This window comes from Apus apus, chromosome 21 (genome assembly GCF_020740795.1).
Source record: "Apus apus isolate bApuApu2 chromosome 21, bApuApu2.pri.cur, whole genome shotgun sequence".
In the NCBI taxonomy this organism is placed as follows: domain Eukaryota; kingdom Metazoa; phylum Chordata; class Aves; order Apodiformes; family Apodidae; genus Apus; species Apus apus.
The window spans coordinates 4924870-5191303 of NC_067302.1; the positions used below are offsets into that span (position 1 = coordinate 4924870).

The 266434-nt window shown below is 55.9% G+C and overlaps 11 protein-coding genes and 3 non-coding genes across 24 annotated transcripts; 9 read left to right on the top strand and 5 right to left on the bottom strand.

Moving 5' to 3' along the window:
* The first annotated feature begins 10775 nt into the window (after window positions 1-10775).
* HEYL (hes related family bHLH transcription factor with YRPW motif like) lies at window positions 10776-20765 on the top strand. The gene is made up of 5 exons (XM_051638232.1): window positions 10776-11196; window positions 14694-14760; window positions 15225-15308; window positions 15824-15905; window positions 17407-20765. The coding sequence occupies exons 1-5, from the start codon at window positions 11117-11119 to the stop codon at window positions 18072-18074; spliced, it is 981 nt and encodes a 326-aa protein (XP_051494192.1). The 5' UTR covers window positions 10776-11116; the 3' UTR covers window positions 18075-20765.
* A 1901-nt stretch (window positions 20766-22666) lies between these two features.
* Window positions 22667-38667, top strand: PABPC4 (poly(A) binding protein cytoplasmic 4). Of its 5 annotated transcripts, XM_051638156.1 has the most exons (16): window positions 22670-22976; window positions 23054-23664; window positions 29677-29870; window positions 30711-30826; window positions 31292-31431; window positions 31678-31772; window positions 32622-32759; window positions 33345-33440; window positions 33937-34209; window positions 34483-34570; window positions 35161-35280; window positions 36167-36294; window positions 36927-37020; window positions 37137-37267; window positions 37354-37453; window positions 38311-38667. In XM_051638156.1, exons 2-15 carry the CDS (start codon window positions 23472-23474, stop codon window positions 37438-37440), a joined length of 1893 nt encoding a protein of 630 aa, XP_051494116.1. In that variant the 5' UTR covers window positions 22670-22976; window positions 23054-23471; the 3' UTR covers window positions 37441-37453; window positions 38311-38667. The 5 variants fall into 5 exon arrangements, with proteins under 5 accessions (XP_051494118.1, XP_051494119.1, XP_051494117.1 ...); XM_051638154.1 differs by having other exon boundaries at window positions 22670-23664; XM_051638159.1 differs by lacking the exon at window positions 37354-37453 and having other exon boundaries at window positions 22669-23664.
* LOC127393326 (small nucleolar RNA SNORA55) lies at window positions 33083-33201 on the top strand. The gene has a single exon (XR_007891438.1). It is a non-coding gene; the product is annotated as a small nucleolar RNA SNORA55 (small nucleolar RNA).
* On the top strand, window positions 33709-33839 carry LOC127393324 (small nucleolar RNA SNORA55). Its single transcript, XR_007891436.1, has one exon. It is a non-coding gene; the product is annotated as a small nucleolar RNA SNORA55 (small nucleolar RNA).
* On the top strand, window positions 35417-35552 carry LOC127393325 (small nucleolar RNA SNORA55). The gene has a single exon (XR_007891437.1). It is a non-coding gene; the product is annotated as a small nucleolar RNA SNORA55 (small nucleolar RNA).
* A 952-nt stretch (window positions 38668-39619) lies between the features above and the next one.
* PPIE (peptidylprolyl isomerase E) lies at window positions 39620-43408 on the top strand. 2 transcript variants are annotated; one of them, XM_051638173.1, is made up of 10 exons: window positions 39620-39674; window positions 39748-39846; window positions 39975-40018; window positions 40632-40658; window positions 40839-40920; window positions 41370-41470; window positions 41599-41722; window positions 41819-42004; window positions 42830-42972; window positions 43066-43408. In XM_051638173.1, exons 1-10 carry the CDS (start codon window positions 39644-39646, stop codon window positions 43132-43134), a joined length of 906 nt encoding a protein of 301 aa, XP_051494133.1. In that variant the 5' UTR covers window positions 39620-39643; the 3' UTR covers window positions 43135-43408. The 2 variants fall into 2 exon arrangements, with proteins under 2 accessions (XP_051494133.1, XP_051494134.1); XM_051638174.1 differs by having other exon boundaries at window positions 41599-41718; window positions 43066-43164.
* A 1535-nt stretch (window positions 43409-44943) lies between these two features.
* On the bottom strand, window positions 44944-59401 carry LOC127393314 (bone morphogenetic protein 8A-like). Its single transcript, XM_051638290.1, has 9 exons — window positions 59365-59401; window positions 58339-58479; window positions 57002-57124; window positions 50691-50883; window positions 49480-49628; window positions 48574-48768; window positions 47659-47738; window positions 47144-47254; window positions 44944-45712 (listed from the first exon to the last, which is right to left on the bottom strand). The coding sequence occupies exons 1-9, from the start codon at window positions 59399-59401 to the stop codon at window positions 45563-45565; spliced, it is 1179 nt and encodes a 392-aa protein (XP_051494250.1). The 3' UTR covers window positions 44944-45562.
* Window positions 58488-200387, bottom strand: MACF1 (microtubule actin crosslinking factor 1). The gene is given in 100 exon segments (XM_051638175.1): window positions 58488-60170; window positions 61952-62075; window positions 63867-63977; window positions 64556-64767; window positions 65834-65951; window positions 68079-68096; window positions 68899-68973; window positions 69221-69375; window positions 69791-69953; window positions 71209-71372; window positions 72038-72155; window positions 72504-72692; window positions 72830-72973; window positions 73240-73368; window positions 73981-74175; window positions 74399-74558; window positions 74711-74880; window positions 75108-75227; window positions 75360-75566; window positions 75702-75857; window positions 76685-76858; window positions 77157-77285; window positions 77626-77823; window positions 77966-78121; window positions 78231-78404; window positions 78508-78609; window positions 79231-79332; window positions 79439-79561; window positions 80498-80724; window positions 81449-81680; window positions 83504-83707; window positions 84305-84523; window positions 84887-84994; window positions 86075-86194; window positions 87064-87270; window positions 87403-87644; window positions 88551-88635; window positions 89331-89657; window positions 90093-90252; window positions 90998-91164; window positions 92109-92279; window positions 92426-92587; window positions 111344-112815; window positions 113414-113909; window positions 114641-114840; window positions 115604-115733; window positions 116195-116436; window positions 117181-117243; window positions 118712-118829; window positions 119462-119618; window positions 120708-120874; window positions 121972-122289; window positions 123135-123343; window positions 123669-123792; window positions 124265-124441; window positions 124878-125399; window positions 126143-126370; window positions 126957-127190; window positions 127264-127413; window positions 128834-129067; window positions 129755-129904; window positions 129984-130199; window positions 130991-131140; window positions 131623-131749; window positions 131751-136879; window positions 139869-140004; window positions 140141-140229; window positions 140326-140475; window positions 140652-140750; window positions 141316-141423; window positions 141531-141614; window positions 141928-142090; window positions 142679-142872; window positions 143531-143669; window positions 144181-144359; window positions 144643-144812; window positions 145393-145576; window positions 146130-146256; window positions 146641-146795; window positions 147265-147417; window positions 149548-149673; window positions 150288-150383; window positions 150933-151037; window positions 151640-151801; window positions 151927-152004; window positions 152277-152405; window positions 152795-153071; window positions 153212-153366; window positions 154071-154164; window positions 154262-154389; window positions 154620-154715; window positions 154819-154938; window positions 155370-155476; window positions 155566-155678; window positions 155962-156128; window positions 161701-161793; window positions 163405-163482; window positions 166155-166244; window positions 167340-167401; window positions 200168-200387. Coding segments are annotated over 100 exon segments (22413 nt in total). The 3' UTR covers window positions 58488-59913.
* Window positions 200388-207771: 7384 nt separating this feature from the next.
* On the bottom strand, window positions 207772-208919 carry NDUFS5 (NADH:ubiquinone oxidoreductase subunit S5). Its single transcript, XM_051638046.1, has 2 exons — window positions 208592-208919; window positions 207772-208037 (listed from the first exon to the last, which is right to left on the bottom strand). The coding sequence occupies exons 1-2, from the start codon at window positions 208805-208807 to the stop codon at window positions 207933-207935; spliced, it is 321 nt and encodes a 106-aa protein (XP_051494006.1). The 5' UTR covers window positions 208808-208919; the 3' UTR covers window positions 207772-207932.
* Window positions 208920-209930: 1011 nt separating this feature from the next.
* AZIN2 (antizyme inhibitor 2) lies at window positions 209931-217629 on the bottom strand. Of its 4 annotated transcripts, XM_051637694.1 has the most exons (11): window positions 217548-217623; window positions 216250-216561; window positions 213857-214023; window positions 213599-213772; window positions 212727-212899; window positions 212215-212346; window positions 211708-211873; window positions 211449-211611; window positions 211039-211151; window positions 210606-210817; window positions 209931-210262 (listed from the first exon to the last, which is right to left on the bottom strand). In XM_051637694.1, exons 3-11 carry the CDS (start codon window positions 213953-213955, stop codon window positions 210121-210123), a joined length of 1374 nt encoding a protein of 457 aa, XP_051493654.1. In that variant the 5' UTR covers window positions 213956-214023; window positions 216250-216561; window positions 217548-217623; the 3' UTR covers window positions 209931-210120. The 4 variants fall into 4 exon arrangements, with proteins under 4 accessions (XP_051493654.1, XP_051493656.1, XP_051493653.1 ...); XM_051637696.1 differs by lacking the exon at window positions 216250-216561 and having other exon boundaries at window positions 217548-217629; XM_051637693.1 differs by lacking the exons at window positions 216250-216561; window positions 217548-217623 and adding an exon at window positions 216146-216217.
* Window positions 216912-224266, top strand: AK2 (adenylate kinase 2). Of its 3 annotated transcripts, none has more exons than XM_051637698.1 (7): window positions 216913-217057; window positions 217571-217696; window positions 219625-219735; window positions 219822-219916; window positions 220585-220657; window positions 221196-221391; window positions 222778-223409. In XM_051637698.1, exons 1-7 carry the CDS (start codon window positions 216944-216946, stop codon window positions 222825-222827), a joined length of 765 nt encoding a protein of 254 aa, XP_051493658.1. In that variant the 5' UTR covers window positions 216913-216943; the 3' UTR covers window positions 222828-223409. The 3 variants fall into 3 exon arrangements, with proteins under 3 accessions (XP_051493659.1, XP_051493658.1, XP_051493660.1); XM_051637700.1 differs by lacking the exon at window positions 222778-223409 and adding an exon at window positions 223416-224266 and having other exon boundaries at window positions 216916-217057; XM_051637699.1 differs by lacking the exon at window positions 222778-223409 and having other exon boundaries at window positions 216912-217057; window positions 221196-221574.
* Window positions 224267-240055: 15789 nt separating this feature from the next.
* Window positions 240056-253646, top strand: RNF19B (ring finger protein 19B). Its single transcript, XM_051637692.1, has 9 exons — window positions 240056-240679; window positions 245447-245652; window positions 248149-248293; window positions 249182-249344; window positions 249985-250099; window positions 250568-250708; window positions 250961-251168; window positions 252206-252337; window positions 252801-253646. Exons 1-9 carry the CDS (start codon window positions 240105-240107, stop codon window positions 253291-253293), a joined length of 2178 nt encoding a protein of 725 aa, XP_051493652.1. The 5' UTR covers window positions 240056-240104; the 3' UTR covers window positions 253294-253646.
* A 1415-nt stretch (window positions 253647-255061) lies between these two features.
* Window positions 255062-256932, top strand: TMEM54 (transmembrane protein 54). The gene is made up of 5 exons (XM_051638291.1): window positions 255062-255635; window positions 255990-256049; window positions 256172-256360; window positions 256438-256572; window positions 256840-256932. Exons 1-5 carry the CDS (start codon window positions 255210-255212, stop codon window positions 256930-256932), a joined length of 903 nt encoding a protein of 300 aa, XP_051494251.1. The 5' UTR covers window positions 255062-255209.
* Window positions 256933-257590: 658 nt separating this feature from the next.
* Window positions 257591-260673, bottom strand: HPCA (hippocalcin). Its single transcript, XM_051637701.1, has 4 exons — window positions 260635-260673; window positions 258843-259304; window positions 258102-258207; window positions 257591-257774 (listed from the first exon to the last, which is right to left on the bottom strand). The coding sequence occupies exons 2-4, from the start codon at window positions 259218-259220 to the stop codon at window positions 257677-257679; spliced, it is 582 nt and encodes a 193-aa protein (XP_051493661.1). The 5' UTR covers window positions 259221-259304; window positions 260635-260673; the 3' UTR covers window positions 257591-257676.
* Window positions 260674-266434: the final 5761 nt, after the last annotated feature.

The window sequence follows — 266434 nt, forward strand, 5'->3', positions numbered from 1 at the left end:
ACCACGTCCCTGCAGCACATTTTGTTTGACCTCCTTCCTGGAGCGCAGAAGAGAGGCCAACAAATACGAGAAAGAACTTGCAGCCATCCCAGGAGGCTAAAATGTCAGGGCAGGGGACTTGGTGACAGGGTGACAGAAACACCCGGAGTTGGAAGAATAGATAAGAGGACCTGGCGGCAAGAGAACAAGCAAAGGGCACTTGCTATCAGCACCAGTGGGGCTGTGCCAGGATTTGAACAGCCTGACCATCTCGTTCCTTCAACACCACTATTTATAGCAGTGTTTGCTGATGTCTCTGTCACCGGAGCCTAAAATGGTTCCCCCCTGTGCACCCGGGGCTGGGCTCAGCCAGGGAGGCCACCAACGAAGCAGTGACTGGAGGGAGTGTGTGTGGAGCTGCTCCTGGCCCCAGCAACAGAGAAAGCTGGTGTCTCCCTTTGCCAAGAGGCAGCTCCATGCTGGGACAACTCCTTGGAAGATGCACCAGACGGTTCCTGTTTAAGGCCTGGCCCCTCGCCAGGGAGAGTCAATGGGGTAAACAGACCCACCTTCCACCCCACTTATTCTTCCCCCCCCCCCCCCAGCAGAATTGGGGCTTGTCTGGCACTGGTTGGGAACCAGCAGTTTCCACAGCTTGATGCTGGTGTTGAAGGGAGCTGTGGGAATAGCTCTGTGCGTTACCCACGCTGGTGGAAATAACCCTTAGGTGACTGGGCTGGAGCAAAATGCACCAGGGGAAAGATTTTGTAACCGCAGAGCAAATATGTCCTGTTCCCAGCCTGGAAATTCTCCTTTTTAACCAACCAACAAACAACAAACTGCTTCGTTTTCCCAGTTCAGCCCAGCCCAGTGAGCAATGGAGGCAGAGATCTCTCTGTCCTGGTGTTTTCCCATTCCTGCAGTGAAATCTTGGTTACCAGGGCTGCACTTCAAAGCTTTGCTGGCAGTGCTGAGCTGGGTAGGACTGTGCACAGAATCCCACCGAGGAGGGGAAGGGGGTGTCCCCAGCCCTGGGGCTACAGAGGCCAGGCAAGTAGGGCTGTACCTGCCAGGGAGCCACGGGCAGCCCTGTGAGCTGGGCACAGCCTGTGCCAAATTCTCTGATTGAACGACTTGAGATGGGCATTAGTTTTGGTTTGTTTGTTGTTTTGTGTTTGTTTGATTTTAAAGACAAAATCGTGTATTGAGCAGGATGGGACTTGGGCTTGTTTTCTCTTAGGGGCAAATTGCACCGTGATCCCTTCTTTCTGTGGCAAAAAAAAAAAAGGGGGATGGCCCGGACTGGCTGGGAATTCTTAAGCTTTATTTGGTGGGGGTTGGCCAGCAGGACCCAGGAGCAGCCCGGCAGCTGGAAGTGGCCCCTGCTCATGCTGTGGCCGTGTCCTTGTCACCGTGGCTGTCAGCAGGGAGTGGTGGCTTCACCCTCTAGATAAAGCAAACCCATCCTGGGCGAGTTCCCAGCCGCAGGCAGGGAGTTGGTGCCATCCTTCCTGAGACGGGAGCAGCTTCCAGTCACAACGGCCAGAGCAAGTGAGGACAAGAGAGCCCTTATCTGGGGACTTGTGTGAGGAGGCAGGATAAATGAGGGGGAAATCTGCTGGGATGGCCTCGTGAGGGAAGCCTGGCTCCGCTGGCCCCGAGTGGCCTTTGGTTTTGGGCTGTGTCGGCGGTTTGCGCGCGGGTGGAAAGGGTTGGTCGTGCTGGGAATTGACACCGGTCCTGGCGGGAATGCGTCCTCCCCCGGGAACGGCGGGGCTGGGTCTGCTGCCACCGCTGCGGGGATGGGGACAGGGACGGGGTCACTGCGGTGCCGAGCGGGCGCCACGAGAGGGCGTGAAGGGCTGCGTGGTGTGATGGTGGCAGCCTTGGGATCCTTTCGGTTGGAAAAGACCTTGAAAAGATCATCAAGTCCGGAGTCCTTCGTGGGACAACCTCTTCCAAGTGGCATCAGCACCTTCTGCAGCGCTGCCTGTTGCTCCTTCCCCTTCGGGGTGGGCTTGGGGAGCGTGTGAGGGGTCCCCTCTGCCTCAGCACAGCCCTGCTGGCCATCTGAGACCCCACAGGTGGTCCCCCAACCCACCACCTCATGGGGTACGTCCTCCACGGAGAAGGGCAGCTGCTTGAAGCCTACCAAACCGAGAAGGGAGAGGACTTCCTCAGCTCCAGCACGCACCACCATGTCCACGGGTGCCAGTGTGGTGCTGCCATCTCGGGTGCCACAGCAGGCAGGCATCTCAGGCACCTTGTCACCCAGGGTGACCATGCTGGGGGGGGGGTGTTGTGGTGGTGGCCCACACGGCAGGGCTGGGGGGGCTGAGGGCCTTTCCTGCTGGCTGTATAAACAGGCCCCCACTTCCTCGGCAGCCGGGAGGCCTCCTCCAGGTGCGGCTGGGAATCATTAGGAGCTCTCAGCGCCGGGCTGAGTGTGGGAACTGGAAGAGAAAGCTGGAGAGAGGCCTTCTTTCATCTCCCCACTCCCTCCTCCCCCTGTGTCTGCCAAGCCTGGCTTCCTTTTGAATCCTTTAGCTTGTGCCAAGCGAGGGAGAAGAGGGAGGGGGAATAAAGAGAAAAGGGGAAGGAGAAAACAACAACAACAAAAAAACACACCAAACCAAACCAAACACAAAAACCCCAAACAGAAAACAAAACCACAAACCCACAGGAATGTGTCCGGGGATCTGGCTTCATTCAGGCTGCCGAGCCCTGAATACCCCGGGTCCCTCTCGGGGAGCCGGAGGGAAGGAGGCCACGGCCGCCCCCGCCGTGGAGGCAGGGGGAAAACAAACAGGGAAGCGGCATTTTCGCCGTGGCTGTTACCACAGAGACGGACAAAGGGCCGTTCGGGAAGGGGCCGTGGCTGCGGCAGCCCCCGCCGCGGGGCTGGGGAGGCGGGAGAGCCGGGTCAGGGCGCCCCGAGTCCCGCGGGGGGGAAACGAGGGCTCCCGGCGTCTGGGCTGCGTTTCACCCCGGGCCCGGGTGCCCAGACAGACGCCCTGGTGTCGGGGCTGTCTCGGAGCACAAAGGCGACAGGGCTGCTCGCAGGGAGGGCACAAGGCAGGGGGGGCCCAGCAGGCTTTTCTCCGGCGCTTCGGGAGGATGGTTGTTGTGGGTTTTTTTTTTTTGACTCGTCGCCGACTTTATTCCCAGCAAATTAATAATTTCCTCTCGCGGCAGCAAAATGCTGGCCTGTGTGTGCGCGTCGCTGTCTCCCACTGCCCTCCCAGTTGCTTTCCCCACTCCCGTTGCCGAGGGTCCGTGCCTCTCGCAGTGGATTTCCTCCATCCGTGTCCTCAGCTTGGGCTCCTTCCAGCTGGAACTGTGGGATCCAGCCCAGCTGGGGCTGCCTTGGGAGCGCCGGGCCGGGCTGTGAACTGATGATGGGAAGGCGGGAGGTGGCGGGGGGAGCACGTTGGGTGGCGGGAGGGACCGTGCAGCTCCGGGAACCGAGCTCTGGGCTTTGCAGCCTGGCTGGGGGAGCAACAGGAAGGCGAGCAGGGTGCTGGGCACCTGCGGGACAAACACAGGGCATGGGATGGGAGCACTGGGCACCCCAGCTGCTGCAACGCACCTGGCACTTCATGGGGTGGTGTGTGTCACCCAAGAGCACCTGCACGGCTCGTGGCAGCGGCACACACACCTCCCTGTGCCGTGGCTGCGCTCTCTGCCTGCTCCCTGCATGTTCATTCCCATCACCCTGCAATCCCTGCCCACACCATCCTGCCTGGAAACACACAGGGCTGCCTGGGTGCCCGCCAGGGCACAGATACCTCTCTCTTGTGTGGGCACACGGTATCGGGAGATCTGGGAACACAATCCATTCCTCTGGCAGCCTTGTGTTTGGTTCCTTATTTATATCCCCGGGGTGGTGCCACAGGTGGGCAATTGTTCCAGCTGACAGCCTGAAAGGCAAAGAAACAAGATTTAACTTCCTGCTATTCAATTAGAGAAAGTGAGCATTCATCACCAGCTGCTGGCTGCTGGCAGGAACAGACCCACCCGCCCGCGGCAGCCGCAGGAAAACCTCTCCTGGGCAGGGAAGCTGCCTGCGGGCACGGCTGGATCTGGGCACGGCTGGATCTGGGCACGGCTGGATCTGGGCACGGCTGGGCTGCCAGCGCTGCCCCGAGGAGCCTCTAGGTACGGCTGGATGAAGGCTGGATGCTTCCCCTCCTGTCCTGCACCGCAGTCCATGTTGTCTCCTGCGTTTGCTTTCTGGAGGGAGGTTGCCTGCTCAAAGCAGTGGCGTGGAGAGCAGCAGGTGGGTTGTGGGGACGCTCGGCGGGGACCAGCCGTGCGAGGCACGCACAGCTTGCGGTGCTGGAGGGGACAGCAGCGCAGCGGCTTCACCCCGGGTCAGCCCGACCCTGCAGGCTCAGCCCCTGCCCTGAACTCTGCGCGATCTCTGACCCTTGGGGCCTCTCTGGCTGAGGGCTGGTGGCTTTGGAAGCCCTTTGGATGTGCACTTCCCCTCCTCTGTGCTTGAAGCTTGTTTTGACCGAGCCAGCAGACACCAGCTGGTGTGTGGAAGGACAGGAGATGATCCCTGTCCCTACTGAAGGAGGACCTTGTCCCTATCTCCCCACACATGTGAGTTCCTCCACAGTATTTTCTAGGCTGGCAAGACAGAAGAGAGCACATACTCCTGTGAGCACCATGTCTGGTAACAAGCCTGTTTCCACCTTCCCCTGCACTGACCCTGAGCCACCCACAAGGCTCACTGGAGCCTCACGGAAACCCCTGCAGCACCCGAGCTGCAGCGAGGAGCCACGGGGCTTTCAGGGGCTCCCTGGCAGCTCCAAGCACTGGGAGCCCAAGGCCATTCCTGCTCCATTTCCTTCCCTCTTTGCCTCCTGAGGCCGATCCAATTGGAGAAGAGTCTCCCGCTGCCTCCTCTCCCCATCCCTTCCCCATGCCATCTGTCCCCAGCACGGCGACAACTTCCCAGCTCTGTGCTGGTGGCGGTTTTTGGGGTTATTTTGTGTGTGCACCTCTTAGCTGGCTCTCTATTTTTAATCCTTCTGTCTCCGCAGGGACTCGGGGGTATCTTCCAAGCTGGATGTGATCATCAGGGATAGAGTTGGAATCTGTTGTGTGTTGCTGCACCAAGCCACATGCACACGGATGCGTTCACATGCCTACACGCACGCCAGCTGCCGTGCCAGACTGTCACTGTCCCCTGTTTGAGAAGAGAGACACCCTGTCGAGTAGGACCGGGCTGAGCACGGCACCTCGCACGCACATCATGTTATTACCCCAGACTAAGGAAGGTGATGCTGCAGCCAAGACAATCAGCAGCAATTAGCCCTGTTGGGAACTCGGCTTGAAATGCTGCAGAGGCTTTTCCGTGCGTGCCGATCGCTCCTCCTGCGCCCCTTTGGAAGTGGTGGGAGTTGGACATGCCAAACCACTGGTCATGTCTGAGCAAAACTTGGTGCCTTGTGTCATTTCCATGAGGCTGGGAGGGCTCGGGGGGATGTCTGTGAATGTTAAAGGCAGTTGTGTGCCCAAGCAGTGGAGGCACATGCTGTCATTACCTCTGCCATGCCATCTGGCCAGCAGCAATGCAGCTAGAACCAGGGCTGTGCGCAGAAGAGCATTTTACAACAGAAAGCAATTAACCGAATAAAGCCCTTTTTAAAATCCAGTAATTAAAACCAGTCCCTCCCCCTTGTTTTCCTTTTAAGCTGAAAGTTGCTGTTTACTCATTTGCTTTACAAAGTGTGCCTTGTTGTGGCTTCAGAAGAAATGAAAGTTTGAAGTGGTTAGAGAAGAAAGGCTTTGGGGCTGGTGCATTCCAGGCAGGGTGGAGGGGCAGGGGCTCTCCAGCCCGGCTTGTTTGTATTTGTTCTTGTCTACTCACAAGATCGCTAAACACACATTTAACAAGTGGTGAAACTGTCTACCAGCCTGATCTCTCCCAGGGTTCATGAGAAGAGGCCTGGCACATTAGCATTGCTGGGGGAAGGGGAGGGGGGGAACAGGCCTTTTGAAGCGTTGGTGTTGAGGGAGGGTAGGGCTCCTGGTTCAGGCCAAGTAGCAAACAAAGGCATTGTGTTCCCTGGAGCCCTGGGGACTGGCCCCAGGGGAAGGCCAGGGCCTCCCTTCACCACTGATGGGTTTTCCCATCCCAGCTCCTTTCTGTAGCAGAAGGGCATCTCTGTCCTTCCAAGTGCCCAGGGACAGGAGCGGTGCTGGCACCTCCAGGGTCAGCTGGAGCTGAGAGCCAAGGAGCCCACCACAGCACAGAGGGCCCTGCAAGCAGCCTGCCTCGTCCACATCATCCTCTCCAGATCCCAAACATGAGAGAGAAGCAGACCTGTATCCACAGACACTGTTTCTGGGCTTTCTGTATAGCCACAGGGGAGCCCTGACCTTGCTCTGGGCTCCTGGACAAGTCTGGCTGTCAGCAGGGCTGGTGCAACATTAATTGTCTCTCATCACTGCTTCTCAGTCAAGTGAGTGCCCAGTGCATTACCACCCCCATGGGTGGGGAAACTGAGGCACATCAAGGGCAGCTGGGACTAAAACACTGGCGTGGGCTGACTCCAGCTGTTGGGATGCAGGAAGGTGATCCTGTCCCTCACTGTCCTCTCCTGCTGACTGGGGGACACAGTGGCAGAGCCACCTTACATCTTGACATTCACAGCTGCAGGTCCCATCGCCCTGGCCGTGGGCTCCGGGGAGGGACAAGCACCTTCTTACAGTGCAGAAGCTCTTGCAGACAGGGCAGCACCTCCGTGGTGTCCCAGCAGGTGCAGCCTCGTGGAGCCACATCCCATGAGGTCTGCATGGATGCCCAAGCCTGGCCGCGGGGCAGGAGGGTGTGAGGACACAGCCAGCCAGGGCAGCGCTGGGTTTGGTTTCAGTTGGGTTTGGTTTCAATTGAGCCCCAAGCAGATCCAAGATCTTCCCCGTCCCTGCCTGGGGAAGGGTGAGGCCACAGGTTTGTGGGAAAATGTTTTTCCCTCCCCTGGACTGCCCCCAGCAGTCGGCTGGGCCGGCTCTGAATTGCGTGGGCTGGGGAAGTGGCGGGGGGGGGGGGTTAACAATTGTAGTGCCTCTGGCTTGGAGCAGAGCCACGGCAAACAATCCTCTCCTGGCTGCTCTCCAGATCTGACAAAACATGGAGGTGATATCGTATTCGTACCCAAATGCTTTCATCCCAAATCACCTCCCCAAAGCCTTGCATGATTCTCCCGTCTGTGATGAATCCCTCAGCTTAGCCACAGCACAAGACAGCTCATCCACAGCAGCCAGGAATCCTGTCCAGCATCCCTGCGAGGCCTCTGCTTTTGAAATTACAGCTGTGGATCTGGCAGCCAGTGGTGGGACCTGAGGTTAGGAGGTGATGTTGACTGAAGACGTGCGGACAGGGCATTCCAGGCATGCACGGGGTTAAATCAGAGGTGTCAGTTCACAGGGAGGTAACAGATACGTCCTGCTCTTTGCTGCCTCTGGCTTTCCAGAAGCCTTGCCCTCCCTCCCACATTCCAGCTGCTGCAGCTTTTCACAGCTGGCCACTCTGGGGACATTTCCCAGAGCTGAGCAGGAGGGAGGGGAGGGAGTGGCAGTGGTCCCAGCATGGGAGGGGAGGTGGGTGGCTGGGCTGACCATCCTTCCCCCCAGGGAACCTTGGGCTGGAGCCCTTCAGCCCCAGGAGAGGGCTGGCACGGGCAAACCTGGGCAATCCCAGGTTCCTGGCAGGGATCCACCCTCAGCCCTGGCCCGGAGAGTTTTTCCTGCTGTAGAGGAGGGACATCAATCTTTGCAGCTCACTTATTCCTTGGCTTCCAAAGCAGGGTAGCCAATTAGTGCTGGGTGTGATGAATGGCTTAGCCCTGTCCTCGTGACACCCACCCTCGGGAAACAGCTCCCACCACCTAGAAGCACATCCAGCTGTAGCGGGGGGGGGGGCTCTTGGCAGCCTCCAGAGCCCCAGAGGGTCTCACAGGGGTCCTGGGGACAGGGACTGTCACTGCAGCAATGCTTGCTGAGTTCCCAGAGACCGTGCCCTGAATGTTGGGCCAGGGTCAATCACTCAGGGCCTGGGGAGAGATTTCCTCTAAAAATTCCCTGGCTTGGCTGCAGCAAAGCCCGTAGCTGTGTGGGGAAGAGCAGCTGGGCTCTGGGCAGAGGTTGGTCACCCTCTGCACTGGGAGCCAGGCTTTGCCATCGTGAGAGTGTGTGCTGTGGGAAAGGCTTGCATGGGTGCTCGGTGGGAGGCAAGGAGGTGGGAGGAACCCCATTTCTGCACTTAAACCCCATCTCCCCTTCCCCACACCACCCTTTACCCGGGTAGTTCTGCCTGCTCTGTCCCACGAGACGTGGGTGGTGCTCCCTCAAACCCAGCTCCCCTTGCGTGCAGCTGAGCCCCTTTAATCCTTCCCTGTGGTCTCCACTGAGCTGACCTGTGAGGGGTCTCAGCCCCATCTTCTCTTTGGCTGCTCCAGGGCACAGCTAATCCTGGGGGGCTCAGATGGTCCTTGCAATCCCCTGGGCTCTCTGGGGGCGATTACAAACGACTCTCCAGGAGCACAGGCTGGAAAACGGATCCGATTACAAGAGAAGTGGGTTTCGGGGCCCCTGCTCTGTTCATAATGAAGTGTAATCCTAGAAAAACATGTTGCCAATTACACTTCAATTGAACCCAGATAATGATGCTTAGACAAGGCCCAGAAAAGACAGAGTCTGGACAGTGAATTCCTTTCTAATGGAGAAGAAAAGTGTTCCTCTGTGGCAGGTCTGGGCTCCACTTGGTTCAGGCTCCTCGTGATATGAGCAAGAGCCTGAAATAACCAATCTCTGGATCCCATTTAACTGGTTTTTATCAGTGGAAAGAGTATTAATCTCTCAAAAACACATGTTTATGGGAAGTTTAGCTTGGAGATGTATGTATTTTGAACTGAAATCACTTTGGAAAGGGAGGAGGAGTGGGTCTCAAAACTGCAAAAATAACACATTTCTAATTCTGATTCAAAGTAACTTTTATTTTTTAAATATAAGCTAATAACAGCTTGGTTTCTTGACCAGTTTTTATACTGAAGATTAAATCAAAACATCAAGATTCTAGAAACAAAGTGCTATAACCTAAAGCAAATATTTTATTCTTATTTTATTCTCCTTTTTTTGAGGGGGGGTTTACAAACGCTTCTGAGAATCAGCTTTCCACTCCAACACAGGGTGGCTAGTTCAGGTTGTTTTACTCTGGGAGAACAGGGTGGTTGAGCTTCAAGAAATGGTGACAAGTGGGGTGGGGGGGTCGAGCCGTGCTCAGCCCCTGTGTGCATGGGTGAGGGACACAGGGCTGGTGTTTGGCTTTTACAGGAGCAGCTCCCGAGGTGCTGGGGGATCACAGACACCCCGGGGGAGGCGGGTGCAGCACGGGTGAGCTGGCAGAGATGGCTGAGGCAGATTTGGAGCACCCGACCACGCAGTTGGGTGTCTCCTCCCACGGGACAAGGCTGGTGGGGTGGCTTGGCTGGCCCGAGTGGCGACGGGCTGTTATCACCACCACGGTCCTTGCCAAGGGCTTTGGGAAACCCACGTGTTGCCAGATCTCAGCTCTGATTATTTTTTATTTTTTATTCAAAGTGAAAGGCACGATTTTTGTACTGCGAACCTCCCTACTTCAGCTGTCTCCCTCCTCTCCTCTCTCTCTCCCACACACACATTTTTTTTTTCTTTCTGCCTCGGGGGATTTGAGCAGCGCGGGGCTCTGAACAGCAGCCTCCTACCTCCTTCCCGCAAGCTCAGGGAAAGCGAGATGCTCCCTAGATCCCGGGCTGCGGGTCAAAGTGTCCAGCACTACGGAATGAGACAAGAAAACAGCCTTTCATCCTAGCGCCGGGAAAAACCTAAAATTGGGCTTTGGTGGGGTTTGTTTTACAGGGTAGGTCTCAAATGCCCTGGCAGTGCCATGAGCTGGCACTGGAAGATGCTCCAAAGGAGGGTGGCAGGGAGCCGGGTTCCCGGGGGGACACGGGGGAGCAGGGAGCCGGATTCCCGGTGGGACACGGGGGGCAGGGAGCCGGATTCCCGGTGGGACACAGGCAGGCAGGGTGCCGGGTTCCCGGTGGGACACGGGGGGGGCAGGGAGCCGGGTTCCCGGTGGGACACGGGGGAGCAGGGAGCCAAGTTCCCGGGGGGACACGGGGGGGCAGGGAGCCGGGTTCCCGGTGGGACACGGGGGGGCAGGGAGCCAGGTTCCCGGTGGGACACGGGGGAGCAGGGAGCCGGATTCCCGGTGGGACACGGGCAGGCAGGGTGCCGGGGTGCTGAACCCATCCCGACGCTTCGGAGCGCGGGGCCATCGCTGCCCTCCCGGCCCTCGCCCGTGGCCACTGATCAATCCCAGGCGAGGGCCCTTTGAGCGGCGGCCTCAAAACCAGCGCCGCGTTTCAAGGAAGCTGGTTTCCATCTGAATCATAAGGCTCCAAAAAAGTGCCTGCGCCGCGCGGAGCCGGGCAGACATGTGTGTGCGTGTGGGGCTGGATGTTGATTTTTCCCTGAAACAACTCAAGGCTTTATCAGTCCCATCTCTTTCCCACGGTTTTCTGTTGCCAGTGAGGTCACTGGTCCCTTTAAACTGGGGCTGAGGCCAATGTGCAGCGGGTGGAAGGGGGGCCGTGGGGAGAAGAGGTGGGGGTTGGGGGGGGCATGAGACGGTTCACACAGACTGTTCCTTTTACAGGAAGACTTGGGATTTCGACCAGCGAGCGGGAGGAGGCGGAGGGGGGGGGGGGCGGGGGGGGGGAGGGTTGGGAGGGGGAGGCCTGGGAACCTGGGAGCGCCGGCGCGGCCGCGTAATCCGTCACTCCCGGGAGATGTCTCATTAACCCATTAACCAGGGAGGTTGGGGACGTGCTGGGAGGAGAGCGAAGGGAGAAGCCGGGGGTGTGAAAGGCAGAGCGCGGGCAGGGGAGGAGCCGTGCAGGCAGGCACTGGGGCCAGCTCCGCCGGGCAGCCCGGACACCGACAGCACTTCCCCGAGGACGGTGGGGAAGGGACAGCGGTGGCCTCCGGGGACCAGGCGTGGGGCAACCGAGCCGAGCCCACCCCACCGGATTCTCCCCCAGGGCCCCCGCGGGGACGCGGCCGCCCGGCACCGGCAGCGAGGATGAAGCGGCTGTGCGAGGAGAGCTCCTCCGACACCGAGTCGGATGGCACCATCGACGTGGGCCGGGAGGACGAGTACAGGTGAGGACGGACCCGTCCCATGGCGGTTTGGGGGTTCCTGGTGCCCAGGCTGGAGGGGGGTCCCCGGCAGCGGGCACGGCGCAGTTCCCTGCGAGCTCGTCGGGGCATGGGACGGAGGAACACCGGGCTCCTCGGGATTCACCTGGCTCCTCGCTAATTAACCCCTCGGGCTGGGTCACTCCGGTGTGCAAGTGTGGGCTGCTGCTGGTGTTAGGACCCGGCGAGGAGCCCCAGTCCGTAATACAGGGATTAAAGCCGTGTGAAGAGCTAATTGCACCCCAGAAAATGCCTCGTTAAAACCGGCGCAATTGCCTTCTCCTGCCCGCTGGGGAGAAGGGCAGCTCTGCTCCTCCTTAGCGGGAGCCCGGTGCTCGCAGGTCTCTGCACCCCGGGACAGGGCAGTGTCCCCCCCAGCAAAGGCACCCGGCAGCTGCCTGCCTGCCGCTGCACTCCCAGGGATCCCAGGACTCCCAGGGAATGTGGAAGAAACCAGGAGGTTTTGCATGAGAAACGCTTCTGCTCTGCCGATGCATTTGTCATGCACCAGCTGGGGCTTTGATCTGTGTGAAAGAGGGAGCCCGAGCAGGGTGGGCAGCCGACCCCGTTCTCGGGATGCAACCTCCAGTACCGCTCCATCCCATCACTGCTGAGCTGCTGTTTCGGCTCCGGGGCTTTGATGCTGGGTGAAACAGTGAGGTCAGGACTCCTGTGTGGTTCCTCAGCTATGTCCTCGGGTTTCACACCTCTGTCCCCGGGGCTGGGGCTCTGCTGGCAAAGGACATCCCCAGCCTGTGTCAGCCATCCAGGGCATGCTCGGGCTCTGAGCCTGCAGACGGTGCTGGAGATGAAGGAAGGGCTCTGCTATTTGTTTTTGCCCCAAAATCAGCTGCTTTGAACTCTTGTTCCATTAGCCAAGTGTTCCCTTCCCTCTGAGTCCAGCGAGGCCCCAGAGGAATGAATTCCCTTTTGCTGCTTGGGGTCCTGAGTGGAGAAGTCGCCCTGCCCTGTGCCAAGCTCAGCTTCTCATGGGACTAAATCAATGAGTCTGCTTCTCACTGATACAGTCACAGGCAGAGTTGGGCACGTCTGACACATGATGTCCTGCACAAATTCCTCAGCCCCTCACAGAGCTTCCAAGTACACCCATATTTAACCTACCTTCCCGCCACAGGTGAAATACATCCCACCTCTTTGTACCAGCACAGCCTGCTCAGTCTGTACTGCCCCAGTGGGTGAAAAGAGAGGAATTGCCATAATGTTTTATTTCAGAGAGCAGTAACTATGAATTTTTCATCTCTGTCTGGTGCTGCTAATATGTTTGTCTTGTCAAGCCAGTCGCAGGACTGGGCAGTGCTGTGATCTGGTGGTATTTGTATACCTGTATATCACTGCTCATGCCATGCAAACCTGCCAACAGAGCTGGTCCTGCCCTGACAAGTTCCCACCCCAAGTAACGCGGTCCCACATGGGACATGGGCAAAATGAAACACTTCCAGGCAGAGAGTGAGGTGGAGTGATGAGGGCAGAGGGAGGCAGCTGGGCTGGCTGGCTGGGCTTCCCAGCCCATTACCCATCGGTCGCGTGGTTTGGGCAAACCAGTTTCCCTGTGGAGCTGGGATGAGTCACGCCGGGTGTGAGGCTCGGTTCAGTGCGTGTAGCAAGTTTAGACTCTGGGGTCACTGCAGAAGTGCAAGATACTGCTTGGTTTGGTTTTGTTTTCTGTTATTGTTTTGAAAAAAAAAAAAAACACACACAAAAAAAGCAGCCCAAGTTATGCTGCGAATTATAAAATCGAGGAAAGAGCAAGGCAGAAATTTTAATCATCAGAGAAGATAGTTATGGTGCCTTTTATGTGGTTCGAATCTGTCAAACATATTAAAAAAAAAAAGTATTTTGCAGTAAGCTGGGTCTTTACATCCACATCTGGAGCTGTGGCTCACAAAGAGCGACACGTTCGGACAGCTCTGCAGCTCTTCAGAATTCACTCTTGGAGGCTCCTGGGGTGTGTGCTCCACATTCTGGCCCTGCCAGGCAAATCCAGTGCCCACCCCCTGCACGGATCACACCCCAGTGCCCCCGTTTTCACATCATACGTGCTCATTCTCTGTGCATTTATGTATATTGGCCACACGTGTTCCTGCTTGCAAAGCCAGCCAGCACCTATGCCCAGAGAAAGCCCACCCAGCAGACATTCAAATAGGGAACCTGTATGGAGATGAGCAGAGCCGTCGGTAGAAGAACGTGTTATTTTGTTTGCTTGTGGAAAAACCACTTCTGAAAGCTCCTCACTTGGACCTGACAAAATGTATTTTGAATGGGCTGAGTTTGGTCTAGTTTTTTGGCTTGCCGTGCAGACAGCACTGTCTCTGCAGAAATCTCTTTAATAGCCTGCTATTAAAACGCCCTGTTGAGCTGAAAAAATGTTTTGATTTGACAGGGTGAACCCAAATTGCCCTTTTCCAGGTTTGTAGGTCTCAGGTGGTCTCCGTGTCCCTCTGGAGCATGGTGCTGGCTGGGCTGCAGAGCTCTGTCTTTCCTGCATGTTACCATCCTTATGCCTGGTTTCCTAAGGCACAGGAACAGCCCCAAGCCAGTCCTGCTTTCCAGAGGGAGATCCCCCACTCCAGGGAGGTGGAAGGTGGCCCAACCTGCCTCCCCCAGCAGAGGGGTTTTGCTCCAGGGAGTTTCCCATGCCTGGTTATCTGTCCTTGCAGAGACTTCAACTCCATAGGGATTGAACTTTGCCTCCCTATGCCTGTCTAGTGCTGACCTTTGGTGTCTTTAGCCTTACCTGTCAGGGACAGGATGGTTTGTGGGACCTTTCTTCTTAGCCTGTCCCCTTGTGCCCCCTGTCCCCGGCTCTGCCTGGCAGCAGGCAGGGTCCCTGCTCTGTCACCTCCTGCCAGATGTTCCCCCTGCCTGGATCTTGGCCCTTCTCTGGTTCAGGGTGTCCGTGCATTCAGAATATCACAGCCCACTCCAAAACCCGTGGTTTGTGAAGTGAGCCTCCAGGAAGCCCTCAGAAACCCATCAGCCTCACCCCGAGGAGCAGCCAGCCCTGTGCTGCCGCCCTGAGTGGGAGCTGGGAGCCACGCTTGCAGCTCCCAGGGGCAAAGCCCTGCAGAGGGGGCAGGCTCAGACACGAGAGCCCGGAGGTTTGCACATGGAGGAAAAAAAACCAACAGGCCACGACTCCAAGAGTTCGGATCGCTGCTTTTCCAGCCCTCTGGAGATGCCAGCATAGGCTGAGATCAAAGGAGATGTGAGGCTGGTAGAGGATGGGCAGTTTGGCGCAGGAATTTGTCACAGGCTGGGAGAGAGTGGGATTCATGTCTCTGCTTGGCTCCCTGTCCCCAATTCCTGAGCTCTGTGTTGTGGGTAAAAATGAGATGGGAACCACAGAAGACATTATTCAGCAGATGGCAGACGTGTGTAAAGCATATGTGCAACAGAAGTTTCTCTCCAGCAAGAAACCATTCCCTCTTCTTCCTTTCCAGCCATGTTTCCAGGTCTGTGTCTCCCACTACAACCTCTCAGATCCAAGCCAGGAAGAAGCGGAGAGGGGTGAGTCTCATTTGTGTTGACCAGGGTGGTTGTGCTGTATCTTCCTGGAGGGGTCAGGCGGGTTGCAGCTGTGTGCCAGGGCTCCCCAGGACATCCCCTGTGTGTGGAGAGGGGCCGTGGGCACATCCTTATCATGGGGACACAGTGCAAAATCCACTTCACACCATTCCCTGCAGAACTCTCCCTGCAGCCAACTGGAAGGTTTTTTTGCAGAGGTCTGGCCTCAAATCTGGCAGAAAGGGGTGTGGGGATAAGGGTGGAGAAAAGCAATCTCACCTGGGCTTATCACACCAGTCCATTAATGCTTCTTTTGCTCAGCTTTTGCACCCAAAACATTTACTTGTATGGCCCCCTTCAAAGTGCCTCTCTCAACCTGCCACGGCTGTAAACAAGGGCTTGAAACCCATGAACTGTTGCCATAAAATGACTGTGGATTCTTCTCCTCCCTTGGAAATCTCCCACAGATCATTGAGAAGCGGCGCCGGGACCGTATCAACAGCAGCCTCTCCGAGCTGCGGCGCCTGGTGCCCACCGCCTTCGAGAAGCAGGTCTGTGTGTCCCTGCTTCCCAACCCCTCTTCCCATGCGGGCTGTGTCCCACCCCCGTTCCCAGCCCTCCTCCTGCGCAGGCTGCAGTTCAGCAGCGTGAGGGTAGAGGCCTCGGAATGACCGAGTCTGGAGCGTTGCTCTGTCTTTCTTATCACCATCACTTCAGGGAGTAAGTAGGTGGTGAAACTGGGTGGTAAAACAATATTAATACATATTCAGGAGCCCTAGGGAGGATAAATTCAATCCATAAAGTGTTTTCTAGATACGAAGATGCACAAAAATGGGGATTTTTCAATTTGCACTGGGGGGATCTTGGGAAGGAGCTCCCTTTTCTACTCACTTAATGTAAAAACCAGAGCCCTGGATGGATGCCCTGTTCCCACCTGAGCACTCCTGGGCCTCAGGAAGGTTTTGAGGAGAAGGTCGTTGGGAAAAGCCCAGCTCCTGTGAGGCACAAAACTCTAGACCATTAAATGATGAACTGCTCTTTTTCCTCCTGCTCCCAACACACATAGGGCTCTTCCAAGCTGGAGAAGGCAGAAATTCTACAGATGACAGTGGATCATTTAAAAATGCTTCACGCCACTGGAGGAACAGGTAAGAACTGCTCCTGTAAGCATATGGGTGAGGTGGAGGTGGAAAACCTGGAAGGAAAATTCCCCATCAGCCTCATGAACCAGCAGTATCCTGGTGCTGGTGTGCCTTGCTGACACCAGCCAGCACCAAAATGAACACTGCTCTGCCTGCTTCCCAAGGGAGAGATTTTTGAGGGAGGGCAGAGGGACGTTTCCTGCCTTGTTGTTTTTCTTCTGTCTAACATATGGGTCAGCATCCCATGGATACATTTGGAAGACTGGGGGATATGTGGGACAGCAAGTCCCAAGAACCCAGAGGGACAGCACCACTGCTGCTGTCACACACCCTGCTAAGAGCTGCCCAGGCAGAGACGTGCTGAATCCTGCTCAGAAATGGAGCCTCCTTCCAGAAAAAAAAACCTATATTAAACCCTTTACCTCGTCCCTGGGATACATTTCCTGCAGAGGCTGAATTCTGCTTGGGGACTCTGCAAATAAACAAGGCCTTTTTTTTTTTCCTTTCTGTTCTTTTTTTTTTTTTTTTTTTTTGGTTTCTTGGTTGTTATAAGAAGAGAGAGGGAGCCCTGTGCAAGATTCAACAAAGGTCTTATTTGTACTGAGACCTCAGTACAGACCCTCTGTCCTGTTCCAGTTAACAGGATGGAGATCACAGCTCCAGTAAAGAAGCCTCTGGCTTGCTTACCACCCATTTTTGGCTTGCTGGGGACATTGCTGGCATCCAGGCTTTGGTTCAGAGCTGTAACTTGGTCTGGAACATTTGTTTAGATATTCAGTTTGACTGCACTGCAACAAAGGGCTGTATTGTCACGAGACCCCGTCAAGCAAAGTGGTCCAGTGAGTCGCTGTGCTGTGACATTCTCTGCTTTATTGCTTCTTGTCTCATGAAGCTGCAAGGAGGGAGCAGAAGCCTAAAAATCAGCTGTCAGTTGCATTTTATCTTGTTGATTTTTGTGGCTTTGAGCTTTCTCGGCTCAACGGTTTTGGTTCTGCCACTGCCCTGTGTCCTTGAGGCAGACATCAGTTTAAATGAAATCTAAAGATTGGGACCAGGCAGATGACAATGGTGTTCAGCTGTGGATTGAGGAGACACAGTGTCCCCTTGCTCTGCAAGCTTGGGGATGGTCCATTTTGCAAAGAGAGGGACCCAGTTCCCACCTGGTCCACAGTCGTGTCTCCAACAGTGAAAACTGACAGAGTCCAGTAGGAAAAAATCCTTCCTGAGCATGGTTAATGAAACCTCTTACTCATCTCCCACACTGGAGTAAGTGGCTTCATGACCTGGCAGTTTTATCCCAGTGAGATAACTGCAGATGCTGTTCCCATGCACGCAAACATCCAGTCCTTTTGGACACCCACTTGGCTTCAGGAATCTGCTTCAGGAATATCACACGGCAGCAAAGTGCCTCAAGTGAAATACACAGTGCGTTAGAGAGGGTAGTGAAATCCAAGCACATTCCTGAGCTCTGCAGGGACTTCCTGTCACCCCTGTCCTCTCCTTACAGGCTTCTTAGATGCTCGAGCTCTGGCTGTGGATTACAGGAGTATTGGCTTCCGCGAATGTCTCACTGAAGTTGTCAGGTACCTGGGCATCCTCGAGGGCCAAAATGCTGCTGACCCCATCCGGCTGCGACTCCTCTCCCACCTGAATAATTACGTGGCTGAAATGGAGCCTTCGCCTGTGGCCACTTCCCTCCTGCCCATCCAGACGTGGCCGTGGTCCTTCCTCCACAGCGCTGCCGGCCCCGTGCAGATCCCCCGGAGGGAGGCTGCTCCAGCTCCGGTTGTTTTGACTGCATCTTCCCTGGCTTACCCAAGCCCTGCTGTCAGGCCAGCCCCACTCCGCCGCGTTCCCAGCGACATGCTGCCGTCCCGCCGGAGCTTCCTGGCCAGCAGGATGGGCTCTTCCAGCCGGAGGGCCCGAGGCGCAGGCTCCTCTGCAGCCGTGGCAGCCGTGCCCAGGATGCCGTCACCAGCGGGGGTCTTGAGGGAAGGTTCATCCAAGAGCAGCCAGATCACCACGTTCCTCTTCTCACCAGCCGCAGCCGGTGTCCCTGTTCCTCCGGCTTACACGGCACCTCCCGCCTTGGGCGCTGCCGCGCAGGGACCCGGGATCAGGGTTGGGACATCCAGGATCTGCCGCTCCTGGGCGACTGAAATCGGGGCTTTTTGACCCTTCCCTCCCCTTCGGAGACAGGAATTCTTCAGCACTCGTTGCCCGCAGGCCTAAGAACAAACTCAGCTGAAAAGGCATCTTTCCTGCTTTGCAGAAGCCAAGGATCCATCAAGAAAATTCTCCTCACTCTTCCCTCCTCCTCGCGCCGCCCTCCTTGCCCACCATCACACGTCCTCTCCCCCGTGATGCCTGCAAACATAAATCACATCCAATTTGATGCACTTGTCTGCACGTGGCCATACCCCAGACCCTTCTGGCTACGAGGGAGGGGGCACACGCAGATCCCAACCCTGCCCCTCCTCCAGCAAACCCCTCTGCGGAGCCCAGCATCGCTCTCCTTTGGAAAACAGCCAGTCTTGAAATACTGACTTATTTCCTTGGGGACTCAAGAGCTGCCAGACAGAGACCTGCTGATGCTGGTTCCCTGTGATGTGTTCCCAAGCTGCAGCACTGAATTTTGGTGTGGTGGGAATGGATCCAGCTTGCCCCCCTCCCCAGCACTGCTGGCACCCGGCAAGGCAGGCTAGAGCCCCCCCAGCTCCCTCAGCAAACTGGCTGCCTGCTAATCCCCCTGCTTTCCTCGCTGCATTACCAGCTTTACCCACTTCTGTGCCCTTAAGGTGGAATGAGGCAACAGCTCAGCAGAGCTGGTTCCCACAGCCCAGCTGAAGTCCTGCCGTGTCCGCGGGGCCTGTGCCGGGTCCCTGCACAAACCCTGCTGGAGCAGCTGGCCGGGCTGCCTGGGTGGAGGGGGATTTCTGCAGCCCCTGCTCCACACCGAGGTGTGAAGAGGCCAGACAGAGGATTTCAAAGGGATGTCTGTCATGGAGGGGAAGGCTCTGACAGCCAGAGTGAGAAGAAAAGGCCTTTCCTTCTGCCAGTCTCCCTGCTGGAGCCGTCTCCTCCATCCCCTGCTGAACAGTCGTGCCTGCAAAGGGGGCAAATGGGTCAGACCAGCCTGCAATTGAAGTGCCTCCCTTGTTCTGTCTTAGCCCTGCATCCCTCACCCTCTCCTCCCACAATGTCTCTGGTTTCTTTCTTCAGCACCATGTTTTGGTCTCACGTTGCTCATCCCTCTCCCTGGGCTGGGACCAAAAACCACTGAGGTCTCACCGCAGACCTTGGCAAGCTCTGGATCTGCACTTGTCCTGGTTCCCAAAAGCCTCTTCTGCCTTGGCCTATGTGTTCCTAGATAACTGCCACAGCAGATAGGCCTCTGCTTCTCCACTGTCCTCCTCTCTTCTCTGGGCAGAAAGGAACAGAAATCTGAAGCTCTTGAGCCCCCCTGCTCCTGTGCCACGTCCCTAACCCCCACGGTGGCCAAGGCAGGGTCTCCCAGGGCTCCCCCTCGTCTGAACAACCCCTGCTCCCTGCATCTGTGCCTTGACTTACTGGGATACACATGCAGAATAGCCTGGACCCAGTTGCATGCCCACCCCAAGGAGTCTTGCCCACCTCTGCAGCACTGTGACAGGAAAAAAGTGTGGAAAGGTCAGTGCAAAGAAAGGTAAAAAAGAGGGAGAAGATTTCCCTTGAATGGGAGAGGCTCTTCCCATGCCTCAGGTCAAAGGCGCAGCTGGTTAGACCGTGTGGATGAGCTGGTGTTTGCATCCCTACAGATCCTATCTGCCATCTGCATCTCCACGTATGTATCTGATGCTGTTTTGGAAGCGAGTCCCTTCCGGTTGTTTTGATGAACGTCATGGCACTTAACATGCAGAAATGCCTTCGCTACTTCTCCTCACCCTTGTCCCCAAGTGCCACGATCAGCCAGGAACACCATCTTCCCTTTTAATCAAGTCAGAGGGGGTCCTCATGGCCCCTGGTTGTTCTGCAGCTGGTCAGCACGCTAGAGCTCACAGCAAGTAGCCCGGCCTCACTTGACACTGTGCAGAGCTGTTAGATTCACAAGCTGTGACATCCAGCAAAGGTGTCAAATAAAGTCTTTTGAACCCCTGTCCTGGCTGTGGAATGTAGCGTTAATGTGAATCTGTTCTGCTTGTCCAGCCTGCTTGGACAACTGCTAGTTTTGCAGCAGGTGAGCTTTTATTCCTGAAAAGCCTCAAAACGGGTAAGATGTAGCTTGTAAAGTAACATCCCTGCTGGTTGTTTTATAGCTGCCCTTCCTGGTAACCTCTGGTCCCATGACTTTTTACTTTGTAAACCACCAGGCGAGTCAAAATCAGGCAGACAGTCAGCAAGGCTTGCCCTGAGACTGGCAGGACATCCATGGCATGAGAACAAACCATTTCATTTAGCTACCAGCGTCCACAAAAATGTCAGGGAACAAACAGGGTCCAGCAGAGCTTTGCAGCCAGACTCTGAGGGCTCGCCTCGGTCTCCTGACCCTTTGCAAGCAGGACCAGAATAACCCCTGCTGCTTCTTGCTGTCGGGAAACACTTTGGAATAAACAAAGAGCCACAGCTGAGAGCTTGTCTCTGTTCTGGGGAAAAGGACCAATAAATGATTCCTGCTCGTGAAAGATGCTGGGAGAATTTTCTGGGGAATGGTGGGAATTCAACTTCCTTTCCCATAACTCCTCCTCGCTCCAAAATGCCTTTCAAAACCGCCAATAAATCCCTGCCTTGAGTGCTGTGTTGGGAATTGCTGGAAGGGAGCAACTGCAGCTGTGATGGAGTAACACAGCATCCGTCTGGAAGTGGAGGGAAACTTCAGGAGCAATAATAGGGCTATTGATGAGGGGTTGTCCTGCTGGTGCCTGGGCTGCCCCGACCTGGCTGGAGGCCGTGGTGGGAGCTCAGTGCCCTGGTGTGGCCTGGGCACCAGGGAGAGGAACCAAATCACCCCCTGTGGGAGGCAGGCACACAAACCAGCCCCGTGGGCGACAGTGGGAAAACAAAACAGAGACAGTGGAAAAAAACCCACTTCCTGATCCCTGCAGATCAAGCCAGAGCGGGTGGGAGGGCATCAGTTCAGGCCTGTGGGGTTTTCTGCCCACAGCAAGACTGTGATTAGAGCAGTAGCCTGGGTCTTCATTGTTTTCCCCTTGGCTTTTCTTTAGCCTAAACGTCCTCTGTAACACATCCTGAGAACTTTTGATCTACCCTGTAGGGGAAATCCCCAAACTCCTGGTGTACTCTCTTCATCCTTGTTCTTCAGGCAAAAGAAGCACAAGGAAGAGGCCCATGGGAAGGTGTGGGCACATGGTTGTGTTAAACACCCTGTCCCACACCAGCCCAGCCAGCGAGGCTGGAAGGACACAGGGTCCTGATGAAGGAGCCTTTGCTTGCTTCTTGGAGGGGACAAGGCCACCTCCGGGCTGCGGGAGGTCTGCTGTGCAGCAGGTGCTCTAGCAGCCAGCTCTCCTAAATTCCTCTGCATGAAAAATGTTCCTTATCTCAGTTCTGCTGTTGCCTGCCCAAGGTGAAAAATGCTCTCCCCTCCCGCGGGTCTGCAATCCCGGCCTGCCCTCTGCTGGTAAAATCCCAAACCGAAGGAGGAGAATTCCTACACCAGGGTCAACATTCGGCTGAAAACTTGCCATGGGTGTTGAGCAATTCATTATCTTTTCTGATGACCATCAGCGACTGAGACACAGACATACGGTAGCAGAGTGGCTTAGGAGGTTTCTAGGTGATGGATCTCACACCAGTGCCATCGATGGGGATGGACTGGAGAGATTAGCAGATGTAACCTTTGCTCCAGGCACTGCTGAAGGTCTTGAGAGGGTGAGCTGGGAGGATCCTGGCCATCCTTGGTCACCAGGAGCAGCTGTTGAGGGTACCTGGGGAAGTTTTGGGCCCTTGTGGGCAGAAGGTACGTCCAGCCCATCAGCTTGTGTCAGGAGTGAAAGGGACCAAGGAGGACAGAGGACTGGAATTGTCTGCTGGGTGTCCCCTGGGAGGGGACACAACTGTCAATAAATATGTTTCAAATGAGAGTCCTTCTCAGCAGCTGCTTGCAGCCAACGGGTGTTCTCTGTGGAAGCACGTTCTTGGAGCTCTGCTTTTGACTTGAAGAGCAGGAACTGCTCCGAACTCCAACCCCCCAAAAAAACCCACACGAGCTCAAAACCCCACACCTCTGAGGGGTTTTGCTGTGTGTCCCTGCTTCACCCTACGTGTGACCCGCTGCCCCTCTGCAGGGTCACGGCTGTGGTGCTGCTCGAGCTGTGGGGCTGCACGGCCCGTCCCCAGGCACGAGGTACCATCTTGCACGGTGACCGCACAGACGGGGAGGGCTGGGAATCCCTTGTGCATCTTTGTCGTGGCTGGGGGAAAGGGCTCACCCTTGAGAAGCGAGGGGTGGCTATTTCGGGGCTGCCTGAGGCACAGCAGGTCTCACCGAGGAGCGGCGGAGGGCTGCAGGGGAGCTGGGATGTTTGTCACGAGGAGCAACCGAACCAACCCCGCGGCTTTGCGATTCCCGGCGCGGGGAGCAGCCTACAAGAAACCCCCAAACGGCGGAGGCTCAGCCTGCCCGGGGGCAGCGCACGGAGCCCCTCGATGCCCCCGCCCCGCCGCGTCCCCCCTCCGAGCGCCCGACCCCGCCCCGGGGCTGCGCGCGGCCGCCGGGTCCTCCCCCCCGCTGGGGTCGCTGCAGGGCGCGGGGGGGGTGGGGGGGGACGCTCCAGGCGCCGCCGCCGCCTCCTCCCGCGGCTCGGCGGCCGCTCCCGCCGCCAGACGGGGCCTCCCGCCGGGCCGCAGCGCGTGAGTCGGGCCTGACGCCGCTCCCGGGCCGGGACCGCGGGGCAGGGAGGGCTCGGGGAAGCGCGGGGGGTTCCGGGCGAGCGCGGCTCGGGCCGCAGCCCTCCCTTCCCCTCCCCTCCCGGGGCCGGCCCGGCCGCCCCGCAACCGCCGCCCGTTCGTTCTTCAGAGCCGTTCTGCTTTCCCGTCAGCGAGGAGCCTGGCGGGGAGGGTTTAGTTTTAAAGGAAAAGGTTCGTATAACTCTCACCTCGCAGACAGGGCTGTATTTCCTGGTTTTTAGTGTTTCTTTTTGCTTTTTTTACCTCAGGAAAGCTGAACGGCCGCTGTTCGGGAGAACTGGGGCTGAATTAGACTCTTAAAGCCGAGTAAGGGCCGTGGGTTTAGGGCGGTCGAGGAGGGTTTAGCCCCCAGAGCTGGCGGGAGAAACCTTCAGGGGCCGGCTGTGAATTTTGGCTTCGTTTCCAAGCCCTCTCCTGGAGCCTTAACTTAGGTTTTTTTGCCCATTTCCAGGCCTCTCTTCCTCCCCCCAACCACGCTCTGTCCCGGGGCCTGGGCTGCCAGGTCTCTCTGTAGTCACCCCCCTTCTCCCAAACTCCACCGGCCCCCTCTTAGAGAGGCTTTTAAACAGGCTTCCCCCGCAAGTTAAACCTTTACAAAAAGCTTGATTTTAAACCCCGAGAATAAGCCTGCGGTAGTTCCCGCTGGGAGCACGTGCTGGGCCGAGGATGAACGCGGCTGCCAGCAGTTACCCCATGGCCTCGCTGTACGTGGGGGACCTGCACCCCGATGTCACCGAGGCCATGCTCTACGAGAAGTTCAGCCCCGCGGGGCCCGTCCTCTCCATTCGGGTCTGCCGGGACATGATCACCCGCCGGTCCCTGGGCTATGCCTACGTCAACTTCCAGCAGCCAGCAGATGGTAAGTGACTTGTACAACATTTACCAGTTTTTTCACTTTTATTAACTATTCCTCCCCCCCCCACTGTGTTGCTGTGTAGCTGCTTACCAAAATTTTACAGTTGCAGGCTAAATAATCACTTGCTAGTGACTGAACCTAAAATTATTATTATTTTTTCCTGCTTGGTGTCTCCAAAATACTGTACAAATACACATCTCGATGACATCTTTTTCTCTCAGTGCTTCTTGGTATTAAACTTTGGAGTCTTGGCTTTGTTCCAGCTCACGTAAGAGAATAATCTTCACTGTGTTAATTCACTGAGAATCAACTTCACTCAGTGCTTGGGCTTGATGATCTTTAAGGCCTTTTTCAACCAAGGTGATTCTGTGTTCCTCTTTATTCTTCTTTAGCTTTGGGCTGTTTGTGTGGGTCTTCATGCAGTCAGCCCTGAGAGAAAACAAAATCAGAATAGTCAGCCCTGTTTGAATGCTCAGGATGAGGCTCTGGCTGCCCAGCCATTCCAGATGAATATTTGGGAGGTCTGGTGGGCTGCAGGTGGCTGTGTTTGGGCAGGCAGCTGGATGGGTCTCCTAGTCTGGGAAATGGTATTTTTGTAGTAACAGGAAAGAAGGTGAGTTGCTCAGTGCATGAGGAAACAAAGGTTTTCTCACAGGTGCTCTTGCCAGGCTTTTTTTTTCCCCATACTTTAATTTGGCTCCTGCTCAAGCAGGTATTCCAGAGCTGAAGCAGCAGTAGCATGTGAAAGATGGGACAGGAGAGGTCATTCTGCAACATGTCTTTTTCTAGAAGAAAAATAGGTCAGCATTTTCTGCCCTAGTTTTCAGAGCCTTTGCTTGTTGGCTGGTGTGAGTTTATTGCTCTGTGCTGTGATTTAGCAGTATGTCTATGCAATAGGGACATCCAAAGGATAGATGAGAACAAACGTTTCTTTTGAATTCAGTCAATTCACAGACTTCAGAAGCCAGAAAACTTTCCTTTAGGCTGTAGTAGGTTATCCTACTTTGCATTTTTACAGGCAGCAGAGAGGTCTGTTGCACAGTGCACTTTGGATCAAAGGATGTGTTGTGTAAAAAGCAAAATGTGATTACAAACTTGTATTCCTGCGAGTTAGCAGAGCCTCTGGGATTGAGCTCTTGGCTGGAAAGTTTGGATTTTGCATTGCTGGGACTGTGTTCCATCCCAGCTTCCCTCCTCTCCCAGGTCAGAGGGCCTTCAGCATGTTCTTTCCTGGGGATGCTGCCTGATCTGATGGAGCACTTCTGATCCTTTTTCTTGCCAGGCTGATAAAAAGCTGCCTTGTTCCCCCCAGTGCATAATTTCTTATTCATGGAACTCTCAAGAAGAGTGTTTTACGCAGGCTAAGCAGTGTGTTCTGTGTTTTAAAACTTCTTGGTGAGAAAGACAGAACCTGAGAGCCTGTGTTTGTGGTCCTCTCGTGCTCTGATAAACCCATCTGCTCTTGACTCTTACCAACCACCCTGGTGTGTTCATGTGCTGCACAAAAAGAGGTGCAGTTCCCCAGGCTCACCTGCCTTTGTAGGTTCCATTCTCATTTTGCAGGATAAGGGAAATAAAAACAAGCAGCTGAAATAAAATGAAGAAGGGACTCAGAGCTTGGATTAGATAAATTTTGGGGTGGTTGGTACAAAAGACTCTAGATAAACTCTTCTTAAAGAAGGGGAAGTCCTGTAGAATACATGTAGTTATGTTACAAGGAAAGAGTGGCTCATCACATGTGCTTCAGCAGGAAAGTTCTGCTTCTGGTACAAATATGAAGACAGGTGCCTTCCAGTGTATTTCAAGGTAATCCTTTATGGTAATAAATAGGCAGGAACTGAGAGGGAGATTGCATCATTCTGAGCTCCTGGTGGAGCAGCAGACATGTTAGGAAGTCCTAGTGCTTCAAGTGATACTTTGCCAAAGTGAGTGGTGTCTTGTTACTGGTAGATCTCAGAAGGTCAAGTGGTTTAAACCGAATCATTGAGTTAATATCTTGAAGGAGAAATATTCAAACTCCTCCCCTTGTGAAGAGAACACTTCTGAAATGCTCCTAATTTCTGGCAAACTGCAGCATGTGTTATTCTGCATAATGAAAAAAGCAGCTGCTGTGCTAAATGTAATACAGCAGAACATAAACAGATAATTTTGGAAAGATGACCCCATTGATGATGTGTTGCAGTCTCTCTGAAACAAAGACCTGAATATGAAGAATATAATTTTTATGGTCAAATACAGAAATTTGGCTTTTGTTTTCAAGGTGTGAGGGCTTTCTGAGAAGGAAGAGTCTGTATTTTCTTCCAGGAATATATAATCTGAAGTGCATTTGCACTTCATTTTACTAAATCTGAGGTGTGGGGTGTTCTGTAGGGATCTGTTTTGATTGATGAGTGAGAGTAGATGCTAAAAAATACCCTGTAAAAGAAATCGGGAAGCTTTGTGTTCTGGAAACTTCTAGGGAGGTTCTTGTGGGGACATTGTTAGTATGCTTGACATGGTAGTAGGTGTTAGAGAAGTTGATACGTGATAGGCTGCATATCCCTGACACCTTTGTGGATTCATAAATGTGAGTAAAACAGTGTTTTAACTTTTTAATATGGGAAATAAGACTGTCAATATGATCAGAAAGTGACCACAGAGCAAGCCAAGTAGCCAGAGGGTTTGGATCTAGGTGATGTCTAGGTTCTTTCCAACCCAAACCATTCCATGATTCTATGAACTCTTCCCCTGGTGGGGCCACCAGGAGCTCACACTGTCACATCCTGACCATACTTCCCTGGTTCCTGTGTCCAAATAGGTTTAAAGCTTATGTTTTGTTCCTTATATTTTTATTAGCTGGTGGAGTGATACCTGACCCTGGAGGGGGTTACTTTCTGGACGTTTTTTCACTGGGAGTCTGCTGCAGAGAGGTTATTTTTAGTGAAAATAAGCTCTGCTGGTTTTGATGGCAGTTCCTGAGTGGATGCTGGACACTGAATCTGTCATACTCTGATAGGCAGATTAAGGAAATGCTTCAAAGTTCTGGCTAGTTCAGGCTCAGCTGTGGTTGTTAATATTTATTCTTTTTGAAAGAAAAGCTGAATTGCCTTTTTCATGTGTTCCTCACACAATTTAATTGCATTCCAGGATTTCATAACATTGACAACAGTCATGACAGGACAGCTCAGATAATGAAGCAGAGAAACTTTAATATGGCTGTAGAGTTAAGCTGTTCTGGAAGTGCAGAGAAAACAGAACATTTCCCAAGCCAAGGAGGAGCACAGACCTGGGACAAGTGTCCCTGAGGAAAGGTGTAGGAGATGATAACTTCTTGTCTCTTCCTTAAAGAAGAGAAGGCAAAGTAAGAAAGCCCTGGGTATTATAAAGGTGTGAAGCTAAAAGGGGAGAGTGGTTCCTTACATATGCCTCATTGCCAGCAGCTTTTTGTTCTAATTCAGCAGTCAAGGGGTTTAAGTTTGTTCCGTAGGCAACCTCTCCTTTTGTAAAACAAAGGGTTAAATTTGTACTGTGTGCTGTTGTCAGGTCTCTCTTTCTTAGTGGCCTGAGAGAGGGTTTGCAGAGCAGTTATCTTTGCAGAATTTAACTTGTGCAGAGTTTCTCATGGGTGAGTCTTGGTGTGTGTGTTTATCTCTTTATACTGTTCAACCACAGTGGCTAATTCCAGCATTGTGTTAACTCTGCATCAGGGAGCCTGGAGGGGAAATTAATTACTTGGAGGCCCAAGGCAAGCTTGCAAGGAGTGTTCATGTGCTTTTCCTATCCAGAAGGCTAAGGAAGAGGAATGAAAAGGAAGGCTGAAAGGGGTTAAGAGTGTATATAATGTTATATATGAGTTGCAGTTGAGTCTACTGGAAGGATGACAGAAACCAGTGGGAGAGAAAGAGATACAGAAACTGAAATGGCTGGAGCTTTGTGGCTTAAATAGAAGAAAATGAGAAGGTGTTTGCTCAGATTAAGGAAATGAATCAGATGTGCTTAGTCTGAGTCACTCACATAACTCATGCTGATCCTTTACAGGTTTTCTTAGGCACCAGTGTAATGTGATTGTATTTCCACCTGTGGTAATGGCAGAGCTCCCTGAAAGCAGGGTATTCATCTAGGCCTTTCTTAGACCACTGCTGACAAGAAGTGTCTGAGTGAATTTCCAGCAGAGTATAATAATAGAGTGGAACACTTGCAAGCTAGTGAAGAAGCAGTGCAGTGTCATCTGCTGAAACTTAGAAAGCTGGAAAGATCTGGGAGTAAGTTTGTAACTGGTCTGTCTCTTGGAAACTGCTGCAGGGTGTTTCACAGTCCTCTCTGCTTGCATGCCACTGCTTCATCTGCCTGTCACCTTTAAGCAGGAGCCCTGTCTCTGCTGCAGATGGTAGATACAACCAATGTATGTCCTTGCCAACACATACTTCTTCATACCTCTCCCTGCTATAAATAAACACTGCCAAATTTGACAAGCTGGGCCAAGTTGCCTGCTGAAGTGCCTACTAGGAATGGACTGCAGGAAGAACCTCAGTTGCATGGATTCAGAGCAGCAGCTGAGGAATCATTTTAGCATGGCACTTCATTGCATTTAACACCTTTGACTAAACAGAGCAGCTAGTGGAGTTGTACAAGTGTAACTTTCCTCCTTATATTACTGTCTTTGTTTTTTTTTGCAAGCCTGGCTAGTTAGGAATGAACGCATCAGGGTCTGTTTTCCAGCTGGGATTATGTGTGAAGGACTGGGGAAAAGAGCACCACTTCAATTTAAAAAGCAGTAACAGAAAACATTTTAAAGCAGGTGAAAAATTCTGAGAAACTTCTGTGGAGTGGAATGGGGGTGCAGGAGACTTTTGCAGGCACTGTCTCACTGGAGTTCCTAGAGACATTTCTAGTTGGAGGTGTCCCTGCTTATTGTAGAGGGTTGGACTAATGATGTTTAGAGGTTCCTTCCAACTCAAGATATTCTAGGATTCTGTAGTTTTATGAAATGCTGAGTGGCTGCACTAGCAGTCACATGAAAGGAGAAGGTGCTCAAATCAGCATTTTCCTTGAATTTGCTGCTCCTGAAATCTAATTAGCAAATATTATGGCATAAAGGTGGCCTGGAAGAATTGAGATTAACAAATGTGGAAAACCTGGGTTCTGGCCTATTCCTATTCCTTGGTTTCAATGCCTGTCTATCCCTCTCTTTCTCTGCTTCATGCTGAGAATTAACAGGCTGTCTTTTTCTTCTGCTCTCTCCATGCTGGGAGTGTTTTTCTGGCACAGAAGAGTCCCAAGCATCTCAGTTTTATGAACAAGATCCTGATGTGTGTACGTAATGATCCTTTTAATATAGCAGTAGGTGGCAGAAATAGAATCGTGGAGGGGGGTTTCAGTGTAGGTTGGAATGACAGTGCTGGGCTTCTAGAATGTAGATGAACACTTCCCTGTTAATCACATTGGCTATACAGATATTTTTTTTTTTCTCCAGGATTTTGTCCACTCGTGCTCTCATCTTCAGATTGAGCAACTTGGGAATAATTTTTTGGCCACCCAGGTTATGGAAGCTGACTCATGTCTTCTTCCCAGCCAGCCATGTGTTTGGGCATGTTTTCCCTGACCTGACAGGGAGATGATCTTCTCTTAATAGAAATGAGTATGGGTAGATGTGAGCTTCAGGAAAGCCAACAAACCAGACTGTCACCTTTGTTACTTCCCTTTTTTTCTCCTTGTATTTTCCTTCTTTGGGTGGAGCAATTTACCTTTACAATCATTACAATTCTAACTAATAAACCCCTGATATTTTGACATTCATTTTGCTGTGGTGGTTAAAACATCACCATACTGTGCATTTATAATAGGCTATTAAATATACACATCCAGTGACCGTGCTGCAAAGACCTCCCTTGAAACAGGAAATTAAAAAGTCGCTGAAATTGGTTCCCTGTGATAATTGCCCCAAATGTCTCCTTGAGCTGAGTGCAGAGAAAATGATCACCCACGAGATGGAAACCTTTATGCTTTACCAACCCATGGGAATCTGTTCTCTTGCAGCTGAGCGTGCTCTAGATACCATGAATTTTGATGTGATCAAAGGAAAACCCATTCGCATCATGTGGTCTCAGAGGGACCCCTCCTTGAGGAAGTCAGGGGTTGGGAATGTCTTCATTAAGAACCTGGACAAATCCATTGATAACAAGGCACTTTATGACACATTCTCAGCGTTTGGGAATATTTTGTCCTGCAAGGTGAGATGTGGTTGCTTTGTCCAGTTCTGTTACAGTGGTGACATGATCAGACATGTCCGCTGTAGGAAGGGAAAGGGACTTCCAAGTGAGGAGTGGAGGCAGAGATCGCCAAAGGGTCAGGGATTGCTGAAGTTACATCAGATTTGGTCATGAAGTGTGAAAATCTGAAAGATTACATCTTTCCCCCTCTGCTTTTGTGAGACCCCACCTGGAGTACTGTGTCCAGCTCTGGAGCCCTCAGCACAGGGAAGACATGGAGCTGTTGGAGAGGGTCTAGAGAAGGGCCATGAAGATGATCCCAGGGCTGGAGCAGATCTGCTCTGAAGACAGGCTGGGAGAGTTGGGGTTGTTCAGCCTTGAGAAGATGGGGCTCCAGGGAGACCTTAGAGCAGCTTCCAGTGCCTGAAGGGGCTCCAGGAAAGCTGGGGAGGGACTTGGGCCAAGAGCAGGGAGTTAGAGGTTAAGGGGTGATTGTTTTAAGTTGGAAGAGGGTAGATGGAGGTTGGACATGGGGAGGAAATTGTGTAGTGTGAGGGTGGTGAGACACTGGCCCACGTTGCCCAGGGAAGCTGTGGCTGCCCCATCCCTGGCAGTGTTGAAGGGCAGGTTGGATGGGGCTTGGAGCAACCTGGGCTGGTGGGAGGTGTCCCTGCCCATGCAGGGGGTAGGATCTAGATGATCTTGAAGGTCCCTTCCAACCGAAACCATTCCATGATTCTGTGATCTTCCTAGTGTTGGCCTTGGCAGGACCCTGTTTTTACGTGCTGACCTTGTCTCTGAGCACGACAGGGGAGCAGATGTTGAGAGAGCTGACCTGTTGTCCTCCTTCCACACGTCCAGGTGGTGTGCGATGAGAATGGCTCTAAGGGCTACGCTTTTGTGCACTTTGAGACCCAGGAGGCAGCTGATAGGGCCATCGAGAAGATGAACGGCATGCTGCTCAACGACCGCAAAGTGTGAGTGTCACAGCCAGCAGCAGCAGCGAGCGCATGAACCGTGATGCAGCTGGGTATTAACAGGGACACACAAGGCACTGGTTCTCCTGGCCCAAGCCTTGGCCTGCTACCTCTCCACTCCAGGGCTGGTGAGTGACCCTGCCCAAGCCATGGCCTGCTCCTCCTCCATTACAGGGCTGGTGGGGTTCCCTAACCAAGCCTTGATTTGTCACCTCTCTTCTAGTGGGCTGGGGTGGGTTTCTGTGGCCAGTTCTCTCTCCTGGGGCATCCTTGTCCGATTCTCTGCCATAGAACAGGTGATTTTTGTGGTTGGTCTGTGGCCTGTTTGTCCTTCTCCTGTCACCCTTTCTTGTCCCCATTCCCAGCTCCTACTACACACTCATTTTTTGCCTCACAGCAGATCACACGTTGTTTTTTTTTCCATTCTGGAGGACAAGCTGCTTATTGGGATGTTTTTTCTGACAGGTTTGTTGGGAGATTCAAGTCTCGTAAGGAGCGGGAGGCTGAGCTGGGAGCCAAGGCAAAGGAATTCACCAATGTTTATATTAAAAACTTTGGGGATGACATGGATGATGAAAGGCTAAAGGAGCTCTTCAGCAAATATGGTAAATAAATACTTTTAATGAGTAAATGTCATGACCTGTGGTAGTTTCATAGTGCTGGTATCATCTGTATAGCTCTGTGTGGATCACTGTGGGGCTGAGGGGCACAGAGTTGAGGTGTGGGAAGCAGCTGTGCCAAATGTTGGACCAGGGTCTGACCAGATGAGAGAAGGCTGAGTCTGTTATAGGGAGTTCAATAGATTCACACTAGTTCAATGATATTTTACTAACCCTGTCCTTTGGTAACAGGTAAAACTCTGAGTGTGAAAGTGATGACAGACCCCACTGGGAAATCCAAAGGCTTTGGCTTCGTAAGCTTTGAAAAGCATGAAGATGCTAACAAGGTAAGACCATTTTTTATGTTGCTTGGGTATCTCCAGAGGAGAAAACTTACTTGGTTTATTGTAGGAGCCTTTTACTAATTATGAGAAATTCTGCCTCAGGTGTAACTTTTTCTAGATGTGGGGACTTAGAAATCTTTTGTATGTTCCTAGCTTGACATTCAAGGGTAACCTGGCATTTCTCTGGACTACGAGATCCACACAAAGTGCAATGGTGTAATCAAGAATGTTAATTGCTGAAGAGTTGCTCTATATTGCAGGGCTTCAGGAGGAGAAAGATGTGTAGAGTGAGAACATTGCTTAGTGGTGGTAGGACAAGGGGTGATGGTTTTAGACTGAAAGGAGGGAGATCCAGGTTAGACATCTGGAGGAAATTCTTCACCATGAGGGTACTGAGGTGCTGGAATAGGTTGCCCAGGGATGTTGTGGAAGCCCCATCCCTGGAGGTGTTCAAGGCCAGGTTGGATGAGGCTTGTGCAGCCTGGGCTGATGGGAGGTGTCCCTGCTCATGGCAGGGAGGTTGGAATGTGATGAACTTTTAAGGTCCCTTCCAACCTTCAACATTCTATGATTCTATGGCCTTCTTTAAGTAGAAAGCTTGTGAAAACTCAGTGTAATTGCAAGAAGGGGTGGGGATAAATTCACAAGTTCCTGTTAGTCCAGCATTTAGAGTGGTGGGGTCAGTGTGGTCTGAGAACTTCAATTTCTCCTCAATTAGCCTGTTACACAGAAGCAGTGCAAGGGTCACCTTGGCTCACAGGCAGGGTGAGCTTTGGCCAGTCCTGTTCTGAACAGGATCAGGTGCTGTCGTGTTCCAGCAGTTGACAGTTTCCTCTTGAACCCTCTGTCCAGGCAGTAGAAGAAATGAATGGGAAGGATATCAATGGGAAGATGGTGTTTGTTGGCCGAGCACAGAAGAAGGTGGAGCGCCAGGCTGAGCTGAAAAGGAAGTTTGAGCAGCTGAAACAAGAGAGGCTCAGCCGATACCAGGTGAATAGTCTGTGGTTTTTTTCTGTATTTAAACACCATTTTCAGTCTGTTGGGCAGCTTGACAGGTATTGACAAAGTCATCAGTTGTTGTCCCTTGATGTGTTCTGGGAGTTAAAATGTAAAGGCAAATCTGTGGTATTTGAGGGCAGAGGGGGCATCAGGGCATAGTCTTGGCAACCAAATGGTTTTGAGGACATCAGAAAATAGTAATTCCAGCTCCTTTATTTTTTCAGTGGGAATACCTAGAGGGTTGGAGAGAGACAGCATATAATCTATGCTGTTGTCTTGGTAATTAATGGCAAAACTGGGTCATGTTAGAGATGGCCTCTGAATCTTACCCAATCCTTAAGCTGTATTGGGGAGCAGTGATGGAAAGCAGAGGGAGTCCAGACAAGCTTCCTTGCACCACAGTGGGACTGGTCTCTACACCTTTGCAACATTTATTGCCTTTAGCTTTGGGTTGTATGAAAGGAACATTATGCTTAATTAAGAGCAAATTACAGCTCTGGCAGGTGGATGCTCACAGTTGAAGTGCTCGAGATTTTCTTTAGTGTTCTGAATGTCTTATTGTTCTGTCCTTTTTAGGGTGTTAACCTGTACATTAAAAACCTAGATGACACTATAGATGATGAAAAACTGAGGAAGGAGTTCTCACCTTTTGGGTCAATAACAAGTGCCAAGGTATTGTGGGGTTTGGGGGTGTTTGGATTTTAAAGCCTGAAGAAGGAACTGTTACCAACATGGGATTGAAGGGCAGTTCTTGTATCCCCTGGTCATTGTGGTCCTGAGAACATCTGGACTAGTAAATACAGATTTCTTTGGGTCTTGGTGGGATTTTACTGAAAACTTGCTTTCTTCCCTCATGAAAAGAGGAGGTGGGAGGTGGCAAACAGGCTTGCTTGAGGTGACTCCCAACAAAATGACATCTCCCTACATGCATTTAGAGGCTGCACCAAAACTTACCCATTCCTGACTGTGCTGTGTGGGCCTGGGGATACGTGGTGCATAGAAAAAAGCAGAGTAAATCCAGACAGGTGACTCCACCCATTGAGCACCCGTCTCTACACCTCTGCAACAGTCATGTCCTCCCTGCCTGAAGTGTGACATTGAAATAAATACAGATTCTTAGGCTAATTTCCTGTCATGGCACTGCACTAGCAACTGATCTTTACTGCAGGTGATGCTGGAAGATGGCCGGAGCAAAGGGTTTGGCTTTGTCTGCTTTTCCTCTCCAGAGGAAGCTACGAAAGCAGTGACAGAGATGAATGGGCGGATCGTGGGCTCCAAGCCCTTGTACGTGGCCCTGGCCCAGAGGAAGGAGGAGAGAAAAGCCCACCTCACCAACCAGTACATGCAGCGCATCGCTGGGATGAGAGCTCTGCCAGCCAACACCATCATTAATCAGTTCCAGCCTGCTGCTGGGGGGTATTTCATGCCTGCTGTGCCCCAGGTGAGCTGAGATAGTGTGGTGTTTTTTTTTTTAACCTGGCCTGGAGCTTTGATAGTTCAGCTGCAGTAATGTCCTTGAGCCATTCTTATGCCTGTAAGCAAATAACTCCTCGTGAGGGGGGGGGAGGCAGTGGGGTTAATTGTGTGACTTCCCAGCTGCCTGTTCTCTTAATGTCAATTGAGTGTTGAGTCCTGGCAACAACTGCCTAAACATGTAAACAGTGATTGTTATTCACTTAGAAGTTGCCTCTGAGCTTGTCTGTTCTTTCTTCAGGCTCAGAGCAGACCCACTTACTATGCACCAAACCAAATGGCACAGATGAGACCCAACCCGCGCTGGCAGCAAGGGGGAAGACCTCAAGGTAAGCATGGTAGAGTCAAGATTTTGGTTGTATGCCCCTCTTGGCTGTACTTTCATAGACACATGGAATGGTTTGTGTTGGAAAGGACCTTAAAAGACCATCTAGATCCAGCCCCCCCTATATGGGCAGGGACATCTCCCACCAGACCAGGCTGCTCCAACCCTCATCCAACCTGCCCTTCAACACTGCCAGGGATGGGGCAGCCACAGCTTCCCTGGGCAACCTGGGCCAGGCTCTCACCACCCTCACACTCCAGAATTTCCTTCTCATGTCCAACCTTAATCTCCCCTCTTCTAGTTTTAAACCCTTCCCCTTGTCCTCTCCCTCCCTACCCTTGTCCCAAGTCCCTCCCCAGCTTTCCTGGAGCCCCTTCAGGCACTGGAAGGTGCTCTAAGGCCTCCCTGGAACCTTCACTTCTCCAGGCTGAACACCCCAACTCTGCCTTCATAGGAGAGCTACTCCAGCCCTCAGGTTACCTCCATGGCCAGTGCACGCTTTCCTTTCTGTGCACAACCCCAACCTGCTTCCTGTAGCTGACTGTCCTGCCTTGCCAGGCAGTTCTGAGGATTTCCCCTCGTTTCTTCCCTTAGGATTCCAGGGAATGCCAAATGCCATGCGCCAGTCAGGGCCGCGCCCGGCGCTGCGCCACCTGGCCCCCGCCAGCAGTGCCCCGGCCTCTCGTGGCCTCCCTGCTGCTGCCCAGCGAGTGGGTAAGGTGTCTGCATCCCAGGCTCTTCCCCTTGGCTGGGAGGGAGGAAGATGATACTGAGATTTGAATTCTGCTTCCAAAAATCTGCTTGTTGGATGTGGGTAGCCAAAGGTCACCTGGAGCAAGGGGCAGAGGCAGCACCTGAATCTTTTCCTTGTTTCCTTGCTGTGCAGTGCAGGTCTGGGGTGGTTGGTGCATCAGCACAGCAGTGGAAATCTAGATGAGTTGTTTTGCACTGGTTTGGGATTCATCTCTGCAACATTTACCACTTAAAAAAAAAAAAAAAGGCTCTCTACTTATCACAGATTCATGGAATGGTTTGGGTTGGAAGAGACCTTCAAGATCATCTAGATCCAACCCCCTGCATGGGCAGGGACACCCCACCAGATCAGGTTGCTCAGAGCCCCATCCAGCCTGCCCTTCAACACTTCAGGGATGGGGGATTATGGATATTGTGTTCAGAGTAGAGCATGTAAATTAATTTTATTCCAGTGAGCATCTAGAAGATACCTTAAATGCAAGATCCAGAGTCCATGCTTTAGTTTTCAGTAGAATAGCTCCTTTCTCAGGTAGCCACTTGGGTTTTGGAGACACCAGTCTCTGAAGTATCAGACTGTGCATGGCCTGAATTCACGGAATCACAGAATCCTAGGGGTTGGAAGGGACTATGAAAGATCTTCTAGTCCAACCCCCCTGCCAGAGCAGGATCACCTAGAGCAGATCCCAGAGGAACATGTCCAGGCGGGCTTGGAATGTCTCCAGCAAAGAAGACTCCACAACCTCCCTGGGCAGCCTGTTCCAGTGCTCTGAATCCAGCAGTTACCATCAGACATCCCAGCTTGGCTGTTGCTGCAGGGGTTTGATTCCCTTCCCCTCCTCTCTTGCAGGTGTTGGTTCTGCAGCGCAGGCTTTGGCTCCACGCCCGCCCGTGGCCGCCCCCGCGCCCCGAGCGGTTCCTCCCTACAAATACGCCTCCAGTGTCCGCAGCCCCCACCCTGCTGTGCAGCCCCTGCAGGTAACAGGAGGGCTGGGGCTCTGCAGGGGACTCCCTGCAGTTCCTGCACCCCAACAGGTTTTTACGTGCAACCAAAGTATTTTTACAGAAACTTGAAGCTACTTTTATAACCCAGGCAGGCATCAGAAGCTGGAATTCAGAATTGTACCTTTGCCAGGGGCAGCCTTAATTGGTTTATCTGTCTTGTACTTGCAAGCCCTTTTGTTTACCCAGGCTTGCTGTGAGGGTATTTTTCTTGGTTCTTTGCTTTCCTGTTTTGCACCCATTCATTTTCTCACCTCTCACCCTCACTATGGTATCATTGAACACTCAGTTTGCTTCTCCCACAACCCTCTGCATTGTGAAAAAAAGCATGGATATTGCTCTTAATTGAGATATTTGTCTCACAGTGTTTGATCCAGTTTTTGTAAGATATTTACTGTGCCCATGTGTGACATTAGGGGGTTTTGAGTTCAGGACTTGGAGGAAGCATGTTTGTGATCCAAGGGCACCTTATCTGTCTGCTGTTGATAAAGATTGTGTTTTGGAAGGAGGGAGTATCTCATTGTTATGTCTAAATGGGAAGCAAACAGCCTAGTAGATACTCTACCTAGTAGACAGATTTCAGAACCCTTGTGTCTGCCCTTCCCTAGGCACCTCAGCCTGCAGTACATGTGCAGGGACAGGAGCCACTCACAGCTTCCATGCTGGCTGCTGCCCCTCCCCAGGAGCAGAAGCAGATGCTGGGTAAGTGAGACTTCAGTTCTACAGATTGCACTTGACTTGGGAAATCCCCTCAGGCTCTAAATAGGACCTTTTAATTGAAACTCAGCTGTCTGAACTCCCTTTTTCTCCCCCCCCAGGAGAACGTTTGTTCCCTCTGATTCAAGCTATGCACCCCAGCCTTGCAGGGAAGATCACAGGAATGCTGCTGGAGATTGACAACTCTGAGCTGCTGCACATGCTGGAGTCTCCCGAGTCCCTCCGGTCCAAGGTAAACTGGCCTGTTCCTTCAGGTGGGGGGGATGGTGGGAGCCTTTGGTCAAGAGAGCAGGTCTCACTGGAGAACTTCTCCCCAAGGTGGAGGAGGCTGTGGCAGTGTTGCAGGCTCACCAAGCCAAGAAAGAAGCTGCCCAGAAGGTGGGTGTGGTTGCTGCTACCTCTTAAACCAGGAAGACTGGTGAGTGTTTCAGACTTTGGCTTCACTTAACAGCTTCCAAAATCAGAGTAAATGAAGCAGGGTGGTTAGTGAGGGCAGCCAGCAGGCCCAGGTGGCTCTGTGTGCAGGAATTGCTTGTAGACCACTGTAAAAAACAAACCAAACAAAACCCCTCTTATGTAGCCTCTCCTTATTGTAGAAGCTTCTGGAAATATGCTTCAGAAATCTTATTTAAACTGAGCATCAGAAAGATGTTGCACAAACCCCTGAAGTGTTCCTAGTACTTCACATGTCAAGGAAGGAATGTATTGAGATGGGGCTTGTGAAACTGCTAATCTGGGCAATAAAATGAGGCACATGTTCTAATGACTTTGAGGCTAATTAGGCTGTTAATGGCCATTCCTTATTCTGACAATCATCTGCCTATGGTGTATATTAAAGTGCTGGTGTCAGGAATGTCATTGTATAGGTCAGTCCAAGCAAATCCTGTTCCCTTATTCAACTTCTGAATAAGGTTTTTGATTCTTTTAATTTCTCTTCTGGCTTCTGATGATCTGGTTTTTTGTGAGTTGTCTGGAATTGCCATGAACATCTTCAGCCCTTGTTTGTGAAGCTGTTGTGGTCGCAGCTCAAAATGGCAAAGAACAATGAAGAAAGAACATTTTCCATCCATATATTTCTCAGTGGTTCTAGTGGCTTTTCCACTCTGAGTTTCTTGTCAGAGGGATCAGAAATGGCTGTTTTTCCACAACAGCCTCTCTGTAGATTATTGGAATCCCTGTAGATTATTGGAATCCCTGTAGATTATTGGAATCCTGATGGTTTGTAATGCTGGAAATCCTGGAGTGTGGGTAACAGCTCTTCCTCTTTTGCTTTAGGATGCAAAGAAGCCAAATAGCCCCTTCATAGACATCAGCTCAAGATGTTTGAAGATTCTTCACTGTCCTGCAGATCTCAATGCCATGCATCATATCACATAGTTATATTGCATTTTGTAAATTAATCTTGAAGATCTTATTTAAAAAGCCAACTCTGAAGCTCTAGATTTCCAAAACCAGAATCGGGCTTGCAAGCTTTTCCTTTGTGGTCAGAACAGAGCTACCCTTTGTGTCTCCTAAGCTGGGGGGACATTGAGGATTTTAGGTTGAAAGTATTTTGTGGTTTTGGTTTTAACTGAACAATCCAGTTTGGAAAGTCTGGAAAGCATTTATCAATAAAGGAATAAAAACCTTTCACTGTGTGTGTTATTTAGTTCTTGAGATTTGCTAAGTTCATGTGATGTGGCTTAGTAAAATGAAGCTGGCAGGCAGTTGTTGAATGATTGATACATTAAAATTGTGGTTTAATGGAGTTATTCTGCCTCTTAATTGTGGCCAGTTACTGTTTTGAGGCAGTTGTGTTAAATTTATGCCACAGACAGATGATCTTGGGTTTGGTTGGTGTCTGAATGAGAGATGGATCTAAGAGATCTAATGGAAGGGTCTGGGGGGTGTTTGTCAAGTGAAGCACAGGAGGGTTTGGCTCCTTTTTCACCCCCTACAGGAGAGAAGCTTTTCTGTTTTGTGTATATTTCAACATTTTTCAGCCAAATTTTTCCCTTTCATGGTTCCACTGCTATTTTGCACTCTAGAGGTGGCTGCGTTTTTTTTTGGAGGGGGCGGGGGGTGTTGATAAATGCCCCTGGGGGATAAAAAGTGTGACTCAAGACTTACCTAAACTAGGATCCCTCCTGCTGCTGAAGGAAGGAGCCAGTGAGGACATCTGGAGCTGGTGAGGACACCTCGAGCTGAACGTGCCTGTGCCAGGAGAACTGAGCCTTCATTTGGGCTTGGAATACCCTAGAGACTGGATAAAGCATCCCAGGAAAGGAGGAAGGGGATGTGGGGGCTCTGGGCTTGGAATACCCTAGAGACTGATGGAGAAAGCATCCCAGGAAAGCAGGAAGGGGGATGTGGGGGCTCCGGGCTGTTTTCCTTGTCAAATCACCAAGATTCCCCGTGAAGACGCAGTTGCGGGGGGGAGCTGAGCACCCTGCCAGCGCTTTTTGCCCCTTCCTCCGTGCAGCCGGGGTCCTGCCCCGCCGTTCCCGCTGTCCCGGCCGTTTCCCGGTGCCGTCCCGGCCGTTTCCCGGTGCCGTCCCGGCCGTTTCCCGGTACCGCCCCGCGGAAGGGCGGGCGGAGCCTCCGCGCAGTTCCGGGGCGGGCGGCGAAGATGGCGAGTACCAAGCGGGTGCTGTACGTGGGTGAGTGGGGGTCTTGGGTGCCCCGGGAGGGCCGGGGGCTGCCAGGGGCTGATGGCTGTGTGCCCCCCCGCAGGCGGGCTGGCGGAGGAGGTGGACGAGAAGGTGCTTCACGCCGCCTTCATCCCCTTCGGGGACATCACCGACATCCAGATCCCGCTGGACTACGAGACCGGTGCGTGGGATGGGCTGGGCGGGTGCGGGAAGGGCGAGCTTGTCCCCTCTGGATGGGAGTTGGGATGTGGGACCGGGGAGGGGGTGGGGGGGTTTGCTGCCTGTGACCGCTTCTTTCTGTCTCCCCAGAAAAGCACCGGGGATTCGCCTTCGTGGAGTTTGAGCTGGCGGAGGTGAGCAAGGGGGTAGAGCGCGGTTCCACCTGGTTGTGCCCTTCTCCTCTTCCTCCCCTGGGGTGTTGGGATGGATCCCCTTCCCAGCGGGGACAGCAGCGTCGCAGCTGGTGGCAGCAGGCAGGGCTTTACCTGCCACGGCCTCAGGCCTCTCTCCAGCAGTGGGAGCTGCTGTTCTGCTTTTCCAAATTCCCGCTTTTCCCATTTTCTTTTGGGCGGAAGCGTGACCACTGCCCGCCCAGGCTGCATCCCTGCTGGCCCCGCAGCAGCCAGGGAGGGTTCCTGGCTTCGTGGGCAGCACAGGCTGCTGTGTTTGCTGTCTTATACCCTGCCCTGGCTTTCTGGCACGAGATCTCTTCTCCCAGATACTTAAAGCATTGGACATCCAGTGAGTTTACTGGGTGGGTTGTGGGAGGGCAACCCCAGTGCTGGTTTGGTTACAGCTCATGCAAGACCCAGTGTTTTTTCCAGCCCTGGGGTAGATGAGCTTTAGGAAAACAGCCCTTTTCCCATCTTTTTTTGCAACAAAACGCTGGGGCGTGTATAGGCTGAGGCTTGTTTTTACAGGTAGAAGAAGTTATAATAACCAATTTCTTTCACTTTTCCTTGGCAGGATGCAGCAGCAGCTATTGACAACATGGTATGGACCCTGGTTCCACCTCCCTGTGGAGACACGTGTCTTTGCTGTCTTCCCAGAAACTCCGTGTGGGCTTTGTAGAGAAAACAAGCTCTGTTTTTCTCTGGACTTGGAGGGGTTTTGGGGGTCATGGTGATTTTTTGTTTTGTGGTGGGTTTTCTTCTGCTTTTCTTGCCTCTGCAGAACGAGTCTGAGCTCTTTGGCAGGACCATTCGGGTGAACTTGGCCAAACCAATGCGAATTAAAGAAGGATCATCCAGGCCTGGTGAGTTGGAGGGGATAAGTCTTGCTGCTTTTCCAGACCCTGAGGCAAAGATCTCCACTCTGTATCCTGTCTGGGGAGCCTCAAGGATGGGAGCAGCGTCCTAATAACCAAACATATCCCCTAATTTCTTGGCTGGAAATACTCTTGGCTGTGTACCTAATTGCCTTCATGCCGTCTGATAGAGGACACAGCACCCACACATCTGGCCACACCTGTAAAAGCAGATGGAGCTGAGGCCATTCTGGGCACTTGCCCTGGGTGGGGGTAGCGGCAGGGAGCAGGCCATGAGCATGTCCTGCTTGTGTGGCACGTCAGGGAGGAAGAAGGAGTGACTTTGTCCCTTATTTCCCTGCACCCCTTGTCTCTCGGGTGGGATCTGCTGCCAGTGTCACGCTGGACTCCTCTTGGGTTGGGTTCCTGTGTCCTGACCCTTCTTTTTGCCATCACAGTCTGGTCGGATGATGAGTGGCTGAAGAAGTTTTCAGGGAAGACTCTGGAGGAGAACACAGAGGAGACAGGAGCAGAGGCCCCCAAAACAGAGGTGCAGGAGGTAGGAGTAACAACCTGAGCCATCCTTATCCCTGCTGTCCCGCAGGCTGAGGGTGTGGGGCCAGCCCTCTTGGGAGCAGAGCAGGGCAATGTCACTCATCTTGCTTTTTTTTTTCTTTGCCTGCCCAGGGTGAACCTCCTGCCAAGAAATCCCGGGCCAATCCTCAGGTTTACATGGACATCAAGATTGGGAACAAACCCGCGGGGCGGCTGCAGATCCTGCTGCGCTCGGACGTGGTGCCCATGACTGTAGGTGAGGAGGAGGACAGCCCACCCAGCATGGTGGCTCCCAGCTGTGACACAGCTCTCACCTCTCTCCTCTTTGCACCTTCCCTCCCCCCCCCACCAGAGAATTTCCGCTGCCTCTGCACCCACGAGAAGGGTTTTGGCTTCAAAGGGAGCAGCTTCCACCGCATCATCCCCCAGTTCATGTGCCAGGCTGGCGACTTCACCAACCACAACGGCACCGGCGGCAAGTCCATCTACGGGAAGAAGTTTGATGATGAAAACTTCATTCTCAAGCACACAGGGCCAGGTAGGGTCAGATCCCCTGGCAGAGGCTGGGTTGCAAAGTGGTTTCAGCATCATCTCAGGGCCACACTTGGGCTGTTTTGACCTGTGCTGTGTCAATAATAGCAGCCCTGAATTATTCTGTGTTGTCCAGATGCTTCTGCTGTGCTGTAATCTGCTGTGGTCAGACCATTGTGCATCACTGGTATTACATGGGAGATTTAGATTAGACATGAGGAGGAAGTTCTTCCCTGTGAGGGTGGTGAGACCCTGGCCCAGGCTGCCCAGGGAAGCTGTGGCTGCCCCATCCCTGGCAGTGTTGAAGGGCAGGTTGGATGGGGCTTGGAGCAGCCTGGGCTGGTGGGAGGTGTCCCTGTCCATGCAGGGGGTGGGACTGGATGATCTTTAAGGTCCCTTCCAACCCAAACCAGTTTATGATTCTATGATTCAGAGAGGAGAAATGTATCATTCTTGTTCCATCCACACACTGTTAATTGCCAGTATCATATAATGGAGAGTTTCAAAGCTGCTTTCCTGTTAGTTTTTAAAGGAGGAAAGTTACAGTGTGACTATGAGAAGCAGCAAAAAGCAAGCAGGTTTATCTCTGTGCAAACACCTTTTCTGTTGCTGCAGCTAAAATAGATGAGCAGTCTCTGTCCCTTTGCACCTCTCACATTTGCAAGTTCTTTTCTCCCAGTTTTTACCAGTTTCTATGAAGTTTAATGTTCAAAGGCTCTCCTGAAACTGGCAACGTTTGCAGGGCTTGGGGATGGCTTTGGGTTGAAGCAGTGTCTTGTGTGCTGGAGCTTGCGGCTCCCTCCCAGCCCTAACACCATTTTTTTGATAACAGGGCTGTTATCCATGGCAAACTCTGGCCCAAACACCAATGGTTCCCAGTTCTTCATCACTTGTGATAAGACAGACTGGCTGGATGGGAAGCACGTGGTGTTCGGGGAGGTGACGGAGGGCATGGACGTGGTGCGGGAGATCGAGGTGGGTCCCTTCAGCAGGGTGGTGGGGGCAGAGCCCACCTCCTTCCTGCCCTTGGACTTAGTGCCTTTAATTCCTGCTGCTCTTTTCTCAAAGGCTCAGGGCACCAAGGATGGGAAACCGAAGCAGAAGGTCATTATCTCAGACTGTGGGGAGTGCCCGTGAGCTCGGCTGGTGGAGAGGGCTGGATGGGACAAGCCTGGCCAGGAGGGGCTGGGGAGCTGGATGGGCTGGGACCTCCCAGTTTTCCCCACCCCTGGCAGTGCCCAGTTCATGTGGCTTCTGCTGAAATTCCCCTGCAAAGCTTGATGTGAACTTGGCTGTGCAGAGCATGGGGGGTCTGACCCACCCCAGGGGAAATGGCTTCTCAGCCGGTTCTGTCGCTGTGTTCTGCAAAGACTTTATTTTAGGGAAAAATTAAAACTAATTTAAAAAAATACTGAGGACCTACCCCTGGCTGCTGAATTCTCACCGTCTGGGGATGGTCTTTGAACAAAGATGATTCTTGGGTTTTTTGGCATTCGCCCTCATATTCTCAAATCTGGTGCCTATATCCTGGCTCCGGGGGAAGCTGCCCGTGCTGGGCCAGAAGAGCAGGATTGGATCTCGGGCTTTTCCAGCAGCAGGAGCTCGTGGAAGTGTTTTTGGCCTGTCCCCAGCTCTGCAGTGTCCCTTCCCATCAGCAGGGGGAGGCAGGGTCCCTGGTTGGTGGCTGGCTGGGAAGCCAGCCTGGTCTCCTTCCCAGAGGGAAGGCTTTTACTGGGACTCTACTGGGAACAAGGTCAGGACAAGAAGCACCGGGACATGAAGAAACCCTTTGGGTGATAAAGGAAGAAAAAGTAAGAGTAATGAGGCTGGAGGGAGGGGTTTAATTTCCACCCCCTGGGCTGCAGAGCAGGATGGCTGTGGGCAGTTACAGCCCATCAGCAGGCAGCTCTGGCCAAGCACCAGGAAGGTAACCACGGTGGCAAATGACTGCTTGGGGGTTTCCTATTAAATTATGGCACTGGGTAGTTCTGGGAACGTGTACTGGGGTGGAAGGGATGGGGGTTGTTGAGCTCATGCAGGCAGCGGCAGGAGGGCTGGGGCTGCTGGGGAGGGGTGGGTGTGCCAGCTGGGGCAGGGGATGTTGTTTTAAGAGCTTGTGCAATTGGGGATTTTCAGTTTTGCCAGCCCAGCTGCTCACAGGACAGAGGTTTTGCTTTTCCATAATAAATACTGGGTTGGCTTTATCCACTTGCTGGTTTTCCACATGGTTTGGGGGTTGTGCATCACCCTGTCACTGGGACAGGGTGAGGTACGGGCTCTCAGACGTGATACCAGACAAACAGACAAACCAACCTGATGCTTTTCCCCCTTCACTCCCTTCTAGTTGTTTAAAATCTCAATTTTTTTTGAGGACAGACCTTGCAGAAATAGTCAGCACCACCTGCAGAATCTACATCAGATTGGTCAGCAGATAAAATCTTTCCAAAGAAGCAAGACTTTGTCAGGAAGCTGGGCAGTGGGCAGTGGCAGGGAGCAGATCTGTCTTATTTTGGTGGGTTTCTTGGGTTGCTTTTTTTTTTTCCCTTTGCATTGGGCTGAAGCCAGGTTTGTGATTTGTTCAGTGACACAAGATTCCTCAGGTACCTGAGCTGAGAAAGGGGCCTTTTCCTTTTAAAATCATCACAGCTAAATAACTTAATTGTGCAAATAGGGAAGCTGCTGTGGTCACAGCCCAGCTGTGAGCCCATTAGAAGCATCAACCCATGAGCACAGCCCCTCTCCAGGCTGAGGAGACACAGCCTGACCTAAATCTCACCTCACAGCCCTTTGGGGAGCTCATTTTCAAGCAAAAAGGTCCAATTTTAGTCAATCCTGAGTATTTTTTTGCATTGCGAAATCCCAAACAGAGCACTGCTGTGCCCTGACATTTATTCAAAAACAAACAGCAAGAGAAACTGTGTCTTTATTTCCAAACTAGGTGTTTATTTTGTAAGTGTCATAGCTCAATATGGATATATATATATATATATTTTTTTTTTCCCCCAACTGGCTGAGTTTTGTGAACTTTTAAGTAAACAGGAGGGGGTTAGTCAGCCAGCTGGTTAATTGGCTGATGGGGTTTTCATTAAGGGAATTAAAAGCACTTGGTAGAGGTGGGTTAGATGGCCAGAAACAGCTCTATCCCAAAGCAGCTGCCTCACTTCTGATGACCCTTCAGCCCAAACTGCCTCCTCAGCAGATGGCAGCAGCTCCAGGGGCAAACACAACAGCCATGAGCAAAACAGACACATAAACAGCCACAAATCCTCTTTCCAATATATATATATGTGTGTGTGTGTGTGTATAATGTATGTGTCTCAGTAAGTGTGGTAAGGGAATAAAAATTTTGCATTATTTACATCCACTTTCTAGGAAAAGGTGGGAGGGATTTCTTTTTCTTATTGGGATCATTATTTTTAACAGCTTTTGCTACAAGGCAGCCCATGAAGCTCCTTTTGTTTTTCCACACGTGGAGCAGAAAACCAGTGTCACGGTTGCTCCAGCTGGGATGGGATGGAGTTGGGATGGAGCTGGGATGGGCTGGGCTGGAGCTGGGACCCAGGCATCAGTGGCAGCCACAGGATTTCACCACCATGTTGCGGTGCTTCTTGAGGATGACGTTGTTGTTGCTGTCATAGTAGAGGACAGAGGTGGCACTGAGCTTGGTGGGGGCACAGCAGGCCTTGGGTACAGCCTCAGGCTTCATCAGGTGGACCTGGGGAATGGATGGAGCCCGTGAGTGCCCCTCAAAAGCAGCTCCAGGCAGAAGGGAAAAAAAAACAACCATCAAACCAGCTCTTACTAGGCCTGGGTGAATGGGGAGATTATTTCCAGCTTTTTGCAAAAATATTTGTTCTAAGCTCTGGGCAGTCTTTGCTGCAGTTTATGTTGGAGTGGGGCTTGTGGCTGTGCATAGGCCAGGAGGCCCTTGAGTAATTTGGGATTTCTGGGCCCTTTCCTCACTGTAAATAGGCAAATGGCTAAAAATATAGATATAAAAAATCAGGGCAGTGGGAGGCTCCCTCCTGCAGGGGTTGGAGGATGCTGGTGCAAAGAGAACTTCTCCTTTAGGGCTCAGCACAGGCCCCAATTTACCATCTTGCACCAAAACCTTAAGCACACACCAGCTTCCTGAACACCACTCTCCTTCAGCTCCTTCACCCCTTGCTCTGGACACACGTTATCCCAGTAACTCAGCAGCCCAAACTGGGCTGTTCCCAGGCTGCGGGACACGCCGCCCTGCCCAACATGTGCGATTCATTCCCTGCAGAGGGAGCCCAGTTCTCCTCGCTCGGAATTCCGGTGTTTTTTTGCTGTCAAACCCTGTTATTTGCCGCACGGGCTGGGCTGGCACAGCCTCCCCCACCCCTGCTTCCCCCCCCCAAACTGCCTTTCCCAGAAGACTTCCCAGAAGAGCCGGATCCAGGCGCCAGGTGATTCACATCCTGCCCAAGCGGCTCCGTTTCGGGAAGAGCGTTGGGTTTAGGGGTGAGGGGTGGGTGTAGATGATGGGGATGGGAAGGGGCCAAGGATTGTGCCCAGCCCTGGATGGGGCCTCTGGCAGCTTTGTCCATGCAAAAATTAAACCCCTCCAGGCAACACCTTCAAAGGCTCAGCCAAGGACTCCGTGCTCCCTGTAATTAACCGCGCGCACCGGAGCCGGTGTGACTCTGCCATTGGGAAATCAAACACTCACAGGGCAGGAAATTCCAGAAATTAAAGCACTGGTTGAGATGTGAGGTGGGTTTGGGAGGCGGGGGGGGGAGGAGAAAAAAAAAAAAAAAAGCCCAAACCCAACAACAACAACACACCAAACCAAACCCCAACAAACGGGGCATTAAAGCTTTCCTGCTTCGAATGTGCTGAGCCCGGCGCTTGGGCGCGGAGCTTGGAGGGACCTGGGCTGAAATCCTGGAGCACTGGGAGGGTGAGGAGGTTGAAGGGACCATGATGTCCTTCCCCACCAGCTGATACGGGGTGGAGCGACCTCCAGAGCTGCACCCAACTCGCTGGTGCCGACTTGGGAGCTAAACTCTACACCCTTCCAACCTCAACACTCCCAAATCCAGCCCCGAATCCAGCTCCCCGTGGGGATCTGCTGGGCTGTGATGGGTCCCTCCCCAACTCCCCCAGGGGTGGCACTGACCAGAGACTGCAGGATGGCATGGTTGGTGGCATTCATGCAGGAGTCCAGGGGGAAGGCACACTCCCCCTCACAGTAGTAGGCTGAGTAACCCTGTGGGGCAATCACCCAGTCCTGGAAAAAAGGAAAGAAAAGAAAAAAAAAGTACAGGATTTACACCAGTTACTCCATGAGCCTCACCCTCTCTGGGCCTCTTCATCCATTCCCCACCTGCAAAAAAACAACCCAGCCATCTCCTCCCTGGCCAGCTGTGCCAGGAGCAAGGCTTTATTTTGACAATAATAATTTAAAAAGTAATAATTTTTTTCTGGACTAAGCCAGGAGTTGCTCAGGGTCACTTGGTGGGTTTTGGGGTTGGAGCAGTTGACATTTCCCCTCCCAGCTCCCCTGCACTGCTCACAGCTCCCTCTGTGGGCAGAAGAAGCCTGGCTGGGAAGGAGACCCCTGGGGGGGGGGGACAGACAGTGATGGTTTGGGTGGGATTATTGTTATTTTGGCTTCTCCCCACAGCCCAGTACCAGCCAACCCAGGTCCTGGAAGCTGACGTAGAGCTCGTGGCGCCGGCAGACCTGTCGCCCATCCCTGGCGTGGACATCATCTGTGGGAGAAGGGGACAAAGCAGTGTCACCCCTGGGGCACCAGCACCCTGACCCCCACCCTAACTGCACCATCCCCCCCTCCAGGGTGGGATCCAACAGCCCATAATAATCATAGGATCATAAAATCAGTCACAGGGGTTAGAAGGGACCTCTGGAGATCATCAAGTCCAACCTCTCTGCAGCAGGAACACCTGGGGCAGGTCACACGTGTCCAGATGGGTCTTGAAAGTCTCCAGAGAAGGAGACTCCACAACCTCTCTGGGCAGCCTGTCCCAGGGCTCTGTCACCTTCACAACATGGTTGGTTAAGCCCAGAACAAAAGAAAAGGAGCTTCCATGGTTGCACAAAGGGAAAAGATGCTTCAGACCAGCCTGAAATGTGTTGCTCCAACATGGGGATGAGGGGAAATCAGGCTGGGAAGGGCTAAAACCCAGCTCTGCTCATGGTGGAGTTGGCTTCAAGGGGTTCCCAAGGCAAGTAAGTTTGGCAGAGCTGAGACTTCCTCCTGAGCAGCTTCCCAGGGCCGTGACAGCCTCCAGGGGCCACGACATCCTTCAAAACCAAGGCCAGGGATGCAAAATGTCCAATATTCAGGAATCCCCCCCAAGCCCACAAATCACCCTCACCTCTAGGGTACCTGCCCCAGACTCCCCTGCACCCCCTGAGCTGCAAACAACCCTCATCCTGAACAACCCAGAACTCTCAGCTCTGCACCCCTGGGGTGCATTTCTGGGCAAAAAAAATGAGATTTCTTACAAGATAATTTACTAACTAAATGTCCCTCGGTTGTGGCAAGTCCCGTGTTTTTCCACAGGGACTGGCAAAAGCTCTTACCAAAAATTCCTGGCAGCTTGTTTGGGTGTGGGAGGTCGTTGGTTTTCTTGGGCTGCCGCCTCCTGGGGGCTCTGGCTGCCCGTGGGACACGCAGGGGGCTGGGGCTGGCCCGGAAAAATGTCACCATGAAGGGCTGCTTGGAACGGGGTCCCCTGCGCCCCAACAGCCCCGCTGAGCCTGGGTCAACACTGTGCCCTGCAGGGGTGGGACCAGAAACCAGAATGAACCTCATTTGGTTAAAGCAAGGAACTAAAAATACAGAGGAAATGTGCAGGGAAGAGCTGTAGTTTCAGCATCTTGAGGGCTGGACCCACCCCAGGGGATCCCATCCTGCTGTTGCTCCCCCCCCCGGGTTGGGTGGATGTCAGGCAGCTCACAGAGGTGATCCAGCCTCATCCTGCATGGCCACCACCACACCATGGTCACACAGAGCAATTCCAGGCTTCAAACCAAGCAGTGACCAAGTTTCCCCTTCATCCTCGGAGAGGAAAGCTCAGGAAGAGGGTGGATGGGGCATTAAAGGCTGGGTTTTCACCCCCCACAGAGGAGCAGAGATGCAGTTTGTGTCTCTCCCTGCCTGCAAATGGCACCTTGGGAGCAGCTTTGACCCCTTGGTGAGATGAGAGTTAATACTCCAGCTCATACCCAAAGATCCCTCCAGGTAAGGAGTTCATTAAATGCTAATGAGGTTATTACAGCCCACACCAGGAGCCCTATTAGCATGAAAGCCTTTGGGAGGCTTTGCCATCAGGGCAAACCCAACCACCACTGCTGGAAAATTCAAATTGTGAAGACACAAACCCCCCCCACTCCCTGCTGCCCACCATGGCACACAGAGGTGTGATGAGAGGGCCTAAATTCCCAGGATTTGGCCCCAAATGCTGCAGGTGGGCTGGGCAAACTTACCATCCTCTGTCTCCACGTAGAGTCGCAGCCCCAGGTTGTATTTCTGATCCACCAACCAGTGGTTGCTGGCGGCTGTGACATCAAACACCAGCCAGCCCTCCATCCCAGCACGCAGGTCCTGGACATCCAGCAGGAACAGGTCAGACTCCCTGTGGAAACGGAGGAAAAAAACCAACACAACAAACCCAGCGGGTGACTAATAGCACCCAAAGGGCACCAGTGAGACTGGATGGGAATGACTCCTCGGTGCCCGTGTCCGTACAAGCCCCGGCACAGCAGGGTCAGGCCGGCGGGTCCCGGAGGCTCCGGTTGTGCCACACACGGTGCTGGGTCCCTGGGAAAAGCAGCTGCCCGAGCCCAGCGGAGAAGCCAGGGAGCTGGGAAAGGGTGGGAACAGCCACTGCCCTCAGCTTGGTGGGAAGGGAAAGTGCTGGGGCCTGGGGGGGGCCCCCATCCTCATCCCCATCCCTGTCTCTTTCCCCATCCTCATCCCCATCCCTGTCTCTTTCCCCATCCCCACCTTCTTCCCCATCCCTGGTTCCTTCCCCATTCCTGTCTCCTTCCCCATCCCTGTCTCCTTCCCCATCCCTGGTTCCTTCCCCATTCCTGTCTCCTTCCCCATCCCTGTCTCCTTCCCCATTCCTGTCTCCTTCCCCATTGTCATCCCCATCCCTGTCTCCTTCCCCATCCCTGTCTCTTTCCCCATCCCTACCTTCATCCCCATCCCTGGTTCCTTCCCCATCACTGTCTCCTTCCCCATCCTCATCCCCATCCCTGTCTCTTTTCCCATCCCCATCCCTGTCTCCTTCCCCATCCCCAATATCTTCATGCCCATCCCTAATTTCATCTGCTTTCCCATCCCCATCCCTCATCATCTTCTTTCCCATCCCCAATTTCATCCCCATCTCCACCATCATTGTTCCCATCCCCGCCACTTTCATTCGCACCCCCAATTTCATCTTCATTCCCATTTCCATTCCCCTCCCCAACATCTTCACCCCCAATTTCTTCTTCTTTCCCTTTCTCTTGATCTTCTTTCCCCTCCCCAACTTCACCCCTATTCCCACCCCCAATTTAGTCTTCTTTCCCTTTCCCTTGATCTTTCCCATCCCCAACTTCATCCCCATTCCCACCCCCAACTTCACCCCTATTCCCACCCCCAATTTCACCCCCACGTCCATCTCCCCCACCCCCACCCCTGGCCCAGTCACCTGTTGGAGTGCTCAGCAGCAATCTCGTAGATGCTGAGGTGGAGGCTGCTGTTGGGGTGACGGGTGACACCTCGTGCCTTGTAGATGCGGAACTCGGCGGCCGTCACCGACTCACCCGTGGGCACCTGGGTCAGGTCGAACCTGAACTCCTTCCAGTACGGCTTCGGGGAGAAGATGTCCCGGTCCTGCTCCACTGTGGAGCAAAAAGGTCAGGTGGACCCTCACTGTGCCACCAGCCACCCCCATGGGTTGACCAGAGTCCCACCAACACCATTTGTCCCCAATCTGGGGAACCCTCAATCCCCCCAAGCTCTTGGCTGCTGCTGCAAAGCCCCATCTCTCCTCTCCCGAGGGTTTTAATCTTGATGCGAACCCCCCCACACACACAATTTTTACACAACCCCCTCGACTTCATTTCACTGTCACCCCACCCACCTCCCCACCCTCTTTCTTGATCATTAATTACATCCATTTCAACCAAAAACGTTTGTCCACGTTGGGCACACAGCAAAGCTGCCCCTCCCGCTGGGCTTTAGGGGCTGCGGCCCTTTGCACTCCCCAAAAGGGGGGAAAACCCACCCAAAACCAAAGCTCTGGGGGTCACCAGCAGAAACTGGGACTTTTTGCAAAGTTTTTCTAGCAGCAGGTGCTCGGGGGACAAAGAAAGGAAAGGGACAACCCAGGGGTCACCAGGGGCCATCGCAGTGTCCCCTCTTCCCTCAGGCTCTACCTCCTTTCTGCAGAGATTTAGTGCACGTGGGAAAGGAAAAAGATGGTGATTTTTTTTTGTTTTAAAGAGCTTTTACTCTCCATAAAGAATAAAACCAACATCACCCTCAGCAGCCTCACACGGTTTCTCTGGCCTTCTTCTTCTTCCAATTGTTCTTTAAAAATATTCCTGAGTGTAATTAAAGTGATTAAAGCTCCTCCTGCTTCGGGCACCAAAGCAAAGTAACAAACCCGACCTGGCGTTTACTTTTCAAAAAGAACACAACCAAATAATTAAAGAAATAAGTTTGCACGTCTTAAATGGGGTTTTCTGAACTGGTCCCAGAGGGGAAAAAACCAGCCTAAATTTAAGCCACCATGAGGCTGCTGTGTTTGTACAGGGGGAGCAGCTTCGTGCATCTCTCTCTCCAAACCCAGCGCTGAGATTTTAATTCAGCATCTATGGATTTTTTTTTTTCTTTTTGCCTTTTTTTTCTTCTTTTTTTTTTTTTTAAATAAAAGAAAAAATATATCCCTCCCCACATTCCCTGCAGCTACTGGGCTCACCACAAGTTATGTTATAAAAAAAGCCCAGGGCCAGGCGGGCAGGGACGGATGTGGAGAACGTTTCCTGCTGCCGGCGGCCAGCTCGGCAGGGAGGATGCTGTGGGGAGCTGGATCCGGCCCTTGCACCCCCTCAGAGGGGGGAACACCAGCACCTCGACCTTTCTGCACCCCCTCAGGGGTCTCCCCAGCTCTTTTCTACATTTCTACTTCTTCCACTGCCCCATGACTGATGGTTTCAGGCTCCTGGAATGATCAAGATGCTGCCGAAGTCACCGGTGCCTCATGGCTCCTGAAAAATCCTTAAATTCCCCCAAAACACAACCAGAGGAATCCCCTCTTCTTGATTTTTCGTGGATAAACCCCCAGACAGTCCAGGGGACGCCACCAATACAGAGCAGTGTCCTTTTGGGTGTTTTTGGTCACCCCAGGTATTTCATGGTTCACCCTTTTGCTCCCTGGCATCAGGTGAGACCCAACCAGACTAAATCCAGGCTCAGGAACCACTGGGATCCTCATGGATTGGGAGTATCTTGCAAAGGGTCCTGTGGAATGACTGGAGTGGATGCAGGGATAGGGGGGTGGCAGAGCCAAGGGACCCAGAGACACAGAAGTAGCCCCTGAGGTGATTTTCAGCCCTGGAGGAGGGTGAAAACCTTTGCTAAAGAAGCAGCTGGTCAGGACATCCCCACATCCATACGCTGTGGAGCTGGTAGAGAAGGTCTGGGATGAAGGCAGAGGGGGGAGGTGACCTGTGGGGGTGGCAAGAAGCCCAGGGATACCCTGGCCAGGGATGAGAAATACTAAAGGAGAAGGCAATTAGCTGTGTAACTTGATGAACCAAATGAGCTGGACTTCATAACAAGCTGTCTGGGATTTGGGAGGAGAGACTAGGAGGAATCCCTGCTTCCTCCCCCCTGTTTTGATGAGGGAACCCCCTTGGCAGGGCAGGACCGAGGGGGACGGTCCCTCCTCTGTGCTTACAAGAGGCTGGGACCATCTGCAGGGCCCTCAGCAAACTGCAGGATTGCTGATCAGCAGCTTGGGGAGGGGGGTTAATCCCACCCTGCTTCTGGCAAAATGACAACTAGCTGCAAACCTCCCACCCTGTGGCTTCGGAGCTCAAGTTGCACCCCAAAAGCATCCAGAGCCCTTTTGCCCAGGCAGAAAACTGGGTGCTCAAAGTGGTGCTGGGGGTTTGTGGACCATGGGCCCTCCCTGGGAACCTGCTATTGATTCCAGGAGGGTTGGCTCAGCCACACCAGCAACCCTCAATTAGCTGTGGGCGGATTATCCGGATTGTGGAGGAGACACACTAAAAAAACCCAGCCCAGGCTCCCTGCTCTCCTTGCCCCCTCCTTCCACATTTACCCTCTGGCCCCTCAGAGCTGTCTCACATCTTTCCCCAAAGCTTAATGCCACAAACACACCGTGTGCTCCCACTCTCCTAAAAAAAACAATAAAAATGATTAAAAAACCATTCTATACATCCCGAAATGGCCACAGGGCATTGCAACCCTTGGCAGGGAATGCCCAGATCCATCCAAGATGAGCCCCTGGCATCTCCCAGCTCTCAGTGCTCCTGCTCTCTCTGTTCCCAGAGATGGGGTGACAGGGCTGCCCGCCCTCCCTCCTGCCCCCCAGGTTATTTTTAGCTGCACTTTTTCATCCCAAACTTTTTCTGTCTCTATATAAACGGTGCATCAGTCGTAATTACTGGTCCTGGCTGCTCCCAATGGTCCCCATGATCATTTCAGACACTAAATTAAAAGGAAATGCCAGGATATTCAACCACATCAAGTGCTCGGAATCCTAAAATAGGTTTAAAAGGGATGCAAGGAAGATCCTATCCTTCCCTTGCAAGCAGGGGAAAAAAATAAACTCCGGAGGTTTTCCAAAGCAAGGAGAGATTCCAGAGTTATCCCAAGCCCTGTGAAATGCAGTTGAGCCTCTGCTGATCTCCTGCTTCATCTCAGGTTTCCTCTATCCTCTTGAGATGAACACTGGGATCTCCCAATACCCACCGTCAGCTCAGAGCAGGGTTTCACGTGGGGACCCCCAGGGGAGTTGTATTTTCCTATTTAAAATGTGTACAGAGGGTGCTTATGGAGCACCCACAGCCCAGCACGGGCTGCCCTGGGTCCCTCAGTTGTGCTGGGTTTTCTGGTCAAGCCACCACAGGTGCCCCAAGGAAGAAACCCAAACGGCTGTGAAAGGAAGTCAGGAGTAGGAAAATCCCAACCCTGCTGCTGGATTTTGGTGGGCACCGTGCAGGAACGAAGGCAAGCACCCACCTGGGCACCAAGGGCAGCAGCAGATGATGCTCTGCCAGGGCGGGGAGCAGAGCAGCACCCCCTAACTCCCTAAAATATGGAGGTCCCACCCAGGGAAGCCAGAACTTGCCAGAAAAGCATCCAGCCATGGGCAGAGCTTCATCTGAACCAGCCACGGGAGGAGAACAACCACATCCCAGGGCAGTGGCGGATGAGGGCAAGGAGGGGGGGGTTTGTTGTGGTGCCCGTGGGGGGCTCAGGCATGGGGCAGCCCTCAGAACCTCCTCCTCTCCTTCCCGTTACAAACCTCTCTGCTCCCTCCTCACACCCTGCGCGTAACCGTGACTCAGGGCTGGTGGCTCAGCCCTGGCCAAGGAGAAATCTCCAAGCCCATCCTCAGCCCAGACCTCAAAACACACCCCAGACAGGGCACAGAAATAGCACGGGGCAGGTTTAGAGGTTTTATCCCCACGCTGAGGCAAGGAGCAGGACAGGACAGATGGATCTGCCCTCACCAAACCCAACCCAAGGTGCCTGGAGGCCTTGGCTGCCCCCGGCCCCTCCACCTGCCTGCCCAAACTGGGGACAGGTTTGCCATTTCCCCTTCCCAGGAAAAAGGTGTGCCGTTGGGAGCTGTGCTCCTGCCCGGCTCACACAGGGCTGAGGGGGGGGTGGCTGGGAGCAAAGAGGTCCAAGGGCCCAATGGGGCACCGAGTTACCCCATTTGCATGTCCCATCAGGGTAATTGTGCAGCAAATTATGCAGGCAAATGAAGGCTAGCCCTCGCCCACAACCAGTCATTTCGTTAACATGAAGGGGCTGATGAAGCCACAGAAATCAAAGCCATTCAAATGGAAGGCTGGAACTCTTCCTCAACTCTCCTGGCTCCTCCAGGAGCACCGGGAAAGGGGAGCGGCACCAGCACCCCTGTGCCAGCACCAACACCTCCCAGACATCCCACCCTGTTTCTCCACAAACTTGGCCGTTTTAAAGCACTTTTTGGTGCTTGTGTGTTGTCTGGAGCACTGAGGGAAGCTGGGTCTTGTTGCCACAGCATCACCTCCTTTGGTCTCAGTGTCCCTGGGACATTGAGCCCTCCACAGCCCCAGGGGCCCTAGATGGGAGCTGGGCACTGGGTGCCTGCACCTGTAGGCAGCCCAACCACCACACAGAGCAGAAGAATCTGTCCCAGGGACATCTACCCGTGGTCCAGGGGATGTAAGAATGGATGGAGAGGACTTGGGAGATGCCTCCACATCTCCTTCACCCTCATGTCCCAAGGGTGCAGACCTGCCTGGACTCCACGGGGAGGGTTTCTCCCCATGCTCAGAGTGGGGGGACCCTGGAGGGATGCAGGGGAGGAAAGGGTCCCTGGCTGGTCCTTTGGGGGTGCCATGGTGAGGCAGCACATCAGCACAGCAGCCAAACCCAGCCCTGCTCTGGGGAGATGTCCCTGAGGCTGGAACACCAGGACCCTGCTCTGTACCTACTAACACACCTGCCCTGTGCCTCGTCCCCTGGCTCTGCACAGATGCTCCCCAAAAACCTTGTGCTTGGCCTGTACAGCACCCCTTAAAGCAACGAGCAGAGGCAGGAAAAAGCTCCATATCCAAATGCCTGGTCTGTGCATCCCATGGGGTTCAGGCCACCCTAGTGCCTGTCCGCGTTTGGGGGGGACCCCTGGCACCCCCAGTGCTCATGGCCCCACTGATGCTGCCTGGAAACAGCTCGTGGACCTGCCTGGAAACAGGCGGGTGGCTGGAGCCTGGCTCTGCCCCGTAACCAGCCCGACGGGATTCCAGCAATAATTACCAACCTTCAAGATTTTAGTTTGACCCGTGATTCAAGGTCCCCCCCGCGGGTACCTGGGTCCACCCTGCTGCTGGCCCGGGAGAGCAGCTGTCCTGCCTGTGGGTCCCGCGGCTGCTCCACGGGATCCCACCCAAACGGGCGGTGCAGGGAGCAGGACCAACCTGTCCCGGCCCAGGGCACTGCAGCTTGGGGACGAACTCCCCGAGCCGACCCAGCCTGGTCCCAGCCGTGGCCCTCAGCCCACGCTCGCTGCAGGACTTGCCCCTTCTCCATCATCTCCTCTCCTTTAAGGAGCCGGGTTCCAGCCGAGCCCCGGCGCAGCTGCCAGGGGCCACGGCAGCTCTGTCTCAGCACCCCGGGGGCAGCCGCACGGCCACCGTGTCCCTCGCAACCACTTTCCTGCCCAGCGCTGTACAGAAAAAGGCTTTTCTAGACCGGGATGCACCGACAAAGGTCCCCGAACCCGAGGGATGCTCGGGCTGCCGGTGCAGCAGCCGCCGACCCGCGGCCAGGGACCAGCTTTGGCCCGGGGGTTTGGGTCGGGGTCAGCTCAGCAGCCCCTGCCCAGCCCCGGCACCCCGAGCCACCCTGCGCTGCCCCCCGGTGTCCCCCGAGAGTCCCGTAGAGAGGCGAAGCGCAGGGCTCGGCTGCCCCCGGCCCCGGTCCCTCCGGTGCCTCCGCAGGCTCCGGTGCTGCCCGCTCGCCCCGCTCTGCTCCGGTCCTGCCCAAGCCACCGGGATCCTTCCCGTGCGTCCCCGCACGCCCCGCTCCCTCCGGTGAGTCCCGTCCTGCTGCGGTTCCCCGTGTCTCGGGGGGAAAAGCTGCCAAAGCTGCCGAGATCCCGCCCGTGCGCTCCGGTCTTCCCGGTGCCGCCACAGACTCCGATAGCCCCGGTGCGCTCCGGTCCTCCCGCACACCCCGGTCCCCTCAGTGTCCCCCCCGGCCCCCGCTCACCCATGTTGACGAGGCTGACCACGGTGTCGGCGCGGCTGACGACGCTGCCGGGCGGGGGGCTCTGGGTGCTGAGCCCGGTGAGCACGGGCCGGGAAACCGCCGCATCCTCCTCCTCCGCCTCCTCTTCTCCGGCCACGGCGTGATACAAGTCGAGCATGAAGAGCGGGGCGGCAGCAGCGGGGGCGCGGGTGGCGGGGGGAGCGCGGGGCCGAGGCCGGCCGGGCAGCCCCAGCACGGCCAGGATCTCCCGCTGCACATCTCGCCGTTCCCCGCCGCTCAAACGCCGCTGGAGGAAACCGGCGGCGTGGAAGCGGCGGCGGAGGAGGCTGCCGCTGCCCAGCTGGCCCAGCACCGCCGCCGCCCACAGCAGCGCCAGGGCCCCCAGCGGACCCCGGCCCCCCGCCGCCCCGCGCCCCGGCCCCATGGCCCCCGCCCGGGCCCCCCGGTGCGGCACGGCCCTGGGCACCGGCACCGGGCACGGCCCCAGCCCGCCCCGCCGGGGCGAGGGAAAGGGACGGTCCCACCGACGGCACCGCCCCGGCCACGGCTCCGGGACGTCCCGGCCCTCCCCGCCCCGGCAGCCCCGAGGGATGGGGTGCACACAGATTGGACTGGGCACACGTAGTGCTAGGCAGCCAGCCCCAGGGATGCTCACCCTCGTGGGCACCCAAGCCCATGAACACCCAGACTCATGGGCAACCACAACCAGGCATGCTCACCCACCTGGGCACTCAAATCCATGAACTCACCTCTGTGGATACTGAGCCCTGTGGGCACTCAACCCATGGGCACCTACCCTCCTTGACACCAAAACCCATGGGCACCTCCCCCCTCATTGACACCCAAATCCATGGTCATCCACTCCAATTGACACTCAGACCCATGGGCACCCATCCCTAGGGATGCTCATGGTTGTGGGCACTCAAAGCCACGACCACCTATGCCATGGATACTCACCCCCGTGGGCACTCAAACCCATGGGCATCCATCACTACCTACAGCTGCTCACGCTCATGGGCAACTAAACCCATCAACCCCCAAACCCACGGGCACCCTCCCTCCATCCCCAACACACAAATCCATGGGCACCCAGTCCCATGGGCACCATCCATGCTCACAGGCACCCACTTCAGCAGCACCCACCCCCCTGAGCACCCTCCCACTATAGCTCCTCACCCTGTGCACCCACCCCCATGGACACTGACCTCACCAAGCACCCACCTCACCACCACCACCACATGAACACCCACTCAACAGGCACCCTCAGTGGCCAACACCATCACCAGTCAGCACCCACCTGGTACCCACACACACCGAGCACCCTCACCAGCACCCACCTGGGCTTTTTAATTTGGGGGCTGGCGATTCCCTGCTCCATTCTGGAAGCAAACCTGGATGAAACCACCACGTGGCTGGCACAGCCGTCGCCTTCCACACGGGATGAGCAGCTCCAAGCTGACTTAAAACAAGCTTAAAAACTGTGGAATAAAGCAGGAGGCAAGATTGTTTATTACCGCAAGCAATTTTAATACAAAAATGTGTCTGTTTTCTTAAACAATTCATTGGTAGAGCTTCAGGGTTTTTGCCTCAATTTCAACCAATTGAGAGAATCACGCAGCAACACGGTCAGAGCTGGAGAGGAACAATATTTAATAAATATGGGAGCTCTGGGGAGCCCCTTTCCCCCAGCCCCCTCTCCTGGGTCACTTGTTCAAGTTTGATTTTGATACAAACAGAAAAAAATAGGAGTGTACAAAAGCGAGACAGGACAAGTGTGCTGGTGAGACTCGTTCCAAGGACAAGTGACTGTGCGTGTTCAGTCCAGATTTCTTCTAGGAGCAGAGGTCACATCATCTCAGCCTGGTTGGAAGTGGAATGACCAGTTAAATAATAAATAGGAAAGAGGAGAGATGCAGAGAAGTAGTGATTGTGGAAGGAACACCTTGGGTTGGTCTCTTAAGCCATCAAGCCAGATGAATCCTCTGATTTGTTGGACCTGCCACCACTAAGGGACGTGCTCCAGCTCCCACCACCTCACCGTGAAGCCCCTCCCCAAACCCACCACCACGTGTTTGTTCTTTAAAAAAAACACCAACACAACCAAACAAACCAACAAGGAGGTTGTCAGGACAGTATCTTTTCAAGACAGCAGTTGCCATCACCTTCGCCGTAGTGTGTGCAAATTTTATTCAGTCAAACTCTGCTTTCTTCAGGTAAAACCACGTAGCTTTTAAAAAAATGGAAACAGAAGCCCCCCCAAAAGTCCCCTCACCTCAAGTTTCTCTGGTTGAGGTATCTGTGATTTACAAAAAAGTTCCTTGAACACTGTAGGATTCAGGTCTTTGCTTTTAAATATAATTTACCTTGCTGAGACAGCAAGTTAAGTTTATAAAGATGCATTTAGGAAACAATCCTAAAAGATAAAGCAGGTTTCACACCCTGCACCGCGCAGAAATCCTATTTATAGTTTAGTTTTTCTTTACACTTTCACATCGTGACCTTTTTTTTTGCTTCCTTTTTTTTTTTTTTCCTTTTTTTTTTTTCCTTTTTTTTTTTTTCTTTTTTCTTTTTTTTCTCCCACATTTCAGGGTTTCCAGGCCCCTCTCTGAAACAGGGGGGGGGGGTGTCACCGAGAGGCAATTTTTTCATCTACATAAATATTCACATGAAAATAGTAACTTACAGAAAAAAAGGAAAAAAAAAAAAAAGAACCCAAACAAAAAAAAAGAAACAAAACAAACCCCAAATAAGGCAGCTTCATAACACAACTTTCTTTTACACTTTTAACAATATAGTTTCTCCCATTTAGAATAAATATACATCCAATGTACGGAGCAGGATTAAAAACTGGACACAGGTTTGGGTTTTGCTCTTCTGTTCAGGTTGGGGTCGTGGGGGGGGAGAGGACAGTATTATCTTTTAGGGCCTGGAGTTTTTGGGGTGGCAGTGGTTGTTTTCTTGGACATGGTTGGGATTTTGGAGGGTTTGGCCGCGGCCCGGCGGGTCCCGCCCTGCCCCCCGGCCGCGCTGCTCTCCGAGGTGTCGGAACAGCCCGATTGTGTCTCCAGGAGGTCGAAGTCGGAGGCGTCGCTGCCCCGGCGGCTGCTGGCCCGGCTGCCCGCACGGCTCCCCGCACGGCTGGCGGGGCGGCTGGCGGACTTCTTGGGGTCTGCAAGGGAAGGGAAGGGAGCTGGGAGTGAAGGGAGGAGGGAGAGGAGGAGGAGGAGGAGGAGGAGGAGGAGGAGGAGGAGGGAGAGAAAGGGGAGGAGGAGGAAGAAAAGGAGAGGGAGGAGGAGGAGGAGGAAGAAAAGGAGAGGGAGGAGGAGGAGGAGGAAGAAAAGGAGAGGGAGGAGGAGGAGGAGGAAGAAAAGGAGAGGGAGGAGGAGGAGGAGGAAGAAAAGGAGAGGGAGGAGGAGGAGGAGGAAGAAAAGGAGAGGGAGGAGGAGGAGGAGGAAGAAAAGGAAAGGGTGGAGGAGGAGGAAGAAAAGGAAAGGGTGGAGGAGGAGGAAGAAAAGGAGAGGGAGGAGGAGGAGGAAGAAAAGGAGAGGGAGGAGGAGGAGGAAGAAAAGGAGAGGGAGGAGGAGGAGGAGGAAGAAAAGGAGAGGGAGGAGGAGGAGGAGGAAGAAAAGGAGAGGGAGGAGGAGGAGGAGGAAGAAAAGGAGAGGGAGGAGGAGGAGGAGGAAGAAAAGGAGAGGGAGGAGGAGGAGGAGGAAGAAAAGGAGAGGGAGGAGGAGGAGGAAGAAAAGGAGAGGGAGGAGGAGGAGGAAGAAAAGGAAAGGGTGGAGGAGGAGGAAGAAAAGGAAAGGGTGGAGGAAGAGGAAGAAAAGGAGAGGGAGGAGGAGGAGGAGGAAGAAAAGGAGAGGGAGGAGGAGGAGGAGGAAAAGGAGAGGGAGAAGGAAGGGAAGGAAAAGGAAGAAGAGGAGGAAGAAAAGGAGAGGGAGGAGGAGGAGGAAGAAGAAAAGGAGAGGGAGGAGGAGGAGGAAGAAAAGGAGAGGGAGGAGGAGGAGGAAGAAGAAAAGGAGAGGGAGGAGGAGGAGGAAGAAAAGGAGAGGGAGGAGGAGGAGGAAGAAGAAAAGGAGAGGGAGGAGGAGGAGGAAGAAGAAAAGGAGAGGGAGGAGGAGGAGGAAGAAAAGGAGAGGGAGGAGGAGGAGGAAGAAAAGGAAAGGGTGGAGGAGGAGGAAGAAAAGGAAAGGGTGGAGGAGGAGGAAGAAAAGGAGAGGGAGGAGGAGGAGGAGGAAGAAAAGGAGAGGGAGGAGGAGGAGGAGGAGGAGGAAAAGGAGAGGGAGAAGGAAGGGAAGGAAAAGGAAGAAGAGGAGGAAGAAAAGGAGAGGGAGGAGGAAGAAAAGGAGAGGGAGGAGGAGGAAGAAAAGGAGAGGGAGGAGGAGGAAGAAAAGGAGAGGGAGGAGGAGGAAGAAAAGGAGAGGGAGGAGGAGGAAGAAAAGGAGAGGGAGGACGAAGGGAAGGAAAAGGAAGAAGAGGAGGAAGAAAAGGAGAAAGAGGAGGAAGAAAAGGAGAAGGAAGAGGAGGAGGAAGAGAAGGGAGAGGAGAAAGGAAAAGAAGGAAGAGAAAGGAAGAGGAGAAAGGAAAAGAAAGGAAGAGAGAGGAGGAAAAGAAAGAGGAAAGAAGCAGAGAGAGGAGAAGCAGGACTCCTCCCCACCCCCTCACCAACCTGCCCCCAAATCCCCAGCACTGCTGCAGCTGCTCTCAGCCCAGCACCTCTGAAATGGGGCCTCAGCACCAGGATCAGTTTGTTCCCCAGGTTTTAGGGAAGCAGCTTCCAGCCCTGGCACTGAGAAACCACTGCAGTGTCCCCTCTCCCAGGCAGGGATCCCATGGGTGGCACCAGCCTCCCCAGCATGCTGGGACCTCCCAAAATACTGAATATTTTCTCTGCCCAATTAATAAACAAGTAGGAAGAGCCACAGCTTCGGGTCTTTGCACCTCACTTACCTGCCCGACTGGTTTTGGCACCCGTAGAGACTGGTGAGGAGCTGTTACTGGTGTCCCCAGCCAGGGAGGTCCTGCTGGAGTGGAAGGTGGGTCTCTTCAGCTTGCTGCCCGCTGAGGGGGTCACCTTGGGGGGGGAAGCACACACAGAACACCCTTTAGGTGGCACCTCAAGAGCACGAGATCGGTCCCTTGGCAAAAAAGACTTGGACGTTTGAGGAACACCCATCTTAATGGTCTAGGAGAACACAAGCCATCGTTTCAGTAGTGGTTAATAAAGAAGAAAAAAGCTGAAGGGTGACAATTTGGAAGGTGACAATTTGGAGAGTGAGGGCAGTTTGTGGGCTACAGGCTGATGCTCAGCTCTTTCTCGGTGTTTGGAAGAAAAAACGACAACAAAGTAAAAGCAAAGCTGCTCTCCATCCAGAGGAGGACGGCATCATCAGCTCCCCAAATAGAATGGGAAATCTTGCAGAATTAGGGATTTTTAGCACCTAAACAGCTCAGGATCATTTGGGAGGGTCAAATACACGGCAGGGGCTGAAGAAATGCATCCCCTTGTTGGGAGGCGGGCAGGTCTGTGCACCCACCACCCGAGGGCAGGATCTGAGGAGCACCAGCCATGCCCAGGGACCCAAACCACAGGGAATCAGCTGGGGCCACGTCCTGAAACGGGGCTTTTCCCTGACCTTTAAGATGTCACAAAGGCTGACGAGGGGGTGGGAAAGCAGCACAACAGGCAGCTCTGCTCCCATCGCTGCGGGAGGAAGCGAAGGGAAAGGTGCCAGCAGAACGAGGGCACCTGGATCCAGCTGGAAAGGGCAGCTCCAGTTTCTAGACACCAACCAAGGCCTTTCGGTTCAGAGCAGCGCTGCGGGAAGGCGGCTGCCCGGGGTGTCCCCAGGGCTTGGGGAGGAATCCCTGCATTCCCAGACAGATGGATGTTTACACCAGAGGGTGTTTCCCAATGAGCTTTAAAGCAATAGCTGGGGGTGGGGGGGGAGGCTTTCCCTTCACTCCCTGAGATTCTTGGGGTTTTGGGAAACTTAGAAATATTCAAAATGGCAGGAAACTGGAGCTGCAGTGGTGGGAGAGGGGCAGCCCAGCAGCGGGTTCCCCTTCCCGGGGGAATTAAAATCCATCAAGATGATTGAGAAGGTACCATTGTCATCAGCAGAGATTTTGATTCTCATCCTCGATCCTATTTTATAAACAGGTTAAGAGCAGCAAGCAGGCAACTGAGGGCAAGTGGGGAAGTGCTCTGAGGATCTAAAAGAACTCCTTTCCTCTGTGCAAGCAGCGCGGGCGCGTCGCCAGCGCCCCGTGCTCCGCCGGGATCGACCCCCCCGGATTTCTCATCACAAGGTCAGGAAAAATTCGCCAGGAGGCTGAAACTTTGGGGAGATCAAAGTCTCAGCCCGAATTCATCCTCCTGGGAGCAGGAAGGCAGTGCTGGACACACCAAACGTGCTTCCACACGGTGATCAACACAAGCTTCAGCAGGCCGGAGGTGACGCGGCTGCTCGGCATGCGCTGTCGCTGATTTTCAGGTCCCAACTCGGCTGCTGGATTTCAAGTTTGGAAAGCCCACTTTTATATATATATTTTTTTAATGCTTCAAAGCTCTTGAAAAGCTTGTGGGGGGGAAGGAAAAAACCCACCCAAATCACTTTGTAAAGCACGGGAGGGATCAATGTCACTCTCCTGGCGTGAAGCGTGGATCGCAACCCCACGGTGCTTTGATTGAATCCGAGTTAGAAACCCATGAAAAACACGAACAGCCGGAGCGTTAGCGGTGCTGGCAGGAGCTGCTCTACCACAAGGAAAGCATCAGGACAGGCAAGGGAGCAGGATGTCTCCGTGCCCGTGGCACTCCAGCCCATCCACAGGTCCTCAGGGCTGCCAGACCATACTCTACCTCAGCGCTTGGGAGCTGGAAGTCGGAATAATCGAATCCCCGCAGGGGGGTGCCCGCTTTACTGTTTATCAACCAGGGTTTGTCATAACATCGAGAGAAGTGATGTGGAGTCTGTGAAATGGAAAATCCAAGGGGGGAGAAGGGAAGGGGAGGGGGTAGAGGGGGAGGTGAGTGAAAACAAAAGAACAAAAGAAAAGAAATGGAAAAAGTATCTGGGATGGGGGAAACGGCACTAAAACGAAACGAGAACCAAACGGGAAATATATAAATTAAAGGGGAAGAACCCAAATAGGTGATGAAATAAAACATGCATGGGTGAACGATGTGCTGGGAAAGGAGAGGTGATGGGTGGTGGTGTCCTCCTGCGTGCCAGCTGGATGCCATGGCTGTGGCACAGCTCTGCCTCAGGGACCAGGAGCCTTTGGCTGCACGGTGAGAGCTGGGGACCCTCTGGGGACCCTCCTGTGGAGCCATGAGAGCCCAGCTTGGGCTGAAAACCTGTCCCACCCCATCCAACCAGCATGGACAGCAGGGTCCTGCAGACCCCATGAACATCTAGAGACGACAGTAACCATCAAGCCCCCGATCCCCAACCTTCCTTCTCCTCCAGATTCCTCCTAGAGCTCCTCAGTCTTGCTGGGATGGGTTTGGAGGAGAGGAAAGAGGAAGGATTCCCGTGTGAACCCCACCTTGGCTCCACTGGCTGGCGTTGCAGGGGAGGAGGGCATGGAGGCACAGCTGTGGTTGCTCTGGCTGGCACTGGAGCTGGATCGTGTCGGGGAGGCTGCCCGGGAGGACGGTTTCGACCTCCGGCCCCGCGATCGGAACGGTGTCATTCCCTGGGAAGCCCCCTCTGGCAGGATGAACTTCTCTCGGAGTTCGAGGTTGGTCCGTCCTCGTGCTGGAAAGGGAAAAAGGAGACTTGAGGGTCTCTCTTCAGCACCCCAACAGTGTTAGGGAGGCTGTGGAAGCTTCAGGTGTCCTCACCAAAGTCCATCTCTGAGAGCGAGCAGACAGCAGCAAGACCCTCCCAGCTCTCTTTCTGTTCCCTAACCACCCCAGCCATGGATCAATCACGGATCAATCTTTGAAAAATTGTTCAGCTAAAAGCTGCCCAAGGCCCATGAACTCATACTGGATGTGCTGTGACTGCCCAGTGTCTTGGGGAAAGCAATCCCAACGGCCTCTAAACATGGTGAGTTCAAGCAGCGGCCAATGTCACTTTTAACAGGGCTTAAAAGCACTAAGAGCAGCTTTGAAGGGTTGTGATTCTGCTCACTCAGCTCTGGGCAGCTCTTCAACAATTTTGGGGGAGAGGAGAGAGAGAAGTGACCAACACCCATTAAAAGCCAACTTTAAACTTTTAATCTAAATGCCCCAAAAAGCTGGAGGGGGGTGAACAAGGGGCAACCAAGCTGAGAGAAGGTCTGTGGACCTCAGCTCCTGGGCCTGCTGATGCACAGCAACGTGTTTCACACTCAGAGCACTGAACAAAGGCACAGACCAAGCCCTGAGGGCCAAAGGGAGTGATTTTAGAGCAGCATGGAGCAGAAAGCCAAGGAAGGAATGGCAGAAGGGAAGCACCACACTGAGACAACTGAGTGATGGCAAGAACCATGATGTCAGTGCTGTAAAACAGCTGCTGCAAAGCACCAACAGGGGAGCCTGGAGGAGCAGAAAAGCCCTGAAGGTTCTCCCTGGCAAGCAGCACACACTGTAAATCACACTGCTTCCAGCAAGGAATGGCCAGGCAGCAGCTTGAAAACATATCTGAAGCAATAAAGACAGGGCCATGTGGAGCACTGACCTAAACTCTCCAAAATAAAAAGTGTGCTGCCTAGTATCCGGACAACCCATCCCCACTCTGGCACCATCTGGTCATTCAGTCACAACAAACAAGTCCTCAAACTCCCCTCCAGTGGGTGAGAAGAGCCCACAAGCTGTACAAAAGCCTGGGATGGCCTTACCTCTGCAAGGATCATTCTTCACCAAGAACTCATCCAGGGCCATCCAGCCGCCCCCGACACGCACCATGACGGTGCTTCGCAGGATCCGGACCAGCCGCAGCTGCTGGGAATCCCCAAACTGTGGAGCCAAGGAGCAGGTCAGAGCAGGGGGACACCACAAGGGGACACAACAGCTCCTTCCCACAGCTGGCTGCACCAGGGCAAAGCTATTGGAACCACTCCCAAATGCTGTTATGGATCTAGCAGATACTTCTCAAGGATTCTCCAGGCAGGTTCTTCTGGAATAAATCCAGGCTAGTGCCAACTCACAGGAGTCTTCCTGCTGCCTGGTTTTAAAGGTGATGAAATTACCCAAATCCTTTAGTTTTAAAGCTGGAAAGAGGGAATCTTTTAGAAAATTTGGAATTTGATCTTTGAATGGAGTTTTTTTCTCAGCCAGGATGGCAGGTTTTCCCTTTTGTTATGAAGGACACAGAGGCTGGAGATGCCCTGGGGCAGCCCCCCTGGAGAAGAGCCGGCAGATTCTGAGCACGGGTGACCCAGCCAGGCCAAGCAGCACCGTGTCACCTCCCAGAGAGAGAAACCTCTTCTCTCCTCAAGTCTGAAGTCCAGGGGTTTTCACCCAGCCTCAGACTTGACCCCACCAGCCACAAAGCCCCCACCGCAGAGGTCGCCCCGTGAGGATGTTTGGGTGAGTGCGGAGTGGTGGGATTCCAGGCGGGAATCCCGCAGCAATGGTGATTAGTGATTGCAACGTTCATTAGTGATTTTAAACCCCTTTGCAATTTCACGCAAGTGCACCCAGAATCAGAAGCAAGTGTCTGTTGGTTTGTTTTGGTTTTTTTCAAAGCTCCCCTAAATCTCCTGGAGAGCCAAGCCCAGGCAGCGGGAACTTGGAAAATCAGTGGGGGACACTTGGAGCCAGGCTCAGATGGAGCAGCTCTGCATCCAGGTCTGGGATGAGAAGACAGGGGAACCAGCCTTTGAAAGCAAAAGCATCTTCAGAATGATTTAAAAAAAAAGAAAATAAAAGGCAACAATATTTTCCCTGGGTGGATAAGAATGCAAAAACCCAAGAGATCAAATAAAAACTGAGAGTGCAAATCCATCCCGGGGTGAGTCACGGCAGAGGGGCAGGAGGTGATGGCATCTCCAACCCCCCTTCCCGGGGGGACACGGGACTCTGGACATGGTGGGTCTCCCTGGTTGGGGGTCCCACCAAAACGTGCTCATCCCAGCATGGCTGTGGAAGAGCTGCCACAGCCACACTTGGCATGGCCACAGAGCCAGCAGGGAGAGAGGAGGGCAGGGGAGTTGCCTCCCCAGTCATTGGGCTCCACCTAAGGTGGCCTTCAGAAGCTAGTTCTGCACCAGGGACAAGTCAGTTCTCATTTCCTCTGCCACATTTACAGCATTTTTCAGTTGCTGTTTAAAATGTTTCTAGAATCACTGTCAAAATCAAAAGCCAGAGCTCTCCTGGATCCATCCCCTTGGCATGTCCAAGTTTGTTTCCTTTTGGGTGTGTTTTTGACAGGACACCATCATTCCACATGAAAAAAAACCACCTGGTTTTCTGTTGGAGTGGGGGACAGTGGGCACGTGGAAATGAGATGTGATGTTCCAGTCCTGTCAAGAGAAGAGCTCTGGCCCCCAGGCCAGCTCACACCCACTGCACTGCTCATCTGGGGTGACACCAGCAACGGGGACACATGCAGGTCGTGTGAGCTTTGCTCCAGGTAGGAGTTACTCAGTGGGTGTAGCAGGGATGAGGGTTTAGTTACCTAGGGAGTTAAAGGAGGGGACTTGGCATTCTCATTCCACAGTGATTGTGATCCAAAGCCACCAGAGCCTGGCACAGGTGGTTGTAGCCCTGGGATTTTGTCCGGGCTGGTTGTCACCAAGGCAGGACAGCCCTGTAGTGACCACCAACATCCCCAATGTCTCTGAGAAAGGAGCCACGGAGAGAAAAAAATCTCTCCATTTTTCTCAATTCCTGCTATTTCCATTCATTTTTTCCCTTTTTTTTCTGCCCAATGCAGCTTTTTTTTTGGGTTTTTTTTTGGGAGGGGACAGCCCTCCAGGCTCAGGGTGTCTTCTGTACCAGGCTCTGCTGAGCAGCACTCACAGTCACATCCTCCCACACCACCAAAGGAAGGAGCAGCATCACGGACACACAAAGCTACGATTGTTATAAAAATCATTAAAAATAAAGAGGTGAGAGACAGCACCACGAGGCAAACTGTACCTGATTGCCGAGGAAGAACTACGGAGGGAGAGGAGTTGTGGAGGGAGAGGAGTTGTGGAGGGAGAGAGGATGGGGGGGAGAAGGAAAGTCCAGAGGAAGAGGAGGGGAAAAGAAAAAACAAGAAAAACATTTCTGGGATTAACAGTGCAACCATCACGACAACTGTTAACTGCAGGTATTAGAAATCTAAGGGGTTCGATGCTATTTGGGTGGAAGGTGGAAGGGGGCTGGTGCAGCCCAGGGAGCTTGGGGGAAGGTTGGGAATGCTGTGGCTCCCAACTGGAGCATCAGCCCCTGGAGGCAGCAGGCAGGGGAAGCAGGCAAAGCTCTGCTGCCAGCTCGTTCCACCAGCTCACCTCGCTCAACCGTTTGGAACACAAACAGCCAAGCCCAGTTACACAGAGATTCTTGAAGGAAATTATTCTCCTTTTTGGGTTTGTGTTTTTGTTGTGTGTTTTTTTTTTTTTTGGTGTTTTTTTTCCTCTTTCGGGAGTGAGCTAAGAAAAACACAGGCCCAAGGGCCACACTCATCCACCAGGAACACTTCAAGGGCAGCTGCGGGCGCAGTGAATGCAGCGTTTGAGGGGGCCCAGAACAGGGACACGTTTATGTTCTCCCCATCCAGGGAACGCCCTGGGGCCCTGGACAAACACGGCTCAGCCACCTCTGCTGGAAGACGAGGGCTCCATCTCACCCCGAGGAGCCCAAGGGGGTCCCCTCAAACCCCAGGCTGGGCACCCCATCTGTGATTCCACCCCCGGGGGGGAAGGGGGAGTGGGATTTGTGCCAGCGGGGCAGGAATTGGCCCCTTCTGCCTTACCCGGTATTTGTTCTCGCCGATCTGCTCCACCTGGAATCTCTTGGCACACTTGCACTGAGCCACTTGCCTCGTGACCTGCCATCACCAAGGAGAGAGGTAAGGGACCAGGATTTTGGGATTGTGCCCCAATACAAGGCCCTGTTTGGATAACAAAACCCTAAGCAGCCTTTCCTTCAAAAACACAGTAGGTGCTGGTGACACCTGCCCATTATTCTACCTCAGCATCACCACAATCCTTTTTTTCTCCCCTCTTTTTTGCTGCCAACCCACGGCCTGAGTCACCCCCTGCCCCCAGTCCCCCCCCCTTTTTTTGGTGCTTTACCTCATCTTCAATCTTGTCAGCATCCGTGGTGGGGCGGTAGGCGTCCTTGTTGGGATGGAGGGCGGCCACAAACTCGTAGTAATCGATGTAGCCGTCACCGTCGCGGTCAAAGATGTCAGCCACCGCCGTCATCTCCAGCTTTGTGGTGGGGAATTCTGGAAGGAGAGAGAAATGAGCAACCACAGCATCGTTCTGGTTGGAAAAGACCTTTAAGGTCATCGAGTCCAACCATAACCCGCCTCTACCATCATTAACCCAACTCTACCAAGTCTGGTGCTTACATCATGTCTCTAAGCGCCACATCTACACGTGTCTTAAACACTTCCAGGGATGGTGATTCAACCACATCCCTGGGCAGCCTGGCCCAGTGTTTAATTACCCTTTCAGTGAAGAATCTTTTTCTAATACATAATCTAAACCTCAATATCTTATCTAAACAGATGCAGGGACCTCACTCCTCAGAGCCAAGGATGTCAGGACATGGTCTGCATCTCCTTTCTGGAGCAAGGACAAGCTTGTCACAACGAGGTGGCTGCTCTCCAGGCTCGTTTCAGGCAGACAGGGACTTACTGGAGGCCAGGATGCCATCGATGAACTCCTGCCTGGTGATCTTCCCATCCTGGTCTTTGTCGATGCGCCGGAAGAAGTCCATGACACGGGACTTCTTGTGGTTCATCCAGCGCATGTATTTCTTCCGCCAGACGTCGAAGTCAAAGTTTGCAAACTCCTTCAACTGGAAGGAAACCCATGAGAGTCAGTGCGGGGGAAAACCCTGAAGCAGCAGCAGCAGCCCTGGCTCTACAGCACCCTCCAACACTCACACCCGAGCTCCTGGTGCTACCTTCCCACCTCCCACCCTCCCAGGAAGGTTAATCTGGGTTTATCCAGACGACCCCTGATAACGAGGAGGCTGCTCAAATGGCCTCTCAGGACAGAAGGACACACAGCGCAGCCGACAGCCAGCACGGCACCATGGACACACTCCATGGACGTGGCTCCATGGACACAGCTCCATGAACACAGCTCCATGGACATGGGACGCAGCATCCCCCATGGTGGTGGACAGACACACAGGCAGAGATACCATTTATGGCAGAGACACCCCCCAGCTCTGCTCGGGCATTTGGGGATGCTTCCTCACCCCAGATTCCACCTAACAAGGTGCCAGCATGAATTCCCATTGCTGGCAGCATTTTGGACACACATCCTCCCTCTCCCTTTCCACCTAAGCAGCTGAGATGGGATTTCTTTGTTCGTATTCCAGGTAAGACAGGGCTGAGGCACAGCTCAGGTCTGCAAACCCTGGTCCCACAGCTCTGCCACCAGCCTCTGCTGAGCCACTCACCCTCCAACCCTCAACTACAATCCTTTATCAACCCCCAAAAAGGACCTTCACAACCCCACCAGCTAAGAGCTCTCAGCAAGGTAATCCAAGAACTTGCGGTGGTTGTTTTTTTTTTTCCCCCCTCTAAACCGTTCTTGGGAGTTAAAAGCAACAAAGAAAAAAAACAAATCAAAAACATTTATACATAGAAACTGAACTGACCTACAGCAAAAGCAACAAAAAACAAAAACACTCACTTCTGGGCATAGCTGCTTTGTTAAGCGTAAATAAAAACAAAAATTACATTAGATGTTTGGAAAAGATAGAGACAGTAATTGTTAAACTCATGACTAGGAGTAAAGCAGGCCTGGCTGTCACTGCTGCGACAGATCCCGACTGCAGGGGCACAAAGGAGTTAAGTTAATGAGCAGTTAATTACTCAGAGCAGTTCATTAACGAGCAGAAGGTACTTTTCAGCTGTAATATTCGAGGAGTTATTTTTTTTCCTTCTGCTGTTTTCTGAAAGGCAGCAGGAAGTGTCTGCAGGAGCTGGGCAATTCCAGAGGCAGCACTAAATTAAAACACTTCTCTCCAGCCATCAACCCCCCTCCCCAAAAAGGACTGTCCATCTCCCCCCTGCCTGGAGCAGCCCAGGGGCTGTTACCTCCTCCAGCCTGTCCAGGGCATCGTTGAGCTTCCGCTGCCGCTCCAGCGCCAGCAGCCAGACCTGCTGCCAGCGAGCTGAGAGCTGGTTGATCCGGGGGTTCTTGGTTTCTGACTGGGAGATAATGGGCATGCTGGGAGGGGCAGGCTGGCTCAGGGCTTTTCCTGGGAAATTAAAAATAAATACATACATAAATAAATAGGAGGAGGAAAGGGATGGGTTGAGGCGGCGCCGATGGGTTCGGCGAATCGCGGCAAGGAGAGACGTTTCATTTCTCCACTGGGAATCACAGGATGCCAGGTTGCAAGGGACCTCCAGCATCATCTGTTCCAACCTTTCTAGGTACTACTCTAGTGGCTCAGCACCCTGTCCAGCAGAAACTTAAAACTGTCCAATGTGGGGGAATCCACCACTTCCCTTGGGAGACTGTTCCAATGTCTAATCCTCCCACGGCCTTGCTGGCTGCTCTCCAAAGGGAAGCACTGTCGTCCCCAGGCAGGAGGGACACCCCAGGAGGGGTGACAGCTCTACACCCAACCTCCCCAGTGCTGCCTTAGCTTCAAGAAACAACATAAAAACCCCCAAAACCTCATGACAAAGGAAGTGCAAAGAGACAGAGAAGAGCCAGGACAGCACGAGCTCCCCCAGGCACAGCCCACCCCACCATGGGTGCTTTTGGCAAAGGATTTTCCCTTCCTGACAAGTTTCAACCACCTTCCTGGTGGCTGTCAAGGCAGGATGCCTTGTTAATTGATAATCAAAGTTAATTAGCTTCCTAGACATCTTGTTTCCTCCCATCATAGCATGTTCCAGTATGGAGCAGACGTACTGTTGCTGCGGGACTTCTCAATGAAAGGCCCATGGGGGGGCTCAGTAGCTTTCCTCTTGTAGGTCTTGGTGACCCGATCCACATCTGGCTGCTTCCGTGTCATCTCCTCCATAAAGGACTGTCAAAACACAGAAGAGACAAGAGAATTTGCAGTTTCAAGAAGTTTTCAGTCTGCTGTTGCTCTAGGTCCTCGCTGGGACACACCAAGCCCATAAAGAAGATGGGAGCATCAAGCACTGGAGATGGGAGCTTGTGGTCAAGCTATTGCTTAATGCTGGGTTGGATCTGCAAATGCTGGAGTTCATGCCTGGGCTGGTTTTGTCCCCTCCCTGGTGACAGCTCTGGTTGGGTCACATACCCTTTTCATAGGGACTTCCAAGAGAAGTCAATGCTTCTTCCTTGGAGGGGCAGGAATAACCCCCTGGCCCCACTCATGAGTGCCCACTGGGTTAAGAACTGGGCTCACCTGGTGTTCGGAGATGAGGCCTTTGACCTGCTCGATATTTTGGGGCATGGGCTCCTGGTCCCGCTGGATCAGGGTTGTCTCAGCCCACTGGATCCAAGCCAGGAGCTCTTCCAAAAGTTCTGCATTTGCCACCAGCTCAGAAAGCGCTGACTCCAGTCTCTGCTGGTGCTGCTTTGCCCATGTGAGAACCTGTTGGGAATGCAGAGACGACCATTAACCCAGGGTGGGAAACCAAGGGCAGGAGCCAACACCACATGGCCAGCCCTGGTGACGATGTTCAGCACCTCCTCTTCCCACCAGCCTGAAACAAAGCCCACTGGACTCACCTCCTCAAACCTGGCTCGGATGATGGTGATCCAGTGTTTGATTGTGGTGATGCAGTCAGGATGGCAGGCGGCCAGGATGACCTCCCCCATGCCCACCGCCGCGTTCACATCCACTCTCTTCTCCTCCACTTTCTTCATGAACTCCTGAAAAGCCCAAATTAGACATTAGGAAGAAACTCTTCACTGTGAGGGTACTGGGACAGTTGCCCAGAGAAGCTGTGGCTGCCCCATCCCTGGAAGTGTTCAAGGCCAGGCTGGATGGGGCTTGGAGCAACCTGGGCTGGTGGGAGATGGGTTGGAACTAGATCTTTAAGCTCCCTTCCAACCCAAACCATTCTATGAAATCAATTTCCTGCAACATTCTCCCCCTCCTAGAACTCAGCTGGGGTTGTTTCAGAGCTCCCCTCTACCTTGTGGGCATCGATGAGGGTCTGCAAGGCCTCGGCGTCGTCGGGAAGCGCTCCCCGGAAGCGCAGGGACTGCTCCGCCTCCGAGAGCCACTCCAGCAGCACATGCACGGCCGTCCTGAACTCCTCTGCCTGCAGGGACAAAAGCACAGGCCTTAGTTCTCCTCTCCCGGCCACTGCTGAGAGACAAAGGGCTGAAAGGGACTTGAAAAAGAAATCTAAGAAGGGGAAAAAAGCCCAGCACCCGCAGCTGGTCCCGCAGTGACCAGGGATCTCTGTCCCCTCCAGAGCTAAATACTTTTAAATCCAGGACAACTCCCCATGTTCTGACCAACCTGCCACCCGGGCAGTTTATTCTGTAAATTGCTGACTTGACTTAAAAACTACTGAAGACTTCGACTTTTATTTTAGCTTCAATCTAGGTCTCTCTCCAGCCCTGGCCACCAGCAGCACCCTGGTCCCTGCTCTAGTCCTGCCATGAACATCGGCGAGATCTTTTCATCCTCCCTTCTCAGATCAGCCTTTACTGGCTCTTCTTTGGGGAAAAGAAGTAGTAAATCACTGGTCCCAACCCACTGCTTTGCAGCTCTCACTGCTAACTCTGCTGGGCTGGGGGGTCCTGCTCAGCCAGGAGATCATCCCTGGGCAAAACCTCCCCTCCGAGGTTGTTGTTGGCCTCCTGGCACCAACCTGGAGCCCAGCAAAGCTCTCCAGGACCACTGCCACCTGTAGCCTTCTGCTCACCTGCTTCAAGGCCTGTTCCAGGCGGGTTTGCTTGGACACAGACAGCTTGCACACCGTGTCCCACCGGTTGCTCAGCTCCTGCAGCTGCACCTTCACCCAGGTCGTGTCATCCCGGCTGTTCTCAATGAGCTCCCGGCCGGAGCGCTTGAGCACCTGGACTGTCCCCGTGCGCTTCCCCAGCTCCTTCTGGAAGACCTGAAGGGAGAGGGGGCAGAAGCTGAGTGGGGCCAGCCAGTCCCAGCAGGTTGTTTCCCATTTGTTTGTCTGGTTTTGCCCTCCTTGTTCATCCCAGCACAGCAAAACAGCGAGGCATGGGGCTCCACAGTCAGGCATCTAGTCTGGCTCCTCCATTTCTTGGCTCCCGGAGAAGAGAAGCCCCACTTGTGTCCCAGAGAAGAGCTGGCAAAGGCCCTCTCACCTTGTGAGCATCCATCAGGTTCATGACCAGATCCAGGTCACCATGGACAGGCTGGTCTTCAGCTAACTGGGGTTCCACCTTGTAGAGCCAGTCCACCAAGGCCTGCAGAGCATCCATGAACTGGCCAGAGAACAAGAGGGCTTCTTCCAGCTTGTGCTGCCTGAAAACCAAACATTCCCATGAACTTCCATGAATAAAATCACCTCCTTTGTCATGTCACCCCCCATCCACCCCATGAAATCACCTCCCCTCCGCTTGGAAGAGTCCTTGGCAAACAAACAACTGTTGGGCCACCACTGGGGCTGGTCTTACCTTTCCACCGACTTGCCACACACTGTGTCCCACTTATCCCGGACTTCTCCCAGTAAATTGTCCAGCTTTTGAGTGTCATCTGGAAGCAAGGCTTTTTCTTTGAGGGCTCTGCCCGTTCTGATGGTGGTGTCGTAGACAGGCTGCTTCCCCCCCAAGGTCTTCTGGAACTCCTGGGAACCAGAGAGAAAACAAAATTGTCAAAAAGCCTGACCTTGGCTCCTGGAAGACACATGGTGCTGATGAAGATCCTCAGCTGAAGGTTTTCCATGGCAGCACTAAACATGGATGTGCCTTTCCCTTGGCCTGATGGCAGAGGAGATGATGCCCTGCTCTCCCTCCTACCAAAGCACCCTTCCACCCAGCATCCAGCCCCAGCCTTGCTTTGGCAAAGCTCTACCTTGTGTTTGGAGAGCTGGAGCTTGATTTTGTCAGGATCGTTGGAAATCTCCAGCTCTGAATCCAAATGATTCTCTGCATCCTCCAGCCAATCAATCAGTTTCTTCCAAGCCTCGTGGAACTGCAAAGGCACAGGAGGAAGTCTGAAACTTAACACTGGTGGTGTCCCCAGTCCCCTACTGGTTTTGGGACCTCCTGTCCCCCAAGCTTGGCCATACTCTGGGGGCTGCTGTGCCCTTCCCAGGTTTCTCACCTGCTTGGCTCGCTTCCTGGCGTCATCGAGAGCCCGTCCCCGCTCCACCGAGCGCTGCACCACCTTCTCCCAGCGGGACTGGACGCTCACCAGCAGGTTCTTGATCAACACCACGTCCTGCTTCTGGCTGAGAAATTTCAGCTGGTTTCCAGTTTGATCCAGTTCAATGATCCGATCCCGATGAGCGTTCACCTCATTGGCAAACACCTGCCAATGGAAAAGATGTCCTCTTAGCTACAGGGAGCTGGATGGGCCCGTGAGCAGGGTGCGCAGGGGAGATGAGGTGCCACCATTGCTCCCTCCATCCTGAGGAGCTTGGTTGGGTGCTCATGGTGCTGGTACCTTGTGCTCATCGATCTGGGCCAACACATCAGCGAGGATGAGGCTGGCTGGGGGCACGATGTTCAGGCTCTGCTCAGCCAGCGTGAGCCAGTTGATGAAGTCCTGGAGGGAGTTCTGGAAGTCCGTGGCCAGGGCCAGAGCCTCCTCCAGCTTTGCCTGTGGCAGCAGGGAGGGAGAGGAGGGGGGAAAAAACACAACCCTGATGGTGAGAGCTGCCGATCTGCGGCTTCGCAGACAGAAGAGGCCTTTGTGTCCCTGCTTGAAACGCCCTCCAACAGGAACCTCATCGCCTCGGCCCGGGAACGAGGCTTGTTTACCAAAGCCAAGGGGTTGCAGTGAAAGCCACCGCTTCCTTCAAAACAAGAACGGCCCCTGAAAAGGAGACCTTCATGGGCACACGAGCAGCTGTGTCACCCTCCGCTTCCTGAGAAGGGGATCACCGTGGGGCGAGCAGCTGGGGGAACGAGGTGGAGGAGATTTCGATGGTAACAGCTGCAGCACCACAGATTTATTCTGGGCTGAGGCCACCGCGGCCCTTCTTTTATCTCATCACCAGCCAAAAGTCTGGGATGGAGTCAGCTCCAAGGAGGACTTGGCCTGCTGTCTCACAGAGGACCAACAAAGCCTGCCTTTCAGAGCTGTCGGAGGTTTCACCCCATCTCTCCTCTACATTAACCCAAAACGCAATTTTACTCTTATTTTCTGTGCGATTTAACCAACTCTGAAAAACTATGTAGAAGAAAAAAAGAACGGCTCGATGCTCAGACAGCACCACCTGATTTCCCAACTCAACCTGCACAAGAGGGAGGTTGTCAAAAAAACCCCCACCACAACCCAGCCCTTGTGTCCAGCCCTGACCAGCTCCATCACTCCAGGAAAACAGAGGAGCAAGTGGCTCCATCCCTCTGGGAAAGCAGAGGAGCAAAGTTTGGAGCAAGCAGTGTCAGACCAGCTGGTGGGACACAGGTGGAGGCCAACATTACCTTTCTCTCCTCCATCTTGGTGCTGACCAGACACCACTTCTGCTCCAGCAGCGCGACGCTCTGCTCCGTCTTCGAGCCAGAGCCGGAGTCATCGCGGTTCAGCAGCATCAGCCGCCCCTTGGCCAGCAGCTGGCTGTAGGTGTCCTCCTTGGCTTTGAGCTGGCTGTAGAGCTCCTGCAAGGGAGGCACCACCCAAGCATTAGACAAAGGGAGAGCTCAGAGAGGGGCCAGACTCAGGGTGACAAGGAAACTAAGGTTCAGGGCAGACAAAGCAACAGCAATGTGACTTGGAGCAGAGAAAGGTGGTTAAAGCATCACGATGCTTGTCCCCAGGCATCAAGTGCAGAATTATCCAGGCCAGAGAAGATCTCTTCTTCCCACTGGATACAGCAGGGAGAAGTTCTGAGGTTGATCTCTGACAGGCAGGAACCTGCTGAATTAAAAGCATTAAAAATCTCTCCTAAGAAATTACCATGTGGGCATTGAGCTGTTCCCGGGCAGTTTCTGGCAGACCTCCCGTGGGTTTTGATGCTGATAACTGGCTCTCCATCCTCGTTAGCCACAGGAGGAAGTCTTCAATCTCACCATGGAAACCTTGGGCCTGTTGGGGAACACAGAACGGGCCCCAGATCAGATGGCAGCAGCCACCATTGATCGGGCGCCAGGGTTAGCGCCGCGTTTGCTTCAAAACCAGATAAAAAGGCAGAGCTGGATGGGTTGAACATGGCACCTCTGGGACCATGTGGATGTGCCTGGTCCCTGAGGTACCCCTGGGCAGGCACTGAACTCCTTCAGAACAAGGAGTTAAACAAAAACCATCATTTTTGGTTTTTTTTTTAAAAGTGTCTCCCTAACTCTTTCCTCCTTCATTTCCCCCCCTCAAAGTGCAGAGGGAAGTGGATCCCCAGCACAAGGGGGTACCCTTGAGGCCTCTCCCTGACCTGCTGGAGCGTGGACTGCAGCTGCTGCTCCCTCTCCTCTGTCTTCTGCAGCACTGACTCCCAGCAGGAGTTCAGCTTCTCCAGGCGGTTCCGCAGGCTGCTGGCGTCGTCCCCGGCGCTCGACTCCAGGAGCTCGTTGCCAGCTCTGTTCACCGTCTCCACCGTCGCTTGGTGGGCCAGGACGTCGTTCTTCAGCACCTACAAGATGTGTTGGGCAAACGTTGGACAGCACCCTCAACCCCTCCTTGTTCATTCCTGCCAACCAAGTCAAGCCCTTCATCAGAAATAAAATCCTGCCACGGGAAGGGTCTGGATATGGAGCTGCAGCGGGAGGACTCACATGGTGCTTCGCAAGTTCAACCTCGATGACTTTGGGGTCTCCACTGATGGGTTTTTGTGCATCCAGCAGCTCCTCAGTGTGGGTCAGCCAGGCCATCAGCTCCGCCAATGCGTGCTGGAACTGGCCAAGGGCCAGGAGAGCAGCTTCTAACTTGTGCTGGGCAAGGATAGGGACAGAAAAGAAAAGTTTAAATGGGGAAGGAGGGAGCGGGGGCAGCATCCCAGTGAGTTTCAACCCCACACGTGCAAGAGCCCAGATCTTCTACCTGTCTGTGAGCAATCTTCTCGCCCAAATTCTCCCAGAGATGTTTCAGCTCTGTCAGTGGTTCCTTTATGATGTCTCTGTCTGTCTCATCCGTAGCTTTTTTTAGCATCAGTTCACCTTGGTGATTAAGCTTTTCCATCTCAATCTGCTGCTGGTAAACCTCCATTTTAAACTCCTGCCAAAACAAGCAAGGACAGAAACCAGAACCAAGTGAATCACTGGAGGGGGAGCTCGGAGATGCAAAGGGCTGGAGAACTGGTCCTGCTCCACCCGCCTACCTTCATCTCGTTCATCTGCTCCTTCACCGTGCTGAGGTCAGTGCCAACAGGGGACATGTTGCAGAGCTTGATCACCGCGTTATCCAGCCAGTCAAACATGGCCTGAAACGACCACGGACCCGTTAGCAAAGAGGGTGCTGAGCTGTGCCCTCCCCGCAGCCCCCTGGGGACACGGGGCAGGTGTCTCCACCACCCTGCAACCACCAAGCTTGTCTTTGGAGGCAGAGGTGCCTGCTTGGCCAGCACTCACTTCTGCAAGGCCTTTCTTTCCCTCTGCTGCCCCCCAGCCTAAGGGCCTGAGGGCAGCCAGGCTGATCCTGCTGCTTCATCCAGAAATGAAGGGAGATTTGGGAAGAAAAACACCATCAAATATTCTTTGGGAAAATCTCCCCAAGAAGTGGTGGATCCCCCAACATGGGACACCTTTAAGGCTCAGCTTGACAAGGTGCTGGGCCATCTCATCTAAACCATGTTCCTAGCTAGAAAGGTTGGACCAGATGCTCCTTGAGGTCCCTTCCAACCTGGTATCCTACGATTCTATGAAACATCTGCTCCTCTTCGGAGCTGGTTGTTGAGCTCAGGCTCTAACAGAGGCTGCAACCACTGACCAAGGAGACATTCTCTGCTCTGCCTGAGCACAGATCCCAGCACACCTCCAGGGAGAGGACCTGCAGTGGTGTTCCCAAGGTCTCACCACCCAAAACACACAGCCCTGCCCCTTACTTGAAGCGTATCCTGGTACTGCACAGCTGACTGCATGGCTTCTTCAAGCTTCTCAAGCCTCTCCTTCCACGTTTTGTTCAGATTTTCCCAGGCATTGTTCATCTGGGGAACAGAAGGTTACCCACAAAATTCATTAGGCTTTTCCACCCCAGCCCCCACTTGCTCCTAACCCCATTTTATCAGCAGGAGAGGCTGCTGGGTTGCCCACCTCATCAATGCTCTTTTTCACTTCTGGTTTCTCAGTTTCACCACAGGCAAAAATCAGATCAGTTCCAAGGAGTCGGATGAACTCCAGCTCTTCATGCAACCCGTCAGTCTCCTCTTTAATAGTCTGTGTAGAACAGTGATAAGTGACAAATGGTTGTTATTAAACGTTCTTCCAAAATTGCCCCGTGAACGGGAAGGCTAAAGCATGGAGAGCCCTTCCTGCTCTGGTGTCCTGGCCAACAGCCCAATGCTGGGACCAGGCTCTGCAGGGAGCAGATGACCATCCTGCTGAGTGGCACTGCCACCACCAACCTGGCTTGTTCCCACCTCTGGCAATGCTGCTGGTGGGGGGGACTAAAATAAGAACATCTGTATTTAGCCTGGACTGCCTGGCTGAAGATGATGTTTACCAGAGATGAACTGTTTACAGGAGTGTTTTGTCAACAGAGGAATTAGGTTTTGAGACTCAAAAGTTGCAAACCAAAGCCAGGAGGGTTATAAAAAGGAAAGACCAAGGACAAACTTAGCAAAGCATGAAGACACATCCCTGATCCCCAAGGTCCAAGTCAAGTCAAATTCACCTGAAGTGGATTTCACCACTTATTTGAAAGACCCAAACACCAACACACAAATCCAAGCTCTCTGAGCTTCACAATTATCTCCAGTCTAACCAGAACCTAAATATCCCCTTCCCACACTAGACAGGCCCTGCTGGGACTGGGAGCAGAACCATGCAAACCTCCACATCACTCAAAACAAGTGGGCTCACAACTCTGACCACACGCTTGAGGAGCTCCCCAAAACAGTAGCACATAAAGTAGTTTAAGTGTCATTTCCTCGCCTGGAACAGAGGGTGGTGGGGAGGGAGATGTGAAATACACTCCTGGGTTTTCCCTTGCAGTTCCAAACTGCAATGGACTTCACATTTCCTAATCCAACTACAATCCTGTCTCCAAAATGGTTTTACAGCCACTTCTGGCCAAGCTGGTATCCAAGGTCTGTCCCAGTTTGGCTCACAAGCTGGTGCAGACAAGTTCCAGACAGGGCCCATGGGCCTCACCTCAGCTGCTTCCACCTGCTGCTTGATGATGGAGGGGTCAATGCCTGGGCTCTCCAGGTCGTGAACGATGTCCTGTGTGTCTTTGATGGTAGTCAGGAGGGCTGCCATGTCATACCAGAACTTCTCTGCAAGCTCCAGCACATCAAGGAACTTCATTTCACGTTCCTCTGTCCGAGCTTTGATGTCTTCCCAGAAGAAGACCATCTGATCCAACTTGTCCTGGATTACTGAGGAAGGGAAGGAAAACACTCAGAGAAGAAGGAAACCTTTCCACATTTTACAAACACTTTCCACTTAGAAACAGTCACCAGAACATTCAACTGGGAATTAAAGAGACCAGGACTACCAGAGCATTCACTCAGAGATACTGAGGGACAAGAGAAGCTCCAGCTTGCAGAGATAAAGCCTTTATTTATGTGCAGGGAAGCTCGGGGCAAATTTGCCCACACACTCTCCTGCAACAAACCTCTGTTCTGGCCACCTCTAGCGTGAAGTCTATGCTCACTCAGTCCATGAGTTGGCTGTTGAGCTGCCAAGAAAGGTGCCAATTAGTGCCAATTGTGTTGATGGGTCTTTTTGTGCTGGGGATGTTCCATCCCTCCATTAAATGCTGAATCCATCCCAATAAATCATTTCAGAGGGGCCACCAACGGTTGCCAGAAGAGACCAGCTCGGGGTGACAGCTCAGTGTGGCTGATCTGAACCTCTGCCTGAACAAATCCTACTTTCTCCTCCAGCTGATCCCACCCTGACTGCTCCAGATGGAAGCAGGCACCAGATATCTCTGTGCAGAGGACTCGTCCTTCCTCCTAAGGCCAGGAGACCCTCTGAGATACACCTCTGGACCATCAAAGCCTCCCCCCATGATGATGAAGCTACAGTTTGGGCAGGAGAAGCTGGGCACTGCTACCAGCCCAGTCAGCCCCTCCTGTTAAACCCCCCCTGAGATACCTTTTGCTGCCAGGTCCTTGTCTGCTCCCTGCGATCGCCCGATCAGCTCCTCCCCGCGGCGTTTCAGGGCCTCGAAGGAAGGCTGCAGCTTCTCCAGCTCCACCGTGGAGTTTTTGTTCTCACTGATGCACTCCCTGATCTTCTCCACCTCAGCAGGGATGAGGGGGGGCATGCGCAGGCGGGAGGAGAGGCTCTCCAGTGTCTCCAGCATGGGCTCGATCTTGTCGTGGAACTGGAGGAGAGCAAGTCCATGAGGGTGGGTGAGAGGAGGTTGAGCAACACCACGTCACTCCCTGCGTGTGCAGCAGCTCTCAGCAGCCCCTCGGAGAGGACAAATGTTGCCTGCAACAGCAGTGGGACCTGCAGCCTCCGGTCCTGCTCACCCTGCTCTCCTCTGCTGCCAACAGCCCCAACCATGCAGCAGCCACCCAGCCCCAAACTGCGACCCAAACACGGTGGGGATTTATCTCCAGGCTCAACCACCTCAACTGCATCTTTTTGCTGCTGTCCCGTGTCTTGTGGCTGGGCAGCGTGGTGGGAAAAGCCAATCCTGGTTGGCTGAGCACCTGGAAAAGTGTCTGTGTTTGGTGCTGGTGGAAATCTCTGCTCGGGGTGATGCTGGGAAGAAACGCCCCCCCCGGCAGGGTCAGCAGGAGATGGTGGGAGGCTGCATGCACATGGGAGGAGCCAGCTGGGGCTTCCACAAAAGCAGAACCAGAAAGCTGAGTGAGAGAGGAAGGGGGTCTAGCAGGGCTTATTATCATTATTTTTTTAAAAGAAAAGCCACCTTTGGCTTTAAAGACCCCAAACCACCTCTGCTGGTGGGGCCAGCTCTGCACGCTGGCTGCCAGCTCGGGGTCCTCTCTGCAGGACACCAGCGCTGGCCTTGGCCATGTCCCAGGCCCTGGCAGCAGAGGAGAGGGGCTCTGGGTGCAAAGCTGGTCAGGGCAAGCTGGCTCAGCCAACAAGCAGGAGCAAACCAGCAAGTCCAGCTAGAGCAGAAAGCTCCAAAAGCAAAACCTCTGCTTTGCAGGAAGCATTCCCAATGGAAGCTGGCCATGAATGAGACCAGGCAGCAGTGCAACAAAAGCCATCTCAGAAACGTGACTTCAGGCCCCCAGAGTTAATTTTGAAGCACGTTCTGCTGAGCTGTGCATGGACCAGAAATAAAAAAGTCCAGGTGTAAAAGAGAACCAGCCCAAAGAAAAGAGTGTAAGTGAAGAGCTGTGGTGGTGGGGCTTACCTCTGAGATCTGCAATGGTGGGACGCAGTCAACACAAGAATGAAATGGGACCATGTGGGGAGGACGGGCACAGGCAGCAACACACACAGATAACACATTCCACAATGGGAGTGAGAGATGAGAGGGGAGGGGGGTGTGGGGGGAAAAACTCGGAGTTAATACAAGTGCAAACCAGGAGAAGTGACTTCACAGTACAGGAATATAAAAAAATAAACCAACAAACACCCAGACATGACAAGAACCAACTGCACCTCAGTAACACGGGGTGAGATGAAACAACTGGGGGTCATAAACCCTGTACAGCAGAAACCTTCACCCACTTGTTGGACTTTAGCACTTATGTCTCTGCTGCCCTTCCTCTCCTATCTCTGCTCCAGCAGTCACTGACCTCCTCTGGAGATGCCCAGACCCTGGAGACACCCCTTAACTCTCCCATACAAAGGATCTTGTGGCCGTTCCCTGCACACACAGCTTATCAGAAATGAAACTTATCTCTCCAAGCTGTTTAGAGAGGCTCTCCGGGGCCCTTCCAACCTTGGGTGGATGCCAACACAGCCCCTTTGAACCAGCATCATTACTGAGGTCGTAAAAATTTATTACCCTATTTACTATGTCAAGATTCAAACACCTCCTCCCCTGCTTTCACAGCCAGCACTGAGCAGCAGGAAACCACCCTGGAGGTGTCTGACCACGTTGTGTCTTCTCAACGGTTTTACCACCATAACACTTGGGATAAAAACCACGTTTCAAAGCATGTGGCTTCCCCAGGAGACTGTGAGAAGATAACTTGGCTCCTCTGCACCCCCACGTACCTGGGTGGACTGTGAGACAGCCTCATCGAGTGCCAGGGCCCTCTGGCACACCTCCTCCTTGATTTTGGCATACATGGCCTCAGCTGTTGAGTATTTTTTCTCCACCATCTCCCCTTCCTCAGGGTTGAGGTCCTTGAGCTGCGGCCCGATTTTCAGCAGCTTGTCAATGTGAGGCTTGTGCTCAGCAATGGACTCTCTCAGTTGCTAGGGAATTAGGGGAGGGAAGAACAAAAGAAAAAAAAAGACATTTGTTTAGAAATCTATTGAAAGCTGCTGTCGAATTATTTCATGCAACACTCCCAGAGCAGTGATTGTATCTGGGAGTGAACTCACACTGTGGATTTCTTGACCCAGCATCTGCCAAGCTCATGGCACTTGGCTCTTCCTAACATGGCCACGGTGCTGCTGGCACATGGCCCAGCACAGGTCCTTCCCCAGCACTCTCCCCATGGGGACACCACTGAGAAAACTCATTTTGCAGCTCTCTAAAAGCTCAAAGCTCCCTAAAAGCACAAAGTGTTTTTCCCTGCCACAAGCAGGCAGGAGATCAGAAGGCAGCCTGGCTCCCTTGGGTGCAATCTGCGCTTTAGGAAGAAGTGCTCCAACGTAACTAGTGATTTCCACCTGGTGCACTCGTGGCACCCTTGTAACACATCAGCAGGTCCCCAAAAAGGAGAGAACAGGGGGGGAAAAAAAAAAGTCAATCAGAAAAAAAGGCACTCTTGCCCCTGTGAGCTCTGCAAGTGCATTGAAGGCAGAAGAACTGATGGTGCAGGAGATGCAAACGCCACGTCCTCTTACCCTCATGTCCTCCTGCTGCTGCTTGAGCTGCTCGTGGTCGATGGCTGGAGGTGGCAGCTGGGAGATGAGGGCTTGTGTCTCCTCGATCCACGGGTTCAGCTCCTCATAGGTCTCCCAGAACTGGTTGACCAGGACCTGGGCGCGCTCCAAGCGAGCGTAACGCTCCGAGTTGAGCTGGCTCACGGCTTCGTACTGCTGCACCAGGGACTCTGTTTTCTCCTAAAAAAAAAAAACAACAAAAGGAGGGAGGAGGGATATAGTGAGGGATGCAGAAGGGCCCAGGAAAAGAGCCAAAAGCACGCTGCGAGCTGGAAGAGCAGGAGATGCCTTTGGTGGCCCCTTCCACACGTGCAAGCTGTAATTCCAATTAAAGCAGCCTCAGAAACCTCCCTTATATCCCCCCCTCTCCCCAAACACCACAATAAAAATATGCAATAAAGGAGGGTAATAAATGTAAACAGATTCCTGCTAAGGCTGGTGGGAATTACTAAAGATGGAGTAATTTTAAACGACTCCAGCCTGTGCAGGAGCTGAGCACTTGCCTCTCTCCCCTGTTGCAGGGAGCAGCAGGGGGAGGCTCACCTGGAGAACAGCTTTTTGTTCCTCCCCACAGGTCCCAAAGATCTCACTGCGTTGGCTGAACAGCTCATCCATGGAGTCTTTGTGCCGAATAATGTCGATGGAAAAGGCCTGGAGAAAGGAAACGGCCACAGAAAGGCAAGAAATCAGAGCTCAGCCCAACCTCTCCCCCCAGCCCATCCACGGGACCCTCCTGCTGCAGACAACACACAAAACTCAGCACAAGTGTCCTGGGGCACGCTGAAAATCAGGCTGAAAGCGCAGATGACTGAGAGTTTTTCTCATGACTCATCCACATCAACCTCTCTATTCCAGAGGCTCTTAAAATGAGGTGTCAGTCAACTTGCACACCCAGGATCTCCAGCAAAGGAAAAGCTCCAGCATCCCTTTGTTAGGGAACACATTAACCTCCCCAAAGGATGCTCTCCAGACCTGCATCTACCAGTATCTTTGCCATTCCCAAGGTCCACACGATTAACAGCAGGAAACCAAGCTGAGCATAATTTAACTTCATGCTCAATGGTTCAGTCCCCCTCCCTTGTAACAATGTCTGATTTTTCTTCTTTGTTTTAAAAGCCCAAAAGCCTGTTCCCTGCTCTGATTGCTGAGGCTGGGAAGGGAAGAAAAGGGCCGTTTATTTAAAGTGCACGTTCTTTCAGGCATGAGCTCATCTCGAAGATATATTAAAAAAAATAAAACAACCCATTGCCTCTTTGTTCCATGTCTGGCTGCTGGGAGGGAACCGAGGAGTCCTCCACTGCAAGGAACAATGAGCAAAAAGCACCCTCATTAATCAATATATACATTTGTCTAACCCCTTCCTGCTGCCAGCGCCCGCAAGGCCCAGGCAGAGTTTGCTCTGGTGGCCACACGGAAAACCTTCAGCAGAAGCAGCTCCCTTGAGGGGAGTCCAGGTAGGAGGACTCATCCAGCCCTAGACACCCATGTAAATGTTCCAGCACCTGCCAATGGGAGGCATTTTCCTTCAGAAGCCCACCACTTAATTTCTCTAAATCCTCTTTCTCCTTCATTTCTTCCTTTTGCTTAGCAAGGACAAGTCCTGGTGCTCTGGGCTCAGCAACACAAACCCCAGAAGCCTCTCCAGGGTAATGCTGCCCCCACAAGCCCCAGCCCATCACCTCTCCTCACTGCCCACCTTGTTATCCCTCCCACCAGTGAGTGCCCACGTACCTTCTGCACCTGCAGCTGAGCTGTGGTCTGGTCCTGCTCCAGGCGGATGGGACCCAGGGCCATCAGCTTCCGCTTGGTCTCAGCCACCCAGGCCAGCTCAGCATCAGCTGCCTGCTCGTACTGGCACAGGGGACAGGACAGCACAGGTCAGGGACAGGCAGCTGGGGTGTAGAACATGGCAAACTGGGGGTGGTGGGAGACATGGGGAGACCCAGAGGGATGAACCCCTCGCCCAAGTGTGCGGAGGCAAGAGAGGAGCCCAGGGAAGTTGGATGCCCCATCCCTGGCAGTGTTGAAGGGCAGGTTGGATGGGGCTTGGAACAACCTGGGCTGGTGGGAGGTGTCCCTGCCCATGCAGGGATGGGCTTGGAGCTGGATGATCTTTAAGGTCCCTCCCAACCCAAACCAGTCTGGGATTTTTTGATTCTATGACACTGAGGTGGAGCAGCTCCCCTGCTCTGCACCCTCCCTGCCCTCAGGGAAAGGGATGCTCCTGTTTTCCATGATGGTTTTGCTTGCGCGTTCAGCTCTGTGGAGCTCAGAGCCAGCAGGGGCAGTTGTTCACTGTGCTTCACAGCTTCCAGCCTGTGCAGGACCAGCCCTTTCTGAGAGGGCACTTGGAACAAATCCCCATGTTATCACCACAGGGGATGACGTTTTTCCGGGCCTGGAAGTCACACCTGTCACCAGTTTTACACCAGCTACATCACCCACGCAAGCAAAAGCCCATAGGGGGAAACCAGGGCACTGCACAGGAGTCATCTAATCCAAACCCTATGCACCAGGATGGGTCAGGAACCAGCCCTGCTGCCACATACTGCTGGAGGGACCTGTTTGTTTCTTGGCATTCCCAATGGGATTTGGTCCTCCCAACTAGGACATGCTCACTATTGCACGCCTCACCGTCACGCTGTGTGAGCTGGAGCAGTGCTGAGCTGCTTGATCCCACCAAGAAAACCCACCAGCTGCCACGGGGGTTATTTGATTACCTGCTGAGACCTCTGGATAGCAGCATCGATCTCCTCCACCCTCTGCTTGATGGTGTCACTGACCAGCTTGTAGCGCTCGTTGGTGTCCGACACCAGTTTATCCAGCCCTTCCCGGGCTCGCCAGGGAACCAGCTCCAAGAGAGCTCGGCTCACCTCGTTCACTGTGTCCAGGACAAGCCTGTGCTCCATCACCTCCTTCTTCAGCTCCTGTGGAAGGCACCCATGGACATGTGTCCTTCTCAGTGCTCTGCAGGTGACAGCCCTCTCCAGCAAGTGAACCCCTGCCGGCTCCCACCCTCATGTCCCAGTCCCCCGGGTGCTGCTCTGCCAAGCCCCCACCTTCTGCCTCTGCTGGAACTGGGGGATCTGCTCGCCAGCAGGGGACTGTCCCCCACTGGACACCAGCTCGTCCTCCACTTTGCTCATCCAGCTGGTGAGCTCCTCATGCGTGGACTGGAACTTGGTGGCCAGCTGCCGAGCCTGCTCCAGCGTGCGCAGCGCCTTGGAGCTGGCGGCCGTGATCTCCGAGTAGCGGGTCTTGATTCCATCCAGCTTCTCCTGGATCAGCAACACCTCCTCCCCTGTGGGACAGCACCAAGGGCACACGATAGGGGAGCTGCAGGGAGATTTAAGCAGCCACCTGCCCTCTTCCCCCCCTTTTAAACAGCTCATTTCAGTCTCATGACTGTTTTTACAGCCAAGGAGCTGGTCTTAGACCTGACATTTTCTACCATCCACCTCCTGCCTGGACAGGGAGGGAAGCCTGCTGTGGAGCCTGGCTTTGCCACAAGCCCCAAAGCCACCACAACTCAGTTCTCAACTAACATGTCACAGCTCCAAGAGGGAAAAAAAAAAAACAAACAATAAAAGAAGGTGCAGTTCACTCTTCACTGCTATTTCTGAGAGGATGAGAAACTGGGAGCCAAATTCTTTGTAATCACTCTTCCTGCTACACAGCTCCCACAAGGACAGAGGTCCCTACATCTGCTTCAAGCAGACCACATCTGAAGGAAACGCATCGTCCCAACCTTTCTTCCCACGCATAAACATCAACTCACACCCACGTGGCAACAGCAACAACTGCTCCGTATGGGAAAGCGATATTAGGAAAGGCCTGGGTGTATTTTTAACCTCTTTCCATGTGATTTAAGCAGCTGGATGCAATGAGAAAACCCTTCCTCGCCTTGCAGGGCTGCTCAGTGCTGAGCATCAGCACGCTGGTGGTGGGAACCACCCCCTCATGAAGCTGTGGGGTTGGGACTTGGGGCCAACCAAGTCCAGCCAAGCCTGAAGCTGGAGTGTTTGTGGCTCAGCATCCAGGTCTGGATGCAAAACTTTGGGAGTATCCAAAGGGAGATTAGGCCTGAGGGAGAACAGCCTCCCCCAGACAACTTAGCACTGCAGAGCATGGACACCCCAGGAAAGACCATGAGAAGGATGAGTGGCTTCCCAGATCCTCCCCACCAGACAGAGCATGTCCATGTTACCTGTGGTTTGCTTCAGGAGAGCTTGCCCATTTCTTATGGCTTGGTCCACATTCTTCTTCCTGTTCACGATTTCCTCATTCAAAGCCTGGAGAGAAAGGCAAACTGGGGTTACCCTTCCGCAAGCAGGTCCCTGAGTCCTGCTGGCCAGCACTGGCCAGAGGTGCTGAGCAGAGCAGGAATTGCTCCTGCCAAGCATGGGAAGGGTGGACAACAGATCTGACATTTGTCCACTCAACCTTCTCCTGCTATGGGACTTATTGGGACTTCTGTCACCCAAGGGCTCAAATCTTGGAGCAAACCCACCCCAACCCACAGGATATGTGTTACCAAAGAACTTGCCCCTGTATTAGACATAACCTCACTCTTGAGAAGAGCTTGCCCAGCCCCCAGGGAGTGGAAGCAGACACTTCCTTGGTGGCCAGCCTGGCTTGGAAAACCCACCAGGCTTTTCAAGTTCCCATTCTTGGAACCAGCATCCAGCTTTCTAAAGGCATGGGGCGGCCAAGCTTGCTCAGACATTGTTCACAAACCAAATGAATCATTTGAAGTTCCCCACCCCCTTTACCCCCCCCTTCCGGGAAACCCATTTTTGGGGCCACAAAGATTGTTTTTAACACACAAAATCTCGTTACACTTCTCCAAGCCTAGACGAGAACCAGCAGCGGAACAACCACCTTTGCGAAACTGAAGTCAAACCAGAAACGAAACCCAACCCCAGATCAAGTCAACAAAACAAACAACATTAACATGGAAAAAAAAAATAAAAAAAAGACAAAATACCAGCTGGTCAGCATGCTGCTTCTGCAGGACGTCCCGTTTGTAATCCTTTACGGATACTGAGCCCAGCTTGTCCTCGACCTCAGCCAGCCAGTTGAGCACTTCCACCTCCTCCTCCCCAAAGAGCCTGGCGTTACACAGCGCCTGCTCCAGCAGCGCTGCCTTCCTGCAGCACCGCTCCCGGACCTCGCCGTGGCGGGTCTGCAGAGACTCTAATTTCTCTGCCAGGAGCTTCTGCTCAGCAGCACAGCTCAGGGAGGAGAGGGACTGCCCGACACCGACCGCCCGAGACACGTCGGCTGCGTGGCTCTCTATCTCTTCCTCTAGAGCCTGAATGGCGGGAGGATAAAACGGACAACAGAAAGGAAAATGAGTGGTGGTGGGGGATGGAAATGGATTAAATTAAAAGGCGACGTAAAAAGGGGGAACAGAAACAATGAATGCAACTGAAGGGATGGAGGAGACACGAAACCCACCCGTGGAACGGGCAAACTGCAGCAAAATAAAAGATGTTTAAAAGAAACGTGACAACGGGGATGGGTTTTCTGTCCCTTCGCTGTGTGAGGTGCAAAGACACGAGCTTGATTATTTACCCACGCTGGTGGGTCAGGGTTTGCAGCCTTCTCTGTACAGAAAGCAGCCTGGATAACTCCTCCAACTCTGGTTTGTGCCAAAAACCCCCTCACCAGGGCAGAAACACCCACTTGAGAGGGACCTGATACCAGCCACTTCTATGGGCAGCTCCTCTTCACCCGTGGGTCCTACCTTGTGCCGACTGATCTGCTGCTGGATCTTGGCAGTCTGGGTGCCAATGGGCTCTGAGTTGGCCAGCTTCTTCTCTGTCACTGACAGCCAGTCTGACACGGGCTCCGTGGTCTCATGGAACTGCTTTGCCAGGACCAAGATGTCCTCCAGCTGTTTCTGCCTACAGCAAGGACACAATAAACCACTAAGGAGCAGTTCCCTGTTGGAGGTGTGTTGGGAAGAAGCTCTGAGGGATGGGAGGAGGGAACCAAAGCAGCCCTGGTTGGTGCAAGGGTAATTGCAAAATAAGCTTTTTCCTGAAACTGTGCTTTTAGGGTCCAGCTGCTTGGGAAGCAGCAGAAAGGCTCCCCCATTGTGCTGCTTTTCTTCCGTTCCTCTCACTATCTGGGAGATCCTCAACTTTTGGCCAAGCTCTTGGTTTTTCAGAGCTGCTGAGCTTCTGGCTCAAAGACAACCCGGCACCGGTACAAGTTCTAGATGGACAGTCCATCTAGTTGGCAGGGATTTAATCCAATCTGGCCGTCAGAAGTGACTTTATAACCTCAAATATTAGCTTATGTACCAATGAGCGACTCATAAACGAGCTTCAGGCAGCAGAAAGGTGTCAACAGGATGTTGCTGCTAAAGCTAAATGTTAACGCTTAAAAGTAAAAATAACATCCATCCCCTGCAGGGAATTTATTTAATCTGAGCTCTTCCCTGCCATTGTAAACCGCTGCTATCAACTTCAGCTCCCAAACAGGCTTTGATTTCTTATGTTTTCCAGCTGTTTCCACGTTTCCAGGATGTATCTGCACAGAAACCTCCACCGGCTTCCCGAGTGTTGTAACCCCAAGCTCTGGGACACCGTGGATCTCTGGATGAGCTGGCCCTGTGTTTTCTGGTGGGCAGGACAGAGCCCTCACCTGCTGGCTGCCCGGCCCAGCAGCCCTGCCCAGCGCTGTTCCAGGCTCTCCAGCTGCCCAACGATCTTCTCCCGATCCGCAGGCTCGGCCGACTGGGCGATCCGGCCTCCCTCTGCTTGGATCATCTCAACGGTGGCTTTGCGATCATCCAGGAGCCTCTGGAGCAGCTTTAGCAGCAGCAGTGGGGCAAAGGAGGGTAAGAGTTACCAGATTGGATCAGCAGAACCTCTTCTAGCCCTCAGAGATAGCAAATCTCTAATTGTGGCTGAAAACCACCATCGGCATGGGGCTGAGACCAAAGCCAGCCTTGTGGGACAGCCTCTGCCATCAAAACCAGTTCAAAAAAGTAATAATAATACAATGATGAGCTTGAACTTTTGGTCAGCCCTGAAGTGGTCAGGCAGTTGGGACTAGATGATCAGTGTAGGTCCCTTCCAACTGAAATACCCTGTTCTAGTCTCTTTTACAAGAGGCTGAAAGCTCTTCTGCGCCAGAGAAGGTTTCTGAGGCTTCCCCAAATCACCCGCCCCAAACTTATCAAGATCAAAACTTTCACTTTAAATAAATTTCCTCTTCAAAGCCTCAATACCTCAGAGAGAGGCCAGGTAAAGGATTTGCTTCTCAAAGGTTTCACCATGGCCACACTTGAACTTCCCTCCGCCTGCTCACGCGGGCAGGCGCCGGCCCAGCCTGTTATCTCTGCACCCAGCAGCCTGCCTCGGGTCAGCCCTGCCAGCCTCTACATTCCCTTTGTCCAAACACCCCAAGCGGTACCTCCAACGCCAGATTGTTCCTGACACAGCAGAATTAACCAGCACAAACAAAACTTTGGGCTGGAAAAACACGGCCGACCAGCAAGACCAGCAGCAAACTTCAAGAGGCAGCGGGACAGTAAAGTAATGCTGGGGGTTTAGACGTTGGAGATAGAGAGTGTGGGCAAACAAGCTGCTTGTTTATTACAGGAGGATGTGGGGATTCAGAAGATCAACCATGAAAGGAGGTTTGTGGACATCCCAGCTACACCTTATCTGTTACAGCTGAACTCCCCGAAATATCATCTGGTTGTCCAGAGCTCCCCCACCCACGGAGCCACCCCTCACCCTGTGCTTACCTTCTGCTCCTGAATCTGGGCTTTCACCACCTTATACTCAGCAGAGGGAGGCTTCTGGTTGGAGATGAGCTCCTCAGTGTCTGCCAGCCAGCTCAGCAACGGCTCCAGGGCATCCTGAAACTTCCCGCAGTGCAACAGGGCCTCTTGCAGCTGGGCAACTCTTTGGGCCACCTGCACACCAAACACAACCCCACTGCACGGTCAGGATGGTGGCCCGTTGACAACAGAGCCTCACCTCCCTGTTGATGACCCTCTTTTTCTACCAGAACCCAACAGGGCAGAGAGAAACCACATCCAGCCCCTCCCTCTGCTCTCACCTTCTTGTTGAGGGTGTTCCAGCGGGTGTTGATCTCTTCCATGTCATGCTCCAGCCCTTGGACATCACAGTTTTTCCCGGCACTTTGGATGAGTCCTTGACCAACTCCATTGACTTGTTGTAGTTTTAGCTGGAGAGGATCCACTTGCTCCTTCTGGAACAGCTGGAGATGGGAAGGGTGGGAGAAAAGAGGTGTTTATAACCCATGAGTTGCTCTTACAGCCCCTCCATCACCGATAGGTACAACAGGCTTTCTTCTCTAGAGAAGATGCAGTAGCTACTTGCAATGATTTCATTAGTTGGGCAAGTTTGTCTAAACTCCTCCCTTGCTTTGACCCAGTAACACGGATGTTGCAGGCACTGCCTGGTGTGGAGCACAGCTCAGGATCTGTGCACATCCACCTCTGCTTTTCCATGGGTAGATCCCCTTTTTCCAAGTACCACAGTGAAGCTGAGAGAGTAAACCCGAGAAGAAATGAGCATCAGCTCTGGCCAACCATGGGATTGAGAAATAATGTCCTGGGGAAAAACCCAAAGCAATTCTCACAGTGATGCTATTGCAGACAGAGACCTGACATCACATGAGTTTTGTTAACCACGAAATTACAGCCCCCAGAAGCCAGCTCTGTTTCGAAAGACAAAGGCAATTGGCAATTAATGCGCTGGTCATTAACCGCACCGCAGATTTGGCACAGTCCTGCCTGGGAATCCTGGGGGGAAAAGCTTTGGAAACCAAAAAAGGTTTGATAAGGAAGGGGGAGGAGAGCGAATGAAGCTCCCCATTGTAAAGAGAGGCACAGGGATAATCCTGCTTCTGAGAGAAGTGCTGTGGATCTGCTGGAACCCCCTGCCTGTGCGTGGTCCCTCTGCCGGGGTCCCAAAGGACAACCCTGCTGCTTCCCCACGGCAAAGCCCCAGGAAAAGGCAGAGGAGTCTGTCAGGGCTGACTCTGCTCCCTGGGACCAGAAGCCCATGCAGAGCACAGGTCACCCTGGATAGGATCAGGGCCCTCAGCCCTGTCACAACCATTTCTTTGGAATGCAGAGGGGATGGCAGCCAGCCCCCAGCTTCCCCACGTGTGCCTCCTCATCTGAGGACACACAGACACTGATGGCATCGAAAAATTCCCACTCGGATGCAAGATCTCTCCCAGCAGAGCAGCTGCTGGTGGATGGCACAGCACTCTGGACCTGACAATCACTTTGTCTCCAAAGGAACACGAGGCAAAAAAACCCAACCCAAACACACAAAAAAAATCCCAAACACACACACACACAAAGTTCCCAGCCTGAGCCAGGGGGGCTGCTGTGGACTTTCTTCACCCCATTTTCAGAGGAAAAGCTGTTCCTGAGCTACTGGAGGGCAGGGAGGTTTCCCTCCAGGACACAGAGCCAAGGGTGTGCTGGCAGACATTGTCCAGAGCTGTTTGCTCAGGGAGAATTATGCCACAGTTATAAGAAATAAATGGTGACACAAAATTCCCTGATTCCTCAGCCACTTCTGTTCCTGCTCATAAATGGAGCTGGTTCTTCGAGCAGCCAAGCCCACGAAAGGACCAGGCTGATAAGTCTGGCATGTGGGGCTGGGTCTGAGCTCTTAGCACACTGCAAAAACAAACTCCAAGGTTTGGAAGCAGGGAGAGAGAGGCCTGGAGAAATCCCAACCGTCAGCCCACGGGAACCTGCAGCACCAGAAGCTCCACAGCCCGGGAGCCCGACGCTGTCCCAGAGATCATCCCGGCAACGGCCTGAGGAGCCAGCACGTCCAACGTGCTCGGTTTTCTTTGCTCATGAAAGATTCCAGCCATTTAGTTCATTAACCTCCTGTGACTCAGCTTTGAAGCAAATATTGAACCTCCAACCCTGGCTGGGCAGGGGAAGGTGTAGACAGAGGTGTCCTGTCCAGGCCCAGCGGCTGGACAGACATCTTGGTGAGCAGGAGGACATCTGCTCCACCAGGCAGAAATGCTTTCCAAAGCCCCTCCTGGCTTTCTGCTCCCCTCCTCTTTCTACTTCCCTCCTATCTGCTTCCCTTCTCTTTTTTCTTCCCTGGTCTGCTAGGCAGCCATGCTCCATAAGCCCACCACTGCTGGAAACAGGACCCAGCCCTGTGGTGGGAGAAACTGGAGCTGCCAGCAGCTTGAACAACAGGAAGATTTACAGGGTTAACCATCAAGAGATGGTGGACGCAAAATAAGGATCCCACCAACAAGGACACACTGACACCAAAGCAATGACTTTCAGACACTGGATTTACAAGGGCAAGATCCCAACGACTCTCTTTCTTCTCCAAGGTCCCCACTGGGTGCCCCAGCCCTTGCTCACATGGACCCCCCCATGTGAAAGCCTCTCTCCAAGCCCTTCCACGTGCACAGCTCCGACGGGCGGCACAGCCCGAAGGATGAGTAATTGCTACCGAATCAGGATCTTGGGCTCTGACTAACTTCTGATGTCTCCTTAGTGATATTTCTCCTAATCCAGATGGCAGGAAATCGGCTCCCGGCTGTGGGAACTTCACTGCTGAGGTCTCTCTGGGCAAAAGCCACCAGCACAGCACGGGTAAAGCAAATCCCCAAACACCAGAGAGAACCTGAGCCCCTTCCAGCCTCAGGTCCAGAGCCTCAGCACCTTATCACTCTCTTTCAAAAGCTCCAGAAAGTGGCGACTGCCCAGGACAGGAATTATTTGCACTTAATTTGTTTTACAGGATTCTCTCTTCCACTCTATTCTCTGCCTCAGAGATGGGAACCACCCCACCAAGATCTGGCAAGAAGGTTTTCCTCAAGCCTGTGATTTACATCTGAGTGACCGTAACGTACTTAAATAAGCCAAAAAAGTTCAAGACAATAGTTTAGATCACGAAGCAGCGATAGTCTTTTGCCTCCCCTACTTATGAAACCACACAAATCCACCCCAAAAACCTTTTGCCTGCCAAATCAAAGGCAAAATCAGGAGGGGCAAAGGCTGTTTTGAAGCCTTGAACCCCATAGCCATGCGTTGCTGAGTGGGCTCCCACCTCCCACCCACCCCTCAAGTGCAAAATAAAGTGATTCCCGGGCCTGAAACCCTGTCTGGGAGCGCCGGAGCGACAAATACCTCGTTATCTGGAACGAATCCATCTGGCAGAGCAGGAGGCCCTTCTGCAACCAGAGCGGTGCTGGGAGGTCCTTCCATGCCCATGGGCACCTCAGAAGGGGCACCCCCATGGCTGGGGGGATGGAGGGTGGCCCCCAGCATGGCCACACGGGAGGGCTGTGCAATGGGTTCCTCCTGGAGGGGTGGGAAGGTGGCAGAGGGACCCTCCGTGCCCAGCAGCATGGAGACACTGTCCCAAGCTGCCGCCTCTGCTGCGGGTGGTCTCACAATGGGGTCATCCTCCAAAGCCAGCACTTGGGTGGATAGATGCTCTAGGATGGGCGGCACAAACATCTCAGCAAAGTCACTTGTATCCCCCAAGGCCACTGCTGGCCCCTCAGCTGCCAGCAGCACTGGGCCACCACCAAGATCCCTGACACTGGAAACGAGCAGGTCAGCCACTTGTGGTGACACAGCAGCAACAGGCACATCAGCAAATGGTGGTGGGGCATCTAGAAGCTCTTCCACTATTAAGGGCATGGCAGCAGTGGTGACATCCGGAGGTAGGTGCTCAGTCCACAGTTCCTCAGTATCCATGGTAAGATCCCCAGGAGGTGGTGGTGTCTCCTGAGCCTGGGGCTCTGGAACAGCCACATCCCCTGGTGCTGGTGGATCAGCTGGAGCAGAAAGCTCCTCAGCATCCCACTGGATGGCATCAGGAGCAGGCTGCCCCACAGTGGGACATACGCTGGGAAGCTCTTCTAGAGCAGCTGAGCTGGCAGCAGGCAGGACCTCCTCACCCACCACCACAGTACAGCACCGCACCGGCAGGTCCTCCCAGCTGCTGGCAAACAGCAAGTCCAGGTCTCCTGGCTGCAGGATGGCTACTGGTGCCTCCCCACGTGTGACAGCCACCTCCACGGGGGACCCCTTGGTGTGGGCAGACCCTTCCAGAGCCAGGCCTTGGCCCAGGGGAACTGTTTCCCATGGCAGGTCCCCAACAGGCACAGGGGACGATGTGGGAGGCTCGTAGCCCGGCTCTGATGCAGAGCTGGTGTGGAAAGGTAGCTGAGAACCCTGGTGGGTATCCCTGCTTTCTGCCATAGGAGACTGGCCCTCAGCTCCATCACCCTCTGATCCCAAATCTGTGGCTTCCTCCTCAGAAACCAATTCTGGGACATCACAGCCAGCGACCTCAGGCCTTCCAGGCAGAAGGTGATGGGTCCTGGGTGAATCTGTCCCCTCAAAGCCAGACTCGTGCTGTGGGGGAGATCCCAGCTCCTCCACCACATTGTCAGGAGCTGGGGGCTGGCAGGGGGACAGCCCAGCTGGGGACACTCGGCCAGGAGAGGTCTCCTTGGGAAGCTGTGATACTTCACCATCAGGGACCAGCAAGTCTTGGTTCTCTTCACCCCACCCCTCCGGAGCACTGAGGTAACCAGCTCCCTCTAAGTCAGAAGCTGGATATGCGCCTGGCTCAGGAGATGACATCCCACCAGCCACCAGCACTGCCACCATACAACTGTCCATGAACTCCAGGTCCACCAGTGGGTCAGGTTCATCCTCCACTGGTGCCGGAGAGCATTGCTGGAGGGAGCCCAGCCCCACCATGGCCACGGGGCTGGGTGAGGCCCCTCCATCTGAGTCTGTTGGGGTGACAGCTGAGGTGTCCCTTTCTGAGAAGGGCTCTGTCGCTGGTTCCAGCGTGCTCAGCACATGCGAGCTGCCGGTGACATCAAAGTCCTCCAGATCTGACACGACAGCAGAGTCAGAAGCACTGATGTCCAAAGGGGCCCTTGGCTGACACGCTTCGACTGCCACACCGGCCAGCTTGGCCGAATCTGGGTCCAGCCCCTCCAAGTCCATCAGGGAGACCTGAACCTCCAGGCAGCCAGGGACAGCCCCACTGCCATCGTCCTCCTGCAAGCACTGCTCTTCTAGCTCCAGGAACATCTGCACCGAGTCTGTGTCGGACAACTCAGGGCCTGCAGGGCTGGCTGAGCGCTCTGAAACTGGAGCGAAGTCCTCAACCTGGCACTGCCCCCCCACGTCCTGGGGACAGCCTGTGCTGCCAGCGAGGGGGCTGCCGGCACCCCCCGGGGACACACAGGGCTGGCAGGTCCCTGGGCTGGGGGCAGAGCCATCCGCTGGAGCAGCAAATTGTTCCCTTTCTTCAGAAATATCTTCCAAGCAACAGCTCTTCTTCTCCTCTGCCACCAGAACAGCCTTCCCTCTCTCTGACAGCGTTGCCTCCTCCCACTCCTCCATCATCACCCAGCGCTCATCCTCCTCAAACCTCAGCTCAGACTCCGTTTTCTCCCGGAGATTGGAGGTGATGAGAATATCCAGTCCCGTATCCAGCAGCTCTTCGCTAAGACACGGAGAGAGGTTGACATTCTCCACTGTACAGTCCGACTCGGAGGCCTCCAGGGTCTCCTGGTGACCATCACTGAGGCTTCCCTTGATGAAATTCTTCCTGGCCCGTGGCCAGGTGGCACTGGGGAGCCGGTGAGCCCTGGCCAGGTCCCTGACACGGCTGTCACCAGCGTTCAGCAGGTTCTGGTGCTCATCCCGGGGACCACTGTAGCCATCTGCACTGAACTGCTTGGCCGTCAAAGCCTCTGCTGTGCCAGATGACTTGGAGACGTGCTCAAGGGTAAGAGACTCAGACATGGGCTCGCCGTGGTCAAGCTGGCCGGGGTGCTCGGTGAGCATGGCACTCAACTCCCGCTTATCCCGCAGGGATGGGTTGGAGGCACCCGCTTCTGACACCTCACTCAGGGAAGCCCCCATCCTTTCTGCAAATTCGGTGAAGTTTGGTGGCATGAAGGACTTCCATGACCGCCGGTTGACGTTCTCCTTCCTCTCGGGGTTCGGCCGCCTCCTCGGTGGGGCCGGCGCCGGCTTGGAGACGTCACTGCTGAGCTTCAGCGCGTCGAAGATGACGCGCTCGTCCAACTTCTTTGTTTCTGGCGCCCGGGACTCGAAGACATTGGCAGCTCCCAGAGTCCCATTGCTGGATATGGTGCTGCCATCCCCCTTGCCGAGGGTGCTCTTGGAAAGCTGGTTGAGCTTCGACCCCTGATCGATTTGCTCGTTAATTCTCATCGTGTCGTATATCGACCTCTGGGGCACGTAGCAATCCTCTATATAACCATCCTCCTCCTCGCCCTTCCCCAGGCAAGTGCGGTTCTGCCGTAAACAGTCTGGCCGGCTCAGTGGTTTGCCCATGCTCTCGTCCTTACAGATGATGATGAGGGGTTGGACTAGATAAACTTTAAAGGTCCCTTCCAATCCAAACCATTCTAGCAGTCTATGACTCGATTACGAAACCGTCCCGGCAACTTTTTGCCTGCCACCACAGGGAACATCACACGGCCAGCAGGTCCCAAACCCACCGTGGCAGACTCGAATCCCAAAGCGGCGACACTAGAGGGACAAGAGGGTGCTCAGCAGCCCCACCGGCGGTTCCAAGCAGCAAAGCAGCCCATCTCAGCCCCCCGAACCCCTTAAAAAACCCTCATCCATCAGCAAAAACCATCCAAATCCGACAGCTTCGAGAAAATATTCCCAGTCGCTGTTTGCAACAGAAGAGTTTAAAGCTCTTAAATTATCCCGTTTGTCCTTTTTTTTTTTTTTTTTTAATAACAAAGGCACCGCTTGTCCCGGCCACTCACGTCCAGCAGCCGGAGCAGCCAGCAGCTCCTGGCATGTCCTGCCCAGCTCCGAGTCCCATGGAAGTCCAGCCGGTCGGAATTAGCCTCTCCCCCCGACTCTCGTGTTTTCATTTGAACTGAGCCTGTCAGCGGATATTCGTGCGAGTTTAAACACAGGAAGTTCTTCATTCAGGGCAAACTCCGAGGTTTCCTGTCTCCAAAACACGATGGCATTGTTGTTCCCGTCACCTCACCGCGACACCCGGGGCCACCGGAGCCCCAAAATCCAGCCGGTTGCCGCGGGGCGGTCGGGACGAGCCGCCGAGCCCTGCGGCGCCGGGAGGTGAAGGCTGCGGAGCCCGGGCTTGGCTTTTTTTTTCTTTTTTTTTTTCCTCCTCTTTCTCCCCAGGAAAAAAAAAAAATAATCGGCTATAAAACGCATCCAAAAATGGCAAGGGGACGGAGCGGCACGAAATCCCCCAAGTTGCCGGGAGCCGGCGGGGAGCAGCCGCGGCTGGAGGCGGCTTCTTCCTCCTTCTCCTCTTCTTCCTCCTCCTCCTCCCGGCCCCTCGCACTAACTTTCCCGGTGGCCGGTGTTGGGCTGCGGCGGCTCCATGGCGGAGAGAAGGGGGCGGCGGGGGCCGGTCCCCGCGGCGAGGAGGGCGGGGAGGGGGGGGGGCACCGGGGACAAGCAGCGGGGCCGCCCTCCCCGTCCTCCCCCGCCGCTCTCACCCCCTTTCCCTGCGCGGTTCAGCGGCCGGGCCGGGGGCGGGGGGCTCCGCGGTGCCCCCTCGGGCAGCCCCCGGCCGGCGCGGCGGGATGCATGGCGGACCCGGACCGCTGCCGCCTGCTTCTGTTTCTTCCTCCTCCTCCTCCTCCGCAGCCCGCTATGCTCCTTCCCGCCGGCGGAACAAAAGGCCGAGCCGCGCAGGCCGCCGCTCGCCCCGGCCCCGCCGCCGCTCGCCGCCAGCACCGGGCTCCCGCCGAGCTGCCAGCCCCGGCGGAGGGCGGGGGGGGAGGCGGGGGCGGCCGAGGGGGCGGCACCGCGGGGCGGAGCGGGTCGGGGCCGCCCCCTTCGCGGCCACCGCCGGCCCTTCCACCCCCCACCATCCCCGGATCCCCACCTTTAAGCGAGTACCGGGAAGGGGGGACCGGACCCCAAACACCCCCGTACCGTCCCACACCCCCCATCGGCGACCGGCGCAGCCCGGGGCTGCTCCCTTCCCCGCCCCACCGGGGCTGGCCCCTCCTCCGGGGGGAGGCGGCAGCCCCCGACAAAGAGCAGCAACGCCCTGGCTCGACGGCGGCTCCGGCCCCCCCCGCGCACCGGCCCCGCGCTCCCACCGCCTCAGCCCTTTGTCCGCGTCCGGCCCCGGCTCTTCCCCTACCCGGTGGCTTTAAGGGCAGAACCCCGTGCTAGGGGGGGGGCCTGGACACCCCCTCACGCCCCCCCCCCCCCCCCCGGGGCCCCTTCCCCTGCACAAAGAACGCAGGAATGAAATCACCGAAAAAAAAACCCCAACCAAACCAAACCAAATCACCAGCACCCGGCAAAGTACCGGTTTTGCCTTCCCCGAAACCAACCGCTCTGCCAAAAAAAACCCACCCGCAACTTGCCACCGCACGCCTCGGCGGCTCCTGTTCCGAAAAAACTCATTTTCACAGCCCCCAGCACCGTGCTCCCCCCACCCCATCACCCTCACCCCCCCCCCCCCCCCCCCCAACCCTCGGGTTTAAGAGGGCTGGGGAGAGGGAGGCAGCCCCGACGCGTGAATCAGCGCTGCCAAGTGATGCTGAGGGAAGTCACAGACTTAGGAGAGAAACCAGGAGGGCTGGGAACAGCCTCCACACATCTCCAGGCAACAACCACCCCACCAGCCACTCGGCCTGCTCCTGCAGGTAGGAATTACAGCCTTGGGATAAAAATATGAGAGGCCGGGCAGGTGCTTGGCACATCAAAGTGTGCCCCGTGCACCCCAAGAGTGCCAGGGCTAGGAGACGGTGAGCTTGGTTTGCACTTTGCTGTGCCCCAGCTTCACCAAAGGCCGTGCTGAGCCAGGGCTGTGTTATGGAGAGAGGGTGAAGCCAAGGGAGGGATGGAAATCCCATTTTTCGGCTGTGCTGCAGGTGCCCAGCCTCTCTCCAAAAACATCAGGGCTTGGCCAAGGTCGTGCCACGGCTGTGGCGGGACCTTAACTTCCCTGTCCCCAAGCACTCAGGCCTTTCCTCCCCCAGCACTGTCTGCACACCCAGCAGCTCCACCACCACATTCCCCAAGGGACTTTTTCCCTTTGAAGAGACAGGAATGGACATTTTGTGGAAGAGGAGGGTTGGGGTTGTGCACGAGAAATGCCTGTTAAACAGCTCAAAGTGCTCAGCAGAGCTGGTTGCACGTTGGGAAATCTCTGGAAACTCCTTCTCTTACTTCCATTATTAAATATGAGCAAGGAAAAGAGCAGCAGGTGAGAAGGGAGCAGGGAGGGGAGAACAAGCAGCCCCATATGGCATCAGGAGGAGCCCAAGCAGTCCCTTTGCCCATCCACAGCCATCCTTTCTGTGTCCCCCTGAGCCTTCCTGGACAGACAGACGGACGGCCAGGGCTGGCCTCCAGCCCCAGCTGCCAACACTGCAAGAGTGTCCCAAAGCCCAGATTTTTATACTTGGCAGGGGACACACCAGCTCCAGGTCCGTGTTATTAACCCAGCGCAGCTGAAACAACACGGGGCTGGGCGACCACGCCATGCCAGCCCTCCAGCAAACCCATCCCTGGCTCCCCAGCTCCCACCTTGGCCGGGAGCAGGAGTAGGAGCAGGAGCAGGACCGTTACTGCTCCGGGGCCCCTCCAAGAGGAATCCCAGGCATCCGGGCTGGGGCGCGGAGGCTTTTTGTTCCACTGCGAAGAAGGAACGATCTCGACGTGGAGCTGCCGTTTCACAGCCAGAAATTCTTTTCCCATTTCCTCACCCAGTCACGTGCCAGAAGCAAGCCAAGTCTTCCTCCCAACACATCCCCCCCACCCCCGTCCCTAAAACCATCAGGGAAATATTCGGCAAGTATTAAAGCCAATCAAAAACCTGCTGTGCCCAGCTTGAAGATCCGAGATGGAGCTCTAGCAGGTTCCCCAAGTCATGGGTCACTTGGCTTTAAGCCACCAAGTGCCACCCCAGTGATGGGGACAGAAGCCAAAGGGTACTGGGAATTGCAACCTAATGACTTTGCTCGAGCTTTGTGTTGGTGTGAGGGAAAGACAGGGCAGGACATGAAAGTCCCACCTGAATTTTTGTCCTTTCAGGTGTCTCCAAGCAACTCCAGCACCCAGGCCACCCAATGACCACATCCCGCAGCTAAAGACCCTCAGCTAAAACCAGTCCAGAGATTTTCCCAGACTTGGTCCGAGTAGGACCATCCCCATTTGTCTCCTGGATCCACAGGTTTCACGCTTTCCTCATATGGGCACCATCCCTGGAGCACGGGCACGTGTGCCTTCCCCGTCACCAGGCAATGTCACCCTGTTTACACTGCATGACATCCTGCCCGCCACTGTTTACATGGGAAAGCAGTATTTGGAAAGCAATATATTTTTAGCTTTCTTTTAAATGCATCTCAGCAGCTGGAAATGATGGACCTGTGTTATGTGACAAGGAAAAGATGCCAGAGACAGCTCAACGTCTCTGATGGACACGGCGCTAATGAGCCCGGGGTATAACCAAGGGTTGCCTTCATCTTCAAAGCTTCTTCCTCACCTTGAGGCCCTCCTGCCCTGGGCAGTGCAGCACCTGCTCACCCATCCTGGCCAAGGGTGGATGCAGGAGAGCTCCTGCCTTTGCATCATGGAGCTTTGTCCCTACAGGTCCTGCTGACCATGTCCCCATCTCCAACTGCATGTGGGTCACTGTGTCCCCCATGTCTGACTCTTGTGAGGGTCACTGAGCTGGTGGTGGCAGGAGGGACCATGGGACTGGGATGTGGTGCCACGTCCAAGCAGGGCAGAGGGTATAAACCCCAAATGCAGGAAGGACTCAGAGCAGGTTTCAGCCTCCCTCAGACACTGCAATAAAAGCACAAAGCCAAATCCCACACCCTCAAAACCTGCCTTAGAAACCGTGTTTTAGATTTCACTGGGATTTTTACCAGAGGACTCATGTTTTTTAAAAGCCTTTGCTGCATTTGTCAGACAGTCAGAGGCATTTCTTTATCTCCCTTTCAGTGCTGTTGCTCTCTCCTCCTCAACTTGCTTCTTTTGCCAAATCTGCAATTGCCGTTTCGGCGCCGCGGGGGCCAAGCCCGGAGCTCCCAACCCGTTCCAAGTGAAGGCACCAGAGCTAATCCCATCCCACCGTGCTGGGCTGGGGGCTCCTTTATCCCCTCAGCTCACAGCTGACTTCAAACCAATTTCATGTCAGGTCTCTGCCACCACACAATCCCTCCCTTCCAAGGTCATGGCTGCTGGTGACACAGGGAGCCAGCACACCTTTCCAGCAGTGATTTGCAACCTGTAGCCCCCTAATTTGGGACTCTCCTTCACAGGACCAAGGGAGGAAACCTCACCTGGCTCCATGGGGGTCTGCACCTCCACTGGAAAAGTTTCAGGAAGAGGTTAAAAACACAACTCCCAGAGAAAGGTTCTGCAGTTTGGGTGCACAGATCAGTGAGCACCACATTTTTCCATGTATTTTGTTTTTCCAAGGAGCTGCTTTCTCTGCAAGGCAACTAATACAGATGCTGGTATAAACAATTCTCCTGAATGAAGCCTGGAGCCCATGTGCTCCACAGGCACACACCGTGCCATTCACTGCTCCATCCCTGGGGAGCCTGGGGTTCCCCTGGGGCCCCTCTGTGTGCACAGAGCACCCCAAAACAGCCCAGCAGCAACCTGAGCTGGGACCACAAATGACAGGCAGAGCCACGTGCCCAGGTCCTGGCAGCCAGGAGGTTCAACCTGCTGAAACATCCATTTTTGTCCTCAGCTGCCCAGTTTTCCTGCAAATTCTGTTCCCTGGCTGCCAGGCTTTGCTTTGGCACTACACAAGTGTGGACAAAGCACCTTGGGCTCTCTGGCCATCCCATGACCCAGCACCCACAGGCAGGGTGCTGCCAGCCCCCTGCCCACCCTGGGGAAACAATGAACTGCTCCTCAGCCAGTGTCAGAACCACCTGGGATGGCAGGGAGAACTGAGGGATGGGGTGATTAATAAACTGCTCTGGAGGCTCTTTCGGAAGTGAGGTAAGTGCGTTATCATCCAGAGAATCCTCTGGATGGGAGACATTTTAAACCACTCCTTCAGCAGAAGAATTGGCAATTGTTCTTGAAATGCTGTGGTGAGTAATCCAAGCCTGAGCCCTTCCCTGGAGAAGCCCCCATCTGCTCCAGACCCAGTGGCCACACTCACTCTCCTCCCTGATGGAGACCAGTGACTCACTTGGATGCTGCGGGTGATGGGAAAGTCCTGTGTTCACTCCACCACACGCTTCCCCACAGATCCCACCTCCACGGCCACGTCCCCCCGGGACTGGGCTCCTCTCCCTCCTCTGCTCAGCCCTTGCAGACAAAAACGTTCCCATCTCCTCCTCCCTCAGATCCTCAGCTTTCCCAGTCTTATGCAAAGCTGGTATTTTTAGTATCTCCTGGAAACACTGCAAAGTGTCATCACCGCCAGCTAACGAGCGAGAGGACATTCCTACAGCCATATCCCTGGCTGAGACCTGCCAGGGTCATGAAGGCATCTGCAAGTGGGTGGCTCTGGAGCAGTGACCCGAGCTGGGTCCACTGGATCACAGCCTAAGTGTTTTAAGATTTGAGAAAATATGAAAAAAATAAAAGCCTTGCTGGGACTTGGTTGGTCTCAGCAGCTCTTGGCTTAATTTGCTCTTGTTCTCAGCTCACTCAGGACCAGGGAAGGGCCTGGGCCTCTCTGCCTGCCTGCTGGCAAGTCAAGGTCAAAACCCACCCGTGGTTTGCTGATACAGCAGCTCCCCACAATGCTGCCTTCGGGGAGGACGAGCTCCAGGGGCACCTTTGCTCTTCCCTTTGTAATAAAACGTATTTCCAAAGAACAAGGATGCTCAAGTGCCTCTTGTGCACACGCACTTGCTCACAACAGCTCCAGCTGACCAGGTCAAATTGGCACCAAACATCACCGTGGCTTTGCAGCTCTGCTTGGGTCACTTGCCCCAGCAAGGGTGGGTGACAGCCCTGTCACCCAGCACAGCCTGTGCTTACCACCCCCTATTTATCATCCTCTTCTCCAACGAGGGGAGATGGTGCCTTTAAGGCAGCTTAACAGCTGTCAGAGAGGAGGCATTTTTGCCTGTGTTGCTGATGCTGAAAATACTAACCAGAGATACTTTAAGTAGGTCTGGAAAGCGTTCAATGAGAAGACACCATGGTGCAGCCTGTCCCCACTCCCAGCCCAGGCCCACCCAGCTGCTCCCAACTGGACGACTGTCGGGAGCCACGCACATTCCTCCGGGGGCACAGAAGGGTTAAAAATACCCTCGGCCAGGCTGGGGCACAGCAAGTGGCAGTGTCCTTTCTCTCTCCTATCTCATCCCAGAAACCCACCTCCCCTCTCCCACCCACCCTGCCTGCGAGACACCCCCAGGTCTGGGGTCTTTGGCTGATCAGTTGGGTGTGGAGTTACCAACAAGCCTCCCCAGGGACCCGGGCTGGGTGCTGGAGCATTGTCTGTGAGAACATGTGTCTGCTAGTGGTGGCAAACACACTGTCTCAAGTAATTAAGGATTTAAGCGTAAATGCTTCAGCGTAAACACCTCGTGCCTCACCAGCCAAAGGATCCCTCCCTGCTCTCTGGTTCAGCCCCACAATCCTGAGATGGGAAGTGGGTTTTCCTCTGCCCATCCCGGAGAGCAGCTCTGCAGGAGCAGGAGCAGGACCACTGGTCCCAGAGACAGATCCACAGAATCACTTGGGTTGGAAAAGACCCTGAAGATCATCATACAGGTGTCTTGCAAAGGAAGATCACAAAACGCAATCAGGGATCATGCTCATCCCAGCCCACCAAGGAGGGCAATTCTGCAAATGGAAATGGCATAAACTTCTGGGAAGAAGCACCCATCCCAGTCCTCCTGCAAAATAATCACCGTGAAATGCTGCATGGGGCTGGGAAGCCAACTCCCCACCCCACGTCTCCTGCCACTGATGTCCTGTAGGAGGACAACAGCTCACGTGGAGCACGCGATGCCCTTGAGCTCCCTTGCACCCACCTGCAGCCCCCTCTCCCCACCAGCAGCAGCTCTGGGCACCCTGGGGGACACCCTTTTATTAGCAACAGCAGCACCTCTGCTAGCTCCGTGAAGCCAGCTCCCCCTCCAAAAGGTTGGGGGGACTAAGAGAGCCCTAATGAGAGTGCTGAAGAAAGCACCAGTTAATTGCTGCTTTCACTTGGGGTGAAGCAGGGAGGACCCAGAGCAGGGTTCAGTGGAGCAGCATCTGAAGGGTGAGATGAGTTAGCACTCACTGTCCAGGGCTTTTCCTCACTCACTCATGGGATTTCTTTCCAGTTTTGTTTTATTTTTCTTTATTTCAGCAGACAAAGAGGGTGCTGGAGGCACGAGGGCTCCATGGGCCCCGGCCAACCTGACCTGCTCTAAAACAAAACCAGAGTGTGGCTTCAGTTCTTGCTGTCCAGGGATTCTCCCTCCCCCTCTCCACCCTCCAGCACAAAAGCTCTACTGGCGTGAAGGAGCAGCGCCTGAGCTCACTGCATTGAGCAACTCCACTTTCAAACACCCTTCCCAAAAACCCTCAGCGAGAGGAGAGGCAAGAGCCCCAAAACCCCATCTCCTCCCTCCGCTCCCCACAACCCGCCCTGGCAAAGCCATCACCAGTGAGGGACGGATGCGGCAGGTCCCCTGCTCCCCCCGGCAGGCCCCCCTGCTCCCCCCATTGTCTCGGGCTGGGGCAAGGGTGGGGTTTAATTAACAGAGGGAGGTAGGATCCCGGTGCCAGCTGCGGCAGGTCCCGGCTCGCCAGCATTCCTCTGCCCCGGCAGCCGCGGGGCCAAGCGCAGCTGCGGGGACAAGCGGGGGCTGTAGCACCAGGGGACACACACACAGAGGTCCAGCCTGGGGGGGTGGGTCCCCAAACGTCCAGCCCTTCAGCCAACTGCGTCTGCAGCCCTTTGGTTATGGCAAGTCTGATGTTTTTCTTTGGGTTTCGTTTTCGGGTGAAGTTGTTCAGATTCGTGCTGAAATCCCCTCTGGCTGCTGCGCTCAGGAGGAAGGTGGCCCTGCTCCTGCCCTCATCTTCATCATGGGGAGGAAAGCGTCCCCAGAAAAGCAAAATCCCTTTGGTGTGGTATGAGTGGGGAGGCAGTGGCTTCCTTCCCCTCCCGAGCATCCCTCTGTATTGCAGCAAGCCCAACAACCTCTGCTAGTGCCTTTGACCCGGGGCTGAGCGTTACGCTCTGCTTTGTAGGGGAAATGTGGGAGCGTTAAAGAGTTGGTCCAAAAACAACATGGGGAATCAAAGAGGGTCCCAGCTCAGAACTGCCAACACTACACACCCGCCAGGCTTTGAAACCCAAGTTCAAAACCCACTGCATAAAAGAGAAACAAGAACCAGGCTTGAGCTCGCTTAGCCAGGAGGCTGAGCTACCCCAGCACAGCCCAAAATACACCCAAAAACTTGATTCCATCAGCTCTCCATGGCCCCAGATGATTGGCCAGACAGGACAAGTCCATGCCTGGGGCTTCCTGGCACCAGCACTCCAAACTTAAAGGAGCATATAAAGGAAAAGCAGCCCCTTGCACCCAACGGCATGAGCTTTATCCAAAGCACAGATGAACTTCCCAGCCTTTGGGAGGAAGGTTTGGAACTCGGGGTTTTCTAGCTCAGGGGTTCCTGATGCTGAGGAGCACACGATGGAGAAAGCCCCTACGCCTTTGCCTGACCCTTCATCTCTCATCCGAGGGAATGACTTCCCTGGGGAATTCTGCTGTTTGCTAAACCGAATCAACGTAGCTGTTATGTTTAGCAACATTTCAACTGTTGCTCGTTTGATTCCAGTCATTAAAATTTAATATTAGCGTCAGCTTTGAGAAACCTGAGCTGACAGCAGAGAGAGTAGAGGGGGAAGAAATGCCCCAGCCTGAAAGCTCCTACAAGGAGCTCTTGCTGGTGGCTGTCACTTGTCCCTTGCTCTGCAGAGCAGACTTGGCCCTGTGATGCTCCTGGAGACACAGAAACTGAACGCTCCTGCCCATTTTTAGTGCCCTTTTATACAAAAAAAAGAGGCTCCTCAAAGAGTCAGCAATGGAAACACAGGCACTTGGGTTAAACTCATGCTGGAGATCAGGAGTTAAGGACAAGGTCCCTTTGCTCTGACAGCTTACCATAAACTAACCTCATGCTGTTCCCTCGGCAGCACAGCCGGATCGGGAGCGATCCATCAGGATGGCCATATAAGCACAGACTCCAAACCACAGAGATGCCTTTCAGCTGTACTTGAGCTCACCATAAAATGAGGGGCTAAACAACATGGCCCCTTAAAGTCTCTTCTTACAATCCTCTAACAAGGTGGGGCTCCAAACCAGTCCCTTTCAAGCTTCCCTCACCCCCTGAAGGCCAAGTCCACCCTGAACGCTGTCCTGGCTTCTGATGGCCATGGGAGCCAGCATGGGCTCAGCTTGGTGTAACCATCCCCATCATCACACCCGACTGCTGAACCAATCAACCAAAGGTCCCTCACAAGCACGATCCAACAGCTGCTTCCCAGCCTCCCCTCTCCAACAAACCCAGCCAGAAGAAGCAGGCGAGGACTCCTCCCACCCGTAGCCAGGATTAGCGACCTGGGAAAGGGGCTGGAAGGGGGAGAGAGGGAACACATGGGTGGCAGGTCTCCAAAAGTTAAGGGTTTGTTGTAGGTTGCGGCTTTTGGGGGCAATTTGAGGGGTGTTTCCAGGCAGGAAAAGAAAAATATGTGGGAAGCTTCAAGGATAAGCTGCTCTGAAAGTCATCTGCTCACAGCCTCTCTCAGAGCCCCCCATAGATCTTCTTTATTAAAATCAGGAAACAATGAGTCCAGAAGTGCCCACCTTTGTCAGGGCTGCATTGGCAATGTGCCTGGAGCCCTGGGGCCATGCCTGATTTGCATCTCATTTACACAGATGTTCATTAAAATTAATGCCTTAAGACATAATATCTGCCCACATTTGAGCCTTCTGGACAGAAGGACTGTGACCGCTCCTAGAGAGCCCCGGCCACCCTGTCCTCCTCCCCAGGCCACCCTGGGAGCACTGCCCAGCTGAGGAGCTGTCTCAGACATGCTGGGCATGCACTTGGTTTGCAGTCCAAGAAGGGAGAAGGTTGTGATATTCTCTTAGGTGCAGAGAAAGAAAATAAAAGGGTAAAAAACAAGCCTCCCGTGCTCCTCCAGACTCCCCCACCGCTCTCCCTCCTGCTCATATGGAGCACGGGTGGTCCCTGCCCACACCCCACGATGCCCTTCCAGGTACAGATCAGTATCTGGGATCAACTTCCCCTTGGAGAGAACTGTCAGAGGAGGCTTTGCAAGGATCTGCTCTGCAACACTGAACCATTTGTGCAAACGTGCTTGTTCTTCCAGGAGCAATTGCTGCTGCGTAACCACGATTGCTCCATCCACCCTCTGGCTTCTCCCCCATTTTCTTCTCAGCCATGACACAGCAGAACCTACCAACCCTGCTGCAACTTTCCTTCTTCCACCAACAAAGAACCCAGCTGCACCACGTAGCCTCAATGGCCAACAAATATCTCCTGGGAAGGACACGTCTGTCCCCAAAGCACCTTTGGCTTGTGCAGCCCAGGCCACCCTTGTCTAAAAGGGTCTTCAAGGTCACTGAGATACAAACCATTTGTGGGTTAAGCTGCACCAACCCAGTGAGCTGCACCCACCATGGGTTTCATCACCATTTCAAACCAGAGCTGCTCATCCAGGAGGAATCCCTTGCTCTGCAGAAAAGTTTCACTGGTTTCAAGGACCAGAAACTCCTTTTTGGATCTATTTGTTCCAAGTGACTATGTGGTGTCCAAGGAGGAAGTTAAACCCTTCCCATCACCCTTCCCAATGGAAAGGAGAGCCCAACTCAACACACCATTGGATGAGTTTTTGTCACGTCGGTAACACTTCCAAGCCCTTTTTTTTGGATAGACAACCCCCAAAACAGAAGTACCTTGTCCTGGTGAAGGTTTCACAGAGCTATTCAGTGGTGGAACGGGATCAATTAGCCATGAGATGAAAAGTAAATGGCTGTAAAAGTGCCTCCCCCTCCCACCCCCCATTAGCAGCAGGAAACGAGCAGCCAGATGTAAATCAGTCCAATCATCAACTACCGAGCGCATCAGTAATAGAAGTTTCACAGCAAGAGAATTTCTGAGCAGTATTAATACAATTAATGGAGTGAAACAGCATGACCCAACATCGTGAGACTGTATAAAAAAAAATAAATCTCAAACACCTCCAGCTCTTCCCTCTCCCAGCATTTTGTGCAAGCCTTGATGGTCTCCATCAGCTCGTCGTTGGAAACACGAAGAGCCCACAGGAAGACACGGCCTTGGCTTTACTCCCTGTGAGCATCCCTTGTCCTACAATTTATCTGTGGCTTTATTTGTACCCAAGGACCCCAAAATGGATGTAATATGTGACCCAGATCATAGAATCACAGACTGGTTTGGGTTGGAAGGGACCTTAAAGATCATCTAGTTCCAACTCCCCTGCATGGGCAGGGACATGATGAAGAGAACAACAAGCAGGAATGGTGGCCCAGCTAGAAAGACCTGCAGGATGATCTGATCTGGACTAGACCCTCAGATGATGCCAACTGGCAGTTCAGATGGGCTCTAAACCACCTCTTCTCCCCCACAACCTAAACACCGGCCACCTCTACAAGCCCACGAGGTACCAACGTTACCAACATTTCACAGCACAAGGAGAACAGGGACAAGCTTTTTTCCTTCCAATCACAAAATCTTTCTGCACCACTTCACTGCAGACTAACAAGTCCAGCAGCTGACCTTCAATTCTCCAGAGCAAGGATGTTTTACTGCACCCAAAGTGCTGACATTACAGCAACAACCAATGAAGCCGCGATAATTTCAAGACCAGAGGTTCCTGCCCAAAAGACCACAACACTAGACAGGCCTTCAAACACCAAATACCACTTCAGAAAGGTTACATCAAGAAGACTTACCTTGAAGTCTGCCAGCTGCTGGTTGATGGTTTCCACCTCCGTTCCCACCACCCACTGCAACGCCTCGTTCTCCTCTGCCATGGTTGTCATGTGGGTCAGCTCCTTCAGCCTGCTGTAAAAGTCCTCGACACGAGACAGTGTCGTTTCCACCTGCTCCTGCCGGTTCTTGCCCCTCTCTGTCAGTTTGCTGCACTGCTTCCTCAGCGTCTCCAACTCACGCTTCAGTCCCAACAAATCGGGGCTCCCTTCGTCCTCCAGCATCTTCTTACATTCACTTTCAGAAGCTTCAATGTCAGACTTCAGCCGGTGGAGTTTGCCCAGGAACGTGCGAACATCCTCTGCTTGGGACTGGAGGCTGTCAGAGTCTCTCCCAATGGGGCCCATGCTGTCCAGCTCATCATCCAGATCCGCCAGTTGAGAGAACATCTCCCTGACCCGATTATTGAACTGGCCAATCCCTTCAAGCTTGTTCTCCATGAGTGTACAGCAGTCGTTTACCTTCTGCTTCACAGCTTTGAAGTCCTGCTGAGCCACCTCAGCTTGGCTTAAGAGCTGGGAGCAGTCAGACCCATCTGGGGCATCTTCTACCAGACCCTGAGTGAAGTTTTTCAGATAATCCACTTGTGGCTCCAGGGCCTGCAGCACCTCCTGCTGTGCCCTGAGCTTCTCCAAATTCTTGTTGCTACAGGCTTGTGGCCCAAGGGCATCGTAGATCTCCAGCTGGTGCTTCGCCCCTTCCAGCTTCTTCTCAATGTTCTTGAAGCTTTCTTGAAACTCCTTGAGCCTCTGTGACATTTCTTCAATGGAGCCAGTCTTGGCTTGCAGCTCTTCTGTGATGGCATCCATCTTCTGATTGATGCCAGCCTTCTCATCCCGAACGTCATCCTCATCCGTTTGGGAAGCGTCGATCAGGATGTCGGCAGCGCTGTTCAGCATCTCCAGCACGGAGCGCCGCTTCTCCACGTCACTCAGCATGGCCTTTGATCTCAGAAGAGTTGCCTCCAGCTGCACTGGATCCAGAGTTACTTCCAGCTCTGACACCTTGGCCTTGCAGTCCTCCACCCAAGGCAGGAGGTCCTCCACATGCCGCTGGTACTTCTGAGCTTTCTGCAAACAGTCCTTGAGCTTCGAGTGTCTGTTGGATGCCTGCTTGCTGAGCTCTTCCCAGTGTGTTTTGAGGCTGACCAACTGGTTTTGCAGAGTGGTCTTCTCCTCCCCAGGCTGGACAGAAAGCAGCAAAGATTCTCCCTCGGCTACAATCATCTCGTAGGTGCCACTGTGTTGGTTGAGGCTCTTCTGGAACTCTTCTTGCTCCTGAATTTGGCTCTGTAGCCTCTCCAGTTTAGCAGAAATGGGTTGGCTCTGAGCTTGCTGGCACAGTTTGTCATCCAGCCAGGTCCTGAGTTCATCAAACATATGCTGGAACTGCTGGGAACTTGCAAGCACCGTCTGCAGTCGGTTCATCCGGTCGGCTGGGATGGAAACCAGATTAGGAGGCGACAATTAAGCCGAAATCAAATAAGCAAAGTGCAATTATTTAAAATCATCTCAGATGCACCAACTGTGTTTTGATTAACAGGAAGGAGTTTTCCATTGCATCACTCACCCCTTTTTTGCTCCCTGATTCACCAGTTTCTTAATTAGCAACAGGCAATGATAAGGCAGTGGGCCCAGTTCTCCTGACCAGTTTCTAAATCCAACCTTTCAGAAACCAGAAGAGCCATCCCAAGATTAGAGGGTGCCCATCACCCTTAGAAAGTGGTCTTCTCCATGCCCCATTCTGAATTTAGGAACCAGGTTTATTTTTCCAAGCACAGCACATGCCACACTGCTGGAAGCCAAGGAGGCTTGTTGTGGAGCCACATCAGTAGGACTAACCATCTCTGATGGCTCTCCAGGCTCAGGGATGTCAGGAGTGTGACCTCTCCTGTGCTTAGTCCCACATAAAACACCAGTGGTGCTTCCCCTACTATTCTTAGAAACCCAGTGATGGGAGAGCCCTTTGGCAAAAAGCAGGGGTGGGGTTTGACAACTCAACAACTCTCAAGTAACTTCTCCACCCTGTCTCACCTGCCAGGTCTTCCAGCCCTTTGAGAGGAAGAGCCACTGTCTCCAGACGTTTCCTTAACTCATCTTTGAGATACTGCTCCCCAATCAGGACAGAGAGGTCATCACAGAGGGTCTGAGCCTCAGTGATCTCCTCTTCCAGCTGCTCCAGGTCCGAGCGGATCTCACTGGTCTCCTCCAGCTGCTGTTTCACGGCGTCGGGCTGCGTGCTGACCGCAGACTGGCTGCTCAGCCGCTGCCCAACTGCCTTCACCTTCTCAGAGAGACCCTGGAGGAGCTCCTGGTACTGGGTGCTCTTCACTATGGCTTGGTCAATTTGGCTAGAGCGGGAGTTGAGGCGTTCCATTAACTCGGACCATTTCTGATTGACCCCTTGGAGCTCATCCCGCACCTGGTTAGCGGATGGAGAAACATCTCCAGGGCCAGTCAAGATGCTCTGAGCTGCCTGGTTGAGCTGCTCATGCTGCTGTCTGCGAGCTTCAAATTCCTTCAACATAAACTGGAACAGAAACAACATTAAAATGTTTGCATAAAACTGACAGCTCCAAGTACACACAGTCAAAACAAACCAGACCTCCAGGGGCTTCAATCCAGCCCACGGAATCAGCAGGAACAAGCCCTGGGGTGGGATGGCAGTGGGTTGGGTAGGCCATGATTTACTGTCACCTTGCAACTTCAAAAGCTGGGAGGGGTCTGGGACTCCTGTCCTTTGCTCTCTCTCTCTCTTTTTTTTTTTTTGTCCTATTAATGCATGAGGTAACACAAACCAGTTAGATGAGAGGAAATCTCATTATGGTAACTGGGGCGTTGTGGTTTATGGAGTGGCCGGTTACGGACATGTCAGGACTTGGAAGCAGAAGCAGGGAAAGGGCAGGCTGCCAGGTGGAGGGGCAGTGGTGGCAAGTCCTGCAGAACATCAGCACAGGTCTTGTTTAAAGCAATTTCACTCTCCAAGAGGGGCCAAGTGACTCACTGATGAGTCAGTCCCGTGTGGGGAAAGGAGCTCGAGCCCTGTGCCCGTTTCATGTGATTCACAGTAGTTTGGGCTCAGCAGGGTCTGGAGGGCTTGGGAGAGGAGCCAGGAGGTCTCCCAACACTCCCTGCATGGCAGAGCGCTTGCAAGACAAATAACTCTTGAGTGCAACCTTCCACCCCACAGACTGGATGAGGACACCTTCCCTTCCTCACCCCAAACCCAGCGTGGAAACACACACCCAGCTCCCGCCTCACCTGGACCTGCTGCTTCTGAGCGTTGAGCATGTTGGGGTCAATGGAGAGAGGTCCCAGCACGCTCATCATCAGCTCTTTCTCCAGGAGCCAGGGCCGCAGCTGCCCCTCAGCAGCCTGGAAGCTGGCCAGCTGGCTTGCTGACTCCTCCAGCTTCTGCTGCCTCTCAGCTGTGGCCCTGCTGGCTCTTTCCCACCTGCAATCTGAAGCACCAGCTGCGTTAGCGGTGGTTGTGCTCCTGGCCAACCCACCCCTCCAGCCAGAAGGCTTTTTTTACCCTCCCCATAACTTCCTGTGGCCCTATTCCTTCTCCATCTAATTTCTAACCCATTTCTAAGGGCTACGTGGTCTTGAAGCTCCTAGAAATAAACCTTGCAAGCAGGATTTCTGGGCTCTAGTCACTACAGCCATGAGCTGGTCTGACCTTGGCTGAGCCACCTCACATCCCTGGCTCCATAAATGAGGACACTCTCGTGTGTATCAGTCCTGACACAGCACACTCAATTCTCCTGGACGGAGAACTCCATAAACATGTTCCTGCTATTTCAAAGAAGAGAATTTCTGGGCTTCTTAAATATACAGTCTTGTTTAGTCAACATTTAATTACCTAGGAAAGCCTTCCTAATGACTAGAATTTTACATCAAGCAGTGAAGCTTTTAATCAAAATAATAAACCCCCGTCACTAGCACTTTCGTATTGTCTTTTTTTGTTTGTTTTTAAAAGCAGTAATTTAAGAAGGCAAGTCTTTCCAATCCACATCCATCATGGAGACTTCATTAGTCCCGACAGTGCTCATCTCAGAACACCTTGTACACCAGACACCTCAGAGGGAAGTTCGTTATTGACTGCATCTTAATTAGAAGTGACTTGGCTCTGCCGTAACTTTGGGATCGCCCTGCAATCCTGAGCCACCTCTGACGTGATGGCTCGAGACAGAAGCCTCACTAAATGCTTCAGGCACTTACTCAGGTCTTCCTGCAGCTTCTTCCAGTTTGCTGCTTCTGGAGAATCTGGATACTTCTCCAGCAAGCCAGAAAGTGCTTCTTTTACCTTCTGGATCCTCCCAGAATTCTGTTCCAATTCAGCCAGAAATGCCTGGAAAAGTAATAATTTCAACTTCAGATGCAAAGGAATGAAACTGCCAAGTAGGAATGAAGTAGCAGCTACAAGCTGGAGTTGGACAATTCCTGCCCTTTACTTTTTAATGAAATCATTGTTTTATTAGCAATACTGTGACCTAACTTGGCTCCAAGAGCTGGGAAAGGCAAGGAACTGCTTTCCAGGAGAAGTTGGTGTGACCCAACAACAAGGGCTACAGATAAGCTCCTTTCCCCTGAGCCAAATGCCTGAAAGAAACAGATCTAGAAGCCAAGAGGTGGAGCACAGAGTGTGGGTCCTGCTCCACAACCCTGTCTGTGATCCCTGCTGGGGAAAGCCCTTCTGTAATCCAGGGCAGATCCTCATTCCTAATCCTTCTAGTCCTGCTGCAATAAGATCAGGAACCTTTTGGAGGAGATGCTCAGATCCCTGGTTCCTTGCTCGGGAAGAGATGTTACCTTGTTGTGCTCAGCCTGGGCTCTCATGGTCTCTGTCTTGGTGGGTGAGGAGGTGGCATCCAGCTCTGACAGCATCCGTTCCTTGGACTCCAGCCACTTCAGCACGGAGCTGGCCTCCTCCTGCACTTCTTGCATCTTCTCCAGCATAGCTGAGAGCTGCTGCTGGCGCTCCCGCAGCGCCGCGCCGAGGCCCTGGTACTGCTGGGTCACATCCGACACATCGCACTGGATCTCTGTCAGATCTGTGTCCAAAACAGCAGCCTGAGATGAGGACCACGGCCTGCACTTCTGGTCTGGAAGCTGGACTATCAGGTAGTCCCCAGCTGGCCAAGCAGGTGGAGCATGAGGCCATGCTGCCCCTGTCTGCCCACAGAGCGACGTCAGGTCATCCTCACCTCTCATGCCAGAGGGGACCTTCCAGTAGCACCATGTCTGCGTGGTGACAGTTTGCAAACAAAGCCACTGCCCTCGTGTGAGACTGAAGCAAGCTGACCCCCCTTCCACCGTGTCACTGCTCATACAGCCTTAAATGATTTGACACCAAAATCTGAAGCTATTTTTATGCACCCAGGATCTCATGGAAGGGGTGAACTAACAGCAGATCATGGGCAATAATTAAAATCACTTTCCAAACTGCAGGGTTGGATGCAGTTATAATCCCTTAGAACCAATAAACTGAATTGCAGGCCTTAAAATGATCTCCCATTTATCAGCTTCTAACACCACCTGACGGGGTGTCAGGGTGTTGTCACTCCCCAGAGCTGTCCCTCTCTGTCCTTCAGCCTGACCTACACCCTCCATCACCACCTGCCTGTCCCAGGGCTCCAGCCACCGCGCTGCATGGCTGAGAATTCCCAAGCCTATTTTCAGGCTCATTTCCCTGGAGCTGGGATTGCTGAGGGCATCATATTGTGCTTTGCTTTCTCAGGGATGGAAACGCACAGACAAAAAGGGACGGGGAGAGGTGGCCCTGGCAGTGAGCTCACCTTTGCAGGTGTGGTATCCGTTCACGCTGCCTCCCGACCCTCCCGGCATGGGCAGCGTGGCACCTGAGCAGAGGGGACCAGGACAGACAGGGGGACAAGACAGACGTGTTAGGAATGCAGACAGCAAATGATGAACAGCCCTGCAGGTCACAGGCCACACCAGACACCAAGCACAGATCTGGCATCTCCACGAGCCCACTCGCCTGGCGCTGATGGAGCCACCAGCTCAGCCTTAGTTGGATTTGGAGCCTGTTTATCTCTCCTCCCAGCACACCCACTCCCCTCGCTTTGCTGGGGCTGCTCCTGCCTTGCTGGACCAGAAGCAGAAGAGCTGAAGCTGCCTGGAGCTGGGCACCTCTCCCAGCATCACTCAGGGACCAGAGTGGATGTGGCTCCAGCATGGATCATAATACTGGTGACCACTGGCCATCTCTCCATGGATGGAAAACTGCTCCCCTGAGTATGATTTTGTGAATTATTACATTAAGTGAGAGTGCTGAATGCCTGCCCTGAAGAGATTAACACCCCTGAAGAGATTATCTCCCCCACCTTCCCCTTTTCTTATGGGATGAAGCTATTTCAACCCATCTGGGTGCACAGACGTGTTCCTTTTGCCAAGAGGCTCCACACAGGAGGTGCCAGTGTCCCCTCCTTGGACACCAGGTCTCACAGCTACATTCCCAACCAAAGGGGAATTAATCACAAACAGTATCAGGTAAATCTCTTTCTTTCTAACCACACATTTTAAAGCTTTCATGGACCTAAGGAGCTGCAGCTTTGGTCACCACCCGTGGCTGACCATGTGGGCCACCCACAACAAGCCTCTCCCCACTTCTCTTGGAGGTTTCCCACTGAACTGCTCATCAAGTTGACCCTAATAAACATATTCACAGACTGTGAATTCCCATCAATGATGAGAGTCCAGAGACTTGTTCTCACAAGCTGGAAGACATCTTTGAGTTGGCTTCCAAATGAACCAGACATCATCTCATTGCTTCACAGCCTCGAAGCCAAAAAGGAGACTAGGGAAGCATGTCTGAATATTGCAGTCTTAAATTTCATCCAGACATGAAACCCAAATACTGGAGTTTGATTAAACCACTCCAGCCCTCAGGAGGCTGAAGCACAACACCAAGAGAAGCAGGAACCACCTCCATGAGCTCCTGGTGGGGTTGGGAGCCCAGACCCCTGGCTGTGGCAGCCTGAAGCTCCCACACTCCAGCTGAGCAGTGGTTTGTGTCCCCATGCTGGGCTCATGGCAAACCCAGGGTAACTCAGTGTTCATTGTGCTACATAAATCAAGCCAAGCTGGTGGGTTCTGAGTGCTCTGCTGGTGCATTAATGCAACAAGCTGCAGTGACTTGACCATGTGGCTGAGCCCCATGATACTGGGACCATCACGGGCCCTCTGAAGTTTGTTAAAAGGTGGAAATAAAACCGTTTTTTTGCTTGAGGCAGGCTCAGAGAAGATGCAGCAGCCAGAGCAGGGTGCTGGGGAAGGAGGCTTCAGGAGACCTGGGCTGTGACTCACCTCCCTTGGATGAGGTGTCAGGAGCTGTAATCTCCACAATTAGGTTCTCCAGGAGGGTCCCTCTGCGGCCTATCTCCTCCACTTGAGCCCCCATTCCCTTCCACTCCTCCAGGAGATCCTGGTCAAAAGCAAAAGCTGGGATCAGAGGCTGCACTTGCCTCACCAGAGCCCTCCTTCCTCACCCATCACCTCCACGGTGCCAGCAGGACATGGTGCCCAGGGGCCTGGCACAGGGCACGGCAGCACAGGCTGTGCTGGGGAAGTGGATTGTCTGGACGTGTATTTTAGTTAGGAGGAATCAAAGAGTGAAAAAGCTCTTCCCTAACTAGCAGGTTTGTGGCAGGAAACCTTCTTCTCCCTCCTCCTTTTTTGGGGACCTCCCTGCTGCTCTCAACACGATCCAGCCTCACGCCAGCCCCGGAGCCCGGGCAGCTCGGATGATGGGAAACTCTCTTCCATGTCTAGCAGGGGGAAGCACCCAGGGAAAATCAGTGTCCTCCCACTCCCAAATCCCACCCTGAGGAGGAACAGGGAAGAAGGGGAAACCAGGCCATGCCCAGGGGGACCTTCTCACTCTCTCCTCCACAAGGCAGGGACCACTGGGTTCACACACACACAGCAGGGGCTGCACCCTGGTAGCGAGACCCTTCAACACCTTCCAGGACTCTGCTTCTTGGGACTGATTCCACATTCCAGCATTTCCACATTGGCTGCCAACTTTCCCAGTTCGGGTTCTGACTTTCAGCCCACCTGGATCTGCTGCCTGTACTTGAGCAGATCCTGGGTGCCCAGGGAGGTCTCAGCAGGTGGCATTTTGCCCTCACTCTCCTTCAGCCACTTCCTCACGGCCCCGACCAGCTTCCGAAATTCATCCAGTTGCTCCTGGCAGGACGAGGCATCCTTTTCTCTGCGAGTTGAAAAGGTTTTGGAGAGTCAGAGAGTCGTGCTTTGCCTTGCAATTACCCCACTTGAATGTAGCACAGTTGTGTCTCCAGGAGCCTTTCTTTTTTATTATTATTATTATTATTAGATGTTGCTTAGGAACAGCGGCAGTGCCAGCCAAAACGGGGTGCATGCTGCTGCTGCCACCACCCCCTCCACCCCCCAAAGTTGTGGCCAGTGGCACTTTTGGGGTCACCATAGTAGCCAAGAGCCAGGGGAACCACCACCACCACCACCCTGCGCTGGCTCAGCACCGGGCTCTTTGTCCTGGGGGAAGTGGAGCTTTCAGGAAGACAGGGCTCATTCATGCCATCTCACCCCAGCCAGCTGCAGCTGGGGGAGGGCAGGCTTGGCCCCCCCTCCTTCCCAGCCACTCCTCTCATCCCTTCAGCCCATCCTGGAAGAACAAGGCAGCCCCCGACTGGACCCATGGCCCCTCGGGCTCATCCGCACCAACCACAGCTGCAGGGCCGGCTGAGGGCAGCTCTGGGTGACACTAAATTACTGAGGATCATGCAGAGATTCATCTGCTTTTTCCCCATCCCCTTCCCTGTTTTCACCAGGGAGGTTTGGAGATTCAGCCAGGGAGCTGTGACATCCCTGGGGACACGGGAGAAGCGTCTCTCCAACCCCTGCTCACGCTGCTGCGGCGGCTGGAGCTCAGGCTGCTGCTCACACCCCCCCCTTCACCCCCACTTCAGGGGACTCTGGGGACAGGCTGCTCTGCTCTGTCACCTCGATCCCACCCCAGCCCCCTGCTCCCCTCGGGTGAGATGCTCTGGGGTGGGGCTGTGGCAGCCCCCACACCAGGAAATGCAGCAACGGCGGCTCCTGCAGCAGCAGGAATTCTTCCCAACGCCCCCAGCCCAGGCTTTTTTTAAAACGTCAGCTGGAGGAGCAGCCTGGCAGCCCTGGCGTGGGAGGAGGGAGGCAGAAGGAGTTCACTCGTGCCCCCCACCCCGTGGAAAGGAGATCCCCATGGGGTCTTGCTCTGACCACAAAGCCACCCCCAAATTCACCTCGCCAGGGAAGCAGTCGGGGCCCTGGGACTCACCTCTCTTTTGCCACCTTCTGCAGCTGCAGAAAGTCTTTCTTCAGGCTCTGCAGCTTCTCCTGCTGCTGGGAGGCACTGGGAGCAAAGCCACAGGAGCTCAGCTCTGCAGTCAGTTGCTCCAGGGTGGCCAGGTCCTCCTGGTGCTGCTTCATCTCCAAATTCAGTTCCTGCCAAGAGCAAAGAGTGATGCAAACCATTCCCTCACCAGCAGAATCAGGGCAAAGGGGAGGAACCAGACAGCCCCATGTCCTAGTGAGCTGGACATACCCCCTGCAGGCAGCACCCAAGGGTGGGCACAGCTCAGTCCCACCCACTCCCACAGCTCCAGCTCAGCAAATACTTTGAGCAGCTGTTGGTGCAAGTCTCACCTCCCCTGGGGCTGGTGTAATGAATGGGATGGGGAGCCCTACACCAAGAGAAATCACAGCATCCCAGACTGGCTTGGGTTGGAAGGGGCCTTAAAGATCATCTAGATCCAGCCCCCTACATGGGCAGGGACACCTCCCACCAGACCTGCTTGCTCCAACCCCATTCAATCTCTCCTTGAACACTTCCGGGGATGGAGCAGCCACAGCTCCTCTGAGCAACCTGTTCCAGTGTCTCACCACTTTCACAGTGAAGAATTTCTTCCTTATGTCCAACTTAAATCTCCCTTCTTTCAGTTTAAAGCCATTACCCCTCATCCTATTAGTCCATGCCCTCATAAAAAGTCCCTCCCCAGCTTTCCTGTAGCCCCTTCAGGTAATGGAAGGCCACCATAAGGTCTCCCTGGAGCCATCTCAACCCCCTTCAGCACAAGTGCCTGATTTTTTGCCAACAAAGAGCATTTTTGAGGCTGTGGTCAAACCAGCCCCTGTAGCAGAGCACATGTAGGAAGCCAAAGGGAGGAATCCAGCACAGCCAGGACGGGCCACCAGCACCCACGGCATCTCCGAGGGCTTTGTCACATCCTGCACTGTGCTGACTGCCAACAACAGGGCATCTTGCTGTATTAACCCCATGGAGTCTTGAGTTGGTAAAACCTTGCTATATTTGGAGTGGCCTTTTCTAAAAGCCTAGCTAGAGATCCCTTCCAAAAAGCAGCCTGGCTCCAGGGAATGCCGTTCCCCTCTCACTGCTGGCAACGGCCGCGCCGCCTCCCCCAGGCAAAGAGCCAGCACAGGTCCTGGGATCCTGGAGTGAACCAGGGGCTGTTTGCTCAGAAGAAATCACTGCCCTGCCCCAGTAACCCCAGGCAGGTGGAACATTTTCTCCTGCATCTCACCTGGATGTGCTGGGAGAAGTGAGCGATGTCCCGGTCCGGCTGGTTCCCAGATGCCAACATCCGTGCTCTGCTCTCCAGGAACTGCTGCAGCTTCTCTGAGAGCTGCTCGTACTGCTCCACCTTGGGCAGGAGACCTTTGAGTGTGTCCTCCCTGTCCTGCTGCTGCTGGCACAGCTTGCTGAAACGCTCTGTCACCTCTGCCAGCTTGTCCTGCAGGGCAGAGGCCGTGGGGCTGTCTGCCACTGCCATGAACTGTGTCACCATCTCACAGGTGGCTTCCAGGCAGCTCCTCTGCCTGGCAATGTCCTGCTTCAGCTTCTGAGGAGAGCACACACAGAAAGGGAAGCCATGTTAGGAAGGCTCCTGAGCAAAACTGAACTGATGGGAAGAGGCTGGGCCACCCTTGGGAAAGAACTGTAGGGCAGGAATAGTTTTCTACCCCAGTTTTCCTTTCTTTTCTGGTCACAGAATCACGGACTGGTTTGGGTTGGAAGAGACCTTAAAGATCATCCAGTCCCAACCCGCCCTGCATGGGCAGGGACACCTCCCACCAGACCAGGTTGCCAGGGTCTCACCACCCTCACAGGGAAGCATTTCTTCCTTCTACTCAACCTAAATCTCCCCTCCTCCAGTTTTAATCCAAGCCCCCTTGTCCTCTCCCTCCCTGCCCTTGTCCCAAGCCCCAACCCTGCTTTCCTGGAGCCCCTTCAGGCCCTGGAAGGTGCTCTAAGCTTTCCCTGGAGCCTTCTCTTCTCCAGGCTGAACACCCCAACTCTCCCAGCCTGTCTCCAGAGCAGAGCTGCTCCAGCCCTCCCATCATCTTTGTAGCCTCCTCTGGACTCACTCCAACAGCTCCATGTCCTTGTGTTGGGGACTCCAGAACTGGACACAGAAGGCATCTGTATTGCTCTTTTTCTTCTTTTATCAGGTTTTTTAAAATGAGGCAATAAACTCCCCAACCTGTTCTGCCTTTCCCCAGTGTCTGATAGCCAAGCCCTGCTTGCCAGCAGAAAAGAGCCTTTCAACAGCTGTGTCCTGCCTTAAAGAAATTAAGTGAAGGTTCTGCTCACATCCTATTTTAGGGTGTTCTCTTGTGCTTTCAGAATTCTGCAGCTAAACCCCAGGAGGTCCTGCAACCCAGGGGAGCTCAGGACCCGCCTTACCACACTGGTGGCAAGTGAGTCCTGGATGGAGGAGGAGGAGAGCATGGCTGGCTGCTCCCTCTCCAGGTTCTTCTCGATCTCAGCCACCGACTGAAGGAGGCTCTCCAGGCTCTCCTGGACACTCTGGGACTGGGCAATGGATTTCTGCAGCAGGTCTGAGCGCTCGGCCATCTGCTGGGAGAGGCTCTGGAAGCGGCTCACGATGGCATCTGCAGGGTTCAGCACAAAGGAGAGAATCAGCTGCAAAGAGCTTCTCACCTGGTGCTTAGAGAGCAGCAAGGACCACCTCTGGCTCCTGCCAGACTCTTGCTGATGATGAATTCCCACCCTCAAACTCAGCTGTGAGACAGGGGACCCAGCACAAATGGCCAACCTGGATCTCAGCCCCCCCATGTGCAAACAGGCCCTGAAGTTGTGTTGCTGTGTGTCTTTGTCCAACCTCCCCCAAAAACTGGGAGGTTCCTTCTTTTCTCTCCCTAGGTTGGATTTCAACCACCCCCTGCTACCACAAGTGGCTCCTTCTCTCCCCTGTACCTGTTGTTTCCTGGATGTGCCCGTGGTCTGGGGCTGGTTCCCCTTGCACCTCCAGGAGGGACTGAGCTGCTTTCTGGAGCTTCTCCACTGGCACCTGATGCTCAGCAAGGTCTCCCTGCAGCTGCTGCTTGGACACAAGACAGGGCAAAGTCACCAGTGGGTCACACACAAGAGACCTGTGCCCACAGGGAGCTCAGGGCTCCATTTGAGCCCTGCTGAGGGATCCTGTTCACTTCAGCTCAAAATAATTAAGAAAAATAATCATGTCAGTTGGAAGGTCCAATCCCATGCTGCAGGCAGAGCTGGATCAGAGGATCTGGGCTGTCCCAGTGCTGAGCCACCCTCATGGGGGAGGAATGTCCCTCAGTGTCCCACTGGGATGTCCCCTGCAGCAGACAGTAACTGCAGCCCCTGATCCTTGCTCTGGGGACCTCTCAGAAGATTCTGGCTCCACCTGATCTGCAGCACCAGGACCTCCTGAGCCTGCAGGTGCATCTTTGCACTCAACCAGCACAAAAAGCAACCAGGTTGAGTCTCTTCCTTGCTGCTCAGGGCAGCTCCAACACTCCCACAGGAACCCTCAGGGACCCCTGTACCTTAGTGCTGCTGAGCTGCTTCTGCAGAACAGCCGGGTCTGAGGAAACAGCCTCCGAGAGCACTTTCCAAACAGCAGCTTCACTCTCCTGCAGCCATGTCCTGAGAGACTCTGCCACCTCCTGGAACTGCTGGTAGTGATCCAGCAAGGTGTTCAGGTGGGAGCCAAGCTTGGTGCACTACAAAGGAGCAACCAGACATAACAGGAGGATGCACACAGAGCACAGAGCAACCTGGGCACTGGTGGAAAAGGCTCACAAATCATCAGGAAAGGGAAACCAATTAGCAAAACAATCTTCCCGTATCACAGGATTATTGTGGAAGAGTTTGGGTTGGAAAGGACACTAAAGATCATCTCGTTCCAACCCTTCTTCTACTAGAGCAGGTTGCTCAAAACCCCCTCCAATCTGGATGTAACATGCGGACCAACACCAAGTCAGAGGGCGTTCCTCCTGCCCAAGCCCTGGAGAAGACAATTCTTGTCCTACAATCTCCATTATGTGCTAGAGGTCCAGCCAGAGAACCTTGAGCTAAACGTCTCTCTGCCATCCCTGCTCATTCCACAGGCACAGGAGGAAATGGCACCCAGGGTTTACCTCCCAGCCCTTCCCATACCTTGGAGTGCAGCGCGGTGTATCGCTGTGTGGCGTCCTCCAGCTTGCTCCTCACCACGCTCCCAGACACCAGCACCTGGGACCCTGCATCCCCAGCAGCTCCTTCTGCATCCAGCACCTTCTGCCCCGACATGGTGACAAACCTCAGGTCACCTTTGTGGGAGATGACATCTTCAGAGAAGCTGCCCTGCCGCCGGAGCAGCTGCCGCAGGGCGGCGGGGTCACCGTCCCCCTTGGACATCCCCTCCAGGTCCTGCTCTGCTTGCTTCAGCCACGCCTCGAACTCCCCGTGATCCCTCAGGAACTTCTGCAGCTCATCCCTCAGGACCTGCACTTGCTTCAGCCTCATTTCCGAGTGGGAGAGGGAAGTGCTGTACTGGTCCTTCAGCTGGGCCAGCCGGCCCTGCAGCCTCTCCTGCTCCTCCCTGGCCAGGCTGTGACCCTGCTTGTCCAGGAACGCCTGCGCCGACTGCGTGGCCAGGATGACATCCTGCTGCTGGGACAGCAGCTCCTGGTGCTGGGCCTGGAAGATGCCGGTGAGGAAAAGTGATGCTTGAGATCCAGGGTCTCTGCCCACCAGCACCCAGTGGGTGCAGCAAGGTCACGGTGTGACCGAGCCCCCACACCCTCCTACAGCACCTTGCACTTGATCCTCAAATCATGAAGAGTAATCATAACATAGGTTGGAAGGTCCAACCCCACCCTGCAGGCAGAGCTGGATCAGGGGGTCCAGGCTGTCCCAGCCACCCTCATGAGAGGAATGTCCCCCCGTGTCCCACTGGGATGTCCCCTGCAGCAGTCTGTGACTGCAGCCCCTGGTCCTTGCTCTGGGCACCTCTCAGAAGGTTCTGGCTCCACCTGATCTGCAGCACCAGGACCTCCTGAGCCTGCAGGTGCATCTTTGCACTCAACCACCACAAAAAATGAACAAAAGTAAAAAACAAACAAACCAGCAAGGAGGGGAAAGTCCCCAGGGCTGGGACTCAGCCAGGCACTCTGTCCACAAGGAGTAAACTCCTCTCTGACCATGATGGGCACCTTCTCTCATTACCCTATTGCACCAAGCCTTGGCACCCACCCACTAACACAGACATGTCCCTCCAGCACACCAGGCAGGAACCTCCCAACTCTCCCATGTTGAAAATCACCCTGAACATGTGTTTTGGAGGCCAGACCCATCTAGCACCCCATCCCACTCCCAGCTACATCAGCAGGGGCAGCGTGTTGGGCAGGAAGCTTTTGGAGGAACGAGGTGTTGGTCCTGACCTTCAGCCTCTCATACTGCTCATCCAGGCTTTCAGCAGCAGTATCTGCTCCCACCACGTGGCTGTCAGGGACATCCTGAGCACCTGTCCCTGCTCGTGCTCCCCGGGCTTGCTCGAGGAGGTGGGGTCTGTACTCTGGGAGCTCTCTCTTCTGCTCCAGGGATGCCACCCAGTTCAAAAGGGAATCGATCTTATTGCTGTTCTCCTCCAGCTCTTTGGCAGCTTTCACCTGGAAGCACAAAGACTTCAGGTAAGATTGACCCACCTGATGCACGTTCAGCAAAGGGCTGCAAGGGGCAAGGAGACAAAAATCAATAGAAGGAGGAACCCTGAACAGTTTTCCAGCCACAGCAAGTGCCTGCAACACTCATGGACCTCCAAAGCACTTTGTGGCTCCCTGGAAGGGGGGAAGGTGCAAAGAAGCTGGGAATTATCTCAGCCTCTCTGCTTTGTTGAATTTCTCACCCCAAGGGCTGTGACTCCACGCCCACAGGGGGGGGCATCACTGTCACCACCAGCATGGGGAGGTGCCCAGTGCTCCCACTCCCACTGAAGGTTGGTCCAAAGGCAGATCCAGGTGCCTATTACTCCTGTTTCCTCCACAACCAGCTCAGCTGTGACCCTCAAGGCATTTAATGAGAAAAATGCCTGGGGGGCACCTTGCTGGGGTGGGGACAGACAGGAGGGAACTGCAAATTGCTCTATGCTGCCTCACCCAAACGACTGCCAGGACCCTGAATGAATCTGATGGCACCCACTGGACCTCATAGTCCACCTCAAGCAGAGCCTGGGAGCTACAGCACTTTGCACATTACCTTCTCAGTCTCCTGCTGCACGGCAGCAGTCACAGCGCTCTCCAGCTCCTGCTGGGCCACCTCTGTCCTCTCCTGCAGGGACCGGTACTGCTCCTTGGCACGCTGGAGCTTCTCCTGCAGTGCTGCCAACTCCCCAGGCTCCATTTTGGCCTTGTTCTCTTCCAAAAACTCCTCTGTGCTTTTCAGGACGCCGGCGAAGGAGGCAGCTCGGGTGTGCATGTTCCTCTGCAGCTCCTGGGCAGACGATGCCGTGAGGCTCCTGAGGCAGCACCCAACCTCCAGCCCCCCCTTGGTTTAAAGCACTGACCTTGACATGGCTCTGCCTCTGCTGCAGGCTGGACAGGTCCCCTTGGCTGGCTGCTCTCTGCTGCTCCCCCAGCGTGTCCTCTGCCTGGCAGAGCCAGTGGCTCAGCTCAGCCAGGCTCTGTGCCCGGGCTGCCTGCTGCTCCTGCAGCGTCTGCGGGCAGAGGGAAGGGGAGAGGGGACAGTTAGAGCCTGGGCTGCTCCCGTGGGCACACACCTGGCTGAAAGGCAAGGCAAGAGGTTACAGCTGGAGCATCTCCCGGAGGTGAGGATGCAGCACAGAAAACAGCATTTGCAGCTCTCCATGGGCTCTTTCTCCCTTCTCAGGCTCATAACTGGGGCTGAGGAGCCAAGTTCCTGACAAGCAGGAGCTGCTCGCTGCACGTTTGAGCAGGTTTCTCTCAATCTGCTCTTGGAGAAGCCCCTTGAGCTCCAACGTGGAGCTGCTCCTCTCCTGGGATTGCTCCACCAGAAGTTTCTGTGCCTTTCCCGTTCAACCCTACAAACACCAAAAAGGTACCAGAAACTCCTCAAAGGAGAGGTAACAGCAACCCTAGGTCAGGCAGCACCACTGGGGAGCCCCAGACAACCCAAAGAAGTTGGATTATTTTTTGGTCCTGGGGTTGGAGAGGGAGCCCAGGAGAGTGAAAGGGTTTCTGAAGCTGATCCAGCTCCTCCGTTTTGCTGCCAGAGCACAACACAGAAGCGCCTGTTTGAGCAATTGAGCATGATGTGACCTGAGTGTCCCTGCAACGTTCCTGTTCCCCTTTCCCAGGGGAGAGAAAGGGGTTTGGGCTCGTTTGGTTGGTTGTTGGTTTTTTTAGAGTTTCCCTGGACATTTCAGCAAGGTGAGGTACAAACTTGTGCAAAACACTGTGCTTGTTTCTCCCAGTCATAAGATAAAACAACAGAAGCAAAATGGAAGAGCCTTCTTAAGAGCTCTTCAGCTGCAAAGCGAGTTCTTCCTGGGTTAGGATGGGCGCACACTCAATCTGAAAAAGCAAAGCAAACTGGTTAATATACACACACACACTCCAGAAAGGACAGGCAAGAGTTACAGAGAGCAATTGTTAATAAAAAACACATTAATCCTGTCTTGGATGAGGGGATCCATGCAGTGATGGGTGCTGCAGCAAGGCAGCAGAGACCTGAGGACTTGTTTTTGCCTTGATACATCATCAGCTGGTTCTCTGGGACAGCAAGACCTGACTTGGACAGTGGGAATAAGGCATTAAAACTGCCAAGTGTCTGTGGTGTCCCCCACGAACAAGGATTTCTTGGTGGGGTTACAGAGACCAGGGTTTACTCCGCCCAGCCCAAAGCAAGGAGATGTCTAGCAGAGGCCGTGCTACCCAGACCTCCATTCTTTGGGGAAAAAAAGTGACTTTCTGCCTGGGAGTTACATGGTAGGAAGAAGAAAGGTTTTAGAAGAAGCTCATGATGTGAAATGGAATTCCTAAACTGTGAGTGGCATGCACATGGAACCCCAAACATGAGGTGTCTCAGCGCACGTTCCTGTGGCCGGGAAGCGCCTCAGCGAGCAAAGTGCAGCCAGGAAGGAGATGCCTCCCAACCTTCACCTGATCCGTCTGCTCCACTTGCTGGAGACAGACCTGCAGGACCTCCACCCGGGCTGTCACACGCTCTGACAGGTCCCAAAAAGCCTTCTGCAGCTCATTGAGCAGCCGCAGCAGCTGCCTGCTCTGCTGAGGGGTCAAGTCCTGGGCGTGCTCAGAGATAAGGAACTGGATGTCGAAGGCGGTGGCGTCCAGCTGAGCCTTGGTGTCAGCAAGGGGCCCTTTCAGCTCCTGAGTGGGAGAGAAAAGATCCATCAGACAAGATGCCTCCGCAGCCAGCACTCTGCTGCACTGCCAGCTTCGGATGGGACACGTGGGCAGGCAGCAGTGTGAGCCTGAAAATGTGCTGTGCCACCAGAACGAGATATTCCAGTAACCTCAAGTGATCCCAAAGCAAACTCAGCAAGGTGACACTCAGCACCAAGGTGACAGCATCTCACCACACCAATTTTACAAGGCTCTTCTGCACCAGGCCCCCAACACCTCACCAAGAGGTTGCTCAGACCCTGCATGCAGGGCTGCCCTCAGATCTAAAAGGTGAATAAATGTGGAAGGAGCCTGGGCTCCTTGAAGAGTCAATGGCGAGGAGAGCAGGTGTGATGGAGTCATCCCAGACTCCCAGAGCCCCCACGGAGGAAGCAGCTCTGTCCTCAACATCACAGAACCTGATGTGAATCCCTCCTGGTTGCTCAGCTCCCACCACACACCTGCAGTTGAGCAAGTTCCCCAAAGGGCCAGAGCAGATGGTTCGTGTACGGTGGAAACTTGGAGCAAGTAAAATATTGTTGCTCCTCCTGTAACCAAGGATAAGGGCAAACCCACCAAGGCTCTGGGAGGGAAGCTGGATTAAAAAAGCTTCTCCTCCACACAGAGCAGAGCAACTTCATCAGCCAGGATTAGGGGTGTTGCCATGGTTACCATGTAGTGCTGGAGGCAGAAGCTCAAGCTGCTGGCATCAGTTGCATGTGGGTAATCGCTGCTATCCAGAGACTCCGCAGTGCCTGACACCCAGCTCAGCAGCTCCTGGAGTTTATCCTGGAGAGTCTCGTGATGTGCCAGGATTTTAGCCTTAAAAACAGAAATGCATCACTTGCAGAAGGAGCAGAGGGATGGCCAGGGGGGCAGAGGGGACAGTTGCCAGCTCTACCTTCTCCATTTCTGCCACCCCATGAAGGTTTTGCAGCCGGGACTCCAGGACATCGCTCGCAGAGCTCAGAGACTTCTGGAGGTTCTTGGCATCCTTCTCCAAAGCCTTCAGTAATTGCTCAGGGACTTCTTCAGGGGGGTTGGCCACAATATACTTCACAGCATCCAACTCCTGATTCACTGGGAAGCTCAGCTCCCGCAGCTCAGCACCCAGGGCCTGAGGCAAGACAGCATTGTTATGTCAAAGACACGGTGACTTCATCTCCCCACTGCCAAAACTTAAAGAAAGGCTTTGGAGATCCAGCTCCCAGCACTGTGTCTATCTCCAAGGAAGATTTATTATCCTTCTCCAGCCCTCCCCTGTCTTTCTCCAGGCTGTAAAATTCATTTCAGATAAGCTGAGGTTATTGTTGAAGCAGGGGGGAGAAGGTGAGCCAAAGTGGGGAGGGACAGGGTTTCACAGAATCCCAGTCTGGTTTGGGTGGGAAGTGACCTTGAAGAACCATCTAGATCCAACCCCCTGCATGGGCAGGGACACCTCCCACCAGCCCAGGTTGCTCCAAGCCCCAACCAACCTGCCCTTCAACACTGCCAGGGATGGGGCAGCCACAGCTTCCCTGGGCAACCTGGGCCAGGGTCTCACCACCCTCACACTCAAGAATTTCCTCCCTATGTCCAACCTCAATCTCCCCTCTTCCAGTTTTAATCCATCCCCCCTTGTCCTCTCACTCCCTGCCCTTGCCCAGAGACCCTCCCCAGCTTTCCTGGAGCCCCTTCAAGCACTGGAAGGTGCTCTAAGGTCTCCCTGAATGCCCTCAACCCTCTCAGCCTCCAGAGCAGAGCTGCTCCAACCCCCACATCATCTCCTTGGCCTCCTCTGCCTGTTAAACCTGAGACTAACCTCCCGCCTGGCTCCCAGAGCAGAGAGGATGTGCAAGGGCTGTTCAGGAAGGTGCGGAGAAGAGGGACAAGCTCTGTCCTGCCTGATGCCAGCCCAGCCTGGCTCACCTCTGCCTGCTGCAGCAGGTCCTGCAGAGCTGCCACGTTCTGCTCCGCCGGCTGCACCCGTTTGATCCTCATCTCGATATCTCGGAGCATGGAGAGGTAGGAGATCAGCTTCTCATCGTGCTCCAGGCACATCTTCTTGCTGAACATGATCTACAGAGTCCAACAGGAAAACAAAACCTCAGATTAGGACAGGAAAGAAAACAAAGGATTATATATTATCATTTTTTTATTACTTATTTTCCAAAGAAGAAATCTGCTCATAACACTCAGGGACTTTCCACTCACTGGCCTTATCTACAAGATTTACTACAAGAAAAATAAAACACGTGGCTCTTTTTCCAACATGAGCTTATAAATGGCAAGAGATCTCTGGTGTTACAGTCAAAAGTGCCAAAAAAAGAGCCCTGCCATTAGTCACTAATAAGCAACGCTCCAGCAAAGCGAAGCCACAACTAAAGCCTTGAATGTTTCCAGTTGTGCATCACTGGCTCCTCTGCCAAGCCCATGGAGCTGATCCTGCCCCACCCACCCCAGCCCTGGCTGGGCTCTGCACTGAGAACCTCGCAGAGATTTCACAGCAAATTGTTCATTAATAAAAGAAGATGTTGAACTAGCAAAAAGAAGGAATTTACCTGGGCTGGTCTCGTGCTTTCCCTGGAGGTTTCCAGCAGCTCCCCCTCCACTATCACGGGTAAGAGCAAGCCCCGGTCACCAGGACCTGGCTGCTTGGTCCTCTCCTGGGGTGCTTCTCCTTGGGGTTTGGGGGGGAACAGGTGCACCTCCTTGGCCTGTGCTGATCTCCACCGTTTGCTTTTGCCGCGTGTCTTCTCCAAGCTCAAGGATTGCAGAGGTTTCCTGAACTTCTCTGGGTTCCTCTCGGATAATTAATTCACTGGGTGGTTCATCTGCTGCTGGGGCTGCACTGGACGCATCACTGGTGGTTTTTACCTTGGGAACTTCATGGGTCACCTTCTCCTCCAGGCTCAATGCCACTGAGGAATCGTGCCCGTTTCTGATCCCACCTTCCATCACCTCTGGAGCCTCCCTGTGTCCTGGGGGGACAGGGGACATCTGACCCCCAGGGAGGTTTTCTTTCTCTTTCTCAGAAATGGTTTTCTTTTCTCTTCCATCCCTGGGCTTGGCTGCATCTCCTGCCAACCCAGCACTGATCTTGGTGGTGGTTTCATGTTTTGGTTCTGGTGTGCTTGAGCCAGAGCCCTCCTCCTTCTTTCCAGGGATTTCTTTGGAAATCAGAAGAGGAAGGGGCTGCTTTTCTGCAGGTGTCTCCAGCTGGGTGCTGTCTCCTGAAGCACCAGGCTGCTTCGCTTTCTTTTTCTTGCTCTTCTGTTTCTGGGCAGGTTTTACCTCAGATTCTCTTGTTTTTTCCTGATCACCTGGACCTTCTGCACCCACTCTTAAAGTTTCTCCTTCAACCTGCTTGATGCTTTTTTTACCTGCAAGCTGGTCTCCTGCAGGCTTGGCAGGGACCCTGATCTGGGAGGTTTCTCCAGCCTCTGTAGGACCCACCTCTCCCTTCCTTGGGCCCACAGTGACAGGTTCCCTTGGGGCTGCAGGTGTCACCCCATCCAGGCTGCCTGCTTGTTCTCCTTGCTCAGAAGCCACCACTGCACCTTCCTCACCTGCCCCAACTCCCTCTCCACTTCCAAACCCTCTCCTCCTTCTTCTTCTTCTCCTCTCCTCACCACCCTCCACACTGTGAAGCACCTCCGTGGCCTCCTTCTCCAATCCCATTCCCTCCACTTCTTCTGTTCCTCGACCCACCTCTTCTCTCCTCAGTTCCTTCCCCTCTGCTGCTCTCACCCAGGAGCTGCTTTTTGCAGTCCCTTTCTTCTCAGCCCTTGCCACCACCACCACTTCAGAGTCAGCAGCTCTACCTGGTGCTGAGGGATATTCTGGAGTCAGTTCAACCTGTTGTTGGGCCTGATGCCTCACACCAGCCTCTGGAGTTTCTCGGGGTTTCAATTTCCCTTCTGTGGGTGTCACTGGGGACCTCTTGTTGGCAGCAGCTGCACCTCCAGCCACATCACAGCTTGCAGCTTCAGATCCAGCTTCATGCTCAGCACCACCAGACTTCTTGGCAGCACTGGTGAACAGGATGACACCTTCCCCTTTTGGAGAGACTTTTTCCTGGAAAAGGTGGGCTTTATCTGCTTTGGAGACCTCAGGACCATCTTTGTCTTGGGATATTTGTGCCTCCTGAAGACTGGCAGCTAACTTCGGGCCAATCAGTTCTTTTTCAACAGCTTCCTTCAAAGTCAACCTCTTCCCACTGCCAGCATCAACAATCCCCCCAGTCCTCATCTGGTTGGTGGCAATGAGTTGGGCCATCTCCTCATCCAGCAGCCCTTGCTCCACAGCAGCCTTGAGGGACAACCTCTTACTGACAGTGCCCTCCACCACCCCACCACCATCCGCCTGAGCCTGCAGCAGCCGCAGGGCGGGCAGAGGATCCACCCTCCCCAGCCTCACTGCCTCAGCACACCTCAGCTTGGTCCCTGTCACCTCATCCTTGATGGCTCGGAAGGGATGGACCTCCAGGTACCTCTGGCCAGATTCAATGTCAATTTTGCACTTCTTCACAAACTCCGAGTAGGGAACGATCATGCAGGTCTCGGGATCTACAATTCCCTCCTTCATTTCTGAAGATGACAGGACCTTCTCCACGACCTGCTGGGGCAGCAAACCCTTCTGTACTGCTTGACTGAGCGCCAGTCTCTGGCCAGAAGCAGGATCAAAAAAGCTTCCACTCCCTGCCTGGATTTCTTGCACTTTCCTCTGGAAATCAGGACTAACGAGCCCTAATGACACCGCCTGGGCCAAGGGCAGCTTCTCCTGTGTCACAGGGTGGACACAGTCCTGCAGGCACACACCTTCAGCCTTCCTGAGCTCCTCACTGAAATCCTGATCTATCAAACCGTGTTTCAGCGCGTCCTCAACCGAAAGCCTCATCCCAGACACGTGGTGGATGATGCCTCCATCAGCCACCTGCTTGGTCAAGAGCTCAAAAGCTTTTTCCTTTTCCAGGAGCCCTTTTTCAACAGACTCTGCAACAGTCAAAGGCTGCTTGGTTTTAGGATCCACAATTCCACTGGTCTCCACCTGTAAGCTAATGAGCTTCTGTCTGGTCACCTCATCAGTGCCTTTCCCTTTGGAAGCCTTCTCCAGCTTGACCAGCTCTTTCTGACTCGTGGGCTCTATGAGGCCCAGATTTGAAGCCAAAGTGACAGATATTTTTTTGCCACGTTTCAAGTCAACGATCCCTCCAGTAACCACCTGCCCTTCCAAGATCCTCATTGCTGTTTCCTTGTCCAGAAGGCCAACGGCAGCAGCGTCCTTGACAGAGTAGACAAAGTTATTGCCTGGGTCAAGAACACCACTAATGGCTTTGTCAGACTCAAGGACCTTCTGGAGAAGCTTCTCATCCATCAGACCTTCTTCAATTACATCCTCAGTGGTCAAGGACTCACAGGTTTGAGAGTCAAAGAAGCCACTGAACATCTCCATTTTCTCCATGAGCTTCACAGCTGTGTGGCCAGACACCACCCCACGGGCTACTGCTTCATTGAGAAGAAGGGTCTCACCTGTCTGCTCATGGATTATGCCACCAGTCTGGAGCTGCGTCAGGAGCGCTTCCAAAGCATCCTCTGCTTCCTGCTCCACAGGGGCTGGCAGGGATGCTTCATCAACACTCTCATCACCTAATACTTCTTCCCCCTCTCCTTCTTCCACTTCCAACACACTTCCCATGTTTTCACTTCTCTCTGCTTGTTCTGCCTCCCCAGTTTTAAGGCACACCACCTCCTCTCCTCCCAGGATGCCATTCTCCAGCATTTCCTCATTCAGCAAATAAACCTCTCTAACACCTTCTGCCCCTAGTTCAGGTTCCTCCATGCTCTGAGGCCTCTCTGCAGTGATTTCCAGTCCAGCTCTGCTTCCTGGAGCACCCATCGATACGCAGATTTCACTTTTCACAACAACTGCCCCACTTCCTGATGCTCTCTTCTGATCTTCTGTACTTTCCACTCCATCTACTGGAGTAGGCTTGGATTCTTCTGCTTCAATCCTCATTTCCTCTGTTTCTCTGAATCCAGTACCGAGGTCAACAGGTCCTGGCTTTGACAGTTTCACCTGATGTTTGTCCTTCCTTGCAGAAGCTACTTCCTCCCTTCCAAGTTCAGCACCAGGTTCAGTCCTGATGGTAGCCTGGTCAGTGTAAACCTGCTTTTGCTCCTCCACAAGCAGGATATCTTCTGCATCCTCCAACAGGAGGCTTTCAGGTCCCATCACCACCTCCCCATTCTCCAAAGCAGTTCTGGGTGGCAGGACCTTTTCACTTTGTTCTTTTGAAGGAGCAAACTGAAACTCAAGCTGCTGGGAAGCCAGACCATTGCAAGGCTCGCTTTCAAGAGCTGGACTTGCCTTTGTCTCCTCAAAGCCTTCACTGTCTTCCAACATGTGTGCACAAGATCCATTTTCTTGGGTTTGGATCAGGGCTTTTGTGAGATTGTTCAACTCTCCATCCACTAACAGCAGCTTCTGGCCATTGTGGATGTTGATGTAGCTGTGGGTCATCAAGTGGTACATCAGCTTTTCGTCGTCGCTCCTCAGCAGAGGGTCACCTTGCTCTGTGGGACCTGTGGGGCTCCTTCCAGAAGAGCTCTGGCCATGCCTGCTTCTGCCTGCAGAGCCAGAGAGCTGCACGCTGGCCAAGGCATCAGGTATGACTGTTGATTTCAGCTTCTTCACCACATCTCTCTCCAAGATGCCATGTTCAACTGCTTTCTTCCAAGACAACACCTCAGTGGTTTCTGGTATGAAGACAGCCTGAAGGAGCTGCCTCTTGCTGAGAATCTCATGAACCATCTCAGCAGGCAGGATTCCTTGCTCCAAAGCATCTGCAACTGGGATGATCTCCCCTGTCTCTGGCCACAGGAGCCCCATGAAGGAACACAGGGATTCCAGGACGACCAACGCGGTCCTTGGTGCTACCAGCTCTTTCCTTACAGCTTCATCAATGGTCAGTCTCTCTCCTGTGATGGTATCAATGATGCCACCAGTCTGGAGCTGCCGGATGAGCAGGGTGCAGGCCAAATCCTGGTCGATCCAATTATGTCTCACAGCCTCATCCACGGTCAGCCTGTGTCCTGTCCTGGGGTCAACAATGCCACCAGCAAAGAGCTGGGCTTCCAGCAGCCTGACCATCACCTGCTTGTCTATCAGCCCTTCCTGGAGGGCCCGGAAGATGCTGACTTCCCTGCCTGGCTTCAAGCTCACCATCCCACCCACCAGCTGCCTGACCGGGAGCAGTTTCAGCCCCGTCTCCTGGTGGAGGATGCAGCGGCGCAGGAGCTCGGGCAGACTGATCTTCTCAGCAGTGTTGGGGTCAATCAAATCCCTGCTGCTCTCCAGCTGAGACAGGAGTCTGGAGTAAAGCTGGGGGGGGAGGAGCCTTTCTTGCACTGCTGTCTCCATGCTGATCCTGCCCTGCCGGGCTTTGAAGCCCCCAGTGATGAGCTCAACTTCAAGAATCTTTAGCCCGATGCTCTCACTGATCCTCCCCTCTTCTATGGCAGCAGCGACAGGCAGGAGCTGCCTCCCTTCACGTTGGACTTCTTCCACCTGCTGGAGAGCATCCCTCAACTCCTGCAGCACCTGGAACGTCCTGAGATCGATGATGTTTCTTGCCAGACCCTTCTCCAAGGACAGCTTCTCATTGGTCTCTGGGACAACTAAGTCAGATGTGATAACCTGGGCCTCCAAGAGGGCGAGGCCAGTGTCCTGATCTATAAGACCTCTCTGCATGGCACCAAAGACAGGGAATATTTCTACTGTGCCAAGATCGATCACTCCTGCCACTGCTTCGCTGGCCTGGAACAGAGAGAGAAGGAAAAGAATTACATCAAAAATCGAGCATTTCCAGCACCCAGACTTGCAGGAGCTCCAGGGAGGTCTCAGTTTCCAAAAACCACAAATTAAAAAAAACCCAAACAGGCTAGAAAGCAGGTCCCAAAGTGTTTGAAATGCAACTCCAAAGGCACCCCAGCACACACACTGGTGCACCTGCCAGCCAGTTTTACTGCTCATCGAGTCCCTCACCCAGGGCAGCACTGAGATGCTTCCAACATCCACCACCAGTAACACAGCAAAGCAGCAAGCAGCAAAACCCACAAGTTCTCCTAATGCTCCACAGAGAGCCAGAGGGAAGGAGACCAACAAGCACACCAAAGCCCTTCAGCAACTCCAATTTGAAAACGTAAAGACAACACAAATCCCAATGGATGCTAAAAGAGAAGACAAAACCACCAAGATGTCCCCATCAAGGTACCGAGAACCTCTCCCAGCGCAGCTGCCACCCTGACTCCTGCCATGCTTTCCATCCTGCACTTCCCAAGCAGATCTCAAGTGCCAGGACTGCCAGGGAACACCACAACCCCCCTGTGCCATGGAGCAGCCCCCCAACCTGGCCATGCACAGGGCAGGAGAGACCACCAGCACCTCGAGGTGACCATGCTCTTCAGAACCAAGCAAGATGCTGGAGATCCCAGCATGGAAACTGTGAGAGACTGGGAACAGAACATCTACCATGGTGTTTCAGGAGGGGCTTTTCTCCCCGATATCCCCACAGGGAGGGTAATAATTAAGATTATGGAGATCAACAGCTCCCAGTTTCTCCCAGTCCCACTGGTTTGGTATAAATTGGCTCAAGGGCTGGAAGATTTTTGCAGGGATAGGGAGGAGGAAATTGGGATTGTGGAATTAATTCCTTCTGCTACCCCAACACTCTGGTATTTATTTATTTTTTATTGGTGAGTCTAAGAGCACTGGTGGCTGGGGGGGTTGTAGCTGTGGCCCAGCAGGACGTGGCCTCCACCAGGCTGGTTTGCAAATCCCCCACTGCCCTGTGGGGACCAGGAGGAACCTGCTGGCAACACCCCAGCTCTCCACCACCATCGCCAGCCTCAGGCATGCACGTTCAGAGGTGAACAAGGCATGGAAAGACAGAGGAAGGGGTGAGGGGTTGAGGGGTGGGAGAGGAAAAAAAAGGAAAGAGAAAAAAGGAGATGGGAGGGGAGTAAAAGGCTTTTACTTACCCGGGTTGCAGGGTGTGCCTTGAGCAGTTAAAGACAGAGCCTTATGGAGCAGTTCAGCCGTATCACACACAGTGTAAAGCTTGGGGTTAGCGTCCAGCATGCGACTGGGTTTGTTTGCAAAAAAGAACCCCCCACACAGGTCCATCCTCTTGCACTTTGTATGTTTGGTTTGTTTAAATCCCGGAGGGTTAGTTAAAACTTGTAAGCAAGGATGTCAGTTAATCTTAAAAAACAGTTGACATGAAACACAAACTGTACAGGGACACATCATGCTCAATTTAGCGCGTTCTGCTTCGCGTTTTTGTCTTTCATAACTTCTCTCTGACAGTTGGATGTTTCCAGCAAGCAAATGTTAAAGAGTTCCTCATGCTCCCTCTACAGTGAAGCAACTGCACAGCACGGGAGCCGCAGGGATTGTCTTGGAGAAGGGATCTAGGGCCAAGTCCTGCTGCCATCTCCTGTTCTGTTTCCTGGGCTTTGTAGAGGGTGTGAGCGAAAACCGCTCCAGCCTGAGCCCCAGAGCCCCAGCTCCTGCTGTGTGGGAACAGCCCAGCAAGCCCTGGAGAAGGCTTTGGGTCTAAAATCATTTTCCTGCCCAGGAGGGAGGAAAAGAGAAAGGAAAAAGCATCCTTTCCATGGAGGCTGCTCCCAGCTGCTCTCCTGGCAGCAGCAGCATCGAAGCTGTGACCACTAATGAGCCCGTTTGCTCCCCAGAAGCTGCCTGCTGCCAGCACGAGGGCTAAGGGGCTTGTGACAGAAAGTGGTTGCTGCACTGGGACACCCAAAATGTCCTGTAAGGTCCAATTTAGAGAGAACCACTGTCTGCTGAGGTGAAAGCTGGGCAGGCTGACTGCAAACAGGCAGCTCTGTCACCCTCTTCCCGTGAGCGGCTCCAACTGGGCTTCGCTCAGGGACCCCACAGCCAAAACTGCGGCCAGAGCCGGGTGGGCTGTTGCTTCAGAGTGCAGGGAGCCAGCAAGCACACAGATACATCCACTGACACATGAAGATACACTTAGAGAGCACGTACACGGGTGTCTGGGAGCAACTGGAGACAGCTCGGGACAGGCGACAAGGAGGCGACTTCAGCCCTCCCTACCCAGCGGAACAGGGACAGGGACTGGGGGGAGCACTGGTGGGTCTGAGCAGGGAATGGGTTCAGCTATGGGTCTGAAGAGGGAATGGGTCCAGCCATGGGTCCAGGAAGCTCTCCCAGGTCAGCTGAGGGCCTGAATGATGTTGTTGTCTTCCACAGGGGAGATCAACTTCACTCAGCCCCAGCTGAGATAAACCTCTCAAAAAACCCTCTGAGATACAGGAGACCACATGGGCAAACACCCTCCTGCTGAAGCTCAACTCCTTGTGTCTCCTGCTCTCCAGCAGCCAGTGAGCTGAGCCCTCTGAGGTCAGAAAGGGTTCCCTCAGAGGACACAGATTTGCTAAGGAGACCCTTTCCAGGACTGAGGTCTACCATCATCCTTGCCCATCACATGAACAAGCCAACCCTTGTGCACAGGGCAGAGTTCTAATGAAAACCCTTGCAAAGGACAACTCTCCCATTGACCTGGGACCACCCCAGCCTGGGTGAGATGCTTTTGGTGACGCAGGGATGGAAGAGAAGGGAGGGCAACCACGTGCAAGTAAGAAAGTTGATGGGCTGTGAGTGGCTGGTGACCACAAGAAATGCAACCAAGCAAAACCTTTTTCACCCCCTGAGGGGTGTGCTCTGTGTCCGTGCAGCCACAGGACCGAGCAGGGACCAGTACCTTGTGCTCTGTCTCCTGAGCCAGCTGGCTCTGGAGCTGCTGGAGCTGCTCCATGGAGTCACTGCAGAGCTCCTGGTAGGTCTCCTTGAGGGCACTGATCTGGCCAGAGATCTGCTCCTTCTCCAGATGGGAAAGCCTGCAAGGGGAAATCTCTCAGGAAAACTGCACAAACCAGCTCCAAGCTCTGCAGAATTCCCATGTTCTTCTGCTGAAGGAATAGGTCAAACCCCCCCCCCCCACAAATCCCTGTCACCTCCTCGGGCCACACTCACTTGTGGCTGTGTTTTGCCAGGAAGATCTGTGAAGTTTTGATGGCCTCAGAGATCTGCTCCTTCTTCGCAGCCAGCTCCTCATTCAGGGCCTGTGTGGGGGCGGGGGGGAAAGGGAAGAAGTTTAATTCAGCTGTGGAAAAAGAGCAGAAGTTAAAGAAACTGCCCCATGGGTGTCCCTGGTTTACCTGCTGCTCTGAGATGGATTTCTCAATGTCTCCCAGCTCCCTGCTCCCAGTGGCCGCCCTGCCCTGCACGCTCTGCTTCAAGCCCAGGGCCCAGCCCAGGAGTTCCTTCACCTTGTCCACGTGCTCTTGCTTCTCCTCCTCCACTACTTTCTGCAAACAGAGGAGGGTGGAAGATAAACCACCTCAGAGGGGGTTCCCAGATCTCCAAAAGGCAGAGAAGGTCTCAGGAGCAGCGCCCGAGATGTGACCTCAACATGGAGCAGCACCCTTGGGAAAGATGCCTTCAGGTTTTGAAGCGCTGAGCTCCACACCACGACCCCCCTCACCTCCTCCTCCTCCAGCCTCCGCAGAGCGTCACTGATGTACTTGACGTGCTGCGTGGTCAGTGTCACCAGGGCCGTGTAGCGAGTCCGCAAATCCATGAACTGCCCGGGGAGAGGAGGGAGAAACAGGGCAGGTCAGTCCTGACCGGAGGATCCGGAACGATGTACTTGGACGTGGATGCACCATCTCCTGCTTGGAAAGCCCCCCAGGCACCTCACAGCCCCAGGATGGCATCCATGAAATGTGTCACGTTGTGTGATGCCAGAGAGAGGGGAGACCCTGGTCATGGACACTTGACTCTTACAAAGAGGGATACTGGGATCTTTAATATCCACACGGAGCAGACAGGACCTCAGGGCCCCCAGGGTCTCATCCCAAAGATCCACACCCAGTAAAGCTGTGGGGAGCTCCAGCTATTTACCGTGCAGGGCTGAACTGAGCCCACTGGACTTGACCCAGGGGTTCCCAGGAACCTGGGAATGTCATACCTGGTGCTTGGAGCACCAAGCCATCCTTGCTGGCTACTGGAAAAACCAGCAAGGGTGGAAACCTGATTTATACCAGAGAGTTCAGCAGGAAGGAGCTGATTTCACAGAGGCTGCTTGGAGGTTTGCTTGGAGTCTAAGAACCCCTCACACACAGTTTCTCTCCCACAAGGGCTCCTACCTCCTGGGTGATGGCGTCCGAGGAGGAGAGCATGCGCCGGCGCTTCATGGGTGACTTCTGCTGCGACTCCACGAACGCCCTGTAGGTCATCAGCTGCAGCTCATAGTCCTGCAAACACAACCAGGGGTGGAGCGACATGAAGCAAGAGAGATGCAAACCCTGCTGGGGCTGTTTCTGCCCAGCCAGGGGTGCCTGGGTGCAGGGGGGATCTCTACCTTCACGGCAGCCGAGTATTGCTGGGAGAATTTCTGACACTGGTCCAGTTTGGCTTGATTCTTCTCAATTTCTGCAGCCAAAGCCTTCAACAAAATTCAAAGCAAAACTGGCTGTCAGGACAGCTGCTCTGGGTGGTGAGCTGAATTCCAGGCCCCATCCCTCCCTTTTTTGGGTCAAGTCTTTAATCCTCTTCCATTTTTTACGCAAGGCCCCACCTCCACCTCAGGCTAAGCAGAGCTTCTCCACTTCCCAGACACCCAGCTCAGACCTGCAGCCTCTTCCCCACCACGTTTCATGTTTTCAAGCTCACAGATGAAAAGATTTTAGGAGAAGAAAAGAAAGGAGATGGTCCCAGCAGTGACCAGGCTATGGAGACACCACAAGGTCCTGTCCTACCGTTTGCTGGCTCAGCTGCTCCGACAGGACCCGGCTGTCCTCTGCCTGCCCAGGCTTCATCAGCTCCTGCTGGACCGTGATCTCCTCAATCCACTGGATCAGGGCACTGTGGCACTGCCTGTAATCACTCAGCACCTCCTGGATGCTCTCCAGCTCCGTGTGGCTGAGGGAAGGACCAGGAGAAATAAGAGGAGGGTGAAATGCCACCCTTGGCCATAGGGATAACCCAACCACCAGTGGGAATTCCAGCCGGAAAAATATTGCTGTGAACAAGCCTGACCCAAGCTCTGTGAGGGACCTGGGGGTGTTCAGCCTGGAGAAAAGGAGGCTGAAGAGAGAGCTTCTCACTCTCTACAACTGCCTGAAAGGAGGTTGGAGGAGGGGTCGGTCTCTTCTCCCAAGGAACAAGCAACAGGACAAGAGGAAATGGCCTCAAGTTGCACCAGGGGAGGTTTAGATTGGACATTAGAAGCAACTTCTTCACTGAAAGGACCATTGAACACCAGCACAGGCTGCCCAGGGAGGTGGTTGGATCATCATCCCTGGAGGTGGTAAAAAGCCAGGTAGATGTGGTGCTGAGGGACATGGTTTAGCTCCGGACTTGGTAGCATTGGATTAACGGCTGATGGAGCTGGGTTATGGTTGGACTCGATCATCTTAAAGGTCTTCTCCAACCAGAACAATTCTGTGGTTCTGGGACTCAGCTGCAGCTTGGATGTAAACACGCAAAAGGAGGCAGGAGGTTCCTCACCGGGTCTCGATCTGGGCGCAGACTCGTTGCCAGCGATCCCAGAGCTGGTTTCCCTTCTCCTGGTAGCGCTCCAGGTCGATGCTGCGCTCCTGCCTCAGCCTGAACAGCTGCTCTCCCACCACCTTCACCTTCGCCATCTCCTCCTCCAACGTGGTGAAGACAGAGCTCTTGTCCTTCACTTCCCCCAGCCACTGCTGCAAAACCAGCAAGAGACAGCACCGCTTCAACATCATGGAGAGCAAAAGGCACCTGAGGTCAGAGGTGGCCTCCTGCCCAGAGCTGGCAAGGGCTTTATCTTCCCACCCTCCTCAACCTGCAAGGAACTGGCTCATTACAGGAGGTGCAAAATGGGAGGGACCATGTTCCCAGCTTGGAGCAAGTCAGATTGGTTCAGCCCGTCATAGAATGATAGAACATGCTGAGTTGGAAGGGACCCATCAGGACCATCAAGTCAACTCCTGTCCCTGTGTAGGGCGCCCCAAAGATCACACCAGGTGCCTGAGAGCATCACCCAAATGCTTCATGAACTCAGGCAGCCTCGGTGCTGTGACCACTGCCCTGGGGAGCTTGTCCCAGTGCTCAGCCACCCTCTGAGTGAAAAGCCTTTTCCTGATATTTAACCTAAACAGTATGTCCCACATGTCCCACAGCAGCAGCACATGGAGCTGCCAAGATGTCCACAAGGGAGGGCACAAGCCACCAAGGCTTTAAGAGGGATCACATCAGCAGCACAAGGCAAGAAAAATGGCTCAAAGGCCACGTTCAGCAAAAAAAGGGAAGGACCTTGCTTGACCAACACCAAAACCTTGGCTGGTTTCTACTTGCCCACCTTGGGAAGGGAACAGCACCCACCTGTAAGGCTGTTCTGTGTGCCTGGATAGCTGACAGGTCAGCAGGAACTGCCTCCTCTTGGCTCAGCTTCACCTCATACCCTTTGACCAGAGACTCTGCTCCTTGGGTGTTACGAATTATAACATCAACTGTCTTCAACCTGGCAAACCCAAGAGAGGCAGCACAATGACATCCCAAATGGGCACCACAGGGGGGTGGAGCTCAGCACAAAGTGGGTCAGTGGGCCAGAAGAAAGGTCTCTGTAGACTCATGGATTCATAGAATGGTTTGGGTTGGAAGGGACCCTAAAAATCATCCAGTCCCAACCCCCTGCATGGGCAGGGACACCTCCCACCAGCCCAGGCTGCTCCAAGCCCCATCCAACCTGCCCTTCAACACTGTCAGGGATGGGGCAGCCACAGCTTCTCTGGGCAACCTGGGCCAGGGTCTCACCACTCTCACACTCAAGAATTTCCTCCCCATGTCCAACCTCCATCTCCCCTCTGCCAGTTTTGATCCATCCCCCTTGTCCTCTCCCTCCCTGCCCTTGTCCCAAGCCCCTCCCCAGCTTTCCTGGAGCCCCCTCAAGCCCTGGAAGGTTCTCTAAGGTTCTCAGCAGAACAGGGCAGATACAAAAAGGTACTTGAGAATAAAGACATGTCCTGACTCACTTGTCCAGGTAGATGGAAGACAAGCCATACATCTGGTCCATCTTGTTCACCACCAGGTCAAGCTCAGAGCGCAGGTGGGGGGTGCTGGACCCTGCAGGTGCCTTCTCAAGGAAGCTGTAGCATCTCTCAGAAAGGAACCGCAGCTCCGACTGCAGCCGCTGCAGATCCTCCTGCATGTGCTGCAGGAGGAAGGGACAGAAGGTGAAGGGAGAGCCCAGGCAGGTGGAGAGAAAGCAGGATTGCCCTTGGCAAAGGAGATGGGCACGAAATGAAGCAGGGAGCCCACCCGGAGAGGTTCCCTGCTGCTTTTTGGGCAGTAAGATCCTCTCAAACCCTGCACAGTCCCCCACCCACCACCCACCCACCTCACCCTGGAGAGGTGAAAAGCTGATTTTTGGTGGGTGCTGAAGAGCAGCAGCCACCACCTCCCTCCCCTCCACATCTGGCAGCAGCAGGACTGACCTCCTGCTCTGCAATGCGGATGGTGTTGTCCTGGATAGTGTCACCATCTGCTCGGGTGCTGCTCGGGGACTGGATCCGGGTCACCAGCCTCTGCTCACACTCCTCCAGGCGCAGGCGGATGTTCTTCAGCTCGGAGAGATAAGTCCTGGCAACAGTCTCATCCTTGTCCTCTGCAAGTCACAGACAAGCCAAAACAGCAGCTCAAGTAACTCCGGCTGGGATCTGCCCCAAATGGGACCTGCTGGGAGCCCCAGAGCTGAGCGCAGCATCGTGCTGACACCGAAGCACCCGGGTCTCTGCTCTGATGGAAAACAAGTTAATCAAATCATGTCATCCAAACACAGCCAAGAATGAGCCCAGGCACGGGGCAGCTGGGATGATGAAGCTGGAGTGGGTCTTAGTGGGACTCGACTGCTGTGTCACATGTGCCACCACCACATATATTTCCTTAAAGATCAAATGCAGGAAGAACTCCTTGCTCCACGTGCACCCTAAGGACTAGACCATCTCCAACAACACCAGGGTGAGAGGACTCAGCAGTCAAGCTGAAGCTGCAAAGCCAGGCCCTCCCTGCAGGAACAGGGTTGGACAAAGGCTGAGCACTTGAATGGATGGAGAAATAAGGAGCAGCTGCTCAGACCATCAAGCAGCAGGCTCAGGGAAAAAAAAAAGAAATGGAGCCATCCCATAAATCCTTTGTTAATGAGTCCCCACAGCTCCTGGTTAATCCATCAGCCCTTTGAAGCTCACCGTTCTCCATGGACTCCAGCAGCTGCCGGATGTGTTCCTTGGAAGACTCCACTTCCTCCTCCAGGCGCAGCCGGTCGGACACCGAGAAGAGCTCCGAGTCCCGGCTGTCCTGCAGGAAGTCCTCGTAGTGTGTCTGGAGGCTCTTCAGGGCCTGCTGGCACTCCCCTTGTGCGAAGGATCGGAGCTGCAAGAGGAAAAGCAGCACCTCAAACCACCGGGAACAACTTCCTCCACCTGCAGCCACCCTCCCCAGCTCCACCACCTTTGTTTCCCAAGTGAGTGTTTTCTCTGTGGAGGAGAAAGGAGAAGCTCCTCCACCCCAGCCTCCTGTCCCCTCCAGCCCTGCTCCCTCCCTGAAGAAACCCTGAGTCCACAATCTCTTACACTTAGCACAGCTCAGCAGAAAACTGCTCTTTTTATTGGGAAAAACCCAACCACCATCCCTGGAGGTATTTAAAGACCTGTAGATGTGGTGCTGAGTTGGGATAACAGTTGGACTCAATGATCTGAAAGGTCTTTTCCAACCAGAACGACTTTGTGATACTGTGAAACTGCAATAATTCTGCACAGAGCCCCCAGACTCAGGTTTTCCCACTGTTCAAGGTGCAGAGGCCCTTGACTTCCCCAACCCTGAAGTCCTTGGTCTTCCCTTGAGCACTTCCCTTCCACCTCAGCCACCCAAACGAAGCCGGTGAGCAACACAGCCCTGAAGCCAGGCAGAGAAGTTGCCTCTGTACCTTTTCCATGCTGAAGCTCTGCACCAGGGTGATGTCCTTCCTCAGGTAGTTCCAGGAGATAAGGCTCTTTGTGTTCATGTGGAGCTGGTGCCAGAGAGCCATCACCTTCTGGTACAACTGCTCCACCCTGCAAGGGGAAGGAGCAGGTTTAGCAGCCCTGGATCTCCCCAGCATGCTCAGCCCTGATCCTGGTTAATCCACCAGCCCACTGAGGCAGCAACCCCAGCCTGGCAGCCTCCAGAGACTGATGCTCCTGCTGCTCAGTGCCTGAGATCCCTGCACAGATCCCTCCTCCCAAACCATCCTGAGCTCTTTTGCAAACTACTACAGCAGCTGCTGCGATGGAGTTTGCAGCTGTACAACCCTGAGGGATCCCTTCCCTCACCCCAAATCAGCTGTGCCACCCAATCCTGTTCCCATTCCCACCCCAGATCCACCCCCTCCCATGCTCCCAACCCTCTCCCCATCTCCCCAGCACCACACCTCCAGGACTCCCCCAGGGCAGAGTTACCTGTTGGCCATCTCGATGGCCTCTTTGTTGGGAGGGGGGATGAGGAAGCAGACAGAGGGCACCATGGCCTCGTTCCCTGTGGGGCTGATCACCTTCCACTTGGTCCTCTGGGAATTGTCCTCCAGCACACACTCATCATTCCTGCAGATGGTGATCTGCCACGGCACAAACACCACCCAGCCCATCAGAAACCAGCAGCAGGGCTGCACACGCCTGCCCTTGCTGCCAGCTGCCCTCCTGGGGGCCAGCCAGATTCCTCCAATATGGAGATATTATTATCATCATCAAGGAAATGCCTGGAACGTTGCCAAGCAGTGCAGCCCAGCACTCCTGTCTGGAGAGGAAGGGACAAGGAAGTGACACAGACTTGGCCACCACCCACGTGCTCGTTTGGCTGAGGCTGATGAAGCCCCCGTGCTCTGTGGGGAAAGGGACTTTCACTCCTGCCTGGAATAAACCTGAGATGTGGAAATCTGCTCCAGGAAAAGCAGCTGTGCTGTTTTCTCCTGCTTTCCACCTCTGTTCCTGCTTCTCCTCGATGAACACCGTGGAGCACATCCAAAACCACCATGGGCCTTGCTCCCCTCCTTCCCCCCTTCCAAGGGACATCCCTCCAGGCCTCACCTCGATCTGCCGATAGTCACAAACTGCCTTGATGGGGATGGTGCTCTTCACAAGATGCTCTGGGTTCCTGGGCCGGAGCTGAACGATGGTTTTGGAACGTCCCATGAGGCTGGCGACTGAGCTCTTCGACTGGATGAGCTGCTCCTTCTCATCCTGGGAGAAAGAAGGAGGAAGGATGGGTTGGTGGAGGCTGGGGCAGGGGGGACGTCTCTCCCAGCACCCCCCACCCCAGCGCTGGCCTGGAAAAGCTTACGCTGGGATCTCAAGGGATGAACAAACACATCAGGAGGATCCTGCCACCCTAAGGGGATGAGGAGAGAGGTGAGGAGATGGGATGGAAGGGAGGACAGACCTCAGGTTGGAGTGGGACCTCTCCACTACTTCTCCCACTGCCCTGCAAAGCCACATGCACAGCTCTAGCTCTTTTGCTGCTTGGACCAGAAAACATTGTCTTTCCAAAGGGAAAAAAGAGAACGTAACATACACCAGAACTAAAGTCCCAGGAGGTGTGAGGGGCCAGGAGCAGGACAAGCTCCAGCCCAAAGCTGGGGACCTTTAGTTCCTGGAGGAGAAACCACAGAAGCATGCTCCTTCTTCAAAAGGAAAGGATGGAGTCATGTTGAAACCAATGGCTGGAATGGGAATACCATGGATCATGTGGATAAAACATCTCAGGAGAAGGGGTGGAGTGATCACACAGGCCTCTGGGTTTGGGTAGGAATTGGCCAGTTGGAAGATGCTGCCTCATTCATTCCCACACAACCCTGCTGGGCTCAGTGATGGGACAACCCAGGAGACTGGTGGAAAAGCTCCCCCTGGAAGAGCCTCGGGCACTGATGGAGACGTGTGTGGATCACAACCCTGGCAGCTCATGTGATTGGTGGCAGCTCAAGCCCCTGGTGGCTGCAAAAGGATCCCAAAAAAAAAAAAAAGTTCTCCCTCATGCTTGGCTGTCTCGGGGCAGGTTAGTGCGCTGACAACGGTGGAGGGTAATTGAATGGGTAAAAAAAACAAAAGGAAAAGAATAAATGATTAAATAAACTACCTGTGCCTGTCCCGGGGAGCATGATTGGAAGAAACAGAACTGTAACTGATTAGGTAAGAAAGAGTAATAAAGCTGAGCTCAGGGCAGCTGCCCCGGTCCTGAGATCGTGGCCACTCTCTGGCTGCTCAGATGAGCCTCTCCCACCCCAGATGGCATCTGCCAGGCTCCTGGTGCTGCAGGGCTCACAAACATGGTCCCCAGGAGCCAGGCTGGCTGCTCTTTGTCCTGGCAGCACTGGAGGATAGATCAGGACAACACTAAGACCATGACAGAGAGGATGGGAGCCCCCAGGACCCAGGGAGGGAAGAGGGTGAGCCCAGCTGATGGACCCATCACCATACGCCCAGTAAGGGCATCCTGGCTTCACTGGGGACACGCTGGAGATCAGTGGGGTGCTCCAAGAGCAAAGGCAAAGCAGCCACCTGCCTCCACACACTCAAATGTCACTTCCCAGCACTTCCACCAGCAGCTCACACCACTTATCCTGCAGCCTCACTCCTCCCTGCCCCTGGTTTCAAGCACTACCCAATGCTTTGCTCCTTTGGTTTTGGTTTTAAGTTGGCTTTTTTCAGTCCAATTAGGACAAGAAGATCACAGAGGGATTGTCCATCATCTGCTCTCTGCCACACTGCAGCTAAGCCAGGCCACGAGCTGGGAGATCAGTGCTGCCAAGCCCCCATCCCCATGCATGGCCAGGCTGTCCTGGCTGCACCTCCCACCCCCAGCACGGAGCCACGGATTAACATGGGATTTAGTCTGTTCTTCTGCATCCCACCACCTCCTAGCAAGCCCCAGCTCCAAAGCAGAACCAGGAGCATCCTACAGGCTTCACATGACATCTCCATCAGCAGGACACAACCAGCTCTGTGCAGAGCATGATAGCACGAGGGGGAAGAACTGGCTCCTGCACCAAGCTCGAAGCCCCCCAGGACATGGAAAGGCACTGGATGGTACCTCCAAATAAAAGTGACCTATGGGCTGGTGGATCTGGCCACCATCAGCAGTGTCACACCCCCCAGGTGGGGTCACACACAGCCTGCACCCCATGGCCACACACAACCACATGCAGCAGAACGTTGACCAAGATGGGGAAACAAACCACGTTACATGGAACTGCAGGAATCAAGTGAGCCTGGTTTTCCCTGGGAAGCAAGAGGTGCCCCAAGCAACGCTGCTGGACTGGAGAAAGAAGGCCACCCGTCGCCTGCCCAGGGGGGATGGGATGATGGAAAACCCACCATGGAGTCCTGCAGCAGGTCCTCCAGCCGTGTCAGGCTCGTGTTATGGTCACAGGAGTATTTCCTTTTGATGGAGTCCTGCAGGTTGCGCAGGTAGGTCTCCGAGTCGCGGGCGTCGCTGAAGAACTGCAAAAGCAAAAGGGGTCACAGACACCTGCACAAGCCCACGGAGCCACCAGCAGCTCAGAGGGGACCACTCCAACAGCTCATCCCTGCTATTCCGGCCTTAGGGTTGCAAGGATGGCCAGAAGTGCATGGAAGCCCATCCTTTTTGCCCTGGTGAGACATTCTGGGGAGAGATTTTTACAAGGGCATGGAGTGACAGCACAAGGAACGGCTTTACTCTGGAAGAGGGGAGATTTAGATTAGACATGAGGAGAAAACTCTTCACTATGAGGGTGGTGAGACCCTGGCCTGGGTTGCCCAGGGAAGCTGTGGCTGCCCCATCCCTGGCAGTGTTGAAGGGCAGGTTGGATGGGGCTTGGAGCAACCTGGGCTGGTGGGAGGTGTCCCTGCCCATGCAGGGAGTTGGGACTGGATGATCTTTAAGGTCCCTTCCAACCCAAACGAGTCTGGAGTTCTATGATCCCCAGAGAGCAGCTAAGGGAAGAGATGACTGAGGAGGAAGCAGCCCCCGTGAGCACCACAAACCCCTCTTTCCCTCTCCCCCAAAGGGAGCAGCAGTGTATGAAGCTCCGTGGATGGTGTCCAGGGAAACTGAGGCTGCCCTCCCCAAGTACCTGGAAATAGGCAGCATTCTCCTTCACGTGCTGCTCCACGCACAGGCAGAGCTGCTTGATCCACTGCCACTGGCTCTGCACAGCAGCGCTGTAGGCCTGAGGAACACACAGCAAATGGGGGTGGGTAACAAGGACTTCCCAGCCTGGAAGGTCACAGGAAGGACTCGGCTACAGCCAGTGGGATGTACATGAAGGGACAAGATCTGGATGCAACCCAGAGGGTTTGGACACAGGCAGGAAGAGCAGGAGCTGGTAGACCCAGGACCAGTGTGGCACACTCAGGTTTGATTTCTCCCAGCCCAGAGAGAAACACCAGGGAGAAACATGTCCCTGCAACCTTCTGCTTCACCACCACAGTATTCCTGCATAACTCCAAGGGAGCCGAGGCCATTCCCTGCAGCCCCACATTGCATGAAGGCTCCTGCTCTGTACAAGCTTATCTGTGTCTGAATTTGAGAATGGCCTCGAGCTTCTCATTTCACTCCCCAGAATAAAACAGCTCTATCACTGCACTGATGTTCTTCTGGCACCATAAAACACTTTATCAACCCAGGCTGCCCAAGGGCACCCTGGGATGGGACAGCAACCTTCCCCATCCCATGGGAGATCAGCCAGTTCCCAGGGCTCCTCTGTGTGCTCACTCACCTCTACGGTTTGCTTGGCCGGGTGGTTCTCCAGGGCCAGCAGCTCAGCTGTGTCCTGCAGGGAGCAGAACACATCCTGCTTCTCCTCCAGCTCCCTTGTCAGCTCCTGCACAAAGGACACATCAAAGTCCAAACCTGGGCTCTGGGGAGCTGCCTTGCTCAGAGCACGTGCCCAGCTGACCCAACACACAGCAGGGCAGCAAACACCAGCAGATCTCAGGGGAACCAGCCCAGCCCTGGGAGCACCAGAGCACATTCCCACTGGGATTCCTCCTGTGCACCAGGGCAGATGTAACACAGATACTGGAAACCTGCCCAGGGACCCCTTCAATTCCAGACAGCAGGATTGTGGAAAGACAGCAAGTTATTTGTACTGCTCCAAAGAGGAACCAATTCTCTTTAGCTCAGACCTTTTTCCCCCCCTCTAATTAAAGACGCTTCTCGTTTCAAACTGCTCAAGAGCTGTTTTATGCCTTTTTGATTGAAAGCCAATTGAGCCAACACTTTTTAGCACTTTCTGCTCTGGGGATTGCTCTTTCATCAGCTGCACTCGTCAGCTACAAGCTCAATGAGGTGGGAGGGAACATCCAGCCCCTGGGGACTCCAGCTCTGCTGGCAGCTGAAGGTCCCACAGCGGATCAAAAGCAGCAGCAGCACAACCAGGAGAGCACCCGTCCCACCAGTCCTGCCTGCCCCAGGCTTACTCACCGAGAAGTAGTTTTTCTTGGCTGCAATGTTGGGGTTGTTGTCACTCCAGTCGTAGGCCAGTTCCTCCTCCTCCTTCTCGTTCAGCCAGATCAGCTCAGCAGTGGCCTGAGACACGAACCCGTGCAAGCTCTGGAGATGCCTCAGCCGGAAGCTCGAGGTTTCCTGGGGACAACAAAGTGTGATTCCTGCTGTTTCTTCCCCCCTCCTTCCAGCCTCAGAGCAGGACAGCAGGGATGGACCCCACGTTCCACTGGATGGACCCCACACCCCCCTGGAAGCCCACTCACCAGCAGCTTGCAGTACTGTGTCTCCAGCTTGCCAAGCGTCTCCGTGTAGCTCGCACGGAAATTTGGAGACATTTTACCCTGAAGGAGGAAAAAACAAAACCACCCTGTCACCTGACACAGGACAACACCACTTGAAACTCCAACTCCAAATCTTTCTCCCCAGCATTCTGGGAGCAAGAGGAGGTGGAGAAGATGGCTCAGGGCAGCAGCCTCTTCCACCAGCCCCGTGTCAATTCAGAAGCTCCCTCCTTAAAAAAACCAAACCTCTACCCCAGGCACCTTTACCCACAGGAGCTGATCCCAATGTCCTCACCTGCCTGTGGCTGTGTCACCCAGCCAGTGCCACATACCTCATACATCCTGGCCTCCTTTACACTGGAACCCAGGTCCTCCACACTGGTATGGACCTGCCGCTGGGTCTCCAGCTGGTTTTCCACACTCGGGAGGTCACTCCCCCACTCTGCCCGCTCCAGTCTCATCTGAAACAGGCCAAGAGGTCCAAGTCAGCACTCCTCATCTGCAGGGATATATCTCCAAAGGACACGAGGGTAAGGAAAGCTCCAAAGTCACTCAAGAGGGGAAAAAACACCACAGCAGTCCTGGGAGAAGGTCTTAAAGCTCCAACACTGGGTTATGTGGGGGACAAAAGGTCTAAAAACTACAACACAATGATTTCTGGGACAGCCTACACCAGCTTCACACCTACCTAAGAGCAAAGGACTGACTGGATCAGTACATATTTGTTCCCATCTTTGAAAGGATCTTCTGATACCTGCTGATCAGCAGGATCCCAAGAGAGAAAACCCAACCCAAGACAAAGTTGGTTCTCTTTAAAGCTTTGAATTTGGCTCGGGGAGACAACACCCACCTGCATTTCCTCCACCCAGGCCAGCAGCTCGTACACAAACCGGAGGCTGCCTTCATCTTCAGAAGAGGAGATGGCCACCAGCTCTGTCCTGGTCATGGGCTTTCTGAACCAGGAGGCAGAGGAGGTGTGAAGCCCTTTTGTCAGGGACTCGCCCTTCAAGTGCGTTGTGCTCAGGTTGGAAGTGGGCACCAGCTCCAGGGTGGAGAAGTGGCCTTTCCTGTACAGGTTAGTGCATTCCAGCCTCAAGGTCACCAGCTCATCTTGGAGCCGCATGATCCTGGAGGAGCAACCAAGGCACAGGGTAAGAAAATGCACAAACACTCCCTCCTTCCCCAAAACAGAGCAGAGGAGCCCTGTTCATCCCCCTCTGACCACCTTTCTCCACCTACAGACCATCTTGGACTCAACCCCTCTCACCTGAAGACCAGCTCCTCCAGCTGGTAGTAATTCTCATCCCGAAGGATCTGCAGATCCACCTGGAGCTGGCGGAGGAGCCCCTCACACTCCTGCAGATACACCACCACGTCCGCCTCGTACTGCACTGGCTGGCCCGACTCCAGGTGGGCAGCATCCTGCACCAGGAGAGGACATTGAGGGCTGGGTCCCCACAGCCCAGGCAAGTGGACAGAGAGAAGAGAGGATGGCAGCCCAGCATCGACTTTAAGACCTAAAGGATCTTTTAATCCTCAGGCTTGATTTGAGCAGAGAAACATCAGCTCAGCACTCACACCACACCCAGGACATGCCCTTCAGAACAGCTCCTGCAGCTGAACTGAAAGCTTCTGGTGACAGACGGGCTCCTGTGGACAGTCACTTAAACATGCACCTCATTTCTTGCTTGGGCTTAACCATTTCTAGCTCCCAGCCCTTGCATCTCTTTCTCCCAAGAACAAAACACCTTTCTTCAGAAATCTACTTCCTACCCAGTCTGGAACTGAGCCCTTTCTGCCACTGCTTTACACAAACCAGATCTGGGGGCTTTTAAGCCTCATTACACAACCAGCTTCCCCACAACTGCAGTTCTCCTCTGAGCCAGAACCTCCACAAACATTCAGCCTGGATCCCTGGCAGGGCCCATCACCAGGTACCCACCACCCATCCTATACCCCCCTGGGGTGGGCTTAACGTCAGAAGAGGAAGAAAAGCTGTCCTGGAGAACCCACCACCCCATGCAGAAAAGAGGGGCAGATATGGGTGTAAAAGAGGCGAGAAAACAAACCAAACAAAGAAAAGAAACAACAAGATGGGGAGGGGGTAAATACCACCCCCCACTCACAGCCTGCAGCGTGTTCTTCGCCAGAGTGAGTTTCTCCTCACAGCTCAGAGCACCATTCTGGATTTTGTTGGCGATTTGTAGCAGCAATTCCAGCCTGTGATGACAGAGGGAAAGAGGACGGTGAGAGAGGGCCTTTGGGGAGGTGTCCCCCCCAGCCAGGGGAGCAGGGGGTGTCCCCTCAGAGCACCCACCTCTCCACCGCCGGCCGCAGGAGCTTCTCGCGCTCCAGCATCTCGATGATGAGTTTGCCCCACTCCTCCTCCACGTCGTTGGGGTGGTAGCCCTGGGGCAACTTGATGCGTCCAAATTCGATCCATACCTGAGGAAAACACCAAGCGAATGGCACGACCTGCCTGCTCCTCCAGCTGGCTAGAGAGAAATTCCAGCAGGGGCTGCAGCTCTGCCTCCCTTCCTGCAGCAGCTCCCTTTGCCCCGAGGGTTGTTTCCACTTCTCCATTCCAAAATAAACCTGACCTGAGCACCCTTGGCTCCTGCTGCAAGCACAACAGCCCCACCTACAAGCCTCCAGGTAGCCACGGTGATGCTTACCTCTAACAGTTTGTAGAGCTCCTCTATCCTGCCTTTTTCCTGCTGTTTTGCTGGGATTTCAGTTTCTTTGAAGTGTATGTATTGGTTATAAAGTGCCTGGGATGAGAAAAGCTTTTCAGAAGCCAGCCCAGGGGATGCCACCACCCAGCTCTTGGCATCCAGCACATGGGACACTGGATGGACCTCATCCAGGACCTACCTTTAGCTCTACAGGGTTCTGGGGGAAGGATTTATCTGACATGAGTATCGTGTGCTGCTTGATCCATGAGATGAGGGACTCCACACGGCTCTGGTACTCCAGCCACCTCGAATCCACCTCCTGCGGGGCAAGAGCACTTGCAGAGCACTGCTGCAGGGCAGGTCCCCAGGGGGGAGAGGCAGAGCCCAGAGGAAACTGAGGTGCCACCATCACAACTACAGGGTGGACCTCCCTGCGCCTCCCTGCTGTGATGCCATCCCAGGAAGAAGGAAAAGGAGGAGGATCCTCCTTGCAAGTTGCTCCCTGGAAACCACCTCAGCTTTCCCAAGAGCTCAAAACCCAGGGCAGTGCCTGGAGAACACCACAGCCCTACAGGAACACCAGCAGTTTACAGGGTAGACAGGCTAATGGGGAAGCTCCTTCCTCTCCCTGAGCCTCTACCACCCTTTGTCCATCTGCAAAGGTGGACAAGGAACCTCCAAACCCCTCCCTCCACAACCAGCTGCCTCCCAGGTCACTGTCCCAGCCTCCCAACCCGCCGCGATGCTCACAATGGCGCTGATCCCTTCTCCTCCCTCGGGGACTTTGGGAAAGGCATCGTAGATTGAAGACACGTAAGTGATCACGGATTTCTCATCCGGAGAGGGGACGTCCACATCTGCCAAGGGGGAAGCAGGAAGGCAGTGAGGACCAGGAGCAGGCGGAGGTGGGCATCCCTTGCACCAGCCACGTGCCCTGGCCACCCACCTTCGGCGTCCAGCAGCCGCGTCACCCCCAGCCGCTCGGCGATCTCGAAGGCCTGCTCCAGGTTCTCCCGGTTACTCTGGATCTGCACCCTCTCCATGTCCACCAGATCTGGCCTGCAACACACCCACCAGCATCACGACATGGTCAAACACCAGGTGCCCAGGGCAGAGAGGTCCTTTCTTGCACCACGATGTAGTTATTGCTCTTTCCAAACATCCACCCCCCCAGCCACCTGGAGGAAGGGATGATTTCCAGGTAAAAGAGCCACGGCTCTCTGCAAGCCTCACCCACATCTCCAACCACTCCCCACTGCAGCAGCAGGCAGGAAATCTCAGGGAGGTTCCCCAGCCCTTTTTCCCACCCAGACCATGTTCTCCACAGCTCCCTTCTACCTACCTGTATCTGTGGATGAGCGCGTTGAACATCTTCCCGTCGCTCCAGCACGATGAGAAGTTGGTGCACTTGACACCAATGTAACCCGCTGTCACCTTCTGTGTCCACAGAAGAAGCTTCTCCTTGGCTGACATGTCCCCTGACTCCCCACTGATGTAGATGTCAGAGATCTGTAAGGAAGCAGCACAGCCATGTGATGTGAGAGGAGGGATGACATGAGACACGTCCAATTGCTATGAACTTGCCTAAAATCTGGCTGCTACCAGGAAGGGTGGGAGGAAACTCCTGGTCACCGTGGGGGTGAGGCCCAGCACCCACCACAAGGAGATCCAGCACCCTCAGACACTCTCGTGCAGGAACTGTCAGCCCCATCCAGCAGCACCCAGAAAGAGGAGGGAGCACCCAAGAGAGGACCACTGATGCAAGCCCTTGGTGAGGCTGCCAGTGTGGTGGGAGATGCTCCACCTGGAGCATTATGTTGTCAAAAAACCAAACCAAACAAACAACTTAAGAAGCAGGAAACATCTCTTGGAGGTGCTGATTGAGAGGATGTGTGGGGCAGATGTCCGTCCTAATCTCCAGCCCGTGGAGACGCTTGGAGAGAGGCAACCAGCTCCATCCCAGGGGAATAGGGAAGGATGGGGACAAGGCTGTTGTGTCCCCCTCTGCTTTGCCGTGCCAGGGCTGCTGGTGGCATGACCCATTTCCCCAACAAAAGGGACCGACAGCCCCAGACCCTCTCAGACAGACACACGGGGCGGGCTCCAAATCCCAGACTGGCACGTGACGAAGCACACGTGTCTCCACATGCCAGCACAGCTCTGATTGGCATGGCTTCTGCGCCCCCCCACTGCCATCCCAGCTCCCCAATTAGTACAAATACCTCCCCTTAATTAAGGGGCAGACAAAAGGGGAGGATATGAGCCGTGCATATCTGCCAGGTGCCTGGGGCAGGACTAGGAGGGCTGTTTGCTGGATCCCTCCTCCCGGCAGAGCAGGAAGGTGTGCCAGGATCCAGCCCCACCCACCATGGAAAACACTCAGTTTCTTTATTCCCCATCAAAACACACCCACTGGGGCTCTGGCATCACACGGGTCCCAGCTGCCAGACACCCCTTTGCAGGTGGGATGCAGGGACCCGTGGGATCCGAGCCCCTCTGTGCTGCCTCACCCGCCTGCCGGTGGGGAGGATGGAGGATGCTGGAGGATGCTGCCTGGCTAGTGGTGTGATTGGTATGCTGCAGCTCACCTCCCTCTCCCCACTCTGATACGCTCATCACACACACAACTGCTCTTTGTCAGCTGCTGGCGGTGCTGCCTTTAACTCCTCCAGCCCCGGGACTGGGTTTCCTCACAGATGCCGGGACTCGAGCACCTGGCAGCATAGCCAGGAAGAAGGTGAGTGGGATGGAACCCACCATGCCTGCAGGGAGGGACCCACAGACCTCCTCCTGCCCAGCACCCCCTTATTGGTCACCTGGCAGCTCTTAATTAGGAGCAGGATGAAGTCTTCTGCAAACCCAGCCTTGGGCGATGCCCCTCCTGGTCTCCCCAGCGCCACTGCCCATCGGGGAGCTCCTCACAGCACCCAGCTCAGATCATTCCTTTATTCCTTCACATAGCACCAGGGTTCTGCAACCACTGGGCCTTTCCCTAAGGGTGTCCTTGCAGGAGACCCTCCTAGAGATGTGCTTATGGAGGTGCAGGATGCGGCACCAGCTCCACCCTCCTTTCTTCACATGTCTGTGTCAGGACAAAGATTTAGGGAGGCACTGGCGAGAAGAGAGAGGGGAGGGAAACTCACAGGAACTGGGGCCAGACCCTTCCAACATCAGCTTTCAAGTATCAAGCAACTGGTGGCAGGACACTGAAGGCCAGATGGTGGCTGTGGCACTGGTCCCAACCCAGAAAAGGCACAAGGGGACCACAGCCCCTTTCCTGCCCCTCCAAACATGGTCTCATCCTGGGGCATGCAGAACTTGACCAAAACCCACAGGCACCTTCAACCTGCCCTGTCACCCCCAAAATGCAACCTCCAAAAAACAATAAGGGGCTCCAAAACCCAGCATCATCCCTTCCTCTTCCTTTCAGAGCTCGCTGGAGCAGGTAGAGCCCCCACACCTCTACATCCCCCCCACTGCCACCCTCCTTGGAGCTGAGAGCGGGGAGGGGACACCACAAACTCATACCCGACCCAGCAGCCCTGAGGTGCCACCAGTGACAGCAAGCACACTGCAGACAGCAAAGGCAACAGCACCGAGAGCCTGTGTGGCCTCTGGTCACACCCAACCACTCCCTGGTCACCCGTGCCTGGAGCAGAGGGGCAGGCCAGGCCAGTCCTGGGGGGATGCTTTCCCAGTAGAGACTGTCCAAGGGGAAAAGGCTTCAGGAGTTTTCTGCACCAGAGTCCTCCCACCCGCAGGAGCAGCACCTCACCAAGCAGCACCTCACCAAGCAGCACCTCACCTCAGCAGCACCTCACCTCAGCAGCACCTCATCAAGATGACCATCCCCAGGGGCCACCAGGATCTGGAGTCCACTGAACCAGGCCCCCCCCCCCCACTGCAAAAGGGGACCAAGACTCCAAGCAGACACTGACCATTCCTTCAGCTGTCCCTGAGCTCCCCCTCCGAGCCCAGCCTGCCACAGCGAGCCTGTGGCCACCTTCAGAGGGAGATGCCATGGTCCTCCCAGCTCCAAAGCCCTGGGCTGGCCGGCGCGCCGGGTCGCTGCTGTACCCCGAGGAGCTCCGGGCCGCGCTGATGGAGGACGGGCTGCAGGAGGCTGGCAGTCCATGCCTGTCCCCCTCCTCAACTCGAGATGGTGGCAACCCTGAGGTCCTCCCCACGCTGGGGTTTTCTAGCTGATCCACCATGGGGGACGGCGTCGACAGCTCCGAAACGGTGCCCGGCTCCGCTGCAGAGGAGCAGGTCCATGCGGCACCGGAGCCGAGATCGTTGCTGCCACCTTTTCTCCAGGCATCCAGGGCGCTGCTGGTCCCCGGCTCCCAGCTCCTCCCTGGCTCCTGGCTGGACACAGCCCCGGCTGGGGCCAGGACGGGCTCGGCGGGGCCGTGTGTCCCCCCGCGCAGGGGCAGCAGCACAGCTCGGCGGCTGCCGGCCCCGCTCCGCTGCAGCTCCACCAGCCGGCTCACCGCCTTCTCGCAGTCCTTCTCGGCCGGGTTCTCCAGCAACCGGGCGATGACGGTGGTACCTCCCTCCAGGGCAGCTCCGGCCGCCCTCGCCCGCCGCGGCTCCAGCACCAGCCGAGCTCTCTGCACCTCCCCCTGGAACCGCTCCTTCACCTGCACGATCAGCCCGGGCTGCGGAGCCGCCGGGCCGGGGTCCCCGCCGCGCTGCCGGCTCCCGCCGGGCTCCTCTCCTCCCTCCTGCCCAGGAGCTGCCTTCGACTTCAGCGCCTCCTCATCCTCATCCCGGGCCGGGGACTCCTCCTGCGGGGCCGCCTCCGGCATCGCTCTCCTCTTCCCCTTCCTCCTCCGTTTAAAGCGGACCCTTTTTTTAGGAGACAGCGGCGCCTTCCCCGCAGCTTTTTCCTTCGGCTCTTTAACGCAGCCCAGAGAATTCCCCATCTCCCCCCCGGGCGCCGGCAGGGACGGCAGCTCAGCGAGTCGCCGGCTCCCAAATCAATCCCGAGCCGGGTTTCATGGAATCAAACGCCCACCCAGCGCCGTGCCGGGTCTGTCCCTGGCCACCTCTCCCTCCCGCCAGCCCTGCCGCTGCCACCGCCGCTCCAGACAGCCATCTTACAGCCTGGGCGCTGCGAGGAGACAAATTCAAAGCATCTCACTGCAGTTCAGAAATCACTTGACCTAAAAGCAGAGGGAGCGGGGATTGGCTGCGGCAGCCGGCTCTCCAAACATGAGGTAATTGGAGCGCGGCCCTCGCCAACACAAACAGGGAGCAGGGAGAGGCTGGGGAGGGGGGGATTAAAAGCCACAAAACACGGGGAAGGTTGGCAAAAGGTAGGATAAAGGAAGGGCTGGGAGAGAAAGGAGGAGGAAAGAAAAAAAAAAAAGCAGGGAGGAGTCAGAGCGGCTCGGCAGGAAGGATGGGGATGGGGACGAGGAGCCGCCGCGCCGGCTCCTGCAGGGGTGTTTCTCTGCAATTCGGGAGGTTTGCTCCTAAATTCTTAATGCTGAGAGACCAACGAGACCGGCTGCGGCAGCGCCGGTGCTGCTGGCCCCAGGTCCTGCCTGTCTCCTGCCCCTGTTGCTGCCCAGGGCGGGGGTTTGAGGAACATGCAGCATCCCGACTCCTCACGCCAGCTCGGAGGGACAGGAGAAGGATAACAGACGCCAAAAGCAAGGACGAGACAGCAAACGGGGAGCAGGAGCCACTGGCCCACCCTGAGCTCCTCCCAGGGGCTCTCCCAGCCGCCTGCCCCCAGGCAGCAGCACTGGGACACGGGAGATTAAGAGGTTCACAATGGAGCTACAACCCCAGAACAAATTGTTAGCGCAGGCAGAGAAAGGACACGCAGGCTCACAGGCACCGGCCCCGCTCCCCCGGGGCCCCCTTGTCACCAATCCTGTCCCCCAGGGCAGGGTGGCAGCGTCCCCTCCCAGCTGGGTGCAGAGGAGACCCAGGAGCTCCTCCTTGGTCCCCTCTCTGGTCCCCTGCACTAGGGAAGGGCCACCAAGAGGACAGGATGCCACCCAGCCATGGCCCCAATGGAGATGACAGTGACTCATCAGCATCCAGACCCTGCTCGACCCCGGCTGCTTCCCAGGGCCAAAACCCCAGCAGAGAGCCTCGTCAGCAGCTTTACATCCATTTTATCCCCATGCTCTCCCTCCAAAAGCCTCTTCCCAAGAGATACAGCTCAGGAGGGGCTCACCCAGTGCACGGGGCCAGCCTGGCCATGCTGGCATGGGGGACACGTGTGGCCCGGGTGAGGTGGCAGCTCTTTGGGGCATTGCCCACTCATCCTCCAAAACTGAAAAGCTTCCTTAGGAGATCTCAAAGCCAGGATTAGACTTGTCTGGGAGATGCCAGCAGGGATACAGCAGGTCCCAGGGGCTTGGTCCCACAGAGGTGACAGCCCTAGAGCTAATGGCACATCCCTAACGAGCTGCTGGCAGCAGAACCACCGAGCAAACCTCACAAGCCAATGCAGTGGTGACATTAGGAGCCACTCCTTGTCCCCCTGAGGGCACCAAAGCTACAGCCAGATAATTCAAAGCTATTATAGACCTAAGACCCTGTTTTGCACGATCATCTACAGCAAATGATTGCCAGAGATGGTCCTGAGCGTGCTCCCCAGCAGGGTCAGGGAGCCTCTCCCATCCCTGTCCTGAACCACCGTCACGCAGCCGACATTTTCCATCCCAACAAAAGATCCCATGGCTGCACCAACCCCTCAAAGGCCCGGGAGCACCTCGGGATAACAGCCCCACACGGGCCTCTCCAAATTTGCTCTTCTCCTCCAGAGACTCAGCTGAGCAAACAGCCACTGCCAACAACCCTGGTGCCAACCAGGAGGTCACGGCAAACAACGCATCATTAGTGATCTCGTTATGTAAATGATGAGAAGAGGGTGTTGCCCATGGAGCCACGGGTCTCCAAGACACCGCAACGTGTGGTGACCCTCCGGACCGACCCGCGTGCCAGCATCGCCACGGAGCACACGTACACCAGGACAGACACCAGTGCCCTGGGAAGACAAGGTGCTCCCTCCCACCATCCACCACGTGTCGTGCAGCAAGAAGCTCTCAGGACCTACCTGGAAGTGGAGGATGATGGTCCATATGAGCCCCAGGGTGAGCTTGGGATTGCCGTCCGTAATGTCATCGTTGCGGATGTTCACCAGCTTCACCTGAAAGAGAAGAGACAAGGTCAAAGCTCCACATCAGCCTCACCCACGGACAGTGTCCCCAACCACACTGTCCCCATGGCCATCCCAAGCACTCTGGAGGGGACAGACACACACAAGACCCCAGTGCTTCCAAAAGCAGCAGCGAGGCCACGCTGTGCTCCAGCTCGGGAAGGGGAGAAGGCAGGATTTTTCCATCCATCCAGAAGTGCTTTCCCAGCACTTAACAGTTGCTTTCAGCTCACATGGAGAAGTCCCTGGTCCCCAAAGCCCTGAGCACTGGTGCATAATTTAACAGCTACAGACCACAGAGCATGGTTAAAGGAGGATGGCCGAGCTTCATTAACTCCCTCCCGGGTTCAATCCAAGCTGATGATCGATCAGCCCTAAAAAAGGCAGAAACCCCAGTGCTGCCCTGGCTGAGGGTCCAGCACCCACCAAACCCCCTGTCCTGCCAGACTCCAGCCCCAGGCAGTCCCAGGGTTGCTCCCTTCCACCTCTGGAGGTGGTTTAAATGCATTTGCAGTCCCTGAACCCTATGGAGATGCCTGCAGCTCTGGGAGCACCAGCCTTGGCACCTCCAGGGGATGCAAACCAGAGTGGTCCTGCCCGGCTGCTGCTCCCACCCTCCTTGCAGCTGCTTTCCCAGGAGCTGCCACATGTTTTGGGCCCCTCTCCCCCTGTGGGCTCCCCACAGGGGTGTCCCCATTCCTCAACACTCCATGGGACCCCACCAGCTCTAGCAGGAGCATCTGGGGTAAGCTGTCACCAGTCCATCTCGCTTCAAAGGAAAAAAAGCTGTTTCATCCAAGTAGAGAAACAAGCTCCCAAGAGCCTCGGGCAAAATGTCTCTGTCAAGGGTTGGGGAGGAGAGGAGGGGCTGGAAGCTGCTCATCCTCCCTGGAATGGGGCACGTGCTTGAATTTATTCAGTGCCCTCAGGCCAGCAGAGAGAGAAAAATCTGCTTCAGCATGAACCGGTACAATTTATCATCATCTGGAGGTATCTGAGGAGCATCACAGTGAGGAGACCTGACCCAACAGGTGGAACAGGACATCCAGCCTCAGGGCTGCGGGGGTTTCACCAGCAGAGCCAACAAGTCTCAGGATGCATCCCACTGCTCCAGGCAGGATCTGCCCAGGGGTGGGCAGGATGCCTGGGCCTTGCCAGCTGCACAAGCCCAAGAGCCAGGAGAGGCCCAGCACCTCTCCCAAAAGCCTGACATGGGCTCCAAAAGCCAAAGGGTGACCCTGCCTGGGAGGGCACTATGTGCTGGGGCTGAGCAGGAGCTGTCTGCCACATCTCTCCCAAATCCAGGGGAAGGCACAGACACTCTGCAGCCACTGGGATCTGCCAGGGAGCCCCAGGTGAGGCTTTTGGGGCACAGAGTGATTCCAAGACCCCTCCCCAGGACTCAAGTTTGATCCTTCATTTGATACTCATTTTTGTGCCCCACAGACGGTTCTGAGAGCACACAACAGGGGGAAAGTCCCTTGACACCCACTGGCACCAAGGGAACAGGCACACCAAGGCACAGACTGACACCCTTCCCAAGCCCTGACCAGGAGGAGGAACCACAGCTCTGCTTCCAGCTGAGCCAAAACCAGCCCTTACCTGTCGCTGCTTCAGGAAATCCAGAGCGATCTGCACGTTCTGCAGCCGGTGGAAACGCATCCGCCCCTTCTCACGTGGCTGCAAGGGAGAGAAGCAGCAGGTTCAGGTGGGGCTCTCCAGGCTGGCAGCACCCCCATGCACAGCCACAGCCCCCACATGCCCCTGGGAGCTGCCCCATAGGCTGAGCGTGACCCCCCCTGCACTCCACACCCCCTGATCTGTCTTCAAGTGTGAGGGTGGTGAGAGCCTGGCCCAGGTTGCCCAGGGAAGCTGTGGCTGCCCCATCCCTGGCAGTGTTGAAGGGCAGGTTGGATGGGGCTTGGAGCAGCCTGGGCTGGTGGGAGGTGTCCCTGCCCATGCAGGGGATGGGACTGGATGGTCTGTAAGGTCCCTTCCAACCCAAGTCATTCCATGATTTGTGCTCAGGAGGCAAATCAAGTCATTGCTACACAGAATCCTGCATGGTGGGGCATGGAGGTGGGAACCCCTGAGATCTGGGCCTGCTCTGATTGCCACCAGGCCCTGGGGGTCTGCACCAGGCTCAGAGCCAGGCACTGCAAGGCTGCCAGCAGGATTGGCTCAGCCTCTAGATCCCAGGGCAGGATCTCCCCCATCCCATGGTCAGCCAGCCAAGCTGGGCTCAGCAAAGAGAGATTTACCAAGCGGGTACAGAGTCTGACCCGTCCAGGTGGAAGCAGAGCAGATCTGCTCCACAGCAGGGCATGAAGACCCAGGCAGGGACCAGCCATGAGTCCCCATTGATGGTGGAGAAACCCCAACCTCAGCACCAGCCTCCATGTGTGGGCAAGGGCTGCTGCTCCAGGCACCAGCTCTGAACCCCTGGGGAGAGGGGAGAGAGGAGCTGCCCTGGGCTGTGCTGGTCACTGCTGCTGAGGGGGGTCCAAGGACCCAGTGACTGAGCCATTCTGGCACAGGAACCTGGTCTGGATCAGCAGGAGGGGAAGGGTTGATGCCCAAATCCCAGTCCCAGTCTCAGGCATCACCAGGATGCTCTGACCCATGAGAACACCCCTGTGCTCCCTGCCTGAAAGGGAAGAGCTGTTCCTGCAAAGGGAACATCTCCAGGAAGGTGCCACAGCCCAGCTCCTCCTGGAGGGAGGTGACATTGTGCACAAAGGAATTGTCACCCAGAGGAAAGGGCTGGAGAACAGCCCCTTCTCTTGCACCTGAGCAAGGTTTTGGGGTCTGTCCCCTTTGAGGTAACCCTTGGCTGAGGCCAGGCTGTGCTTGCTCCCATCTCCACTCTCATGCACAGGTTCAGCAGTTGTGTCCCAGACCCCAGGGTGGTGGCATCAGCCCCACAAGAAGGTGCCCGTGCCCAGAGCCTGTCCATGCAGCGTGAGGTGAGCAGCCGTCACCGCAGCCCCCGAGGGGGCCGGGCTGGGAGCAGCGTGCAGGACCCATCCCTGGCCCCCCCGGCCCGTGGAGGGGACACATGCTGTCACACCAGGTGGGTGGCGTGCCCTGACTGCCAGCAGACACCGCAGTGCACGTGCAGATAACCCAGGGAACAGCCCGGGGACCAGGACCACGGCACCAGCTCCCCCTCTCCTCCACCAGCAGAGCCCTCACTGGGGCGAGGCGGGTGGGTTTGACCAAAAAAGAAAACCAAACCCCCGGAGAAGAAGGGAAGGTGGGAGCCCCCAAGGGCTGCACTGGACTATCTGACTGCACTCCGGTGTCTGCCAGGGTGATGCTGCAGCTGGGACCGACTCGACCTACTTCTTCATCATCATCATCTTCCTCCTCACGCTCTTCGCTGCTCGCACGGCACCAGGCTGGTGCTCTCACCAGGCGAAGGCTCCGCTGAGCTGGAGGCTCAATTTGCTAACGAGGAGGGGAGGGAGAGCGGCGATGGGAGGGTGACACGACAGGGAGACAGAATGGAAACCAAAAAGGCAACAACCCAGGGCAAAAAGGAAAACCAAAGAGCAGGGAGAGAGGGAGGAAGGCAGCTGGATCCCCAGCATGGGAATTTCCCCCCGGCTTTGGAAGCTGAAGGGAAGAGAAGGAGCTGTCTGGATCACCAGGAGTTTAATCCAGTTTTTCAGCCCCCACAAAAACCTGATTTGGCATCTGAGGATACAGAGGGAGATCTTCACCCAGATCCTATTTTAGGGGAAAACTAAAATAATTCCTGCTGTGCTACCCTGCTGCAGCAAAAGGGATCTTCCCAGGGCTGAGTGAATGTGCCAGTCTGAGAAGGAGGAGGAGGAGGAAGGAGGGGGACTCTGTAATGCTGAGGCACAGGAAGAGCTTTGCATGCCACTGGCAGCTCCAACCCAGCTCGAGAGGAGCTGAGCACAGGGCAGGAGGGTCAAATCTGAGCTAAACCACTGGGCACACTGTCACAGGAAGAGTTTTAGTCAAAGCCATTATTATCTGTTATTTTAAACACGGAGCCAAATCTAGAGGATGAAGGTGTCTGAGCCTTCACAAGAAGAGGACTCTACCCAGGGCCCCATAAGCCAGCAGCTTCAACCACACACTTTGGTGGTACCCAAGAGAGCAGCCTGGGGAACAGGGGGTTGAGTGACAATAAAGAAAATCATCATAACAAATAATAACAGCAATAATAACAAAAGAAACAACGACAGACATTCAAAACCAAAACTATGGCATAAGAAATGACAGTGGACGGCTGGGAGAGGAGGGGAGCAGGGGGAGGAGGGAAGGGGCTCGGGGTGGGGGGGTGGCAGCAGTGTCACTGCCCAGCCCTGGGGACTTACCAGCTTCACTCCTGACAGCACCTCCAGGAGGGAGATGAGGTTGTGACCATCCCGCAGGTCCTCGTAGAGGTCGTTGATGTGCTTGCGCACCTGGGGAGAGCCAGGGAGGAAAAGCCATCAGATCCCTTTAAGACAGTTATTCCAGAATTATCAGTAAGGAAAGCAGCTTCCCAGCTCCCAAACCACCTGGCAGAAGCTGCTGCCAATTTAACACATGGAATCAAACCATGAAACCATCTGTACTCCAGGCAATCGTGTCCTGTTGCAGGCAGACCTGAAGTGGTGGTTTCATTCCCAACCCTACCTTACATCTCCCAGAGCCATGTAGCTTCCAGCTGGGAGCAGGGGAGGTGTCCATCAGACAGGGGGCTGCCAGAGCAGGCTGAGCACACCCAGCTTCTCTCCCTCAGACCTTGCCCAGGGGTTTTCCTGGCCTGGGAATCCCTGGATATTTTCCCACAACCAAGATTTTGCTTTTTTCCCTCTCCTTTATAAGATTGAAAAAGTAATCCAAAGCCTGACATAAAAGTTTGCAAAGCTGGCAGGAAAACACAGCTGTGACATCTAATGCCCATGGACCATCAGTTAAAAAACCCTTGGCATTAATGAAGAAAAGCAGGAGGCACCTTGAGGTGTTGTGTGAATTCTGCTTAGCTACCTATGGCTGCAAGCACCTCCCTGCACACACTTTTGGGCTCCTCTACATGCAACCCTTAAAAGACAAAAAAAGCCCCTTAGTCCTGGTAGGTCCCACATTGGGATCCCCTGCCTCACCCTGGAGGATGCTGGAGCAGGAGGATGAACAGACAGGAGGGTGCAGGGGCAGGAGAAGGGGGGCGGGGGCAGGAGAAGGGGGGGCAGGAGAAGGGGGGGCAGGAGAAGGGGGGGGGTGCTCAAGCCTCATGCAAAAGCCAGGGCTGGGTGCTGAGGAGGTCAATGAAATGCAAAGGGCTGCCTGGTGATGTTACAGTGCCCTCCAAAGGCATTTCCACCGTCTCTGCTCTGAGTACAGACACTTAAATCCAGCGCAAAAAATTCCCAAGACCAAAAAAAAATAAGAAAGAAAGAAAGAAAGAAAGAAAGAAAGAAAGAAAATGTTTTAAAAAGGCATTTATCTGCCAGTCTGGAGCCAGAACAGACAGACGCTCACTTAACCGGCTTTATAACGAAATACATGACTCTTACCTTCATCAAGTGTTTATTGACCCATTTAGTGAAGGTTTTCTTTTGGACTCTGTCCCGTTCATCTGTCAAAGAGAAGACAAAGGCAGCTCTGGGTCAGGGCTTCTCATGCAGAAACTCAAATGACTTTGAAATGAGGGGAAGAGACAGCGGGATCGCTGCCGGTGCCAGGAGCGCCGGGTGGACCCTGCACCCGTGCAGGGGAACAGAAGCTGCTTATTCCCAGGATGGGGCCATTCCAGTGGCTCCAACATCTAGGGCAGGGAGGCACGAGGATCCCCACAGCAAGAACAAAATACAGTGCTTTTTTTTTTTTTGGTGGGGAAGTGGGAAATAGTTTTCTTTAAATAAAAGCAGTGCAGATGATCGGGATGGGTAGAGCTGCAGCTGGCAGCAGCAACTGAACCCACAAAATATGCCCCCTCCCCATGACCAGGACCCCTACACATTCTCATCTCCCCCAGGAAGTGAGTGAGTGAGATGAGCACAGGGATGGAGGTGGGGGTTGCCCAAGCCCCCCAGCTTTAGGAGGGTGTCCCTCTCCCCTGCCCTCTCCCAGGAGCTTTAATGCATTACATAAAGCCCACAGATGTCCACAGGTCTCCGCTGGGCACCAGCAGTGTGGGCAATTAGCAGCTTATTCTATCCCTGTATTTTTGGTTCATTGGATTGCCTGGATTTAACATTTATTTCTGTCCCGTGGCTCAGACGAAGGCGCCTTGGCCGGACGCTGGGAGCTCCAACTGCTGAGGGGACAGGGTGACAAAGTGGGTCTGTCCCCAGGGTGTCCCAGTCCCCAGGGAGCAGCAGGAACGTCCCCTCAGCCCTGTGGGTGATGGGATGGGAAACTGCCAAGCACTGATATGGGGTGGGGGAGCTGTTGGCAGGCTTTGTCCTGCCTGCTCTGGTTGCAAAAAATAACATTGTGTGAAACAAAGATGAGAAAGGAGAGGGCATGGGACAGGGGAGCACCACTGGAGGACCCCCTGGGGTGCAGGGGGGTCCCCACCTCCCTGTGCCCCTGCAGCAAGGAGGTTTCAGGGCTATTCCAGCAGCCAATCATGTGCCAAATGGGATCTCCTGGTTTTAACATCAACTCGCAGAAAAGGAAGTGCCTCGGTCCCAACGTCCAGCACGCAACCCCAAACCTCCCGAGTGCTGCCCCTGGGAATCCCCTGGATAAAGTGGGAAAGGATGAAACCTGCTACCCCAAGACATCCCTTCGATGCCACAGCTCACCAGTCAGAAACACCCCACGCTTTGGTTTTAAGCCAAAAATCAACGAAAAGGAGCAAATCAGAGTCCCTTGGCCCTGGCTGCCCAGTCACACTGTGTGTCCAGGCTGGATGGTCCCATGTCCCCTTCCCAGGGTGGGGTCCCTGCACTGGCTGGGCAGCCACAGCCCCAGGGGTTCTCAGGAAAACCTCCCCACATCTCAGGATTTGAAAGGACCACCTAACATCCCTCCTCCACCCAAAAGCACCGCAGTAAGACACATGGCATGTCACTGGCATGGTGCTGGTGAAGCCTTCCATGCCTCCCCTCCATCCCACTCTGTCCCCAGCCAAGGCTCGTAACCATGTCCCAAAAACCACCCTCTGGACAAGTCATGACTGCCCTCACCCCCCACCCCAGCAGGCTCTGCCCTCAGCACAGCCACTGAGCTGCTGCCTGGCACCACCGGCCACCGCCTGCAATAGGAAGCCGCGTCACCCCCACGTGTCCTTCGGGACTTTTCCTTATTCCGGCCCCCCCCATTGCCACAGTGCCAGGTTCCTTCCCAGCCCCGGTGTTAAGTCAGGGTGGGTAAAGCTCAAGCCAAGCCCTGGTGCTGGTGGCAAGGCAGGGGCTGCCCGGAGGCTGGGGGGGGAGAGGGCGGTGGGTACGAACCGATGCAGCACATCCGGCACACCAGGCAGGCGCTCAGCCGCCGCTTCTCCCCGGGGAGATACCGCCTCTCCATCGCTGGAGCCCGGGCTGGGGAACACGGGGTCCTGGCAAAGCAGCTCCCAGGGAAGGGTCTTCTGGTGGCACCAGCCGCTCGCCAACCTTGTCCCCAGCGCGTGAGGGTGGATGACTTCTCGGCCCCAGCTCCTCCCACCCCACCACTTCCTACCCCTGGTGCAGACACCGGCCGTTCCTCCTCCGGGGCATCGCTGCAAACCCCACCACCTCAACGGCCGCTGCGCTCGCCTTTCCTGCTGTGTCCCTTCTACAGGTGCTCCCAGCCGAGGGTGCCAGCAAAATCCTCACCAGCCTGTTGGTCCCAATGGCGGGCAAAGCTGCTCGGGAAGCTCCCAGCAAGGAAGGGCACAGCTGGTCCCTCCTACAAGTGAGCGGTGCTGAGCTCGGTGCGGCTCCCGGCAACCGGTGGGCCGGGGGTGCGGACGCAGGGTGGCCCCGTGGAGCTGGGCACTGCCCTGCCAGCAAGCTCCTGGCTTGTTTTTCCTCGTCTTGTTTTCCAGTTAATTGCACTGGGGACAGGAGGGACAATGCTGGGCTGTTCTCTCTGCTCTCGCTCGCCCGCCAGCAGCTTCTTCTTCCCAAATCATTTCCCGGGTCTGAAGCACCAGGGACGTGCCTCGCTCAGCACGCGGGGAGATAACGGGGGCCTCCTTATCACCACCTCTCTTCCTTTTTTTCTAAATATAGTCCCTCTGCAGACCTCCTGCCAGCAGGAGCCCCGGGAGGGCGAGAGGAGCTGGGCTGCTGCTGGGGGAAGGTGGGAGCGTGTCCCCAAGCATCGCAGGGAGCACGCGGGGACAGGGACGTGTCACCGCGTCCCACACGGAAAGTCGGCAGCGAGGCAACTCTGACACCGGATCCAGGGGGTGCCCACAGGCCAGCAGCTCCTCGACGTGCTCCCTCTTCCCAATTCCTTCTGAAATGTGGGGTTTTCTCCTCCTTTTTTTGTCCCATCTCACCATTTGGGTGGTTCCTGGGCTCTAAACAGATTACACCTCCCCACCCTGCAACCATCTGAGCTAATAATAATGCCTGGTTACTGCTTACTAACCATGTTAAGGCATTGCAAGCTTATCTCTTCCTGGATAATCTTTTCCAGAGTCACCCTGACAAGCAACTTGTTGCAACCTCCTCCCCATGCTGGTTCCCTCCCCTGTCTTGTAGGGGTTTGCTGGTCCTGGCCACGCAGAACCACTCTGTCACCAGCCAGGGACAGTGGGCAGAGGTGATGGCTGGGGCAGCAGGCAGGCAGGGCAGGGCTGGAGGGGAGGTCACAGCAATCCAAGGAAATCTGCACCACTCAGAAGCAAGTCAAAGGCAGTGAGGGTGACTGCAGAGCTCTGGACAGCAGGACACTGAGCAAGGGCAGTGACACAGGGGACATTGGTGGCAAATAGAGGCCCTGCTGCCAGCAGCACCAGTGAAAACCATACTCCGTAACTGACCATGCCCACACGACCACTCCAAAGCTTCCAGCACCACTGATGCCACCAGAGCCACACAGATGCTTCCAGTGCTTCTGTGTTGCTGCTTTCCCAAGATAGGTCAGGCTCGTAGAGACAAAAATCCAGACAAGCCAGGAAACAGCCCAGCTTGAGCCCTGCTGAGACACAGCCATGCCATCCCTGTCCCCACCCCTGCTCAGGCAGAGCCAGCTCCAGGGTGCAGGGACCACCACGGGACAGCCTGGGAATGCTGTCCCAGCTGCTCCATGGAGCAAGTGAGGAGCAGCGAGCTGCCTCCATCTCTGCTGCCTGCACCTCAGGCCAAGCCTCTGCAGGATCACAAGTGCTGTTTTCTTCCCTCCCCATCTCCTCTCCCCCCACTGCCCACCAGGGCACCATCCATCACATCCCCACCAACAGGGATCCCAAAGGCACCAGCTGCTCTCCACCACAGCAGCATGAATCCCTCACAGAGGGGCCAACAGCAGCAAGGACCAAGGACCAGCAGTGACTGCACAAGGCAAAGGTGGGTTTTTTGAGGTTTTCCCACTGCTGTTGATCTCCCCAGTCAACCCAGTTAGGGAGGAGGAACAGGGAAAACCATCCTGGCTCATAGCTTACATCCAACGCCACAAAACTGGGGAAGAAAAACTCCCTTTCACCACCCCACTGGACTCCAGGGCTCCCACACACTTGCCATCGTCACGGGGAGGGCTCCAGCAGGCACCAGAGACTCTCCCACCACCACCACAACACCCTGCACAGACATTTCCCCCATGGCAGCCTCCATGCTGGCAGCCTGCCTGTTCCCAGCAGCTCCCAACACGTCCAGCCAGGAGCTGCCATTCCTCCCAGGATCTCTTTCATCATCACTGGCTCCATCACCTCTCATTTCCTGCCTTGAGCTGCTGCTGGAGAGCCCAGACCCAGCTCCAGGTGCTGGTGAGATGGAGGGTGCCTGACCTCCTGGGATGCCCCTTTGCCATCCCTGGGAGGGAGCCTGGAGGTAGCTGGGGGGTTCCAGTGCCCCCCACCAGCTCCTTCAGCCCACTGGATTAAAAAGCCTGGAAGCAGCTCCAGAGCTTTCTGCTCCTCCTCATTAATTCCTGCTACAGACAAACAAACAGGGGAGACCTCAGACAGGGCCCTGTGCTGGACAAGGTCACAGAGATCTTGGGGACATCTCCAAGCCCACACCCAGCATAAAAGTGGCTCTGTGCATTAAACAGCCTTGGGGGAAGGAGGGTTTTGTTGTGTATAAACGCCTAGAAACAGATTTTGAAAGCACTGAAACCCATGATTTTGCTTTGAACTCCTTTGAGACATGCACAGAATGGGAAGGTTTCCCCCCACACCTTTTTTTGTTTGTTTGTTTGTTTGTTTGTTTGTTTGTTTTCATCGTGGTACTTTTAAGATGGGGGATAAGCAGAAAGTCTGGCTGGCTGAGGAGCACGAGGTACTTAAAATGTGCCGGCTGCCAACTTGCAAGCTGACATAATCCATCATGACAGGATTTACAGAGGCTTTCGAAACAGAGAGAGGAGGGGGCACCTGATTCAGCCTGGAAGAACGCAGGAGAGATGTGGTGGAAAAGGATCTTCAATGAGGGAGACACCTGAGAAGTGGGGACACAAAGGAGAGCTGGGTGGATGCTCAGCAGAGCTGGGAGAGCATCACAGGACAACAAAACCCACTGCAAGATGACCCTGGTCTTCCTAGACACTGCGCCCACAGCGTGAGTATTAGCTGACCTTGTCTGGGGGCCAGTGATGAAAGAAAACAGATAGTGAAGGTACCTGCTGCTTGCAATGCCTGGCACTGGGATTTTTTTCCAAAAGGGTTGGATTTCTGCTGGGCGAAGCAGCAGGGTGGGGTGGTACAGGGGTGAGACAGTTGAGCAGGAGGTCCCTAGAAGGAGCTGGGAATGTCACTGCACGACACTGCCTGGACAGTGAGACTAGTGAAGTGTATTAGGGACAGTGGGTGAACAGGAGGAACTGCAGCAGGGCTGGGTTCAGCGGGTAACAGGGCACACTTGTGCAACTCGGCCTCAGGACCTTGGTTTTAAGGGAGAAAGGAAGGAGTGTATCCCAAAGCAATCTGGGGGAAAAGTCCTTGAGCACTGCCCAGGCTCTGGGATCTGCTCATTCGTATGGAAATAGAGAAAGAAAAAGGGGAATTGGTCACGGACGCAGGGAGAGGGCCCTGCACGGAGGCACAGGCCAGAACAAGCACTGCTGGGAAAAAAAAAAAAAAGGAGGAATCAAAACAAACTAATCCCAGGAGGAAGAGGTTGGGAAGGAGAAGGAGCTACTGACTCCTCGTCCGGGGCCCGGAGTTACCGCACATCCCTGTAACAACTCCTCGCCCTCCTGGAGCAGCGGTCATGTGCCAGCCCTATTTTGGGAAACTGAGGCAGGGTCAGCCCCGGCTGCTCGGTGAGCCCGTGCCAGCAACGGGAGCAGCTCCCGGGGCCACGTCCTGTCGCTGCCGCCGCCGGTGGCGAACCGAGCTGCTGCCGTCCCAGCGGGAGGCAGAACACCGGCCACGTGTCACGGGCTTGTCCCGAGACAAAAAGCAGCCTCATCCCCGGGGAAACACCCCTCATCCCAGCCCTCCCACCCCCCACGTGTGCTCGGAACGGGTGGCGAGACCAAATTTAGGCACCGAATCCTCTTCAAACCACCACCCCCCCCGCCCCCGCCTGCGTGGGGACCGGGGCCGCCGGGAGGATCCCCATCACCACGTCCTCCTCCCCACTGGCCACAGCCATCCCTGCCACGGCTTCTGGGGAGGGAAAACATGCCGTGACCCCCCCTCCTCGGCAGCAGACCGGCCATCTTAGTGCCTCCCCCCGCAGGGACCACCCCTACCTTCTCTGCTGCGGCTCCGCCAGTACAGGACGCCGGCGATGCCCAGGACGTGGCTCAGCACAAAGGCGGCGGGGGGCAGATAGGAGCTCTCCGAAAGAGGCATCGTCCCCTATTCCCGGCCCGCTATCCCGAGCCCCACTCGGAATTTCTTCCTCCCGAAGCCGCCGCTGTCCGGCATCGCCGGGAGGGCGAGGGGACGGGGGGGGGGGGACGGGGCGGGGGAGGCCGAGCCGCTGCCTGCAAAAACTTCCCAAACTTCCTGCCTGTGCCTCTGCCTCCAGCTGGCAGTGTCCCCGGCGCTGGCAGGGCTCAGGGACAGACAGGGATGGGGCCAGGGAGATTTGGGAGCCGGGGGGGGGGAGGTGGGGGGGTGGAGGGAGAAGCGTCAGGCCGGCTCAAACATCTTTCCTCGGCGTTCAGGCAGCCAAACTTCATCCCCCCCCCGCCCCGCGCCGGGGGGACAGACGTCATCTCCTCAACTTCCATTCCCAGCCCCGCTGGAATTGGGTTCGGCGGGAGCAGCTGCTGCAGCGGCAGCACCGCAACAGCCCGACGCCCACCGGGGGGCTTGGGAGTGGCACCAAACTTTGCCTTTCCCCTCCCTAGACCCCCGGCCGGTGGCAGCCGGCAGCCTGGCATCCCCCCGCACACAGGCTGCCCGGCAATGCCCGCACACCCAGGGCAGCCGGGATGGAGCTGGGAGATGCGGACAGCACCTCGGGAGCATTGGAGGGGCAGCAGGTTGGGGACTCGGTGCCACGGGCTGGGCAAAAAAACTCTGCCCAGCAAGAGAGGCAAAAGCAAAAGCAACCAAATTTGGGCTGCTGGGAGTCGGGCACCCTGAGTGCATTTCCCTGACCCTCCCTGGATGCTCAGAGATAAATGTATGAATTGCCAGGACACTCCCTGTGCCCCTGGGGAAATGCCCACAACAGATGCTCTAACGCAAAAGGCAAAGGTTCATCCACCTCCAGCCCTTCCTGCAGCCCAGTGCCACCAGCACTGCACCGTGCATGGTGAGACTGGCATCATGCACTGTGAGATTGTGCAGCCTGGCCCCGTTTCTGAGCGGTTAGCACCAGGCTGGGCAGCACTCTGGGAGTTTCACTTCGTTTCAGAACCGTTTCCGGCAGCAGAGGCACGGAAAGAGCACAAGGAAACAGAGAGCAACCAGCCCTGCTGCAGCCAAGCAGCTGGGACCACAAGCAGAGCGGGTGGAGAGACTCCTCACAAAGCCTGGTGTGCTCTCAGAGCACATGGTGTGCCAGGTTTCCCCCCACCAGCTCCTGGGGGAAGAGACTTGCTCTGAGATAGGAAGCTGTACAGAACGAAATGCTAATTTTTTTGCCTTCTCCTCCCCAGAAGGACACAAACAAGAGCCCTCTGTCCTGCTGCCAGGGAAGGGGAAAGCTGTTAGGTGAGGATGGACAGCACAACGAGGCTGCAACCTCTGAAACCTCAGCACAGCTCAGGCTGTGTGGACAGTAAGAGCCCAGGATCACGTGTGTCCTGAGCAGCCACCATCCAGCAGCACCAGCTCCACAGCATAGGACAGTGAATCATAGAAAGGATTGGGTTGGAAGGGACCTTAAAGCTCATCCAGTTCCAACTCCCCTGCCATGGGCAGGGACACCTCCCACTACACCAGGTTGCTCCAAGCCCCATCCAACCTGCCCTTGAAAACACACAAACTCCAGGGTGTCACCCAGACACAAGCAGACATTTATATCACATTTATAAGCCCTGAGCAGCTCCCCAAACCCAACAAGCCACAAGCTGGCCAGGCCCACCAAGAAAACCATATCAAGCAAAACTTGATACACTCAAGCATTGCACCAGTCCATGGGGGGACCTGCACCCCCCACAACCTCCTAATGCCATTTGGGCTAATGAGATGGGTGACAGAAAACATAGTTACCCCAGAGTTACCCCAGGGCTCGGCGCTGTTGCAATATATTTTCCAGAGCTTCAGCCCTGCCCGGATGAAAAATATCCCAGCATAGTTTTCATCTAAAGCAATCTGCTTTTTGTTACGGCAGGGGAAGTGCTGCAGGAGCAATGACCTGCAAGCAGCCACCAGGCCACCATAAATGGGCCCATCGTCCACCCTGAGCAGGGCAAGTAGCTGCTGCAGCTGGATGGGGCTGGGATGTGCTGGTGGAAAAGGCTCCGGGAAGCAGGAGCTGGTTTTCCCCATCCCCTCACTCTGGCTGCACCCATGGGGGCTCCCGTGCTTCCCAAGGTGCTGCATGTGCAGAGGGGTCCATAAAATGCAGGGAGCACTGCCAGCTGCCCCACCCAGACAACCCTTTGAGCAAAAGCAGCTCTTCAATTAGACATAATAATGCATAAACATATACTTTTTGTATATCTATAAACATATAAATAAATAATGCCTACATTTATATATAAATACATCCCTCCCTTGCACCAGGAGATCTCAGGGACACTGGTGGTCCCCCCACTTCATCCTGCTTATTTTAACAATGTTCCCCCTCTTTCCTTTCCATGCTCTCACACAGTGGCCCAGGCTCAGCACACACTGGCCCAGCTGCCCCTTAGGGCTGCAGGAAGCCAACACCGCCCAGTCAAGACACAGACTTGAGGCACAGGGAACCAACAGAAGGTTTCAGGGTGACTTGTTGAGGTTTTGGGGACCCACCCAGCCCCAGATGCAGCAGCTGCCCTTCCCCTGCCCTCCCCCCCTTGCCCAGGAAACCACCCCACACACCCGACACACAAATACCTCATTTTAGTTCCTTGCAAGGCGGCTTTTTCAGCTTCAACTGTCACCTCAGCCAGGAAAGGAAAGGGGTGGGGAGAAGACATGTGTCTCCTGCTTGCTCAGGAATTTGGGGATTGGAGAGGCTGTGCCCCCCCCCTCCCACCCCCCAGCCTTGCCAGGCAACCCCTGTTTTATGGGGTGCCCTAAACAACATTTTCCATCCCTGTGCATCACCCAAAACGGGTCACCTCCATCACTGCCCCCACCCTGAGTGCACTGCCCAGGTTTTGGGGTACCCCATGGGATGGCTCTGGGGACACAGGCTGCCCCAGACCTCCTCAGCTTCCTTCCCATTTTTTGGGGTACCCCATGGGATGGCTCTGAGGACCCGGGCTGCCCCGGCCCAACTCTTGCTCCAGCCGTGCCTCTCACCCAGAGCTGAGTCACCCCTGGCTCCGGCCAAGCATTTCGTGGGGCCGATCCCCCCCCTGCCCTGTGCCTCCCGGTGAGTAATGCTCAGCCGACGCGGTCTGGCCGCGCTGCCGGCTCCGGCATCTCCTTATATGACCGAGGCCGCGGCCGGGCGGCAGCTCCCGGGAACCGGGCACAGCCCAGGCTTCCCCGGCACCGCGCAGGGGCTGCGGGCACCCCGGCGTGCGGGCGGGCGATGCCACCGGGATGTTCCTCTGTCCCCTGGGCGTTGTGGCCTCCCCGGAGGCAGCCGATGCCCCAGGGGCTCCGGCCGGGGACACGCGTCGCCGAGGCCGGGGAGGTGGCAGCCAGGTGGCACTGTGGAAACGCCGAAGCCCTTGTCACCAGATGGCGATGGTGACCGGAGCTGTCACCGCACCTGGGCAAAGCATCTGGGCAAAGCATCTCTCCAGGGCTCTGCTGTGCCCAGGGGAGATGAGGGGGGGGGAGGCCATGCCAGGGGCCCCAGGCAAGCCCACCAAAGTCCCCCCCCTCACCCGCAGCAGGCACTGCTGGAAGTGGAAGCGGTCATGAGCACACCAGAGGACACAGATCAGGGGCTCTCTGCAGCGGGGTCACCCCTTGGTGGGCAGGGGACACCCCACTCCCCACAGCAGGGAAAAGAGCCTGCACAGCGGTGGTGCTGAGCACACACAAACTCAGGACCATGGCACAGGAGCCAGGCTTCCTGCCAGGCTTCCTCTGCAGTGCTGTCCCATTTCTGTTGTTTTTTCCTCCTTTCCGGAAACTTTAAGGGCAAATCTCGGTCATTTATAACCAGGACTGAGGAGAGGAAAGGGAAGGAGACTCCAGGTTTCTAGATCAGAGATGCCCCACAAACACCCATCACATCCTGCTTCGGAGAAGGACGAGGAGCTTGGCTCCAGCCTCCACAGGGACTGGATGGGGATACTGTGCTCAGGAAAGGTCACTGCACCCCTAAAACCGAGCTGGGGGAATCAAGCAAACGCTTCATCTCCCTTCATCTCACCCCGCTCCCCAGCTTTTCCCCCTGCAAAACCCAGAGCTTGGCCAAACCCACAGCATCAGGCCCTCCTTGCCAAACAACAGCCAACGCTGCTGGGGATGGACAGACAGACAGACAGCTCAGCACGACCCATCCCTGGCAGCCGGGAGCACCCCCACGTGCCAGCAAGCACAGGCAGGGCCCTGCCGGGGCGCGGGGGCTCGCTCCACCCTGCCCGCGGCGCCAGGGAGCCATGGGAAAGGAAAGCAAGAACAAAGATGACGTTTCTTGTGATCCCAGCTATTAAAAACAAGGTGGGACAAGAGGCAGGTGGCGGCTGCCGGCGCTGCCCAGCACATCCCCGTGGGACGAGCTCCTCTGCTCTGACTGAACAACCAACCAACCAACCTCTCTCCTCCGCCGGTGAATCACCCGCCCGTGCGTGTGCGGGCAGAGCTGCCCGTCCCCTGCCCATCCCCTGGCCCGTCCGCCAGGCCCTGCCCACCTGCCTCCGGCTCCTGGCACTGCAGGCACATTCCCCACATTTAAACCTTTTTCCCTTCTGGCTTTCGTCATCCCGGAGCAGCTGTGGAGCTGTCAGGAGCGATGGGGACAAGTCAGCAGGCTCAGGTTGGCCCTTCAGCGGCACCGCTGCCAAACTCCTGGGCTGCAAAAGGTCTGGAAAAATCAGGGTTGTGACACCCCCCAGGGCAGCCCTGTTGCTTGTGACACTGGTGTCCAGGTCCCTGAGCAAAAGCAACACCCGGGACACCTTTGCCTGAAGCAGGATAAACCCAAACACTTTTACCCAACAGGTTTCTTTCACTTCAGCTTACTGAAGGAAAAAAAAAATATTCAGTAAAAGTGGCTTCATCCTGGTTCCAAGCAGGACAACTGGAAAAACCAACATCCCCAACACTGGATTTTGTACCAAGAGCAGGTTTGGCCAAGGAGAAGCGTCTGTGTGAGGGCTGAGGCTCCAAAAGCACCACTGTCACCCCCCACGTTTGCACGGGGAACTCAAGCTGGGCTGCCCATGCAGGGGGGCTGGAACTAGATGAACTTTAAGGTCCCTTCCAACCTTAACAATTCTATGATTCTGCAGCAGCCCCCTCCCCTCCAGACCAGCACCCACACCAGGAGGGCAACACAAGTGAGTATTTAACTGCAAATATCTCAGCAGAGGAGCTGCCCCTGCTGCCAAAGGTCAGCTGGATGTGGCAAAACAAGGGGAGTGGGAAGGGGGCTGCACAGGGGGAGCCTCAGATCCCCCCCATCACCAGCAATGGTAAAATCTGAGCTTCAAGGAACCGGGGAAAGGAAGTGCTGATGATAAGAACAGAGATGTTCCCCTTTCCAGCAGACGTCTGGGCACCAAAATAAGAATTATATCTTTTTTCCCTTCCCTTCCCACGTCTGAGTTGCCACCCCACAGCCAGAGCTGCTTTGGGGTGGTGGGGGGAGCTGTGGGATAGGACCCCAAGGATCACCTCGCTGCTGGGAGATGGAGGACAGGGGTAAGATGGTTTGGAGGAAAGGGGGGAAGCAAACACCATTCCTCACAGTTTTCATTCTGCAAAGCAAACAGCCGTGCCACCTGCTCACAGCTTGGTCATTCCCCAGCAGCATGGATCAGGGTCAACTCCTGCTCCTGGGCAGAAACAGTGGGAACCCCCGAGCACACCACCAGGTCTACAGGAATGTGACAACCCAACTGGGCCTGTCCAAGGAGACCGACTCAGATGGGTCGGGCAGAGCCAAGAGGAGGACCGCAAAGCCTCAAGAAATGACAAAATGGCCCAAAAGTAACCACTGTCCTTCACAGCTCCAGCAGGGAGGTCTGTTTGCCCTGATCCCACAGCTCCTACAAGAAGGAGCAGCTGATGTCCCCAGGGCACGAGCACAGAGCTCCAGACTCCTCTCCTTGGTGGGGTTTGCTTTTTGATGCCCTAGATTCAGCACCTCTCCCTAGGGTGTCCATAGCCATCAGCACAGCCAGCCCAGCTGCCCCCAGCAGACGGGTTGCCTCCCCTCCACATGTCCCTCAAAGTGACCTGAGACCCCCCTCTCCCACAACAGAGATCCTAGCAGATGCTCACACCCAGCCGGTGGCTTTGCCGAGCCAGGTGCACGCGATGCCATCCTAGACATGTCTCATTCAGACCCTCTCCAACACCACCCAGGCTTCTGAACCCTCCCTCTCAGCGGGAAGCCAAGCATGTCATGCCGAAGAGGTGGCAAGGCTGATGTCACCACTTCTTTCCCAGAATTTTAACCTCCATCCAGCCTCCCCGGATGACTGGCGAGGCCATCGTGTTTTTGCTGACACAGCGGTTCAGGCATTAGTTCATCTCTCCCCACTTCTCAGAAGCCTCCCCGGTTTGTCACCCCCCTCCGAGGATGCTGGCAGCGAGCCACACCACGCTTGCTCATTAAACGGTGCCATAAAGCTCCTTGCCATGCAACCCAGACTCTGGGAAAGTACCGAACCTAACTGAGCTGGCATCAGCTCGGTGGCATCACCCAGCAAGGAGAGAGCAGGGGATGGGGACAATCTGCACATTAGAAGACAGCCAGCCAAGCAGGGAGGACAGCTCTGGGCACAAGGGAGGAGGTGAAGCTGGTGCTGGAGGTGAGGAGGATGGGGACGTACAGAGGGAAGAAGGGCAAAGGTCTCCTGGCAGAAAATACTCCTGCTTTTTGGGAGCAAGCAGCACTGTCCCAGCTCGGGGTGCAGGGGAAGGCTTGTTCGCACACCCACGTGCAAGAGGACACACACATCTGCACGCTTTCCCAGAGGCCTGTGCTGACATGGTGAGGTGGCATCTTTCCCAGGTTAGGGGAGGAGGAGGAAGGTGATGCCATCTCCGAGTCCCTCCCTGCCCCTCTGGCCGCGGGGACATCACAGCACACCTCCAGAGCCACCATCTCTGCGGCTGGGTAAACACCCGCTCCGCGATTCCCAGCACGCCCCACCAGCACCTCGGCAGAGAGGGAGCCATGCAAAACCCAAAGAAAAGACACAAACCACCAAAGTCCCACCACAAGATCTGTTGGGAGCCCCAGCAGAGCCCTGTGCCAGAGATCAGCCCAAGCCCTGGCCGCATCCTGCATCCACTCTTGCTGCCTGCATGAGCACCACTAAACACCTCAAATCCTATAAAAACTCCCCAAACGAAGTCCCAGGCTCCAGCCCCTCTTGGAGGAGGAGGTCAGCTGGGGTCCTGAGCTGCACCCCAGCACAGCTGAGCCCCGGGGACCTGCAGGGAGCTGGCTCAGACCGCACAGCCACGACAGCCGGGTTGGCAACAGCAGCTCAAGGCCAAGCTCTGCCCTTCCCACAGCAGCAGCTTAGGGAGCAGGAAAGTCGGGGGCGGAGGGATCGCAGGCATCAAAACTCCTTTTCTACCAGCTAACAAAAGGCCCGGTGTCTCCGCAGAGAGGCTTGTTATTCCAACGCCAAGCAAAGGCTGCTTGGCAGCGGGAGAAATGGGAAAACGTTAGGCTAGTGGGAACTGGCTGCGCTTTGTTCGGGGCGCGCTCGGGCACTCTGTTTGCACAGGCCCCACGCAGCAGCTCCGATGTGAGCGGGGGCAGCAGGGCTGGGATCCCCCCCAGGGTACAGACACGCCAACAGCCCCGGCTTCAGACCCCCTCCCTGCAAATGGTGAAGCCAAAAAGCAAGAGGAGAGGCAAGGGGAGCTTGCAGCCCAGGTGCTCAGCCCTACAGCCCAAGCGTGCACCCCAAGATGCTTTTAGGAAGCCGTGTTCTCCATGTTTGCTGCCTTCACCCCCACCAGTTGTGTCCCATAAAGCAGCCCAAGGGGTGCCCAGCCTCACCACGCTGCAAACACGAGGAGAGCTGGTGGAGCTGCCACCCCCAGCCTGCTTGGGGCAGGAGATGGGCAAAGCCCCGTCTTAGAAACAGAGGCTGAAGAGAAGCAAGCAACCGATTCTCTTGTTTTCCCCTGCAAATGGAGGGCAGGAAGGCAACCTTGAGCTCTGATCTCATTAGATGTCCCAAAATAAGCAGTGTGAAACCTGATTAGCACCGTGCAGGAGGTGGGTGGAAAGGAGGCAGCCTGCTCCACCAGCCAGCCCCAGCACCCTTTGACCCAAGATGCGGGGGTCCTGGCACTCCAAGGAAAGCAAGGGCAGGGGAGCAGGGCACCCAGATCTCCCTCCCCATGGCATCTGCCCCCTGCCCAGGATCTGGATGTGGTCCTGGTCTTCCCATGCTCACTTGCTCAGAGCATGAACACTCCTGGGATCATGTTCAGGGGGTTTGCTCATGGTTGTGCTGTGCTCTGAAGTGATGCTTCATCCCAGGTGCTGCCGCCAGCTCCGGGCCAGCCTTGGCGTGCAGCAGCAGAGAGGAATTCAGGATGAAAAAAATACCCAACCAACAACAAACCAAAGAGGGGAATGCAGGAGCCTGAAGCCTCTGTTCCCTAGAGACCCACTCTCCCACTGAGAAACTTAATTCCCATTAAAAAATAATTAAATAATCCAGTAGCTAACACTACTCTGCCTGCCTTGTTCAAGCACCAGATCTGCTGGATCCCACCAGCCTGGCCCAAGCCCAGTGGATGCATTAGGAGGGTTCAAGCTAGACCTTATGGAGTAAAAACCACCTCTGGCACGGCAAGGCCATGGTGGGAGAGCTGCAAATCATCAGGGCCCACAAGTCCCCCCCAGCTGGCTGAGCTCCCCAGGGAACACCTCGTGTGGGGTGGCAATGCTGGCGGAGAAGCACACACCCTTCCCTGGGAGAAACGAGCCGCATTCTCCTCCCTGCCCATTAGGAGACAGGGCTGGGAGAGCTAAATGCTGGAGGCACCGAAACCCACTGGGGCCTCCACCCGCAGTGGCCAGGGCAGATGGTGGCCCCGGATCTCTTATCACTCCTGGCCACCTTGGGGAGCGTCAGCCGGGCGCTCCTCGGGGATCCCGTCACATGATGGGAGGAAAGCAAACAGTGACAGCACACGAGGACAAACCGTGGCCCTGCTCTGGCACCAGCCCCACCACACACACCAGGGCAGATGCTGCTCCTGCCTCCCACCCCAATCCCCGCCCCCAAAGGACTTTACATCCGAAAAAAAAATAATAAACTCCTCTTTTTTGAACAGCAGAAGCCCAGCAGAACCGGGCACACGGATGCTGCGGGAACAAGCACGGAACCACTCGCAGCTGCCTGGCCAAGGGGAAAATCTGAGCCCAATTCCCCTGGGGAAAACACAGGGCAGCGACAAGGTCAGATGAAACCGGGAGATTAGCCGGCACGCACGGGAGAAGGCCCAGAAGATGCTGGATTTTATCCTGCTGCCAAGTAAACAATGAACTCCTCATTAAGTGAAAGCTGCCATCCTCCTGCCACTGGTAAAATTAACCCAGCAATAAATTTGTAAGCAAATGGGTTTCCTGAGCCCAGCCCAAGGCTCTTGTCACCTCGGGGTTGTGACAGTGGGAAACCTGAGATGGAAACTGAGTGGAAAGGCTGAGTGACCAGAAACCCACTGGGGCAGGGTCTCCATCTCCTTTGGATGAAGGATGGAGAGGGGGATCCAGCAGGGCTACCCAGCCCTATCCCAGCTGGGTGGGTACAGGGGATCAGGATGTTCTCCAAGGCCTTTGCCTGGACCCAGCAGGGCTGACAGGGATGGATGCTGGCACCGTGCCGGGGGTCAGGGGCACACAGACATTTACATATGAAACGCTTCCAGCTCCAATATCTGCTGCTGCCTCCACCTCCCTGGGGAGATGAACAGAGATGGGGAGGGGGTGGGGAAGAGGGGAAAATAAACCTCTCCAGCGATAAAACCTTCCTCTCCTCCAGCTTTGTCCAGCCCCACAGCTCAAGAGCAGCCTGGCTGGGGCTGCCTTCCGTGCCAAAATGCCAAACCACCACAGCAAGACGCGTGGCACAGCCACTGCCACGTCAGGGTGTGGAGGGGGAAACAGCCAACCAAAACCACCTCTTCTGCTCTCAAATGCCACAGGAAAGCAGCCCAGTGATGTAGAAGCGTTGGCTGTGACATATCAAAGTGTCATCTCGCTCCCCCGAGCATCCCCTGCCCTTTTCCTGCCTCCCCTGCCCACACCACAGTTTCCTGTCTCCTGCCTGCACCAATTCCTGAGCCAAAGCCTGGGGCTGTGCTGACAGCCAGCAAGCTGGAATCACTCTGGCTAGAGGCAGCAAAACAGACCAAAAACTGCAGATTTGGTTTCTTGGGGACTCATCACTTGGGTTTCCACATTCCACGAGAGTGCAGAAAGTGCCATGAGTGCTGGGATGCAGGAGCCAGCACAGGCAGCACTCCCGGCAGGGTTCTGGGCAGCACCTGGAGCAGGGAAGGCTGCCAGATCAGCTCCTGCAACCAGTCACCTTGTAAACACCATTAATAATGTCATTCTGTCTCCCCAGCACCTTGTTCTCGCTGGCAGGAGGGGAATTTGCTGAGCTGCAGCTGGAGAAGGGGCCCAAAACTCTGGGCTTTAGCAGCAGCTCCATAATGTGGCAGGGGGGTCGTTGGAACCCAAGCCCAGCACCCATCCATGCTCCAGCTGCTGAGGGGGTGCAGACAGGGGGACAAGTGGCCACGGGACAAAGCCAGCCACCAGCACAGCACACGGTGACTCGAGGCTCCTTTTACATTGATTCCCAGCACCAGCTGCAACGAGGCTCAGGAAAAATTTATGATGGACATCACGCCAGCATAAGAAAGTGAATTATATTCCTCCCGGACGCGATAACTCAGGGCAGCTGTCAGGCTCTGAGCTGCGGGATTAACCCTTCATGTCAGCAGCACGGGAGGGTGGGGAGGCTGCCAGCCCGACTGGTGACAACTCCCTTGGCTCCCTGCTAAATTAAACATTGAATTGATTCACCTTTGTTATCCAGTGGGATCAGCTGGTGAAGCCCAGCCGTGCCGAGGCCGGGCTGTAAAAAGGGGCAAGTCAAAAGGAGCGTTATTAACTGACAGGCGCTGGAATCCCGGGTGCCTTCTGCTTTCCTCTCTGCCTTCCTCCCAGCAGCCAAATCCCAACTGCAGCCAGTTGGGAGTCCCAGAGCAAAAAGCTCCTCTGACAGCAGGGAGGGGAAAAAGAAAAAAAAAGAAAGAAAGGAAGGGGGGATAAAGCACGGGAAGCTGCAGCCAGAGCACCAGGGAAACCGAGCTGCTCTCCTGCTGCCCCTGCACCCCGGGCTGGCTGCTGGCGGCAGCGGGGACAAGGGCTGCCGGCATCCAACCACCTGCCAGGGGCCGGCCCAGCACGATCGGGTGTCGGGGCCGGCCCTCTGGGGACAGCAGGAGGGGGCAGAGCATCGGGGAGAAGGTTTGTAAAGAAAAGGGATGAAAAAACCCCAAAGCACCGACCCGCAGCCGGGTGCCACCGAGCACCCGTGGCTGGCGGGGCGCACACCACGGACAGGGGGACATAGGAAGGGGTGAACCCCCTGTCCGGAGCCAGATCAGCACCTGATCCATGGGAGCAGAAGACAGCTCCTCTCCTTGTTAGCAGGACTTTGAGCTCAATTTCTTTTCCAGTTGTTATTTGCAAAGCAGTTCCCCTGCCTGCCTGACTTACGGGGCTGGGTCAGCTGCTGCCCCAGCCCTCGCTTTGTGCCCAGACACACGGCTGGAAATCCAAATAAAAGACAAAAGAGGGAAGTGAAGCGGAGCCATGGAAGCACCACCCCTCTGGCTGCCTCCCTGGGAAGCCAGCGACTCCTCCATGTCCCGGTGGGACTCAATCTGCCTTGATCAGTGATCAATGACAGATGGTGAGACTGCCGGAGCCCTCGGAGGAGCAGCTCAGCCTCCCTCCGTGCCGCACCACCGCGGTGGGTCAGAAATACCTTTCAAGGTGCCAAGTCCATCCAGGAACCTCTTGTACTTCTCCAAGTTCATTTTCCAGCCGAATCCACCCTGGTCCTCAGCTGGGTGGCATTGGGGCACCCACGAGCTGCAGCCACTGTCACCGTTTCGCCGCCGTCGCCCTTTGACCACTGTGAGCCCGGCCCTGGTGTTTCCTTATTTGATGAAGTGTATGAAAACCTCCCCTGGCCGAGGCCACCCCCCTTTTTTGCAAATGAGCTGAGCACTACCAGCAAGTGCTCCAGCATCCCTTACCCCCCTCCTCCACGCCGGAGGTTTTAGGGATTGTGTGTCCCAGGGGTATTTCCAGCAAGGAGAATGTTGGAGGGAACTGGGAGGGGGAAGGAAAAAAATCCAGCAGGCTTTAAGACTTGCAGGCAGAGGACAGGGAAAACGCAGCCAGTGGGCAGAACACAGTCCTTGTGGGAAATGCTACTCTGGTGACTATGACACCAGCCTACCAGCTTGGGAGACACCATCAGAAAATTCCCATAATGTGCTGGGAAAAAGACCTGGCAGCAGGTGGGGGCAGGTCCCTCCTGCCTTTGTCCCCCACTCACCCCATGCTCACCCTGCAGCAGCAGCGAGGTGCTCAGAAAGCCAAAAGGGAGATTTACTCTTTTTAAAGGAATTGCTGGCAGCAGGAATCAGCCTGGTGTGATCCATGGGGATCCAAGCACCCACCCCACTCATCACTGCAAGACCAATGTCCACTGGGCACATCCCAGGACTTCTGTCAAATCAAATAATACAGAATAAGATCAGCAGGAGCGGTGTTGAAACGTGCTGGTCATGATGATGGATCACGTTTTCCCTGGATCAACCCACTGCACCTCCAGAAAGATCCCAGTAGATTGAGCAAGACCCACCACACCGTGCAGGATCTGCCCGCCCAGGCTTCGGCACAGCCGGCACCTCCCGGCAGAGCCGTCCTGGAACACCCACATGGAGCTTGAGCTTGGTTGGAGGGTGACGAGAGCAACCAGAGTCAGGATGCGCTGGAGGAGCCAAATCACCTCCCAGAAACCAGGGACGGCAGCTCCCTGCATCTCACCAGGGCAAAGAGATTCCCTTCACCCGCAGGTGCTGGCACAAGAATCCCTGGTTCCTTCCCCACGTGCTGGAGGAGCAGATCCTCCCATCCCCGACGCAAGGAGCAGCCCATGGCAACGTGTTACCCACCAAAACACAAATACAGCAAGTTTGCTGATCCAAGTGATCCCTGAGGGGAACACAGGGCCCTGCTCCTCCACAGCTCTGCGGACAGACGGACACTTCCCTGGGGACAAACAGACACTGGGGTATCACTTTCCTTCAGGAGCAGAACAAACCCCACAGGCCAGTTGCTACTTGTGCCCCTGACAGCTGCCTGCCCAGGAGCCAAAACCACTCCAGGAGCTCCAAGGGGGAACCAGGGGCAGGTGCCCCCCCTGTGCTCCAATTACACCAGATCCCTCTGCATCCCTCACCAGGCTCTGGTGAGATGGAGGTGACACCCCAGAGGACCCACTGCCACCAAAGGCTGCTGCCCAAGCCCTGAGGGACACATGGATCCGCAGCACCCAGAGGAGGCACCCATTCATCCCAGAGAGGGAGTCAATCCCATCACCAGCCATGTGGAACGCTGTCAAGGATTTGGGATGGGAGCAGGATCAGCCCTCCCCACCAGTGCTCTGCAGCACGACTGCCACCCCGGCATCCCGGGGCAGATCCTGCAGGCATCCCCCTGAGCCTGCTGGGAGAGCCGGGAGCAGAACGAAGTTGTTGTGAGAAGCCAAGTTGTCACCACTCAAAATAGCACAATGGAATTTTCCTGCAAAGAAAAGAAAAAAAAGGGGAAAAAAAAAAAGAAAAAGAAACAACAACCCTGCTTCTTGCTGACAAAGGGGCTGCGAGAAGGAAGTGAGGACCAGCCTGGTAGAGGGGGTGTGAGGACACCATCTCCTGCCCCTCCATCATCCCATGCCAGGATGCTACTGAACAACAAAGCAGGTCAGTGGGAAGGCACCCCAACACCCACCAGCCCCCCCAAGCCCCTCAGTGATGGGGAGAAGGGTCCTTTCTTCCTCCCAGCTCAAGGGAGTGAAGGGGAAGCAGCTCTGCTACCACCAGACCCCATCCACAAGCATCCCAGCTCCCTCTCCCCGCTGGGAATGGGGACGCCAGGAATTCCCAGTGCAGGGAGGATGGCTCCAGCTGGCTCCATCAGCACAGCAGGGCTGGGAGGATCTGGGGGGAGCCTCCAGCTCCTGGGACAGCCGAGGAATCTCAGCATCTCCCAGCCCAGCAACTGCCCTCCCAGCAGGAACGTGAAACATCCCAAACAGCCACAGAGGATGAAATATCTCCACGTGCAGCGTCTGGAGCTGCCTGCAATTAACCCCCCCGTGCCACTGGGGGGGTGGGAAGTGGGGAGGGTTTGCTCCCAAAGTTGGGGGACAGCAGGGGACCACCCTGCCCTTTCCCAGGGCAGAGGCTGTTCACCATGCCAAGGACACTGGCAGAGTCCAGGCATAGATGTGTGACCCACAAGCAAACCAGGGATGTGGGATGCATTGATTTTAGGAAAGTTTCACCACTCCATGAGCCCCCACACCAGCTGTCCCCAGCAGCACTCGTAGGGAGCCCCATTTCAACTGGTGCTCAAACCAGGGGGGTGGTGCAGGGGCTGCTAATTAATGCTAACAAGCTGGTGGGGTGGCTGCTGGCAGCACGAGCAGCGCGACACCGCCAGCCTGACCCCGCTCCTCACGGAAAAGAGCTGCTCCCACTGGATAGTTTTACCAGGATGGCTCTTGTAGCAAAACTGCCCAAGGTCAAGGCGAACCTCCCTGCCATGGGAGCCCTTGTATACAGTTTCCTGCAGGGAAAAAATAAGCTGCTGCCAAAAGCACTTCTGAAAGGCCACCACGGACCTGAGGAGTGATTAATAAAAACCAAGAGAGAAGCTGCACCCTTATTTGACACAACCAAAAGTCAGCACAAACATCCTGCTGAGATGCAGCTCCATGGCTGTACAGGAGCAGGGCAGCTGGCTGGGAGGCAGCAAAGGCAGAGCAAGGGCTTAGGAGCAGAATGGGATCAGGATGGGGCAGAGCCGGCTCTGGCCCCAGTCGTGCCAGGACTGTTCTCAACTCGATCCAGGGGTCTTGGCAGAGCTCAAGAGCAGAGGCTGGGAGAGGAGAAGATTTATGCAGGTGCTGCAGAGGTGCAAAATAGAGCACCCATCACCTGTGGGAGGCTGGCAAAGCTTCCCTGGCATTGGTGAAATATCCTGGGCAGGGAGAGCAAGAGGCTGCTGCAGGCAGACAGACACAGCCCCAGCAGCAGGCTTGGGCTCACCGGAGGGAAACCAGGTCAAACAGGAAATGAAAAATGGAAATGCAGCATGTCATGGACAGGGAAACAACAGAAAAATGTGGCCGTGTCCTGGCCAGGCAGCTGCCCTGAGCTCACTGGTCCAGATCACTGATGGACGGGGGGGCACAGAGGGGCTGTGAGGCCACGGCAGAACCAGGCACCAACACGGGATGCTCCTTGCAAGCTGACTTGTCTTCCCACTGCCAGCACCAATGGATCCAGGCAGAGCCTCCTCTGACAGGGCCAGAGGGAGCCCTGGCCCATCCTGCCAGGATCAGTATCCCACTTCTTGCCCAAAATCTCCCAAACCACCTTGTCCAACAGCCCTCCCCACTTCCCCCCTTCCAGGAATCACTGGGCTTATCTGACCTGGTGCCAGGGCACACATCTCAGATCACATCCCAGGACTTGTTTTGCCATGTCCACAGCCAGACACACACCAAATCCCATCACCCAGTCTCCCAGTCCTGCCACACACCTCATCCTCAGGAAGCTGATGCTGGAGGATCCCCCTTCCCAGCCCCCAAGCCGGGTGGGATCCATCCAAACACACAAAAACCCACGACATGAGCTTGGAATTGAAACTTCCCGACTTATTAACACAAGTATCATCCATGATTTGCCAAAGTTGCTGTGGGGGATCTCCTCAGCAGTCCCCCTCTCCAAGCTAGGGGCTGTTTGAACACCTCCAAACCCTGGCAGTGGGCCCAGCCCCTCCTCCAGACAAGGGCTGTGCTGAGATGTTAAATCTGGGGCTTCCAGTAGCCTCGAGAAAAAGCATCTGGAAGGAGAAAGGGAAGCTGGAGGCCTGCATCCAGCAGGGATCAGAGTCATGGAATAGTTTGAGTTGGAAGGGACCTTCAAGATCATCCAGTTCCAACCCCCCTGCACGGGCAGGGACACTTCCCACTAGATCAGGTTGCTCAGAGCCCCATCTTGGCTGCCTGGGATGCAGGACAGGGGCTGCCCGGGCACGGGACCACACTGCTGGCCAGGCCAGTACCAACAGGCAACTGGAAACAGCCACCAGGAAGCCACTTTGCTCCCTGTGCTGGAAAGACCAGCACCCTGCCTCCACCCCTGCTCTCTCAGCACCACCCAGCAGCAGCTCCGCGGGTTCCCACCCCACCCGCAGACTCCGAAGGGTGGGAAAGGTGTGAGCAACCGGTCGGGGTGCGGAGAGGAGCCGGTTTCTATCCTCTACCCACTGAAAGGGGCTCCAAACCACCGTGCTGGGCAGGGGGGCAGGTCGTGGGGGGCAGCGGCCACCACCAGCCCCAGGAATTTGGGGTCCCACCGCAGCCCCGCTCATGGCGCTGCCATCCCCGTCCCACCACACCCACCGCTGCACCGCCCCACCCCGCGGGCAGGGATTGCCTCATCTGCCCTGGAAAACTCCACTGGCATTGCCAGGATGCATCCATGGTGCTAAGCTTCCCAAGGCAGGGATGCACTGGGTATGGCTGAGCAGCACAGAGGAGTAGGGAAGGGCTGGATTTGAGCTCGGGGAGAGCTGGTCCCACCTCGATGAGGACACACTGCTGTCCCCTGTGGTCACTGTGCCCCCCCCCAGGGTGAGCAGAGCCTGCTCCTGGCATCAGCCTGCCCTGCCCACGCTCCCCTGGCACAGGCACACATCAGAGGTTGTTCATGGAAACCATCCCCGGGGAATATTAATGAGAATGTATTCGTGCTCCTTCCTGGAGAAGCGATGGATTCAAACCGACACCGCCCTGGTCACCCCCCTCCAGCCAGAGCTGCCTCAATGCTGTAGGTCAATGGGGGGCAAATCCCACCCTGGATGCCAGCCCTGCTCCCCAGCAGCCACCCAGCTCTGCCTCAGCCTTGGGTGGGACTGAAGCACCCCCGAAACCTTCCTTTCAGGGCTTCCCTGGCTGAAGAGCTGCACTGCTTCCCAGCGCTGCCCAGTGCATCCTCCCAGCTGCCCCAGGCCTGTCCCAGTCTTCATGTTCCAGCCCAGTGCAGGAACCAGCCCAGCCACAGCTCCAGGAAGGACTCCCAGCCCCTCCATGCAGAAGAGATGGAACAAAATGTGCCTTTATCCAGGCAGCCCCAGCACGGAGCAGCTTCTTCACACCCACCTCAACCTCCAGTGCAGCTTCTCCCAGCACAAAGACAGGAGAAACTGGAAACTGAAATCCCTTGCTGCTTCCACAGCCTGATGTAACCATTTTAAGTGCTTACAAAGAGACTTATCACCCTGGCATTCAAGTGCCGCTGTTATGACACTTGAAATTTAAATAAAACCTCTTTTTCAACTTCCCTTTGGGAAGGTTTCATGCCTCTGGCATCAACCGTGGTATGTCCAGAACAGTCTAAACTTAGCTGACAGAAGCGAGACGAGCTTGGAAAGGAGGTTGGCCAGAAACCAGCAGACAGAGGTCAAAGACTCTGGTCTCTCCCTGAAGCATGAACCCGGGAAGGAAAACTTCCCGGTGCCCGCGCCCGGCGCTCGGATCCGCGGCTCCTCCCCGGCACGGGAACCGTGGGAGGAGCCGCGGACCCGAGCGCCGGGCACGGGCACCCCCAGCCTCCCCAGGGGTTTTCCTCTCTGGACCAGAAGCACACGGCAATCAGAAGCAGGAGCTGGCAGCCCCAGGCCTCAGTCCTGGCATCCAGCGGGAATGCTGGCGGGACGGGCAGGGGGAGACAAGCCCAGCCCCGCAGGCAGCGCTGGGTGCTTGGGATGGTGATGACTGCAGCGGGCAGGCAGCAGAGCTGGGCGAGGCGGGGTGGGGTGGATCCTTCTCACCTGAAAAACCACCAGCTTCATTTCCCTGGTGGCCAAAACAAACGGGGAGAAAACAGCACCACGAGTTCAGGCTCCACCTTGGACACCTGGATCCGGCCTCCCCGGGGGCAGCTCAAGGCTCCCGTCACCTTCTCGAGCCTCCCTCGGTCTCTGGTTCCATTCCCATAACCAGGAAAACCAGCAAATTCCATGTGCATCCCAAAAAAAACAGAAAAAAATCAGTGCTAACTGGCCTGATGGCAGAAAGCCTGATGGCTTTCCCAAACCAGGGACTCTGCAGCTCTCAGCCACCCCTCCTCCCAGGGGAGGAAGAGGAAGAAGAGCTTCCTCTCCCCAGCAAAGAGTCACCACTGTGCCACCAGTCCCACCAGCCCTCTCACAGACCACAGAGGCCTCATCCAGCCCACTCAGCACCACCCAGGAATGATGTTTACCCTTGCAGGATGAAATCCCAGTGGCAGTGTGTGCTGCCAGGCCAGCACAGCCATTTGGCTGCAGCAACTGGGCACCCACAGCAAAGGGTCTTCAAGCCCTGAGGGGTCCAGACACCTCTGGGTATATTTTTTACAGCAGAAAACAAGGCAAGTGGGAAAAAAAGAGGAGTTTCTCCACAGATGGGCACAGCCAGGACTACTGCCCACCCCTCCAGTCCCATGAGGAGGGGTCCAACATGCTCTGGTTCATTTACACAAGGGTCCCACACCTCCTCTGCCTACTCCAGGTCTTCTCCAGACCCTGGCTAGATTGTCCCTTCCCCACCAGAGTCAAGTTAGGTGACAAGCCACCCCATGCTGTCCCAGTCCAAACAAGCCAGGCACCACGAAACAAGCAGAGACAGCACCAGGAGTGGGAAAGGGCTTCTGGGCCACCACAGCTCCACGTTTCTACTCCTCATCCCAAAAAAGAGTTAATTATCAAAAAGAAAGGATTTCACTGGGATTGATTAGTTAATGTTTACAGTGCTCTGAACAGGGAAAGGTGACCCGTGCTCTGCTGGGGCCAGCAGTGCTGCCTGCACCCTTGCACTGCCGGGTGTCCCAGGGGCTGCAGCAACGCTCCAGCTTTTCCAAGGGTATGGAGAGCACCAGCATCCCCCCAAAACATGATGGGGAACACAGCACAGGAAGAGAGAGCTGCCCTGGGGTGTTGAGCCCCACTCAGCATGTTGTGAACCCATGGGAGGATGGACCAGGGCCTCCCCTCCCACCCAGACTCCTCAGAACAGGGGCTCTGCCATGGGGGGAGTGTCCAGTGGGGTCCCCAAAAGCTCCACTGACACCCCCCACAACACCACGCTCCAGAGCTGAGGCAAGAAGGGCTGGAAGCCACCCACCACAGCCCAGGGAAACTGGCCCACTGGCTTCCAACTGGGCCAGACTGGTGAAGATCTTGGAGCTGGAGACCTTCCAGGTGCCAAGACTCAGTTTGGAACAGCACAACCCACAGGGAGCTTTGCCCCCACACTCCCAGCTTGGCCACGCAGCACTGGAGCCTCCCAAATCCCTCCCCATTGAGCCCCAACCCCTTGCTCAACCACCCCCTCGGGCCTGTACCTGCCAGCAGCACCCACGGGTGCCCCCGCAGCACCCACGCCAGCTCCCAGTGCTGATGCAAACCTCCTCCTCCTCCTCCATCAGGCCTGGGAGCAGGAGCACCCCGGCACGCAGCAGGCCCTGTGCAGACAGCTCAGCTCTCCCCTGCCTAAGGTGGGTGGTTTTGAACCAGAAAGAAATCACGGGGCTCTGCCAGTTGATTCAACCCCTGCTCATAGGGAAGGGTGGGATTTGCAGCTCCCTGCACCAGCTCCGGGACCCTTCTCATTCCACCCATCTCCTCACCTCCAGACCTGCCCTGGCTTGCTCGATGGCAGAGGCCTGGCTGCTCAAATTGGGATTTTTTTAGGTTATTTTTTTTCCTCTTAGGAACAGAAGAGACACCTTTGCAATCCTGGCGCCAAGTGTCCTCCTCGCCCTCCGACGGCGCAAGCTGGTGCCAGCGGTGCCAGGTCCTGGATCCAGCAGGTCTGGAGTGGCCACCACGAGCTGGACACCAACCCCACAGGTCTCCTCACATGGCTCAGCCCCCAAGCAGTCACATTTTAGTGAAATTTTTTGCAGGATTAAGAGGGGGAGGGGACAAGCCAGTGGAAAACTTGTTCCGGACAGGAAAAACCAAACCGTTTAGAGGAGCTGCAATAGGGGGGAAGCAGGGACAACACATCCAGCTGGGAGCCCAGCAACCAACACTGGAGGCTCCCACAGCACCAGTGGGACATCCCAGGAACGGTGGGGAGCTGGGAAGGGGTCAAAGGTGAAGAAAAGCTTTTATACAGCATAAACACTCATTTCCCCCACAGCACAAACAAGAACACCTCCCAGCAGGGTATTTCCAAGCTTTCCACCATAACCCTGGGTGGAAATTCAGCACTCCCTAAGCAGCCCCAGTGCTTCTCCGGCTGGACCAGCACGGACAGACATTGCAATTTCATTTTCTTTTTTGGAACAAAGCAAACCCAATGCAAACAACAGCTCTTCCCAGGCCAGCTGCTGGCACCCGCTGCACCGTTTCCTCCGCGTCTCCACGCCGAACCCAACGACATCAAAGAGGCTTTTTTTTTATTAATAAAAGTTTGTCAAGTACTTGGACGAGCCCGAGTCACGTTATCCAGCGCCTTTCCAAGGCGCTCAGAGAGGTTTTTTATTCCCTGCTCCCCATGAAAGCAGAGCGAGGCCGCGGGTTTCTCCCACCTCTGGGAGGTTTGAGTGGCACCCCCTGAATCGGGGAGGCAGGGAATCCATTATTCCCTTTTCTCCACAGACAGAAAGGAAAAGGAAACGGGCGTCGGGAGCTCCTGGTTCCTCCAGGCTCGACCATCCGCGTTTTAAAAGAGACTTGGCTGCTAAACTTACGAAACGGAGCACTAGGAGCCTGTTGGGGCTGAAATCTGGGCTCCGAGACAAGTCTATCTCTGCAGCAAGGAGGAAAAGAAAAAAGAGAAGAAGAATGGAAAGACACGCAAGACCCGGAGATGAGGCACTGCCATCAAAACTGCACACTCACTGTCGGTACCGGCACCGGCCCCTCAGCCCCGCTGCGGGTCAGGCAGGTGGAGCCCAGCCCTGTGGGGGGCTACGGGGGCACTGGCACAGCCCGAGTGGGGACAGGGGGGTCCCCCAAGCACCTGGTGCCACCCCAGGGTAACGGCAGAGGGGGATGGATGTTGCGGAGCGCCGGGCAGTGAGGTGGGGCGCTGGGATGCTGGGCATCCCGCACAGCGACACGAGGACCACCAGAAGGCTCATACAGGGACCTCCCAAAAATCCCAGGCAGGGGATGCAGGGACCGTGGGAAGCCTGCGTAGGGGACACCGAGCCCCCGAGCATCCCACAGAGGGGGCACAGGGACCCCAGAACGCCGGGAACACCGTGCAGGGACACTGAGCCCCCAGATATCCCACGCAGGGGACACCAGAGCCACTCATCCCCTGGGCAACCCACGCAAGGGACACCACGGCTCCAGACACCCCACACAGGGAACACGAGGGCCCCGGGTACCCCATGCAGGGGACGCAGGGACCCCCGAAACACCACGCAGGGAACACCAGGGCCTCAGACACCCCACACAGGGGACAGGGGGACCCCAGGCGTCCCACACTGGGAACACCGGGGACACCCGGACCTCGGGCCCCTCACGCCGGGATGCTCACTCCAACCACCTCGCCCAAGCAGAGGACAAAGAAATCCCCAGAGCCCCGACCGTGGCCACCGGGACGGCACCGGCTGAGTCCCCCGCAGGGCGGCTCCCACCGTGCTCCAGGCCCCAGAACGTGCCCCACAGGTCGCGGTACCTTTGTAACGCTCCAGCACGTCCTCGTAGGCCTGAACGAACTCCTTCTCCTGGCTGAGGTTGGCCGGGAGCAGCCCCGGTACGTAGCCGGCCATGGCGGCCCTTTGTGGCGGCCCCGGAGCTGCTGCCGGCGCGGCGGGCAGGGCCGCTCTGCGCCAGGGCCGCTTCCGCCCGCGCCGCCGCCCGCCCGCGCCACGCCCCCCGCGCCGGACACGCCCCTCGCCACGCCCACCGAGCCCGGACACGCCCCTCGCCGCCAGCCCCCGCCTACCCCCGCCGGCCACTCCTCTCCGGCCACGCCCCTTCGCAAATTTCCCCGCCCATCCCTCAAGCAAGGCCACGCCCATCGTGGGGATACGCCCCCCTCCACCTGCCACGCCCATTCAGAGTTGCTCCGCCCTGCGCGGCCGAGGCCCCGCCCCCTGTACCGGCCCCGGCTCCTCCGCGACCCCTGGTGGCGGCGGGGGGAACAGCCCCGGAGGGAGGGCGGGGACACCGGGAGGGGACACCGGGAGGGGACACCGGGAGGGGACACGGCCCAGGCGGGGCCGCTCGTGACGCCGGCGCCTCCCAGAGCTCTCCAGTGGCAACCAGTGCCCTCTAGTGCATCCCAGTGCATCCCAGTGCATCCCCGAGAGCCCAGAGCGCTACATCCCAGGGCATCCGAATGAGCCCCGAGTGCCCAGTGCAGCCCAGTGCAGCCCAGTGCATTCCAGTGAGCACGGAGTGCCCCATCCCAGCACATCTCAGTGGGGGCTTCGGGGTAGGGGGGAGACCCCAGCAAGGGGCCAGGGGCAAATCCAATGGGGAGACGGGGACACAGCCAAACCTGCCCACCCCTCATATCCATCAGAGCCCCCCCCCCCCCGCAGCCCCCCCAAACCCGGCCCTCCCGGTGATCCGGGAGGCAGCAGAGCAAGAGCAGTCGGTATGGGGACACCAGGGTGCCTGTCCCCAGGCCAGGGGACACCCCAGCCCCTCAACATGTCCCCCACCTCGCTCAGTCCCCAGGACCCCCCTCCCTGTGACCTCAGGCCGGGCCCAGCCCCCCCGCCCCATTCCGGGGCAAATCCCGGCCTTGTTTGGCCCCTGCAAGATGTTGCTTTTTTCCCCTCTGGCTGCGCCGTTCCCATGGCAACCGCAGGGCCAGGCTCTGCCAGCCCGATAACCATGGCAACGAGAAAAGCCCCATCCTGCTCAGCCCAGACACCCCGTCTCCCATCGTCACCCAGGGTCCCCCCAAACCCCACGGGGGTGCTGGGGGGGCTGCACCCCACATCCCTCTGGGACACAGGGAGGGGTCGCCAGCAGCAACCACCACCCCCCTCCTGCAGCCCCCGGCCTGGGGGGGCTCACCCGGCTTGGGCAGCATCTCCCCTTCACCCTGGGTGCCTTAATTAGGAAAATTAATTAATATCACCCTGTCCCTGGCCGTGTCTCTGCGGGGAGGAGGGTGGAAACCCACGGTGGCCTCGTGGCGAGGCCTTTGTGCCGAGGCAGGGCAGCCATCCCGGGGCCAGGGATGGAGCACAGAACACGGAGCCCTTTGGAGCTGCCTGTGCTCCCAACATCCATTTGACCCCGAAAAATTCATTCCCGGAACTGGGGTGATTGGCACTGGCTGGCTGGACCTGGCCAGTTCCTCCTTGGGAAAGCAGAGAGCGGCTCCAAACCGGCCCCGGCCTCTCCAGCGGGTGGGTTCTCCCTCTTTCCGGCAGCAGAGAATCGGGAGGTTTGTTCCCACGTCCCCGCGGACCGGAGCCGTGTCCCTGCGCTCAGCCAGGGCTGCCCTGCCAGCGCCCCGGGGGACGCTGCCGGGTGACAAAGGACTCCCGGGAGCCTTTTGAAAGGCTCCAAGCACAGCGGAATGTCCCGCGACCCCTCTCCTCTCACCCTGCACCTTCACCCCTCACACCCCTTGTCGTCGTTCCCCCCCCCGCCCCAACCCCGGCACCCAGCACCCCCAGCAGAGCGGGATCCCCCCCTCGCAGGGTCAAGCACAGATTTAAGATGAAAAGAGCTTTTTCTTCCCAAAGCACCAGCCCCCCCTTCCCCTCGCCCGCCACCGTCCCCTTCTGCCAAGCTGCTGGAGCGGGACCGAGCCACGCGGGGCCAAGGGCGGGACTCTGACCCCCCCCCCATCCCGCTCCTCCTCTCCCTCCTTGCAGGGAGATGGCAGCAAAGCAAGGAACGGCTCCAGGAGGGGGGACTGGAAGAGGGAGCAGCGTGTCCCAGCCCCCCCCCCCCCCTCCATGGCACCGGCACCTCCTGCACAGTCCTCACTGCCACGTCCCCTCCCTGGGCACAGCCACATCCTTCTGTCCTTGGCTGTGACGGCCAGAAGGGATGCAGAGACCCCACGGATAAGGAGGAGGAAAAGCAGCCCAGGTCTGTGTGTGTCCCCAGAGGTGCCAACACTCCTGCAAAACCCACGGCCCAGCGAAACGTCCAGGCTCTGTCCCAGCCGTTGGGCTGGGTCCCCTGTGCCTGTCCCAGGGGTCCCAGGCAGCTGAGCCTCGTCCCCCTGCCCAGGCACAGCAAGAGGTGGCATCTCGAGGCACATCCTGTCACCATCCCCGGTCCCCAGCCTGGTCCCCAGCCCCACGGCCAGGAGGGACACGGGGGTGGCCGGCGCTGCAGACACTCCCACTGAATAATGCAAGGATCTGAACTGATGTTTCAGCTCTTTTTCAAACCTGGTGACACGAAACTGTCTCCAAACTCTTTCTTCCCAGCTCAGCACCGTCTAACTGCACCTCCTGAGTTATTTTTTAATGGGGAATCTGCAGGAGATGGGATTTTGTGACATCCCCCTGCCTTTCATCACAGGCTGGATCCAGCTGGCGTCATGACAAGCTCTTGGCATCCCCGGGGCAAGCAGGGAGAAACACAGGGAAAAGACTGTGCCAGGACAGGATCTGGGGCACAGAAGGGTGCTCAGCACCCAGCAGGATGGGGCTTTCATGGGAAGCAGAGGTGGAGCTGGTCCATGACGGGCTCGGGAGTGCAGGTGCCATCCCGCTGAGACTCTGGCATCCCAGCCACCCCCCAGCTCAGTGGTGCCGCTGTTAGGAGCAGCGCCGGCCCCACCCAGCACTTTTGCCTCCCCCAGCCCCAACCAGCACGTTTTGAAGAACATCATTTGAATCAACTGGTTCTTCCTGCCCACAGAAGCCCGGGAGCTGCGATGGCACAACCTGCCCCAGCGGCACCGCGGCCAGAGCTGCACAGACTGCAGCAGGCAGGGGGGCAAGCAGGGGGGTAGGCAGGGGGGCAAGCAGGGGGGGCAGGCAGGGGAGGCAGGCAGGGAGGCAGGCAGGGAGGCAGGCAGGGGCATAGGCAGGGGGGCAGGCAGGGGGGGGAGGCAGGCAGCATCCCCCTTTGCTCCTGCCCTGCTGGGATCTGCCCATGTGCCAGGAGTGCAGACACGTGAAGCCCCCCACTCCCCAGTGCTCCCAGTCCAAGGCCCCACCATGTGTAAAGCCCAGCACTGGGGTTACTTGCCAGTCTACTGGGGGCTGGTGGGGGCTGGCAGGGCAGAGCAGGTACCTCAGCAGCTTGTTGCCCCATGGATGCCTCCACCAGTGAGATGAAAGAGGGGCCCAGGGGGTTCCCTTGGGGCAGCATCTGGGAACAGCCCAGCCAGGGCTCAGTGGGAGCCCCTCAGTGTGGCCCCAAATCCCCATTTGCTCCAGCAGGAGCAGATCAAAGGCCCCTGGGGCACAGGGAGAGGGAGCCAGACCTCAGCTGCCACAGATCAAAGCCCTCAATGGCCATTTGTCCCAGGTGAAGAAGCAAATCCTGGCTCCAGTGCCCTGGGCCACCACTTTGAGAGAAGCTCCTCCATCCTCTCTCCATCCTCCCTCCCTGCAGCCCCAGAGCCAGGTCCCCACCAGCTTCATCAACCAGCACTTGGAGGAGCCATCAGCCACGGTGGGTCCATCCCTGTCTTTGTCTCTCCTTCCCATCCCAGTCCCTTCCCCCGGGGTGTGACAGCAGCCAGTGGGCTGCCACAAGTGAGGGGACATGCAGGGTGGTGTCCCCTTCATGACACAACAGCACAGGGACCCCAAAGTGTCCCCATGGCCACAGTGATGGGGCTGTCAATGGGCACCACAGAGAAGGAGCAGCCTGAGCTCCATCAGTCCGAGCAGGAATCACAAACCTCACAGGGCAAATTCCTCCCCGGAGTCTGGCCAAGGGCATGGTTCCACCAAGGAGCCATTTAATCCTTAATTAAGCATTTTAATGTCACCCAACCCGAGCATTGAGGTGCCCAGTCATCCCTTAACACCAGCGTGCCGAGGGGATGAGCCACCTGCCCTGCCTGGCCGGGACAAAGCCATCACAGAGCCCAGCCACCACCCTCGGCCACCAAAGGCCACATCCATCCCTTCCCTCCCCATCCCATCCATCCCCAGCATCCCTGAGGAGCAGCAGGGGACAGAGCTATCCCCGAGACCACCTCAGCCATCGCGGGAGGGATCCTGAGGAGCCTCGGGGGGACCCACCGGGCGCTGCCTTACCTGCCACTCTGACGACAGCCCTCTCGGCCGGGTCCAGCACCGAGTCCTGGCTCTTCCTCTTCCTCTGCTCATGGAGGGGTAAATTCCAGGGCAAGGTGTCCCCGGGGGGGCAGGGGGAGAGGCTGCCCGAGCGCTCGCTGCGGTACGACCGCTCGCTGCGGCAGGACCGCTCGCTCCGGCAGGACCGCTCGCTGAGGGTCTCCTCGTCGGAGGACGACATGGCCCAGGGCGAGGGCAGGAGGGCGGGCAGGACGTCCCCGCGGGCAGCTGCCTGCGGAAGGAGCAAAGGGCGTGTGAGGCCGGGCTGCCAGCCCCGCTCCCCTCCGCCACGGGCACTGGGGGGGGGGAGGATGGAGAAAAGGCCCGTCCCACCACGGATGTCCCTGCCCTTCTGCCTGTGCCCGAGCATCCTCTTGGGTGAGGTGAATCAGCCCTCCCAGAGCTCCAAACCGCTGCCTCAGTTTCCTCTTTGCTGGTCTGATGGCTGGGGGCTCCTGGGGACGCTGGCACGGCCACCCCTCCTCCAGCACAGCTCAGCACCGGCATCCCCAGCACCAACTCACCCCCCACAGAGCAAAGTCCAACCTTTTGGGTTCGGTTCCTTTGTGCTGGGTACAAGAAGAAGCCATCAGATCGGCGCTGCCCTTTGTACCTGCAGGTTTTTCCCAGCCCCTCCCTCTCTGTGAGTGGGAACAGCTTTAAAAATCCTACTAATGGTGGCAGGGGAAAATGGTCGGGCTTTGGGAGCGAGGCAGGGAGCTGTGCCGCGTCCACACGCTGGGCAAATAAGCACCTTGCGTGAGACATATTTAAAATAATTCTCATTGTGTCCTCTAGCTCGTCCGGGGAAAATGCACATGAAACGACTGGGGCTCCTACAACCGACGCGCCGCGGCAGGAGCCGCCTCCATCGCGCGGAGCTTTTCCTTATTATCGGCATTTAATCAGCAAAAACAGGAACAAAGAGACCCAAAAAAAAAACCATGGAAAGGAAAGGAGAAAGGATTCCATGAGTCATTCACCCCCCAGCGAAAAGCTGCAAAAAACGAAGCGCGGCCCAAACCCGCACCCCCCCTCCCCCCCCCGCCAGCCCCGATGCCCGCACCGAGGGGCTCAGCCCGCGCCCTGGTTTTTGGGGGAACGGCGGGTGTGGGGCTGGGGGGGTTGGGGGGGCTGCGGGTGCAGGGAGGGGGCTCGGTGCCCAGGGAGAGGCAGGGCCGGGTGCTTGTGGGGCTGCGGGGGCTGGAGCCCGGGTTTGCTGCCTGGGGGTGCAGCAGGTGCGGGAGGCAGCGGGGGGCGGGCAGGGCTCTGCGGGAGCACACGGGGCTGGCTCGGCCCCCCCTCCGGTCCTGCCCTCCGCCCCCAGCCCGGCCGGCATCCCCCGGTGCCCGCAGCCCCAGCCCGGGCTGCTGCCCCCTTTTCCACTCCATCTCCATCCCCACCCGCCGCCTTTCTCCGCTCCAGCCCGCGCCATCCCCGCTCCATCCCCCGCTCATCTCCCGCCCTTCCCTGCTCCATCCGCCGCCCTTCCCCGGTCCCTCCCCGGTTCGCACCCTGCAGCCCCGGCTCTGCTCACCCCCCGGCGCCGCTCCCGGCCCCCTTCCCGTTCCCGGCTGCTCGGTGCGGGCAGGACGCGGCTCTCCCGGTGCCGCTCCGGGCCCCGCCGTGCGCTCCCGGTACGGCCGCTCCCGGCCCCGCCGCTGCCGCCGCCGCGGCACCTCCCCCGGCCCGGCCCTGCCCACCGGGGCGGCACGGAGCGGCGGGGGGGTCCCGACCGCCTCCCGCCCCGCGCAGCTCCACAGACCGGCCCCGCTGCCCACCCAACCCGGTACCCTCCACCCCGCGTACCGGGGAGACCCGGGGAGGGGTAAAGGGCGCCCGGCCCCGGGCACCCCCCGGGTGTCCCACCGACCCACCCTCGTGCCCCCCAACCTGCCCGGGCTCCCCAGGGCACCCTGATACCTGCCACTTCCCTGGGCTCCCCCTGAACCTTCCCTGCCCCCCTAGCCTGCACTGCCACCCCCCATGGCACAGGGGGGTCTCCCAGACCATCCAGCAGCTTCCTACACCCTGCACAGTCCCCCCTGAGCACCACTTGCCCCCCCTCCTGCCCGGCATCCCCCTCCATCCCATTCCCTGGATCCCTCCCAAGCCCAGGGTTGATGGGTGCTCTTCTAATTAGAGCACCCATCGATTGGGACCAGCAGCTGTGGTGGAAACATGGAGGGGGGGGGAGGAAGGGGAGGCATGAGCGGGGCATGGGGGGGACGTGAGCAGGGATAAGGCATGGAAAAAGCTGGAATGCTGGGCCGGGAATGCCGCGTGCTGCCCAGGGCCTCACCTGTGGGGCCAGGAGACATGCCGGGGCGGGCAGCAGCCGGGGCGCGGGCAGGGACACCAGCAGCAGCCCCGAGGGGTGGCTGAGCCACAGGATGGCCCCGGCCGCCTGGCAGGATTGGAGCAGGATAAACTGCTCCTGCTGACGGCAGATCCAGCCGCTCCAGCCGCTCCGCACCGACGGCGGGACCCAGCGCACGGGGATGTTGTGCCACGGCCCGGGGGCAGCGCGGCCGGGCCCGGCCCGTCGCTCCGGTCCCACCGGGGTCCTGGCACAGCCGGCAGTGCCACGGGCGTTTCTCCTCCGCCAGTTTTCAGATCTCATCCCGACACGTCCTTCTGCTTCCCGGCGGCTCGTTTCCCCGAGTCCCTCCAGCCAGGGAGTGGGGCGCCGTGGAGGGCACGGCGTGGGGTGTGGTGACACGGCTCTTGGACATTCGGGACGTGACTGGGAAGGAGCACGTGTTGCCCTGAAGCCCTGCCCGGCCAGTTCCCGGGATGGGGAGAGCAGCACGGGAGGAAGCACTGGGCCAAAACCTGCCCGGGGTGTGGATGCTCCAGTGGGATGTTTTGAGGCCACAGACGGAGCATCCGAGGCCTCCTGGACACCAGCACCGGCTGGAAACGGGGGCACCGGCCCCCCGGGAGCCCTGGTGATACTGCAGCTGGGCTGGGCTGGCGCTGGGGCACCACGGGCAGAGTAAAGGATAGACTGGAAAATGGTCCCACGGTGTCCCCAGCCCTGGCATCGCATCCCTGCAGCGCCCCGGGCAGGTCTCACATCCCCTGAGCAGCCGAGTGGGTCCGAACCAGACACTGGTGGATGATGCACCAGGGCTGTGGGTCCTGGCACCACGAGGGACACGGAAATCATGGAGAGTTAGGGATGGGGGGGGGGGGGGGGGGTGTCCTTTTCCCACCGGAGCTGGCGGCCTCAGGCACTTTGGAAGGAGGAAAGTGCCCCAAGAGGCAGACGCTGCTCGTGCTGTTCCCAAAGCTCCCGGACGGGTTGGACGGCTCTGCAGGTCGCGGAGGCCCCGCGGGACCAGTCGGGGTGATCCCGGCCCCTGGTGGCACCGGGCGCGGTGTCCCCATCACCCCATCCCACAGCCCCTGGGCTGTGTGTGCCACGGGCTGGGCGCTGGTCGTGCCGTGTCCCCTCAGTGCCACCAACCCGGCTCCTTCCTCCCTCGCGGTGACCTCGGAGCCAACCCTGCCAGTTGGAGCCGGGTTGAACCTCGGAGCAGTGAGGGCGGCTGGGAGAGACGGTGCCTGTTCCAGCCTGCAGGGATTTCCCACCCAGAACACCTTCCCAGAAATCCCTCCTGGCGCCCGGGGGCGTTGGATTATTTGTGCTTGGAATCTGGGTTAAGATCCTGCCTCGTTTTGCCTGCGAGGGGACAGGGAGCCGGGATTTCAGGAGGAAGGAGGCGATTCCTCCCCAAATCACTTCATCTCCCATTCTCGTGCTGTAGGGTGGGATTGTGGGGAGCCCCTTCCCTGTGCACACCCTGTGGTGGGATTGATTGTGGTGACCTCCTCCCTGTGGACATCCTGGGGTGGGATTGTGGGGACCCCCTTCCCTGTGCACACCCTGTGGTGGGATTGTGGGGACCCCCTTCCCTGTGCACACCCTATGGTGGGATTGTGGGGACCCCCTTCCTTGTGGACACCCTGGGGTGGGATTGTGGGGACCCCCTTCCCTGTGCACACCCTATGGTGGGATTGTGGGGACCCCCTTCCCTGTGGACACCCTGTGGTGGGATTGATTGTGGTGACCCCCTCCCTGTGGACATCCTGTGGTGGGATTGATTGTGGTGACCCCCTCCCTGTGGACACCCCCTGAGGAGGGTGCTGAAACCTTGGGGTCCCACTCAGCATCCGTGGGTGCACAGGGAGAGGCTTCCCAGGTGCAAACCACACGGCTGCGCCCCGGGATCCCTCAGGGAAACCTTCCCCCAAACCTGCCTTTTCCCTTGAATTTGATAAATTATTCATCTCCCTGGAGCTGTTTCTTCCCCCCTCCCGAGGCCGGGAGGAGCTGCAGACGCTGCCGGAGGCTCTTGGCTCCTCCAGGGCTGCGGGAGGTGCCCTCGGCTGGGACCTCCCACCCCGGCCCAGCCTCAGCGCCTCCCACCCGGCGGCTTCACCCCGAGCCCCAAAAAACCGACAAAAAACCCCCCCAAAACAGTGAAATATCAACGTGGAGGAATTTGGTTGGGAATCGATCCTGTTCAGGGCTTGGTGCTGAGCCACATTCCACAGCCAAGGATGCTCCAGATCCCTGAGGAAACTTGGGTTGGATGATGGAACCCATTTTGATCGATGCAACTCAGCCTCGGGCTCTTCTCCCAGAGCTGAGAGGGGATTTTCTTCCATCTCTCCATCAATTCGATTGATTTCAGCAGGTTTTTGATTATTTCCCTTATCAGCTGCCATTTCTGACCCAGCTTTTAACTCCACCAGACAACCATTCCCACCTCCAGCCAGCACAATTCCATGGGGGATGGATCCAAAGACCCACTGGAGAAAAACAGGAGCATTGAGACCCACTCCAGTGTTTCCTCCAACGTTGGGGCAGCTCCATCAGATGAGTCACTCTCCACGGATATTTTCTTTCTGCTGAGTCCTTGTTTTCCTCCCCTGACCCCGGCCTCTCTCCCTGGGAAAACATCCCTTCCCTCTCCCAGCCTTTTATTTTTTGCAACCCAGCAATTCCCGGATCACCGGCTCGCGGCGCCGGGCGCTCCCGGGGGATTGGCATCTCCACCAGGATAACAGCTGGTCCAGCCAAGCTGCCACCAGAAGAGTCAGTCGTGGGGTCAACTGCCAGCCCTGGGACTCTGCTGCCAGCCTGTCCCCTCCGTGGTGGGTGATTGTCACCCTTAATTGTCACCCACGGTGTGTCCCACAGGTTTGTCCTCCTGCCCGGCCCTGCTCCCCAAATTTCCATCCTTGGTTGAAGGCCAGGAGCTGATCCCAGGGACACTGTGGCCCAGCTGGGGCTTCCTGCCATGCACAGCTCAGCACTCCCTGGGTGTTGATCCCCACATTCCCAGTTTTTTGGATTTGAAAGCACCAAACCAAATCCCAGGGGATTCTCAGCCCGTTGGGGGCAGGGGGAGCAGCTCCCTGTGTCCCAGAGCCCCTTGGATCTGGATTTGGGGGCTCCCCAGTGCTGCCTCCCCCCAGTCCTGCCTCCCCCCAGTGCCTGCCCCTGCCAGGGAGGAATGTGGCTCCATCCCACGTGCCAGGATGAGCCCTGGGTGAATCAGCCAGAGCAGAGGGAACCCATCTGGGCTGGAGTAATGGATCCATCTGGGAAAGGGACAGAGCTCCTGGCAGTGCTGGGAAGGGCTGGTTTTGGGGGGAGCTGAGGGAAAGGGGCTTGACAAGGAGCAGCAGAAATCCCCAAAAGGCCACATCCTGCTGGGACAGCACCTGGGATCCAACAGTCTGCATGGAACTGGGTTGAATCCCAGGGAGTTTCCCCTCCCGTGCACTTTGCTCATCCACAGGGAAACAACAACACTCCTGGCTCAGGTCCCTGCCCTGGGATGGCACCAGGACAGAGAGAACATCCCAAAATCACAGCCCCCAGCCATGGCCCCTCGTGTCCAAGGACACAGCTCTCCCAGGGTCTGTGCTTGGAGTCAGGGTTCTGTTCCCACCCCGAGGAGGGATCCATGTGCCCACCGAGGGGTCTGTGTCCCCCCAGGGAGCTCCCAGTGGCACCAGTTCCCACCCTGGGGGCAGGGGAGGGGTTCCCATGGGGAGACCTGGAAGCTTTGCTCCCATCACAGCCCACACGAGCTGTGGGTTTTGCTTCCAACCCCCCAGATCCCAGGCACACACTATCCACACACCCTCCAGCTCCTCTCCCCCCAACCTGGTTAATCATTCCTGAGGTGTTTGGAGGGAGGGGAGCTCTGCTGGGCCCTCCAGAGAGAAACTCAGCCAGAAGCAAACACAGGAGAACATCCTGATCCGTGGAAAAGGGCTTTGGAGTCAGGGACCTGCATGGGGAGCAGGAGTGAGGGGCACCATCTGCCTCTGCCCACCCCAGGGTCCATCACCCCAGCTCTGGGATCAGGAGCTCACAGGCTCCACCAGCACCAAGGATTAAGGATTAAAGCCACAATCACTGGCATAAAAAACATGGATTAATCCCAGCCCTGGCTCCCAGCCACTGCCAGGTGCTCACCTGCTGCAGTGGGGGATTCAGGGGGAAAAATCCACCCACCCCCCACCCCCTCCCAGCTTGGGAAGGGAGGAGGAGCAGTGGGTGCCCCTGTCAGGACACAGGGACAAAGTGGAGCTGAATGGATCCTGCTGACACCCAGGATCTGGCAGCAAAGCCCCCAGGGAGGAGATGTGGACATGGGAGAGAATCCAAATCCAGCCCTGAATCCGGGTGGGAGAGAGTTGGTTGAACCTCAGCTCCAGAGAGTGACTGGGGAGATCCCAGCACAGCCCAGGGGCCAACTGGGAATTCAGGTGAGGTTGTGGAGGACAAGGCTGAATTGGTTGGGATTTCTGACTCTTAGAATCACAGAATCCCAGACTGGCTTGGGTGGGAAGGGACCTTAAAGACCATCCAGTTCCAACCCCCTGCATGGGCAGGGACACCTCCCACCAGCCCAGGCTGCTCCAAGCCCCATCCAACCTGCCCTTCAACACTGCCAGGGATGGGGCAGCCACAGCTTCCCTGGGCAACCTGGGCCAGGCTCTCACCACCCTCACACCCAAGAATTTCCTCCTCATGTCTCACCTCAATCTCCCTCTTCCAATTTTAATCCATCTCCCCTTGTCCTCTCCCTCCCTGCCCTTGTCCCAAGCCCCTCCCCAGCTTTCCTGGAGCCCCTTCAGGCCCTGGAAGGTGCTCTAAGGTCTCCCTGGAGCCTTCTCTTCTCACACCCCCAGCTCTCTCAGCAGAGCTGCTCCAGCCTTCAGATCATCTTCAAGGCCTCTGGGACTCACTCCAACAGCTCCATGTCCTCCTGCTTTCAGGTTATTCTTCTACTTTCCAGGTGGAATTGCTGCCTGGGAGCCCTGCCCACGGGAGGGATGGGCTGTGAGCAAGAAGGGAGACCTCAGAACAGCCCATGGCACCAACCCCAGGAGCATTTGACCTCCTCAAGGTCACGTTCCCAGCAGCACTGCAATGACTTGGGGGTGTCTGAAACACTCCCCCAGCAGCACCACTACAGAGAGCCCCTCAGGCCAGGCTTCACCCCGAGAAGAAAAGACAAGACAGAACCACAGGCTGCTCTGAAGGAGCCATTTACTACCCCAAGTGGTGCCTGATGTGGTGTCACTCCCCTTCAGCAGGGGCAGGGTCTCCACGCAGGCCCCTCCCCACCAGGGTCACCCCGTTGTGCCGTGGGTTTTCCTCCCAGGGGGGTTCCTGATCCACATCCCCAGGGGATCAAGGCCGTGGCTCCTCCTTGCCCTTGTGGTAGTCGGGTGGTGTGTACTTCCCTTCCTTGATCATCTTGTCCCTCTGCTCCAGGATGGTTCTCAGCCGAGCAGCCTGGCACCACGGGGGGCACAGTGGTCAGGGGAGCACCCCGGGGGGGCACCAGGGCAGGTCCCAGCAGCCCCAGGCAGGGAGGAAGGGGCTGCAGAGGCTACAGCTCTGGACCTGCTGGTACCCCAGCCCACCCTACCCCTGGGGCAGGGGCTGCTGCAGGGCCAGGCCCCCCCTCACCGTGGGTACCAACCAGGGTGCCAGGAACACCCCGAGCAGTGCTCCCCACCCCAACCCCCCTCCCCAGACGGGGGCCAGAGCCCCAAAAACCTTCTCAAGAAGGGTGCCTGGACCCTCAGTACCCTCCCCACAGCCCGACCCAGCCCCTCAGGTGCTCCCAGCCCATCCCTGCTGCCCCATTACCCCCTCCCAGCACGACCTGGACCCTTAGCGCCCCCTCCCCAGCCCCTCAGGTGCTCCCAGCCCATCCCTGCTGCCCCATTACCCCCTCCCAGCACGACCTGGACCCTTAGCGCCCCCTCCCCAGCCCCTCAGGTGCCCCGTCCCTGGCGCCCCACGTCCCCCCCCGCCGGCCCCGACCCCCCCGCGCTGCCCACCAGCTTGGTGCGGTGCATGCACTCCATGAAGTCCTCGTACTCGGGCTGGCACTCGCGGCGGGCGCGGGTCTGGCCCAGGCCGTGCCCGCACTCCACCCACTCCCGCTCGAAGGCGTGACAGGCCGCGGCCCTGCCGTGCGGCTGCGGCATGCTCTGCCGCAGCAGCCAGCGGTCCACATCGATGCCCAGCTGCCGCTGCAGCTCCCAGAAGGGCATGGCTGCCGCTGCCGCTGCCCCGGCCCCGACACGCGCGGTCACGACCCGGGCCCCGCGGAGCCGCCGCCGCCCTTCGCCGGCCTTTCGCGACGCTCCCCTCGCGTCGCGCTTTACGGCCCAGGCGGAGCCAGAGAGACCAGAGGCACGAGCGGCCTCCCTTCGCTGCAGCGCCCCCTGGCGGCGGGGAAGATCGGCCGCCGCGCCCCGACGGGCCCTGCCGGCAGCGCCGGGTCTGGCAGCGCCCAGTGCGCCCAGTGCGCCCAGTACAGCGCCCAGTACAGCTCCCAATACAGCCCCAGTACAGCTCCCAGTGTGCTCCCAGTACAGCTCCCAGTGCGCCCAGTACAGCTCCCAGCGCCCCAGTGCGCCCAGTACAGCTCCCAGTACAGCTCCCAGTGCCCCAGTGCGCCCAGTACAGCTCCCAGTACAGCTCCCAGCGCCCCAGTGCGCCCAGTACAGCTCCCAGTGCTTCCAGTGTGCGCCCAGTACAGCCCCCAGTGCCCCAGTGCTCCCAGTACAGCTCCCAGTACAGCTCCCAGCGCCCCAGTGCTCCCAGTACAGCTCCCAGTGTGCTCCCAGTACAGCTCCCAGTGCCCCAGTGCTCCCAGTGTGCGCCCAGTACAGCTCTCAGTGCCCCAGTGCTCCCAGTACAGCTTCCAGTACAGCCCCCAGTGCCCCAGTGCTCCCAGTGCCCTCCCAGTGCTCCCCACCCCACGGCCCCAGAGTCCCATTTCTCTCCGTGCACCCCATGCTCCAGGTTCCTCCCAGTTCCCCCATTTCCCACCAGTCAGGGTCTGGAGGTGTCCCCATTCTCTGGATTTACCCCCCAGTTTCCCCAGGGCCCAGTGCTGAGCACCCCGGGGCTTCGCCAGGACTGACGAGCGCTCGAAAGGCCGGAGGATCCCACCAGCCCCCCCAGTAACACCCACAGCCCTGAGCCCTTCCTCCCAGTCCCATCCCCTCCCCAAACCCCAGGGCCTGAGCAGCGCCCACGTCCTGGCTGAACAATCCCACCTTCCCTAACGAGCAAAGCCTCGTTATGCAGCTAATTACAGCCTGACTCTGCCGCCTCCGGTGCAGGGTGGGGAGGGAGAGCCTGGGGGGCAGAGGGGGGGGTGTTTCCATGACAACCATTTATTACCATCACTTAAAAAATCCAGGAGCCCAAACCTGCCCCATGTCCCCCACCCACCACGCAGTGTGAGCAGGAAGGATGAGATTTATGGTGGATAATCCCAAGTCCTTGCCCTGGGGGGGGCTTGGTGGGAGCAGGGGGGGGTCCCACTGGGAGCGGGGGGGGGTCCTGGTGCTGCTCAGATGATGCCAGCAGGAGCAAAGACAGGGGTGACACAGAGGGACTCTGCCATCTCCCAGCCACAGGACAGCGGGGCACAAACACTCTCCCGGTCTTCTTCTGTCTGCTGTGGCTTTCCCTGGAGGAGCTGGATGGTTTTCCTGCAAGAGGGAGACACCCGAGGGGGAGCAAAGGGAAGGAGACCCCCCCCCTGAAATGCTGTTGGATGGGCCCAGGGAACGGGGGGCTGCAGGGCTCATCCACCCCCCCACAAGAGCTGAGCTGCCCCAGGGGAAAATTGGCTGAAGCTTCTCCATGTTTAAAAAAAAATTAAACCTTTGAGTTTTGCCTCAGAGGCCAAGTTTTCACCCTGAATCTCCAGGTTCTGGGACTTGGATTTGACCTTCTCCCTTGGGCGAGGAGCCCAGCTGGAGGGAAAACCAGCACCTCTCATGGGATTCAGCCCTGCTCCCTCACCTTTCTCTCATGGGATGTGTCTCTTACCAGGCCAGGCGGGACATGGCGTAGGTGACCCGTGGCTGGGGACCCCCCGTGGGTGGGGAGGGGCTGGTGGTGTAGGCCCCCATGTCCTCAAAGACCAGCCAGTCTCCCACCTGCAGCTCAGGCAGCTTCAGCCCGTCGGCGATGCGATCCTCGGCCTGGCCCAGGGGACCCTGCAGGCTGCTGCTGTGTGAGGGGGGGTCTGGGCAGGGTCTCTGCAGGGGACAAGGACACAAAAGTGCCCACGACCTGCCTCGCCTCCACCAGGAGTCCCCACAGACTCTGGTCATAGCCCTTCTGGCAGCCACCATGGCCTCTGCTCTGGCAGCAGGAGCCATGGGCCAGCCAGGATGTGAGGTAGAGCAGGTTGGGTGAGGGGGTGGGACACGATGTCAGGGACCCTCTGGGGTCTCCTTGACCCAGGCCAGACCCCCACCTTGTGCAGCCGAGGCCTGGGGCAGGGGCTGTCAAACAGGAGGCAGCTGAAGGCACCGTAGATGCCATCACTGAGGTGGTACACGAGGCTCTTCTTGCTGCTAGAATCTTCCTCTGGAGGGGGGGGGGAAGGAGGAGGACTCGAGGGGGGCTTTGGCACATGGGTGGGCTCATCCCACCATCCACCTGTCCCACCATCTCACTATCCCACCATTCCACCATCCTCAGTTCCACCATCTCACCATCTCACCACCCCACTGTCCCACTGTCCCACCATCTCACCAGCCCACCATCCCATGGTCCCACCATCTCACCAGCCCATAGTCCCACCATCTCACCAGCCCACCATCCTCACAGTCCCACCACCCCACTGTCCCACCAGCCTCAGTCCCACCATCCCATCCCACCTACCATCAGAGCTGGGCTGGTCTGCAGGAACCTCCTCCCTGCCCGTGACGCTGGCGGCGAAGGTGAAGGCAGAGCTGACATAGTACCTGCCAGGTCTGGCCAAGATCTCCACCCCACAGCCCTCTGGGAAATACAACCCCAAGGCCGAGTTTATCCCAGCAGCAACCTGGATGGGAAGAAGATGTCCCCAACCTGGTTAGCTTGGTCCTTCTGCAGGGACCCAGACCCAGGGGACACCCCCCAGCCTGGCTCTGCCACGCACCTCTTCGAAGCGGGCTCGGGTGTCCTCTGTGCCCGGGAATCCCCCCCCGATATCCAGGAGGTGCATCTGGAAGCCCAACTCTGTGCCCACCTCAAAGGCCAGCTGTGCCACGGCCACCGCCTGAGCCAAGGTCTGGGGCTCCAGCCCACAGCTCCCCAGGTGGAAGCTGAGGGAACAGCCCCAGTCCCTGTTCCAGCTGGGCCCTCCCAGCCCAGGGAGCAGCCAGGGGACACGGCTCCGGGATGATCCCTCCCTGGGGACAGTTTCTGTGCCCCCCACACACCATCCCAAGCCAGACTGCCTGGCCGGCCCCACAGAGCCCCCCAGATGCTCTCTGAGGGACAAGCCTGCCCCAAATTGGTCCAAACAAGGGTCAACCTCTCCAGGTCCAGCCTCCACCTCCCTCCTAGCCAGAGCAGCTGGTGGCTCCACAGACCCCTGCGTTGCTCCAGCAAGGCAGAGCTTCCCAAGTCCCCTTCCCTATGGAAGAAGGACCATGTGCTGTACCTGATGCCAACCACCTCCACAGCCTCCTCCTTTGCCATCTCCAGCAGGTGCCGGCAGGACTTGAGTGTGGCCCCAAACATCATGCTTGGGTGGGCAGAGGGCCTGGAGTCAGGAGCAACACCCAACAGCATCCTGCAGAGCAAAGCCACACGGCCATGAGGGGCCTTCACAGAGACACAGGAGGGTTTGGGTTGGAAGGGACCTTAAAGATCATCCAGTCCCACCCCCTGCATGGGCAGGGACACCTCCCACCAGCCCAGGTTGCTCCAAGCCCCATCCAACCTGCCCTTCAACACTGCCAGGGATGGGGCAGCCACAGCTTTCCTGGGCAACCTGGGCCAGGGTCTCACCACCCTCACACTCCAGAATTTCCTCCCTATGTCCAACCTCAATCTCCCCTCTGCCAGTTTTGATCCATTCCCCTCGCCCTGTCACTACTTCAGATCCTCTGTCACCAGAGTCCCCAGCCCCCCCTCCAGCCCCTCACTCCAAGGATGCTGCCAGACACCTACTTGGCACGAGGATGGTTCCTGGCCACCTTGCTCAGCTCCACCTCGTTGTCAAAGGTCATCAGCTCCACACCTTGCTTGGCTGCATATCTGAGGTGGGCAACCTGCTTGCAGGGGCTGCTGTAGAAGACCTTGTCAGCTGGGACCCCGATGCTTTGAACCCGTGCAATCTCTGCCTGCAGGGAAGCAGCCCTGGTGTCAGCAGGTCTCTGGGCCACCACCAGCCCTGGGCCTCAGCCAGCCAAGCAGGGGACAAACTGCCAGCTGTGCAGCCTGGGCTCTTCCAGAGCTCCAAGGGATCAGGGCGGACTTTGTCCTGGCTGGTTGCAGCAAGATCTTTACAAGCAGCAATGAGACCAGGAGGAGGGAGAAGTGGCGGGTGAAGCAGGTTTGGTGCACGTGTCCCCTGGCACAGCTCTTGTCTGAGCTGTCACCACTCTTTGCACTTTCTCCTCCTGGTCACACGTCCTGGTTAATTAGGTAGGAGTAATTGGCTTAGCTTGGGATCCTCCCTGGGGAATCTGAGCAGCTGAGAGGCAGGAGGGAGCAGGGAGCTTCAGGCTCAGCCTGAAAGGCACTGAGGGTTGGGTGGCTGCAGCACTGGCACCCCCAGGGACCTGACTTGGCACCAGCCAAGCCAGCCAGGACACCCAATTCCAGAGTCAGGAATATCAAAGGGAACAAGCCTGAGCCACCAGACAGAGAGCACAGGGAATTCTGGGCTGTGCTGGGAGGATTTTGACAGCAGAGGGAGATTCCTGCCTGTGCCAGTGGCACCTGGTGAGTGGGAACTTAGGAAAAGGGGGTGAGCTCTGCCACTCTCCCAGAAAAATTCCCAAAAGATGCTGACTGGAGCTGTTCTCCCATGACCCTACCTTGTTGGCACAGGCAAAGCCTGTCCCCAGCTCTGCCAGCAGCCTGAGCACCCCTTCACTGCTGTTGCACCTGACTGGGAAATAGGGCTTGACACGAGGCAGGGCCTTCAGGAAACGCAGGTGCTTCCTCACCATGTCCCCAAGGTCTGCCACGAAGAAGGCTTGCTGGTCACTCTAGGAGAGAGCCAGAGTGAGCAGCTGTCACCTCCCCACAGTGGGTGCTGGCTGCTGGGGAGCAGCAGAGCCACCAGCCCTCACCCCCTGGCACAGCTCCACGAGGAGGTTCTCCAGGAGGTCTCTGGTGGTGAAGCCCTCCTCCACCATCCTGAAGTTGGACTTGTCCAAGTACCCATTCATGGTCAAGGTGTGACAATGCTAGTTTGAAGCCTCCTCATGCAGGGTATAGCTTCTAGGTAGGCAACACACTGGAAAAAGAAAGGGAGAATTAGAGGAAAGGATCCAGAAGGTCCACCAGCACCCCGAGGTGCTCCCTGTCCCTCCCACACATGGCTGTGCTGCCCAGGGGAGCTTCTCTGCTGCTCTCCTCCAAACCAGCACCTCAGCTGAGAGCTCTGCTGTGGGTTCATAGAGTCAGAGAATCACAGAATGGTGGGGGTTGGAAGGGACCTCTGGAGATCAGAGTCCTGCCAGAGCAGGATCACCTGGGGCAGGTCACACAGAAATACAGCCAGAAAGGTCTTGAAAGAGAAGGAGCCTCCCCAGCCTCTCTGGGCAGCCTGTCCCAGGGCTCTGTCACCCTCACAGTCAAGAAGCTTTTCCTCATGTTGAGGTGGAACTTCCTGTGCTCCAGTTTGTGTCCCTTGCCCCTCATCCTGTCACAGGGCACCACTGAAAAGAGACTGGCCCCTCCTTCTTGCCACCCACACTTTGGATATTTATGCACATTAGTAAGATCCCCCCTCAGTCTTCTCCTCTCCAGACTAAACAGCCCCAGGTCTCTCAGCCTTTTTCTTTAACAAAAAAGGGTTAAAGCATCTTCTCCAGGGGGAGGAGACACAGTTCTCTGCAGCTCAGAGGTTGTTCTGGCACCCAGCAGCCCTGCCTCCTGCAGCAGCAGCTCAGGCACCAACACAGTTAACAACAAACCCAACTCCACTGCAAAGGGGATGGTCTATAAAAACCAGGACACATCCCTACATGCTCCAGCTTGTAGCTAAATTGGCTGCACGGGGTGACATTCCCTTCTAGTTTCCAATAGTTGGGGTCTCCCAGATCCCTCCAAGCCCCACAGAAAGGGAGGCACCTTTAGAGATCACATCACAGGCCACTGGCTGACCTGGGGGTGCTCTGGATCCGTGTTGTGGTTCCAGTTTCGCACTCTGCTGGGACACGGGGTGTGGAACAAGGGGACAAGTTGAGCTGCAGGGTGTTCCCTGGCTCACACACTTAGCAGAGCTTCAGCTTTAAGCTCAGACACAATCACTTTAACAATCTCCTCCCCTGGTTCCAGCCCAGCCCATAATCCAAGGAGGTGAAAACCCAGCATGAGCTTGCAGGAAATATTTCCACTCCAAGAATCCAGGTCTAGCTCCAGGGCTTTTACAGGAACATGGTCCCTGTGACTTGAAGTGCATTCCAGATGGACACCAGGAGAAGACCACCAGGACCCTGGACGGACAGGGTGTTGTAACGCATTGAGCAAACCCCACCAGCAAATTCCAGAGATGGGGAATGGGGAGAAAATCTGGGCTTTGAAGCTCTTAAAGCTTCAAGCTCAGGAAAGGAGAGCAAATCCTCCAGGTTTATCCTTCACTCCCCAGAGACTTCACTAACCAGCACCCAACCTGTCCTGCTTGGGCACAGAAATGATGAGAAATTGACTGGGTGGTTCCTGCCAGCCCTGGGCATCCCCCCAGTACCCAATGTCTGATTCCTGGGTGACAAGGCCATGCCCCCCCCCCCGAGGAAGGCCAAGCTCCTGCAGCACCCCCAGGCTGTTGCTGGGGGTCCCAGGTCCCCGGGGAGGAGAAGTGCAAGGGGTTAAGCAGGGGAGAGAGGTGCTGGTGGCAGGATGCCCTCCACCCACCATTTCCAAAACTCAACATCCACCCAGCATCTGCAGGCATCCCCCCCAGGTCCCTCCTCCCTGTGCCAGGCCCCTCCAGCCCCCCTGGTCCCTCCCCGCAGCCCCCCCAGCCCCCTCCTCCCCAGCAGACCCCCGCAGAACCCCCCCCCCCCTTAATTACCTTAGAAATCATTTAAAGAAATTATGCCCATGGGTCTCCCATGAGAATGAACTGGCCCCAGCAGCAGCTGCTTGTCGTGCCCCAGTTCCCCTGCCTGTCCCAGCCCCTGCACCAGTTCCCCCTGCAGAGGGGTGGGGTGGGGGGGGCTCTGCACCTCTTGTATCCCAGCGCCCCCCTCCTTGCTCTGCCTCCCAACCGTGGCCATGGCAACCAGTCCCAGCCACCCCATTGGCTGAGCTGCCTCCAAGCATCCTTTATCCCTTTTTCGGGAATGCTTCCCACCCTCGCCCACCCCTTCCCAGGGCTGGGGTTGCCCCCAGCAGACACCCCGACTTCTCACCGGGTCCCTCCCTGTGCCAACAGCTCGTCCCCATCCCGAGGCTGCGGAGCCTGCAGCCCTGCCCTGTGCGAGGGACCCACGGGGGGGAAGGGAGCCAAAAATACCTCTGAAATGCAGCTGCCAGGGAAAGAAGAGGAGCAGTGCCTGCTTGGCTGGGACGGCGGCGGGGGGAGGCAGCCGGGAAGACGTCAGGGACCCACTCTGCTGCTGCCAGTCCCGGTGGGTTCCCCGGCAGCAGACCCAGCCCTTCCAGCCCTGCAGATCCCGGCTGCTGGATCCGTCGTGGCTTTGCCTGCATTTGCGCACTTGGAATCGGCTCCGCTGCTCCATCCCACAAAACACCAGGGGCTGAGCAGGGGAGGTTTCTCCTCGTCAATTCACAGTTCCCCCTCTGCTATCACTGGGGAGGCCACGTTCTGCGTGTGAGGAGGGGGTGGGAGGGACCGGTTTGGGCTCCTCATCCCAGCACTGTCCCCTTGGCTTTGCCAGGGACTCCCCTGGCCACCAGCGCCAAGGAAGCTCCTGCCTCCCGTGAGATCCCGGCCTGTTTTCCCGCTGTTTTATCCCAGCACCGGGAGGCACCTTGTGGGACGGGAGGCCAGCGGGGCCGAGAAACCCCGCCCACTCCCCAGCAAACCACGCCCACTTCCCCATAAAACTCCGCCCACTTCATACGAAACCCCGCCCACTCCCGGTACAACTCATTCATCTCCGCCTAACCCCGCCCACCGCCGGGGAAGCCCCGCCCCGTGCCCGCGGAGGCCCCGCCCACGAGGGGCGCGCGCAGTCGGCGGTGTCATGGCTCCGAGCGCGCAGGCGGGGGGCGGCCGCGGGCAGGCCCCGGGCCCGGGGCTCCGGCAGGGCATCCGCGCCGTGCTGCTGGGGCCGCCCGGGGCCGGCAAGGGCACGCAGGTGAGCGGGCACGGGCTGAAGGGACGCGCGGGTGTCCTGGGTCGCCTCACGGGACCGGCTCGACCGGTCCTTCCCACTCCCGTCACCAGCAGCTGAGCCCCTCGCCGGGGGGGGACGCGGACCCTGGGCCTCCGTTCCCCCGCCGAGGGTCTGGGGCGTGCGGCCTGCCCCGCTCCGGAGGGCGCTGGGCCTCCATGGCCCCGCTGAGGGCCGGAGGTGTGCGGCTTGCCCCGCTCCGGAGGGCTCCGAGCCTTCCTTCCCGGTGGCTCAGACACGCGGCCCCGCAGGGACCGGTGAACCGGAGCCCTTTTTGTCCTGGACCCCTCTCTAGAGCCGGTGCCCTGCTCCCTCGGGGCTGTGCGCGGGCCCTGCCACGTGCTGGCCGGTCCTGATGCGAGTGAGAACAAGGCTCCAGTGGGGTGGGGGACCCAGAGCCCCAGTGTCCCCCCCTCCCCAGGTCCCGCCTCCGAGCCCCCCGCGGTGAGCTCACCTCATGTCCGTCCTCTCCCGCAGGCTCCGAAGCTGGCCGAGACCTACTGTGTCTGCCACCTGGCAACCGGGGACATGCTACGGGCCATGGTGGCCTCGGGGTCCGAGCTGGGCAAGAGGCTGAAAGAGACGATGGATTCCGGGAAGCTGGTGGGTAGCAGAGAGATGGGCTGGGAGGGGAGGTGGGCTGGCAGCACCTGGAATGAGAGCAGTCAAAAGCCACCTCTTAATTAAAAGCCTCGGTGACAAAACCCAATTAGTGGTGGAAGGCAAATTGTAGGGTGAAGCTAGGGGTGGGTGTTCTCCTCATGATCCTCCAGGAAAAACATCCTGTGAAAACATCCATGCACTTGAAAATTGCTCCTTGTTTAGCAGCAGGTTCCATCCCAGACCCTGTTTGGAGGTGCAGGTTTGTCCCTGGAGCTGCAGGATGTTGTCACTTCATGTGATGCCTGGACCCCTGTGGGGTGGAAGAGTTTGTCCAGAGGGTTCACCTACATCCCAGTTCTTGCATAAATGCTCTTTGTTTGTAACTGTGAGGTGAAATTGAGGGGGGCTGCTGGGGTAGTTCCAGTGAGTGCCACATAGCACTGTGTGAAAGGGACACTTTGGATCCTCAAGGGACAGGAGTTGGGTTCTTTGACTCATTCCATTTCTGAGGATCTAATTATGTTGCCAAAATGACTGAAATATCTTGGGTGGGGGGGAACTGGAAGGACACCAAATTGCAGCATTTTGCCTCAAGGCTCAGCAGTGCCGGGCAGATCTTGGGTATTGCTCCTGTCTATTCCATGCCTAGAACACCCCAGGGAGCACCTGCAGGGCTCGGGGTGGGCAGAGCAACGTGGCTTATCTCCAGTTTTTGCTCAAAGCTTGTATTGCAACACCAAGCCTGCAATATCCCAGCTGGTTATGAAAGATAGGGATGTTATCTGGTGAGGCTGGTGGTGTCTGCCACGTGTGTGTGGCCACCAGCACCAGCTGCTCCTCAGGGGGATCCCAGTAACCTCCTCTGGCTCCCCGATAACTCTGCTGGGAGCACAGCAGCACTTGGAGCCTGGGATGGGTTTTTATGCTTGATTAGGAAGCAGGATCCCTTTCTCTGAAAGGGGTAATCAGGAAAGCACAGCAAGGACTTGCTGCTTCACCCAAACTGCTTCCAGCTCTGGGGCTCTTGCTTATGTCTGCTGGGACAGTCTGATCCCAAACCCTGCTGGGTCCCAGCTGGAGCCAACAGCACTGCTGAGGGGAGCTGCTCTGGAGTAAACAGCTATTGTTGGGGCTGCAGCATCTGTCAGTGCTTTTCCAAATGCTGCAGGGTAGAAAAGGCAGTAATTCCAGCAGGATACAGGAAAAACTGCCCAGTGAGGTCAGAGCTTGTCAGTGACTCTGGGGCATTTACCTTCACACGAGGTTTATGAGAGTCAAGGAGCAAATCACCTTCTCTGCCCTTCCTGGCCAGGCCTCCCTGCAGAGGGGGACGTGTGGGTGAAGGTACAAAGTAACAGGAAATAAAGATTATGTCAGTATTTGAATACTTACTATATTTAATTGTAAATAAATATAATAATTTATATTATAAATAATAATATTTAACACTGGAAGTGTTCAAGGGCAGGCTGGATGGGGCTCTGAGCAACCTGAGCTGGTGGGAGGTGTCCCTGCCCATGCAGGGGGGTTGGGACTGGATGATCTTTAAGGTCCCTTCCAACCCAAACCATTCCATGATTCTATTTTATATTGTGGATTGTTTTGTTTGTTTTTTTAAAAAAATAATAATCTAGGGAGTTTGTCTTCAGGCTGATGGGCTCCCTGGAAATGCCACAACCTTTATAACAGTGAGGTTGCAGCATAGGCTGGAGTGTCCCTGGTGTGAAATGTCCCAGTAGCCACGTCTTGGTGTTGACATCCATGGCAGGGAACACTTCCCTGGCACAGGCAGGTTTTGTCCTTTTCCAGCAGTGTCCTGCTGCCTCTGGGACCAGGAAGGGCTGTGAAAAGGGCACAGAGATGGGTATGGCAGCTGTGTATAAAATTGGGGTGTCCCTCCTGACCTGGCACCCATGTCCTCTCCTCAGGTGAGCGACGAGATGGTGGTGGAGCTGATTGAGAACAACCTGGACTCCCCTCCCTGCAAGAACGGCTTCCTCCTGGACGGCTTCCCGCGCACGGTGAAACAGGCTGAAATGGTCTGTGAGCTCCTGGCCAGGGCCTGGCACCTCCTCCAGCCCTCACCTGTGCCTCTGCCCCTCTCAGCTGGTGTTTTCTCTTGCAGCTGGATGAGCTCCTGGAGAAGAGGAGAGAGAAGCTGGACTCAGTCATTGAGTTCAGCATCCCCGACTCCTTGCTCATCCGGAGAATCACTGGACGGTAATTCCTCTCTCCCAAACACTCAGTGCATGGGGTGGGGTTTCCTGGTTTAGGGGAGAGCACCCTCATTTGGGCTTCTTGCTGCCCTGCTGGGCTGTTAGATTCCTGCTGTGTTAGAGCCTTTCTGCCTTGATCCCTTCCCTGCTGTCCCTTCCCTTCCAAGCACCTTCGCTGCCCTATGAAAAGGGGTTGTTGATACGAATCATTGTCCTTGGTGACCCAGTTCAGGCTTTAAGCCCCCTGTCTGACAGCTCATGTCTTCAGCCTCCTGCCCTCTGGAGCCTATTCCTGCTCCCTTTGGCAGGGAGCACATTTGGGCACTGCTGAACCGCCTGTCTGGGGTCAGCTGTGGCCACGCAGGCACACACAGACATCTCCCATGGCTTTGCTGTTGTCCTGGGTCATCTTCAGACCTCAGGAGCAAGCCCAGCAAAGCACCAGATAAAACCTCTTCTCCATCTCCTAGCACAGCTGCTTTTTTGTTGTGTTTTTTCTTTCAAGCGCCTAAATAGGTCCTTGGAACAGAAATAGCTAGAAGAGACTTTTTTTTTTTTTCTTAATAGAGAGAGGCTAATTACGTTGGTGTTGCAGATGTTTCTGTGCTGATGGGTGGCAGGTTCAGAAGAGCTTGTCCTGGCTACTTTGCTGACATCTCCTTTCTGTCCTAGGCTGATTCACCCGGCGAGCGGCCGCTCGTACCACGAGGAGTTCAGACCCCCAAAAGAGCACATGAAGGACGATGTATGTGAGCTCCCAAGGCTGCAGCTTACATTGCTTTGGGTTTAGCTGATGCTTTGCAGCCTCCCTGGAAAAAAAAAACCACGTCATTTCTTCTGTCTTGGCTTTTTGGGGAGTGTGGGGAACTGCCTGGGCAGCCTGAGCTGATGGCACAGTGGGGAGCAAGGCCTGGAGGGATGAGTGAGGGGCACAGCCCAGGCTCTGCCAGCCTCAGAACTTGTTGGACTCTCTCCATAGCTGAAGTTGTGGTGGGTTGTGCCAGTTTCCCTCCTGGGGAGCAGCCGGTGTCTGCTTTTGAGGCTCCTTTTAGCAAGCAGAGTGGTGGGGGGAGCAGAAAGAACATGATGCTGAGTCCTTCTGTCTTCAGTGATTGCTCTGGGGCTCGTTTTGGTTCACCCCACTCTCCCCTGGGCATCACCTCTGCAGCTCCACGTTGCAGCCGGTCTCGGAGGGGAGCTGGGGTTGTCATAGCTGTGGAGAGAAGTGGGGAGCATGCCAGGCTGCAGGTAGCTGGAGACTGTCCCCTTGCTTCTCCTCCCAGGTGACTGGAGAGCCCCTGATCCGCCGCTCGGATGACAACGAGACGGCCCTGCAGACGCGCCTGAAGGCCTATCACACCCAGACCATCCCCCTGGTCTCCTACTACAGCAAGCGAGGGATCCACACGGCGGTGGATGCCTCCCAGTCTCCCGACGTGGTGTTTGCCAGCATCCTGGCAGCCTTCTCCAGAGCCACATGTAAAGACCTGGTTATGTTCATTTAGGGCTCCGTCCCAGGATGGAGCTCTCCCTTTCTTCTCTCTGTCTCTATCTCTGTCTCTCTGGGGCCAGGAAGGGTGAAGAAACAAGCAGAGTAGAAGAGGAGGGGACCAGCCGAGGCAGGGCTGTGCTAACTGTTAATTAAACAAGCTGTTAACGGTCTCCATCTCGGTATATGTGAATGTCAAGGGCTGCGGGTGCCGGAGATTTGTCCCCTAGAGGTCGCAGCGAGCCCGAGCACCCGCTGCCACAAGCGGGGTTTGCACCCCCGCGGGCAAAGGGCTTTTGTTTCAGTCTAGAGCTGCAGCTCCCTGGAAGGAGCTGGACGTTCAGCTGCCCCGCAGGGAGTTAGCAGAAGGTTGGAGGTCAGGGCTGAGCAGTGGGTGAGGGACCTTGGCTGGGTAGGTGTCACTGTGTGGGCTGCAGGAAATGGAGCAGGGGTTGGTTGTGGGGAGGCTGTGAGGGTGTCAGTCGTGGGAGGGAGAGCTTGTCTGTGCTGCTGCTCGGGGCTGGTGAGAACTTGTCCTGGTTGCTTGTGCTTCATTCTCTGTGGAACAGCAGGTTACCTGAGAGCACAGCCTGCCTGTCTTCTTCCTGGTCTGATGGGGCTTATGGGGGGAGAGCTGGGGAGGTTCCAGCCTCTCCTCATCTGTGGGCCCCAATATTGTAAATATTGGTGAGGTGTTTTTTGGGGTTTTTTAACAACGTGAAGTCTCTGCTCAGAGTCTGACAGGCACTGTGTGGGGCAAGATGGAATCTCCTGAGGACAAGAAAAGGACTTGGGTTTTCTCTCTCCACTCTTGCCTTGGCTTTGGTCAAGGAGGTGAAGATGTGTTGAGTTCCTGATCCCAAAGTCTAAATCAAGCCTTACTTCAAAACAAATGATTTCTCAAGGCCTGAGAAGCAGCCTTAATAACTACTGGCTTCATGTGCCCTTGAGCCAATGACCTTCACTATGAGATGATGGAAATGGCCTTGTTTCTTGAGCCAATCAAACAGCTCTGTCAGGCTGAGGACACCACGACTGGTGTGGTTAGTGCCCCAGCTTCTCAGGGCCATTGTGCTGCTATATGGTGACCCTGCAAGGCTGGTGACAACCTTTGCCCGTGTGGGATTCCAGCCCTTCCTGGAGGACCCCGCTGTAAATGCAGATTGGCCCAGATAAAACTTTGTCCTTTGGCCTCTTCCCTGTATGTTTACTGATTTAGTGTCACCAAGTACTGTCAAGGAGATGGCCTGGCTCCCTCCTGTGCACTGAGCTGCTGTGTCTCCACAGCAGGTACCTAATTCTCAGACATCTCTTGCTCTTCTTGTTAATTTCTCTTCTGTTGAAAACAGCTCTCTGTCCTCCTATGTCCTTTGCAGGGAAACAACCTCTTCCCTTCCAGCAAACTGGAAATAGCACCAGAAACTGAAAGCAGTTGACTTGTTGCTCTTTGAAAGGACGTGACTGTGGGGAGAGAGCATTGGAAAGGAAATGGTGCTGGTTCCCTTCGCAGCCCCTGGTCCCCTGGGATCCCCTAGATGGCCAGTGTCTTCTCTGTCCTTGTCTGTCCTCCCTGGCTTCCCTGTGACAGGGCAGCCCCAGCGCGTGGCTCTGGCGCGCTGGGAGGTCGGGATAGCGGGAATGCTGCACTCCAGAGGAGAGGACAGTGTGTTGGAACTGCCTCTGCGTCCTGAATGACTGTAGAGGAATTCTGAGTGGAAGCAGCTTTTATCTTGGCATCTTGAGAGAGCCCAAGAGCTGAGCTGCAGCCCCCAAGTGCTGCTGTGATGGCAGGAGGGGCTCCTGGCCCCTTGGTGTTCCTGGACTTGCTCAAGGTTTTACTCCACAGCAAGAACAATGTGTTTTTTCCACTCTCCATTCTTTTTTTTCCCCCCTCCTTTGTGCTCACTTTGCATCCAGCTCACCAGCCTTTTCCTGCCATAAACCATGCTTCGTTTGGGTTGGTTTTTTTTATCCCTAAATCTTTTTTTTTTTTCTTTGTTCCCATTTATTCCAGCTGAGTGACTCCGTGAACCAGATGAGAGACCATCAAATGCTGCACACTCTGCTCCAGCACCCATTGCAGCCCTCCCCTGGGTGCAGGGGAGGCAGGGAGGGCAGCTGGGAGGGGGTTACCATTGATGGGAGGGGGATAAGGAGGTGGTAGACAAGGGGCTTGGGGGGCTGATTTGGGTGGTTTTTGTTTGGATTTCTTAACTTAGCAGAATCATTGTGGAGAGGAGATGGCATTCTCCTTAGAAATTTACAGGTTGGGGAGGCAGAACAAAGGTACAGAGTGAAACTTCCCTGCCAGTGATCAAACGTGGGTCCTTGACCTGTTAAGAGGGCAGGGCTAGATGACATTCCAGGATTTTCAGGGCTTGTCTCAGGGGCTCTTGGTACTCTGAGGCCACTTCAAGGTGTGCTGTGATTTTAATTATATTTCCCTAAAGCTGCTTCCTGTCAGTGAGGACCAAAAGCAAACAAATGCCTCATTTCTGAAATTGAAAGAGAGGGGGGGAAAAAAAAGATGCCCGTGGTCTTTTCCTGGAAGATTTGCTTGTCTTGTTCTGCTGCATTCCTAAACCCTGGCATAGAGACTTCTCAAGGTTTCTCTGCTGCTGAACAGAGGGGCTGTGGCTCTAGTCCAAGCCTGCCTTACTTGGCCATGGGGTGGCTTTCCTGGGATCTTGACCAAGCTGGAATTCTTGCAATGCTGAAGAAATGCAAAAGAGACTTCCTTAACTGACTGCAAAAAACAAAAAGTAACACTTAATCGGGGGGTGTTTTTTTGCATTTCTTTTTTTAGATCAAATGGTGCCTTGTCTATCCTCTGAATCAATAATAAAATAACCCCTTTACATTTTGGATCTGTTGCTGTGTGCTCTTTGACCTGCAGAGTGGAGGACAGGAGGAAGCAGATGACAGCACAGCCAACTAACAACTGAGCTGGGTGGATCCTGGGGCCTGATCCTATCTCAAGGATGATGTTCTGGGCTTTGAAATTCCTTTTATCTCCTTTTTTTTTAATCTTTTTTTTTCCCTCTCTGTGTGTGTTCCAGTGCTTTGTATCACCATAGCAATGGTGTCTTTTCCTGCTTTTCTCTTGCTTGTTTCTTCACGTGTGATGCTGAAAGCACCAAGCCCCTGTGTATCCTCACCCTTCCCGGTCAGAGCTCCTTCCAGAAGTTTTTAACAGATGTCACTCCTGGCTTTCCCCCCCTCCCTTTGCATCATTAGTGTGGGGAGAAGTTGATGTTATTTCCTCCTGTCCTTGGAAGCCACACCCTGTGTGTCTTCTGCACATGGGCTGCCTTTCCTACCTGGTTTCATCCCTCCTTTTCCCTTCCACCATCTAAACACAAATCTGGCAACCAGGAGCATTTCCTGCTCCACAGAGGCCCTGGCTCTCTGAGCCATCTCACAGGAAGGCTGTGCTCTTGATGTGATGATGGAGGGTCCTTGTTTCCCCCCCAAAGCCCTTGGGTCCCCCTTTGCAGCCCTGCTGATGTTTGGGGCTCTGCTTTAGGCACAGAAAGGCTCAGGCTGCACACACCCATTTCCTCTAGAAATGACTTGTTTCTTCAGCATAATTGGGCTCTCTTGCTCCTCACCATTCAGTCTCTGCTGCTTTTATTACCTCGATGTCCAATTAACATTCCCTCCCTTTTGTTTTTTGAAGGCAAGCTTGTGCCCCTCTGGTGTTTGTGGTGTCCTTCCCTTGTAGCTTTTGATGATGGATGTTGAATTATGCTCTTCCTCTGGTGTTTGGGATTGTATCCTCTACTACTTGCCTGCTGTTGTTTTAAAAACCTGTTCTGCCTGCTCCTCCTGGTTTTCTAGTACGTGGGATGGAGAAGTTTTGGCTCCTCTGAGCTGAGCTGCTTCCGTTTGATCCTTCCTGAAGTGTGGAGCATGAAATGAGGTGCTGGGGGGAGGCTCTGGGGGGGCTGCTTAGCTCCAGCCTGCATCCTCTGTAGTTGGATCTGTTCTGTGGCCTCCCTCTCTCACATTGACCTTGAATGTTTTCCACAGCACATGATGCTCTGCAGGTGCTGTAAATTCCTTCTGTTCAGTGATTTCACTCCAGCAAGCTGCTTATCAGGCACTCTTTTGAAAACTGTTCGTATTTCATACACACAATTATCCAGCAGCTATAAAAGGGGGAAAAAAATCCTATTTATAGCACAAGGACCAGCATCAAATAGGACACTGAATTCTCACTGATGGAGGAAGTGACCTGTTCTCTAATGCAGCAATATTTCTGCTGAAAAGAAACAGTATCTTGGAGGGGGGGAGGGAGGGAGGCAAAGCCCTGGGCCATCTCTTTCCATTCATAATGTGCTGCAGTCCTAAAAATACAGTATCTGTCCTTCTCCCTTCCTGATGAAACCATCTGCCAAAGAGAGACTGCAGAATAACCTTTCACTGTGGGTTTGTGGTTAGGACTAATGAGCCCACTGACTCCTGGTGGTCTGGCTGGGAGCTGGTTTTAAGTTTCTGATGGATACCTGATTTCTGACCTTGACCTGGGAGTGAGGGGGGGTAACTCAAGGGTGTCTGCTGTGGGCAGGTAGCACCAAATCCCTCGGTTGTACAATGGATCATTGCTGGCCTTTGCCTGCTGCTTGTTCCCTGTTGTCACCCTGTCCTTCCCCTGGTCTCCAGGCTCTTTAGGAAGCGCTGCAGTGGGTGCTACGAGGAGGACCGGAGGATGGGATTCCCCCTCCCGTCGCTGTGGCAACCGTTGGGAAGGGAAGGAAGCGGCGGTGGGGGTGCTGGGGATGCTGCGGGGGCAGGGCTGCTCTGACATCACGCCGGGGAGGTGGCGCAGAGGGAAGGGGAGTGGGAAAGGGAGAGCCGGGAGACTGCGGAGGGAAGAGAACTGCAGCGGGAGTGGGCTCCAGGGTGAGGTAAGAGATGCTGCAGCGGGACAGGGTGGGCTGTGGGATCAGAGCCTGCTTCGGTATCTTCCTGCCTGATGTGGGACGGTTCGCTGGCAGCAGTGATGCTGCACAGTGCCCCCCCTGCCTGGCACAGCACAGCTTGCTTCTTGGACAGTGAGACTGGGTCAGAGCCCGGCTGGCTGGTGCAGAAGCTGTAAATGCATCTCACCAGGATGCCAGTGTGTCATTGACACTGTGCTGGGAAGAGCCAGGAGTACCTGGGATTCCAGGATGGGCTAAAGGGACTGGGGAGCAGGACTGGGGAGCAGCCGTGGTCCCTCTCAGGAGAAGGGGACTGGAATTCCCTCTTGGGATTAGAGCATGAATTACTGGTGAAATGAACCAGAAGTTTGGAGACCTGGTGCCCCCGAGCTGCAGCTAGCTAACAGGAGGCTGTGAGCAGAGCTGGTACACTGGGATGGAGCCCAGCAGCACGGATTTGGGGAGGGAATCCTACCCTGCACATCTCCAGCAGCCCCAGCACTTACCCTGCCTGTGCAGGACGCAGTAGCTGTGGGGAAGGCAGCCAGGGGCACAGTTGTGGCCAGGAGGTCTCTGGACGTGGGTCCTGGGGATCTGCAGACCTGGAAGGCAAAATAACCCAAGTCCTTGAGCAGGCTCTGGATGTCGTGTCGCCCCGGAGCGTAACGGTTGTGTAACGGGATCCCATCTGCTGGCAGGGAACAGGGGGTGACGGTCACCTCTGTGCCCTGCAGTGTCCCAGCCCCACCCGTGTGCTGTGCTGGCCCCTGGCCCGGGGCAGAGTGTCATCTCTCTTCCTAATCCAAAAGCTGGGCTCACTTTTTAACCCTCGAAAAAGCCGGTGGGTTCACGGCTCTGATTCCCAAAAAGAGGGTGGGCTCTGCCCCTGCTCCCAGGCTGGGCAGCAGTGCCCTGCAGCACCTCAGCAAAACAGAAGGTGGGTTCATCTGCATCCCCCTCCAAGTCTATGCCAACCTGCCTTTTGCCCATCAAGTTCCTCAGTGAGCATCTGACTTAGGGAAATACATCTGGGGTCAGAAGCTGGTAACCCCTGTGGGTGCCAGAAACCATGACTGGGGTGGAGATGGAGGAAGCCCAAAGCAGAAGCTCAGCAGGGTTGAAGAAACCTTGATGAAATCCACCAACAGGGAGAGGCCAATGCTCCTGTTACAGCTGTTGTGTTGAAATAATCTGTGTGTGTTTCACACGTCCATGAAAGGGCTGAGGGGATCAGTGGGGCTGTGGAGAAACACGGCCAGGAATGCTGGGCTTGTACATGAGAGAGCAGATCTGCAATGAGGAGCTTAAAGATGCTTTAATTAGGGAAGGCTCTTGCAGTCAGATGCACCATCCTGCTGCACAAAGGCAGGTGCTGGTCTGCAGGGAGCCTTTGGGAGTGGCCAGGGGTGGCCACCCTGCTGCTTATTTCCTGGTCACTCTGCAAACAGCAACAGCTCATGCTGCTGTGTGGGGTTCCTGTGGGAGCAATGGGATGGAGGCCCCAGGTGTGAGGGCTTTTAGAAGCAGGCTGTGGTGCTGTCACCCAGGTGGCCAAGTGCCTGACATGGGTAGGCAAGGGAGGAGAGGACCTGCTGGCCACTCTTGGTGCAGCCAAGGTGCTTTCAGAGGAGGCCTTGCTGGACATGGCCTGAACCAGGCTCCTGGGGGCAGTTTGGGAAGGGCTCAAGGAGGAGTTAGTGCTGCTTTTCTGCAGCTCCAGTCCCCGAGGCTGCAGTTCTGCATGGCCAGCAGCTAATGCAGCCAGGGCTGCTTCTAAGTCATGTTCCCACTGGATTTGTTCAAGGTTATGCAAAATTTCATGGGGAGATGGCACCAGGACCTCCTTCAAACAGAAGGACCAAGTCAACCCTCCTAGTCCTTGACCTTCTCTATTGCTTGGTTGGCTCTCCTTGCTCTTCCCTCTATAAGTTGCTTACACTGCAAAAGGGATGATCACGTGAATATTGCACAGCCTGGCACCTGCACATCAGCTGAAGCAGCCAAGCCTCTGACATCTCCCAGTGCCTTGCTGGGATCCTGTTCCACAGCCATGCTGCAAACCAGTGTGCTTGGTCCCCACCACAGGTGATCACTGCTAGATAGACAGCCATACAGAAATGCAATCCATGGGAGCTTGTGCTCTGGGTGTTGGTACCCAGCCTGCAAGACAAACCCTCCTGGGGAAGGGCTGTGGACCTGTGAAGCTCTGCAGAGGCCTGGGGCACCAGGAGGAGCTTTCCTTGTATCTAGAGAGGGCCTTGGGAGCTGAGACAGATCCTGAGAGGCTTTTCAGTCCTTCCTTTTTCCCTTGGCAGTGAATGTTTTCATGTTCCTTTTGCAGGGGCACTCACAGGCGCCTACCTTGTGTTTGTTTTCACTCCTTATCTGGTGCCACTGAGAGCAGGCAGGGCAGGCAGCACAGCAGCTGAGTCAAGGAGAGCAGTTGGTGTGTTCCCACTCCTGCCTGGGCCACCCTGGAGCCTTCTGTCCTCTCCCTAAACCCAGCCTGAAATTTCCTTCTGCTGAGGTGGCCATTTGTTTAATAGCTGAGGTTACTTGAGTAATCAGTAGTTCTCTGCTTCCCAACAGACATATTATCTCTTTGGCCAAATCTGCATTTCTGTCTTTGCAATAAATCTCTCAGCTCTGGGGGAAAGTAGATGGATCCCTGACCTACCTGTGCAGAACCCTGCTCCTTTCCCTTCCTCCTGCCAACGTTGCTTTTTCTTTCTGAGGTTAAGCAAGAAGGGCTGGAAGCACAGGGAGAAATTGCTGGAGCTGGTTTGACACTTGGGTCTTGGCCCTTTTCTTGGCTCTGCCCTATTTTCTGTGCTTGCTTCTCTCAGGAGGGTGGTGAGGATGGAGTCAATGGGATCCTCATGGCCAAGGGCATTGCTGATAGGACTCCCAGTCCACAATCTCTGGGAGAACTTGGCTCAACCGCTGCCAGCAGAAGAAAAACTGTTCCCATCACACAGCAGGACCTATATCCAAGAGCCAGGGCTGGAGGACAAGGTGTCCACAGTGAAGCTCCATGGCTGCAAATAAATTTTCCTTGCAAACAGGCAAAGGCACCGACTCCCTGGAGCTGGGTTTCCACTGGTTCCACCCCAGCAGCCAAAGGCAGGGCTGTGGCTCTGGGCCCCAGTCTCCTCTGACTGAAGGAGGCCACAGGGTTTGTTTTGCTGCTGGGGCAGCTAAAACACCCTCGCTGTGCATTGTTGGTGTCTCTCCACATCTCCTGGAATTTCCAAACCAGAAAAGGTCACAGAGACCCAGGAGAAACCCACTTCCCTCCTTCACTGAACTCCTCTTTCTGCCTCACACATGATTCTGTTGCCATCTCTCTCTTGCCAAAGGCAGGAACAAACACTGGGGTTTGGCAGGGCTCAAAGCCTTGGCTTGTTGGATGGGAAAGAGGCATTCTTGGTCCTCAGCCCGGGGACAGGGCTCTGCTCCATGTCCACTGCCAGGTTCTCCAGCTGCAATTTTGGTGCTTATCCCACGCTGAGAGGACTACTCTTATGTGCCTGGGGATGGGCAGCACCCCTGGGTGTTGTGTTGGGCTGGGAATCCTGCAGGAGATCCATGGAAAGTGGGTGGGAATAGCTGGAGCAGGACCCAGAGCTACGTGAACCCCAGCATGTTGCTGTGGCTGATCCACACGTACAGCGGGAAGAGCAGGAGTCGGCGCTGCCTTGAGAGGCTTTTTCCCAAATATTTGTGAGGGCAGGGAAAGGCAGAGGGAGGCCACATCAAGTCAGGCTGTCTCTGTTTTGTTAGGGCTGTTATTGCCAATAGTTGCCCCCATGAGACTGCAGGGCTTAAGCTGGAGAGGGATCCTGTAGCTCAGAGGTAGCTGGGAAGGCACTTGGCAGCTACTGCTGTTTCAGTGGCAGGCACTGGACTTTTCCTGGTGCTCAGGGGAACTGGGGTGACAGCCTGGATCAGAGAGGGCAAAGCTGGACAGATGAGAGATGGTCATAGCTGCTGCTTCTAACAGAAGGATGGTGTGGAGCAACAGCAGGGCCTGATTTCAGAGACGTGCCTGAGGTCTCAGCACACGCTGGTCACCCCAGAAACCTCCTACTCAAGTTTTCTGCTCTGCACAGTCCAACCTCCTCAGAAAGCACAGGGGTTTGTTTGAACTCAAGGCAACCTACAGATCAGAGCAGCCCCAGAGAGGGAAGGGGGTTTCTCATGGTGGTGGTGGGGTGAGGGAAAGGAGGAATTTCCTGGCTGCAGTAAAGGTGGGCTCTGCTTGAAGAGAAGTTGGAGAGAAAGAGCCTGTGGTCATGGCACCAGGCAGAGGGAAGGAAGGGGTGGGTCAGCAGCAAAGCCTGGCAGAACAACCTTGTTTACCTTTCTATGATGGCCCAGGAATGAAGGGCACACCAAAGTGCAGCTTCCCATTCCCTGTTCCCACCTTGTTCTGAGCACAGCCCTGGGCTGAAGCAGGATGAGGGCAGGGGCATGGCAACCGAGGGTCAGGCAGGGGAAAGATCTCATCTGAGACAAGGGAACCCTGATGGAGCCGATTTTCACAGTGAGAGGCTCACACACTTCCCACCTGGGTAGTGCTGGCTCAGCCCTCTGGAAAATGACAGAGGTTTTCCCTGCTGTGGGGCCAGTGCTGGGAGCACTGTGCTGCTCCCCAGTCCTGGCTGTAGGTGGGAGGTGCTGCTGGCAGGGCCAGGATCACTCTTCTTTCCCCTTTTTGCAGCTGTTGCTGGTTATGAAAATGGGAATGTTCCCCAGGCAGTTCTTGGCAAGAACTGCCCTTTCCAGGTCTGACCTCATGGGCTGTTTCTTCCCCTTCCCACCCCCTGATGGTAGATCTGGATATGTTCTAGTCTTGGTGAAGCACTGCCCTTCCCTGCTCCTCTTCCTCACATGGCACAGAAAAGAGGCCCGTGGCTTTGGGCTGTGAAGGGGAAATGGTTGTTCCTTGGCCTGAGATCAACACAAACTCTTGAGTCAATTCTCTTCCCAAAGCACAGAGATAAATAAGAAACACTGGGATCAGTCCTGCTGGGGGGATTTATACCCCAAGCTGAAAACCTTGTTCCTAGCACAGAAACCCTGACACCAGCCACTGTCCCCTCTCCCCACAGCATGTGATGGAGGTCACACCATGCAGGAAAGTAGCAGGGACATCACAGTACCTTGCAGGAAAGTCATTCTTTCTTCTCATATCTGATGCAGACCCCAAGGGAGTGTCCACAGCATGGACTAGGGAGCACTGGACTGAACTGGACTGGACTTAGTGAAGACAGGAAGGAGGAAGCAGGACTTTTTTAACTGGGAGCTGGGAGTATCCAGTGCTTAGCAAGATTTGTGATGGAGTCAAGCATCTCTGTAGGCAGCAAGACTGGGCAGAAGTTACTCCCAGTGATGGTTGCAGCTGGGTAGGAAACCCTGGGGTTCAGATCTTAAGCCAGTTTTTAAGAGAAAAGAGCAGAAACAGCAGGAAAGGGAAATGATTCCAGCCCAGCTGACTTGCACCATCCTCACAGCAGCCAGTGTTGGCTACTCAGAGGACACTGATGGCACAGAAGGGGGTGGATTCAAGCCACATCCCACCCAGCAGGTTGAGAGTTCCTCAGAAAGCCCAACTGGTGCAACTGAGCTAATTCAGAAAGAAGTTGTCTGGCTAATGCCAAGGGCAGCCCGAATAACTCCTTCTACTCTCTCTTCCACTTTTTGTTGTGTGGGTGAGGCAGGAAGCTGAAAATTCCCCAGTGGATTTTGGGACCCCAGGCAGAGGTCAGGAACCACCCTGAGTAACAGCTGAGTGTGTCAGCACCCACCTCTCACCCTCACTTCCCTCCTTGACTCCCAGCAGCACACAAGGACAGAATTTCCTTGCTCTTTATTTCAGAGCTCAGGGAAAATTTCTGCCACCAGCACTGAGTTATATAAAAAGTTGGTAAATTGAGAAGGAAATGTGGCTTCATGCAGTAAGGCACTAACCTTTGGAATTGCTTTGAGAGGTGGTTAAGTCAAAATGACAATGGGCATGGAAATATCCAGATGGTTTTATGACCTTTAATGATGTCTGTACTTCTGTACCCAGACAAGGGTCACCAGGCTGCTCCAAGACAGGATCAGATTCCCTCAGAGGGAGAAGGAAAGAATTTTCTTCCTGTCCTGGTGTGATTGCCATTGCCTTGTTTCTGTAAAGCACAGGAATTATCCCAGGCTGGAGAGCTCAGCACACCACATGGCCTGTTCCCATGAAGCCCACTTTGATATGAGGATGTTCTCCTGTCACAGCACTTCTGGAGGTACCAAGGTGGTGCTTTGAAAACTTTATCTCCCAGACTGAGTGTTGCTCAGAGGAAAAAAGTACCACCTCTTTGTTTAAGCCCCATGTTAAAAGTTCTCCCAGATGGTCCTCAATAGACCTGAGAGGCTCAGGTCTCTCTCCACAATGGCAGTGACCTCCTGGCAAGTGAGGGACTATTTCTCTTCCCCCGCCCAGATGAAAACAGTCCCTTTCATTTTTCTTACTTCACTTTTACTGTCCCCAGCCCTAGTGCAGGGCTGTGAAGGTTGGGTGGTGGCCCTAAGAGGGTGTCATATCACAGTGACCTTCCCATGGTCATTGCTGAAGGGGGTTGAGGTATGGAGAGGCCTTGATGAGGGCACTTGATGCTCTTGTCCTTGGAACTTCCACCAAGACCTTTCTCTTCCCAGGTGTTAACTAGTGCTGGGCTCAGGGCTTAAAACCTTCAAAGCCAGCAGGGCTTCAGCCACCACCTGCTCCTGCCAGCAGGTCCTCCTGGTGCTCAGTTCACTGGAGCCTCTTCCCATTAGCAGGTCACTGCGACCAGTGGATTAGAGCCTGGCAACAGGGACACTGCCACATGCAAGCCCTGAAACTGCAGAGCCTGCTCCACTACACAGCAAAATAGGTCGTGCATCAGCAAATGAAAAAGGACAGATGGTGTCTGCTAATACAGCTTAGTTTATGGCCTGCAAGATTAACTCACGAGTTGTCATGTCTGCAGAAAATAGGAAATGGGTGGGTCGGCTGTAGGAAACGTGTGGTGTGCCCAGCCCTACCTGTCTGTGGGATACAGCAGCTGGAGAAGATGTCTGAGATGCTGTGAGCTTTTGAGATGCTGCTGGGGTCTCTTTGTGGGTCTGGGCACTGGAGCTGGTGCCTTGTCCCAGGCCCTCCCTTCCAGCTCTGGTTCCCGTACTCCTGCTGTAGGGGGAAAGCTGCTGAGGAATGCAAGGACCTCCAGCAGAGACAGGGACACTGTTTAGAGGCCCACAGCTTCCTGTCCTGTGCCAGCTGCAGGACAGCCTCCAGTTCAGGCTGCTGAACTCCCAAGCACCCATGTGTCTGCAGGAGCGAGACAGAAAGCTGAGGCAGAAGCCTCAGGTCCTTTCAATGCCTTCTCTGTGACACACTGTTCTCCTTTCCTGCAAACCAGGCCAGTGCCTCACTCTGTTCTCCTTGCAGAAATCAAGCCCCGTGCCAGTGCTCCAGCTTGTCTCCATCTGCTCTCTCGAGGGCAGAACAAACCCTTCCTCAGCCCTCCACAAATGGTCCTCCTGAAGATTTCACCTTGATCCTTGCTGCCTCCGCTGCGGCCGCGTTTGCTCACATCCTGCAAGATGCTGAGCACCCTAAAAACCAGCTGCCATCAGGGAGTGAGGGGACAGCAGAGCCTCCAGAGCAACTGCTAGGTTCCTGCCCCTGTCACACCGTGCCTCTTGCTGGTGCCACCTGGCCTTCCCCACTGAGTCCCCAGCCACTGCCACCTCAGGCAGCTGCCTGTTGCTATCCGAGGTGTATGTCACCCCCACCTTCTAGCCACAACCAGGCTCTGGGGTTTTCTCCAGTGACTAATTTGCTTGTGTTTATGGCAAGACCAAGCACATAATTGTCTGTTTAACAACTTGGGTGAGGAGAGAGTCTGGCTGCTTCCTTGTACTGTAGGGATCAGACCTGCACCTTCCTGCTGGCAGCTCCCTAAGGTTATAAATCCCTGTCATTAAGGAGAGCAGGTCACCAGTAAGAGTGACTTGAGAGTGGGGGTCATTGTCACTTCTGTCCCCAAAGCTGTAGAGTGGGTGTGCAGGGCAGCAGGTGTAGAAAGAAATCAGAACAGCCTGTGCTTTTATTACAAAAGGAAAAGCTTCTTTTGTGGAGGGGAGAAGCATGTCAGATTACTGTTACTAGGAACTGCTTTACACTCTTTACCTTAACGTCAGTGCTGAGGTAAGATGGTCGTTCTCTGTGTCCCTGTTTGGGGTCCTCTTTGGATGCCTGGATGTCAGGGCCAAGCCTGTGGCCCTCCTGGCTGGCAGAGCCCTGGAGGAGACAGGATGGTGAGCTCTATGGACATGCCAACCTCCAAGTCCTTCCCCCTCAAAATCTCCCCACCTCCCACCTCTTTTATCAGCTGCTGAAAAGACTTTCCACGTGTGTAGGCAGCTCCCAAGCTTACAACATGATTCCCTGCTCCACCCACCTCTATCCATGATTTCAAGGAGGGGGAGCACAGCATTCCCCAGTCTGCAGGCCTCTTCTGCCAGGGATGAGTGATGCTTTCAGAGAGCTCCATGTGGGAACTCTTTCAGCATCTTCCCCAGAAAGTCACAGCAGGGAATGGAAGATTGCTGTGCTGTGTGTGGGGGTGTTGGGAGGGAGCAGAGTGGGATGAGGAGATGGAGGGGAGAGGGGGTATAACCACAGAGTAAACCAGAACAATCCTCTTGGAAGAGCCTTGAATTTCTGATCCCAGGGCTCCCATCTCCTGCTTTTTGCTCTTCACTTAAAAGAATGTCAGTCCTTGTTTCGTCCAGCAGAGAAAAAGGGAGTTGAGCAGAATCATCTTTCCCTTCCCTGAACACATCTCGGGGGACCACGAGAGGCAAACAGAACATGAACTAGATCAACCCAGAAAGATTTGCACGCTGGGGAGAGCCCTCCCCAGCCACTGGTGTCTTCCCTGGAGACACATAAACGGCCGTTAATGACATCTCCATCTGAGAGATGATCAGAGTGCATGTCATTACAACCCAGTGCTTCCCCAGGGCCCAGGCAGAGGATGACCCCAGTGAGCTCCAGCCCTTGAACACACAGCTGCTACCTCGTGAATGCAAAGCATCCCTCACCACAGATCTCAAAGCTCTCAGGGTTAAGCTTCACTGAACCCCTCTGACAGACCAAGATTGCCATCCCTGCTGGGCACACAGGGAGCTGGGGCTTGGAGGGGAGGAATTAAGGGAGGCCCACACACTCCTGAGATGACTCTTCAGGGCAGGGAGCTGGGACAAGCCCCCACCCTTCACCTCTGAGAGGTTTAAAACTACCTTTGTGCTGCTTGGGTCTGTCTGTCCCTCTCACCTTCATCTCGATGCTGTGACCACATGTAGCAACCTCTGGGGTTATTCTGCAAGGTGTCACAGCAGGTGCCTGGCTGTGCCCTGTGAGGGGTCCCTGGGGACAGACCCTGAAGACTGTTATCCTCATTTTGGAACTGGTGAATCCTGATGTTTCTGGATCCCCTTAAGAACCGTGAGTGTCCCACCCAAGCAGGACCAAAGGTCTCAACCTGCTGAGACCAGAGCTGAGTCATTCCCAAGTGCCCCTGTCCGGCAACAAGGAAGAATTCCTGGTATAAAGCTGTTCCTCTCCTTCCCCCATTTCATCATGTCTGTGGCCATTTCAGAAAGCAGCAACATGAACTGGATTCTCTCTAAACTCCATCTGCTCTGAAACACAACCTGTGACCCATGAACAAACTGCCCAGCCCTGTCTGGCTAAAGAGAGAGAAACCCTGAGGAGACCCACGCACTTCTGGAGAAAACAGTCTGTTCCAGGGAGGGGTTCACACCTCGGTGCCAGAATGACCTGGAGGTTCTTTGTCTGTCCCAAAATAGCTGTTTCAACACCTTCCTGTGTCCTGCAGACCAGGGACAAGAGCAACAGGCAGTTCTTTAGCATACCTGTGCCAGCTGGGTAGCCAGGAAAGGGGAGGCTGGCTAAGGGGAGGTGGAAAGAGCTGGAGTTTCTTTTTCATCAGATGCAAACCCAAGCTGGTGTTCCTGCTTGCCAGCACCCCACCACAGCAATATTGCCAGCCATGGCACACCCCAGTTCCCTCCATGCAAATCCTCCCAGTCTGAGAGCTGGGTTTCACAATCCCTTCCCGGCAGCCAGCCTCTGCTTTCACTCTCCGAATTACGAAGGGGAGTTTTCATTACATCACCACAGGCTCTTCCTCCTTGCAGCCAGAGACAGAGCTGTCACTCTGCTTTGTGGGGGGGTTTTGGGGTGTGTGGGTGGCTGGGGTATTTCTCTGGAAAACGGCCCTGTGCTTCCCAAAGGCAGGTTCAGCCCAGCCCAACCTCCCTGGCTGCTCCAGCCAGGCTGGGAACAGCACTGGGCAGAGTGGGTTGGCTCCAGCTGGTGCCTGGACAAAGCAAGCCCTGCACTGCTGCTGGAAGCTTTCCTGGGAGATACAGCATTTTCAGGCTGTTTTAAAAGCTGCCTGAGCCAAATCCTGCCCTGATTGAAGCAGCAGGGTCGGCAGTCAGCAGTCTGTCAGCTTTTTGCCAGTGTAAGCAAGAGCAAATTTCCCTATCAGAGTTGGGATTTGCAGAGCTTTTCACTGAAGCATTTGAATTCTCCTCCCTCCCAATTGTTATTAATATTTTTTTCCTGTTTATCTATTCAAATTTCCCTCAGTTTAACGGTCAGACTGGTGACTGTTTCCCTGCAATCCCAGGGAGGGGCTGAGCTGATCTCACTCCCAATCCGGTGACTTTCCAACCTCCTTTCCCTGGCAGCCTGTTTCCCTGTCCTCTCCTTCCCAGCACCACATCCTGGCTGGCTTTCTATTTCTTTCCCCAGTTTGAATCAAAACAAACTACCGGGTTCAAACTGCTCCCTCATCAGGAACGTGCTGAGCTGGAGCCTCTGCTCCTGGCAAGGGCTGTGGAAACTCACCACAGAGAAACACCTCAGCCCTGGAGAACTTGTTTCCAAGTAGATGGTATGTCTGGACCACGGCAGGATCAGGACAGTTAGGAGTCTATCTCTGAGCTCCAGAAAAGCACTGAATTCCCTTAAAACATACAAAGAGGTCTGTGCAGCTCAGGAGCAGGGAAGATGGCTCTGAAGTCAGCGTGAGCCCCTTGGTTTTACCCTGGCCTCCCTCAGCCCTGTTTGTAACACGGTTCCTCATACAAGAGGATGAAGAGTCATTTCTGCCCCATCAGCATGTTGAGAGCTGATGCCTTTCCCAGGCACTCCAGATGGTTTTGCTCTCTGTCTCTCTGTGTTTGCACTACTGGTAATTCAGGCCTGTCTCACATTTTAGCTTCTGAGATCAAACCTTCCCACAATTAGTTACAGCCCGTGCTCTTGCGCTGCAGAGGACGTAGGGCTGAGCTGTCAGAGCGCTGTCTGGGAGATCCATCCCACACACAAGTCCTGCTCAGGTTTCTCTATTTCAGTCAGGATTGTGATTTCTCTAGTGAAATCATCAAACCAAGACAGTCTCTGCTACAGATGGGTAGTGAGAGCCATTTAAAGATGCCTCATGCCTGACCTGTCTCAGACAGGAATAACTAATTGCAATACAATCTTGTTTTACACCAGTACAACATCTCTCCTTCCTTCCTCTGGCCTTTCTTTCCCACTAGTGAAACAGGGAGAGGATCTTTTCATCTATCAGGGTAGACGAGAAACTCCACACCAGAAGCATCAGAGAAACGCTAAGTATCTTCATGCTTGTCCATGGACCTGTCAGAGACCAAACCTCAGCAGCTCACACTGCCCAGAGGCTTTGCAGGCACCCTGGGAGTATCTCTGCCTCTCCTGGAGCAGGACTGTTTGGCTCCCTCACTAAATCAGCTTGCTAATAACAGCCTACTTGATCCTAGGCAGGAATTTAACACTCTGAGGCCAATCCTAAGTGTGGTCCAAAACTTCCAGCTGGGCCAAAGCCACGTGTGCTGTGGCAGGAACGCTGGAGCACAGCAGAGGTGAGGGAGAGCTGGCATATGTCTGGGGATCATAGGCTGTAGGGAAGGACTTGGGTGCAGCAGGAGTCCTGGGATGAGCACTGGGCAACAGGCACAGAATTAGTGAAGAGCAGCGTAGGGAAAGTAACAGGAGAGCTGAAGGGTATTAGGAGAGGAGGAGGCTTCATCTGTGTGCTCTTATGCAGGTGATTCACTCTCCCTGTGTCTTCATTCACCCCTCCACCAAATAGGGAAGCAGCATCATTATGTCTGCTGTACAGGCAGGCATGGGGTCTTTGCCTACAGCAAGTCAGGCAGCACGAGCACCGGAACCAGCTGCTTTCGGCTGTCAGCCCAGGTTCTGTTCTCTAAACCTTGTTCTCCATCCCAGAGGCACTGACCAGGGCCCTCCACAGCCAGGAAGGAGCCAGGTAATAACTATGCAAATAGGCTTTGCTGAGAGAAATTATTTCAGGAGTGGCAATAGCTGGAAGACAGTTGATGAAGCCACACTCGTCACATGAATAGCTACAGTCCAGTCACAAGCTGACAGTCGACGAGGAAAGCAGCCCCTTCTGTGCTGATTTAATGTGCATTTCATAGACACAGCAGATCTTTCTGCTTCGCCTCCCCTGCATTGTAAGAGGCAGCATCCTTCCTGTTAGGTTATCTGCCTTTCAATGGGAGATGAGGCTGGCAGACCCCTGCGGGCACGGGGGAACCCTGGAAGGAAACAGAGGCTTTTAAATTTCTGCACGACTTGCAGTAAGAAAGGGGGTCGGAGTTTTGGTGCCTCTGGGAGAAAGAGGCTAAACCCTGTGCTTGGGGAGGGGTTCCTGGGCAAGTAAATCTCCACAAACAGTACAAAGGAAGGCAACACAGCAAGGGACAAGACGCACCAGTAAGGTGAACTCATTTAGAGGGGAATCCTGTCATTACAGACCCCACTCCCCAACAAGAGACATGTTAAAAAGCAAACTGCTCCGGGGGAGCAGCCCCAGGCCCCTCCACAACCCACCAGCAGCCTGGGAGGGCAGCAAGGCCCCGGCGGGGGGAGGCCAGCAGGCCGCGGTGGGCCCCCCCGGGCTGGGCAGCCGTGCCCCGGGCAAGCCCTGCGGGCGCCGAGGGAGGGAGGCTGAGGGGAGATGGGAAGCTGAGGGGGGCCGGGAAGAAGCTGAGGGGGGCCGGGAAGAAGCTGAGGGGGGCCGGGAAGAAGCTGAGGGGGGCCGGGAAGAAGCTGAGGGGGGCCGGGAAGAAGCTGAGGGGGGCCGGGAAGAAGCTGAGGGGGGCCGGGAAGAAGCTGAGGGGGGCCGGGAAGAAGCTGAGGGGGGGCCGGGAAGAAGCTGAGGGGGGCCGGGAAGCTGAGGAGAACCGAGCTGTAGAGAGGGAATCGCAGCTCTACCGCGCTGCCGCAGGCCGCCGAGGTACTTCAGAGCCACTCGGGACAGGGCTGCCGCGGGAGGGGGGCCCGGACAGACCCCTCCGCCGCCCCGGGACCCTCGGGCTTCGCGCTTACCCGGGGGCGCTGCCAGCGGCCAAAATGGCGGCGGCGGCTGACGGGCGGGGAAAGGGGCGTGGCAGGGGGCGTGGCGGGGGGCGTGGCGGGGGGGCAGGGGGCGGGGCAAGGGGCGTGGCGCGGCGCGCGGTGCCGCACTCCCTCAGCCCCGGCCGCTGCCGTTGCAGAGCGGCGGAGGTGGCCCCGGGACCCGGCGGGACCCGGCGGAACCACCCTCGGCGGAACCACCCTCGGCGGAACCACCCTCGGACATCGCTGCTGACCAGCGGCCATGGGCTCCGAGCGGGACTCCGAGTCGCCGCGCTCTTCCTCCATCCACTCGGCCGCCGCCAAGTGCCCCAAGCCCGGCCGCCGCCGCCGCCTCTCCTTCCAGAGCGTCTTCTCCGCTGCCGCCGCCTCCGCCGCCGGCGGCCGCCGCCGCGCCAAAGCCGAACCGCCTCCCGCCACCCCCCCGCCGCCTCCTGCCGCCCCGCCGGCCCCGCCGCCTCCGCCGCCGCCGCCTCCGCCGCCCCCTGAGGAATCGCCGGTGGTCCCGGAGGGTGGGAGCGAAGAGGAGCTGGAGTGTCCGCTGTGCCTGGTGCGGCAGCCGGCGGAGAACGCCCCGCGGCTGCTGTCGTGCCCGCACCGGTCGTGCGGGGCCTGCCTGCGGCAGTACCTCCGCATCGAGATCACCGAGTCCCGCGTCAACATCTGCTGCCCCGAGTGCAGCGAGCGCCTCAACCCCGCCGACATCCGCCGCCTGCTCCGCGATTCCCCGCACCTCGTCGCCAAGTACGAGGAGTTCATGCTGCGCCGCTGCCTCGCCGCCGACCCCGACTGCCGCTGGTGCCCGGCCCCCGACTGCGGGTGAGTGAGACCGCGGGGGCACCGCGGGGCCCGGGAGGTGATGCCCCCTCTGTCCCGGGACAGCCTGGGGAGGAGGGACCCGCTGTCCCCCGTGGGGTGGTGCCCATCCTGGGATAGCTCAGGTAAGGGAGACCCCCACCCAGGGGCAGGTCCTGGGACAGCTGGGGACAGTTATCCCAGCTGGGATGGTCCTGGGACAGCTGGGGACATTGTCCCAGCTGGGATGGTCCTGGAGCCACCGTCCCAGTTGGATGCTGTGTGTCCCCAGCAGGTCCTGGGGATGACATCCCACCCGCTGTCCTCATAGGGGGTCCCAGGACAGCTGCTGCCACCACCACACACATCTGGCCCTACCCATTGTAGGTGTTCCTTGCTCACTTGTCAGCAGTCAAGTTTGGGCCTGGGGTACCAGAATGCCACTTCTCTGACCTCACTGCCTCACTAAAAGGACTAGAATTTGACCTTGGGGATTGTGGAAATACAGACAAACTGGGTACAAGTGATGGGACTTGAAGGGGGTTTTAGCTGAGCCATCGTTTCCCCACTTAACACAAAAAGAAAAAGAGCTCTTTTTTCTGCTCGGATGGGAAGCTGGGAGTTTCCCTGCCAGTGTGTTGCTGCCAGCTGTGGGGACAGTGCTGAGGGACACCCTGGAGCTTCCACAGCAGGGAAGGAGGAACTGTAAACGGTCACTTTTTCCCAGTAAGGATGTGGGTACATGGCACAGAGGAGTGATGTTGACTCATTATCTATTGCCTAAGTGAGGAAACGTCTGTCTGTCCAGAAGTCAGCCCAGCCAAGCATGATGACTTTATAATTATCTGCGTGTTGCTTTCATTTTCTCTTTTAGGTTTCTGTTTGAGCATAAGCCAAAGCTGCCTGGAAAAGGGCTTTGTTTGGGAAACTTAGAGAAGGGCAGAGAAGCTGAGCTTAGAACTCAGCCTGGGTTGCAATTCTGGGTAGCAAGCACATGAAAGGAAAGTCTGGCCCAGCAGTCAGAGTGGAAAACCTGGTGGGAGGGTTGTCAAGATTTAATCAGAGCCTTGTAATAGCCTCCCTATGCAAATGGGTTAACCTGGCTCAGGTTGCCCTTTTCACGGTGCTGTGTAAGGGCTTAGTTCTTCAGAGGGCAATGTTAATAGCTTAGCTCCTTTCTGAAGCAGAATTGAGTGTGAGATCTTGATATTTCAGCAGCGCTGGGGATAAGATCAGGGAGATAAAGCAGGTTGTGCTGCACAAGGAGCAATAGCAGAGGGAATGCCCCTGCTGTTAACCAGCCAGAGAAAATCCAGTTCCTGCTCACTGAATCTCAGCTCTTTGCCTGCTGTGATATTTATCTGTGCTCAGGTGTAAACGCCACGTACCTCACCCAGGCTGTTGGGTTTGAAGGAGCCAACCCCAGCACGGCCCAGAGGGCGTTGCCTCTGTCACACTAACCCAGTCTGGTCCTGCCGTGGCTTTGAGGGATTTGGGCAGAGCTGTGTCATGCACAGGTCTCCCTGTGAGCTCCAGCCTCCTCCCTGGTTAGCAGGCCATGCCTGGGCAGCCTCCCTCGAGCTGCCCAGGGGAAGGAAGAAGTGACCATGGGGCTGTTGAAGCCCTGGCAGCGTGTGGATCCGTGCTGCTCGAGCGAGTCGTGGACCAGGAGCTGCTGGTGTGTCTGTAGCACTTGAACAAAGGCTGTTTGGAATCAGCCCTCTGGCAGGGAGGGGGATTAATCTCTCTATTCATTCTTCCTAGTGTCCCTGTGCTGCTGTAAAACCAGGGGATGAATTATTCACAGTGGGTTTCCCCAGCACAGGGGTGCTGTGCGTGGAGCCGGGGGGCTCAGCCCTGCTCAGCACCCAGTGCCACCCACCACCGAGGTGCTGCTGGACAAGCCCTGTGCCACCCCCCCAGCACCTTGTCCCTCCCACACGTTCCACAGCCTTTCCTAAATGAAAGAGCTTGGTTTTGCTGCCAGGGAGGAGGAGGAGCAGCACAACACTGGTGTGTGTTGCCATGGAAACAGTGGTCAATTGATGCGCCATCAACCGCAATACAAATAATTTTCTATGTTTGCAGCTTTTCCCCCCCCCCCTCCCCTTGCTACACTCAAGGCTCTGCTGCCCAGGGTCTGTCATCCTGCATCTCTCCCAGATGCTTGGGAGAATAACAGAACCTTAAAGGAAGCAGAGCCGTGTGGGCTGAGCTCGGTGAAAGAGGCTGGAGGCAGCTGGTGAGGCTCTGACTCCTGCAGGAGGAGGGATGGAGGCAACTCCTGGCCATCCAAGGAGTGGGCTGGGAAGGGTGCTGTGCCATTCCTGGGTCTCACTGCTGTTGCTTCACGGAGAAAAGGCAGAGTTTCCCTTTTTGTCTCCTGGGATTGAGCCTGGAAGCAGCTGTTTGTCCCAGGTCAGGGGAGGAGGGGGCGTGTGTTGGCCATCCACATCCTGCTGTGGTTCATCCTGGGCACTTGGCTTCAACAACCTCTTTCTAATTGACCCTAAATTCAGAGACATGTTATTTCTTTCCCTAACAACCAGCCACCTCGTTTCCTTCCCCACAGCTTTGGGGATGCTTGTCATTTCAGCTCTAGGAATAAAATACAAACAGTGAGGGTGTTCATTTCTCACAGAATTTGCTCCAGTGTCTAGAAAAAACCCAAAAAAACCAACAGCCAACCCTCCATCTCTAGTGAGGGGTTAATTTGGAGCACAGGGTTGCTCAATATATGACACTGAGCTTTCCTAGCCTGCTGTAATGTGTCACAACACAGCTGGGCAGATGAAGCTACTTCTGTTCTTGCCAGGGGTAGGTCTTTGCCTGCAAGATCATGGCAGGGTGGGGATGCTTAGCAGTATCTTCCCTAGACAGGATACATGGGAGGGGGCTAAGTTGGTCCCTCCCAGGCCATTTTTATCCCATCTCTCCTGGAATATTGGCCCCATCTCACGGTGGCTGCTGGGCCCAGGGAGGTTGTTTCCTTGGCGATCATGCCTGGCAGGGTGAAGTTGCTCAGACTCCCACGGGGTGTGAATCATTGTGGTGTGACACATTCAGTAGTTCTCACGCTGCTGCCTCTTGAGAAGAGGCAATACAACTCGAGCTACACAAGCTCTAAATATAAAACCTGAAATAGGAGTTATTCTCCCCCTGGCCGCTGACAGAATTCCTGAGGATGAGCAACAAAAACACCCTTTGCCATATGGGTGTCACAGAACTCGGAAGGAGCTTCTGGAGCTGCTCAGTTCAGCCCCTACCAGTGGAAACAGCCTCACCCTCGGTGAGTGTAAGTCAGTTTTCCTGTCATGGTGCTTGGTGAGGCTGCTCAGACTTGTGTGTACCCAGCACGCTTCCTTCTGGGAGCTGCTGTCAGACAAGGGAGCAGGCTGAACCTGGCCTCCCTCTCTTGCTCATTCAGTTGGTTTTTCTCAAGTTTTGGGGCGCTCCAGGGGCAGAGCCTTGTTCTTCACTGCTCTTTAAAAAGGTTATTCTGTGGAGATCAACAAGAGCTTGCTTCTTGAGGTGGCTGCATGTGGGAACACCTCTTGTTCCACTGTTTTAGAATCATTTGGTTGATAGAAGTGCCCGGGACAACCTCAGATTTCCTGGACTCCTCTGAGCCCTGTGACATCCACTCACATGCCTGTTCTAAGGAATTGGAGTTTAGCCACAGGAAAGAGCACCAGGAGCTGGGGAAGGGTCTGGAGCACAAGCCTTATGAGGAGCATCTGAGGGAGCTGGGGGTGTTCAGCCTGGAGAAAAGGAGGCTGAGGGGAGACCTCAATCCACTGGATCAGGGCACTGTGGCACTGCCTGTAATCACTCAGCACCTCCTGGATGCTCTCCAGCTCCGTGTGGCTGAGGGAAGGACCAGGAGAAATAAGAGGAGGGTGAAATGCCACCCTTGGCTATAGGGATAACCCAACCACCAGTGGGACACCACCTGGGGGTGTTCAGCCTGGAGAAAAGGAGGCTGAAGAGAGAGCTTCTCACTCTCTACAACTGCCTGAAAGGAGGTTGGAGGAGGGGTCGGTCTCTTCTCCCAAGGAACAAGCAACAGGACAAGAGGAAATGGCCTCAAGTTGCAACCAGGGGAGGTTTAGATTGGACATTAGAAGCAACTTCTTCACTGAAAGGGCCATTGAACACCAGCACAGGCTGCCCAGGGAGGTGGTTGGATCATCATCCCTGGAGGTGTTTAGAAGCCATGTAGTTGTGGTGCTGAGGGACATGGGTTAGCACTGGGCTTGGTGGAGTTGGGTTATGGTTGGACTCGATCATCTTACAGGTCTTTTCCAACCAGAACAACTCTGTGATTGAACAGCAAGCTGTTAGCTGGGCACACCGGGCAAGGCAGATCTGGTCTGTGCGAGTTGAGAGTGAGAACTGGCAGCAGTTCCTGAGGAGAGAAGCAGTGTCTGAGCTGCCTGCAGCAGAGGTGTCTGCCCCGAGTAACCCAGTTAGCCCTGCTGAGTTTCAGGCCCTGCAGGAACCACCTGTGGGGCGAGCAGGCTGCAAGAGGGAGAGTGACCTGAAGTGCTGGGATGGGAGAGGGGACTGAGCTGCCTCAGGGGACAACACGGCTGCCGGCTCCTGGGGTCACAGCACGTGTGGCTCAGCACAACAGCTCCTCAAGCAGCTGCTTCCAGCAGAGCAGCTCAGGCAGTGACAGCCTCCCGTGCCACCCCGGGCAGGCTGAGTTAAAAGGATCATCCCCTTGTCGCTGGGATAACTCTGCCTTTCCCTGACTCCCCCCCCCCCCCCGTGTCTTTCCCTCTCCAGTTACGCCGTGATCGCCTACGGCTGTGCCAGCTGCCCCAAGCTGACCTGTGAGAGGGATGGCTGCCAGACAGAGTTCTGCTACCACTGCAAGCAGATCTGGCACCCCAACCAGACGTGTGACATGGCGCGGCAGCAGCGGGCTCAGGCGCTCCGCGTGCGGACCAAGCACACCTCGGGCCTCAGCTACGGGCAGGAGTCTGGCCCAGGTATGGAGTCACACTTTTTTGGGGGGAGGGCTTTACTCAGTGCTGCAGTTATGTCTGTGAAGCTGAGGAAAGGCCACTTGGGTGTAAAAGCCCATCCTGGCAAAGCTGAGGGGGTTAGTGCCCCGTGGGGGATGTTGCTGGCACAGCAGAGGGTTTCCAGCAGCCACGGGTCAGAGCAGGGGGGAAACCCCAAGTCATTTCCCCTTCTCCTGTGCCCTGGAACACATCATGCAATCATAAAATGGTTTGAGTTAGAAGGGACTTCTGAAAATCAAGTCCAATCCCCTGCCAGAGCAGGACCACCTAGGGCAGGTCACAAAGAAATGCTTCCAGACGGGCCTTGAAAGTCTCCAGAGAAGGAGCCTCCCTTCTGGGCAGCCTGTCCCAGGGCCCCATCACACTCACAGTAAAGAAGTTTTTCCTCATGTTGAGGTGGAACTAAACAGCCCAAACTAAACAGCCCCAGGTCTCTCAGCCTTTCCTCGTAAGACAGATGTTCCTGTCCCTTCACCATTCTTGTAGCCTCTGATGGACTTCCCCTAGTATATCCCTGTCCCTCTTGAACTGGGGAGCCCAGAACTGGACAAAACACTCCAGCTGTGGCCTCACTAGGGCAGAGTAGAGGGGGAGGAGAACCTCCCTCAACCTGCTGGACACACTGTTCTTCATGCCTCCCAGGATACCATTGGTCTTCTTGGCCACAAGGACACTTTGCTGTCCCATGGATCACTTACCCAGTGGGCTCCTTCAAGGATGCAGAACCCATCAGTAGGTGATGATGTGCTTTGGGTCCCTCCACAGCACAGCAGCTTCCCTTACCCACCCTGCTTAGGCTTGTGGCTGCTTTGATCTTGGATGTTCTCGCTTCTTGCTGATCTAAACCCTGAACAAATAGGTACTTTTTTAGCTTTGCAACTCCTCCAGTTTGCCTGCTGCGACAGTGAGGAGTCACATTCATGCCCAGCTGAGTGTGGGGAGCCTCTTTCTGGGCACTGTTAGGTGTTTGTAATGTCAGGCACAGAAAAAAATGCCAACCCACAGACTCCTACACTGCCTGGTAGGAGCTGCTGTGTCTGCTGAGTTAGAGTTTGTTAATAATAACTGTATTGACTCTGGAAATGGGCACTGAGGCCATTTCATACAGTCCTGCCCTACCCCCAAACAAAACACCCTGCTTGGCTGTCTGTGTCAGGAGTTAAAATGTTAGAATGGAGCTGCCCTGGGTGGTTCAGAGGTGGCTTAGTGCTGTGTCAAGGCTCAACATGCCCCAGTTAGAGGTCCCTCCCTGATAATGAACAGCACAGATGCTGCCCCAGCCTGCGGTACAAACCAGCAAGAAACAACAGAGCTTCTGAGTTTTTACACCCCGTTAGAGGAGAGCCCTGCCAGGAAGAGCTTTGCACTTCACCACTGAATGGGAGGTTCTTCAGACAGTGGTTTTTCCCCACCCCGTTCTTGCTGGATTCAATGTGGTGATTAATGATGTGTGAGCTGGTCTCAGCAGCTGGATTTCATCTTGTCGAGCGCTGCAGGGGCTGCCAGCAGGGCCCTGAGCTGCTGCACAGCCACGGCCCCGCTGCCACCAGGTGCCACTTGAGTTAAGGAAGAGGTGAAGGAGCCTCATCCTGCTCTGCCAGCACCAGACTGGGGACTGGGCAGCCTCTGCACTGGGTGGCTGCAGACCCCGTGCCCCTTCTTGGCTGCTTTTGAAAGCCAAGTTCGGAGTTTCTCCGATGTCTTCTCCCAGTTCTGTTGTTCTTGGCCCATGAATCACCTCAGTGGAGCAGTTTTGTAATGGTTTGTTCTTACACTGTTCCCTTGGCCAGCACAGGGCAGGGATGAGTGATCCCAGCATTTAAGCATGTTCTGGAATACATCCCATTCCAGGCTACAATAAACTTTCAAGGTGACTGTCACCAGAGAAGGGGACTCCACACCCTCCCTGGGCAGCCTGTCCCAGGGCTCTGTCACCCTCCCAGTCAAGAAGTTTTCCCTCATATTCCAATGGCACTTCCCATGTTCCAGCTTGTCCCTGTTGCCCCTCGTCCTGTCGCTGGGACAGAGTCTGGCTCCATCCTCCCTGCACCCACCCTGAGGTACTTGTAGGCATTGATAAGGTCTCCCCTCAGCCTTCTCCTCTCCAGGCTGAACAGTCCCAGCTCTCTCAGCCTTTCCTCAGAGGAGAGATGCTCCAATCCCCCAGTCATTGGTGCCCTCCCTGGACTCTCTCCAGCAGTTCCCTGGCTCTTTTGAACTGGGGAGCCCAGAACTGGTCCCAGTTCTCCAGCTGTGGCCTCACCAGGACAGAGCTGAGGGGTAGGATGGCCTCTCCTGACCACACTCTTCCTCACACACCCCAGGATTCCATTGCCCTCTTGGCCACAAGGACACATTGCTGGCTCGTGTCTTACGGTCTCCCAGGACTCCCAGATCCTTCTCCTCAGAGCTGCTTCCAGCAGGTCCACCCCTAACCAATCCCACCCTTCCTCCCTGCAGCTGATGACATCAAGCCATGCCCACGGTGCAGTGCTTACATCATCAAGATGAACGACGGGAGCTGCAACCACATGACGTGCGCCGTGTGCGGCTGCGAGTTCTGCTGGCTCTGCATGAAGGAGATCTCGGACCTGCATTACCTCAGGTGAGGAGAGGAGCAGCACCAGTGGCCTTCTGGTGCCTGAGGGGGCTCCAGGAAAGCTGGGAAAGGACTTTGGACAAGGGCTGGGAGTGAGAGGACAAGGGGGGATGGATTAAAACTGGAAGAAGAGAGATGGAGGTTGGACATGAGGAGGAAATTCTTGGGTGTGAGGGTGGTGAGACCCTGGCCCAGGTTGCCCAGGGAAGCTGTGGCTGCCCCATCCCTGGCAGTGTTGAAGGGCAGCTTGGATGGGGCTTGGAGCAACCTGGGCTGGTGGGAGGTGTCCCCATGCCAGGGGGCTGGATCTAGATGATCTTGAAGGTCCCTTTCAAGTCAAACCGTTCTATGATTAATTGTACCAGGAGGAGTTTTTCCTGGTGTGGAAGAGCACCCTCATGCTGTGAAGTGGGAAGAAAGTTCAGCTCTTTGGGTCAGAAAGAAGAAAATGTTGATGACTGATTGGAGAGGCAGGAGGATGGAAGGCCAACAAGGGAAGGGAACTCCTCCAGCCAGCCTTGGAGAATCAGTGGTTTGGGTGGGAAGGCACCTTAAAGATCATCTAGATCCAACCCCCTGCATGGGCAGGGACACCTCCCACCAGCCCAGGCTGCTCCAAGCCCCATCCAACCTGCCCTTCAACACTGCCAGGGATGGGGCAAAGTCTTGGCACACTGGGTATTAAACATAGTCCCAGTAGTGTGATAATCACCTTGATGAGCAAATTAATCCTGATGGGGAAAACCAGAGAAACCTTTTCTGTATTGTCTACCCAGTTCCTACATTTTGGGGTTTGTTCATGTGGAAGTTGAACTTGGGGATCTCAGGAACACTTTGGAGCTGCTGTGGTGCTCATGTTATTGTTTTTTGGTTTTTTCCCCAACTCCCATGAAGCCCCTCTGGCTGTACATTCTGGGGCAAAAAGCCATGGAGTCGTAAAAAAAAGATCCTGTGGCAGCTGGGGACGTTGATCGGCGCTCCCGTGGGCATCTCCCTCATTGCTGGCATTGCCATTCCTGCCATGGTCATTGGCATCCCGGTGTACGTGGGGAGGAAGGTGAGTGTGGAGAGCAGAAGGCTGGAGCTGGGGAGCTGGGGGAAGTTCTCAAGGCATCTGAGCAGAAATTTGGAGCTGATAACGAAGGGTGGATGTTGTCGTAGGACCAAAATTCAGTTGGGTCTTCTGGGGCTTGTCTTATCTTTTGGGCTTTGTGTGGGGAGAGGGAAGGTGGTGGCTGATAGCCCTTCAGGCTGAGGTCCTCTCAGATGCTTTTTGCATTGCTCTTGTGCCTCTGCCTGGAGCCAGGTGTAGCCAAGGGGAAACCTGGTCCCTTTTTAAGACCTCCCGTGGTGATGGGCTCCGTGGGACAGTGGCTGGACCCTGAGTGTCACACTTTGCCTTGGATCAGGCACTCATGTGGTGATGCAGACCTGCTGTGTGACCCTGTTGTGTGTCTGATAAAGAGGCATTGAGAGGGGTGATATGGCAGGTCAGCAGTGTCTTTGTAGCTCCTGCTTCTTAAAAACAGACCCACCTTCTAGATCTGGTCTGTGAGGAGATCAGTGGGGTCAGGATGAGGTTCTTGATGGGCTAATGCAGCTGAGAAGGCTGTAAAATGACAAGATTTTTCATGCCTTCTGCTGGTGTTTGCTCGTGGCCAGGCTCTGTTCTCACCTGGTGCTTCTCCTTCCATCAGATCCACAGCAGGTATGAGGGAAAGAAGACCTCGAAGCACAAGAGGAACTTGGCAATTACTGGTGGGGTCACCCTGTCTGTCATTGCCTCTCCAGTCATTGCTGCTGTCAGTGTTGGTAAGTGGACCTGGTCCCTTTCCCTTCTGCTGGGCCAGCAGTCACTGAGACAGAGGGGTAGCCCAGGCCTGGGAGGTGGGGGGTGTCCTGCTGCCCTGTGCCCTTCTGGGCACATCCCTCCAGTCCACATCCAGGCTGCACATCCTGGTGTGCTGGAGTCAGCACAGGGATTGTCTGGAGCACCGGTTGCCCGCGGTGAAGTCTCTTGACACCTGAAGCTGCCTCTTACCCACAGGCTGGTGTTCTGGGGCTTCAGCTGGGGCTGTCTGTGCCCTGGGGGTCCCCTCCTCCTGCACTGCAGCAGCATGAACAAGGTCTCATCCTCCACCTGCCTGCAAAGCTGGGCCTGGAACCTTGAAAAGCATCTTTAAAGCCAACTGAGCGAGTCCCTGCCCCAAGAGGTGTTTCTGTCTGCCCAACACAGCCCAGCCTCAAGCTCCTCTTAACTCAGCCCACCCTGTTCCCCAGGTATTGGAGTTCCCATCATGCTGGCCTATGTCTACGGCGTGGTGCCCATCTCGCTGTGCCGGGGCGGTGGCTGCGGGGTCAGCACAGCCAACGGGAAAGGGGTGAAAATCGAGTTTGACGAAGATGATGGACCCATCACAGGTAACGGGGTGGCTGGGGGAGGGAGGGGGTGAGGCAAGATCCTGTCGTTGCCTCTTTGTAATCAAGTGGTGGCCTTAGGACTTCCCAAATCTGAACGTGAGTCGGGTTTGGCTGGAATCTTCAGCCTTCTGCTGGTGGCCAAGCTGAGAGCAACACCTCCGGGGAGGCAAACAGAGACCAGACACCAGCTGGGTGGCAACCCAGCCCTCCCCTGCCTCTGATCCCCCACCCCTCTGCTCTCCCTCCCCACAGTGGCCGACGCCTGGCGAGCCCTGAAGAACCCCAGCATCGGGGAGAGCAGCATCGAGGGGCTGACCAGTGTGCTGAGCACCAGTGGGAGCCCCACCGACGGGCTCAGCGTCATGCAGGGCAACTACAGCGAGACCGCCAGCTTCGCTGCCCTCTCGGGGGGCACCCTGAGCGGGGGGGTCCTCTCAGGGGGCAAGGGCAAGTACAGCAGGTAACTGACCTGGGGGGGCACCCACCTGGTGGTGGAGCAGGTTTATTTTGGGGAGCTTCCCGGAGTTCTTTGAGTGGTCTTGGCTTGGAAGTTCATGTCCTGGTGGTTTTGCTTCTTGGTTTGTTGTTGGATGACTAGTCCCCACTGACCGGGTTACTGCTGGAGTTGGTGGTTGGCTGGTTCTTGCAAGGAGGACAGAAGATCAGGAAGTTTCTGTCCCTGTTGAGCTTCTGGAAACTGCAGAGCTGGTTCTTGTCAGAGGATGAGGGGTGGTGGATTAAAACTGGCAGAGGGGAGATTGAGGTTGGACATGAAGAGGAAATTCTTGGGTGTGAGGGTGGTGAGACCCTGGCCCAGGTTGCCCAGGGAAGCTGTGGCTGCCCCATCCCTGGCAGTGTTGAAGGGCAGGTTGGATGGGGCTTGGAGCAACCTGGGCTGGTGGGATTTGTCCCTGCCCATGCAGGGGGGCAAGATCTAGGTGATCTTGAAGGTCCCTTCCAACCCAAACCATTCCATGATTCTATTATATGATTCTATGATTCTCCAGCTTAACTGGGAACACGACAGAGATGTCCTGCTTAAAGATACTCCAGTCCTCCCTTCCCAGCCTAAAGGCTCTGGTGCTCCCTGTTCTCCTGTGGCCCATAGCCAGCAGGGTCACTGCTTCCCAAGTCAGGAGGTTACACCACAGTTTTCCTCCAAACTTGCCTGTGAGTCAGTTTGCTGGGTAATTAGACACATGTTGCTGCAGCAACCAGGATATAATCGTGGCTGGGTGCTGGATCTGTAGAAATTGGTTCTTCACAGGAAAGGTGTGAGTCATGGACACAAACACAGCTTTACCTTCATCAGGGAAAACAGGACGAGTTCAGCTAAAGGGAGCCAAAAATGAGACTAAATGAGAGGAACTGTTGGGGTTAAACTCTGAGCTGGGCCAGCAGAGAGGGCCTCTTGCCTTCCCATGACAAACAGTGACTGGTTGATGCCCCTTGGGGACCATCTCAGGCATTTCTGAGGAATCCTCTTCTTTTCTGCAGACTGGAAGTTCAGGCAGATGTCCAGAAGGAGATCTTCCCCAAAGACTCGGTCAGCTTGGGGGCCATCAGTGACAATGCCAGCACTCGAGCCATGGCTGGTTCCATCATCAGCTCCTACAACCCCCAGGACAGGTAGGAGGGCGTGTCATGGTGGGAAGGGTGTTGGTAGTGGAGCTGCTGTGGGTGGTGGGCTGACTGTAGTTGTGCCAGCCTGCTCTTCTGGAGCTGGCAAGTGGCTCAGTCCTCTTCCTCACACAGAAAGAGAACTGAGGACAGTTTGGGAACAGCCTCCAGGTATAGTGTGGAGATTGAGGAGGGGATCTGCAGCCCAGGACCCTCAAGGTCTGTTCCTGGCTGCTCATGGGGACTCTGGTGCTTTCCCAGCTTGGTTCCTGACTCTCAGGCTGGGAATGACCTTGCTGCTGTTAGGAGGGCTCAGGAAGAGCAGTGGGTGCTGCTGTTTCCCAGGTGCTCTGGGGTGATGAGCAGCACCTTATTCATGTCTGGGAAAGGTGATCCTCCCAGTACGGTGATGCAGTGACCCAGCTGCACCCAGTAACTCTGCCCAGTAACACAAGGCTGCTTGTTTCTGCAGGGAGTGCAATAACATGGAGATCCAGGTGGACATCGAAGCCAAACCAAGTCACTACCAACTGGCCAGTGGCAGCAGCACAGAGGATTCCCTGCACGTCCACACCCAAATGGCAGAGAATGAGGAAGAGGAGGAGGAAGAGCAGGAGCAGCTGTGCCAGCACCAAATCTGTGAGCAAAGGGACTGTGTTGCCAGCAAAACCTGGGACATCACCCTGGCCCAGCCCGAGAGCATAAGGAGCGACCTGGAGAGCTCGGACAGTCAGTCGGACGACGTGCCCGACATCCCCTCGGACGAGTGCAGCTCCCCCTGCTCTCAGACTGCAGCAGCCTGTCCCCAGCCTGTCCCCAGCAGCCCCCAGCCCCTCCCCAGCCCCCAGACCCCCAGAGCGAGAGGTGCCGAGAGCCCAAGTGCCCACCTGAGCCACTGTGCCCAAGCTGAGGGCTGCAGGCTGGACGAGATGGTCAAACTGGAGTGCATCGAAGCCCGAGTATGAAGGGGCCTCCTGCTGAGAAGCACACTTGGTTTCATTGCATTTTTAGTTTTCTGGGGGAGGGGAGGGCCCAGGGCTGTGTCCATGTTGGCTTCTGTTGTTCTCCAGCTGGTTCCCCAGCCTGGCCTGGGGGAGCTGCTGTTTCTTACGTGACAAAAAAGGGGAAAAAAAAAAAAAAAAAAAGAGGAAAAAAAACCCAAACCCAACAAAATAATCCCCCACCCTCATTTTGTTTTAATTTATTGATTCAAGCTCTGTGAGGTGTGTAAGAGTGTAAATATGTACGTGTGTCTGTACGTCTGCAAACATCCCAAGGGACTATTTGAATAAAGACTCTCGTTGTCATTCGACTCGCATCCAGCTCCTCCTTCCCAAGGATGTGGTGAAATCCTCTGGCTGCCTCTGCCCTTGGCTCCAGCCTCTGGAAATGCTGCCCCAGTCCCAGGCGTGGAGAAAATGGGGACATCTCTTTCTCCTCTAGGAAGTGTTGGTGTGACAGCCTGGGTCTGGGTGCTGGGGATGGTGCACGTGGCTGGATCTGCTTTGTCCTGGAGCTGTGGCAGGGAGGGGGGGTCTCTCTTCTCCCCCCTCCCTGGACAGCAGGGTTGGGGGAGAGGTTAAAAGAGGGGACTAATCCTGTGCTGAGCCAAACTCCAAGCACTGCTGGGTGCAAGGGATCTGAGGAAGCTGAGGGCTGGGCTGGTAGCTCATGTGGGACACTAGGGAAAAGTGTCTTTGAGCCTTGGGTGGGACCAGGTCCTTTCCCAGTCCAGCCCCCAGAGCCAGGGCCATGTTGCTGTCCCTGTCACTAAATGGTGGGTGCCTCATGTCTGCAAGTTTCTCTGCAGAGATCTCCTGGCAAGGATCTCCCAGGAGCATGGGAGGGCTCCCCAAAACACCCTGTGTTCCTCTCCCCACAGCCACCTTGTCAAGGTATTGTAACTTCCCCAGAAGCTTTGTGAGGACGATTGCCACCAAACTGGCTCCTCTGAGTCACCCCCTGGGAAGTCAGCACCAGCCCTGACCCCTCTGCTCTTCCCTCTCTCTGCAGGTTGGTCCTCGGTACGTGACAGTGCTGGTCTCTGCTCCGTGGCCCAGCAGCATCCCACCTGGAGGGGCTGCCCCTTCCCAGCTCCTCAGCCCGTGGCTTTGGACCCACCTGGCTGGATCCCAGCCTGCTGCCCTCGCTGAGTGTGGATGGACCTGAGGTGGGGGTGGCAGGGATGGATGGGAAGTGGATGAGGTGGCATGTCACAGCACAACATGTCACAGCACAACATGTCACAGCACGAGCCGATGGAGCAGAGGGGTGGGGACAGGGCTGTGCTTCCCCTTGGTGGAGCAGGGGAAGGTGGAGTTAAGCTTTTGTTGGTCCTGGGGAGCTGGTCTGACAGGAACTGGAGCCACACTGGGGTGCAGCAGGTGAGCAGCTCCAGGGACCTGAGCCTGCCCAGGACCCCAATGAATCCAGCTGCCAACCTGGGGGCTGCAGGCAGGAGTGGCCCTGGGGACATCGAGGGGCTCTGATGGCCTGATCCTGGCCCTGTGGAGATGTGTCAAGTGGGTGAGTCTGGGTCTGGGGTGGGGATGGTGACAGGAGGGTGCCCAGCCCTGCCTGTGGCTCCAGCTCTGTCCTGCTGCAGGGGAAACTGAGGCAGGGAGGGGAGTCAAGGGGCTCGGGACAGGGTCAGGGAAAGAGCTGAGTGGTGTGGGAGGATGAGTGGGTCTGGGGTGTGTTCTGGGGGGGGGAACAGCCTGGTGGCTGCTGCTGCTGCTGCTCCTCAAAGCACCGGGTGCCAAAACCCAGTCCTGAAGCAGTCGTGGGTGGGTGCTGCTCTCCCCAAGAGCTGCTGTTTGTGGGTGCTGCTCTCCCTAGAGCTTTCTCCTGGTTCCAGGGAGCCCCAGCCCTTCCCAGGCCCATGGGGGAAGCCTGTCCTCATGGCTGCTGGCCCCACACCACCACCCTGGTCCCAGGAGAGCAGGTTGGAGCAGTGGTTTGCATACCTGGGCTGTCAGTGACTGCCACCACATCATCTGTCTCATCCCCCACCAGCATATGGGGCACATCCTCTGGGGCTGTCCCCAAACACCCTGTGGCCTTGCTGGCCACCCCCACTCTGTGCCACCTCCTTGTCCTCCTCTCCCTCCCAGGCCACCTTGATCCCAGCAGCCACCAAAGGGTCCTGATGAAAACGGGCCTCATCCTCCTCATCATCGGGCACCTCAACTTCATCGCTGGTGGCCTCGTCCACGGCATCGTCCTCCGCTTTGTGGTCGACCCCCAGGACCCCATCTCCCTGCTGTACGGTGTCACCAACGTCACCTCGGCCATCGCTGCTCTGCTGGTGCCACGGGGGGGCAGGAGGAGGAGGGATGGGTGTGGTGTGGACACGGGGTGGGATGCAGGGGGAGGAGGGATGGGTGTGGTGTGGACACGGGGTGGGATGCAGGGGGAGGTGGGATGGACATTGCTCTACCTCCTCGGCTCTAAATAAGACTTTCCAGCCCAAAACCTGGAGAGTTAAGTTCACAGGGACTTGTTCCTGGGTGGAGGCTGGGGAAGGTGAAGCACAGGCCCCTCCAGCCATGCCAGACTGGCCAGAAGAGCCTCCTGGGAAAGGGTCAGCAGGGAGAGGGGACCTGTGTCCCCGGGGTGGGTGGGTGCTCTGTGCCTCTGACCTCCCCGTGCTTCCCCACAGACCATCTCCTGCGGACTCGCTGCCCTCCTGCTGTCCCGCTGCCCGGCCCCTGCCGCCCTCGTAAGCCCCCAGCCCCACCGCCCCCCACGCTGTGCCCACCCCCCGCTGCCGTGTCCTCTGCGGCTCGGGGACCTTCCCAGAGCCCGGCCCGGCCGCGCTGCCTCTTCTCTCTCCCCCCGCAGCCCTGGGGGGTGCTGGCCCTGAGCGCCGCCAGCTGCGGCTCCTGCCTGTGCTGCCTGCTGGGGCTGGCTGTGGCCATCGGGCTGACGCTGGGCGACCAAGGCCGGGCCCTGCTGGCCCCCTGCACCCCCACCAAGGTCGCCCTTGCCCCCGTGTCCCACCAGTGCCCCTTCGATCCCACCCGCGTCTACGTGAGTCCCCAGGGAGCTGCGGGTGCGCCGGGGACGGGGCGGGCGCGCCGGGGACCTGACGCCTCGTGTCCCTGCAGAGCTCCACCTTGTGCCTCTGGGTCACCTCCCTCCTGCTCGACTCCCTGGGGATCGTCTTCGGGATCCGCTGCCTCCTGCTCATCCTGCGCCTGCTCCGCCTCGGCCGCTGCTGCCGCGGGACGCACCGGAGGAAGGTGATCCCTGGTCCTTGGGCTCTGCACCAGCCTGCTCCTGTGCAGGGCTGGGATGGACCCCTCTGGGCGGGGATGGACCCCTCTGGGCTGGGATGGACCCCTCTGGGCTGGGATGGACCCCTCTGGGCTGGGATGGACCTGTCTGGGCTGGGATGGACCCATCTGATCTGGGTTGGACCTTTCTGGGCTCCGGGGCTCCTGGCCAAGGGCAGGACTTGCTGAACTGAAGATCTGAGTCCCCATCTCAGCCATCTCTCTGCCTTGCAGGTCTCCTTGCAGGTGGTCCCTGTGGAGACCCCCAGCTCTGGGCAGTGCCTGGGCTTGCTGAGGCTGGACAGTGTGGAAACTGCCCGGCTCTGAGCAGGGACCCAAGGGATGTCCCCAGCCCTGCCCTGTCCCAGCCACACGAGGGAACCCAGCTGTCCCCCAGCCCACTTATTGCAGGAACACATCCCCTGGATGCCACCAGCCAAGACACACGAGCCCATCCCTGTGGCCTCGGATCACCTAGAGCTGCAGCAATGGGAGTGACCCAGCTGGATCTGGACCCTGTAGGGAGGAACCTTTTCCTGGGTCCCAACAGGTCCTTTCCCACCTCTGATTGCACTGACAGACTTTATTCTGTGGGTATTAAAAGGCCAGGAGCTCATCCCCTCCCCGTGGCCCCTGCCCGTGGGGCTGTGGGGAAGGGGCTGGGCTGGCCCCACCGTGTGTGCATGCGGGGGGTGCTGGGGGGGGCCCCGAGCCACCAGCTCTTTGTCCCCTGGGCTGTGTCCCCACGCCCACCAGAGACACAGCAGTAGCTTTGCCCACCAGGCTGGGTTGTCCCCCTGCTCCGAGCCCCAGGGGGGCAGACCCTCCCTCCATCCTTCCCCCAGTGGAGCTGGGGTGGGAGCCCCCGGCAGTGGGGACCATCCCCCCCAGCTCCAGCTCTCTCCCAGCTCGGGGTGGTGGGGACACGGCTGTGGGGACCATGAGGGCCGGGCAGGGGACAGTGGCAGTGACTGGCTGAAGGGTTGGGGGGGGGGGGGGAACGGCGTGGTGCCATGAGGGGCCTTGGGGGGCTGTGGGGGATCCGTGGGGGCTGTGGGGGATCCGTGGGGCTCAGAGCTGCGCGGTGCCGCTGGGGTCACACTGCAGCAGGCGCACGATGGATGGGTCACTCTTGGCACCTATGATGAACTCCTCCAGCGAGAGCTTGCCTGGGGGTGACAGGACACACAGCTCAGCCCAGAGACCACCACCCCTTCCTGGGTGCACACACCCACCATGGACCCCCACCCACCTGGGACGAGCACTCTTGGGGGTGTGGGATGGATGCAGGGTGGGATGTGGGATGGATGGGGGGTGGTGGGCAGGAGGCAGGATGCAGGGTGGGATGCAGGATGGATGTGGGGTGGGGGGCACACTGAGCCCCTCGGGCTGCCCCAGCAGACATGAGCCATTTAATCAGCGTGCGTGCGGCTCCTCTAAGAACCCCGGATTTAGCCCGGAGACCTTTCCCTTAATCCCCTCCATCTCTCATTTACCATCATTATTAGTATCCATCTGTCGGAAGATTTTTTCTGTTCTTTTCTCCGGAGTCGACTCATCTTCAGGCATGTTCATCACGGAGGAGACCATTTTGTAGATGGCCTGGGAGAGGGAGACAGGGGATGAGGGTGGGTGCCTGACAGTGCCCACCCAAAATGGGGACATAGAGCTCTGGGCCTGGCTGCCCTGGGCAGGGAGCTGGTGTTTCACACCCTCCCCACACCCATGGGGCTGGGGTGGGGACAAGCAAGAGCCCCATGGAAACAACCTGGCTGCAGGAGGCAGATGGGACCTGCTGCAGGGAGCAGATGTCCACTGAGTTGCCACCACAGTGACCTCAAGGGTCACCTACCGATGCTACTGGGCCGGGGTCTGGGCAAGGAGAGCAACTCCTTGGGCTGCTGGCACCTTGTCTCTCTGCCCCGGGGTGCATGGGGATGGCTGCTTGCCCCTAGTCCCACCCTGGGAGGATGGTGAGTAGGGCCAGTGGGAAGAGCCCTGGGATGAGGTGACAGAGTCCCCAGGGAAGGATCAGGGAATGCCCTGGGGCAGCTGATCCCTGCAGCCATGGCTCCCTGCAGACAGCAACAGGCTTTGTCCCCAGCACAGCCAAGCCCCACCCTGGGGGTACCACAGGGTGCATGTCCCCAACCTGCCTGCATCCCAGGAGGTGACAGCCACCATCCTGCCCAGGTGACAGGCGGGAGGAGCCGCGGCGGGGCGCGGGAACCCGGTACCTGCACGATCTCCAGCATCTCCTCCCGGCTGATGTAGCCGTTGCCATCCAGGTCGTACATGCTGAAGGCCCACATCAGCTTCTGCTCCAGCTTCCCACGGGAGGTGACGCTCAGGGCGATGATGAACTCCCTGAAGTCGATGGTCCCGTCGCCGTTGGTGTCGAAGGTGCGGAAGACGTGCTCGGCGAACTTGGAGGCGTCTCCGTAGGGGAAGAAGTTGGCGTAGATCTTCTTGAACTCCTCCACGTTGAGGATGCCAGAGGGACAGTCCTTCAGGAAGCCCTTGTACCAGCCCTGCAGCTCCAGGTCGGAGAATTCAGTGTTTTCCCGCAGGTCCTGGAGCATCTCAGGGCGCAGTTTGCTGTTCTGCTTCCCCATGGCTCTGGGGGGCTCCGGCCGTCCCGCGGGACGAGGGCTGCGGTGGGACAGGGCCCTGGCCCGGCTTGGGGGGGTCCCTGTGGGCTACAGGAGGGGAGAGGGACAGGGCAGAGCTCCCTGGCAGCCCCCAGACACCCGGGCAGACGTCACTGCGGCCCCTTCCATCCCCACTGGCCTCTCTGAGCCAGCCCCAGGGACCACCCCCCTCGCCAGACCCTCCTATTTGCGTAATAAGCACTTATAGCTCATTTGCATAATTTATGGGCGATATATAGGCTGGCATCAGGAGGGCAGAGCAGCCCAGGGGAGGAGAAGGGGCTGGACTGGGTCCCCACAGGGTGCTGGTGGGGGCTGTGGGTCCAGCCCAGCTCTGGGGCTGGCGGGATCTGGGTCAGCTCCCTTGGAGGGAGGGTTATTTTCAGCTCCTCTGCTGCCTCCGTTAATATTTGATGCCTCCGGCTGGCACTGGAGCCCCGGGGAGGGTTGGGGGGCTGCAGGGCTCTGCCCGGGGCCCCCTCCCCACTTCAGGGTGCCCACAGCCCTGGGGGACCAGGCACACCCCATCCCACCGGGGTGTCCCCTGGGAGCACAGAAGGGCCAGGAGGTCAGGGTGGGCATCCAGCATCTGGTCACACACCCCAGGTCCTCACACCAGCGGCCCTGGGGGGGACCCTGACCCGCTGTCCCCGCCCCAAGGCTGTGTTGTCACCCCTGTGGGGAGGAGAGGATGGGTCTGGGGGGGCTTCATGGCTGCATGAGGGGCTTCAGTGCACCCGCTGTCTTACCCAAAGTAGGGAGGGGGCTCCGCACCCCAGAAGCCCCTCTTTTCTTTGGGATCACAAGAAAAACAGGAGTCTCCAGGAGGGGAAGCCCAGCAGAGTTGGACCCCCCAGTTATGTGAGGCTGGGACCGCCCCCCCCCCCGCAGTGTTTCTTCATCCCCTCTCCGGCAACCCAGGGGAGGTTCTGTGTGTTCCTCCCCAGTCAGGGGTCCCATCCAGACCCCCTCGGGGTGACTCGACCCCCAGCCCCACTGCCCGGGGGGGCTGTGCCCCCCTCCCCACTACCCGGGGGCAGCTCCCGCTGTTGGGAGGGGAGCCCGCAGGGCAGGGGTGGGAGGCTCAGCGCCCCGGGAGGGGTTTACAATGACGCCCGAGAAAGGTCCCCCTGGGGGGGGGGGGGCTGGATGACAGGACACCCCTGGAAAGATGTGGCGCGGCGGGAGGGGGGCACAGGGCACCCCCTGCCCAGATGCTGCGGGGCGGGGGGGGCTCTGCAGCCGCCGGCGGGGAGGGACGTGCCCGGGGGGCTGGCTCCTTGCCGGTGCCCCGCTCCACCCTGTCTCCCAGTGCCCCCCGATCTGTCTGTGTGTCCCCCCCCCCATACAAATCCCCCCCATCCTCACCCCCTCCTACCTGCCCGGGGACGAGCAGCCTCCGCCGTGCGCCAGCGCAGCCCGGTCCTGCCCGCCGGTCCTGCCCGCCGCAGCGCCGGGCTGCGAGGAGGGAGGGGGGGCCGGCACCGGGGGGCACGGGCTCCGGGGTGGGCACCGGTAACAGCCCCCCCGGAACTCCGCCCCATTGCCCCGGGACGCTGCCCCACGCAACCTCCCGGCGAAGGGGAGCGCGGTGCAGCCCCTGGGACCCCCGCAGCTCAGGGCTGGGGCGGGGATGGGGGGACAGATTGTACTGGTAAGGGCTGGGGCGGCTCTGGGAGCACTGGGAGGTCTTGGGGTACTGGGAGCGCTGGGGGAACTGGGAGCATTGCTGCTCTGGCACACCAAACCCTGCAGACCCAGGCAGATTCCCCCCCCTCCCGGTGCCCCTGGCTGGGTGTCTCCACCACCTGTGCCACCCCTGCCACCCCCCCTGCCGGTCCCCATCCTGTCCCCTCGGAAAGAGCCGCCGCCCCCAGACACAGGCCGGGTGGTCCCTGCAGGGACAGAACGAGCCCAGGGCCACGGGGATCCCCCCCATGTCCACCTCGGGCTCCCCCAGCTGCAGGCACAGGCTTCACCATCAGCTTCCTGGCCCAAGAAGGTGCCGAGACAGGTGTTTTGGCACTGGAAGGGGACATTTAGGGTTGAGTATCCCCAGCAAGCAGCTGGAGACCGATGCCGTGCAGCATCCCAGCATCCCTGGTCATTCCACGGGCTGGAGCAAAGCAGGTTTTGGCAGCTGCTCTGAGCACTGGGAAAAGAGTCCAGTGGAGCCAGATGCTCGCTGGAAACAGGTGCCATTCCCAGCAGGTTTTCCTGCCTTCCTGCACCAGCTCCATCCACTTGCAAAGCCTGGGATTGTTTGGGAAGCAGATGGCAGGGTCAGATGGGAGGCAGAGGAGCTCTCCTCCAAATTACACAAATAAACATCCATAAAGTGATTAAATCCTCAGCCCTATCCCTGCTCTGGGGGGAACAGGGAAGGGGCTGGGGTGGCTGCTGTGGAATGGGGAGCTGGAGGGGTGGGATTGTTTGAGAGATCCAGAAAGGGGCTAATTCACCCCAAAATCTGCTGGGTACTGAGTTCAGTGAGGCTGAGGGGCTGCAGGTGCTCGTCAAGGGAGACCTGGCACCTTCACACTGCAGGATCCATGGCCAGGGGCTCCACGGGGCTGGGAACCCTCTACAAGGTCAGGGGACCTTTTGGGAATGGGATTGGGCTGGAAACAAAGGGAACGGGTGATGAGAGCTGCTCTGATGGTGTCTCATCCCATCCCATGTAGGAAAAGTGTTTGGAGAAGGATGGGGACTGGTAGTGGGGTACAGGATGGGGACTGGAGCTGGAACTGTGAGCAGAAAGGTGACAAAAAGGGGGAGATTTGTGCCCTTGGGGCTGAAGGCACCCTGGGGGCTGGAGCTGTGCCCCCCACACCATGGTCCTGGAATCAATGCTGGGAGGAAAGGTCAGGGCCCCTCGATGGTGGGGGTCCCATTTCCCCGTTAATAATCTTCATGTCTATTTTAATCCCCCCCCTGCACGAGTGACAGAGGCCGCAAGTGACGCAGGCTGATTTGAAAGCATCTCCCCTTTCTGACTCAAACCCAGCCCTAAACCCACCTAATCCCCCACGCTGGAATGGAGAGAGGGAGAGAGGATAATACAGGGCACGAGGGGCACGGGCAGGGCTGCGCTCTGCCAGCAACACCACCTGATTTACAGGGTCCCTGGGATGGGGACAAATGTCCCCCAGCACATCCCTTCTGGCTTCTCATCCCCTCCATCCCAAAACCGTGTGTTTTCTGAGCTCGCAGCCCCTTCCATCACCCCTTGTTGGGGCCACACCAGCTCCTGCTCCCACCACTCATTTTGGGGGCTCAGTTGTGTCACAGGGGGAGCAGGACTGTCCCCTGGGGGTACCAGAGCCCCAAAACAGGCAGGGAAGGGAGCAGGGCTGGCTCAGGGCTGGCTCCAAGGGGCTCCAGCCTGGCTAGGAGGATGCTGAAATGATGACGTCTTCCCCACTGGTGGTGGGGAGAGATGTGGGGTGTCAGCTGGGAGATTCCCCCTCTTCTTCTTCCTCCTCCTTCTTCTCCTCCTCGCAGGGATTTCTGCTGGAATTTCCTGCGTTGCCATAGCAGCCGGGAAGCCCCCTGAGGCTTCACTGCAGCAGGGTGGGATGGGGCTGCAGGTGGGACCCTGTGCCCCAGGCGTGTCCCTGTGCTCCTGAGCACACAGGGCAGCCACGTCATCGGGGCCCAGAGCTCTGCACACACCCACGTGCAGTGTTGGTGTCAGCTCAGGGTGCTTGAGGTGCCCAGGACTTGGCACACCCTGATGGGACCTGCAGGGGCTTTGGTGATTTGAGGTTCCCCACATGCCTAGTGGGACCATCCTCACACATGGAGGAGCCCAGGCAGGGTTGGGGTGACTCTGGGTGCCCCAAGACTGTGTCCTAAGGTGGGGGGGGAAGGTCAGTGCTCCATAGCCAACCACGTTCCATCCCTGACCATTCCTGCAGCCTGGCAGGATAGTGGGATGAGCTGGGAAGGGAGAGGGCAAAGCAGGAGGGGCTCAGCCCCTGGTTGTGTCAGCAAGACCCCAAGCAGGGTCTCCCTGGTGACCTGCAGGGCTGTGCAGGACCTGGGGACAGGGACAAGCTCTGGGGACTGTCCCCACGTCCTGCACAGCCCTGCAGAACCACGGTGATGGGAAGTGGAGCTGCAGAGGGGGCACAGGGCAGGGGCTGCAGGAATATCGGAGGATTAAGAGCAAATGCCCAGATAATGAGGATCTTGGGGAAAAAGCCCATTTGTATAATTTAAATCTCTAATAAGCTTCCTGGAATGCAAAGCCCTTTGTGATGCCCGGTCTCATCTGGATCATCGGAGCCGCTCACTCACTAAACCTTGATGCAGGGATGTTTCATAACGGGGTGGCTCCATCCCATGTCCCCATGTCCCCGTGTCCCCAAGTCCCTGTGATGGCCACGCTGCCACCCTGAAACAGGCACAGCTTGTCTCACCCAGGCAGCCAAGGTCGGGGCTCCTGAGGACATGAATCCTGGTCCCCATAGGGCACATGTGTGTTGGCACCTTGACACGTGTGTCCAGCAGAGCTGTGACTTGGAGCTGTGCTTGTGTTTTGGGGCAGTTTAAGCACAAGCAGATCCCCAGCTGTATAAATGGCCTTGGGGAGTGGCCGCAGCAGAATTCAGGGGAGGAAGAGGTGCTGTGGACATCTTGGTGCCCAGTTCTCCATGCTTCCTTCCCTGGAACCACCTGCAGAATCCTGAAGGGTTTTCCCACCCCTGAGACAGATTCTCAGCATGTCTGGAGGGTCACAGGGCTCCCCGAGCCGTGCTGGAGATGGTCCATGGCCGGGACCTGCCCCATCTCATCCTGCCCGGGGGCTGCTGGAGGTGGCCAGGACTGGCTGGGGGCTGCAGCTCGTCCCCTCCGTGTCCCACCATGGTGCTGGAGGGCTGTGGAGATGACACCGCCATCCAGGAGATGTCGCAGCCCCACCGAGGTGGGCACAGGTGAGACCGGGGGGAGGGGTGTCAGGTGTGGGGGTGAAGGGGAGGGTCCCTCCTTGCGTTCCCCGAGGGCTGGAGGGGTTAAACGCTGCCGCGACTGTCACCAGTAATACCGGTGTCACCACCACGTGCCAGCCCTGGGCTCCCTCTCGTGGCATCTCGCCCCTTCTCATGGGGTGACCGAGGAGCCACGGGCACCTAGGGGAGCAGCAGCAGCTTCAGGGAGCCTGGGCGGGGGGCTCCGAGCCAGGGGGTCTGGGGCCGGAGGGGGGGGCAGGAATCCGAGTCCGGGGGGTTCCGAATGGGGGCGTCCACATTCCCGCCCCCCCACCCCCTCCCCAAGCCACCCCCTCTGGTCCCAGCCCCCTGTGGCAGGACCCCGCAGGAAGCATCTGAACGTGGGGCCGGGGTGGGGGTCCCCTCCCCGGGGGGCCCAGAGGGATGAAGGGGGTCCCTGATGCCCAGCGAGGGTGTCGGCAGGTGGCAGCAGTGGCCTTCGCGTCGGGCTGAGGGTGACACCGGCACTGCCACCTGCCCCCCCCCAACCCCGACAGGTCCCCCGGGGCTGGGCCAGGGTCTCCTGAGGAGCAGCAGCACAAGGTCCCCCCGGTTCCGCCGACATTTCTCTGTCCCACCACCATCCCCAGGGTTGGGACGGTCACTTTCTGGGGACACCTGGAGCACCTCCCCACAGCACACCCGTTTCCCTCATGGGGCTGCACGGGAGGCAGCCCGGGACAAAAAGTGCCCCTCGGAATGGCCTGGACCCCGAGGGCTGCTCCGGGGACACTTTTCCGTGTCTCCGCTGTGGTTTTGCTGCTCAGCCCCTGCGGGAGCCCAGCCCGGCAGATCCAGGGTGAGGTGGGATGGGACAGGCACGCACACGAGGGGGACGGCTGGTGGCCTCCCAGGTCTGCGTCTGGTGATGTGAGAGGGAAGAGGAGCGACTGAAGAGCCTAATTGCGTAATTAGAGCTGTGACTTAATTGGCACAGCCGGGACGCGCGCTGGGTGTTGTGTGACTGGAATAACGATGTGCCGGGAGGGGGAGGAGGCTCCGCGCCACACTGGGGTGACAACGGGAGCCCAGAGGGGACCAGGACATCCCAAAACACCTTGCCCGGTGAGGGGAAAGGAGAGGGGAGAGGGGAGGGACACGTGCACCTGGGGACAGCCAAGACCTGAGCCCTCAGTGGGGCGGCAGTGTCCTGGGGAACATGCCAAGGATGGCAGATGTCACCGGGCTGGAAAAGAACAAATGTTTCCCCTTTATTTGGAAAGGGCGAAAGGAAAAATGAGGGAATTACGGTGTTAACCGTGCTCAGCCTCTGGAAAAATACCAGAACGCATCAAAAACCCTCTTGTGGGAGCTTGGGAGGTAGCAGGGTGATGGGGACCAGTGTCTGCCAGGAGCAACCAGGACAAACCACCCTGTGCTGTGGCCCTGGCTCAGCTCACTGGGGACACAGGACCCGTCCAGCCCAGGTGGCACCTTCCTGGGGCTGCCTGGAGGGCCTGGCTGCAGGGACGTCTGGGGTTTTGTGCCAATCCCTCCATCTCCTGGCTGCCACGGGATCTGGGGCTCCTGGTGTGGCTGCAGATGTGGGGGCACATCCTGCTGCCAGCTGGGCTTGGTGTTTCTGCTGGCGGCTGGAGCCGGTTCGGCTGCATCTACCTGGGAGCAGAGGGCTCCTTGTCCCGCTGCGGATGTGCAGCCCATGGAGGGGGTGCTGGGAGGAGCCCGGCAAGCAGGGGAGTCTCCTGCCCGGCCTCGTGCTCCGGCGAGGGAAGGCCCAGGGAAAGCGGGAACCCAGCCCTGCACGGCTCTGCTCCAGCCCCGGCTCCATCAGCCGAGCTCACCCACCCAGGCTGGATTTAGAACGGGCACTGACCTGCTCCAGCTGAGCCCACAGCTCCCACTCCTGCACCTCCACTGCTGCCCTGATGCAATTTTAATCTGCTGCCAGGAGGGAGATGGAAGGAGGAACGGGCAGGCACTTCCCTGGGAAGCAGGCGGTTGCAGCTGAGCACCCCAGAACCACGATGGGATGGGCACAGCCCTGGCACCATGACACAGATGCCCTGCTGGGAATGATCATGGTCTCAGGCTGAGGAATGGGAATGGTGGGATGGCACAGGGCTGGGATTTGGCAGGGCATGGCTGTCTCCTGGTTTTGGCAGTGGCTTTATGGGTCTCTCTTGGGCACCTGTTGCTCCTCAGGGAAGGGGCTTTGGTTCATGG

Coding starts and splice junctions, on each gene's coding strand:
- RNF19B (XM_051637692.1), top strand. CDS start 240,105: ATGGGCTCCGAGCGGGACTCCGAGTCGCCGCGCTCTTCCTCCATCCAC. Junction 250,100..250,567: donor CATTGCTGCTGTCAGTGTTG/GTAAGTGGACCT, acceptor CCTGTTCCCCAG/GTATTGGAGTTCCCATCATG. Junction 250,709..250,960: donor AGATGATGGACCCATCACAG/GTAACGGGGTGG, acceptor CCCTCCCCACAG/TGGCCGACGCCTGGCGAGCC.
- HEYL (XM_051638232.1), top strand. CDS start 11,117: ATGAAGCGGCTGTGCGAGGAGAGCTCCTCCGACACCGAGTCGGATGGC. Junction 15,309..15,823: donor CCACCGCCTTCGAGAAGCAG/GTCTGTGTGTCC, acceptor CAACACACATAG/GGCTCTTCCAAGCTGGAGAA. Junction 15,906..17,406: donor TCACGCCACTGGAGGAACAG/GTAAGAACTGCT, acceptor CTCTCCTTACAG/GCTTCTTAGATGCTCGAGCT.
- PABPC4 (XM_051638159.1), top strand. CDS start 23,472: ATGAACGCGGCTGCCAGCAGTTACCCCATGGCCTCGCTGTACGTGGGG. Junction 30,827..31,291: donor CTGCTCAACGACCGCAAAGT/GTGAGTGTCACA, acceptor TTTTTCTGACAG/GTTTGTTGGGAGATTCAAGT. Junction 31,432..31,677: donor GGAGCTCTTCAGCAAATATG/GTAAATAAATAC, acceptor CTTTGGTAACAG/GTAAAACTCTGAGTGTGAAA.
- LOC127393314 (XM_051638290.1), bottom strand. CDS start 59,401: ATGCATCTTTATAAACTTAACTTGCTGTCTCAGCAAG. Junction 48,769..49,479: donor CTACGTGGAGACAGAGGATG/GTAAGTTTGCCC, acceptor CCACCCCTGCAG/GGCACAGTGTTGACCCAGGC. Junction 45,713..47,143: donor ATGCCATCCTGCAGTCTCTG/GTCAGTGCCACC, acceptor TCCATTCCCCAG/GTCCACCTGATGAAGCCTGA.
- AK2 (XM_051637698.1), top strand. CDS start 216,944: ATGGCTCCGAGCGCGCAGGCGGGGGGCGGCCGCGGGCAGGCCCCGGGC. Junction 217,697..219,624: donor CGATGGATTCCGGGAAGCTG/GTGGGTAGCAGA, acceptor TCCTCTCCTCAG/GTGAGCGACGAGATGGTGGT. Junction 219,917..220,584: donor ATCCGGAGAATCACTGGACG/GTAATTCCTCTC, acceptor TTTCTGTCCTAG/GCTGATTCACCCGGCGAGCG.
- TMEM54 (XM_051638291.1), top strand. CDS start 255,210: ATGGGGGAAGCCTGTCCTCATGGCTGCTGGCCCCACACCACCACCCTG. Junction 255,636..255,989: donor CGGCCATCGCTGCTCTGCTG/GTGCCACGGGGG, acceptor GCTTCCCCACAG/ACCATCTCCTGCGGACTCGC. Junction 256,050..256,171: donor GCCCGGCCCCTGCCGCCCTC/GTAAGCCCCCAG, acceptor CTCCCCCCGCAG/CCCTGGGGGGTGCTGGCCCT.
- HPCA (XM_051637701.1), bottom strand. CDS start 259,220: ATGGGGAAGCAGAACAGCAAACTGCGCCCTGAGATGCTCCAGGACCTG. Junction 258,208..258,842: donor AGATGCTGGAGATCGTGCAG/GTACCGGGTTCC, acceptor TCCCTCTCCCAG/GCCATCTACAAAATGGTCTC. Junction 257,775..258,101: donor GATGGATACTAATAATGATG/GTAAATGAGAGA, acceptor TGTCACCCCCAG/GCAAGCTCTCGCTGGAGGAG.
- PPIE (XM_051638173.1), top strand. CDS start 39,644: ATGGCGAGTACCAAGCGGGTGCTGTACGTGG. Junction 39,847..39,974: donor CCCGCTGGACTACGAGACCG/GTGCGTGGGATG, acceptor CTGTCTCCCCAG/AAAAGCACCGGGGATTCGCC. Junction 40,921..41,369: donor AGAAGGATCATCCAGGCCTG/GTGAGTTGGAGG, acceptor TTGCCATCACAG/TCTGGTCGGATGATGAGTGG.
- NDUFS5 (XM_051638046.1), bottom strand. CDS start 208,807: ATGCCCTTCTGGGAGCTGCAGCGGCAGCTGGGCATCGATGTGGACCGC. Junction 208,038..208,591: donor GCATGCACCGCACCAAGCTG/GTGGGCAGCGCG, acceptor CCGTGGTGCCAG/GCTGCTCGGCTGAGAACCAT.
- AZIN2 (XM_051637696.1), bottom strand. CDS start 213,955: ATGAATGGGTACTTGGACAAGTCCAACTTCAGGATGGTGGAGGAGGGC. Junction 211,874..212,214: donor GTGGAGGTGGTTGGCATCAG/GTACAGCACATG, acceptor CTGTTCCCTCAG/CTTCCACCTGGGGAGCTGTG. Junction 210,818..211,038: donor CCAGGCCTCGGCTGCACAAG/GTGGGGGTCTGG, acceptor TGTCCCCTGCAG/AGACCCTGCCCAGACCCCCC.